Source organism: Myotis yumanensis, unplaced genomic scaffold (assembly GCF_028538775.1).
Source record: "Myotis yumanensis isolate MYYU_CA2020_CCGP unplaced genomic scaffold, mMyoYum1.0.hap1 SCAF_18, whole genome shotgun sequence".
Taxonomy (NCBI): Eukaryota; Metazoa; Chordata; class Mammalia; order Chiroptera; family Vespertilionidae; genus Myotis; species Myotis yumanensis.
The window spans coordinates 12601569-12889926 of record NW_027223769.1 but is presented as its reverse complement, the minus strand read 5'-3'; the positions used below and the strand labels follow the sequence as shown (position 1 = coordinate 12889926).

The following is a 288358-nucleotide window of genomic DNA, read 5'->3' as shown; positions in this document are numbered from 1 at the left end:
TCTCCACACATTTGCTTTCCACAGTCCTTGACAAATACCCCACAGGAGAACAAGGCTGGGCTGTGAAATACCTCTTCTTTTCCTGAGGAAAAACAGCATCTCTTTTTTCTTTCTTGCAAGTGACGCAAAACATTTCACGTGGCCGCAAACAGATTTGGCACCTAAGGGTCAGGGGCTGGGGACTTCGCCAAACACTTACATCATTAAAGCTCCCCTGGAATTAATGTTACCACGGGCTTGTGCCCATGATTAAAGCGTTAAACAAATATTGAGAGTGAGGCAGCTCGTTACCCAGGCTCGTTAAGTGGCTCAGGAAGACTGTGGCTACATTTGAAGCCAATTAAGGGGCCTCACACTGGGTGTTGGAACCACATGGGGGACTGGCATGTCCCCTAGCACATAGTAGGCACCTCATAAAACACGTAGAAGAAGCCAAAAGACTCCCCAAGATTAGCCAACTCCCCCAACGTGCTCCATCTTGGACACCACTCTTCAAGTCCCCTAGGCCTCATGAGACGAACGTACAATCCTCCGAGCTGAGGACAACTGTGAGCTCACAGTGCAAGTGACCTACACCGGTGATAACTGCCAAGGGTTCCATTATCTGTTTCCACATTTTTAATTGTGGTAAAATACACAAACAGAATGCACCATATTGACCATGTTCAGGGTACAGTTCAGTGACATTGAAAACATGCAGGATGTGCTGCTGTCACCCCATCCATCCCCAAACTTTTTCATCTTCTCCACTGAAGCCCTGTCCCCCTTAACACTAATTCCACATTCCTCACCCTCCCAGTCCCTGGTAACCACCATGCTACTTTCCGTCTCTATATTAATAAATCTGACTACCCTAGAAATCTCATAAAAATGGAATCACACAATATTTGTCTTTTTGTGTCCAGCTTATTTCACTTATATAATGTCCTCACGCTTCATCCATGTTGTACCTGAATTTCCTTTCTTTCTAAGGCTGAATACTATTCCGCTGTATGTCTAGACCGCATTTTCTCTATCCATTCATCTGTCAGTGGAAACGGGTTTCTTCAACATTTTAGCTGTTGTAAATAATACTGCTCTGAACATGACTGTACAAATATCTCTTTGAGGCTCTGCTTTCAATTCTTTTGAATAGATATCCAGAAGTGGAATTGCTGGATCATATGGTAGTCCTATTTTTTTAATTTTGTGAGGAACTGATAAGCTGGTTTCCACAGTGGCTGCACCATTTTACATTCCCACCAACGGCACACAAGTGTTCCAAGTTCTCCACGTCCTCGCCAACACCTGTTATTTCCTGTTTTGTGTATATATGTGATCCGAATGGGTGTGATGTGCTATCTCATTGTACACTTGATTTGCATCTCCCTAATCCTTAGTGATGTTGAGCATCTTTTCATGTGCTTATTGGCCGTTTGTTTATCTTCTTTGGAGAAACGCCTGTTCAAGTGCTTTGCCCATTTTTTAATTCGTTGTTCATTTTTATTGTTGTTGAGTTTTAAGAGTTCTCTGTATACATGAATATTAATCTCTTACCAGATATATGATTTGCAAATATTTTCTCCCATCATGTAGGTTGCCTTTTTACTCTGTTGACTGTATCTTTTGATTAACAAATATTTTTCATTTTCATGAAGTCCAATTTACCTATTTTTTTCTTTTGTTGTCTGTCTTTACTGTCTTTATCAAGAAATTATTGCCAAATCAAATGTCATGAAGCTTTTTCCTGATGTTTTCTTATAAGAGCTTTATAGTTTTAGCTATAACATTTAAATTTTTATGCATTTTGAGTTAATTTTGCACTGGCTGGGTAGCACAGATGGTTGTTGTGTTGTCCCGATACGCCAAGGTTGTGGGTTTGATCCCTGGTCAGGACACATACAAGAAACATTTTGAATTAATTTTTGTTGATGGTGTTAGTTAAAGGTACAACTCCATGCTTTTGCACGTGAATATCCAGTTTCCCCAGCATCATTTGTTGAAAAGACTGCCCTTTCCCGTTGAGTGATCTTGAAAAATCGTTTAGTCAGCGAGGCCAGGGTTTTCTCTGGGCTCTCAATTCTAGTCCATTGGTCTATATGTCGGTCTTTATGCCGGTACCACACTGTTTTGATTACGTAGCTTTGTTGTCAGTTTGAAATCAGGAAGTATGTCACCTTCAGCTTTATTCTTTTTCAGGATTATTTTAGCTATTCGGCATCCCTCAAAACTCCCTATGAATTTCAGGATAGCTTTTTCTCTTTTTGCAGAAGACATCATTGGGGTTGTGATAGGGATTGTGTTGCATCTGTAGATTACTTTGGGTAGTAAGATTGCTAACAACTTAACAATATTAAGTCTTTCGATCCATAAGTATGGTGTCTTTCCATTTACTTTTGTCTTTCATTTCTTTCCGCAATGATCTGTAGGCACCTGGGGAGAAGGTCGACGGCTAGTGTCTAACTCCTTAGCGCTTCAGGTGGACAACACCAAGAAGAGCCACTGGCTCCCTCCAGTGGAGGAGGTGTCTGGGAGGCCAACGGCAGTGTCCCCTCCACTCACACCCGGGGCTCTCAAGCCCTAATAAAATAACACCCCTTCGCAGGCCCCAAGAAGTAAACTGCAAATGCAAGGCCTGCATCTTGAGCCCAGGGCAGGCAGAGAGGCAGCTCCCACGGTCAGGAATGCAAGCACCCCAGCAGCTCAGCTCAGAGAGGGTCCTCCTGGCCGCACCCAGGGCACTCAGACTGTGGCTCCCAAAGCTGGGCCCCCTGAGCTGTAGAGAGTGCCTCTGATACGTGATCTCTTATGACAGAAAGATGAACGGGAGACAGGCTGGGAGAGAAGAGGAGGAAGGGGTGGAAATGGGAGAGGAGGAGGGGGAAGAAGTGGGGGAGAATGAAGGGACCACTAGTTATTGGGCACTTTCACCCTCCAGGACCTTGCAAAGTGCTTGATTCACATGATCTCACTGAACCCTCACTGAAACCCAGTGCCCATTCCTCAGATGTGGAGAGCAAGGCTCGGGGAGGTGACATAACTAACCCAAGGGCACACCGCCAGCAGGACATGGAAGTAAATGTCACCAGGCCTGTGAGACAGCAGGCCTATTTGTATTGTTATGGCACATACTCAACCGAGGACCAAAGAGTGTCGTGTAGTAGCAGTCACGGCCCAGCAGCCCCTGCAGCCCCAGCAGCCCCAGCAGCCCCAGCAGCCCCAGCAGCCCCTGCAGCCCCAGCAGCCCCAGCAGCCCTAGCAGCCCCTGCAGCCCCTGCAGCCCCAGCAGCCCCTGCAGCCCCTGCAGCCCCTGCAGCCCCTGCAGCCCCAGAAGCCCTTGCAGCCCCTGCAGCCCCAGCAGCCCCAGCAGCCCCTGCAGCCCCAGCATCGCGGGTCTCTGTGCAGAGCACGTGCTCTCCCTGTCACCAAGAACCACTGGTGGAGCGAACATCCCATCTGCTGGTGCCTGGATGCCTGGCGCACACAGGCAGCAGGACCCGCACCACTCCCCCCCCCCCCCCCCCCCCCCCCGCCAAGTGTCTGTCTTCGGGCCCACACACACCCTTCCCAGGTGGTTGCATCCAGCCCCTGGCTCCAAAAGAAGCCACTGGTGCCTGGGATCTACACCTCCAGCACTGCCCTCTCCTTCCACTAGGACTCAGAGCACTAACAGCCAGTGGCTCCTCAGCACTGCCCACCACAGGACCTGCTCCTCCCCGCCTTCCCCAGCCCAGTAGATGGAACTTCAGGTTCCCAGGTAGCTCCCACCCCTGGCCAATCCATCAGCAAACCCTGCCCTCTCCATCTGCAAACACACCTGGATGGAGGGCTCCTGCCCACCCTCCCAGGCGGCCAGGCAGCCTCTCCAAGGCCCTCCCCAGACAATTCTCGGCACGGCCACCAGAGGGCGCATGTTAGAACGCAAACCTGGCCAGCCACCAGTCCTGGAGCCCGCGAGGCCTTCCCCAAGTCCTGCCCACGGCAGGGAGGCCTGAGCTGACCCCTCCAGGCCTCCATTCCTGACCACCATCAGCCACTCTCTCCACGCCAGCCAAAATGGGCGCCTGCCTTTCCTCACACTTACATGTGTTTGCCCTCGGGGCCTCTGCACCTGCCACCCCTCTGCCAGGCAGTCCCCCCAGAACCCCACCCCTCCCTGTCAATCTCTGCCCAGAGTCTCCCCTTCAGAAAGGCCCACCCCACCCCATCACCCACCTTTCTTCCTGGGCCAACGCCACCGTGAGAGCACTTGTCTGTACGTTTGCATCGTCTTTCACTGTCCTGTGGAGTGAGACCGGCAGGAGAGAACCAATGTCTATGAGGCATCAGTCTCAGTCCCCAGTCCCGCCGGCAGATGACACTCAGAGGTACGCACGTGGGTTTGGTCACCCCTTTCCCAGCTCACGCACACGAATGCTCACAGTCCCTGGGGCTCACAGTGGGGTGTGTTTTATGCCGTGGTGACTTCCCATCTTCGCACATGCCCTGGTCTAGGGCCTCAGCCCCCATCAGATCACCCCTAAAAGAGAAACACCCTCCTATAGCACCTGGAGTCCACGGGAATTCCTTTAAACAGTGGTCCCTTTTGTTTTGCTTTTCAGTGTGCTGACTGGCCTCTGAGCGTCCTCAGCTGGGACCATGGAAGACGGTGGGAGGGATGGGCAAAGGCTATGGAGAGACCATTTGCAGCAGAGGCAGTGCAAACACCAGCGAGTGTGTGAAAAGCTGCTCGTGTCTGGGTTGAATAAAGCCAATTAGAAGGACGGCAGCAGCGTTTTTACCTCTCGGGCTGGCTCCCATCCCAAAGAGAACACTGTCAGTGCGGGTGTGGGGAATGGCTGCGGCCGTTGGCTCCTGTGCTGTGGCCTCTGAGAAATGTGCCGCACCGGTCTTCGCGGTGTTACATACAGCACGGAGCGGGAACACCGCCTTCGCTGGCAGAGCAGACGTGACCCACAGCAGGTGCGGAAACACCTTGTGTGGGTTCTCTGTTCAGACACGCGCACACAATGCATAGGCCCAAACATATGATACAGTGGAGCCCTCCAAGGGCCGCTCAGGTCATGCTTGTTCCATGGACCCCCACTAACAGCAAGCTGAGGTAGAGGCTGGGAAGTGTCAGCTTTAAATAGGAAAAATCCCGCCTGGCCAGTGTGGCTCCTCTGCTTGGAGCATCATCCTGCACACTGAGAGCTGGCGGGTTCAATTCCGGTTCAGGGCACATACCCAGGTTGCGGGTTTGATCCCCAGTCAGCATGTGTGGGAGTCAACCAACCCATGTTTCCTCTCCCATCGATGTTTCTCTCTCCCCCTCTCTCTTCCTCTCTCTCTCAAACCAATTTTTTTTAAAGCATGTCCTTGGGTGAGGATTTTTTTTAAAAGAAAAAGTACTGGGACCGATCCTGGTTCTGTGTGGTCCCATGTGACCCTGTGTGACCCCTTTGCAAAAGACCACTTCTGAGCATCACTTTCCTTGTCTGCAAAAGTAGGAAACCAACAATCTCAGCTCCCAAGGTGCTGTAAGACTCAAATGAGGCCCCAGGATGAAAGTACATAATGTCATGCGGCGTGATCCACATATCGCAGTCCCCCTTGAAACAATGAATTAATCCCTGATTGTCAGGGATGCTAAAGCCACTAGGTGACGCTTCGCTGGGGCCAGGCTGATGCCCCTGGACGGACTGGCCAGTCATCGTATTTGAGGATCAGGAACCTCCCGCCACAATGCCATAGGGAGCACATCGCCCGCACAGGAAACAGTCCTGCAGAATCTGAATCGTACGGGCATCTTCCAAGTGCCTGCACGGTGTGTGGGGAGGTGAGCTAGACACGCATATTCAGAAATAACTACCGGTAAATGATTTCTGAACGGATGGTCAGGAAAGTCTGCCGCCTGCCTGGCTCCTCAGAGAATCAGGGAATAAACGTGTGCTACCCGATACATACCACGCTGAGGGAGAACATGCTGTTTTCTCCATAGTATTCTAATCCAGGAGTGGAGCAAGCCTCAAGCAAAAACTACATACTCTCAAATAATAGATTCCTTGATCAGACAGACCTAACTTTTCTAAAGTATCACCATGAGGTGGAGTCAAAGTTGAGAGAAGAGGTTGGAGTCGTGATAAGCGTTGGAAGGAAAAACGTCAAGGAGGGAAGGATTGGAAAATCTGAGCTCAGACTTAAAGAATGTGTCATCTGGGGGGTAGGGGCTGGGAGGAGGGGGGCAAAGCGGAAAGTGGGAGATATCTGTGATACTATCAACAATAAAGAATATTTTTTTAAAAAAAAAAGACTGTGTCATCTGGCCAAATGAAGCACACCCCACTGAAACGCAAAGCTGTAGGGACAACAGTCACATGAACCGGACACATTTAGGAATAAGGACTAAATGGAGTTTAGCAGCATTTCAGGAAACAACAAAAAAATGTATGTTTCCAGGCAATACGGGGCTAATACTGTGACTCTTACAGCACGAGGAATTTAAGTTCCCTCCGAACTGACAGGGACTCACTGTGGGCTGACCCTGTGAGACAAGTTACACCAACTGGACTCAGATGGCACTTTCTGCAAATCCAAGTGGAACGAAGGGTGCTGTCCTGTGTCATGGTAGGGGTGGGGGGAGCACTGGACCAGAGGACAGGCGGGCAGTGCCGCGAAGACAAAGGAAAACCCGAGACCCGAGACGGGAGGAGCCCTTTAAAGAAAAACCGTGCCGGTAGAAGCAGAGCCTTTAGACATGTTTGTGGAGGGGCCGGGGGATGAATGGGCCCCAATTCCTCCCTGTGCATCACACTTACTTGCTGTGACAGGACGTTACTGACGGCACTGGGAACAGAACAGTGAATCGGAGAGACAGAGAGAATCGGCGCTTGGGAAAAGAGGGAGACCCTGTCCTGCTGTCACCAAACTCAGCCGGACCCAGGAGTAACAGCGCAAGTGCACACCTCAGCCCAGGTGAGCGGAGCTGCTGGCTGAGGCATGGACAGGGGCTTGGAATGTGACTTCCAAGAAAGAGAAGTGGTGCCCTGGCCGGTGTGGCTTAGCATCATCCCATGCACAGAGAGGTCACTGGTTCAATCCCTGGCCCGGCACATGCCCAGGTTGTGGGCTTGATCCCCAGTGGGGGACCTGCAGGAGGCACCCAATTCATGTTTCTCTCTTTTTCCCCCCCTCCCTTCCTCTCTCTAAAATCAATAAAAACATCTATTTTTTTTTTAAGGAAAGTGAAAAGTGAAACTGGGGACAAAAACATGTCTGAGGCATTACACAGCACAGGAAAAAGGGAAGTAATAAGAACATAACTGATAAGCCCTAGCCGGTGTTGCCCAGTGGTTAGAGTGTTGTCCTGCAGACTGAAGGGTCCCAAGTTCGATTCCGGTCGACACCATGTACCTCTGTTGCAGGCTCAATCCCCGGTCCCAGTCAGGGTGTGTGTGGGAGGCAACAAAGCAATGTGTTTTGTCAATATTTCTCTGTGTCTCTCCTCCTTCCTTCCACTCTCTTTAAAAAATCAATGGGAAAAATAGCCTCACCCTGGCTGGCATGGCTCAGTAGTTGAGCATCGACCTTGAACCAGGAGGTCACGGTTTGATTCCCGTTCAGGGCATATGCCCGGGTTGCAGGCTCGATCCCTAGTGGAGAGCGTGCAGGAGGGCTCAATTAATGATTCTCTCTCATCATTGATGTTTCTACCTCTCGCTCCCTCTCCCTTCCTCTCTGAAATCAATAAAATACATATGCCAAAACCGGTTTGGCTCAGTGGATAGAGCGTCGGCCTGTGGACTGAAAGGTCCCGGGTTCGATTCCGGTCAAGGGCATGTACCTGGGTTGCGGGCACATCCCCCGTGGGAGATGTGCAGGAGGCAGCTGATCGATGTTTCTCTCCCATCGATGTTTCTAACTATCTATCTCTCTCCCTTCCTCTTTGTAAAAAATCAATAAAATATATTTTTAAAAAAATAAAATAAAATAAAATAAAATACATATTTGTTAAATACCCTATGGTGAGAATTAACAAAACAAAAAGAACATAACTTGTGAATGCCTAAGAACAATAGAGCCTATGACAATGGGTTAGTGGATTAGCCATAAGAGCGAGTGAGACCCAAGATTTGAGAGGAAGGAGGAAGTGACTGCATTCTGGCTCTGGGAGGAAAGCATGGGAAAGCTCTACAAACATACGTTTTGTGGGGAAGGAAGCCGTCTTTGGGAGTGCAAGTCAGGGAACTAAAGCATACAAGTAACTATCCCTAGTCACTTCCAAAGGTTTGGGATCATTAAAATTCCTGGGAAATGCCCTAGCCGGTTTGGCTCAGTGGATAGAGTGTCAGCTGGTGGACCATGGGGTCCTGGGTTCGATTCTGGTCAAGGGCATGTACCTTGGTTGCAGGCTCCTCCTGGCCAGGCCTTGGTCGGGGCTCATGCAGGAGGCAACCAATCGATGTGTTTCACATCGATGTTTCTCCCTCTCTCTTTCACTATCTCTAAAATCAATGGAAAAATATCCTTGAGTGAGGATTAAAAAAAAAAAAATCCTGGGAAAAACACTGCCAAGTTACCAATAATCTCCTTACTAAATTCACTATCACACCTGGGCAAGTCTGAAGTAGGAATATTCCTTCTACTCTCCATTGCTCTTCTCCTTGCTCCAACCTGATGATACCTTCTGGTTTGATCATGTGACACCCTGTTAATAGAAGTGAAAGAGAACTTGAGGCTTCTGGATCTCTGCCGTCTGAGGAAAGTGCCGGATGAGCCACACAACCAAAGTGCCCATCCGAGCCCTGCTGGTGCCCAAAGCACAGTGCTCACATTTGTCCCATCACATTCAAAGTTAGTCAGTAAATTTGAGGGAAATCCCATAAATCCTAGCAGCCCAGAGAGCAAGCTCTCCTCGCCCAGGAGACGCGATGGCTGTAGTTCTCAACGTCACATCCCTGCAGGCTATCTTCCCACCGGGACCCGCTGCTGCCTCTCCTCCTGGGTGAAGTCCACGGCCACAGCCTTGAAGGACACTGGCCCCTGTGACAGCACCGTGGTCGGAACTGGGTGACGCAGAGAAGGCGTCTGGGCAAGAGCTTACCAAGCTCACTGGTAACCAAGTCAACCATGAACATTGTATACCTTTTTATTGTACCTTTTACAGATTGTGGACGGAAAGCAAAGCATCAGACAGACACTGGAAGAGTCTGTTCAGGATCCACACAAAAAGAAAGCGCTGTCTTGCTCTGAGAGCAGGAACAATCCTGTCTGCTGGGGACACAAGCCCGGCAGACACGGCCCTGCCCCAAGGAGCGCTGGCCTGAGGGCCTTTGTGGAAACACAGTGCACCCTGCGCCTTCATTTTGCTTCCAGAACATGACCAGTGCTGGTTCTGCGCTTGCTCCCCGGCTGGTCCAGCTCATCTCCATGGCCGTCTCCTCTCTCCTCCGCGTCGTCCTGAGTTAGGGGCCCCGGGCTCAGGTCCCGTCCTGTCCTCTTCGCTGTCTGCACTCATTGCTTGATGGTGGTCCCATGTGGCCTCCTGGCTTCAGTTACCAGCTAAACATCGCCATTTCCCAAATGTACATCAGCAGCCCAGACTCCCCCCGGATCCCAGACACAGGGGTCCCAGACCTCACACTGGACAGGCCTGAAATTCAACTGCTGCTCCTGCCAACCTGCTCCTCCTGCAGCGACAGAGGGCGGTTCGCAGTGTCCGCCACAATCACCAAGGCAACAAGCAAGCCAGGCAACGTCCGCCCTCAATTTTGGTTTTTGAGGGTGTTTTTGGTAGTTTTTTAATTAATTTTAGAGATGGAGGAAGGTGGGGCGGCGGGAGAGAGAGAGAGAGAGAAAGAGAGAGAGAGAGAGAGAGAGAGAGATTTACGTGAGAGAGATACATCAGTCGGTTGCCTCCCAAACACCCCCTACTGGGGACCAAGCCTGCAACCCAGGCATGCGCCCTGACCAGGAATCAGACCTACAACCTTCCAGAGCCTGGGATGATGCTCCAACTAACTGAGCCACGCCGGCCGGCTGGGCCACCCTCGATCTGTCTTTTACTACAGCATAAGCTTATAGCAGGTCTGACCTGGGCCCACCACAAGAACTGTCCGTAACAATTTGTATTTACTAATAATGTACTGTTGCTTGAAAATGGCATTACCACGACTATCCCAGACTGGTTTTTTCATTGATGGCAGGTTTCAGGAGCTTGCCCAAGTTCCTTTTCATGCATAAGAAGGGGAAACCACATTGTCCTTCCTCTGGCTTAAAACGAAAGCTTTACGAGCACTTCTAACCTCAAGAAAGCAGGTTTTAGAAAACCTGGATGACAAATTAAGAAGCCAATCAGCCCGGCTGGCGTAGCTCAGCAGTTGAACGCCGACCTATGAAGCAAAAGATCCTGGTTTGACTCCTGATCAGGGCATGTGCCCTGGTTGCAGGCTCTATCTCCAGTGTGGGGCTGATCAATGATTCTATCTCATCATTGATGTTTCTCTCTCTCTCTCCCTCTCCCTTCCTCTCTGAAATCAATGAAGATTTTAAAAAAGAAAAAAAATGAATCAGAACGGCAGATACTTAGGGATTTTAGGTTCATTACAAAAGACAAGGGAACAAGCCATAGGGTGAGTCTTAAAAGACTCTTCAGTGCAGCAACTGTCCAAACAGCTTTGTGATCACAGAACCAGAACTGCTTACACGCTTCACGCGCCGGCATCAGGCCGAGGGTGACAATGCTCTGGGACCATCGCAGCCCCCACTCTCTCAGAGCGAGGTTTCCTGCAGACAGCGCGGCTCCTGCCCCTACTGTCCGGGAGGGAGCACAGGGCTCCGGCCTTTCTGAGAGGCCCTCCCTGACTGGCGAGGACAGTAGTTCTCAACCTTCTGGCCCTTTAAATACAGTTCCTCATGTTGTGACCCAACCATAAAATTATTTTCGTTGCTACTTCATAACTGTAATGTTGCTACTTTTGTGAATTGTAATGTAAATATCTGATATGCAGGATGGTCTTAGGCGACCCTTGTGAAAGGGCCGTTCGACCACCAAAGGGGTCGCAACCCACAGGTTGAGAACTGCTGGGCTAGGAAAAGAAGCACTGGAGTTCCATCCGTGGAAACGGAGAGAAGAGTATCCGCAGAGGATGTAAATGGCAAAGGCCTGAACATACCTGAACACACGAGCTCCGCATGTCCGAGATCTCACAGGCATCTCTGGGAACCAGACCACAAAGACAGCGGGAACCTGCTGGGGCCCAGCCACGTCCGAGGATGCCCGGCCCAGCAAGAGTCCTGCCCATCAAGGGGGGAGAAAGACACCCTCAGACATGCAAAGCCTCAGAGTCAACAGTAGGCACACCATCCACATGGCTTGTCCAAGCCAGGAAGGGGAGACTAAGAACCCACAGAAATAAAAGGGACTCCCCACCTCCCCACCTCCCCACCTCCCCACCTCCCCTCCTCCCCACCTCCCCACCTCCCCACCATGAGAGACGCGATAGCCCAGGACTCCCTGAAGAGGATGCGCTTGAACTAGGAATCCCACCCACAAAAGCTTGCTCATTTTGAGAAATTTAAAGTACTCAATTTCTCAAAACGCAAATGCTACAGAATGACGTGATAATCCTGGAAAACAAACTAACGCGACAAATAAACGTGGAAGAAAATGTTTACTAACATGGCCCAAGCCGGAAAAATGTATAAACATTTAAGACTAAGTTATAAGTCAGCAGGAAAAACAAAAGAAAGCAAGCCAATGTCAGATAGCGAGTCCGGCAGTGAAGACAGAAACAGCCCATCCGAACGCTGCACAGAGCAGGGCTCCTCTGTGGGACGTGCTGGGAAGGGCGCAACACAGTCAGCGCAGACGGTAACACCAGCAGCAGGCCGCAGGGGCTGCGGAGAGGGAGGGGAGAGCGGGGGCACCCAGGGCACTCCGGGCTCTTGACATCCATCGCAAAAAAAGAAATGACAAGTACCATCCATCACTTGACTTACACTGACCAGGCAAAATATAGTTCCTCTGTATTCTTGCAAATGTAATTTTTTTTTTTTTGGTCCATATTATTCAATTGTGAGAATTCGGGTACAGTTTTTTACCTTGCCTGGGTGACATGTGGGTCTGTTATTTTAGATCATTAAACAGCACAGGGCTATGCATCTCTTGAGAAAATATAATAAAGATGAACTATCACCTCTGTGATGTGTGTGGTCGTGTCCGTTTGATTCCCCTGTTCACTGTCAAATGATAATGTAGCTAAATGGGATTGTGATTATTCAAACAACTTTCTTAACTTGAAAAAGAATCCTGAATTGTTTTCCACGTATTAGAAAGAAAAAAAAAAAACAGTGGAAGTTGAGGCAGATCCTAAGTTAGAGTCTGAGAGGGGGAAGTAGGGGCCGATATTGAGGTAGAAGAATGGGGAAGAGCAGAGAGAAGGAAGAAAGCACCCCGGGTACCCAGGCAATAACCTGAAATCCAAAGTCAAGGACAGGTGATTCCACTAGACAAGCTTTCCCGGAAATGGGCTGTGACAAGGGGACCCCTGGGCACAAGAGAACACACAGTGTTCACTCTTTTACCCCTCATGGGAGTCCTTTTCACAACCTCCAATAACAGTTTTAGCTGGTAGAAGGAACACCTAGAGCCTGTGGTGAAGCAGGAACCATGGGAAAGAAATGAGGGTACTGGGGAAATTTCTGGGACGAGTTCAGGCTGTTAAGGGAGATGGGCCTGGAGGAGGAGGAGCTACTGCCGTGAACAGTGGATTGTGGAGGAAAGCTTCCTGGGAGAGGGGATGGTCAGAGAATGCTGGGACGGTCCCGCACCCCAAGCTTCCGTGTCCTCAGCCTGTGGCCTCCCTCACAGCGCACAGATGTGCCTCACCATCAGAGAAGCTCAGCTGAGCTTCCGGGACCTGGTTTTTCTTGGGGTTTCAGTATGTAGCACCATCTCGTTTCTAGTCAATCAATCACTGGCCAGGAGGTTGAACTCAGTCCCCAGCGCCCTCTCCTCCCCAGAGACTGGGCTCTAATCCCTGACCTGCACTCCCAGGGCTGGTCTTTCTGGCCTGACGGGCCCACACCCTGAGACTCCTCCTCCGCATAAGCCCATGTGTGCTCCAAGGGGCCCCGCGTGGTGCGCACACACCCCGACCACCCAGGACATTCCTCCAAGGAACCAGGGACAAGGACCAGCCAAAGTGTTCATGATACGACACTGGGCATGGCCAGTGGGCAGGGCAGGGAAACAGGTGTGGCTGCAGGAACAGTTTAGGCCAGAGCTGTGGCAGCAGAGACGGGGGACGCTGAAGCAGTGAGGAGTGGAACAAGGGGGTGCTCACAGCCTCTGGAGGAGCTCAGGAGATGCACCAACTCAGGACACGGGGCAGCTAATGACGTGTGAGCAACTGAGTGAAGAGAAGACAAGGAGGAAGCATGTCTGTGCATTGGGGGTGGGTTCCTCTTTCCCAACAAGGGGGGAGGGAGGTATCCCGGGCGAACAGTCCGTCATGTTATGGCAGAACTCTATACTAACATTCTGGTTAAATGTTTCACATATAAGTGAGCATGATACGCCTCATTCTTTCCCTTATTTGTCAATTTCCTGTGGTCACTGATTCTAAGCCTTAAGCTCTCAAGGCAAGGAAAGGATCAGGGCGAGGGCACACCCCGGGCAGCGGCGACGGTACAGACGTTCCTTTAAATGAAGGGGAAACTGGAGTCCCGTGTCTGGTGGCGAGTCTTCTCCACACAGTCTGGGCAAAAGGAGTATGGGAGTTCTGTGTACAATGCTTGTAACTGTTCTGTAAGTTGAAAGTTTTTTTTCAAAATAAAATGTTGAATAAAAAAGAATGCTATCAGCACTGGCTGGTTTGGCTCAGTGGGCCTGCAGACTGAAAGGTCCTGGGTTCGATTCTAGTCAAGGGCACATACCCAGGTTGTGGGTTCGATCCCCAGTAGGGGCAAGCAGCAGGTAGCCTGTCAATGATTCTCTCATCATTGATGTTTCTATCTCTCTCTCCCTCTCCCTCGCTCTCTGGAATCAATAAAAATATTTTTTTAAAAAAGAATGCTATCAAATAATAGGGAATGATTCAAAGGGACTCAGAAGAGGCAATTGACTGACAAACCCACTTACACATCAAAAGGAGTAACAACTTCAGTCTACCAAAGTACTTAAACAGCGTTTAAATCCATCAGCTCATAACAGTAACAAAAGGAAACAAACTTAAAATCCTGTTCAGTATTTTGGAAATTGTCTTTCTTGTATGATCCACAGAACCAAGTAGAGAGGAGATGTTTTCTTCAGAAAAGTAGTCCAAGGGTACCCCTGGCTGGTTTGGCTCAGTGGATAGTGTCAGCCTGTGGACTGAAGGCTGGGTTGTGGCCTTGATCCCCAGTAGGGGGCGTGCGGGAGGCAGCTGATCAATGATTCTCTCTCATCGTTGATGTTTCTATCTCTCTCTCCCTCTCACTTCCTCTCTGAAATCAATAAAAATATATTTTTAAAAGAAGAAGAAGGAGAAGAAAGGGTAGAGAAGCACATTGCCACTTCATCTCCCCTAAAGAATCGTTTGGTCATGGTAACGGGTATCACTCAACAGAAGCTAACCTCACAAGACAGCGACAGGAGGATAAAACGGGCTTCCAGAAGAAAGAGGGCCCATGTCATGGACAGAGCCTGAGCCGGGTCTGAGTCATTTCCCACCTTACTACTAATCTTACACGGCGTGCAAGGAATTTTTAAAAAAGTAAAGTTTAAACAGATGGCAATGCAATCTACACAATCCAGACTGTGGGAAACTGGGGATAAACAACCCAATTTCTTCAAAACACAGATTGCAAGGAAATAACACAAAGAGACATAAAGGAGAGTTACTATTAGATTTAAAACACTGATCTGCCACCTGAATCCTATGACTCTATTCGTGTCCTGACTGAAAAGAACAAACCAAACGTTTAGAAAACAGGAACTTTGAACACCAACAGTACACAGGGTTCCGATTTCCCCAACACTGTTATTTAACCACGGTGACATTGCTCCGGTTGCTTTATGTCGAGTGTAGTTTTCTGAGAGTTTAGGGAAAACACCATGTCGAGCATGGATTGAGCTGACTATATGCCCTGGTTTGCCTGAGATCGTCTTGAATCACACCTGCATTCCTGGTATTCCATCTGGCTTACGGTTTTTCCCAGACAGAAGTTTTCCACTGGACAGTGAATATGCCATCACCCTAATTACGGGGTCTGGAGGGTGCTGCACGCTGCTGTGTCCTGGCCACCAGAATGTTACCAGCGCCAGCGTCCGTCTGGCTGCTCCGTGTGCTGAAAACAGGAAACGGCCCAGGCCGCTCAGGTCATCCTGCGGTTGATGCTGGTCAGCCCATCGCTGTGCCACCAAGGAGCCTCCTGGTGGGCCTGGGGACTCTTTTTCCTTTCTTACTTTTATTTATTTTTTCTTTTTCTTCTCAACACTTTTTAAAAAATAAGAACCTATAAATAAATAAAGCTTTAAATGCTCCTGGGTTCAAACAAAACACTTCCGGTTCCCAGGAAGTTCAGACGCGAACAATTCTACCATCCCCGTCTCCTCCCCCAGGAGAGGGCATTGCAGGCCCGTGTGGGGAGGGGGTGGTTCACTCACTGCCTGTTTGCTTCTGTCCTCTCAGGCCTGGGGAGTCCCTGGGTGGGGCCCCCCAGCCATCTGTGGAGCCCAGGCCTTGGCATCGGAGGAGAGGGGATGCTGTAGGCACAAGGAACCTTCCCCCAGAAGCAGGTGGCCTTCGTGGGAAGTGCCAGACTGGAGACCAAAGGGGCTGAGGGGAACTGTGAGCTGGCACCTCTCCTGGCACCTCAGCCTGGGCGCTGGCCTAAGACAGGCCTGCCTTCCAGATGCAGCAAATAAACTGAGGAGAGACCCAAGTTTCCGTGTGAAGTGGAACAACAAGCCATACGTTAAACATTCCAGTACATGCAGCACAGGTCCTACGCTCAGGCGCGCACACCAGGAAACCGCTGCAAGGCCGCCGCCGTCCTGGGCCCGGCCTCCGGCAGAGCGGGCCTGAGCTCTCACTCACACCGGAGCGGCCCCCTCCCCAGCTCTCGGGAGCACAGCCATCCCCTGGCCTAGAGCACAGTGGCCTCAAGTGCTGAGCATCAGAGCAGGCACCTCCCCCTCCTGCCACCCTGCCCTTCATGTCCCTTTAAAGGAGCCGTTAAATCACCTGGGTGCTCGCCTCCTCAGCATGACCGCCCACTCCTGGGCATGGTCCTGGGTTGGGGCTGGCACAATGCCCACCCAGCCTGCTGGCTGCTCTGCCTTTGGACACAGGATGAAGTGGCCAGTGCAGAAAGCTGAAAGGACTAAAGCCAGACAAGCAAAGGCTAAAGCCGCTTCCTCCTGGGCAGCCACCTCATTGGACACCAACTCAGCTGTTCCTGTGCTGTGGAAGGCTCCTGGCTCCCCACTCCTCACTCCCTGTGAACTGCCTGTGAGGGCTGCCCTTGCTGGGCCCTGGCCGGGTGACTATGGCCGCACTGCCCTCCTGGAGGCAGGCCTGCGGCCTCTAGGCACGTGTGCTTCCTTCCTGGAGAGAGGGGCCCCTGTCTACCTCAGTGTGGGCTCACACTCAGTTCCCCAGAACCCAGGTTTGGGCCCTCATTCGCGGACAGCACACTCAGATAAGACACTGGCCCGGCCTTGGAACATGGCTTTTCCAATCTGCAGGGTTGCTGGAAACAGGGCCTGCCAGCTTTTGGGGGTCGGGGTGCAGGGAACTGCAGGGAGAGCCAGGGTGGGGAGGGCTGTGAATGTGGGTAACAGGGAGTCTACTAAAGCCATTTCTCTGAACCTAGCTGAGAACCTGAAAGCCCGGTCTCCTTTCCAGGCCATCCTGAACCACCATGGCCCCGACGACGCATGGCCGTGGGCAGCAGCTGTGGTCTGCCATGTTCCCGCCAACAGAGGCTTAACAGCTTTTATACATGGGGTGGTGGTAGCAGTAGGGTAGGGGCTCTGAATAAATGTGCAAGTGATGGGCTTAGGGCCAGGGCAGTCCACTAACAAGTACCAGGTGTCAGAAAGGAGAACAGGGTAGGGGCCCTCAACTACGATCCCCCCTACTATCTGAGCTGGGCTGACTGGGTGGTCACCCCAAGGCCAGTTTGGGTGCAGCTTCCCACTCCTGGGTGCATTCCCCACAGCCTCCTCCATCTAATGACTTCAGAAAGGGGGTGGGGAGCCAGGAGGTGTGCCCTGATCTCCTGACCCAAAGCAGGAAGCCAGAGAGGGGAGGGGCTTCCCAGGGGCTGGACTAGAGTCTTCCTGGTTCAGATGGGTGGCCCTGACAGTGAAGATGGGCAAGTGTGGCGCTCCACTCCTCACAACACCTCAAAGGGCTGCACATGGTCTCAGGGAGGAGGGCCTCATTCAGGCCTGAGCCAATGGGGCCACTGGAGGCCCAGGGGCTGCTGGGGTCGCTTGAGCCTGAAGAAGCCCTACTGGCCTGTGCAAGCAGAGTGGGTATGTGCATAGTGGGTGTGGAGCACACTCCTGGTCTGGCAGGGCCACTCTCCACTCCCAGCTCCACTGTCTCTTTCTTGTCTTCAAACTTTCAGCTGTTGTGAAGTGAGGTGGGACCCTGGAGAGCAGAGATGCCACCTGCCCCGGTCTGTGCAGACCTGACTGGGGCATCCTTCAAGCTCACTTTCCACTGAGCCAGTGAGTGACACAGACTGGTTCCTCAGACCTCAGGCCTGGGGACACCGCGAGAACCAGCCCCACTGGGCCAGCACGGCCACCTTGGTCTTTGTTCAGGATGCACCTACCCTCTGTGAGCGGATGTGGGACTCTCTTCCCATCCGAGCCCTGGGCAGCGCCTTGTGAACAGTCTATCTGATCTCACCTGCCTCGCCCCACGGCCCCTGAGGGGCCGCCACTACCACGTCTCCATGATGTGGCTCATGTCCTCAGGGGGCACACGGCCTGGCTCCTCGGTGCCCTCCCAAGGCAGCGCCTCTCTGACTCCGTGCAGCGGGCATTCCCCCTGGCTTCTGGGATGCTGCTCCCTGCGCTCCGGGAGCTGGTAGCGCTGCTGGAGCAGGCCCTTGGCAGAGTCATAGAGCTGCATGTCCAGGTCATTGAGCTCCTCCAGGCGCTGGACAGTGTCCTCATCCGCCTCCAGGCCGCCCGCCCTGGTGCTGTTGTCCTGCATGAAGGGCCTGGTCACCTTGAGATTGAACGTCCCTCAAACAGGTGCTGCGTCTTGCGCTGGAACGCTGTCAGGCCAAACAAGGCCGAGCCCGCGGCTTCTCCTTGGTCCTCTCCAGCAGCAGCGGCCGCGCCCTCGGGAATGAAGAACAGGCTGTAGCCGCCCACCTGACTCAGTGGCCAGCATGCGCACCTGGTGGCTGTTGGCCAGGTGGGAGGGGCGGTCCATGAACTCCTGCTGAGTGCAGCCTGACCAGGCCGTGCCCTCCTAACAGGGCAGTAGCTCCTCGGGTGGGGGTGTGCGCCCGCCACACAGATGGCCCCACGCTGCACGGGCCGCCACTCACTCAGGCAGCGGGGCACAGGGCCCCGCAGCAGAGCGGTCGTAGAACGTCCTGTGCGTGTGCAGTGCGGCGGGGTCAGGGTGGCCCAGCAGGCGGGGCACGCAGTTGGGGAGCTGGATTCAGTCCAGTGCAGCCCCAACTCCAGCGGTAGAAAAGCGGGAGAAGAGCCAGGTCTCCGGGCGGTTGGGGGGATGGGCCCAGCGGGCAGGCACAGGGCACCTGGAGATGCATTCTGCAGGAGGCGTCAGCTGAAGGTGGGGCCGCCCATCTGCTGGACGTGCAGAAAGACGATCGCTTCGTCGCCCTTCATGTGGAAGTACAGCGAGCACACCAGCTCACACCAGGACAGTAGTACTCGCAGTGCGGGTGGGGCATGGGGAAGAGGTCGGCCCAGGACCACAGGATGAGCAAAAGCACGTGGAGCCGGCCACCGCCAGCACCAACTTGCTAATGTGCTCAGCCACAATCCTGCCACCGCTGCTGCACAGGTCACTACTGCCCACAAGGGCGCAGGAGAGGCAGGGGAGAGGCCATGGACCAAGTTTTCTACTTCCTTCCAGTTTTAGCTCAAGTATCTCATTCTTGCAGCAGTAAATACTGGTTGCTTGCGTGAATGCGGAGGTGTTATTAGAGTGATACATACAAGGTGGAGGGGGTTTAACAAGAGTTGCCAGATTAGGCTTCCTGAGCACTGAGCTTGTATTCTACAGGATGAAGGCGGAGGAAGAGATGAGGTGTGAAAAATGCCAATGGCACAAAGGAAGCCCCGTCAATGTTAGGAGGTTGGCATGGGGCAGAGAGACCAGGAGGGCACTTCTTTGAGCTGTGAGAATAGGAGTCAGAGGCTCAAAGATCTGACAGCGGAGGGGACCGCCCCGCAGCCAGTGTGGGAGGAGCAGACCAGGGAGAGTCTGAGCACCAGCAGGAAGAGGCAGGGAAGAGGAGGAGCCACCAGCAAAGGTGACTGAAGAAAATGACAAGAGATAAAATGGGCATGTTCGTTTACACGTATCTCCTTGTCGGGACATCAGCTTTCTGAGAGCAGAAATGATATTTTACTCCTCTTATAGGCCCGAAAATCAGACATTTCCGTTGCAAAATCGGAACTCAGGTGTGTGGGTTTTTTTGTTTGTTTTTTTTGTGTGGTTTTTTTTTGGGGGGGGGGGGGGCGGCGAGGGTTTTTTGTTTTTGACCTGAGAAGGAACACAAAGGCCATGCATTTCCAATATGGTTTGTTTCCTTCCACAATCTGTAACATAAAAATATGTACAGTGTTCAGGGCTGACTTTACCAGTGAGCTTGGTAAGCTCTTGCCCAGACGCCTTCTCTGCGTCACCCAGTTCCGACCACAGTGCTGTCACAGGGGCTAGTGTCCTTCAAGGCCGTTGCCGTGGACTTCACCCAGGAGGAGAGGCAGCAGCGGGTCCCAGCGGGAAGGCAGCCTGCAGGGATGTGACGCTGAGAACTACAGCCATCGCGTCTCCTGGGCGAGGAGAGCTTGCTCTCTGGGCTGCTATGTGGGGGCTTCTAGTCAGTGATTTTGTCCTTGAGTTTGAAGAAATAAGTGATAAGACATTCAATTCCTTTTGGGCACCGGGTAAAATATTTGTATATCAGCTTCTCCGTCAAAGGGTTCTAATTTTGATAAGATGCAAAACAGGTCACCTTATGAAACAGCCTCTGAGGCCACACCTTCTACCCAGAGATATGGAAACCGAGCAGCTGGCCCAAGCCCAGCTCTATTTCTCACGCACAGTGCACGACAGCACTAAACCCAATGTGATCATCAGTTTGGAGCAGGCAGAAGAGCCGTGGGCAGCAGAAGGTGACTTCCCATGTCACAGTTGCCCAGGTAAGTTAGTAAAACATTACATTTATAGGAATGTCCTACCAGACCTTTGGGAGTGGCCAACAGTACCCCTATGCCTCAGATGCCCAAATCATTCCATCCAGGACCCAGGCAGCACTCTCCCGCCAGCACCTGTACACAAGCTCCGTTGTGGTTCTACAGGTGATTTCCATGTGTGGGATGTTCTGTGCTTACCAGTCACGCCTGTGGCCCTTGCATTCTCGGTAACTTACCTGCTTCCCATGCCCACAGAATCCCTTCGTTTTCAGGCATTCAAAAGTATGGCAAGTTACACAACTTCTCTGAGGCTCAGTTTCCTCATCTTTGAAATGGGAAGATGAAATGGCTGTGTTGTTGGGCTGTTCCCAAGATTAAACTTGGCAGAGACTGCTAATCGTCTTCCCAGCATCCACTCTTCCATTGTCCTTAGTGTGGAGCCCAGTGTAAAGCCGGGGCATGAAGACCCAACATAACATCTGCACTTCCAGGCTCCCCACAGGGCACCACAGCACCAAACCCCATGTGATCATCAAGTTGGAGTAGGCAGAGGAGCCGTGGGTAGCAGAAGGTGACAGGGCTCTGGCTTAGAGCATAAGAGCCTTTCGGAAGATTTGTACCAGTGAATGTGCTAGTCAAGACTTCAAGGGAGCTGTGGTCAGCAAGATGACCCCGAAAGATGTCCAAGTCCTCATCTCTGACCCCTGAGGGGGGAAAAGGGCTGTTGAACAAGTAATGAATAACCAAGTAGATAAATCTTGGAGTTCTGTGGTGGGGAAAACTGTCAACCAGAAACACCTGTCACTACAGGAACCCGATGGCCGGCCATAGCCCTTCATAGTTTGGATGCTCGTTCTCCAATCTGCGTGTTTCCCAAGTCTGGGCACTGTCTGCCTCCTTGGCCCATGTGGATGGAGCAGAAGCACGGGAGCCTGTTTGAGCCTGGAATCTCGGTAGATTCGGTGGCTATTGAGAGCTCCGAGACAGTTTTCCATTCAGACTGTGGCATTTCAAGCTGTGGGGAGCTGGTTGCTGTCAAATAACCTCTGTGATCTCCAGCTCATGGCATGGGCAGAGGGCTCGCTCGTAGCTGCTCCGTGCAGCAGTTGACGGGCCAAGCTGACAGTGTGGCCGGGTTCTCAGGACTGAGGATGAGCCAAGCACTCACTTGATAGGAAAGCCAGTCACCCTGCTCCCGAAACAGTGGGGTCTGCTTCATCCCAGAGCTGAGAGGTTCGTCAAATACAAGAATCACTCTGGCAGGAAGAGGCCGGCCGTTGTTCTGGAATCCAAGGGAAACGAGTTTGCAGCAAAGGGACCAGCTCTCAATTGGCTGCGAAGGACTTTTTCTGGAAGGTGAATTTAGGGAATCTCCCTGACGAGAGGTTGAAAGAGATTCTCTGGCTCTCGCAGGACCCTTTCCTGTCCTGGGAAGACAATTATGATCAGTAGTTTGGGGCCCTTCATCTGCACTTTTAAAAGCCTAACTTTTGTTGTTGTTAATTTTCACCCAAGGATATTTTTCCATTGACTTTTTAAAGAGTGGAAGGGAGAGGGGGGGGGGCAGATTGAGAGAGAAATGGAGAGAGATTAGTTACCTCCCACAGATGCCCCAACTGGGGCTGAAGATCGAACCTGCAACCCTTCAGTGTGTGGGTCGACACTCTAACCACTGAACCACACCAGTCAGAGCAAAAGCCTGACATTTTAAACCACCATTAGCCCCAAAAGGATCCTGTCCTTCCCTCTACCCAGAACATTCTCCCTGCCCGCTGCAGGCTTTTGTTGTTTCAACTACCAGGCAGCCTCCCAAGACCTGCCCCTACGAGGTGTCCCTGCAGCACTGGAGAGTCTGTCGTCCTGTCCCTGGTCACCCCCCACCACGCTGGGGCAGAGGTCTGGGCCAGGCCCCTGACTGGGACAAGGAGGGGATGGCCAGCTGGGTGGAGAGATGTACCCCTCGATGAATGTTGAGGTGCTTCTCAGTTATCTGGGTTTGATGAGGCTGCTTTTGCTGTGGCAGTGGTTTGGCCACATTCTCCAGCATCATCTTTTCAAAGGATGGTTTCTCCAATGGTGCACTGTCCTTGTCCCTGAGCAGGCAGCAGGCAGGCTTCTCAGAAAAAAAGAGACAGTTTCTCTGAGGAAAGGCCAGGCCGGATGGAGCGGCCTCCAGTCCCTGACGTCCCTGGGAGCAGGCTGGCTCTGTGGGGAGGGAGGGCAGCAGGTTGCCACCCTCTTGGGGCCTGGGTCTCCACACTGTTCTGGAATGAGTGGCCGCCCCACCTGGTGAGCTGTCATGAGTCTTCAGCATACCTGGGAACCAGAGAGCTCAAGGCGAAGACGAGGCAGCCAGAGAACCCACTGCCCTCACTCTCACACTAAAAAGGTTTGAATGGCAAGAAGCTGATCAACATTTCTAAAGAAAATGCTGTAACCAGGGTCAGGGAACATTCTGGAAGCCTGGAAGGATCCCATGGTGCTGTCACATCAGCCAGCAGGGAGGACGGTGGAGGGCAGCAGCCACAGGGCTACAGCCTGTGCTGTCCAATGTGCTAGTCACCAAGCATACATGGCTGTTCCAAGTTGAACTAAAGTGAACAAATATTAAAATTCAGAACCTCAGCCCCAGTTGGTTGGAGAGTCATCCCGTACATCAAGAGGGTTGCAGGTTCAATTCCCAGGCAGGGCACATACCTGGGTTGGGGGTTCAATCCCTAGTCGGGACATGTGCAACTGTCAATGTTTCTCCCTCACATCAATGTTTCTCTCTCTCCCTCTCTCTCAAATCAATAAACATATCCTTGGATGAGGATTAAAAAAAAAAAACACCTCAGGCCTGGCTGGTGGCTCAGTGGTTGAGCATTAATCTATGAACCAAGAGGCCACCAGTTCGATTCCTGGTCAGAGCACATGTCTGGGTTGTGGGCTCATTCCCCAGTAGGGGTCCTGCAGGACACAGCAGATCGATGTTTCTCTCTCATCGATGTTTCTATCTCTCTATCCCTCTCCCTTCCCCCCTCTCTAAAATCAATAAAAACATATTTTTAAAAAATTCAGAACCTCAGTTGCAGTGGCCACACTTCAAGTGCTCAGTAGCCACATGTGGCTTGTGGCTCCTGTCCGGAAAGGTGCAGATCTAGAACATGCCATCACGGAGTGTTCTCCTGATGAGCTGTACTGCATGGCAACTGCTCAGTAAATTTTATGGGACAGAGAGATGGAAAAGGGAGGGAGGGGTGAGGAGGTGTTTCTCTGTGTTCCCTGACTTGAGCCTGAGGTGCCCCAGATACAGGAACATCTTTCCCCAAACCCCTCAGACTACTTGGGACACATTCTGCCCAGAGGTCACACACTCCAGGGCCTCTCCCGGAGACAGCAATCAGCAGCCCTAGAAGGCGATGGAGCAGCTTCCAGTCCTGACCTCTGGCTTCTCTGGGAGGATGCCAGGCCAAGACTTTCAGGCAATGCTCTCTCGTGGCTCCTCAAGGCGTCTTCAAGAAAACTCACGCAGGCAGGGAGTGCCTGGGCTCAGGTCTGGTGACCACACAGACATGCTGTGTGGTCACAGCATGTCCAGCGTGGGCCACTGAAGCCAAGTTGTCACTGCATTAAGGACAGGTGGCTGTCACTCCACTGGAGCACCTCTGGACAGATTTCAGAATGACGGGGCCAAATACTCCTCCATACCTGGGAGAAAACCATGGCTGCCGCCACTGAGGTCCGGGCACTGTCCTCCCTCACATCACGTGCCCTGCCAGGTTTTCTGCCCTAGCCTCCAAGGGGTCTCCGCATCCATTCTCACCCTCCATTCCATTCAGCTTGGTTCAGCCATAGTGCCTTTTACCAAGTGCAAGTCTGATGCACTTGTGATCCTAAAAGCCCCCACTGTCTGGCCCCTGCTCCATCTTCTATCGCTGTCCCCTCCCAAGCATGAGCTTCCTATGTGGGTTGCACACCCCAGACTACCCCTGGAGGCCTTCACACTGTGTGCCTCTGCCCAGACATTCTGTCCTCATCCTTTGTTGCTGGGATAACCAGACTCATCTTCAAGTCTCAGCTCAGATGGCCCGCCCCCAGGAACCGTTCCTGACCCTCAAGACCGAGTCAGCATGCCTTGCCTTATCTGAGGTTCCAAACAGAGCACAGAGCCTGAGGCAAGGATTGAGTGTTTTATTGAGAGGTAATCCAGGAAGCCTTGTGAGGAAGTGCGGAAGGAAGGCAGGGAAGGAAAGGAGCCAGGACAAAGGACATTTCCAGGAAGGTGACCCGTGTCAGTTGGGGCTCAGCCTGCTGGGACCCTCAGGAGACAGTGCAGAACACAGCTCAGAGGGGGAAGAGACTGTTTATCCACATCTCCCACCATCACTGGTTGAGGGCTGCTCCCTGGGGTGTCACTCCCCAACACATCCAACCTGTTCCTGCACAGACTCCTGCAGCCAGAGGTCACTCCAGTCAGAGACTGATGGTCCTTGGGGCAACACGGGCATGTGAGCAGGATGTGACATGGACAATGTCCCCTGCCCTCCCACTCCCATGCTCACATGTACTTCACTCTTAACACCACCATCTGCCTGAGAGCAACTTGGGGTTCAGGCACATCTTCTTACACTCTCTCCCCAATGCCTGGCACATAATCAGCAACATGGTTTGCTGACTGAATGCCTGATGCTTATGTAGCCCTTGCGACTCTGAAGATGCACCCAGGAGAAGGCAGCTGTGCCTCCCGCAGGGAGCCTGGAGGCCCACCGCCACAGCCAGCTCAGAGGGAAGGATGTGCCCACACACCCCGCAGGGCCAGCCACTGGGCCGTGACTGAGCTGTCTTTGTCCTGCATGTCTGTGGCAACCAGTCCTCTCGACTAGACTTCTTCAGTCTCTAAAATGGACACCCCGTTCACACATCCCAGAGTCTGTTCCTGTGGGAATCTGTCCATTCCTTCCTCCTGGTCAGTGACAGAGGTTAGCTCAGGGTGGGGGATTTGAGTACTTTCCTGTATTCTCAAAATCGCCCAAAGCAAACTGTACTGCTTTGGTTCCACTACTTTGAGATCATTGTAGATTCACATGTACTTATAAGAAAAAATAGAGAGCCCGTTACCTTCATCCAGTTTGCCCAGTTGGTAACATCTTGCAAAACTATGGTGCAATATCACAACCAGAACACTGATAAAAGTCAAGATACAAAATATTTCCATCACAAGGATGCCTCATGTTGCCCTTGTATATGCACACCCATTTCCCTCCTACCTCACCAGCTCCTGAACCCCTGGCAACCACTACTCTGTTCTCCATAGCTATAATTTTATCATTTGATGAATGTTATGTATGACAACTGGATATCCACATGCAAAATAATGAGCCCAGAACCCTACCTCACACCATATAAAAACATTACAAAAATTAACTCAAAATAGATTTAAAAAAATGTAAGAGATCAATTATGAATCTGTTAAGAGACAACATAGATTCACATGTACTTTGTAAAATCGGATTGTGCAATGGTTTCTTAGAAATGACCATATGACTTAGAAAACAAGCAACCTTAGAGAATTGAGATGACTGAAATTGAAAAATTTTTGTCAAAGGACATTAGGAAGTGAAAAGGCCCCTGGCCAGTGTGGCTCAGTTAGTTAGAGCATTGTCCTGTGCACCAGAAGGTGGTGAGTTCCATTCCCAGGTAAGAAATAATAAAGTGAGCCCTGGACAGTTGCTCAATGGTTAGAAGGACTGAAGGGTCACAGGTTTGATTCCCAGTCAAGGGCACATACCCAGGTTACAGGTTCGATTCCCTGAGCCCCAACTGGGGCTCATGCAAGAGGCAACCAATCCATGTGTCTCTCTTAATGTCAATGTTTCCCTCTATCTCTCCCTCTCTTTCTATTTCTCTCTCTCCCTCCCTCCTTTCCACTCTCTCTGAAAATCAGTAGAAAAATATCCTCGGGTGAGGATTTTTTTTAAAAAGTGAAAAGGATTTTTAAAAAATGAAAGTGAAAAAGATTTTTTTAAAAAAGTGAAAAGGCAACCCACAGAATAGGAGAAAATATTTTCAATTATTTTCTGATAAATATATAGTATCCAGAATACATAACACAAATTTAACAATAAAAAAAAGACAGTCCAATTAAAATATACACAGTGGGTTGAATAGACATTTCTCCAAAGAAGATATACAAATAGCCAATAAGCATATGAAAAGATGCTCAATATCTTTAGTCATTAGGGAAATGCAAATCAAAACCACAGTGAGATACTACTTCACAACCAAAAGGATGGCTAGTAGCAAAATGACAGATACTAAGTATTGGAGAGGATACGGAGAGATCCAAACCCTCATGTCTTGCTAACAGGAATATAAAAAATAAAATGGTGCAGTTTTCCACTGTGGTGAGAAAGTTGCCATACGACCCAGCATTCCTAAGTACATACCCAAGAGGAATGAAAATAAAAACATTAAGCTAATGTCCAGCTGGTGTGTCTCGGTGGTTGAGCATCATCAATCCATGAACCAAGAGGTCACAGTTCGATTGCCGGTCAGGGTACATGCCCTCATTTCAGGCTCGATCCCCAGGAGGGTGCGTGCAGAAGGACCCAATCAATGATTCTCTCATCATTGATGTTTCTCTCTCTCTCTTCCTCTCTGAAATCAATAAAAAAAATTTAAAAAAACAACAAAAAATCACTCAGCTAAGTGAAAGAAGCCAGACACAGAAGACCCACATACATGAAATGTGCAGAATAGGAAAAGTCAGAAAGTAGGTTAGTGGTTTCCAGGGGATGGGAAGACGGGGAGGAGGGGTGACTGCTTGGTAGATACAGGGTTTCTTTTGGGGGTGACTAAAAAGGTCTAGAATTAGGTAGTGGTAAATATACTGAAAACCACTGAATAATATACTTTAAAAAGGTATGTTTTAGCCCTGGCTAGTGTGGCTCAGTTGGTTGGAGCATCGTCTCATGCACCGAAAGGTCACGGGTTTGACTCCCGATCAGGGCACATACCCAGGTTGTGGATTCAATCGCTGGTCAGGACTTGTATGGGAGGCAACCCACCAATGTTTCTTACATTGATGTTTCTCTCTCCCTCTTCCTTCTGCTCTCTCTAAAATCAATAAAATAAATTAATTAATTAATTAAAGTATATTTTATGGTATGTGAATGGCATCTCAGTTTTAAAAATTCAATTCACATACAACTTTATGCTATTTAAAGTGAGGCCCACCTGAAACAGATGCTGAAACCATTTCTGGTCCCTCATCCAGAGGTTCTGCTGTCCTTGGCAGAGGGAAGAGAAACTTGGAAATGGCTCCCACCCCACAGGGACTCAGAGGTAGAAAATAAGTCACTCCTTCATGAGGGGGAATCATTATCAATAATATAGTGGCCACTTTAGAGTTTCACAAATAACATTTATTGATTACATTTATAACAGAATCTCACCCGCATTCACAGCAACTCTGTACAACCAAGAATCCCCCCATGAGAAATAACTTGGATTGAATCTTGGGTGTGAATTATGTGATCTGTGAAAAGAGTGGCTATCACAGACTCCTCCTGATTTAACAACTTTCATTAAAGACCTTGATTATGATTGACATTTTTGTTGATGTTCTTGATACTAGCTGAAGATTCCAGCTTCAAACGCCCCAAAAATGGCTGAAAAGCAAAGAGAAAGACAGTTACTAGGAACATCCTCCAGCCGAGCCCACACTGCCCTTGCAGGGCCTGTCAGGAAGCCTCCATGAGGAGGAGAGTGCAGGGTACCCCACAATGGAGGGAGATGCCATCCAGGTGCCCAGTGCACTTAGTCCTGAGGAGCCCAGGCAGGAGAGGGGTGCAGTGAGGCGACGCCAGAGTGAAATCTTAGCTGGCTCACTTTTAGCTATGGGACCTCAGGCAAGTCACACAACCCCTCAGAGCCCGCTCTCTCCTCCTGGAACAAGGATAGAGTCCCAGCCTTGCAGAACCAGAAAAGGAATGGAATGGAATGAAAGCTACAGCAGGTCTGATCAAGAAGACAAGCACCTGACTTAGTCACTCTTCCTTGGGGCTCCCTGTTAGGAAGGTTCTGAGCGCGCACGCCCTCCCGAGGCCTCTCCAATTCTAGCAAGTCTCCGCCAGGCCAACTGATGGGCGGCCAGTGGCTTCTCTTCAGATAAGCTAGTTGTGTGGTTTGGGGTATCTCCCAGGGCATCCCACATACACCCCATCCAGGTAGGATATCTCTCCTAAACAGCTGCTTGGTGCCTGCACCTCTGCCCGAAGAGCCTGCCTCAAACGCAAACACCTGTAAAGGCATCAGCAATTTTCCTTTGGGCCTACCCTGACCATCTACTTTACAGTCAAGCTTCTTTGCTCTTCCCAGAGTGGGTACAGAGGAGTCCAACTAAATTTGACATTGAGTTGGCAAGCATAAAAAGAAAGATGAATCTTCATGAAAAGCAAAGGAAAATCTCACAGCGCTGACCTACTCATGTTAACAGGTCATTCCAAGTTGACGAACCCCTGCCCGGGCCCCTTCCTGGGAGCACATGCCCTGAGAGGCTGAGCTACAGGTCACTTGTAAGTGAATGTGCATCACAGGGTTGTTTATCATCCCAGGGAGTCCAACACTAGGATAGACAAGTGGGACACAGGGGAAAGGGACTCCCATTTCTGGCCATGGGAGAATGACACAGACAAAGCTGACCTGACACAAACTACTAGAAAAATGGGGAAATGACACCTACAACTGTTTTCGGGTGCTGGACATTTTCTAGAATATTCCTCTTACATTACATGGACGAGACAGAAAATTACAAAGCAAACAAGTCAATACATGTAAATTAGAATTATATACATTTACATATTAATATGTATTTGCATGTCTATATACATAGAAGTGTGATAAAAAGGAATTGGACTGGATGGGATAATGGTTAGGAAACAATGGGTGAACTGGGGCAGAGGCTGGGGGGGGATTTGGAGGAAGAAGGCTTTTTCAGAGGAGACTAAAGGAAGAAGCTGGGTAAGGGGGGGCATCCCTTGAACCCTAAAGTCACCCTGGAGGCTTCCTGGAGGAGGGACTAAGCAGGATTCCAGGTGACAAATGTGGGGCCTGGTGGAGGCTGGTGGGGTCCAGATTGGTTAAGAGCTTTCCAATATGCAGCCTCGATGACTGAGGCAGGGCTCAGGGAGAGGCAGCAGGTCCCACCCCAAAAGTGTGCTCAAATCCCAGAGGGCTAGCTGGGCGAGCTCTAAGATCCACTTTCAACCCTGACATGATGAAAATGTATGGGAACTAGAACTGGAGGTTTTTGGGGGGCAGGAGGATTTTAGAACTTGGGACAGAAAAGAGGTGAAGAAAGGTGGGAGGCCCAAAGTGTCCCGGTCCCCACCATCAGCTCCATCATATCTGACTGCTTTTCCACTAAGCAATGGAATGAGAGAGAAGACACCTGCTTTGGGTATGACGAAGACTCTGGACTTGATAACGCATAACACTAACCATGGCCACACCCATTTCTCACTTTTTTGCTGAACTACAACCAAGTTCTCCCACATCTTTGCCTCCCATACAGCCCAGGGAGTGAGGTGGGCCTGGGGCACCTCTGTCCCCACGAGCCTGCTTACCGAATGAACGAGATGGCCCTCAAGACAGCCTGGAGGAAGGCCAGGAAGCTGAGGCAGAGAGGCAGGAAGGAGGGCTGGGGGATCACTCTCCTCTCCGGGGCCAGCTGCCCTTCCTGGTGAAGGGCCTGGAGCTGCAGCCACTTGAGGAGGAGGTGTCTGCTGCAGCAGATCCGCCAGCGGTGGTGCCAGGAGTGTGAGTCCAGGGGGGATTCTAGGCAGAGAAAGCGAGTCAGGCCCAGCCCGGGTGTGGGGACAGGCCCATCCTAAGTTTGTACACTGCACACCAGACAACCTCCAGAACCCAGGGCAGGAAGCCAAGTGCCCCAGCAAGATGGGTCACAGCCCCAGGGTGTGGACACTGAGCCAACATTCATCAAGATGAAGAGGGCTGTTTACTTATTTCCATGGTGATCATGGGGCCTCCTGGCTGTTTTTTGAGTTTTTATCTTTTAGAGCTGGGTACGGAAACATTTATGGATGAAAGGATATGGAATTTAGTTGAGATCTGTTTCTTGTTATTCATTTATTCATTCATTCATTCATTCATTCATTCATTTATTGAAGAACAGAGTGGGTGAAGCTCAGATGAAACCAGGTTGGTGAGGAGCTGATGGTTGGAGCTGAGTGATGAAACATGGGACTTATCTGGGTACTTGAAATTCCCCATAATACAAAGTTAATAGCAATCACAACCACCAGTGGGATTCCTGTGCTCCCATCTCCTTGACCCTCTCAGGTTTCTAGACATCTACTTTGTAAATACATGCCCTCCTGATAGTACAACTCATGTATTTACTATACTACTAATGCATTACTACTATAAAACGTACATTCTAATTATACTGATATGAAGGTGCACTACTAATATAAAATATAACAAATATATTTTCCTTTAAAAAAAAATTCTAAGCAAAAGCAAAGAGAAGAAACTACAAGATGAGAAATACAGATTTTCTCTTTAAATAGAAATCAGTCCTGGCCAGTGTTTCCAAGTTGTTAGAGCATCGGCCCACACACCAAAGGGTCTTGGATTCGATTCCTGGTCAAGCGCACATACCTGGGTTGCAGGGGGCAGTGTGGGAGGCAACCAATTGATGTGTCTCTCTCACATCCATCTCTCTCTCCCCCGCCCATTCCCTCCCTCCCTTCCATTCTCTAAAAAAATCAAGTTCCTCTGTATGAAGCTCTCAAAGGGATACATGCTAATTCTGCTTGTACAGTGAGACTGCCCTCTCCAGTGAACACCTCTGGCTTGAATGGGCTTGAGGGCTTGAAAAATTATTAATATTAACTGCCTGAACTATAAAACAATGGTTGGAGTAAAAATTAATACTGTTTTTGCTGTTGTTTTTAATCCTCACCCAAGGATATTTTTCCCATCGATTTCTAGAGAGTGGGAAGGAGGAGGAAGGGGGGAAACAGAAACATTGATGTAAGACAGATACATCGATTGGTTGCCTCCCTACCTGGGCTGGGGAACCTGCAACCAAGGTACATTGATCAGGAATCAAACCCATGACCCTTTGGGCTGCGGGCTGACATTCTAACTACTGAGAAAAACTGGCCAGGGCTAATACTGTTTTTTATCAATGTATCAGTTGACATATATGATTCAACAATAAACTAACTGCGTGTTTAGATTTACTTAAAGATGCAGAGTATTATCCAAAGCCAAAAACAACCAGTAAAAATAAACCCATAAATGTGTGTGATTATACAATTAGAATAGGAGTGTGGCCCTAGCTGGTTTGGCTCAGTGGATAGAGCGTCGGCCCACAAACTGAAGGGTCTGGGTTCGATTCTGGGCAAAGGCACATACCTCAGGTTGCAGGCTCAATCCCTGGCCCTAGTTGGGATGCATGTGGGAGGCAACCAATTAATATGTTCTCTCACACTGATGTTTCTCCCCCTTCCTTCCACTCTCTCTAAAAAATCAGTGGGGAAAAAAAATCCTCAGGTGAGGATTAACAAAAAAGCAAAAGCCCTGTTAGGATACAGATAAGGGCTGGGCAATGTATGTCTGAGTTGACAGTCACTGGTAACCCATGAGGGCAGGGAGGAGGGTAGGTAAGGGCCCTGCAAAGAGAAATTGGGGTGGGGGTGCACAATTAACAAAACAGAAAGCAAAAGATTGGCTCTAGTTTCAGATACAAAAGCTAAAAATCATTTTATTTAAAAAACTCGGTACCAGTAGGAGAATAGTAGGACAAACTGCTACTCTTTTTTTGTTGTTGTTGTCAATCCTCACCCGAGGATATTTTTCCATTGATTTTTAGAGTGGAAGGGGTGGGGAGGAATATCAATGTGAGACAGCGACTGGTTGCCTACTGCACGTGCAACCCAGGTAGGTGCCCTTGAATGGGAATCGAACCTGCGACCTTTAGGTGCGCAGGTCAACACTCTCACCACTGAGCAATGCTGGCCAGGGCCAGGGCTTTTGCTTTTAAATGTGTATGGGCTTGCTTTTGTTTTCCTATGTCACAATGTTTTTTCTCTGGGGGGAGGGGGTCCATTTCATTGTCCCCAACAGCTGCATTCTCTAGGTGGCAAGTGCCACGTTTCAAATACACCCCCACTGATGTTCATTCTCCCAAAATATTGCTTCCAATATTTTTCCCTGGAAATCACTGCTGCAGACGGGTGCATGTGGGAGCGTCTACAGACATGATCGGATGTGGTCTTGCTGGATTAAGGGTTATGCATATTATGAAATTTGACAGACACCTCCAAATTGCCCCCCTGGCAAAGGCTGTGCTAATTTACACTTCTCCGAATTGTGTTACTTTTATAATCAGGAAAAAATATGAATCTTTTGCAACATGAAGAGATGGGCATGCCAAGTAGTGGCCCTTCCCTTCCCAAGCATGCTCCCACCCAGCTTCTCTTGGGCTCTGAGAGGGCTGCTCAAACTACTCGCCCGTCACAGGAACCCTGGCATCGGGCATCCAACCTCCTATCGTGCTATCCACCATTTCCTCCTGTGTTTACAGATTCCATCAAGGTGTACTCACTTCTCAGAGCCTGGCTACAGCATGCCAAGGGGAGGACATGGTACAAGCTCACAAAACATGTCCACTCCTTTGCTCACATGCAATGTGGAGAAAACAGACGTACTGGACATCAGCACCAGAAAGGGTCTTTAAGAGCAAATCCAACCCACTCATTTTAGAGGCAATGGATATAGCGGTCAGGGTGCAGATGCCACACTTGTATAGTATGACATGAGTGCATAACTAAATATAGATAAGGGGTCACAAATGGATATATATTTTGTCATGAATATGTACTCCTTCATGAACATATGACTATGTATATACTATGTCATGAATATATGAATGTGTATATTCTAGGTCACAAACATGAATGTATGAAGATACTGTGTATTAAGTATATGCATAAATATGGTCTCACGAACAGAGAATGTTATGAATATACAATGTAGAAATGTGTACTATTTTATGAATATATATATAAACTATCATAAATATATGTATATACAACACACACAGTATGTCATAAATTATAGACAATTAGAGATTTTAAAAAAACACTTTAAATACCTTCTAACTCCAGACTGCAAACTGGTCTCATCTTAAAAACCAATGCTGGCCTAGCCGGCATGGCTCAGTGATTGAGCATTGACTTATGAGCCAGGAGGTCACAGTTCAATTTCTGGTCAGGTCACATGCCCGGATTGTGGGCTCAATTCCCAGTGTAGGGCATGCAGGAGTCAGCGGATCATTGATACTCTCTCATCATTGATGTTTCTATCGCTCTCTCCCTCTCCCTCCCCCTCTGAATTCAATAAAAATAAATTTTTAAAAAATGCTGATAGATGGGTCAAGTCTGAGGCTTCCCTGGGTTCATTGGGAAAAGATGGTGGGTGATTAATGATGCCTGGGAATAGCGCAGGGGTAGAAGTGCTATGTGTGCCAGTCTGTGGATGCCTGTGTGTTACAGGCACCTGGGATAAGAGAAGTCTCCCCATCCCCATCACGATGGTCAGGAGACCCCCCGACTTCCCGGGGGAGATTTACCTTTAATGCTTTTAAAACTCTGCTGCCTTTTCACCACCTAAAAGAAAAGCATGTCAGCAAATGTGTCCACCCTGGTGATCCAAGGGCGGGAAGGGGAATTTGGTCTGGAAACCACCAAAGAGGCCAGGGCCAGCGAAAAACATCAGTGCCCTGGTCTCCTTTTAAAAGGATTCTGGGTCTTAATTCTGGGGACAGTTTACTGCTTGATGGTGGAAACCCAGCAACTGGAATGTGGGTGAAGGCAGAAGGAAGCTCTAATACCGCCCAGGACACCATGGGATAAGGGTGCCAGGGGCTAAGGAGGGCTGGACCTGGCCAACCTGCAGTCACTGCCTTGCAACCCAGAGCCAAACAAAGCAAAGAGCCAAGACAGAAACTCAGAGCAATGGTCCTTCCCCGATACCCTCCCTCCTGCCACCACCCTCCATGTGTGCCAGGGGTGGGGTTAGAAGAACAGGATGCTCAGACAGGCTGAGAGAGCTGGAAGGGGGGGAGGGAGGGAAGAGGTGGTGGAGAGGAGGAGACAAGGTGATGAGGAAGCAAGCAAGGTGGTGTAAGGGGGGAAGGAGAAGAGGAAGAGGAGAAGGTGGCAGTAGAAATGGTGGTAAGGAGGGCAGCAGAGACAGGCACCCTCCTCGGAGAGCAGTGTACCCCCCTTCCCAACCACACCCCACCTCTGTGCTGCTCTGCCATGGCCTTCAGAGGACGCTCCCACAGGACGTCAATGGAGGCCTCTGTGGGGAAAGAACCCAGCACCCTCCCCCCTCATTTCTGGGTCCCCCCAAAGGCCCGCCCTCACTCTCAGGCTCCTTGCTGTGAGAGCCTCCCTCTTACCTTCTTGCAAGACCTCAGGACCCGGGGCACCCAGTAGGGCATCACAGCCTGATCCCTAGGCATCGGGAGATAGCCCCCAGAGTGGTGATCTGGGCAGGGGCACGCCTTGGTGGCTTTGGGGATATCAGTCTGGACCATATTTTGGATCTAACAGAGAGGAAGGGAAGAGGTGGATGGAGCTGTGCCCCAGATAAACTTAGCCTCAGGGACAGAGTCTAGTGAGCTCATCTCCACATCCCTCCCACAAGCACATGCCAACACCCCAGCTGAGGGAGTAGGGGTGGGAGGCACAAGCGCCTCCATGGTTCCCCTGCCCTCACTACCCACCTGGATGACTGATCCCTAATCCTAACCCTGGATCCTAATGTTTGACCATAATACCTAGTCTAAACTTAGCTAGTGCTAAGATGGTAGGAGAATTGGTGGTAAGGAGGGCAGCAGAAACAGGCACCCTCCTCAGAGAACAGTGTACCCCCCTTCCCAACCTCCACCAGGACATGAGACCTGGCCCCAACCACACCCCACCTCTGTGCTGCTCTGCCATGGCTTTCAGAGGACGCTCCCACAGGACGTCAATGGAGGCCTCTGTGAGGAAAGAACCCAACACCTTCCGCCCTCATCTCTGGGTCCCCCCAAAGGCCCGCCCTCACTCTCAGGCTCCTTGCTGTGAGAGCCTCCCTCTTACCTTCTTGCAAGACCTCAGGACCCGGGGCACCCAGTAGGGCATCACAGCCTGATCCCTAGGCATCGGGAGATAGCCCCCAGAGTGGTGATCTGGGCAGGGGCACGCCTTGGTGGCTTTGGGGATATCAGTCTGGACCATCTTTTGGATCTAACAGAGAGGAAGGGAAGATCCGAAGGTGGGTGGAGCTGTGCCCCAGACAAACTTAGCCTCAGGGACAGAGCCTGGTGAGCTCCTCTCCACATCCCTCCCACAAGCACACGCCAACACCCCAGCTGAGGGAGCAGGTCTCCCCTTCATGACATTCTGGGGCAGGAGGCACCAGCATCTCCATTGTCCCCCTGCCCTCACTACCCACCACTTGTACCTCTGAATGCAGTGGGACTCTGAATGGCGAGTGGTGCAGGGGCAGGACACACAGGTTGGACCCAAGAGACCTCTGTCCTGAGCCTGGTGGCTTCTAGGAACAGCCCTTGGGCACAACATTCAGTCAGCATTCTCAGCCATAAAGAGGGCTTTGCCAGCATTTTGATAACATTGATCAGAATCTAATATCACAGTCTTCGATCCAGCAATGGATTCCTGAGACTGCATCCCAGGACTTGTGTACATCTGCAAAATGTGTGCACAGAACACTCATTGCAGCATTGGCTGTTGTGACCGAAGAGCCTGAATGCCCATCAATAAAGAACAATAAGTTGATGAGAGGAAGGGACAGAGGAAATAGGATGGCCTTTGGTAACAAGGTAATGCAGTCTGTCAGACATGATGTGAAGTGGGAAACATAGCACTGTAAGCACATCACTGTACTATTTGCGGTTTTAAAAAGATGTATGTGTAATATTGCTTGTACATGAGTTATGGTGGGCCACATCCAATTCTTCACCCTTTCCCTGCAGCCTCCCCCTTTGCCATGTGACTCTGCAGTTCCTTCCAGCAGGGACAGGGTAGACCTCAACTTTGGTTAGACCAGGGAGAGCCAGATCTGGACCTGGGCTAAAGGGTCCTCAGAGGTTTCCAGCTGCTCTTACTCATTTGTCATTGCCACGGGGAGACCATGCCTGAGCAAGCCCACCAGCCTCAAGACCAGACACACATGGGGCTGGGCTGCCCCCCAGACACACAAATAACAACAGTGACTGCTCTTTCAAGCCAGGAGTTGGGTGACTTATTACACATCACTAGTGAAAGAATATGCCAGCTTAGGTAGCAAGATGTTAGTAAAGGAAGGGGGCGAGGGAATCAGGCGTTATTATGCATAATCAACTAGAGAGCGTAGGCTTGCTTCCCTGGGAAGTTACAACTTCATTCACTCCCCAGGGAACAGGCTAGAACAGTAAAGGGGAGGTAAACACGTGTGCAGTAGGAGCCAAGATGTGAGCATAGCCTGTCAGTCTCGCCTGGGAAAATAATACACTGGTTAAGAGTTGGACCCATTGAGCCCAGTAATGCGCACTAGCCCGTTCGTTTGCGCATTCTCTCTCCATAGTAACCATGTGGCCCTAGAAGCCCCGGGGACTCCAAATGCAGGCTCCCAAGCGGGAGCCTGGGTCCAGCAGCACAGCAACGGCAGTAGCTGGGAATGGCGCTAAGCTACCTGGATGGGACTGAGGTTGCTGACACCAGACTAACGGCACAGAATCTTTGGACACCTGCCTTCGTTTGGGCCTTGAAGAAGAAGAGGCTGGACTTTTTCCATGGCAGGAGGGTCGGAAATGGGACACTGGGGACCCAGGGGCACTCTTGGTTTTGCATCTGGTGCCACAAATTACCACGTCACACCCTCCCATAGGTGGGTCTCTTGAATGTCTTCCTAGAGACCCCATCAAACAGCACTGTTTCCACCGATAGCAGATACACACAGAAAATCTCCAGGACACACAAGCCTTGGGGTAGGGTCTGAGCAACAGGAAAGGGGGCGGAGGCAGGCTCCTTTGTACTGCTGGAATTCCCAACCATGCGCACATGTCACACATTACAGAAAGTAATAAAAACTACTTTTGAGTGACCCTGTTGACTTCCCAAAGCTGCCAAGAGCACCAGACAACCTGTATGAGATGTGCTGCAAAGCACAGATGACTCTACAGAGGAAGGGCTGAGGGGATCTGAGGACTTAGGCAAAGGAGAAGACCTAACAAGGCCTGGGGCACTCAGGACCCTCCCCAATCTCTGCACCTCTTGCCACCATGGCATGGACACCCCCCCCCCCCTTGCCTGTGACCCCTTTGCCTGGCAGGATGAGGACACTCTGGCCAGTTCTACCCAGTCTACTAACCACTTGCTGAACGCATGCTCCCTGGCAGTGCTGCACTAGAAGCACATGGAACTCCATCCTGTCCACTGGGGGTCACTCCACCACACCATCCATGGGAAATAATAAATGCCGGGAGGACAGGGAACAGGAGCTAGGAAAGCATTCCAAGCCAGAGGAGGCTTTCCAAGAGAGTCACTGAACCAGGTCCCAGGGGCTGGCCAGTGGAGAAAGCAGCAGAAGAGCACGAGCCTATCTGACAGCCCTCAAGGACGTGAGTAACGGAACTGACTTCACGGGCACACCGTACAGTCTGTCCATGCAGCAATCACTTCCTCCCTCTTATTAAAAGAACCCAATGCCCTAGCCCCGTGGTCGGCAAACTGCGGCTCTCGAGCCACATGCGGCTCTTTGGCCCCTTGAGTGTGGCTCTTCCTAAGCCTTAGGAGTACCCTAATTAAGTTAATAACAATGTACCTACCTATATAGTTTAAGTTTAAAAAATGTGGCTCTCAAAAGAAATTTCAATCGTTGTACTGTTGATATTTGGCTCTGTTGACTAATGAGTTTGCCAACCACTGGCCTAGCTGGTTTGGCTCAGTGGATAGAACATCAGCCTGCAGAATAGAGTCCCAGGTTCAATTCTGGTCAAGGGCACGTACCTTGGTTGCAAGCTTGATCCCCACCCCGATCAGGGTGCATGCAGAAGGCAACCAATCAATGTGTCTCTCTTAAATCAATGTTTCTCTCTCTCTCCCCCCACTCTAAAAATCAATGGGAAAATATCCTCAGGTGAGGATTAACCAAAAAAACAAACACACACCCATTCATATAATTCTGAGGAGTGACTGGTCCCCTTAAGTTTACCCTGGACCCAGATGAAGAACCCCTGGTTCAAGTCACCTACCTGCTTTTGGGGTCTCAGGGACAGAGGGACCCAGTAAGGTAGTGCTGCCTCAGCCCTGGGCACCGGTAGGCGGCCCCCAAATCTGGACTGGTACTCACAGCAGAGGGGCTCTCGGTGAACAGCACTGGGGACAGGACACATCTGAGCAAGAGCCAGAAAAGACAATTGAATGTGATGCTGCATTTGTAACGAAGGCCAAGGAACTCTCTGGAAGAGTAAGTCAATGCTCAGAGAGAGCCAGGGTTGAGGCAAGATGTCCAAGGGCAGGGACAGGCCTCATCTCCTATTGCAGCTCAGAAAGAGGCAGGCTACCATGGCTCGCCCTCCAAAGTCATGTATGTGGTGGGGACAGCCAGAGCCTGCAGAACAGGTGTGCTGGGACTGGTGGCCGCTTCCTGCCCCACTGCCATGAGAAATACAACCAACCCTAGAGGAGAGATGATGGCTCTCTCTCTGATTATGTGTCAATCTGCATCCAGTGTTTTCCACTTGCAAAGGCTCCCACATCCATCCCCTGTGATCCTTCCCCCCGCCCCCCACCCCCGCCCCCCCATGAGCAGGAAGGAGAGAGAGTCATCCTCTTCAGGGCAGATGAAGGAGCGGATGCCCAGAGCAGGTATGTTAGGGGGCAGTACGGTTGTCCCAGGCCTCCCAAATCCCTGTCTCAAAGTGTCATGAGGAACTGGGGGCTGGGGATAGGCAGTGGGTGACACTACATAGAGCTTTGGGGGGCTTGGTGATGACCCTACACCATGAACTCCCGTGTACAACATATCCTCTCATGAATGCTACTTCTGACCCACCTCTCCGCTCTCCCCACCCCACAGGGGTGTGCTGGGTTGGGGTAAAGTAGCTGAGGGTTTGCTTTCCTTACCAAAGGATCTGTGAGGCACACTTCTTTCCCAAGGGTTTGAAATGTGCTCTTCCTAGAAAAAAAGAGCATGAGGTTGAGAAAGCTCTGGGCTTTGTGTAAACTGGATACAGGAGTGCTAGGGTGAGGGCCTGGGCCACCTTCCTGGAACTGGCTCCTATCATTAAACCCCAGGGGTGTAAGGGGTCATCCTTCTAAGCCTAAGAGGGGGTCTGGGTGGTAACAAAAGGTGTGCGTGGGCGCCTGTGCTGTCTGGGCTCCTGGAGGTTAGGTTATTGCGGAACCCTCACTGCTGAACCTATGGCTCAGGCACACTCCAGCCAGGCCCTTCGGGGAAGACAGGACATTCCAACGGTGAGAACTTCCCAAGGCATGGAGCTGCCGAGCACACCTATGATGCTTTCTCAGTCCCTCCCTAGCTTACTTAGAATACGGAAGGAAAACAGTGTCAAAACCACATTTAATTAAGTTCCTTCCAGCACAAAAACCTGGTACTTGGTCTCTGGGATGACTGTTACTCTTCCTCATTCCCGCCCACCAAATGGTAGAATGCTGGCCATTGGAACCTCCGGCGGCATGAATGGGATGTGTCAGGTGTCTGGTAATATGGAAACTGTAAATGATACAAATGCTTTCTGAGTGTCAATATTATCCTCATCATTGCTACTTTATCAGAGCGATAACCTGAAAACCAGAAGAGTGATACAAGTGTTTTTGTGTCTATTACCATAACTATTATTGCTATTTGATTACAACAGCTTCCGGTCATTGTGATCAGGTCACCCGGCTAGTATCTGAAGACCGAGGGAGTGGGCAGAGCCCTGCATAGCGGCCAAGCACCCCGCTTCCTTGGGGGCCACAACCGGCTCCGTTCACGTGGCTCATCGGGGCTGGAGCCCGGCCCCCCAGGCGGGAAGTTTGGCCCCGCTGCTGGGAGAAGGGCCAGCACCCAGAAAAGCCAAGTGGGAGACAAGGCAAACACCCTGGACCGCAGCGCCTGCCTGAGCACCGGGATACGCCCACGCCTGACCCGTCACCGACTCCTCAGTGAGACAGCAAACTGCCCCGCGCCTACACCCTGTGCTCAGGTGGTCCCCGCCCTGCCTGCGCGACACACGCTACTGCGGGGAAGGGACGTCGGGGCGCCCAGGACAGGCCGCCCTAACAGACCCAACGGACGCCGAGGGCTCCGGCGGGGCCGGCCGGCTGAGAGCCGCGCTGAGACGGCCGCGGAGGAGGGCGATGCTCACTGAGACGTGGGCGTGCAGGCGGAGACGAACACGCGAGGCGCTTCGCAGGCGGCCGAGCTCTCCCTCACACCAAGCCCTCCACGCACCGCGGACCAAGCCCCTTCCGCCAGCCGTTGTTCTGGGCCCGCCCCTCTGCGCGCCCCGCTGATTGGCGCATCTCCAGCCAATTAAGCGCTACCTTCACGTGCAGTTAGCTGGCGGCTGATTGGTTCCTAGTGGAACTGACCTCGGGGTTGGCGGGTTAACGGATGGGACCGGGTGGTCCTGGATGGGAAGCCCAGCAACCGTCATCGGGGATGCCCAGTCACCGTTTCCAAGGACGGCCCGCGGGGCGCCCCAGCGGTGAGGGGGGGTGGGGGCAGCGGGGCGCGGGGGGGTGGGGGGGAGAGGGGCCTGTCCGCCGGAAGGAGAGAAGTCAGTGCGACCCTTGCAGGGCCGCGCGGATGCGGGCCCAGGGCAGGTTTCAGGGAGCCACGACGCATCTCGGCATGAGTTTATCACACGCAGGACTTGGCATATAACAGTACTTACTACTTGTATTTGAAGTTGTTCATTGTTTTTCTGGAATTTAGACTTAACCGTGCACCGCATTTCATTGCTGAATCTGACAACCCTACCGATGGGCTCAAATTGTGGCTTTTAGAGAAATGTGTGTTTCTTGAGCGACCTGAGGTTTAAAAGGCCGTGGAATTCAAAGCGGCTGCCGCCCCGAGGGTCCAGCTGCCCCTTAGTCTCCCCTTCCTCCACCTTCACTCCGTGCACGGGTGCCTGCGCTGGGCAGTTGCTAAAATGAAAGCAGGATTATGTCTTCACATTTTCGTAAAACCAAATACTTTCTGCCTCTATATGTTCCTTTATCACAAACTTCATTTTGCATTTTTTGGAAACGAGTTTTTACCCACTTTTCAGTATTTTCATGCTCACTTTAATACTCTCAATATCAATATTTGTCCACACCATCATAAAAGGAACTGTAGCCCTGATGGGCCCTGCCCCCCATGTATTGCACTCTAACTGTGGAGCAAACAGGGGTGCTCCCAGGCACTACTCAGCTTTCTTGGCTCTGCTATTAAACCATCAAGGGCGTGACTGTGAGCAGGACTGAGCAGTACACACATGAATGCTCTCCTGGCCAGCACCCATGCTGACTGGGCAGTGCCCCTATCGTATTAGCTGCTAAATAGCTCAAACATTACCCCCTGTATCTGTGGTTATAAGTGTCATCACTGGCCTCTTAATGGCTAATGAGAAAATTATCCAGGACTCTCCTCATTAGCCTAGCATTTTATGTACAGCTAGCTGTCATGTTTCTGTCCACCTGGGAGTGCTCTTGGCTTCCCTGCCATTTCCCTTCTAAGCCCACTGGAGCATGGCTGGAGCATGGAGGACAGGCTCATGACCCTCGCAAGCTCTGGTCCTTACCACTGACACACTGTCTTGTCCTTTCATGTTAAGAACAGCTCATCACTGTTTTAGCCATCCCCACCAAGAATGGCTAAAATTAAAAGGACTGAAGATACCAAGTGTTTGAGGATGTGGCAGGTGGAACCCACATACATTGCTCATGAAATAGATACAACTGTGTTGGAAAACTGTTTGGCAGTATTATAAAACCTAAACATGAATATTCGATAACCAGCAGTTCCTTGCCCAGTTAGACACCCAAGAGAAATGAGAGCATATGTCCACCAGAAGACATGGGCAAAAAACATCCACAGCAATCTTCTGTTAACAGCTCCAAACTGGAAATGACCCCAATGTCTATAGGAGAAAAGTTTTAAAAAATACTTATGGCATATTCACATGGAACACAATCGCAGCCCCCAACAAAGTAGATGAAGCACACAGAAGCCAGACCCCAAAATGTACATGTGATTCCACCTGTACGATGTTCAAAGCCAGGAAAGCAAATCTACCATGCCAGCTGGTGATCCAAGGGACACCCCACCCACCCGGCTCCAAGTGTTCAGAATAACAAGGGCCTGATCCCAGTCCTCACCCTGCCTCTTGGGTCTAGGTCAGTGATGGCGAACCTTTTGAGCTCGGCGTGTCAGCATTTTGAAAAACCCTAACTTAACTCTGGTGCCGTGTTACATATAGAAATTTTTTGATATTTGCAACCATACTAAAACACTTATATTTTTGATATTTATTTTATATATTTAAATGCCATTTAAGAAAGAAAAAACCAAAAAAATGAGTTTGCATGTCACCTCTGACACGCGTGTCATAGGTTCGCCATCACTGGTCTAGGTCCTCGCCTGCCTCCTGGCCTGGTCCACAGGGTGCTCAGGAGACATGCTGTGAATGACTGTCTGAGCAAGAGCAACCTGTGAATGCCTGTGTATATCAGGCAAGTCTCCTAACTTTTCCAAGCCTCAGTTTCAAAGGTAAACTATTAACAACCATAGAACCGATCCCACAGGAAGTTTGAGAAGATCAGGTAAGACAGAGCATGAAAGGTGCTGGAGAGCCAGGCACATGAACCATCAGTACCTGAGTGTATTTGCCCCCATATTTCCCTCTCCTTTCCCACTTCAAGCAAGGGTTGGCTCAATGCTACTGTCACAGGAGGGAAGCGGGACTAGAGAAGCCTGTGGTTGCCAAACGTTTCTGTGCCAGGCTTTTGTTTCCAAAGTTCCCAGGAAAAGGAAGGGGGAGCAGAGTGAGGACTCTGAGTCCCTGAATCATGGTGCAGTTACTGTGCAGTGTGTTCACCAGCCAGGGGTCCCTGCATGAGAGCACGAGGGGGGACTGCATTTAGCCTGCGCTTAGCCTAATTGACCCACCACAGGCATGGAAGAGGAGTTCTACAAATCTAAATCCTGGGTTAAGTTAAAACATGATTTTTAAATAAAATCTAAAAACTGTAAGTTTTAAGATTTCATGTTCCTTATCGGGGGACTTCTGAGTCTCTTGGAAGTTAAAGTATCCCTTTCCAGTCAGGCCATGTAGTGGGTCTGGGTTAAGATGCCAGGCGCCACTGATTTGCATCGGTGTGATCTGTGATAATGGCTCCTGTATACAGGATGCTCACTTTCTCACCCACACTGGGGCCTGGGTTATGTGCCCGGTGCCCACTGGTGGACGTCATGTGCAATTCTGCTGCCAAACTCTTACCCTTTCCTCCTGGGATCACGGGTTTCATGGTCACCCTTATTCTCCTCGCCTCTCAGTCTGTGGCGTTCTAGCGTTCTCTCTTCAGTGAGCTGTGTAACTTCAGCATCTCGGTCTCCCTTCTCTCCTTCACTGTATCCTCCTGCTGTGGGACACAGAGCCCACTCTCACCCTCCTCCTGCCTGTCATCACAGCGCTGTGAAAGGGGCACAGCCCAAGCCAGACAGCCAGGCTCGGAGAGTTTGTTCATTTTCAAATGCCTCTATCACCATTACACCCCCTCCCCCACACACACACCCCTCCACACCAAGCACCCACATCCTAGTGCTTTCCCTGAGATCACCAAAGCATCCTCGGGAGAAGAGGGGTTCTGAGAAGTGTCTCACTTGCCTGTGGTGCCCAATGGAAGCTTGCCAATCCAACCATGGAACACTGAGAACAGAGAGAAGCGCCTTGGTGACGAGGGGCATTCACCAGGCTCAGCCAGCCCCTAGCTCCATCCTGCATCCTGGAGGGGCCTGAGAAGAGGACAGGAATTGGGTCTAGGTCCTCGCCTGCCTCCTGGACTGGTTCACAAGGTGCTCAGCAGACACGCTCTGAAAGTCTCTCTGAACAAGGGTGACCTATGAATTCCTCCTGTTGCCTGGGCTCCCATGTTGGTATGGCAGCTGCCCTGAGCTGTGTCCAGGCACCTGCGGTCCAATGAGTGGTCACAGTGGCTCTGTGAGGTGGGCTCCAGCACTGAGCCGCTAGCAGGCGGGTCCCCTGAGATAGTGTTGGGGCAAGTGGCATCAGCTCTTCTCTCTCAGCCCTCCAACCCAGTCCAGCAGTCCACAACTCCTTAGCCAGAGTCCTGTCATTTTCCAGGGTTCAGGCCATGTCAACCCTTACCAGAATCCCCACAGCAGCCTCCTGGGGACATCTCCCACCACCTTTTTCACCTGCAGTCCCTTCTCAACTTGGCAGCCAGAGCCATCTTCTGAGCCTGATCAGAGGTCTTCAGGGGCTCCCAGGTAGAGCCCTGTTCCTCTCAGTGTGGGAAGGCCCAACGGATGCCGTGTGATCTGTGCCTGTGTGAATACAAACACGCATGTGCACATCCCATTTCCAATGACAGTTCCAAGCAAACTGATGGCATTGTGGTGTTACCCAACTCAAGGGGTTCACTGCCTGGGGTGTCCTACTCAAGACGTGGTTGTCATTAGGTAGTTTTATTTACTTGCAGCAAGTAAAGGAGATTGACACCCAAAGCTCTGTCTCCCCGGAGGGAGGCTTAGCCATGACTTGTATACACTATTTGGTTAATTACACATTCATTTCTTCTTGGCAGTTGCCTAAACTTATCAGGTTGGGTTCTGCTCAAGCTCATCCTTTAAAGTTGCCTCTGCAAAGTACTGTACTACATTTTAACATTTAGCAGCAATTGCATTTAGTAATATTAAGAACTGCCCAGACTTTGGGACCTTCGCCTTATCTAACAGTGGCTTTCTTTGACTCTCTAAATACTTCTGAGAGCGTTTAGTCAGATTATATTCCAGATCTTCTCCCAAAAATAAAGACAGAGAAGTTAGCCTACGTTAACACTGGGAAGGCACATAAATTGGGGTATTTTTTCAAGTTCAGGAAAAAATGACGACATCCCATAGCACTCTTAACAGCTGGAACACAAAGGTAGTGAACAGAATAAAAGGCTCCAAAATCACACATCTGCTTTCTCCAAACTCAGAATCAAACATCTGGCTGCTTGGAGCCTATACACCAGACTCTGTGGTCAGAGGAACTTAGGAAATTTCGATTCCTGTGACCAAGTTCACTAAGTGACAAAGGGACTAAGCAGGTTTCTGTTCCTTTGACACTAAAAAGTGACTCACTGGCAGTGCGAGGAAACCTGGGCAACCATAAACTGAACAACAGCCCTGAAGTGTCGTCAGGGTGGAGAGAATCAGTCTTGGCTGCAGCATCCAACTCCAAGTTCTCAGTGAAAGAAAGCCTGTTGCTCTGACCGTTTGGCTCAGTGGAGTGTTGGCTGGCACTCTGAATGATTGGGGTTCAATTCCTGGTCAAGGGGACGTGCCTTGGTTGTAGCTTTGATCCCCGCCCTGGTCTCGGTGTTTGCGGGAGGCAATTGATGTGTCTCTCTCATGTCCATGGTTCTCTCTTTCCCTCTCTTCCTTCTCTTCCTCTTTCTCTAAAAATTAGTGGGAGGACTGGGGCGGGGTGAAGAAAAAGCCTGTCATGTCAACTTGGCCCCTGGGCTAGATCGGCATGAAGCAGGAAAGGAGGCCCACCTGCACCTAGCTCATCAGATCACTGTGTGAACTCTCTGCTCTCCACGCTGGCCAGGAGGACTTGCCTGGGCCTGAGCTGGGGTCAGGACACAGGGCATGGGAGGAAAGGAGCAGAACAGCAAGCACCAGCCACAGTGAGCCAGAAGCCCAGACTTGGGCATGTGGTCAGAAAGGGAGGTCCCAGTCTGCACTGCGGAGTCGGGAATTCTCCCACGGCTAGGTGGCCTCCAAACCTGTTTGCACGCAGCAGTGGACATTGGAGGTCTGAACTGGATGAACAGATATAACTGGATATACGCCAGGCCTGTGTCTCATAGCTGAAAAAAAAAGGTTCATTTGCAATAAACATCCAGCCCTAACACAGAAGAATCTCCAATGACTTGTGCCTGAAATCTCCAATCACATCCTCTTCAGTTGAGTAGCAGAGAACAGAGCATGTCCAAGCATACAGATGCAGGTGTTTCTTGCAGTCCACACGACAGACTTGCCTCACCCAACCTCCCAGCAGCAAGGTGGCAAGCAAAGGTGCTGCCAACAATGGAAAAATGTCTAAGGATCCTCCTCCCGTGGTCAGCAAACTGCGGCTCTCGAGCCACATGCGGCTCTTTGGCCCCTTGAGTGTGGCTCTTCCTAAGCTTTAGGAGTACCCTAATTAAGGTAATAACAATGTACCTACCTATATAGTTTAAGTTTAAAAAATTTGGCTCTCAAAAGAAATTTCAATCGTTGTACTGTTGATATTTTGCTCTGTTGACTAATGAGTTTGCCGACCACTGTACCTAGGCCCACCTGCCACTCTTCCCAAATCAAGCACCACATGGGCATTGCTGGTCCCTAAAATGGGTCATTCAGGTCTAGTTAATTCTTTCGAAGTTAATTCATGCAGGAAGTTCTGATGAGCTGCCTGACCATTCCCGTGACCGAGAAAGCCAGCTGGTGCCGGGTCCCTGCGTACTCTCTGCTGAACTGGAAACCAAGCGCTAGCTGGCTGAGGACACATCAGAGGGGGGAACAACACATGTTCTGGACTACCGGCAACTGGCCTTGCCTGGCGTCACTGCGGGCACTGCCAGGACAAGACCCCACAGGCCCTGGGCCCTCACCTCACTCCAGAGACAGGCCCGACGTGAATGCCGTCAGCAGCCCACAGCCCAGGGTTATTTTAGTCATTATTTGTAGAAGCCGTGTATAGACCCTAACACTGGAGGCAGGTGACATCATTCGGAGTTTAGATTGGTTTTGAATCAGAAATACTCATCTTCGATCCGTGTGAGCTTTACAATGCTTAGGGGAGGCCTCAGATGGAGATGGAGTTCCTTAGAGCAGCGGTCGCCAACCTTTCGGACCTCATGGACCACCAGTGGTCCGAGGACCACCAGTTGGCAACCACTGCCTTAGAGCGAGCCTCAGGCTCTAGGTAAAATAGGCATTTTCTTGACTTTACTTAAGCAATGGTGAAACAGAGAACAAGGGCTTGCACGCCCAGTTGTCCATTTTCATTTTCCTCAAAGCTTCATGGCCATAATTAACACGAGGGTTCAGGGCCGGCCACACTTGGCACGAGAGTAAAAGTCATTCTGCAAGACAGGAGCAGTGACAGCACTTTCAGTCTCAGTCCTGTCGAAGATGTGGAAACTGGGACTATGCCTCAACTTGACTGCAGGACTACTAGAAGGATCTGGAAGGTGAGCAATGGGCATGCATCTCTAATGAGATTCAGCTGACAGCGCCAGGCAGATGAACCCTGCAGCTGCCCAGGAGGGACCTCACCTTCTCCACTTGCCTCTCTCGGGTCTCCACAGAACCTCTTAGGAGGACCAGTTTGCCATTTAGGGGTTGTGTCCCAGAGCTTGTCAATTCTATGATACTGGGAAGCAAAAGGTCAAAGTTGCCAAACGAACTGAAGCTAGGGCAATGGGGATGTTTTTATTTAAAAAAAAAAAAAAAGCCAGAGAGAAATTAATCAGGAAAACAGAGGACATATTTCACAAGACAGCTCAGGTTGGTCTCTATATGAAGGTACCACAAAGCTGCTCCCTTCCCTGGGGTCCCTCGTCCCTAGTGTGGGGGCTCAGTGCAATCCATTGAACAAGGAAAAGTAACAGAGAGGGGAACTCTGCCCTGCCCTCCGTGAAGCGCACACCTGGGCAGATGGGGTGGAGATGGCTCTGTGCAGGCTGGAGGGAGAGCTGAAATGTCCTTGGAGACCAGCATGCATGTAGGGCTCTGTTCTTCAATAGATACTGAGACCAGCAAGGACCTCAGAGGGGGTTCCCCAAATGCAGGTGTCAACCCAACACGGGCACACCACCAGTAGAAGAGTCAGTGCTCAGGGTCTCCATGCAAGAGGGTCCCAGAGAGGTCCTGGTCTCCAAAGGGCACCTGATTGGTACAGTGTGACTTCTCTAGAAAGCTGCCCCCTTGCCCACAAAGGGGCTGCAGTCCTCATGTGCTGTAACACTTCCCAGAATAGCGTCTGTGTACATCATGCAGATGGAATAAACACAGGGTCATAAAAAGACATAACCCTGTCCCAGTCCTGGGACATGTGGCTGCAGTTTGAGATTCTAACATCAGAGCACATGTGTGTGTATATGGGGGGCGGGGGAGGGGGGGGGGGGCAGGACACAATGAGCACTGACAGGAACTGGCTGCTGGGAAAGTTCTAACGCTAGAGAGAGGCCAGGGCAGGCACATGGGTGCTGCCCAGGGGAGAGGACCAGGGGTGGTATTCACAAGGCCTCCAAGTTGCTCCAAGGCCTGTAGAGACGTTCTCTAGTGACCCGTATCGCCCCATTTCCCTGATTCAGAAACTGAGATGGGGGTGAAGTGCTTTTGTCCAAAATCTGAGTCAGTATAGAAAAGGAAATTCACAAAAAAAAAAAAAAAAAATACAAACAAGAAAAATGGAAATTTAGTCCTGGGTCCTGAGACTGACATCCCAACTCCCTGGGGCTCTCTTTCCACAAACACTGCCCTCCCTACCTGTCCAGGCTGCCCTCACAGGTCCATGGCCACTTTCATTTGCTTCCTGCAGAGTGGACGGTGGAGCTGGCACCCCACACACTGGCCCCCTAAATCAAGAGACTCAGTTGTGTCATGAGCTTTCCTGAAGGAGGATTTTGTTTTCCCTAGAAAACTGTCAGTGAGCCAAAGACAAACTCAGTTTCTCCAATTCTTTTTTTTTATAAGACATGCTCAGCTCAGCCTTCCCATCAGCTACTGATAAATATGCAGACATATGTTGCACACTCTATAGAAAGCATCTCGGGCTGAGACGCCTACAGGAAGGTGGGTGCTCTGGTCAGAAGGTCAAATCTCCAAAGTGCATGCTGCTGCTCTTCCCAGGTCACCGGGTCCGGAGCCGCGCCCCCAACAGGGAAGGGGCCATCAGGAGGTCAAGGACTGAATGTTGTTGAGCATCTCCTCAAAGGCCTGTGGGGACGGTGCGTCCGCATTCCGGAAGGTGGCCTGGACTCTGCTGTACAGGCTGAAGGATTTCAGCTCCAGCCAGATGAACCCGAAGCGGTCTTCGTCAAACAGGATGAAGACCCCGGGCGTGCGCTCAGGGCTAGTGAAGCCGTGGCCAGCGATGAGGCCTGTGCCGTAGAAACTGAACAAAGAAAGAGGGAAAGCACAAGGGAGAGAAGAGTGAGAGGGGCTTCGAGGCCCTGCACTGGCCCCAGTCAAGCTCTGTGTCATCCCGGGGTGTTCTAAAACACCCTTCATTCCATTCAGACCACTTCTTGCTATTCACCAGCAAGCATCTCAAGAAGGCTTGTCTTCATAGGGCCCCTGCACAACTCTAAACGTGTAGGCACCAAGCCATCGTAGCAGAGGTGCAGGGCTCTGGGCACGTGGGGAGACACACGTGAGCAGGCGCACTGTGCTCACCCCAGATGATTGGGATCACCCGACCAAACACTGATTTCTCCCACTTCACCCAACTAAAGGAGGAGGATCTCAAGCAGCCCCACCTCACAACTCTGTCCCAAAGCATATATCTTCACAACACAGGCCCAGGTAACAAAAATCTTAATTCCTGCGGTAGTTATGTCAACATTTGAACAATTTAAATATAATCAATAAAGACTTATTGTCATGCAACTGACATTAACTCAGAAGGTCAAACTTTCAAATATATGGCCAAGTTTTGAGATCTCTATATACTAGTATGAGGCTGAAATACATTTATCTTTCTCGCTTCTGATGGATGACAAGAAGTCAGGGGCTGGCCTGAATCTCCCAGCATGTGGAATGGTGCCCGAGACCCCCAAATCTCCCGGCCACGCTAAGACACTGCTGGGCTGACGAAGGGAGAGCAGCCTGTGGTTCAGAGGGTTTCCTGGGTGGGGAAAAAGGTCCAGAGCCTACAGGGAGGCAAAGGCTTAGAGAACACACAGCAAATGTTTCCTGCTTGGGCGCTGTGGCAACGCTTCGCCAACCAGACAGGGAAGGATCGCAGCAGGCCCCCCAAGCCATGGAGCCCCTGATATTCAGGATTGACGTGGAGGACCATCCTACAGCTCAGCCAGGGGTCTGAACCGGAGCTTCCAGATTGGCTGGACCCAGCATCCTGGTGAGCTACTAATGGGCTCTTAGCTGGCCATGAGCTACTAGGACCTGTCAAGTTTTACAGGAATAACAGAGCCTTTTTCTTTTATGGCCTTTCAAATGGGAATGTAATGTACAGCACAGGAAAAATAGTCAACAATAGTTATCCTAATAACTTTGTAATGGTGACAGATGGTTACTAGACTTATTGTGATGATCACATCATAAGGTATATAGATGTGATCTATACACCTGAAACTAATATAATATTGCATGTCAACTATAATAAAAAATTTTAAAACTTTACAAAAATATTTACATCAGGTGAAATTATATTGGAATGCTATTTGTATGTCTTCCTCTGGAAAAACCAAATTCAGTCACTTTTATCATAACTGTATAATAAGAAAATGTAATAATTTTTTTCTGCCAAGCCCATGTAGATACCTAAATCTTTTTCAGGGAGCTCAGCCAGCTGCCCACACTGTTAGTCTATAAGTAAGTGGCCATTTAGACCACTGCAGACACACAACACAGCAGCTGGCCCAGAAGTAAAGGGAAACAAACCTTTATAAATAACCTGAAGAAGGCGGAGAGGGTCAGCTGTAATGCCAGGAGACTGACAGATTATTCCCTCAAAATGCCCACTAAGGCAACCGTACAGGAGTACTTTCTGTAATGATGAAATATTCTAGATCTGCATGTCTAATGGGGTAGCCAGAAGTCATGTGTGGCTACTGAGCACTTGAAATGTGGCCAGTGCAACTGAGGACCTGAATTTTTAATTTTATTCATTTTAGCAAAACTTAAATAGCCCTGGAGTGTAGGGAACTGGGGGCAAGGTTCTCATAACTCATCTACCAGGGAATGGCCTGAATGGCAGGGGTGGGCCCGAGTGGCTGAAAGCAGAGGCCTGAGACAAAACCCTACGAACAGCAAGTCAGGTGAAGAGCTGGCAGCCTGGGGGAGGCCTTGTCCCAAGATCAGGGATCTGGACCTCTGCAGGGAAGGAAGCAGCAATGCCAGCCCCTTTCCAAGTGCTGTCTGGGATGGGGTTCACTTTGGCGGCCATTGCGGCGCTGGCCCAAAGTAGCAGAGAAGGGCAGAAAAATAACAGAAAGGAGGAAAGAGAGAGGGAGGGGGGGGAGAGAGGGAGGGAAGGAGGGAGGAAGGGAAATCACAGGAAGAAATAATGGATTGACTTCAGAACTACCTTCATTAGGAGATGGATGGAGAACTCATGACAGGCCTTACCTGCAAGGACATCCGGGCGAACTCCAAGCAGGCTTTCTACATGGAGAGGTGTGGGCAGGGGGAGAGTCCTCTTCCTCACTGTCTGCTTCAATGCTGCCTGACATCCTGCCTCGTCTCCCTTTTACCTTAGTAACTATGTGATGCAAGGCATTCTGGGAGGAGTCTTCACACCTGGCAGTTCTAATACCCCCAGTCTGAGGCTCCCCAAGGGATGTGATAGCTGACTGTACAGCCCAGGAAACAGCGCCATCTGTTCAGGTATGAGCTGGAGCTTGGACCAAGCCATCAGAGGCTCCCATTCTGGTGCAGCAAACCCCGCCGCTGGCCTGTCAGAGCCGGGTCCTACCCCAAAACTGGTCTTCGCCCACCTCCTGTCCTTACCACATCCTGCAGGTTCGGGGGTAGTTCTCGTTCCTTGAGCTCACACCCACAGGCAGAACAAACTGGACAGGCTCCTCCTTCGAAGGTGCGGCCCCTTCATTCCCGGGCTCTCTGACCTCAGTGGGTGGCCCGGAACCCTCGCCGTCCTCAGTCCTGTCTTCTTGCCGCTGCTGCTCCTGGCGCACCTGCTCCTGAGCCTCCAGGACGATGCGGGAGAGCTCGTTGAAGTTGCAGAGGTTCTCGACGTTGGGCAGCTGGATGCGGTGCATGAGGTCGATCTCTACTGTCTGCTGCCCGGCGGGGATGTTGGGGTCACCCTGTGGATCGAGTGGATGGTGGTCAGCAGGGCTCAGAGAGCAGCAGAAACACGCTCCAGCCTAGATCCCACCTGTGGCCAGGTGAGCTCACTCAGCGTTCCTACTGACTTAGCAGCAACCCCTTGAGAAGTAGGACCATTTTAGAAGCCCTTAAAAAACTAATGCCTACCCAAACCGGTTTGGCTCAGTGGATAGAGCGTCGGCCTGCGGACTGAAAGGTCCCAGGTTTGATTCTGGTCAAGGGCATGTACCTTGGTTGCAGGCACATCCCCAGTGGGAGGTGTGCAGGAGGCAACTGGTCGATGTTTCTCTCTCATCGATGTTTCTAACTCTCTATCCCTCTCCCTTCCTCTCTGTAAAAAATCAATAAAAAATATTTTTAAAAAAACAAAACAAACAAAAAAACTAATGCCTAGAGGAGCCAGCTCCATCAGTGAAGGGATCTTTGAGGACAGAAAATGACAACACCGACTAGTGATCTGCTGAGGGTCTGCAGGCACCCAGCACAGTGGCTCATCTGCATTCAAAGACCACAGGTGGAAACTAGCCTGTGTGACAGCTGAAGCAACCAGGGCTTAGAGAACTTCATCCTCTCCCAGGGTCAGGCAGAGGGCAGCAGGCCTGAGAGGCCACCAGATAGATCTGCCTGGAACGCAGAAGCTCCTAAGCCTGAACCCAAGGAGATCCCCCAGGCCCTTCAGCTTTCCATGAGCCCCAGGAGCATGCCAAAATCCCTGCTGGAGAGCCCCCTGTGCCAGGGACGCAGCCCTGGTTCCAGGCTCTTGTTCACATGAGCTTTCCCTAAGCAGAGGCATCCCGGCAGACAGAGGTTCAGGAGCAATGCTTTGTGAGGACTAGGAAGTGGTGCTGCTTCTTCAGGATGCTTTAGTGTATCTGCCAGAAACTCACCCCACCAACTACGCAAATGACAGGTGAACCCAGAATGACTAGTGGCCCCTGGAGTGGGCAACACATGGCCTACGTGGCTCAACAACCTTCCATCTGCTTTCACAAGCTGCTGAGGACAGGACAGGCAGTGGGGCCTATGTGCTACTGCAGGGCGTCTCCAATGTGCTGGCCCTTGGGGTCAGCTGGGCAGGCTATGAAGCCTTTACCCAGCCCCCTCCCCATGAAATTAGAATTTATAGGGTGGGGCAAGGGCATTAGTGTTTTCTCAACTTCCCATTCTCAAGGTATCTGTGTGCAGCCAGGAAAAGAGCCCTGTGGGGAAGCGGAAGTGCTCAAAATCCCCTAAGATTCTGGTTGGGTGGGTCCGGGCAGGGCCCGGGGATCTGCACTCCCAATCAGCTCCCTGGTGAAGCGGTGCCACAGGTCCCAGCCATATCAAGTAGCCAAGGCGCAGCCCGAGCGCCCTGCCATGGCCAACCTGACAAGTGCACACAGGGCTGGACCCGCCAGGTAGCCCCAGGACTTACCGTGATCTTCGTGACCCTGGCATGCTTCCCATGGAAGCTGAGCATGACAATCTCTAGGCCGTGGCTGCCGTAGGTGCCTTTAAAGAGGCCTGGCCTGATGAGATCGTCCGGGTGGCTGGGCGGGAGGTAGATGCGGCGGTAGGTCAGGCAGTTGCTGTGGGGGGAGTGGGGAGTGTGACAACATGGCAGAGTCCCACGGAGCTGCAGCAGTGCAGAGCCCATACCTCCTTGTCCCACCCCAGGGGGTGGGCAAGACAAGCAGACTAGAATGGCCAGGTAAGTGGGGAGCAGGGGTACCCCATATTCCTGAGCCATGCTCACTCCACCCACAGGTGCATGGCACCCTCACACCTCCTCTGATTCCAACAAGGCTTAACAGGCTCATATGTCTCTGCCGGGCCCCCCAAGGCAGCTGGAGTGGAGCCCTCAGAGGAGGGAAGGGAATGACACTCCTGTTCTGTCACCCTGGGACAGGAACCCAAGACTGCGCAAGGGACATGGCAAAGGGACTAAACGGGCTGCAGGGACAGGGCCCAGGGACAGAGAGGCTGAGAAAGCAGGCCTCCCAGGGTGGATGAGGGAAAACAACCCTGAGGATTAGGCACATACAGCAGGCCCATAAGATGGAAAACATATGGGGTGCAGGCGGGGAGGTGGGGATGGGGGCTGTGCTCAGGAGTACCAAGAGCGGGAGATACTGAGTTAATTCTCCCACAGAGGCTGCACTCACAGGACCCAAAGAGAGGGACTGTGCTCAGTACCCACGAGGGCAGCTGCACTTACTCATACTGACTGGTGTAGATGAACTTCATCAGGATGAGCTCTTGCATGTGCTCGTGGAAAATGTCCTCCAGCGTCCGCCCCCATTCTTCCCTCAGCCATGTTCGGAATTCCTTCCAAGAGAACACAGGTCGTGAAAACCATCATGACACAGGGGCATGGAGCCTGCTGGGATCCTGATTGGACAAAGCAGCATTTTTATAGCTGTGGGCACACCTATGACAAAGGAACCCACCTGGGTGGACAGATGGAGACAGGGCTGGGCCAGAGAATGGGGAACTGCCCTGCGTTTGGTCTCCCAGCACCTGGCCTCCCTTCCTGCTAGGCGTGCCACCAGTGAAAAATGGCCTCTGGTCCCTGCTTTCCCAGAGCACAACGAGCCCAGACTTCTGGGGAAGGAGCAGGGGTCCCCTCAGGTGAGTCTGGAACCATAGTCCGGGCCCAGAGCTCCCAGGGACAGCACATGAGCCTCACTTTGTGCCCATGAACCAGGAGGTGTCTATGCTGAGCCTAGTTCTCAGGGTTCTGCGAGAGCAGCAGCACAGCAGGGCTCGGCCGCCAAGTCCCATGATGGGGAGTTGGCCAGAGGTGCTTTCTGCAGCTGCTGCTGAGAACATGGTACAGCCTGGGTCGAGGGACTGTGGGTGGATTTTCCTTTGTCAAATGTGCCTTCATAGTAATGTTGTATGTTTGGTAAGTGCATGCGCAAACAGTCCCCAAAGCTCAATAATTCATTACAGAATCAAACACTGGGAAGGATATTTAGTGCTTAATTGCTTCATTCTGCACATTTAACTTAATCCACAGAACTGAGTTCCTAATTCAATATAGTGTTTCTAATGATTATCTAGAATGAGCTCTATAAACGGAAGCGAAAGCAATTTACCAAAACAAAAGAGCTACAATCTGTCAATTGCTTTAGTATGCTACTGCCCAAAATCCGGCAAAGAACAAAAATTACTAGTGAGTAAACAAAACAACTATTAGAACTACAAAGTCAATATATAAAAATCAGCTGAATTTTTATATACTAGCAGCACAAAATTGTAAAATAGAAATTTTTAATTCTATTTACAATAGCCTAAAACAAAACAAAACCACAGGACTTAGGAATAAATATTACAAAATATGTGCAGACCTCCACTGAAAATGCCAACACTGCTGAAAGAAAGTAAAGAGGCCATAATCATAGTCAGAAGTCACTACAGACTGGAGACTCCTCATTAAATCAGCAATTCACAAACTGACCTACAGATTCAATGTCAATCATAATCCTACCAGGCTAGCCTTTCTGTAGAAACCAGCAAGCTGATTCTGAAATTCATATGGAAATTTAAAAAAACTAAACATCCAAAGCAATTTTGCAAAAGAACAAAGCTGAAGGACCCACACTAGCCCATGTTATGACTTACTTTAAAGCTACAGTAATCAAGATGGTGGTATGAGCATAAGGAGTGACAAATATATTAATAGAACTAAACAGAGAGCCTGGAATCAGACCCACATTTATCTGGTCAGCTGATTTGTTTGTTTTGTTTTGTTTTGTTAATCCTCACCTGAGGATATTTTTTCCATTGATTTTTGGAGTAGAAGGGAGGGAGAGGGAGAGGGGGAGAGAGAGAGAGACTGTCACTTGAGGATAGATAAAGTTTTTTTTAGGACACAGAAAAAAAATAACCATAAAAAAATAATTTGACATATTATACTTCACCAAAGTCAAAACCTTCCACTTAAAAATGGCTCAACTCATGGAGTAAAGACCCTTAAAAAATCAAATACATAAATAACAAATAAAAAGAGAAGCAAGTGAATGTAATGAACAAGGATTTCAATGTTGCCATGGTGAATAATCAGACTTGAGCTAAGCGCCATAGAGAAGATGGCTTGTGAATAGTTCTAATCTTATTTTCTTTGCATGAAAAGGCCAAAGTCATTAGGAATACCAACCAGACCCAATTATTTAGAGCAAAGAACTTTGAAATACATGTTTACTATAAAATAATCTTCTAGCGTGTATATATACATAAGGAAAAACTCAGGGGCCTAAAACATATAAGAACCAGTTTAATATTTACCCAGGGCTGGCTTACCATATGTTAGCACTGTATAATCATTGCTTAATCTGCACAACGGCCTAGGCCAGTGGTTCTCAACCTTGGCTGCACATTAGAATCACCTGGGAATCTTTTTAAAATCCTGATTTCTGGGCCTCATCCTCCGGAAATTCTGTTTCTTTGTTACTAATGTTGTGGCCCCACCCCATCTCCTAACCACTGGCCTAGGAGATGGGTGTTAACATTTTCCTTGTCCTTCAGAGGTTTGGGACTTACACAAGTAGAGAAACCTTTTCAAAGTCGCCCAGCTAGTAAGTGACGGAATCAGAGCAAGCCCGAAGTCCACGTGCTAACTGGTCTTGCCTTCACCAAGGCCAATACCAGAGCCAACAGGAGCATGGGGGGCATGGCTCACCTGCCCTGGCAGGCTGTACACAAGGCCCAACCAACTGACAACTTGTAACAGGAATTTGGAGCATGTTCAGGGCCTTCCACACAGCAATTCCATTTCTGCATGATCCATAAGGTTTCCATGGAGTTCAGACAGTGGGGTGAGGGTAGTAACACCAGGCATCCTCTGGATGGCTCCAGCCAGGCCTGGTGCTACGTCATTCACATGTGGTGTCCTATTCAACACTCCAAGATCACTTAGGGCCCGCAGATAATGATATGGCCCCATCTTATACATAAGACCTGAGGCTCCCAGAGGGTAAGTCACTCAAGCACGTGATCAAGAGGGTAATAGGAGAAACATGAATAGTTGAGCACAAACCCCATGTCTACCTGCAGAAGAATGGTTATATCCGATTACATCAGAGCAAGATGATGGAATGCTATGCTGAACTAAAATTAAAACTTGTGAAGGGGTCTAATGAGACTAGAAAATCTCTCTGGAGTAATAATTAAGCCTAAAAAAATATATCCAACTGCGAGAGTGAGATTGTCACTACATCGGAAATGCCAAAAAACATAAAGGGAGGCTGGAGAGTGGGTTTGGAGACGGCTCCTAGGTGGGGCTATATCAGCACCTATTCCTGACAGATTCTGCTGATTTCCTATTTGATGATGATAAGACATCATTTTAGTACCTGGGTACTTCCTTGCCTGTCTCTGCTCTGCTCTGCAGCCCCCAAGTTTTCAGAACCCTTGGGTAGGGGGGGCCTTGACAGGCAGGGTCAGGGAAGTCAAGTGGTGGCTGGGCCTTGGCCATCATCCATAAAGACAAGCCAGGCGGCATCTGCACTGGGGAGGCAGAGTTTGGGATGGCCCGAAGGCTACACTACTGCTCACAGGGATCCAGTCGCTGTGCCTACAGTTTGCAGAGCACATAAGAGGGTCACACAGAAGACCCTGCCTGAGCATCAAGACAACCTGGACTTGGCCTTCAAAGGTGCGCAAAGCTGGGGAAATCCTGGAACTGGAGTTTGCATGCAAGCAAGTGGGAGAATTGGCAATCCCTGTGGATGCAGTTTATGATCCCACAGGGCTGGCTTGGACAACTCACTGATTCCTTCATAAGCAGAATGATAAAGGGATCACAAGCTAGCACAAGCCATCAGAGACTCAAAAACTGGCTGAGACCAAGTTCCCATCAGTAGATGAGTGGATAAAAAAGCTGTGGTACATTTATACCATGGAATACTATGCAGCAATAAAAAAGACTCTCTTACCCTTTGAGACAGCAGGGAGGGACATGCTAAGTGAAATGTCAGTCAGAGAAAGACAAGTATCACATGATCTCACTCATGTGGAATCTAAGTAACAAAATAAACTGATGAATGGAGTGGATTCAGAGACATGGAAGCATGGAACAGAGTGCAGAATCTCAGAGGGAAGGTGGGGAAGGGAGTGTGGGTGGGAGGTAATCAACCAAAGACCTTGTATGCATATATGCATAACCCTCGTACACAGACGATAGGGTGGTTAAGGCCTAGGGTGGGAGTGAGTGGGAGGGGGTCAATGGAGGAAAAAAGGGGACATATGTCATACTTTCAACAATAAAGAATTATTTTTTTTAAAAAACTGGTTGAGAAATGCACACCCAACAAATATGTAGATGCTGTAATGAGTGTTCTATATTTTAAAAGTCCAAGTTTTTCTTAAGAAACGGCAATATTATGCTTGCTTCGAAAGCACATATACTAAAATTGGAACGACATAGAGAAGATTAGCATGGCCCCTGCACAAAAATGGCATGCAAATTTGTGAAGTGTTCTATATTTGTAAAAATTAAAAAAGAAATGACAATATTTGGAAATGGTATTATGACTTAGATCCTCAGAAAACTACAACCCAAAGACAAGTTAAAATTACTTGTGCAAACAAAAGGAAGCACAAAGAAACTCTTGGTGTAGCTGACTTGCAGGTTTACCCACTGCTCTGCCTGGCCTGAAAATCGCCATCCCCAGGTCCACCCGTGGGGAGAACAGTGAGGCTCTGAGAACAGCCCGCTCATCTGCCTGTAACTCACCTCCAAGAAGAAATCTGTGCAGCACACGGAAGCTCTCGGGATGGAGAATTGCCTACTGAAAACGATTTCCTTTTGGTCATTCATTCTGAGGGTTGGTGGGTGTGTGGTCTGTGAGGACATGGGCCCCTACCCAAGCTCCAATTCCTCCTCCCACCCTGCGGGAATATGATGAAGGCCATCTGTAAGGGTGCTATGGGACCTTGGGAGCCTGGCCACCTTCTCGGTCACAGAAGCTGCCAAAAAGAAACTGTTTACGGATGTGAACCTGGATCGAATAGCTGGTGCTTTTATCTTACACAGCTTGTGTGTGTGTGTGTGTGTGTGTGTGTGTGTGTGTGTGTGAGAGCACGCCCACCCAGCATGCCCCGTTTGCTTTGTTTTCTGTACTCTACATAATCCTGTACTGTGAAAGCCTGTGTTGCAGTAATTTCACTGGCCTGCACGTAAGTCCTAATAAACTCATGTCTTTCACAGCCAGCCCTCCAGGTTATTTGTGGGGAATTGGCAAGCAATACACTGAGATTTCCTTGGACCTCGGCTCTTTGCATAGCAGCGGGGAAACAAAAACATATGTTTGTGTACACAAACCCATATGAGGCCGTTTCTGACAAAAGGGTTAGACACACTTTCTGCACCAACAATGTGAGGATGAACCATGGGAGAGAGCCCTCGGGTTGGCAGCATGCTGATGACGTCTGCTCCTGGTGCACAGGAGCGCAGGCTCACCTCCTGTCTCCCGCCAGACATCCGGTGGTACTCCGTCTGGTTGCACTTGGTGGAGAACTCGTCCTTCTTCACAATCTTGAGCATTCATGACAAAGGAGAGCGGGGAACAATACATCAGCTGTGGCATCTCCATCAGACAATGAACCCCTCCTCAATGCTGCACCCCACTCATCTACAGAAGCCCAATATGCCTACAAATCATGACCAGTCCAGGAAAGGGAGCTCAGGATTACCCTGAGCACGCACTTCCTTCTCAGAGGAGCAGTACACCAGAGAGAGAGGTGTTTGTGCTTTTCCAAGGAGATTCTTACAGCAGGAAAAAGGGGCTATCATTTCTTAGTGTTAGAGGTTTTGAAAATAGAACAGTGAGGAACTGTGGTTGGAAAGAACAAATGGTTTTAACTGAATGCAGAACCAGTAGAGGGTTCCAACTAGTGATTCTTTGGGGAGTTACATCACAGCACCACAGCATAAATACACAGAAGGGAAGGAGGTAGAGCCGTTTCCTCCCATTTCCCCTGATCTGTATGGACACGGGCTTATAGCTAGAAACACCACTGCAAACTCAGCTGGCACCAGAACTTGGAAGAGCAGGGGAGACCTCACCCCTCGACTGCGCATGGCTGCCATGTCTAAGGGAGCCCAAACATATGCTCACCTGAATGTGGCCGTTGTGGGGCCCTCTGTGGCCGTACATGCACTCCACCGTGGCTGACTTCCTCTCCATCAGGTGAATTCTAAACAAGGGCTTGAATCGCATTGGGTCATCCACATGAGGGTCATGGGGAGGCAAGTACATCCAGCCAATAATAAACAAGCCATCCACCTGTGGTGAGGAGAAAGGGCGCATGTCCACGTGAGGGTTACGGTGAGGCACTGAGGCAGAGGTTTCTCCCCCCACAGCTGTCCAGGATGACCATCTCACGTCTCCACACCCCAGTCCCATGGAGAACCTCAGGACCAAGAGACATCAGATGCACCTGATCTATGGCAATGGGACAAGCACAGCCCCGCAACCAAGCGCTTGTTAATTAGAAAGTAATTCTCTAATGTAAAACAATGTGCTATAGTTGATAACACTGTATTGTATCACTAGAATTTGCAAGAGTAGAACTTAAACGTTAGGTAATGGATGTGTTAATTAACTAGATGGTGGGAAACCTTTTACAATGTATACGTATATCAAATCACCATAACATATGCTTTATAAATCTTGTAATTTGTCAATTATACCTCGATAAGGCTGGAAAAAATTAATTTTTAAATAGAAAAAAAGCAGTTGGATCTGAATCCAAAAGCCTTTTAGAGAGAACTTCCAGATCTAAAATCAGGGGTAGAAAGCGGGGGGGGGGAGCTAAATGACATGAGAAAAAAGCAAGCGGAATAATCTAGAAAGTGTCACCCACTAGGGCCATGGTCGGCAAACTGCAGCTCGCGAGCCACATGCGGCTCTTTGGCCCCTTGAGTGTGGCTCTTCCTAAGCCTTAGGAGTACCCAAATTAAGTTAATAACAATGTACCTACCTATATAGTTTAAGTTTAAAAAATTTGGCTCTCAAAAGAAATTTCAATCGTTGTACTGTTGATATTTGGCTCTGTTGACTAATGAGTTTGCCGACCACTGCACTAGAGCAACTGACCTGAGGGAAAAAAGGGAGTTCTGCTTTCAACAGGAGAGACTCATGAGGCAAAACACTAATAGAATGCGAGGGCTTCGTTTAGGTCCCGATTTCAATGAACCAGCTGTCAAAGGCAGCTTTGAGATAATCGGGGAACCTTCCATATTGGCTGTGTCTCAAGTAATAGATATCAAGGGATTATTGCTACTTTTGTACGATGTGATGAGAATGTGGTAGATACGTAAGAAAATACCCAGATTTAGAGATCCACACTGAAGTACGAACAAATGAAGCGGCACGGGCCTGGGATTTGCTTGAAAATGCCTGAAAACAAACCACCAAGGGGCAGAGACAGAGGCCACAAACGTGGCACCCGATAGGTAAGTGCTGAATCCACGTGTGGGCATTGGTAATTCATGCTGCCATCCCCCCTATTCTTGTGTGTTTGAGACAGTGAGTGACAGAAAGTGACAGAGCTCAGATCAAAGGACGGCACAGTCCCCACACCAGTGCTCAGCACAAAGGCACCCACGTTCTCAGTGAGGGGACAGGGACCGCCCGGTTTGGGATGGCCCAGCAGTCACTCCTGCTTCCCCAGAACAGCCTGGATCCACGGCTTCTAGTTCTATCAACAGAGGGGAGAAATTGATCACTTTCATGCTAATTGGTCTGAGACAAGGGCCAGTGCTGTTGTTCAGTCACGGGTTCCATTTTCCTGTAATTATCCCCTGCTTTCAGAAGCCCTTCTTTTTTTTTACTCTATTACTCACTGCCAGTATGAAAAACAATTATCACCGGCCTGACTAAAAGGAAAAAAAATATGCCCACGCTGGGAGCTGTCTGGCTTGTCTCTGAGAGAATGTTTTAAAAGCAACACTTTTCCCCAGGGATATTAAACATAACACATGTAAATGTGTTTCTTAATGAATGTTTCCACCAAATATGAAGAATATAAAGCAGTATTTATCCCTGTCCAAAACCCCACCTGGTGAGCAAAAGATACAGAGTGACAGAGTAACTAGCATCACCAGGCAGCCCACCTGGACTGGGCTCTGAAGAGCTACACCGAGACTACCCAGGGCCCAGAGGCCATTGCGAGGCAGACCACTACCATTATATGATGTGCAGCCAGGCTCCTGGACTGGGCTTCTGGCACGTGCCAACAAGAGGGAACGCAGGAGCAAAACACCAGCACTCCCCAGGGGGCACCTGACTCTGTTTGACTTCAACATCAGCTACAGCAACACCTGGGCCCAGGGCTGTTCAAAAGGCACCGTTCAGAGCACATGCAACCTTCACTGTGGGGAGACTGCTGTTCTGCATGAAACCAGCCAGGGCCACAAAATACAACCTGATAAGAAGCTCCTGTGATTACTCGAATGTCCATAGAGAACAGCTGACTTGCCCCTCTGGTAGAAAAGGCACTACGTTCCGTCCATGTGGGACAGCAGTCCTGACTTCTCAAGAACCCACACTCGAGGCTCTCGGACTTACCACCACATTCAGCAGTCCTCCATAGGGCCCGATATCTGGCTGCCACAATCCCAAGATGTGTCTGTATCGGTGGAGCACTGCAGGAAGAGAGAAAGAGCAGGTATTCACTTCAGAGGCAGCCAGTCTTCACTTTATAGAAAATCAGAGGAAAGGGCAGGAGGAGGAAGAGAGAATTATGAAGGCTTGTAACAGCGCCTTGTAAACATGTGAAGTGAAGCAAATCTTACCTACAAAAGTTTCTAAAGAATTCTAAGAATAAAACTGTCTTTAAAAAGCATAATAAAACAACCCGGCCAGTGTGGTTCAGTGGTTGAGCATTGACTTATGAACCAGGAGGTCATGGTTTCTGGTCAGGGCACATGTCCAGGATGCAGGCTCCATCCCTAGTAGGAGGCATGCAGGAGGCAGCTGATAGGTGATTCTTTCTCATCATTGATGTTTCTCTCTCTCTATTCCTCTTCCTTCCTCTCTCTGAAATCAATAAAACACACACACACACACATATTTAACAGAGTGAGCTTTTAAAAAAACAAGCATAATAAAACGGACAATTGGGTCATTTTGAAATCAGCCCCTTTGTGAGCAGCTAAAGGGACAGAGAACTGCTGTCTTGTAAGACACAGACTGGGCGCCTTTCTGAAGTGATGAGCATCCCATCAGTTTACACAACCGAGGAAGCGCAGGATTCTTTAAAAGGTGGGGACAGAGTTCAACATGTCATGGGCCTGTGTATTAAGGATTAAGTTGGGTCATCTCACTTTTTTAAAAAAACGACACCTCCCCACCTTATTTAAAAAGCAATGCATAGATACTGACTGAAGACAATTGGAAAGAAGAAATCCCGTGCCAACCTGAAATCCCACTTCACAGAGATGACCAGCTGCAGTAAACATTTTGGAAAATGTCCTTCACTTCAATTTCCTTTGCACATGTACTTGTGGAGTGAATGAATGAATGAATGAATGGGCAACCAACTTATACAAGTCCCTGACTGCCAGGTGAAGGGTCTGGGGTCTCTGTGCAGGCACTGTGTGGTGATTAATTTCATGTGTCAACCTGACTGGGCCACGTTATTCTGGATGTGTCTGTGAGGTTGTTTCTGGGTGAGATTAACATTTAAATCAGTGGATGGAATAAAGCTGACTGCTCTCCCCAATGTGGTGGGCCTCATCCAATCAGGAGAAGGCCTTAATACAGAAAGCTGCCTCTCCCACCAGTAAAAGGAAACCCCTCCTGCCTTACTGCAAGAGCAGAGGCATGCTTTTTCTAATTTCGAACTCCAAAATGGGCTCTTCCTGACTAGAATAAGAGGTTAACCCTCCTGTGAATAAAGAGAATTTCCTCCTGCCTGACCGCCTTGAGCTGGATATTGGTTAAAAGTGACCTGTCCACCTCCTCACCATGTGGTGAGTGATATTCCCTCTGTCTGCTAGAGCAATCTGGAGACTGCCAGAATTCTAGGTCAGAACCTCAAAACTCAGAACCCTATGGTTACAGTTATTTTTAAGTTCAAAAATGCTCTTCGACAAGTCACCATCAATTTGCACACAAGAACATGTTAAATATGTCATAAGGACAACACATCCCCCCATGATGCTTCCAACTTCTACAGACAGGAATTATCAAGAATATCAGGCAACGACATATGGCCCGATATTGAGAAAAATAAAAGTGACACAGCAAAAGCAGCTAATCTGAGGCCACAAAGCTCTAACAGAATTTGCAGCCTCAGGTGATGACTTGCTTCTCTCCAGGACAGCATCATGTACTCAAGACTGTGGAACCTCTCTGGTCCAATGGAACCAAGGCCCAGACAGTTTTAAGAGACTAGGAGAACTCAATAGGCCCAGGAACAGAGCAGGGTCCCAAGGACCTCACAAGCCAATCATCACAGCAGACTTCTCTGGAAAGCCTGGCTCACGGGAGAAAGAAATTCTGAGCTGCACTCCATTAGAACATGTAGAACATGCTAGGAGCAAGGAACACCAAACACCTGGGCACAGTACAGTTTGAAATTGGGGTTGAAATGACCTTTCTTCTTTCACACGTTGTCATGGAGGTAACAGACCACGCACAGTTCAAATATGTCCACAGAGAAATGGAACTAATGCTTACAACTGGTTATTCTCATCATATTTCCTGGCTCTTTCAGGTTTTCTTTAATGACTGCTGTATTTTTATAACTCAAACCTTAGAGAAGACAGCAGTCTCCAGTTAGACCAGCCTCCTCTAAGCTGTCAGCCACCAGCAGCTGGCAGGCATCGCTTTAGTGGCTACAGTCCAGAGGCTCTGGAAGTCCTCGCCCAGAAGGGTGGTGGCACCCTTACAAGCTACAGGAACCTTCTGACCACCCCTTGGGAACAAAAAGAACACCCCCACACAACTCCAGGCACGTCCTAGGTCTCGGCCACCAAGCCTCCCTCCCAGAGGTGGGTCAGAATTCCATTTTTGGTCTCAGATATAAGCTCCAGATAGATTGTTGTTCTAGGAGAATCCTGTGGCAAATGTATGACATAATGAGCCTCTAAGTGCTTGTCCATTTGTATTTAAAAGCCCAGGCCAGGCCATTCCCGTCAGCACAGCTGCGGCAACTGATGGATTGTTCTCATCAATAAGTGCTATGTGACATTCTCTCCCCAGGCCTACAGAAGGCACCCTGGCTCACCCACTGATAAGCAGTGAGGGCAGGTCAGTCTAGGACAAAATGTTCTAGAGAGGCTACTTCTAAGAGGTTTGGAAAAGAACAGAATTCATGCCTTCAGACTTGGCCCGCCCCACCCCTTTGCTATCCAGCCCCAGCCAAGCCCCCAGCTCCTCCTGACTATTCACACACTCCTGACTGCTCGACTGCTCACACACACTCCTGACTGCTCACACATATCCCTGTCTGCTCACACACACCCTGACTGCTCACACACACTCCTGACTGCTCACACACACCCTGGCTGCTCACACACACCCTGGCTGCTCACACACACTCGACTGCTCACACACACACTCCTGACTGCTCACACACACTTCTGACTGCTCACACACACTCCTGACTGCTCACAAACACACCCCTGACTGCTCACACACACCCTGACTGCTCACACACACCCCTGACTGCTCACACACACCCCTGACTGCTCACACACACTCCTGACTGCTCACACACACACTCCTGACTGCTCACACACACTCCTGACTGCTCACACACACCCCTGACTGCTCACACACACTCCTGACTGCTCACACACCCCCCTGACTGCTCACACACACACTCCTGACTGCTCACACACACTCCTGACTGCTCACACACACTTCTGACTGCTCACACACACTCCTGACTGCTCACACACACACTCCTGACTGCTCACACACACCCCTGACTGCTCACACACACTCCTGACTGCTCACACACACCCTGGCTGCTCACACACACCCTGGCTGCTCACACACACTCGACTGCTCACACATACTCCTGACTGCTCACACACCCCTGACTGCTACACACTCCTGTCTGCTCACACACACACTCCTGACTGCTCACACACACTCCTGACTGCTCACACACACACTCCTGACTGCTCACACACACTTCTGACTGCTCACACACACTCCTGACTGCTCACAAACACACCCCTGACTGCTCACACACACCCTGACTGCTCACACACACCCCTGACTGCTCACACACACCCCTGACTGCTCACACACACTCCTGACTGCTCACACACACACTCCTGACTGCTCACACACACTCCTGACTGCTCACAAACACACCCCTGACTGCTCACACACACTCCTGACTGCTCACACACACCCCTGACTGCTCACACACACACTCCTGACTGCTCACACACACTCCTGACTGCTCACACACACTTCTGACTGCTCACACACACTCCTGACTGCTCACACACACACTCCTGACTGCTCACACACACCCCTGACTGCTCACACACACTCCTGACTGCTCACACACACTCCTGACTGCTCACAAACACACCCCTGACTGCTCACACACACCCCTGACTGCTCACACACACCCCTGACTGCTCACACACACACCCCTGACTGCTCACACACACTTCTGACTGCTCACACACACTCCTGACTGCTCACACACACCCCTGACTGCTCACACACACTCGACTGCTCACACACACCCCTGACTGCTCACACACACTCCTGACAGCTCACACACACCCCTGACTGCTCACACACTCCTGTCTGCTCACACACACTCCTGACTGCTCACACACACCCCTGACTGCTCACACACTCTTGTCTGCTCACACACACTCCTGACTGCTCACACACACTCCTGACTGCTCACACACACCCCTGACTGCTCACACACACTCCTGACTGCTCACACACACCCTGACTGCTCACACACACCCTGACTGCTCACACACACTCCTGACTGCTCACACACACTCCTGACTGCTCACACACACTACATGCCCCCCTTGCCATAGTCTTTACTCAAGCAGTTCAGCTCTGGGCCTGATTACACCAACACTGTGGGTGGTGCCCACAGTAGTGCACAGTGCTCAGACACCACCCCAAAGCTGGCTGATCAGTCCTGCATCTCCACCTCCCCTGGAGTAAGTAAAATGGGACCAGCGAGCACTTTAGCTAAATGTCCAGAGCCTGGCAGTGGTTAGGAGAAATTCCATAGATGATTCTATTCCTTGTGGTCTGAGTAGGTTTTGTTAGAAATTGTACACTTAAAAGACTTAGAAGTGGGTCTAGTCCACGCAGGCGATGCTGTCACAGGGCACACTTGGCAGGGCTGAGGGAGTAAGCAGCAGGGGTGTCTCTGTACTTCTACAAACGTAAAAACTGCTTTCAGCGCATGCAGATAGTTTTAGTATCTTTCTTGACAACCAAAGTTCATGATCTCCATCTCAACTCAACTTAATAAAAAGTGGAGATAGCCTTAGTCACTATGGACTATGGCTTAGGAAAATTTCCAGAGCCCAAGTAATGCCAATCAAGAGCAATCAGGTTCTGCCCTAGCTGGTTTGGCTCAGTGAATAGAGCGTCGACCTGTGGACTGAAGGGGCCCAGGTTCGATTCCAGTCAAGGGCATGTACCTTGGTTATGGGCTCGATCCCCAGTCCAGGCACATGCGGGAGGCAACCAATCAATGTGTCTCTCTCTCATCGATGTTTCTCTCTCTCTGTGTGTGTCTCTCCCCCTCCCTTCCACTCTCTGTAAAAATCAATGGGAAAATATCCCCAGGGGAGAATTAGCGACAACAACAACAAAAGAGGAATCAGATTCTAAATAATGAACTGTTTCTACTACTTTTGTCCATTTTCGGTCTCAGATATAAGTTCCAGACAGATATATACAGGTGCATGTTTATGTAATTTTTTCAAATTCACATATGCTATCCAAATGTGATCAACTTAAGAAGCCTAGAAGTAAACTACTTACATTTCATTTCTACTCTGTCTGTCCTCTCAGTCTCAATAAATGTTAAAATGTGCATCAACAGAGTGATCATGCTGATACTCCCTCAAAAACAAAAGATGCTGCAGAAACCTGGCCCATATGTACAGTAGCCCCTGGCCACCACTCAGATGTAGGCCTGGTCATGGCTGAGCCACAGAGAACACTGCAGAAAGGTGAAAAGACAGCAAAAGCCAAGGCGGTCAGCTCGCCGTTAGGACCAAAGCATCTGCGTGCTGAGTTAGAGGTCCATCTCCAAGCACCTTCTGGCCCTGCTCCCCCGCCACAGCCAAAGTAGCAGGAGGTACATACGGCAGGTGTACACATCTCTGTACTCCATGTGCTCGTAATCGGGAAGAATTTTCATGAAACGGCCCGACTTCACGCGAGGGTTTATACCTGAACGACACAGCAGGGAAAGGGCTAAGGATGGTTCCACTTTCACAATGGTATAAACAGTTTTCATATGACTCAACACCTGCTCCCTCACCACCATCCTACTCAACCCCCGGCACCATAGGAGGCAAGCACTTGACAAAAATGAGAGGCCTGGCTAGAAAGAAAACGTTGTGATATATGTTCACATCAGAAACACATGATGGCGACAAGCTTGGGACACTCTTCATGCTCACTCTCCTCGCTCTACTGTCCTGGTCAATGGAGCTCACTGAGGTGGGAAAGCAGAGGATGCAGCTTGTGGACAGGGAACCCTTTCCCTGTTTAGGGAACCCTTGTGCCCCAACTAAGATATTCAGCTTGTATAGTGTATGCCCAGCGCTTTCCTTTGCTCGTGTTTGTTTGGTTTGGGACAGTGGATGACATCTGCCAGCTCCTAACTCAGAGCCTTCGCTTCTGAGTCAAGGCTGGCTCACTCTTCCACCTATGCCAGAGGCTAAGGTTGACTTTCTTCCACCACCTGCTCCAGAAGCTAAGTAACTTTCTCCTGGATAAGGCCTTCAAAGCAAACTCACAAAACATGCGCCTTCACTGTGAAACCTGCTTTGGCTGGTGGCAAATTAAACACTTTGGGACACTAAATGAAGATTATATGAGTCATTCTCTGGATTTCCTGACCGTTTTCAAAGAATCAAGAATCAGCAGTCAAGGGGGCGGGAGCAGGGTGCAGGGGGGCTAGTGTGGGAAAAGGGGATATCTCTGACACTTGTAACAATGAAAAATTTTTTAAAAGAATCAGCCCTAGCCAGTTTGGCTCAGTGGATACAGCGTCGGCCTGTGGACCAAAGGGTCCCAGGTTGGATTCCAGTTAAGGGCAGGTACCTTGGTTGCAGGCTCCTCCCCAGCCCAGGCTTTGGTCAGGGCGCATGCAGGAGGCAACCAATCAATGTGCTTCTCTCACATCGATATTTCTCTCTGTCTTTCCCTCTCTCTTCCACTCTAAAAATAAATGGAAAAATATCCTCCAGTGAGGATTAAAAAAAAAAAATAAAAGAATCAGCAGTCAAAAGAAATCTCCAGATGTCCCTCTCTGTCCACCCATGCCCCACATGCATGTGTGCTTTTTGACCTCGCCATGGCTCTTGTCCCCTCTCTGTTGCCCACTCCTGAGTTACCTCTGGCCACACCATCTCCTGCTCCCTAGCAGTCACTACCCACCTATAGAGAAAAGACTGTTCCTTGACATGACCATTGTCTGTCTTGCAAGCTGAACCTGAGCCAGAACGGAAGTTGCTTTCTGCAAAGCCCCCTTAGAGACTGTTTGATCATAAATGATGTTCATTCAGTCCAGCCGGTGTGACTCAGTGGTTGAGCAGCAACCCAGGAACCAGGAGGTCATAGTTTGATTCCTGGTCTGGGCATATCCCAAATACCAGACTCGATCCCCAGTAGGGGACGTGCAGGAGGCAGCCAATCAATGATTCTCTCTTATCATTGATGTTTCTAAGTTGTTTTCCCTCTCCCTTCCTCTCGGAAATCAATAAAAACATATTTTAAAAAAAATAATGATGTTCACTCAGATATAAATAAGCACCCTCCCTTGCCTCTTGCTATGTGCTGGCTCTGGAACAGGTTGTGGCCCTGACCTGGAAGAGCATGGAAAGTGTTTCCCGTACCTGGTAGCATTCACGTACTGGAATGTGACGATCTCCCCTCTACCCCATATATTTCTTTGGTGCCTGTCAAGCGGTGCAGAGATGCGTGTCATCCTGCAGCTGCCCATGACATGCCTTGTCTGTAAGTTTCCCCTAATAAACTCCATTGATTACCAGACTAGAGTGGCCAGACTCGTTCTTCCTTCTTTTCCCTGCTCTCGCTTACGGAGGTAGATTTTTCCAACTCGGGGCTTTTCCCTGGGTCTTCGTGTACAAACACCGCCACCCTGCCCCCCTGTTCCCAGGTACCCCCTCTATATAGGACAGCCACCAGCAGGGCCCAGCCAACCCCTCCCCCACCGCTGAGACGAGCTCCATGGGGGCCTTATTCACCAGGTGTGCTGTCCTCTGGGTGTCACAGCCCCTAATGCCTGGCAGACGTGAGCACCTGGCCCGCTCCAGGACACTACTTTGAGACTCACAACTCTCCAAGAGAGAACAGTCTTCATGCTGCTTTAAGACACTATCATAAAATGGCCAAGGAAACTCAAAAACCAGTTCCCAAAGATAAGAACTTGTCCTATTAGATACTCATAAAAGCCAGTGGACATCCACAGAGCCAGGAAAGCTTTCTTGTGTGTATGTACAGACTGTTGCAGGGAGTGCCTGGTTCTGACTCTAACACCAATGCCAACAGCAAGAGTGAATTCCTCAAACTCTACGGTCTGGCTAGATTTAAGACACTGAGCTCTGGATAAAACAGTGAGAAATCGAGGATGGAGCCAGACCCATGTGGGCTCCCATAGAATAAAGGGTGGGAGGGGAACAAGGGAGCAACCAGCTTCCTGCCTCTGAAACTCTGGGCTTTGGAGGAATCACAGACATTGTTCTTGCTGATGAGATGACAGGAAGGATTATACTTCCATGAGACTCACTTCCTCTGGAGAGACGCACATCTTCTGGGGTTGGTGGGGTGTGAAGCAGAGGCCAGAGAGGAAACCAAAGTCTGAAAGTGCACGGGGATGGAGGAGCAGGGAGAGAGGTCTTGAGCAGATCAGCCTTGCAGTGGGACCCAGGGCTGGGACAGTAACTCAGGAGGCAGTAGCAGGCGTGAAAATGGTGGCTGGGGGCAAGGGTGAAGCCCGAGGTCCACAGGAGGGAAGAGTAGGGGGTGCTAGGAGTTGGCAGAACCGGAGCTGATGTGTGGCAGGCAGAGAGGCCGCGACAACAGCCTTTCCAAGTTTCCAAGTCTCTCTGAGGCAGGTGAGAGGGGACAAGAACTTGGAGGTCACGGCTGAGCCACCAAGAATTGTGCATGGAAGAGGAAGCCCCATGAAGAACTTGGAGCCTTTTGATAGGAAATCGCCTGAAGTGTGAGCAAATTCTAACACAGAAAGACTAACCAATCCAACACTCCCAAATGGCCAGGGGATCACAGTGTGGAGAGTCTGATGGGATGAGGAAGCGATGAGATGATGAAATCAGCCCAGATATAGCAACTGAACACTGCCTGGGTCTTCCCACGGTCAGCCGCTCTGCACAAGTGCCAGCTCCAGCTGTCCTGGGAGTGCAGCCACGTGAAGGAGGGGTGTCTCGGAAGGGGACTCTGAGAGGAACAAATCCACGGAAAAGATGGGATTCAGAGAGTGGCCCCAATTAGTCCCCAGACCTTGCAAGAAAGCCTGGAGCACCCAGATGTTTCCTTGGAGAAGCGTGGCCCTCAGTTCCTGGGTGAGGTGCTTGGTAAGCAGACATCACCTGGTCTGCTTTCAATGGAGAACTGGGTAGAAAGTTCAGGAGAACGTGAAAATCAAAATTTTCTAAGATGGTTTTAAGATGAACACTTAAGGCCCTCTTCAGAATGGTCAACAGGTCAACTTTAGGCCAAAGAGAACTGGGTCACCATTATCTTTCTTACTCTGTTCTTTAATCCCCACCTCTGGGTGCTAAAATAATCCATGCCACACCCCAACTGGGTGGTGAGTGAGCATGCTGCTTCCTGTGCCTCCGCTGCTCCTGGGCCACATCAGCGTTAACAGGAGCCTTCACAGCCTCCTATAAAGGGGCCCAGGGGAAAGGCCAGCTGGGAAGATACTTGGGGCTGTGGAAGCTCGGAGCACTCAGGGAGTGTTGCTGACGACTCTGGAAAGTAAAGGAAACTGAAGGGAAGACTGAACTGAAGGGCTGGAGCCCAGTGCCAGGCTAGAGGGAAGAGCTGCTCCACAGGCAGCCCTGTTAGCTGAGGGAGTCAGCGGGAGGCTCACGGCTCCATTTCCCAGTTACTATCAGCCATCGCACATCTAATCAGGCCATGGACCCAGAATCCAGAGAGAAGGACCCCTCTGGAAGCACCCGAGTTTGTTCCCAGTGTAGATATGTTTCTCCGATCTACAGGTCCTTGACACCTAATATCCTGTTATGGGTTGAAAAATAAGCGTACTGACATGCCCAGAAAGGGAGAAGAGAGGCCCCATCCATTTTAGTGCTATTACTACCAGTGCTGTCTCTAAAATGTCAATTATACCCTGGCCAATGTGGCTCAGTTGGTTGGGCATTGTCCTGTGCACTGAAAGGTTGCAATTCCCAGTCAGGGCACATGCATGGATTGTGGGCTTAATTCCCGGTAGAGGGCATGCAGGAGGCAACTGATCAATGTTTCCCTCTCACACAGATGTTTCTCTTTCTCCCTCTCCCTTCCTCCCTCTTTCTCTCCTTTCTTCTCTCTCTAAAAATCAATTTTTAAAAATCTTTTAAAAATTACATAAAAATGTCAATTATGACATTAAAATTAAGGTCTAAGAATGGAACTAGGTTTTCGGTCAAAATAATTTATTATCCATCATTGATGCTCAAGGTGCCTGCTCTTGGAACAAAATTAATGATGGATGAGATGATATTAGATTAACTTACGCTTCGCATAGACATCTCGACAAGACACACCCGTGATCTCCAGCTTCCGTAAGTTTTCACAAACACCATACTCTGTAACAAGAAACATTTACTAGATGTTACAGTCAAGAAATCACAAAGTAATAGAAATAGACGGACAGGGGGGAGAGGAGAAAAGGGAGGGGGAGAGGAAGGGAAGCAGGGTGATGCCTAAGCCTTAGCTATGTCTCGCTAGTCTGATCACACGATTCCAAAACCACACAATCCCCCGCTTAAGAATATGGTGTGGCAGGAATTCAGTGTTCGGGAAACAATGCATGTTCCCATGAAAATGAGATTGTCATTGGTGTCAGGGTTCCACGAAGGCCCTTTTAACCCCGTTTGGCCCACCCCACTACTAATTCTATTAAACAAAAACATGGTCCTACAATTGAAGACCTAGGCAAGACACGGGAAGGCGGAGCTGGACACTCCTGCCCTTCTGCACTGGGCTACCTTAGAACAACAGCCGGTCAGGGGATCCTTGACACGCTCTCCACCGCCTGTCCTCACCTCTCGCCTGGCCCCTAGTGCATCCTCCCTGTCCCTACTCTCATCCCACTACGGCCCCACTATTCAAAATCACACCCTCCCCTCAGCACTTCCCAACCAAAACCTTGGGTTCTTCCGTTCAGATCTCAGTGAGGTCTCAAAAGGAAAGCATTGTCATCAACACAAATACAGAACTGCCTGTTGGCTAAGAGCTAATAGTGACAACACCAGCCTCATTCCAACCTTTGTGCAGGCTGGGCACCATGCCAAGCTCCTGCCGGGCACCACAACACTCTACCCTGCCAGCAGCCCCTGAGAGAGGTGCTACTGTCATCTCCATTTTAATGATGAAAAGACAGGGGCAGAGAGGTGACTGATTTGCACAAAGGGGCATGGGCTTATGATGGGGACCCAGAATCAAAGCCTGGATGAGAAAGCCTCATAGTTGTGAGCACAGCCCTAGCACAGGTGTGTGCTCTGTAAGCATTTGATGAGGAGTATAAGGGGCCCCTAGGGCCTCACAGTAATAGCCACCAGGACTCTCACTCACTGTGCTCCTATCAGGTGCAGGCATCCAACTGGGGCTTCATAGAACAGCCTGGTAATAAAATGCTGACAATCACCTCTAAGCCCAGTACTATGCCCCCATCGCAGGGAGGGAAACTGAGGCTTGGTGAGGTTGGTGACTCAGCTGTCATCTGAAATATGGATTGATACAGTCTGGACAGTAGCCGCAGAGCACTGTCTCTCATCTCATCGCTTTCGATCAGGCCTGAACCTGCCTGAGGTCTGGTCTTTTCAATGGAATGGATGCTATTAACTCAAATGCTTCCATAACAGTTCGGATTTGACAGTACACAAAGTAGAGCTCAAAATGCACATAGGATGGAAAAGCTATCTCAGGTGAGGCAGTTACTACCCTGCAAACCCTTTTGGTCAGGCCTGCTTTTCCCTACCGCCACTGTCAAACAGACATGAAGTTCAAGACCTAAAACCATGGCCTTGCTCATTATCAGACAAAATACACCTGTCTATCCTCTTGCCAAGAGGAATGTGGACTCCATTCTAGAACAGAGATCGCCAACCTTTCGGACCTCATGGACCACTGGTTGGAGACCGCTGTTCTAGAAGATTATACAGATTATAAGCACTTCTGAGGAAACACAAATTACGAAATATGCTGAGAATCTGGGGCAGGGGTAAAATAATATGGGCATGTGACATGAGTTTTCAGCAATCTGAGAGACTAGTTTGTGAAAATCCTTGCAGACCACTCCTGGTTGGTGAAACAAACAAGAACAACTTGTCTACCCCACTCTCACCGAGAAGAGTTCTGCTCTATATTAAATTATCGTAACACTTTCCTGTGGCTCTGTGATGCCAAGTGGCTCCTGCTGAACACCACCAGTCATTGTCACTACTTTGTCCAGTTCTCCAAAAATACACTTTATCCTTCTCTTGTAAAAACGATGCACTTCAAAATTGTTACTGCAGCCCAGCCGGTATGGCTCAGCAGTTGAGTATCGACCTATGAACCAGGTCATGGTTCAATTCCTGGTCAGTCCCCAGTGCGGGGTGTGTAGGAGGCAACCGATCAATGATTCTCTTTGATCATTGATGTTTCTACCTCTCCCTTCCTCTCTGAAATCAATAAAAATGTATATTTTTAAAAATTGTTACTGCATAGTAATATTGTTGCTTTGGTTTGCTTTCTGTGTGGCTTTCGAAGGCCAGCTCCTTTTCTCAGTTCCAGCGTGCTACGTGCACGAAGCAGCCAAGGACCAGCCTCTTTCTGCCAACCAACAAAGCGCTTTGATTGTGGGGCAGGGGATGTGGCAAGGTGTCCTCCTTTGAAATGCATACTTTTGTAATATGTGTTAGTACTGAAGGCCAATGGTTATATACAGGGAGAGCCCTGAAATGCATCCATCTGTGCTCTTGTTGCTGATGGCCTTTTGTGAGGCACTGAGACTGTCCCTTGGGCATTCCTCTGTGCTCAGACTGTGGAAGGCTAGTGACTTGGTTCATGGTGTCTATGAATCCAGTTACTCTAACCTGATAGAAACTACCATTGCCCCTCATTAATCACTTGGACTTCTGAGTGATTCTAAGGTTTTTATCAAGGATGATCAGATCATCATAAATCTCCGTGTACTTTGTCAACAAATGGTATTGCTAATAGCACATAGTGAGAGTGGCTATATTTGCAACTTTGAGATATATAGGGGTGAAGGCACAACCAGATAAAGCATCTACAAAAACACCATTAATAATCAGAAGAAAAGCAAGTGCTAACGAATACAGCAATCCTTAGGGGGACTTTTCTTAATGTTCCCAAAAGATTACAACAAATCCAACAAAGTGGAATCATGTCCTTCTGACCCAAATGTTCCTATAAATGTTCGGTATTTTCCACATGATGAATTTTTTTTTTTAAACAGTGGCCAAGAACAATTCCACATCTTCTAATTGTTCTATAAACCTTCCCATAAGTCATTAAGGGAAAATGCCCTGAACATAGCTTTAAGGCCAGTGTACTTGTCAGTACTACATATCCTTCATTCCAGAAAGCCTAACAAGTATTAACTCTATCCTTTGGCAGAGATCCCATCTGAAATGATTAAAAGCACACCAAACCATGTTGCCTACTGCTGCTCTTAACACCTGGTCACAAGTATACTCATGTTTCTGTGCCCAAACGTTGCTGACTGGTCACAAGTTAACTCGTGTCTTTTTCTCAACTCATCAGTCAGTATTTTCTGAGACGTGACAAGCAATACATCTAATTCTTCCCATCCATCTTTTATTCTGGCAAAAGTTTTAAAAAAGACATGTCGTGGCAGAGAAGAACATTTGAGCGAATTATGTGCAGACACTTTGTCTGATTGGCTGGGTGACTTTGATAGTCAGCTGGAAGACAGGACTTTGTTGGAAGATAGTAATGAGTCTGACATTAGACCATCATGAAGGCAAAAGAGAAATGTGATAGTATCTCTGACAGTGAAAGTGATTCTGAAGAATGGGCAGAAAAAGACATTTTACCAGCCTTGAAGGATTATACAAATATTTCAGACACAACTGTTCAATTTGAAGACCCCTAAAGTATAAGTGAAGCAACCAATTTATTTTTTGATAAGGATTTTTTTCTATCTCATTATGTCTCAAACCAATTTATACCATCACCAAATACAAAAATAGTGCAAAACCTCTGCTCAAACTTCAACATGGATGGATGTTACTTATATAGATACTAGAGGCCCGTGCACGAGATTCGTGCGGGCGGGGGGGGGGGGGGGGAGAATGTCCCTAAGCCTGGCCAGTGCCCTTTTGCAGCCCAGAAGCCCTCAGGGATGTCCAACTGACGTCTTAGCACTGCCACAGAGGCGGGAGAGGCTCCTGCCACCGCCGCAGCACTCGCCAGCCATGAACGGCACTCCCTCTGTGTTCAGTGTGCGTCATTGCAACGGCTGGTTCTGCCGTTTGGTCAATTTGCATATTAGCCTTTTATTATATAGGATAAATAAGTTTCTTGGTTTAATTATATTGATGGGACTAATGAAGAAGCCAGAATGGAAAGATTACTTGTCAACCAATCCTTTGAGTCATCCATAGTTCCAAAAACTATGACCTAAGAGGTTAGAGCAAACACTTACATTCTTTCATCTGAATGATAATTCACAAACAACATGTAACAAAGACTGTCTTTACAGAGTCAGACCTCTTTTGGATCACTTTATCTCGAAACTTAAATCTTTACATATAGCAAAGCAGCAGTTGTCACTCAATGGAGAGGACGCATAAGATTTAAGACATACAATCCGGCAAAAATAACAAATATGGAATTTTAGTAACGATGCTTTGTGAAAGTGAGAATGGCTATATTTGCAACTTCGAGATATATAGGGGTGAAGGCAAAAAGTTACAACAGACAATATTATCCATCTTACGGCCTTTTCTTGGTTCTTGGTATCATATTTACCAAAATAATGACTACAACAGCGTGTCTACAGCTGAACTCTTATTGAAGAACAAAACACTGGTCTGTGGAACAGTAAGGGAGAATCATGGGTTGCCCAAACTACTGAAAGTAGCCAGCCACATGGGTGAGTTCTGGCTTGAACTAGCTGGTCAGCAAGGTGTTAAGTATGAGATTTGGTGTTGCAGGCTGTCAATTCAAAAGTTTCCTTACTAACCTAGCACATAAGGTAATTTATGAAATTATTTTTTGAAAGCATCTACCCCAAAGATGGCAACAAAGTATTAAAAAGTTGGGAAGGGGCAGTCACAGTTCAGTTCCCGGTCAGGGCACATGTCTGGGTTGCAGGCTCAATTCCAGGTGAAGGGTGTGCAGGAAGCAGCCAATCAATGATTCTCTCTTATCATTGATGTGTGTGTGTGTGTGTGTGTGTGTGTGTGTGTGTGTCCCTCTCTCTTCCTCTCAGAAATCAATAAAAATATATCTTTTTAAAAGTTGGGATGGGGGAGAAAAATGGGTGAGCTGGACTTTGAGAAAATTTATAAAATGGTCATACTCTGGTAAACAGTCTGGTGCATTTTCTCAAACAATAAAACATAGAATTGCCACATGATCCATTTGTTATTCTACTTCTGGGTATACAAACAAAATAAATTGAGAGCAGGGACTCAAATATCCATGTTCACAGCAGCATTACTCACAATAGCCAAAAGGTGGAAGTAACCCAAGTGTCCATATACAGATGAATGGATAAACAAAATGTGATCCATCCATAAATTGGAATACTATGCAGTCTTTAAAAGAAAAGAAATCCTGACACATGCTACAATGTCCTCAAGGATGAGCCTTGAGGACATTATGCTGAGTGAGATAAGCTAATCACAAAAGGGCAAATACTATATGATTTCATTTACTTAAGGTCCCTAGAGGAGTTGAATTCATAGAGACAGAAAGGAGAATGGTGGTGGCCAGGGAGTGGGGAATGGAAAATGGGGAGTTCTTTTTTTGTTTATCTCACTTGTTGAAAGTATGACAGATGACCCCTACTCCTGCCCCCCCGCCCCCCACTGACCCTCTTGCACCCTGCTCCTGCCCCCTCCCCAGGCCTTCACCACACTATTGTCTATGTCCATGGGTTATGCATACATGCGTGTAAGTTCTTTAGTTAATGTCTTCCTGCCCCCCCCCCCACTTACCTCTAAAATATGTCAGTCTGTTGCATGCTTTAATGTTGGGGAGTTAGTTTTTAACGGCAACAGTTTCAGTTTGGGAAGCTGGAAAGAGCTATGGAGACCAGATGGAGGGTAATGGTTGCACAACAATGTGAACTTACTTGATGCCACTCAACTGCACACTTAAAAAATTGGTTGCCGTAACCGGTTTGGCTCAGTGGATAGAGCGTCGGCCTGGGGACTGAGAGGTCCCAGGTTCGATTCCGGTCAAGGGCATGCACCTTGGTTGCAGGCACATCCCAGTAGGGGGTGTGCAGGAGGCAGCTGATCGATGTTTCTCTCTCATCGATGTTTCTAACTCTCTATCCCTCTCCCTTCCTCTCTGTAGAAAATCAATAAAATATTTTTAAAAATTGGTTAAGATAGAAAATTTTACTTTAGGTATATGTTACCACAATAAAAAATTAAATTGCCACTTCAAATATTCCAACCAGAAATTTTTCAAAAAGCTATTTGAAAGATGTTTTGCCAAGAGTTAAAAAACAGCCTGTAGTTTGGCCTAAGTCAAGTTAACACTGAAGCTGCACCTAACTGCCAGGGGCTGCCCACCTCCCGTCTTGCTTTCCCTGTCCAACGAAGCCAGTGCCATATGATGGGGCTAACCAAAAACTGTCCCAGCCCAGCCAGTGTGGCTCAGCAGTTGAGCATCAACCTATGAACCAGGAGGTCACAGTTTGATTCTTGGTCAGGACACATGCCTGGGTTGCGGACTCAATTCCCAGTAGGGGGCGTGCAGGAGGCAGCCAATCAATGATTCTTATCTCACTGATGTTTCTCTCTCCCTCTCCCTTCCTTTCTGAAATCAATAAAAATATTTTTTAAAAAACAAAACAAAACAAACTCTGTCCCATAGCACATTTCTTCTTCTTTTTTTTAAATCCTCGCCCGAGGATATATTTTTTTTTTTTAGAGAGAAGGGGATGGGGGAGGGGGGAGAATGGGAGGTTGGAAGCGGGGAGAGAAAGACACCGATCAGTTACCTCCTATATGTGCCCCGACCGGGGATAAAACCCACAACCTAGGTATGTGCCGACTAGGAATCGAACCTGCAATCTTTTGGTGTACAGGACGATGCTGCAACCATCTCATCTACCTAGCCAGGCAGCACATTTCTGAGTATGCACTGAATCTAGTCAGTCTCTATGGGTGGGAATGGCATACAAGAGTTTTCTCTCTCTCTTTTCTACTCTCTAGCCCCCACAGGAGAGCCCAATGGACACACATCTGCTTCTTTAGGCTCCTTTCCTAAAAGAGAAGATGGTACCCATGCCAGTGTGACTGAGATCTATGCACACTTTGCACTGGAAAAGAAGGGGACAAAGAAAGTTGACGTCATTACTCTGTGCACTGCCTCGGTATTGGGAGACTATAATTAGAGAGGACTTAGCCTCCTTGTCCCAAAAAACACCACTTATAAGGGAACTCTGCCACCTTGGAAAGGCACAGCGCTAAGACACCATCTGAAGCAAGCTTGTGGGCACACGAGATAAGTCTGGAAAGGGAGGTTCTCTCTTGGTCCTGGCTCAAATGTCAGAGACGAGGTCCACAGGCAACACAGAAGCACTGAAGTCTTAGGGAGAAAAGCAGCATGGGCAGGGCCTGCATAGTGGACTATGAACCTGTGGGTGGAGCCAGCAGAGATGCATCTGGAAACGCGAGCTGGGGGGTGTCCAGTGAGGAGGCCACTGTACCACCAGGTAAGGGAGACAGGAAGAAAGGAAGGTGCAACCCAGATTTGGCACCTGGCAAGCAGGAGGGAGCCGAGGAGAAGGGGCGGAGTGACTGGAAGAATGCTGCTGGCTTGTTCCCTACCTGCTGTAAACTCATAGTCTTCTAAATAAAACTAAAAGGCGGTATGGATCGGAAAGACTGCATTTTTGTTTGTACTAAATTAGGAGATAATTGTAACCCTTAATGAAATATGGTTAAAACTTTTACTTCCGAGGCTAAAAAATAAGGTAAAGGCAGGAGGGCGGGAGTGAGTGGGAAGGAGGAGTGGGGTACGGAGGCTCCTAGGTTTCCTGACACAGCTCCTCTTGAGGGAATATTCAAGAACAATCCTCAACAACAGAGCCCTAATTTCAAGCCCCCTGTGTATTCTCTAGGAGCTGCTGTACTCAGCTATTATTGTAGATGCATGTAATGCCCTTTAAAAATATAATAATGTAGCCAACCTAGAAAACACTCTGCACCCAGCTCATCTTAGGGTGGGAAAGAATGTAAAAAACAAAACCTGGACATGGCCCATAGGAGTCTCCTACTAAACTAGAACATTCGGGATGCTAAACAAATAGTTCCTGAGGACAGCTGAGACCACCTACATAAATCAGTGTGACTATTCCCAACAAAGTCCACCCTTGCAAAGATAAACAGTCTGGATGGCAATAGGGACCTTGAGAAACTGTGCTCTTCCAGTTAGATGACTTTGACCCCCAACCGGCTCCCATGACAGGTACCCCCACCCCAGGGCCTCAGGAGACCCACTCAGGCTAAGGCCCATCTGTTATCCCACACACCGTTCCTCCTGAGTGCACACACACCTGCTCTGTCTCAGTACCCATTTTGAGACCAGGAGATAAGCCCATGGTCTGACTGCCATCATCTCACACTGGCTCTTTTTTTTTTTTTAAATATATCTTTATTGACTTCAGAGAGGAAGGGAGAGGGAAAGAGAATTAGAAACATCAATGATGTGAAAGAATCATTGGCTGCCTCCTGGATGTCCCCTGCTGGGGATCAAGTCCACAACCCAAGCATGTGCCCTTGACCGGAATCGAACCTGGGACCTTTCCATCCGCTGACTCTCTATCCACTGAGCCAAACCAGCTAGGGCATTATATTCCAGACACATTCCTATTCCTCCACCAATACTAGACAAGCAGGCCTGGCAATTCCAGGTTTGCTCTCCATCGCCACTGAGTGGACAGCGATGGCATCACTGGCAAAGGATGCTGACTCATATGTTTGGACCCAGGCCATCTCCTGAAAGGGCCTGATTTGGGGGAGAACACTTGTTCCTCCCCAAAGGCCCAAAGTCGCCCTTGTATTTATTTGCATGCTCTTTACAGCCAGAAAGACAAACTCAGATCTTCAAATGCATTACATAATCATTTTTTTTCTTTTTTTAAAAATATATTTTATTGATTTTTTACAGAGAGGAAGGGAGAGGAATAGAGAGTTAGAAACATCGATGAGAGAGAAACATCGATCAACTGCCTCCTGCACACTCCCCAGTGGGTATGTGCCCACAACCAAGGTACATGCCCTTGACCGGAATCGAACCTCGGACCCTTGAGTCTACAGGCCGACGCTCTATCCACTGAGCCAAACCAGTTAGGGCACATTACATAATCATTTAATAAACACAGTAAAAATGGCAGTGCCTGGATCTCTAACAACCAACCAATTGTTTTTGGCAAGTCACCAGTGTCTGTCCAATTAAATAGGGCCAAGAGGAAATCTTTACTCAATGCTTTCTGGGTACCAGACTCACTTTCCAGCTCACTTTCATAAGGTTAAAGAACAGGAAGTTTTAGGAGGCACCATTTTTCTTTATCCTTTTTTACTTTGCTAACTGAAAGGGCTAGGTTTCTCTATGAAGCAGCACATGAGATTCAACTTGTAAAAATACAGAGACCTATAGTCCTTTCAACTAGCAAAGCTGAAGAAAAGGATAAAGGTTTTCCCTGCGGTTTTGCGATCCTACTGTAAGTCCAGTAGGTAGATTGGCTTTCTCTTCTCATGATTGAGAGACATGTGTTTCTATGACCTGGACAGTTTGTTTATCCAACTGCCAACCCACCTTCCTGGTGGGCTCAAGAAGTATCTGGTTAACAGGAATCGAAAAATATTTATTTTTTAAAGATTCTTATTTTAAAAAATTTTTTATTGATTTCAGAGAGGAAGGAAGAGGGAGAGAGATAGAAACATCAAAGATGAGAGAGAATCATTGATTCAGCTGCCTCCTGCACGCCCTACACTGGGGATCGAGCTGCAACCTGGACACATGCCCTCACCAGGAATCGAACTGTCACCTCCTGATTCATAGGTTGACCCTCACTGAGCCATGCTGGCCAGGCAACAAATATTTCTTAAGCCAATCTTAAGACCAACAATTTGTCCATTTCACCTCTTCCAGCGATGGCCCTTCCAATTTCAGCCACATTGAATAAAAGCCACATTTCTCATATTTTGCATCAGTATATCAAACAGAAAATAGCATTTTCTTTTAGATGCAAAAACAAAATTAAGTATTGGTTTTTAATTTCCCATTTCTGTCATAAAGATCACACATTATGGGAAAATGATATTTCTAATTCTGATGGAATGTAAACCCATATTACACCTATAACTGATCAAACTATTATACAAATATTCTTCCCTGTGTCATTAAAACCACTTACTATCAAGGAAATAAATGGGGAAATTATATATTATTAATTCAAAACCTGATAGTGGCAGCAGGCACTGAACTGAAAAATGTGAAATTATTATGACTCAATATTTAGAGTTCAATGTTGAATGGAAAAATACATATATGAGCATTTCTCTTCTTTTATTTATCTTCTGTTATTACTTGAATACTCTGATTTAGAACTATGGTCTGAATTTTGTATACTCGTTAACATTAGGTAGACTTCATGAAATATTGCATAAATTAACAGTGTTAAAATTGGCGAGCATTTAAAAATCCACCAACTAGATGGTGAAGTATTAACCAAAAAAAGCACCGCCAGGGTCAAAGGCAAAATAATGTGCTTGGCTTGCACCCCTGGTACTCTGCGAACTGACTTATTTATAGTCCCACATGCAGGAGGCCCGTAGCCAAAGGAATGATGCATCAAAACGTGTTTACCCTCCATCTACCCGCCCCTGCCTGGACGACTGTGTTTGGTTTGGTTTCCTGTAAGAGGGGAAAATATCACCTGTTTTGTCACATACTTGCCCCAAATCAGGAGCACCGATTTGGCTTCTCAATAGCAATCTTTTTATCTGCCCAGAGAAATGCCACTAGAAAATATTTGCTCCAACATGCAGGGGGCTACAATGGCCCAAGTTCTACAAAAATAACTGATTTATTATTGCGAATATATTACTACCAGGACACTGGAAATTGTGAACTTCTTACCAAACAATATAAAAAGCTACTTCATTTTAAGTTTCTAGTGTAGCTCCCTCCTGCCCCCAAATCATCCTATCATTTTAGAAAGAGCTATTAAACAGACATGCCTTGTTGGCACCCTTAAAGTTAATCATGGCCCAAAAGTCTTTGAAACAATAACACAGGTGTATGGCATCCTGTTTTTCATGTGGCTTGTTTTCTGTTCTGGAAAATCCAATTATCAAAACACAGAAAGCAAACACATAAACATTGAGTAGTAAACATTCAAATTCATTAGTTAGTCTCACTCACTCTCCCAAGACACTAAAAACTGGATCCATTATTATCCCATCAGGAAACCTGATGGGCTAGGTCTAGGACCATCCACCTCCTCAACCAGTCTGAGATCCTGACTTCTATTTACCAAGGCTGGGAGAGCTTTGGTTTTTACCCACATAGACTTGACTTTGGCCTTATTAACACCCACTATAACCTAATGTTTAGTTCAGGAAAGATAAAATTGTGGGGATCAGAGAGTTAAGACCACACTTGTCTTGTACACAACTATTCTTATATATAAATCCAATCACAATTATACTAAATCTTGGAGACAACTATGGGATTGTCCATTTATTGACCTAGATAAGCTGGAAATTAAAGCTATGAGAATGAAATAGTGAAATCAAAGACCTAACTGTCAACCATCTTCATAGAAAATATTTTGCAATATATTAAACAGAAATCTACCCAGATTAAATTAATAAAACCCACAAGTCAATAAGAAAAATAACAACAGAAAAAGAGGGCAAAGATTAAGGATAAGCAAGTAAAAAAAATCCAAATTTCCAATAACTTTATTTCTGAAATGTGCATCCTTACTAGTTATCAGGCATATGCAAATTAAGCTGAGATGCTGCTTCTCACCCAGCGTGGCGCACACTGTAAAAGATGGATCATTCACATTAGAGACAATCTAGCAGATATTGGGTTAAGTGAGATAACCTGGTCCACAAAAGGCAGCTAGTTTGTGATAATGCGTTCTGGGCATTTGTATTTTATATTTTGTGACTTTTCTGGTGTGTAAACAGGTAAAACCATTCCAGGAAATAACTGGATAGTATCTAGTAAAACTTCGAATCTAAAAAAACAAAACCTGCAAATCTCAAAGCCCACTGCCCGGCAACATTGCTTCTGGATATACTAGTATTTCTTAGAAAAATTTTCAAACTTATCTGTGTCCAAAGAAACTGTTGATTGTTCACTGTCATACTGGGTATAAGGGGGGAAAAATAAGTGAAGGAACAAAAGTCTGGCCTCTTCAAAGAATGAACCAGCACATAGCGCCGGTGTGGCTCAGTTGGTTGGAGCGTAGTCCTGTACACCAAAATGTTTCAGGTTCAATTCCCGGTCTGGACACATATCCAGGTTGCAGGTATGATCCCAATCGGGGTGCATACAGGAAACCACTGATTCTTGTTTCTCTCTCTCTCTCTCTCTCAAAATCAATAAAAAATTAAGAAAAAATAGCCATGAAGCATAATTAAACACCCACCATTTAGAGGGTGAGGGCTTCACATGTATCATCTTATTTAACCCCAAAATGACCCTCCGGGACAGTACTTCCCACTAATACTTGGGCAGGTAAAGCAGCATGTCCAGGATCTCCCCGCAGATACACAGAGCCTGCCCTGATCACTACAAATCCGGAGTCAGGCATTGAGGTTTACTGGAGAGAGAGGATGACGGGCTGATCCCCTTGTCGGGAAGGATGTGAGAAAGGAGGCCTTCTCATGTAGTCTTCCTGGGGGTGCAAATTCCAACAGCCGGGCAATGGGTAGCTAAGGTGTCATCAATGTGCTATCCTACCCATACTCCCTCTTTGGGAAGTACACACTGAGAAGATAATCTCAGAAGTTCTAAAAGGTGCTTGTATGTCTCATAAATTCCTATGAAATGCACACAGGCGATCTTGGAAGCACTGTTTATGACAAGGGAACATTGCAAATTTAAGCCTATCAGTAGGGAACTAGTCTGTGGCACATGTATGCAGGGGAATAGTATGAAGCTTTGTTATGCTAAACTGTCTCTAAGGTAATCTGCATAGTATCTCATTTAAGTAAAAACATGTACACGACTCTACATGTGTACATGGAGGGATGTTTTCCAAAATTTTAGGGATTTATTTTTTATTGTAGGGACTCTGATGATTCTTACCTTAAAAAAAAAAGTTTATTTGAGCCAAGCTGATGACACATGCCAGGCAGCAAGATCTCAAATGCTCCCTGATGATTCTTACTTTCATTCTTTTGCTGTTCTGCGTTGTTCAGATTTTTTCTTACCTATCTTGTTTACCAATGTATGAGAGCTTACTGAACATCAAAGATTTGTCAAGGTTTTAACGCAGAGGGCCTTGCACTCTGGACTAAGTAAACCCTCCTGGGATTTGTTACAAAACTACTCGCTACCCTCACTAATGCCACCAGCATCCCTGAGGGAGACATCAACCACTCCAGCACTACCCAGCTCCACCCACCTGTCCACAGACCAGTCCTTCTCTCAGAAGAACCTCCAAACACCCTCTCTGCTCCGTACCTACTCAAGCCCACCTCGATCGCTCTCCTCTGCTTCTCACTCCCACCCCGCGCCCAAAGGGCTGGGGACCAGGAGGGCGCCTGCAGATGTCAGGTTACTGCCTGGCCTAAACCTCCAGGGTCTCACACCTACAGAGACCCCCCTCCCCCCCCCCACAGCTCGCGTCACTTCCCTTGGCTCCGTGGCGTCCAGTTCCCGCAGCTGGGAGATCCCTCATCCCTCTCCCGAGCACCCCAATGCCCATGGAGAACGCTACCTCGCCCGCCCCCGCGCCCCGGATCTGTGGCGGGACCCCCCCGCCCCAACACACACACACACACACACACACCCGGGACCGCCCCTGGTGCTTCCCGATCTGTGGCAGGTCTCCATCTAGGGCCCATGGGGAGCCGAGACCCCCGAGTCCACCCTGCTCATGAGGCCCCCGACTACGGCAGGTCTCTGTCCAGGGCCCTTGGGGACCTCAGACCCCTTCCAGGCCCGTACACCTGCCACCGGACCTCCGAGCACCCTCCCAATCCCCGAACCTTCCCCCACGCCCGGGCCTCCGCCACGAGCCCCCTCCAGGCCCGGACCCCCGCTACCCTGCACTCACCCTCCCGGCAGCGCCGTCTCCAGATGGTGTCGTTGTGCAGGATGCGACAGAACTTGGTGCAGACCTGGGCCAGGCTGGGCAGGTCAGTGCCGGGCAGCGAGGCGAAGATCTCCACCAGCAGCTCGGGAGGCAGCTCCAGCAGCGAGCAGCGCGGGGGTGGCGAGGGGCTCGAGCTCCGGCCGCTCCACTCACTGCACAGCTCCGCCGCGCCCGCCTCGATGCGCTCCTCTTCCAGGTCCGTGTCCGGCTCGCTGTCGGCCGCCGCCGTCTCGGCCGGGTCCCGGCGCTGCTGGCGACGCCGACACCCCCGCGAAGGGCCCACCCCACAGAGACGAGCGCACACCGCCATGCCCGTCCGCGTAACCGCCGCGCCTGCACCTGCGCCGCTATCAGCCGGCCCCGCCCCGCGGGAGAGCCCAGCCGGGCCCGCAGGCCTAGTCCCGCCGATCAGCGCCCAGCCCCGCCCAGTCGGAAACCTAGCCACGCCCCCACTAGTCTCGGGCCCGCCCCCAGGGAGGACCTGCAGAGGCCCCGCCCCGGGGAGCCCCGCCAGCGGGGTGAGTGATCCGCCGCGAGGGCCGGCGACCCCTGGGGGCTCTGGCCTCGGCTCGCCTGGGGTCTGCGGGCCTCCTGTCCCACTCGCGGAGCTTGCACGGGAAAAGAATGTCACCCACAAACGCGCCACGGCCGCCCCTTCCCGACTAAAGACGTGAGTGTGGGCAGCAAAAGGGCGAGCTGCCGCGTGTGAGGACCGAACCCACCCCCTGCAGACCATAGGGCTGACGCGCAACCCACTGCGCTGACCTGGCTCGGCTCGCGGAGGCCGCTCTTCACCCAGGAGCGCCTTCAGGTTTGTCTGCCGCCCCCAGGATGGCCCTAAGGATCCCCAGGAGGACATTCCACCCCCCCCCCCCATGACCCAAGGATCCCCTCCCCAGGATGGTCCAGAGAACTCCCAAATAACCTCCGTCCATGAATCCCTCCAGGACCCTCTCTGAGGGCCCCACGGACCCCCACCAGAACCGCTAGGACCTCCCCTGAGGGGAGCCCCAAGGACTGCCCCCCAGGATTCCCCAAGGACACCTTCCTCCCCAGAACCCCCTCCCCCCGCAAAGAAAGCTCCAAATGGCCCCCAAGACTGCTGCTCACAGAAGGCGAGATTAAGTGGCAGGTGGAAGCATTGCCAACTGTTAAAGCTCTACGAACTAGGTAAGCCAAATAGAACCCTAAATCGTGTCTGTCAGCTCTTTTATCGAAAAACTAACATTCACTCATTTCTGCCCTTATTACAGTGAAGGGGGAAATCATGCTAGGTGATAAATCCTATGTCATCTGTCAGTGATCTTGTTACCTTGTTTACTATGCTCCAGGGCATGTGTGTTCTAGAGACTCTGTACAGCTACCTCTTGAGAGTGGCTTCACCTTAAATAACTCATAACAAGAAACTGTTATTAATTGTCATCAGAGAGGAGAGCCAGAGGTACGGATGCTATAGTAGCAGCTCTACAACTCCTTTCTGATCAAGACTTACTTACTTCAATGCCCTGAAGTGCTGGAGGAGTTGCCCAGAATCTAAATGGAAGCTAAGAATCCACTGGCAAACCCAGTGTTTCTGGTTTGGTGTGGGGTCTTGCTTATCCAATAGAAAAGACTAATCCTGCCAGTTTCCCTGGGCCCAACCTCCACAAAGTCCTGGCTCTCCACCACCACCTCCATAAGGAAATCTCTAAGCAGAAAAGAGGGCAGTCTACCCTAGTCCACAGAATCCCATAAATGGGGAAGTGCATCTTTTGACAAAAAAAAATAGCAGTGCCTTAGTTCAAATGTTTACTATCTTAGGTCTACACAATTGAAAAGCAACACCTTGGTCAGAAATAGCACAGATAAGCCGCAATGTCCTTCCATCAGCAGCACAGGAGGTCCCATTCCCCACAACGGTGGCCTTAGTTTTGATGCCACGAGTTGTGATAGAGGAAAGAGCTTTGCACAGAGACCTGTGTCCTCTCCCCTCACCCCACAGGCCAGACCCAATGGTTTTGGGGTGGGCTTGGGGCTCCACTCCTGAGCCCTGTCTTAAGAATGCCACTGATGCCTGGCCGGCCAGTGTGGCTCAGTGGTTGAGTGTCAACCTATGAACCAGGAGGTCATGATTCAGTTCCCAGTCAGAGCATATGCCCGGGTTTCGGGCTCAATCCCCAGTAGGGGACATGTAGGAGGCAGGCGATTGATGACTCTCTCTCATCATTGATGTTTCTTTCTCTTTCCCTCTCCCTTCTAAATCAATAAAAAAATATATATATTGTCATATGTATATATATGACAATGTATATATATATATATGAAAAATAACATCAAATTGACCTACCTGCATATAGAAGGTTTTCCCATCCATCCTCTGTAGTTGCCAGAACTGGCTTCCTTCAAACAGTAACATAAGTAAAAGCAGACTCATCTTATCACTCACCTATTTAAAAGTACTTAGTGGGCCTATTGACTCCTTATTATATCACACAAAATAGCTCACTATCTGGTCCTATCCTCCCAGCCTGGCCTCCTCATTCCCCACACACATCTTTCAATCAGTGCCACCAGATTCCTTAGCCAAAACTCACCATGTCTTGTCACATCTCTGTCACTTTGCTCAAGCTGTCTCCTTTGCCAGGAAGTCCCATCTCCCCAGTCTGTGCCTTTAAATCCAACCCCCTTCCTTCTTGTCCTCTAATGGTACCCCCTTCTAGGAAGGATGGTCCCTTTATTACAAGCACCATCATATTGTTTTATTGTAAACACTTGCTTTCTTTGGCTTTACTAGATGTAACCCTCGCAACATGACAGATGTACTAACCCTTCATGCAGTCAATGAATGTTTACTGAATAAATGTTTGTTGAATGAAAAAAACAAACAAATAAACTGGCTAAAAGATTAAACAGGGAGGAATGTGAACCAAACAGACATAGAAAAGACTGTTGGGCTATCATCACCATCACCATCCAAGCTAGGAAATATCTCAGCAATGTACCAAATAATATAATAAAAATGTACAGAATGCCTGACTAGCCTATGTGCTATGTTCTATGTGGATCCATAGGTTCTATTCTAAAGCATGATCCTTGCCACTGTTATATCTCAGTCAGTTTTAAAGAAATATATCTATTCCCTACTAGGCCCTATTAATAAAATATATTTTTCTTCTAGAGGAGCTTAGAGTATATTAAAATGTACATATTGATTTGTTCAAATTTTCATCTTTAATAGAATGGCTAAACTATTCTGTGTTCATAATTTGAATTATGCAACTAAAAGATACACCTATATATCCTTTACAGCAGGAAGGCTGTGTACAATAACTCACAAAGATGTTGAAGGATTGAACTGGTGCAGACCATCAGAACAGAAAGAAAAAGACAGCTGTGAGAGCTTGGGTAATCCATGTTGGTGTAGAGGAGCCAGAAGAGAAAGACTTTGAATATAGCAGAGAACTTTCACATGTTGAATGCTGAAAGCATTATGTGTCTTTGAACAATTTTCTAATCCCTCATACAGAACTTGTATCCTTTACAAAGAACACTAAGGAGGATCATACTAAAATGAGGAAAAACTAGATAAATGAAATCATTTGTTTTAATACTACAACAATGAACTCTTTGTTAGTGAGAACTGGTAACATCTAAGGAAATAAGTAGAATACAGGACAGGGCATTTTTTAATTGGTTGCCTGGAAAGTCACTGAAAGTAGTAAGCCATGTTAACTTGATACATGCTGTTAGATGTGAAAAATGTCATCTTATCCATTGCCCAGCAGAAACAGTCAGGGTGAAGGGAAAACATTAATAGGCTAAACAAGAAGTTCATGGTTTAAAACGAGAGTCTGAACAGCTGCATCCCTTAACAGCCACATATACTGTCTGGGCAAACGCAGGAAAAACAATCCATTGAAATGTATTTAGAATTAAACAAGCAAACAACAACAACAACAGCAAACCCCTTGGAATGTTACCCAGTTCCATCAGTTGTTATTCACTCATTTAAGAAATAATGTTGGGTTATCTGAATGATTTGCCATGGCTTTCCTGTATGCACTTGTTTGTTGATTTCTAAAGTTGAACCCCAGAGGCAGAGCTTCACAGGGAGGAAGCGTTCTAGTACAGGGCCTCTTTCGCAAAACCTCCCAGGACCCGTGAGGACACTCCCACAGATTGCATCTATTGGGTGTCAACTGCAAAATCTGCCTGACTGAATTCTTTCTGAGAATAGCTCATGCGCTCCTCTTGAGCAATACTTGTTTGTTTACTTGTTCTAAAGAGCAAGGAGATGACACTGGACAGATTGGACAACTGGCCAATAGTGTCCCAGAGGACTTCCAGGGTGGAATATGTCTTCCAATCAGAAAGAGGAGAGGCGGGACAGGCCTGAGGAGGTGAACTACTTCTCAGTGTGACTTGCCCTCCATATTGAGTGTGGCAAAAATAACCCTAATGTGTTCTAGAGCAGGTTAATGTTTCGCGCCCCATTTGACAGATTCTTAGAAATAGCTAGCATGATTTACAGCTGCGTTACTCAATAATGCTGTGATGTCATATTCAATTCTTATTGGTTAAATTATTTCCCCCATGATTATGGTCATTTAATGTTATGGAAAAAGGAATAGGGTAAGAGTTATTTAAAACTGACACTGCTTGGCTTTCTACAATGATTATTTGATAGTTTAAAAGCACCAGGAGATTCCTGGAGAAAACACTAAATAAAATGTGCTTTTGCTTTTCCCTTTTTTATGGGTTGTTTCAAGGAACTGTAATATTTGTTATTCAACTAAAAATAAATCATACTATGTTTATATTAGCTACCTTAAAATAATTCATGAACAATATCAATTTACCACTCTGAATATTTTTCACTACATCAAACTTCTATTAAACTGCAATCGGAGGCACATGAAATTTCTCACATACACTCAAGCACACTTGTTTTCAAAAGATACATGAAGTTACTTTTTAAAAAAATTTTAGAGAGGGAAAGAAACATTTATTTGTTGGTCCACAAATTTCTGCGTTCATTTGTTGCATCTTTTTTAATTTAATTGAAATTTTCTATCACCATTTATCCCCTCCATGCCCTCCACCATACCCCCAACCCCAAAGTGATTGCTTCTTGTATGTGCTCTGATGGGAGATTGAACCTGCAACCTTGGCATATCGGGATGATGCTCTAACCAACTGAGTTAACCTGGCCAGGGCCTAAATTAATACTTCTTAAAAAAAAAATTATATATATATATTTGGTTTCAGAGGGGAAGGGAGAAGGAGAGATAGAAACATCAATAATGAGAGAATCATTGATCAGCTGCCTCCTGCATATCCCTACTGGGGATCAAGCCTGCAACCTGGCATGTGCTCTTGATCAGAACCAAGCCCGAGACACTTCAGTCTTCAGGTTGATGCTCTGTCCACTGAGCCAAACCAGCTAGGGCCTAAAGTAATACATTTTAAGTCTCATTAATTATTTATTCAAACATGCTAGTCTAAAATGGAAATTATGCTTATGAGAAACCTTTACACACCAACTGAATTGGATGATTTCCTGAGAAATATGTAGGGATATGTGGTTTTATTTTATTTTAATTATTATTTTTAATTTTGGGGTTTTTTTTCTATTTTATTTTTTAATATATGTTTGTTAATTTCAGATAGGAAAGGAGAGGGAAAGAAACATCATTGATGGGAGAATCATCTTTTGGCTGCATCCTGAACGCTCCCTCCTGGGGATTGAGCCCATAACCCCGGGCATGTGTCCTGACTGGAATCCAACCACGACCTCCTAGTTCATAAATCGATAGTCAACCACTGAGCCACACCGGCCAGGCAGAATATATGATTTTAGATTCAAGTGGGAGCTCAAGCTTAGGGGTAGGACTATAACAACCACTGTAAATGTGGACTTCAGTACTTGAAAATCTCAAAGAGTAATCCAGTCCCAACACTAGCATAGCCCTTGAGGCTAATCCCTTGAGGCTATTACAATGAACCAAGGCCTCCCGGTAATTTGGTAATGCTTTATGGATGCCTAAGGGACTAGGAAAATATGAAACTCTCCTTCCCTTCCCCCCACTCCCATATGCCAGATAATTTATTTCTCCCTCTTGCATTTGGAACAGTTATCCAGCAAGAGAATGAGAGGTCCATTTCTTACAAAGTAGCACTAAGCCAAGAAAGCACTCACCAGTCAATACTAAGTATCATAAAAATCCCTTTGTACTTCAAAACTGATCATTTTGTGTTTGGCAGAAGGTAGGTACATAATAAGCACTTACTGGATTTTTTTTTCAATCTTCACGGAATAAAAACAATCAAGATAATACACTGGAAGCTTAAATCTTTGGAATTTTGGAAACCAGATAAAATGTCTAAGTGTTCTTTATTAACTGTATATTATCAGATTTTTAAAGGTAAAGAACTGTGACAGAAAGAGGAAAAAAGAAAACGTGAGACAGCCAGGGACACATGCACAAATCCACTGTTCTTTTGTAGACAGAATAAAGAGCTACAACTAACATCATTGTTTTGGTGGTGGGGAATAATTGCATGGGAACTCTAACATACTTGCTTCTCTATAAAGAAAAAAATTCCAACTGTATTAAAACCACTTTAAGAAATATATCTTATACATTTGTATAGTAATGCATATTAGCACACTCCAATTACTTTATCAAACAGGCATATAAAAAAGGCTTTTACAAACATAAAGAGCCAAAATCCTGGAAATATGATAATCCTTCAAAGTATTAGATATTAAAGAGCAAAAACAGCCAAAGAATCGATTGCTGTTCATATATATGTGTTGTAGGCAGCAGGAATGGCACCAGGTATCTGACCCATGGGGTTAGACCAAAACTAGTTCAGCATCCTCAGTGCTTGGGTTCTGGCTAGGAAAGACTTCAGAGCAAGATGCAAAACTGTAAGAGAACATTTATTGAGGAAATTACAGAGTTAGAAACGGTAATTCCTAGAAGAAATTGGCTTAGGAAACAAGTTAAAGAGGCAAAGGAAGGGCTCTTGAAGCTTGGGAGTGAGGAAGCTAATGATAATGTGCCTGGGTGGAGAGAGAGAGGGGAAAGGCATAGGAGGGAGAGGGCACTGGTTCCTCCATCCTAAGGATTTTATTTATTTTAAAAAATCTTTATTGTTGAAAGTATTGCAGATGTCTCCCTTTTATCCCCCACTGCCCGCCTCCACCCAGTTCCAGCCCCACCCCAGGCCTTCACCATCCTATTGTCTGTGTCCATAGGCAATGCATGTAAGATCTTTGGTTAATCTCTTTCTGCCCCCTCCAACCCTCTTCCCTCTGAGATTCGTCATTGTTCCATGTTTCTATGCCTCTGGTTCTATTTTATTAATCAGTTTATTTTGTTCATTAGATTCCTTATTCATTTATTTTTGTTTTTAGATTCAATTATTGATAGATATGTATTTGTTGTCATTTTATATTCATATTTTTTCTTCTCCTCCTCTTCCTTCTTTCTCGTCTTAAAGAATGCCCTTCAACATTTCATGTAATACTGGTTTGGTGGTGATGAACTCCTTTAGCTTTTTCTTGTCTGTGAAGCTCTTTATCTGACCTTCAATTCTAAATGATACCTTTGCTGGGTAGAGTAATCTTGGTTGTAGGACCTTGCTATTCATCAATATTTCTTGAATATTTCTTGCCACTCCCTTCTGGTCTGCAGTGTTTGTTGAGAAATCAGTTGATAGTTGTATGGTCACTCCCTTGTAGGTAACTAACTGCTTTTCTCTTGCTGCTTTTAAGATTCTCTCTTTGTCTTTAGCCCTTGGTATTTTTAAAAATATATATATTTTATTGACTTTTTACAGAGAGGAAAGGAGAGGGATAGATAGTTAGAAATATTGATGAGAGAGAAACATTGATCACCTGCTTCCTGCACACCCCCCACTGGGGATGTGCCTGCAACCCAGGTACATGCCCTTGACCGGAATCGAACCTGGGACCCTTCAGTCCGCAGGCCGACGCTCTATCCACTGAGCCAAACCCATTAGGGCTAGCTAGCCCTTGGTATTTTTAATTATGATGTGTCTTGGTGTGGGCCTCTTTTGGTTCCTCTTGTTTAGAACTCTCTGCATTTCCTGGACCTGTAAGTCTATTTCTTTCACTAGGTAGGGGAAGTTCCTGTCATTATTTTTTTCAAATTAGTTTTCAATATCTTGCTTTCTCTCTTCTCTTTCTGGCACCCCCATAATGCAAATATTGGTACACTTGAAGTTTTCCCAGAGGCTCCTTACACTATCTTCATATTTTTTGGATTCTTTTTTCTTTTTGTTCTTCTGATGGGGTGTTTTTTGCTTCCTCATATTCCAAATCATTGATTTGATTCTCAGAATACTCTACTGTTGAGAATTTAGGGGAGGTCCCAGGGAAAGATCTTAATAGAATACTCAGCTGTTTTCCAAGTGTGTCCTTTCAGGGTTGTAGTCTCCAATGATTGATTGGCTGGCACCAGGGCAGGGCATCATTACTCAATGCAGCTGGTCCTGACATCAGCTGTGGCTGGTTTTATTGCTTATCTGGACTTCGAGCTGAAATACAATTGAGGCCTAGATGTTATCTCTAGGGAGGAAAGGTCAGGGGGTCCAAACGGCATGACCAATGATATGCTAGCAGGGGTGGGCAAACTTTTTGACTCGAGGGCCACAATAGGTTCTTAAACTGGACTGGAGGGCCGGAACAAAAGCATGGATGGAGTGTTTGTGTGAACTGATATAAATTCAAAGTAAACATCATTACATAAAAGGGTACGGTCTTTTTTTTTTTTTTAGTTTTATTCATTTCAAATGGGCCATAGTTTGCCCACGGCTGTGCTAGGGGATGAAAAGTCACCCTATAATTGATTGTCCAATGCTACGCACTGGGGGCTTTCCATTCTGGTGACCTTCTGTACCTGGCCCATTGTCCTTGCTCTACTCAGGTCTGTCTAACTGCCTACTACGACATTACCCCCTCCTCCTCCCCAAGGATCTTGTTTCAGAAATCTCTCAGAGAAAAGGGGTGCAGGGTCTCTTCTGTAGCTGCTGAAAGGGGGTGACATTTTTCTTCAGAGCCAAGAGAACCTTGCTCTCTGTCAGAGAGACAATGAGGCCTGGGCATGGAAGGAGGTGGCAATGGTGTCTAGAGGTAGTATTCCCTGAATATGAGTAGGGTTTGTAACTTGGTGGGGACAAACTGAGTTTTAAATCTTAGTATTATTGGGGCAAAGCTAGAACAACAAGAATTATGACAAATGGTCCAGTGGAAGGAAAAACATTTTAGTACTCACTGATTCCAAGTCAAAGGATGGGATAAAATGAAGCATTAGTTTGGAAAGTTGTAGGTAAATATTTTAGAAAACAAAATAAATTTAAGATTCAGTTCAATTCATAGGTGAAAAATAAAATTTTGAAGACAATTAACTGAATTAGTCTAATATTGACTGTGTATTAGAGTCTACTGGAACACAAATTTTTCCCCCTAAAACCACTCTCACTATCATTAAAGTGCCATATTAAGACCAATTAATTTACTGCATTAAGTTTAGTTTCAATTTGGCCCAGCCAGTGTGGCTCAGTGGTTGAGCCTTGATCCATGAACCAGGAGGTCACAGTTTGATTCCCAGTCAGGGCACATGCCTGGGTTTCAGGCTCGATCCCTAGTGTGGGGCATGTAAGAGGCAGCTGATCAATGATTCTCTCTTATTGTTGATTTTTGTGCCTCTAAGTCTCCCTTCCTCTCTGAAATCAATAAGAAATATTTTTTTAAAAGTTTAGTTTCAATTTGGCATGATTGTTTACATCAGGGGTCCTCAAACTTTTTAAACAGGGGGCCAGTTCACTGTCCTTCAGACCATTGGAGGGCCGGACTATAGTTTAAAAAAAAACTATGAACAAATTCCTATGCACACTGCACATATCTTATTTTGAAGTAAAAAAACAAAACGGGAACAAATACAATATTTGTAATTGCATGTGGCCGGCGGGCCGTAGTTTGAGGACCCCTGGTTTACATAAACACAATAAGAATAGCAACTGAGTGTATAGGCTCTTTTAAAATCTGCTTTGCTGGAATCTCATGATTTAGCTTTAATGAGCCCCTCAGGCCAAAGAAGTTGAGCCACCTAGTTGCCACCAGATTTTCCTGCATTACCTGTATACTTGGGTAAATTCCTCAAGTTCTTGAGGTCCCCAATGATGTCTTGAGGTACCTTTCTTACCATCTCTCAGGAAAGCAATCTTCATTCCTTACCTGAAAAGACTGCCTTGAACTATGTGACCAAGCGAGGTACCAGGCTTTTCTCCAAGGGGCTCTTACTGGCTTCAAAAACATTTTCCTTCCTTAAGGCTTTCTGCTAACATTGAGCCCACGCATGTCTCTCTCAGACATGGCATTCCAGTCAAAGTCTTGGTTGATAAGATTATAATTGGAAACTGGTCTTATTGAATTCATACTAAGAAATGTATTGCCATGATTCACTCATTAAGAATTGCCAAATTCTAGAGGGATGAGGTAGGGAGAAAAAGATATAATTTACTAAATTTTTTAAAATTTTATTATATACTAGAGGCCTGGTGCACGAAATTTGTGCACTTGGGGGGGGGTGTCCCTCAGCCCAGCCTGCACCCTCTCCAATCTGGGACCCCTCAGGGGATGCCCAACTGCTGGTTTACTAAACTGGCAGTCGAACATCCCTCTCACAATCTGGGACTGCTGGCTCCCAACTGCTCACCTGCCTGCCAGCCTGATCACCTCCTAACCACTCCCCTGCCAGCCTGGTCACCCCCAACTGCCCTCCGCTGCTGGCCATCTTGTGGTGGCCATCTTATGACTACATGGGGGCAGCCATCTTGTGATGACATGGGTGTGGCCATCTTGTGTGAGAGTGTGATGGTCAATTTGCATATTACCTCTTTATTATATAGGATTATTATATAGGATTTTTATTGATTTCAGAGCGGAAGGGAGAGGGAGAGATAGAAACATCAATGATGAGAGAGAATCACTGATTGGCTGCTTTCTACATGCCCCCTTCTGGGGATTGAGTCCAAAATCTGGGCATATGCCCTTGACAGGGATGGAACCCTGGACCTTTCAGTCTACAGGCCAACGCTCTATCCACTGAGCCAAACCAGCAAGGTCCCAAATTGTTTTTAAAATGTCTCCTTATATTCGGAAGACGAGTACAATCCTTGTATTTATAACAAAGTGGAAAAGAACCAAATTCTAACTCAGTATTAGCTTACTTTTGACCTTTAAATTTATTTACTTAATTAAATTTATTATTCAGGAGAGCACATGCTGGGCCTTCATTTTGTGGAGTTTTAGAGACTGAGAATTAGAGGAGTATCTTAGTAGAATTCATCAGCTTTATGCTGATATTCCAAAATGAGATTTACTCTCTTCATTTGTCCTTGGGTGTGGTCGGCAAATGGCACTAATTGGATTTCTGCTGTCTCCGTGAGTAGGGTGATCTAAGCTATGTACCCTCTAGTGCAGTGGTTCTCAACCTCCTGGCCCTTTAAATACAGTTCCTCATGTTGTGACCCAACCATAAAATTATTTTCGTTACTACTTCATAACTGTAATGTTGCTACTGTTATGAATCGTAATGTAAATATCTGATATGCAGGATGGTCTTAGGTGACCCCTGTGAAAGGGTCGTTCGACCGCCAAAGGGGTCGTGATCCACAGGTTGAGAACCGCTGCTCTAGTGCAAACCATTTACTCTTCCTAGGATTTACTAGATGGCTGCAGGCTGCTTGGCATCTAGAGTGTCTAGAGCAGCGGTTCTCAACCTGTGGGTCGCGACCCCTTTGGGGGCTGAACGACCCTTTCACAGGGGTCGCCTAAGACCATCGGAAAACGCATATATAATTACATATTGTTTTTGTGATTAATCAGTATGCTTTAATTATGTTCAATCTGTAACAATGAAAATACATCCTGCATATCAGATATTTACATGACGATTCATAACAGTAGCAAAATTACAGTTATGAAGTAGCAACGAAAATAATTTTATGGTTGGGGGTCACCACAACATGAGGAACTGTATTAAAGGGTCGCGGCATTAGGAAGGTTGAGAACCACTGTTCTAGATGGTTGCAAACTGCTGTTTCCCTATTCCACTTGTCCAGGCTTACTGGCCTCTGTCATCTATATAACTTCTTTTAACATTTCTCTTTATAAACCTGTAACTTTCACAAACCTTTCTACAGCTCTCAGAAACCTTTTAACCTATTCAGAAACAACCAACTTTAGAAAATTCATTTTCTTTTTCCTTCAAAATATATTTCCATAGCTATACCTTCTATTATCAAACCATACAATTTATTTCCAATTTAATTTGAACTTTATACTCTTATAAACCCCAATTTCCAATAATAACAAAAACAGCAAACAACCAGCATTCCTTAGATGGACTTTTATGAACACATTTTAAACACTCTCACTTTTTTTTTTTATTGTGTAGAAAGGGGTTTGATTTTCCCTTACTTTTCTACAGCCCTTTCACTGCCACAGCACTCTCACTTTCAAGAAACACACCTTCAACAAAGCACGAGACATTACACCAACAGCTCCACATCTATTTTCTAGCTTTTTTTTGGTATTAAAAGGTGGTAAACTTAAGACTTGTCCAGCAATCAGTGGGTTAACAGCTGAAATTAATCTGCTAACATAGCTAAGGGCTTTTCGTTTCAATAAGGGTTACCCTCCAATAACCTGCATTTTAAAAGCTGGCCTAGATAAGAGTTAGATTCCCAAGTTAGCTTCTAGTAAACAAATACTGAAATAACCCGGTTGCAATTCTTTCCCTAGTTCGGACAACATGTGACAGAAGTCACTAGTGGAGATTCTTACAATGAAAACACCCCCCCACTCCCACCCCAATGTGCTTTATCTGATAAGCCAAAGAACATAAACAAAAACCAGCAGTTCCTAGAACAGTGATACCGTGAGACAGAAGCACAAAAATACTATATGATCAGGTAGAGTCCTTAAGAGCCACCAGCACGGAGCGCTGGAAACGCTAGTGCGCGAACTCAAAGCAGCTAGCCACGCGGGACAGGGGCCCCGACAGGCGTCTCTGGGGGGAAGGGGGCGCGCGGCTCACTTCCGCCCCACACAGGGAGGCATGCGCACTGGGTGCCGTCAACTAGGGCACTTGTCCTTCCCGCGCGCATGCGCAGGGCGCACCCCACGCCCCGCCCCCGGCTCTGCGCGCGGCCCTGCTTCCGCCACGCACGCTATGGCGGCGGCGGAGTCCACCCTTGGCCCCGCCTCCTGGGGCGGCGCGCCGGTCACTTGACGCGGCTGCGGGCTGAAGAGACACAAGGGAAGTCGCGGTCGACGCCGTCGGGACCTCCGCCACCTAAAGCTGCGGGACCCTCTTCCTCGCCTGCTCCCAGCCTCGCGCGCCATGCCGTCGGAGAAGACCTTCAAGCAGCGCCGCACCTTCGGTGGGTACCCCGGCAGGGCCGGGGCTGGCGAGGGCGGCCCGGCCCGGGAAAACTGAGGGTCCGAGGCGGCGGGCCGGGCTGGGGGCCCGGAGGTTGACGGAGGCTGGAGAGGGCTGAGGGTCGGAGGCGGCGGGCCGGGCTGGGGGCCCGGAGGTTGACGTCGGCCGGAGAGGGCTGAGAGGCCGAGGCGGTGGGCCGGGCCGGGGGGCTGGGCGCTGACGGAGGGCCTGGTACCGTAGGGCTGAGGGCCGAGGCGGCGGGGACCGGACGCCAGGCCGGTGGACGGCTCAGGGGCCGCGCGGGGCTAAGGTGTGGGTGGCCGGGGGCCGAGGAGCCGAGGGGCCGGGCCGGGAGGGCTGAGGTGCGGGGCCTGAGAGGCCGCGGGGTTGAGGACGGCTGCGGGTGCCCGACGGGCCGAAGGCTTCCGGGAAGGGCCCGCGAGGAGGGCTGAGAGGGCTGCGGGGTGCGGGGGTGCGGGGGTGCGGGGGTGGGTGCGAGCCGGGCCGGGCACTCACACCCGGCCCCGCGAGGGCGCGCGTTTGCGGAGGTGCTGAATCACCTTTGGCCCCCGGTCAGCCCTCTGGTCTGGGGGTGCGGGGTGACTGTCCCTCCCAGAAGCGAAAACCCGTGTGCGGAGTGTCGGGCTCGGGGGGAGCCCCCGGACGCCGGGCTGCGACAGGCCCTTTGAAGTGGTGGCTCTGGGATGCAGGTGAATCATCTGCAGGTGAGTGTCCTGATGCCGTGCGGGCACCGGCACCGCCGGCGCTCTAACCGAGAGAAGGGGGAGCCCTGGGGAGCCCCTGAGTCTGCAGGTTCTGCGCCCCGCTCCGCCCGGGTGGGCCGGGCCTGCGGGCGGGACCTGCTGGTGTGCTGGGGGCAGTGGAGCTGGGTGGGTGGCCTTTCCTCCTGGTGCCAGTGCACCCTCACCTCTATGCCGGCAGGAACCATGTCCGTTCTCTCCCACCTTAGCCTGGAAACCCGGCTTAGGTTTTCTGGCATTTGGTTGAAACGGAAAGTAACATCCCAGTAATTACTGCTCCACAAAAAGGATGGGAAGGAAGTGATGAGTGCTCTTAAGCACGGAAATTCTGCAACAGCAGCGTGGCCTCCGTGGATGCCCACTTGCAGGACTTGCTCGTGGCCGCTCGGGGCGGGCAGGTGGAGGAGGGAAGCACCAGGTCCTCCACGCGCACAGAGAGGGTCCTGGGCGATCTTCACGGTCTGCAGCGGGGACCCCTCTGGCCAGGTTTCGGGGGTCTAGAAAGAGGTGAGCGTTCATTTGAGCTTGGATCTGGTTCTCTAGATCTCATTATTGATAAGTATTTGATTTCTTGTGCCCGAGAAGTTTCAGTAAATGAAATGCATGTTGGCCTGCTGAGCATATCTTTCCAAACAACTCCTTAAGTAGTTTGTTGGTCAAGAAGACTTAGACGTGCCTTTTTAATTAGAACGTTTCCCTTTAGAGACCTTAGTGAACTCTTACTGTTATTTAGCTTTTTTGCAACCCTGAGAGCGGCATTTAAAGCAGATTTGCAGTATCTGGCTTCCATCCTCACTGACTCTGGCATTTGAAAGTTAACTGGGGACATTTGTGTGGGAAAGATGCCCATTTTCTCATGACTGAAACTATACTTTCCTCTGCTTAAAGGATTTTTAAGTTATTCTAGAGAAATAGGTTCTAATTAATTGGAAGGATTTCACCTGGAACCTGTGACTCTGGAAGTAAACAAGCAGGAACGCCCCTTCCCTCACTCCCTTCCCAGTAGTGTATCTTAAATACAAGGTGGGCAAAAATAGGTTTACTGTGCCATTACGACATTATTTTGTATTAATAAAGCTGTTGTAATAATCATAATCTGCATGCCGTTTTTCATACAACTGTAAGCCTACTTTTGCCCCCTCCGTATATTGTATCTGCTTTCCCCTTATCTAACCTTTCCTCCCCACCCCCTTTTCTAAGATCTCTTTAATAGTCATTTTGCAGAAAAGTATCAAATATCTCTTAATGACTACTACCTTTCTTTGCTCCTGATTTTCATAACAGCACTGATAATTGAGTTTTCAGAGATTTGTAGCACAGTAAATGAGGGGAATTAATTAATTGGTGAGAACCTCTGTACTGTAGAATCTAAGACCAGCCTCAGTTAGCTTGAGCAGTTCTCTCTCTCTTTCCAAGTGAGTGAGTTTAAGTTAGTTTAAAGTTGAATACAGCTCTGTTGATGTCTTTTTCTATGATTGAGAGGGTAGGGCCCACCCCAAACAACCCCTTTTGTAGCTGAAGAAACTGGGTGGGGCCTAGAGAGGTGAAGAACATGGTCCACCTAGTGGCAGAGTCTGGACTTGTCCTTTTAAACTTGAGAGATGATTTTCTTCCATCTCTGGTAGGGAGCCATCATTTCCAATACATGATCAACACTCTGAGTCGAGATGCATAGTGAATCCTTGCAGATGTTTTGAAAAATATAATACATTTGAAAAGTTGTATTTGACCAAACAGTGTTGGATTCAGTCTTCTCAAATGTTGTAATAATTTCACTCCATTTTCTTCTGGAGTTGGCCAGTTTATTTAATATCAGAACTGTTTCCCAGACACTGTTCTGCTGAGATTCAATGGTAAACTTAGGTCTTAAGCTTCTCCATTAATAATCAAAGGGTTAGGCCCTGGCTGGTGTGTCTCAGTTGGGGGTTGTCTTGGCACTGAAAGGTTGCCACTTGGATTCCAGGTCAGGGCGCATGCCTAGATTTTGGGGTGTGCAAGAGGCAGCCGATTGATGTTTTGCTTTGACATCCATGTTTCTCTCCCTCCCTCCCCCTTCTTCTCTCTCTAAAAGTGAACAAAAACTCTTTTAAATAAATAAATATTAAAAAATAATGAAACTGTTTGCATGTCTCAGGGGAAGTTTGTATTGGTCTAAAATAGCTTCAACTACTCTAATAGGTAGACTGGAGAGAGACTTATGCCAAAACCTGGGTAGCATGCCACGATGGGTTGGATATTACGTTTATGATTTATAAACAGATTGAGGAAATACTTATCATGCACGAAGAGGTCATTGGTTTGAATCCCAGTCAGGCCATATGCCCAGGTTGTGGGCTCCATTCCCAGTAGAGGGTGTACAGGAAGGCACCGATGGCTGTTTCTCTCTCACATTGATGTTTCTCTCTCCCTTCGTCTCTCTCTAAAATCAATAAGAGAGGTATCAGCATATACCATATTTACTCAGTTGCTTCAGGCACCTGGGCAAGACACTAAAGACATTCCTATGCTACTCTTTTCACCTTAAAGAAGTCACTTGTCTTTAATAAAAATAATCATTTTTTGTCTTCCTTTTATGGCCATATTTTGGGGATAAATCAAGATAATGAAAACTTTTGACACTATAGTTTCTTGACTTTGAAGCCTCTCATTTAGAACCTATTTTGATTTTCTTTCTTCATTTACCAAAATAAATCAGTTTCCTATATAAAAAAATCTTTCCCTTATGCCTAAATGTTTTTTGTTTGCTTGTTTACATATTTTTTTTTAAATTGATTTCAGAGAGGAAGGGAGAAGGAGAGATAGAAACATCAATGATGAGAATCATTGACTGGCTGCCTTCTGCATGCCCTCCACTGGGGATCGAACCCACGACCTGGGCATGTGCCCTGACCGGGAATCGAACCATGACTTCTGATTCATAGGTCAGTGCTCAAGCACGCCAGCTGGGCTATGCCTAAATGTTTTCACTTACTTTGTAGATTCATTAGGACAAGCTTTTAAATAAGGAACACATTCCCATGTATATTAGTTATCATCCACTTGCTAGAGTGAATTCTGATTTCCCCTAGCCTCTGAAATAATTTACCCTGACAATATGGAGATTTTTGTTGTGAAGAGGGCTGATGCTAAATCTGGATGGTAGAGGACCTTTTCTTGGATGGGAGAGTCATAGGGACAGGTCTTAGAGCAATGAGGTTTCCAAGGATAATGTAAAGAAAAAACTCCTCCTTGCCCTGGCCCGTTTGGCTCAGTGGATGGAGCGTCGGCCTGCGGACTGAGGGGTTCCAGGTTCGATTCCGGTCAAGGGCATGTGCCTTGGTTGCGGGCATGTCCCCAGTTGGGGGTGTGCGAAGGGCAGCTGGTCGATGTTTCTCTCTCGTCGATGTTTCTGGCTCTCTGTCCCCCTCCCTTCCTCTCTGTGGAAAATCAATAAAATATATTTTTTAAAAAAGAAAAAGAAAAAACTCCTCCTTCTGTATGTCTCCTCTATTCTCAGTATCCTACTAAATACTTCACTTCTGACACCAGACATGTGGGTTTCCCACACATGAAGCAGTTCAGCTGGGTGTCCTACAGTTTACCTCAATTCTAACACTATCTCCCTGGTGATAGCCTCAGATCCAGCAAGTTAAGGACTCAGTCCCGCAAGACTGCCCCTCCCTCACTAACACTTCAACCACTAATTGCAAGTGCAGGTTGTTACCTGTGCTTCGGACAGCTGACCTCTCTTTTCCCAGGTGGTCAGGGAGAGAGGCTGAATGTTTAAGCCCTCTAATCCAGTGGTTCTCAACCTTGGCTGCACATTAGAATCACCTGGGAATCTTTTGAAAATCCTGATTTCTGGGCCTCATCCTCCGGAAATTCTGTTTCTTTGTTATGGGGTGGGACCACAACATTAGTAATAAAGAAACAGAATTTCCGGAGGATGAGGCCCAGAAATCAGGATTTTAAAAAGATTCCCAGGTGATTCTAATGTGCAGCCAAGGTTGAGAACCACTGCTCTAATCTTTGTTGGTCCCCTGGCAACCAGCCCCCACCCTTAAAAGGCTTTCTCAAAATCACCTCATTAACATAAACTCAGGTGTGGTTGAAAGGGGCTTATTATGAATAAGGAAAAATCTTTATCACTCATATAGGAAAATCCAAGGGTTTTGGGAGCTCTGTGCCAGGACCAAATATGTATTTCTTGTTATAAGTCACAATGTCACAGGTGAAAACCAATAGGTTAAATTCACTGTTAATAATAGCTAAATTTATGTTTATCCTCATGTATTGAATAAGAATATGCACTGGGGCCGAAACCGGTTTGGCTCAGTGGATAGAGCGTCGGCCTGCGGACTGAAGGGTTCCGGGTTCGATTCCGGTCAAGGGCATGTACCTGGGTTGCGGGCACATCCCCAGTGGGAGATGTGCAGGAGGCAGCTGATCGATGTTTCTCTCTCATCGATGTTTCTAACTCTCTATCTCTCTCCCTTCCTCTCTGTAAAAAATCAATAAAATATATTTAAAAAAAAAAAAAAAAAGAATATGCACTGGGAAGAATCAATGAGTTTGCAGTTGTCTCTGTCTATAGCAAATATGTTTTTATTTTTAATATGTTTTTATTGATTTCATACAGGGAGAGGGATAGAGAAATAGGAACGTCAGTGATGAGGGAGAATCATTGATTGGCTGCCTCCTGCACTCCCCACACTGGGGATCAAGCCTGCAACTCTGACTGTGAATTGAACCGTGACCTTCTGGTTCATAGGTCGATGCTCAACCACTGAGCCACATGGACCGGGGGCAAATATGTTTTTATTTAGTAGTTTATCTTTAGAGCTGATTTAGAAATGTTGGATGGGAAAATAGAAATAGAACTTATGTTCATATTTGAATATGGGAATTCAATAGTTTTTATGGAGAATACTAATTTTTTAAAAAAATCCAAACCAAAATGGCAGTGATGTTAAAATAAATTCATATTTATATAGGTCATAGCATCTTTTTTTCTGGAGCTACTAGTATGAGCACTTTCTCAGGAAGTTCATTACATTGATCATTTATTTGCAAATATATACCATGAGAATGAATCCTACCATAGTAAATCAAGGTGATTTTATTAATTTTTGTTAGGTTTTAATTAATGCCATCTTGATCATATGTTCATGTATTGCTGTATATATGACATGTCCCTCCAATTATATTGTCACCTTATTGAGAACTGGACTTGGCTTATTTTTTCCCCCGTATAATCCCCAGACAGCCTAGTACAATAGTTGAAAATATAAGTAAGTGATTATATTAAGGGGGAGAATACAGAGATATTCTCAAAAAAGTATTCAATAGTAGACTTTGTGTTTATTTGGGGTACTGTACAAAACTATTTAAACTCAAACAGGGCATTCTTTTTTCTCTCTGGTCTTATAACTCCTGATAAAACCATGTAATTAATTGCATGTTGGTTTCCATATAATTAATTGCCCTTGGCCTCACATACCAACCTTTGCCAGATAGGAAGTGTTAGTGCTTGGTTTCTTTCAATTCTAGAAGATGCGTCTACTGTTTTGCTCTGCCACAGATAAAGATAGCTGAATTCAGATATAGAACTCAACCAGCAAAAATGCAGGAAACAAGCTGCATTAGGGCCCTTAATAATCCCTATATCTTTTTTCATTGCAGAACAAAGAGTAGAAGATGTCCGGCTTATCCGAGAGCAGCATCCGACCAAAATCCCGGTAGGTAGTTTTAGATACCTATGTATGTTTCAGTGGTTAATAATGTATGCAGCCCTGGCCATGTTGCTAAGTGGTTAAGAGTGTCAGCCCACACACTGAAGGGTCACGGGTTCGATTCCCAGTTAAGGGCATGTACCTGGGTTGCAAGTTCAATCCCCGGTCCTGGTCGGGCGTGTGCAGAAGGCAACCAATCCATGTCTGTCTATCCCCCTCTCTGTTTTCTCCTCCCCCTCTCCCTCCCTCTTCTCTTCAATGGGAAAAAATGTATGTCCTCAGGTGAGGATTTAAAAAGAAAAAAAAAGAAACTCCACTGCTAAATTCTATAGAAGCTTTCATGTTTGGCTTTCTGACTGGTCATCTGATACCAAAGTAGGAAAAAGAAGATGAAAGATCTATGGGGGGGCTGTAAAGTGTACAGAAAAGATAATAAGATGGGTCTGCTCAGCAGTTTCACACCTGTAGGATTCTATAGTAAAAGACATGTTCTGGTTGGACTGGCTGGAGCTTTCACAATAATATGTCCTTGTACTTGGGGTTAACATATGGCTTAGAGGTGAGCCTTCTGGGGAATTACCTTAATTTTAAGTGTTTTTATTGTTGTTTTGTTTTGGTTTTTTACTTTTGGGTACCTGCTATATTTATTTACTAACAGGTGCTACCCCTTGGAAACAAATAGCTAGCCCAATGTCTGCCAGAATTAGTTCTACAGAATCCTTTTGAAATGTGAATATCTGTGTACATTAAAAGTCATCTTTTCTGTTAGTAGTTTCAGGTTTTTTGCAGAAGTCACATATTTGTACTCCCTTGTATGTGTTTGTGACTCACTGCGCAAGTTTGAGAAGCAGGCTCACAGCCACTCACATGTTGAGAATCCAATGGGTGGATGGACGGACAAGGCACAGGCAGTTCCCTGGTCCTCCACTCTTCATTCCCCAGTGGTGACTTTTTTTTTTCTGTGCTCCTGTCCATAGCCCTTACCATTAAATAAAAATTTGAGAAGGTACTTTCAGATTTAGTAAAATGCCTTATTATGAGTTATGCATCTGGTCTCCCCAATTGGAAGAGTCAAAGGAAAAATTTGAAGAAATAAGAACTGAAAAGTAAACCAATCATTTTAGGTAATTGAATTTTCATGGATATCACCACCAAATAGTGAATAGAAGCAGCTAGAACAGCTTCTCCCCAAGCAGACCAGACTCAGCAGCTGAAAGCAGAAGGTACCCAAAGTCATCTTATCTAGCATTTTCCAGACTGCTGTGTGTTCCTTTAACAAAGGATTCTAAGATCTTGAATTTTTTCTTCTCATTCCTTACTTCGGCTTCTTTCTGGGCCAAGAACCTATGATTTCTGTATTGGCTCTGATTTCTGCTACCACTTAAATCTAGGCAGGTATACTCTATCCACTGATTCTTCCTTGTGGATATCATGTTCTGAACACACAGCCATAGATAAACTCATCATTTAAACAAGGAAGGTGATGACAGCTTCACTTTTTTTTTCTTCTTCTCTACAGAAAGGAAGTACGGCAAGGAGCTAATGGATTTATTTCACTTCATAATGTGAAACCATTTTTGTTTCCTGCATATTTCAAGATTCTTGACTTTAATACTTATTAAAGAAATAGCAAGAATATTTTATCAAAATGAAAGAAATCTTCAAGTAACAAATTGAAGATTTGACCTCTACTTATCAAATATTTACTTAGGATTATTTTCATGTCAAATAGAGAAACATGTCTCTAATATAAAAAAAAAAACTGAGTCTAGCCCAGCTGGTGTGGCTCTGTGGTTGAGCATTGACCTATGAACCAGGAGGTCACAGTTTGATTCCTGGTCAGGACACATGCCCGGATTGCAGGCTTGATCCCCAGTGTGGTGTGTGCAGGAGGGAGCCAATCAGTGATTCTTTCATCATTGATATTTCTATCTCTCTCTCCCTCTCTCTTCCTCTCTGAAATCAATAAAAATAAATTAAAAAAAAAAAACACCTTAACACTTTTATTAAGGTTTGGTGGAAATGGTGGTATTAGAATTGATACAGACAGATTCATATCTTTACACTTAAGCTGCTACCAGCCTCTGTTCTGAAACTTAGGGTCTTTTTCTGACTAGGTAGTATATTTTCATGGTTCCAAATAACAAAATACTTAGCAGTTTCTTCCTCCACCCTGCTCACCCCCTTGGAGTGAGCTACTTTGTCTCTTGTGTACCATTTTATAAGAGATATAGAGCTATGAGGAAACTAACAAATGTGACAGTTACAAACATAGGAAGTATTTTATTTTTCTCTCTTAGTGACTATTTTAAAATCACATTTCTGGCTTCATTACTAGGTGATAATAGAACGATACAAGGGTGAGAAGCAGCTTCCTGTCCTGGATAAAACCAAGTTTCTTGTACCTGATCATGTCAACATGAGTGAACTCATCAAGATAATTAGGTAATCACCTTTTTGTTTTTTTATTTCTTTAGGTAACTCATTTTTATTTTATTTTATTTTTTATCTTAGGAGGGGAGGTGGGGGAAAGGAAGGAGAGAGAGAAACAGAAACATTGATGCGAGAGAAACATTGATCGGTTGCCTCCCACGTGTGCCCCACTGGGACCGAACCCAAAATCTGGGTATGTGCCCTGATCGGGAATCGAACCCACCACCTTTTTTGTTGTTGTTAATCCTCACCTGAGGATATTTTCCCATTGATTTTTAGGGAGAGTGGAAGAGAGAGGGAAAGACAGAGAGAAGCATCGATGTGAGAGAAACACATTGATTGGTTGCCTCCTGCACAAGCCTTGACCATGGCCTAGGCCACGGAGGAGCCTGCAACCAAGGTACGTGCCCTTGACTGGAATCAAACCCGGGACCCTTTGGTTGGCAGGCTGATGCTCTATCCACTGAGTCAAACCAGCTAGGGTGAACCCACCACCTGTTGGTGTAGGGGACGTCCTGATACTCCAACCAAGCCACACCAGCCGGGGCTTTACTACTTCTTTTTAAAAAAAATATGTTTTTATTGATTTCAAAGAGGAAGGGAGAGGGAAAGAGAGAAACATCAATGATGAGAGAGGATCATTGACTGGCTGCCTCTTGCATGCCCCCTACTGGGGACCAAGCCCACAACCCGGGTGTGTCCTGATGGGAATAGAACTCTGACCTCCTGGCTCATGAGTTGATGCTCAACCACTGAGACACACCAGCTGGGCTAAGTTCTTATTCTTTATCACACTTACAGATAAATCTTTAGTTCTGATTAAAATTATTCAAGCTTAATAAAACCATAAGATGTTTCATTTCTTAGTTTTTTATATTTTTTATCTGATCGTTTCATAACATCTAGTTTAGATGTCCTTTAATCAGAAAAGTTACAAGTTTTGTGTAGCAAAATTAAGAATTCAGATTTGGTATAGTGGTAATATATTGTACCAGCTTAGGTCTTAGTTTGTAAATATTTTGAACTATTTTCCTCACATTTTGGACACTAATGACACTCTTCAGACAGCATAATAGTTTAAAACTCAAGAAGGTAGTAAGAATAACTTAAGGATTATCACTAATATTGATCATGAATATAATCATAGAAAATGTCTTGTGCTTTATGAGAAGAACTATTAGTCATCATTGGTAAGGTATACACTTAATTTTGCCAGAAGCAGCATTTACAAAATCTTTATACTTTTAAAATCAATTAGTGGGTGGTATTTTTACATATGTTCCCTACTTATTGATGTATCAATATTTTTTCACATTTTCTTTCAATAGAAGGCGCTTACAGCTCAACGCTAATCAAGCCTTCTTCCTGTTAGTGAATGGGCACAGCATGGTGAGTGTGTCCACACCGATATCGGAAGTGTATGAAAGTGAGAAGGATGAAGATGGATTCCTGTATATGGTATACGCCTCTCAGGAGACATTTGGAATGAAATTGTCACTGTAAGACTAGAAAAATGCATCTGTTCTAGAATTTTTTAAACCCTTACCAACGGGGAAAAAAGGGATGTTACCAACTGAGATTGGATCTGTTCATCTAAATCACAGATCATCAAAACAGTAGTGTCTGGCCTAGGAGTTTTAGAAAGTTGTTTTTGTACTTTAAGCAGAAAAACTGAGCTCCAAGCGAGCACATTCAGCTTTGGAAAACTATATTATTTAACCTAGGCTGTCTTGTTTCAAAGTTTAAAAATAAAATACTTTGCATTCTAACTTACCAATAAGATAGATCTTCAAGTTATTTTAATGTTCTTTCCCCAATAGGAACTTGCATTTTGAGCATTCAGAGACAGTAAGTCAGAACCTGCCAACTTCTTATTGAAGGGTTTCTATCCAACTAGAGAAATCTCAAGCATAGCCCCCCAAACACATTTGCCATAATACAGGCTAAATGGAGGTGTATGAGAAAACGGTGAACTGCTGTTAAAGGTTCCTGATTCCTATCAAGTGTACCCAAGGCAACGCTCTTGCACTGTTAGAAGTTCTTGTTTGTTCTCCAGACAGTAACATACATGATGATACCACTGCTCAGGGGGAACCTTGAATAATTTATTTTGGTCAAGTTTCTCAAAAGGCCCAGAGGAAAAAAGTGACATTTCTTCTGTTTTGGATATTCTCTGATCACAGAGCTCAAAATAGTGCCTGCTTTGGTAAATAAACAAGCACTTGTATCAGTTTCATTCTTTAGGACAGTGGTAGAAACTACAGAATCTTGCAGATGATCCATGTTTTATGTTAAGTGTGTGACTAAAATATGTTGTTAAAAAGTTACCACATTTTTTAGAGTATTTCAGTCATCACTGTTAGGTCAAACCACCATTGAAATTCCCCCACTCTAAGCGCATGTCAATTGTGAAGAAAGCAGTAAAAGGAGATATATTCTCTTCACAGATATTAATATCAAAAAGTTAAACATTTCCCAAGTCCAACCAGAATAACCAATACTTCCTACTACCTGCATGACTCTTTACTATTTTCATGGAAATATCACAAAAAGATCACAGACCACTTTAGACTACATGTAGCAGGTCATGATTTGCCTTTGTGTGTTTAGATGTGTATGGAATACTTGTATCAGTTAGTGGAAATTATTTACTATAATGTTGGGATTAGGCAATATTACTGCGTATGGGCTCTCACCCCCCAACCTCCTATCACCCACCCCTACTGCTGCATGCGTCTGTCTACATGGCTAACTTTTAATATGTATATTTTTACATTATGTACATTCTTAATCGGCCTGTCTTGTTTAGATTGTATGTCACTATATCTGACATTCTTGTAACTACTGTGTGATCGATAAGATTCCTATAAGAAATTCTGCTTTTTAAAAAACAATACCATGCTGAGAGGGGTGACATATCCCACGTTAGTGGGTAGTCACTCTATATTTATAGGATCTTTAAAACAAGTACATTTTTAAATGAACTAAGGTGAATAAAGGCACAACTAAAAACTGTCATTAAAGCTCAATTTAATGGATCAGTGTTTGAGACCTGCAGTCCTGCATACTGTCTGTACTAGCCAAAGCCAAACAATACCCTTCCTAACAAGCAGCATCCAGGCTGGTTTTGCTGTGCTGGGGGAGCAGGTGGGAGTGACACCTCTGAAGGCCTCCTGTCAGGGGCATCTTCTTCACTGTGGTCAAGGCTCTGCCACCTGGTCTTGTCCTTACAAAACTGTCCTGAGAACTTCTATGCCACAGAGGAGGATGGATGGATGTGGGACGTAAGTGTTTTGTGGGAATACACACTTGAAAACATATTGCTCTGAATGAAGAAAGTAAAATAAACACAAAGGTATAGAGTGTGTACTGGTATATGCAGTCAGGAAGGCAAGACTCATGGTACCTTAGTTTACTGGGGAGCCGCATCAGGTAAAGATATAATGCAAACAACCAGGCAAGTAGTGGCCAGTGTTACTAATTTGGAAAACTCTGGACCTAGACCCAGCTCAAATTCAAGTAGGCACTGCAATGTTTGTAGAAGAAAGAGTACAGGGAGTGGGTTGAGGAAATACTCTGCTTCCCCGAGTTTCTTGTTCAGCAGGTGTGTACATGTCCCACATCTCCAGAGGAAGAGCAAGTGCTCCATATTGGGCTGCCAGCTGTGTCTCATGTTACTTACCTAACAGTAGCCTGAAAAAACCAAGAGGCCTTATGGACCTTTATGAAAAAGAGGGAAAAAGCTCCCTCTAGTGCTTGGCACTGCTCATGACAAAAATGTAGTTCTAGGCATACTCCCACTGCCAACCTCCCAAATCCAGGGGGACAGAGCTTAAGATGGTAGGGCACATTCACCATGCATTTGCGAGTGTTTACAGAAGCTTAGATCTATTAACACCTACTTTGATAGTTATGAAACCATCTTTATACCCCAATCAAGAATTCACATTTCTGTCCATACCAAGAGTATTTGTTAAAAACCTGGGAACCTTGACAGAAAACACGTTTAAGACTAAGTATTTCTTTTGTAAAGCTGGGGAGGCAGAAAGGATTGACTCCCTAGTTTGGAGATCAAGAATTGTGAATTATTTGAAAAGATGTGTGCTTCATATTCGAGGCAAAGACCTAATAAAATGAAAGTTTTTATTTTCATTTTTTTATTTTCAGTACATTAAATTTACTCATAAAAACATTCTAAAAATGTACAATTTTTCCTTTTTAACAAAGTATAATAAAACATAAAAACCCCAAAAACAATACTTGACATTTACAATTCAAAATCAAATTAGCAGAATATTAAATATTTACAAAACTATATTTTTAAAAAATATTTATAAAGTTACATGCAATTTTGTAGAACTGACATAAAAGAATGGCTCAAAAATGGGAGACTTTTCCTTCATTCCTAAAAAGAAAATTATGTTCAATAGAAGCTGTGAAGATTAAGTATACGAGGTCTTCAGTTTCAGTACCAAAGCCTTTGTCCTTGTGCATGTAAAAACTTACCCATGTGAGGGGCTTATTACAATACCCGACTGGCACTCCCCTCCCTCCATTAACAGTGTAGTAACATTGACCTTGGGCCTCAACCAGCACAGTATTTCGTTTTGTGAATGTTGATTAAAGATACTTTCTTTCATAACCTTGGGACTTGTCAATAATTGAGCCTCTTCAGAACCCATGGCTTTAAATGTCACCTGACTCATTCTTTGGGAGTCATCTGTCCTTTGGAAAGGATGGCCAATGGGATCAGGTTCCACAGGCGCTATCCTCTGAGATGGGTGGTCAAGCTGAGCAGGGACATGGTTTCCCTTATAACCTTTAAGACTCTTCAACAGGTAACGCCATCAGTAAAACTAGCAAGGCATCAAAGAAACCACCATGAAAGCAGGAAGAGTGACAAAATGACAGGGAGTGAAGAGGGGAGGGTGCAACCCAATTCCCGCTTGGCAAGTGCTCACTAGAGACACTGGAGTGAGTGAATGAGTGCGAGCCTCAGTCAGCCTGTGCTCAAACAGGGAACACATTACAGCTGTGTGACGTCAGGCAAAGTTACTGCCACTGCTACTGCGCCTCCATACATGATGTGTAGTGTAAACTAACTACGTTGACTTCTTGTGATAAAGGACTTATAGAATTCTAAATATAGTGAATTAAAATACTCAACCTACAAACTACTATATTAACAAGCCTGACTCCTGTAATCTTTTGGAGATTATATAGATGATGCTGGTTTTTTTAAATACCCAATCACATATCGGCTTTCAAAAATAAATGTTTTATTAGAAGTGCTAGCTCCCATTTCCTCAGTGCTCTTTAACAATTAGGAGTTTTAATGTTTAAACATTTTCCTATTTTCAGTATGACCATGAAATAAAAATTAGAAAATAAGGTAGAAAATTGACAGTTTTGCTTTAAAAAAAAAAAAGATGAAATAGTTGTTTCATCCCAACATTGTATTCTACTTTGATCTGTACATTCTACTTTCCCCATTCTTGAAGATAAAAATGGGGTTAGAAACTTTAATATATGACAGACTACATAAAGCAAAGTGGCTGGTGCCACACCTACCTGGTTGCCACAGCACTTGGAAACAGCCACGATTTCAGGAAAACGACTAAGTAGTTGAAAGGATCAGTCTGATCTGTGTTTCTAACGTGAGGACATCTTCTGAGGAAATGCAAAATGCTCTTTTAGGCCTACTGACTTTGGTTGCTTTCGGAGAGAAATTCATAATGCTGCTAGCAAATATTCCCAAGTCCAAGTATGCGATTCACTTGGGAAGAGATCTGATGGATCAGCAGCTTTGTGTCCTGTGTATCTCATATTTACATTTTACAATTCTCAACTTGGAATGACCTCATTGGAAATGTCACACCACACACATACTTTCAAAGAAACTGGGAATTTTTCTAAGACCTTTGATGACTGGAACACAGCCACACAATGTCTGAACTTATTTACCTCAATTTGAAGGTCATACTTCAAAGTTTGTTTTAATTTTTTGTTGTATTTAATGCTAATCTCTAATATTTATCAAAATAGTTATAAGGGTGACAAAAGACACTTTCATTTCCAATACTGACCATTAAAACAAAAAAACCTAAATATGACTTTTTTCTTTTGTTATGAGACAGTTTTCCACAATTTCACTGTGTTGAAATAGGATTTATTTAAAATATTTCTTTGTTTAAAAAACCAAAAAATTTAAAAGTTTGGCTTTCAGCACATATCCAGGCCACTGTAACGGCCTTCATAAATATTAAAATCGTAAACATCAATGAACACTCTAAGTCTTCCTTTAACATAACATGACAAGTTCCAGTCTAATATTCTTTAAGGCAAAGTTGTGTCAGTTCTCATTATTTTGACATTTTTGTAGTGTTTATAATTTAAGAGATCAATGTAACATTCCCCCAAAAAACTGTTGTAAGCATCAGCTTTGCTTAAAAACTGTAATAATACTGTGTACCAGGAAGAGATATAAGAATACAGAGGTCAATTCTGCATTGCATAGAAATAAAACTCTACTAAAATAAAACTCTAAAAAACTCTACTAAAACCCTTCCATAAAAAAAATGTAACAACTTTCTGCTTTAGTTTCCAGAAAGCCAGGAAACTGATCTCAAAATTTGAAACCTCACATCACAATGCCTCAAATTCTAGGGTATTCTTTTTATTTACATCAACTTTGAGGCTGATTGTCCCATTTTAAGAATGTTCTGAATATTATGTTTTCTCTTTTTAAATAAATATTCAACTGCAAAAATCCCTGGGTAAGGCCTTCCCGATTAATATTTTAATACTGAAGGCGATAGCATTTAAAATAACATTATTTGAGCAGAAAATTCCCTTTAGACTTGAAGATTTAAGTTCCTAAATTTCAGATCAGAAAGCTCTCATTGCAATGGGGTGAAATTGAGAACTGTGTGGTGAGGACTTTATTTCCCACCTCAATAAAACTAGACTTCTACAGATCCTGTAGCTCTGTCCTGTTGGTGTGGTCTCTTTTAGAGTCTTATTTTTTATTGTAGCCTTCCAGGTTTTCAACAGAACTAATACAAAGTAAGTCAACAGGAGAAAATTTCAAATCTTTTGCTCATAAATTACAGGACTGTATTATTGTTGAAATGTGTATCTCAAGTGTGAATCTTAACAGTAAGTCTTGGGGGTCCTTGGGAAGGCTATGTGAGATTTTAAAAAACTTGAAAACTTTGCTAAGGATAGATGGTGTCTGTTAGAGCCAGCTCACAAAGTCCGTGCTGTTACCGTGTGTCTGCAAGAGTTCCTTTGTGGTGGAAGATGACAGGCCTCAAAGATATGGAAGGACTGATAAAGAAGATATTCTCAAAGCTTTGACAACTAGGGATTTTCTGGGACTTGGACCCTTAGAAATTAAGTTGTTGCAAGTAACTATTTCTACTTAATAATGTAGTTTAAATTTATTTGCAGAAAAAATTAAAAACCTGAAACTGCTACAAAGTGTTTTAAGGAGGGAAGTAAATACTAAGATCTCTGTTGTGTACAAAGTGACTAGCCTGCTGGTGCCAACTCTTTAAAGACAGATTCTCTGAATATCTTGCACTGACTGCTCTCAGGGAGTTTGTCTCCAGAACTGCAGAGATTGACATCAGTTTACATTCTTCTGTAGTGCAATCCCTAAAAAGCCCAGAAATTAGTGCCTAACCACTTTAGGAACAAAACAAAGCAAAACAAAGGTGACATTTTCCCTCACCCAGGGGTGTCAAGAGTCCGACTGGTGGAACTCCACTTGGAGAACTCCAACCTTCAGTTCTCGATTCCGATCTCGCGTAGCTGCCCTGGAATTACGTGTGAGCCTAGAAGGACCAATTACGGCAATGCTCTTCCAGAGACGGGAGGCCTCTGCATTGCCATCAGGGGTGGAGGTGGCCAATTTCACCTGCTGTGGAGATACCCACTAGGCAAGTCCTGACATCAAGCTCCAATCTAGAATTTTGGCAATAAAACTGAGTTTGATGCACTCCTATGCTAGGTTTTCTATCCAGTCTAATAAAGTAAAGCACCTTTGGATTAAAAATATTAAGCTCAACAGCAACTAGACTTCTCAGTTTTGTATTTAATTTTCCTTATGTCTCCATGGCTTAATAGTGTTCTGTTGCCAGAGAAAAATATCAATCTGTGGAGTCCAGACTTTCTGCTGGAGGGGCATATTTCAACCTAAAAGTACCTAGAGAGAGGGAAAAAAAAAGATCAAATTTGAATCACTGTAGAATTACTACAAACAGCTGATCTGTCCAAAGTTATTTCCAGAGTCACTGGTCAAAATTCAGGTGCTGGAAATCTAGACCAACTGTTCTAACCACTGCCAACCCCCCTCTCCCACCCCACAATTGATGCAAATTTACTAGTTTTCTAAAAATCAGACAAGGGGTGAAATGACTGAAGAGTTACCAATCCATTCCTTTATTCTTTTTAGGAGTGCTTTTTCTGGGACTCCAACAGCACCTAGCTGGTTGGCCATCCAGCATGCATCCACTCGGGACATGCGTCCTATGGGGACAGGGCTCCGTGCTCTGGGCTAGCTGCATCAGGACATGCAGCACAATCTCTATCAACAAGGGCTGCCATAGCCCAGTTGCCCCACCTGCCACCAGACCTACTGAGTCTGAGCTGTTTGTCTTATAGTTCTCTAGGTCAGCACTCACCCACCGGTCCAAAAGGTTGGTGACCGCTGGTTTAAGGAAACCTTTGGAGCAGCGGTCGCCAACCGGTGGTCCGCGGACCACTGAGGGTCCATGAGGTCCGAAAGGTTGGTAACTGCTACTCTAGATGACTAAGATACACAGGCAGGTCTGAAAAGCACAGGTTTAGAGCAACCCTCACACCTACAGAGATCAAGTGACTTTTTAAGACTGCACAGTGAATAGTCACAGAGCTGAGACCAATTTTCCCAATGCCCGGTTTAAGCATCTTTCCAAAACCAACAGCAAGAACAAATCCATTGTAATACATCAATCATACATTTGAATTTGACTAAAGGAGACAAAAGAGAGTGAGTGGGAGAAAGGGGGGAAGGCAGAAGATGGCAGAGCAGTGAGGATGATATCACGCACTCACGTACACACACCAACAGCCATGGCACCCTGGAGGGGAGAGCAGAAGTGGGGCTACTGACTTCCACCCACAGCATTTGAACTCGTGCTGCATGCCCTAGGCTTTCAGCTAAAGGTTAGGGGTGGCATTAAATCACCCAAACTTGCTTCCCAGTCACATGGCAAGAAATAAGAAACCAAGGCGCCATCGGGCCAGACCCTCTCCACTGCCAGCTTAACATGCTCTAGTGTAAGAAGTATGATGAAATCATGAGGACAGTCTTAGAACCAAAACAACCCACCTTTTGGGGGCTTTAGAACCCACCAAGAATTTCATGGTTTTGCAAAGAGCATTTAAAAAATTACTTTTTGCTTTAAGAAGAAGCAAGTTTACTATTATTTTCATAAACAGTAAACCTTCGCCTGCACCTCTCTGGGCAGCGCTGCACTGCTAGCCAGTGTAGCCGGTCTGCCTCCGGAGCTTCACCGGCCGTGGCCCGCCTTTACCTTGCCGATTGAAGTCCATGGATGGCTGCTTGCAGTCCTGAGCGCGGTGACCGGTGGCCCCACAGTTGTAACATGAGAGATTGCCGCTCTTTTTGTGACTGGAACCATTGCTACTGCCCACCAAGCCCTGGGCCTGGTACACACCAGCTGCCCCTGCCATGAAGCTCTGCATGGGAGGGACGGTGAATGTGGACTGGCCGCCCAGCACGGGCTCGGCAGGCACACTGCTGCCATATGGTGAGTGCACAACCGGGAAGGCGCTGTTGCCGTACTGCTGGGTGCCCACATAGCCGCTGCCACACACAGGGCTGAAGGGCAGGAAGGGGAAGGGGAAGACAGATGGCCCCGAGAACGGGTGCTGGAAATAGTTGGCGTAGCTAACGGTCAGGCCACCAGAGCCGCAGCTCCCGCTGCATCCACAGGACGTGCACACGACGCAGCCCGGTGGCGGGCCAGGTGAGGGTTGCGGGGGCGCCGAAGGCTGCTGATGGTGGTGGTGGTGGTGGTGGTTCTGAGCAGAGGCAGGAATGTTCCCAGGGGAGCCGCTGCCACTGCTGCTGCTGCTGCTGCTGTAGAAACTGCTTTCAGGGACTGAGGAGAGCGCAGGGCTGGAGCTGGGGGCCGGGCAGCTGGGCACAGTGGCCATGTTTGGGAAGGATGGGGAAGGGTGGCTACTGGAGGAGGCAGTGTTGCTGTTCGCACAGAAGCTGCCCTGCAGGGGGCCCACAGGCACACTGCTCATTGCAGAGAAGGCAGCTTTGGTGTTGGCTGTGTACAGCGCAGTCCGGGGGTTTATTATTGCAGGGGGCACACTGATCTGCACGTTATTAGAACAGGAAGTTTGTCCAGAAATGACAGAATCCGCAGGGACAGATGAAGACACCAGAAGTTTGATTGGTGGCCGAGCCACGTGGAAGACTGTGCTGGATGTTCCCACGGCAGCAGTGCTAGTCTCCACCACCAGGGCCGGCTGCTGGGCCGGCTTCATCACCCTGTCCAGTGCAGACGCATGGACAACTTTGGTGCGGGGACCAAAGGAGATAGTGGGTGACACAGAGCTGCTCTCAGCAAGTCCAGAGAGGACCTGCATGGGCTGATGGGGGGCAGACGTGGGCAACACATCCATCATGGCATTGCCAAAACTCTTGTCCACTTTGATTCCACTTCTTGGTCCAGAGACTTTATTCCTTTCTTCTAGAGACAGCAGTGAGTGCATAGAAGACGAGAGGAGCTTCATGTCCGTGCCTCCCCTTTCTGATTTGTGCACGGAATTCAGCATTCGGATGGGTGCAATGTGCGAGGCTGCAGTCATCATCTGTTGGGGCAGGGGGTGGTGGCCTGAAGGGTTGGAGCCTGCCTCATTCTGCACAGGGAGAACCTGGGCCGTGGGTCTGGCAGAACTTGAAGTGAAATGATTCAGTAGCATGACAGGCTTCTCCTTATCAGAACCCTCCATGTGCATCTCCACACCTAGATGGAAACAGAGAGGTCAGCACAGCCCCACAGCCGAGGGCAGAGGCAGCACCGCGCCAGCCATGCTGGGCATCCTTACGCCTGTCATTCTCCTCAGCGCTGTCTGAGCTCTCTTCCCGGGCCTGCACCCCCATCGGGCTGGGGGAAGAGCTGGAGCACTCTGAGGAGCTGCCTTCCCGGGCCGTCTGGTGAGGGGGCTGCTCCACTTCCACCCGCAGCGCTGTGGAGAAGGGACAGGTGATAGTCCAAAGGTGGCACCCAAATCCATGCGTTACAGAACTCCAACAGGGGCCCGCCCTCGCCCACCTCCGTGCAAATCTATCGCACACTGATTTCTTTACATCAATCCCAAGAAGGTAGGTACGAGTACTTCCATATTCAACAGGGCTCTGACATTCTTAGAGAACAAATTGCCCAAGGTCACGGCGAGTTATGTGGCAGATGCAAACACAGCGATGCTCTCAGCCAGATGCTCTAATGCCTCCCTCTACTCACACTAGAGAATGAGAAAAAAGGGTTCCCAAACCAGCACGGTGCTGCAAAAGGAGTCATCCACCAACACCCCGTTTCATGAGGTTGAGGGACATAGACCTTTTTAGTTAAATAACCACTTAGAAGATACACTGCATTTTTTCCTTCCTCATTTACTATTACTCTTGATATTTCTGCTGGTATGGCTTGGTTGGCTGGTTGGAGCGTTGTTCCATACACTGAAAGGTTGCGGGTTCGATTCCTAGTCAGGGCACATTCCCAGGTTTTGGGTTTAATTCCCAGTCGAGGCACGTGTGGGATAAATACCACAACCAATTGATATTTCTCTCTCTCCCTCTCCCTCTCTGAAAATTGATGAAAGCATGTCCTCGGGTGAGGATTAAAAGAAAGAAAACAACAGAGCAACTTATACAGGGGTCCTCAACCTTTCTCTGAGGAGAGGGAGAGGCAGGAGGAGGAGGGGAATAGTGGCTGAAAAATCAGATCACTGAAGCTTCAAGTCCCCAGAGCAGAAAGGAGGTGGTTAAGCATGGAGAATTCCAAAGGAAACCTATTAGGCAATGACTTAAACACGACCTCTGTGCTCCACCTAGGGGAAGAGAGAGGCTTTCATTTATTTTGTATAATCCTACTTTTTCTTTCTCACCATAGTAGTTTCTGGATCTAATTCTTTAGCCCAAACAACTTTAGGCAATTCACCAGTATCCAGCTTCTAAGCAAAATGACCCTTCTAATTTCCTATGGCAGAGACTACAAAAGCTAAAATAATGAATAGTAATTGTAAATACTAAAAAATACATATGGCAGAAGGGCATATTATGAGGTCTAATGATTATCAAAAGGAACAGACTACACTCCACGTGTCCAGGCTGACCCGGCTCTCACCCACCTGTAGCGTGGGGGCTGCGGACATTCTGCACGGGCCCCACGTGGCTTGTGGGGGGCACACGGGCCACTCCACTGCTGGTGACCGGGGGTGGGGCTGAGGGGTTCAGGCACCGTTTCTCTGACTTCTCCCTGTTATAAGAAAGCATGCAAACAAGCACATTTTAAATTCTGCTGAAAAACCCTCTCATGTTTCACAAACTCTGCATAAGTGCATATATTCTACACAAAGGTGACTTTCATTAAAATAATCTCCCGGGTGGAAAATATCCCATTCTAACTAGTCAGATTCACTAGAAGGACCTTTCCTAGCAAACCTTTCCTAGGGCCACATTCATAGAATTTTAAAAGCATTAAGATGTGATAAGCAATCAAAAGTGACCCAATCACTAATATGTAACAAAACTCTAAGTCCTAGCACCTGTTCAGCAGGTCAGAAGCTAAAATAACAGACATTTCACAACTTCACACTTACTTCTCCAGCTCCAGTTGAGTCTTGAGTTTTTTCTTTGCTCCCATGGTAAGGGATTCAAATTTATTTAGATCTTCTTCGGTAAGGCTCAGAAACTTCCATAGAAGAAATAAATTACAAAATTATTGAGAATTAGGATTTTGAAAACAAAGAACTTTGATTCCATTTCTAGGACATGCAAACAGACCAAAAAGTAGATAATAAAAGACTTGGGAAAACGAAAACATTTACTTGCTAAATGTTTGGTATCCATACTTCAAAATACAAGACACTCATTTTTCGTCTATAAGGGCACAATGGCTTGGTGAAGACCCATGCTGTGCAGAAAGGTGATGACAGAGATGCAACCTGTGGAAGTGGCCCCTTCCTCTCTGGGACACCCCCTCAAATGCAAGCATTACCCTCCTGCAGAAAAACAGCTCTTTTTTCTTGATATCTGGGACAAGAGCAACTTTGTTGGGCAGCAAGTGATCCAGAAGAGCAGAGGCCATCAGAACTAACCCGGCCTTACACCAAGCAGACAAATGACATTCTGGTTCTCAAGACAGTCCATGGCATGGTTTGTGAGTGTAGCCATTTTAATTGATACATTACAACTTCTAAAGCTGATCATGACTGTGTCAGTAAAATCTGTTGTTTCTAAGATCTATGAATCCTAAACTGAAACTATTACAAATATACTTAAAATTTGTTTTTTATTATGCAGTAAAAGCTGAATTTCTAAGTTCAATTGCAGTTTTTTGGACAAATGAAATTTTACCTAGATAAAAGCCACCAAGTCATTTTATCCAACAGGGGGAGCTCAGAGTTCAGATGCCATGTACAGGACTAATTTAGTTTTATCAGTGATCCAAGACTTAAGAAATTTCAGAATTTAAGAGTGAAATAATGCGGAGAAACCAAGATGGCGGCATAGGTTAACGCAGGAGTTTGCTGCCTCGAACAACCACTTCAAAAATACAACTAAAAGACAGAACGGACATCATCCAGAACCACAGGAAGGCTGGCTGAATGGAAGTTCTACAACTAGGAGGAACCGAGAATCAGAGGAGGCGCAGTGCTGAAGTAAAATACTAAGGTGCGGAGTGCGCACAGCGCGGGCTGGTGGCTGAGGGCGTGGTTGTCTGTTTCAATCCGGAGGGAGCCTCAGACTCTGAGCTCCAGATCCCGGCGAGTCTCTAGGGACCCAGACTCAAACAGGAGAAGCAGGACTATCTGGCTACAGTCCCTCCGAGGTTTTCAGCTGTTGCTGGGACAGAGAGGCAGAGCCCCTGGGGACGGACTGAGAGCAGCCATAACTGCTCCCTCCTCTGCCCTGTTGATCCCGTGGGACCTGCCCTGCCCAAGCCCTGCACAAAGGCATTTGCCGGATAGCCTCAGGCAAAGGCTAGATTAGCACCTCCCTAGAGGACACAAGTTCTTCCACTGCAAACACAGCTGATTATCACAGCCAGTCGGCCTGGAGGTCAAATCCCTCTAGTATTAACTATAACAATCAAGGCTTAACTACATCAAGACCGCACACAAAGACCACTAGGGGGTATACCAAGAAAGCGTAAAAAATGCGGAGACAAAGAAACAGGACAAAACTATCAAGGGAGGATGTTGAGTTCAGAACCACACTTTTGAGGTCTCTCAAGAGGCTTCTAGAGTCTGTCGATAAACTTGATGAGATGTACAGGAAATCTAATGAGACCCTCGATGGTGTGATAAAGGACCATCTAGAAAGTAAGCATACACTGACTGAAATAAAGAATATTATACAGACTCCCAACAGCAGACCAGAGGAGCACAAGAATCAAGTCAAAGATTTGAAATGCGAAGAAGCGAGAAACACCCAACCGGAAAAGCAAAATGTAAAAAGAACCCAAAAATACGAAGATAGTGTAAGGTGCCTCTGGGACAGCTTCAAACGTACCAACATCAGAATTATAGGGGTGCCAGAAGATGAGAGAGAGCAAGATGTTGAAAACCTATTTGAAGAAATAATGACAGAAAACTTCCCCCACCTGGTTAAAGAAATAGACTTACAGGACCAGGAAGCGCAGAGAATCCCAAACAAAAGGAATCCAAAGAGGACCACACCAAGACACATCATAATTAAAATGCCAAGAGTAAAAGACAAAGAGAGAATCTTAAAAGCAGCAAGAGAAAGAAACTCAGTTACCTACAAGGGAATACCCATAAGACTGTCAGCTGATTTCTCAACAGAAACTTTGCAGGCCAGAAGGGAGTGGCAAGAAATATTCAAAGTGATGAATACCAAGAACCTACAACCAAGATTACTTTATCCAGCAAAGCTATCATTCAGAATTGAAGGTCAGATGAAGAGCTTCACAGATAAGGAAAAGCTAAAGGAGTTCATCACCACCAAACCAGTATTATATGAAATGCTGAAAGGTATCCTTTAAGAAGAAGAGGAAGAAGAAGAAAAAGGTAAAGATACAAATTATGAACAACAAATATGCATCTATCAACAAATGAATCTAAGAATCAAGTGAATAAATAACCTGATGTACAGAATGAAGTGGTGATTATAATAGAATCAGGGACATAGAAAGGGAATGGACTGACTATTCTTGGGGGGAAAGGGGTGTGGGAGATGCGGGAAGAGACTGGACAAAAATTGTGCACCTATGGATGAGGACAGTGGGTGGGGAGTGAGGGCGGAGGGTGGGGTGGGAGCTGGAAGGAGGGGAGTTATGGGGGGAAAAAAAGAGGAACAAATGTAATAATCTGAACAATAAAGATTTAATTAAAAAAAAAAGAGTGAAATAATGCTCCTCATCTGAACTTTCTATTGTAAAAAATAGTTTCTATGTAGCACTGCTTGAAAGCCCTAAAATACATCTATTCCTTTAGCTATTTGACCCTAAATCAAGCCAGATCATCAGAGAGCCACTTACTGGGACCAAAGTGTTTGGGTCCCTTGTAAAACTGGCCTCCCTGAGCTGAGCATCAGCACATGCACAGGCCTTGGAAGGATATCCAAGACGGCGGTTGGGGGATGTGGGCACCAAAATTCACCATTTCTACCAATTGCAGGATTGATGGAGACACAATGTCCTTCTCATCACAGAGTACCAAATTTGTAAAGACCCCAAACTATCTTAAAAAGCTGTTTGTTTGCAACCAATCCTGTTCCAGCTTTTGCTTCAGCGGCAGGCAACCTTCAAGTTCTAATCCACTGCCACCCTCCTGGGAGCATGCAGGACTTAGGGCATGCATCTGTAGGTGTTAAATTCCAGGCACTGTGATTTCCACAACACATACAGTTTAGAAACCCAACTGACTTCCTCTAGGAATGAGGTCAGAAGAAAGATTACCTGAGAAAATAAGCAAATTCTACATTGCCTGCTTAGTAGCCAACATACCTTCTCCATTGTAAGTTGTTTAAAGACGGGATAGTATTTGTGCAAACGCAGTTTCCTCAGCCAATCTAAAATCCCATTTTGCTCCTGGGTCTGAGGGGTCTGCAGACTGGAAGGCATTAAGATGGCAGGCGAGGTGTCCATCTGGGTCCGGTAGGCCAGCGCCGAGCCCCCGCCCCCTGTGTGGGAGCAGTGGGGCAAGGTGGCCGCGCCAGCTGAGTGCTGCATGTGGTGCTGGGCGCCACTCTGAGAGGATGGGATGCCGGCTACTCCACACACAGGCCTGTGGGGACAGAGGACATGTGGTTCCAGAAGACCGCAGCCTCCCCGTTAGAGGCATGCACAAGCCAGCTTCTCCATCCTAGATGATCTGCAGTCCCATCCACTGCTCACCTCAGAGCCCTTTCTGCCACTTCTCCACCCCATCACTCCACCCCACTGAAGTCTGAAGTCTGAAGTCTATGTGTACATGCATGTATATGCATCGATTTGTATGATGTTTAAGAACATGTGTACATATATGTTTGTATGCACGTTTAAGAGTATGTATCTATGTGTGTACATATATGTGTATGTCACAACTTGACTAGTTTCTTTCTGTTACTTTTATCACAGGATAATACTGACAATCATAAATTAAAACTGACTCCTAAATCTTGAACACTCAAATTAAGCTTAAAAAAAAACAACAAATCCTAGAAGCTGGAAGGAACAAAAAGCATTCTACTTTCTGTCCTTGCCCCTTCCACCCTCAACTGTAAACCCACATGGATTAACTATGTGCTCACTACATACCAGGTTGAGTGCTACGCAGTAAAGAAGAAAGTCAGCGCTTTCCAAAACCTCATTAACTGCCTAGTTCTTCACACAACTGTGTGTGCACACACAGGCTCTGTGAGGTCAGCCCATTAAAAATGTCAGCTGTCAGACAGGCAGGTGGCCTTTCTGTCACCTGAGCACTCCTACCATCGCTGTCTGGACCACGAGAACAGAGGACCCCTACAGCAGCACTCTGGCATCAGGCCTACTCACCTCCTGGGAGCTTGTATAAATGAAGATTCTCAGAAATTCTGGCTTCCTAGAATGAACAGGGCCTAGAAACTGGCACTTGTAGTAGGATTCCTTGGGAATTCCAATTCCAGTTGCTTAGAGAACACTTCTTCTTTTTTTATTTTTAGAAATCTTCAATTGGATTATCTCTATACAATTCTTTTCTCAACGTTATTTAAAACTAAGATTGAGAATGACTTATTCTAGAAATAATTATTTACACACAACCAAAAGTAACAATGCTGATTTAGAAGGTGTTGGTTAGCCCACCCAGTGTGGCTCAGCATTTGAGCGTTGACCCAGGAACCAAGAGGTCACCTGTTTGATTCTCAGTCAGGGAACATGACCAGGTTCTGGGCTTGATCCCCAGTAGGGGGCATGCAGGAGGCAGCCGATCAATGATGTTTCTCTCTCATCGATGCTTCTATCTCTATCCCTTTCTCTTCCCTCTCTCTAAAAAAAAAAAAAAAAAGTGTTGGTTACATGGTAGAAGTCTCACCTTCCAGACACGCCCATCATGGTACCAACTTTAGAAAGGGAAAGGTTGCCAGGACCTGTGAGTTAAAATAAATATCATAAAATTTACAGACAATAAAAATATTCTTATTTTTATTTAATCACATTTTACAAACTCACTTGGACTTTGAAGCTGCTGGGTGGGAGATGAAGTGCTGAAAAATTTCTTAACATGGTCATTTTTCAGTACGTGAGAAGGTAATGAAGCCAAATACCTAAAAATTAAACCAAGGAGCTTATCAGTATTAAAATGGTATTACCACAGACTGGGAGAGAAATTTCAATTCCCAATTAATATATATATTAGAGAAAATAATATATATTAGAGAAAAAAATAAGAAGTGCCTTAATCTATATTCATCAGATATAATTCAATTTAATCCTTATTATGATTCATACTGTTTCCCCATTCCCCTTTTCTTACTTGTACATTACACTGTATGAATCAAGCCTTTCAGGGCCTAATGAGCTATCACGTGACTGCAGTCAGTGCCATCACAATCACCGGGAACTTGCAGCCACTGTGCTGCAACTAGGTCTCAGGCGCTAAGATGTCAGGTCCCATTCTGGAGACCAGGCCGCAGGCCTGCCCCTCCCTGCACATTTACAAAACCAGAATGCTAGGTTAGGATCCAGGGTCCAGAGACATCTGGCCCAGGAGACTTTTTGTTAGCCCCTGGAATAGTCTGAACTTTCCACTATAGAGCAGAAATAGTAATCAGATATAATTTTATCAGACTGTCAAAATTACATTAAATGGGAGCATATACGTTGATTTTTTATCGATTGGTTGATTTTAGAGAGAGAGAGGAGAGAGGGAGAGTATAGGAGGGAGGGAGAGAAACATCAATTTGTTTCACTTATTTATGCATTCATTGGTTGCTTCTTGTATGTGCCCTGACTGGGGGATCGAACCTGCAACCTTGACATATCAAGACAATGCTCTAGGCAACTGAGCCACCCAGCCAGGGCAAGTAGCATATACCTGAAATTCCTTTGCTCATATTCTCAAAATCACAACTAGGTTATTAAGAGTCTTCGAACTGCCCATAACTGATGAATATCCCTAGAAACAAAGTAGAGATTCAAACCATCCAGAGTAATGTATAACCTCAAGAGCTCTTCAGATGAACAGGCAGCTCATGTCTGGAACCGCCCAGCCTGCCCACACTGCGGAGGGTCAGCAGTCAACACTGTGCCACCAGCAGGGCTGCGCCCTATGGCCCCGGGGGTGGGGAAAGAGCATTACCTCAGGTCCGCTTCCAGATCCATGTGGTTTCGCTCTACATAAAACGAATCTGGGCCAGCTAAGCAAGGAATGAATTTCTCCAAATTTTCTTCAGGGTATAGCTGAGATAACTGAAAGAAATAAAAAAGCTTAGGAAGTATGTCAAAATTCATTTTAAAACCAGAATTCTTCCATATAAGAAAAAACTTGGGTAGGCATTAGATGGGGATATCTGCTGGTATGATACAAAGTACTCTTCTATTAGCTACTTGGGATGTAGGAAACCACAAAAGAACATCACACTCCCACCAAACACCAAGAAAAAGCTTGGTTTTCTACACATCGTACCTTCCCTTGAGCCCATCAGAGAGCTGAATTGCAAGGTCACTACCTGAACTGATTTTCAAGAGGACCCATTCCTCCGAGGAGGGAGAGGACACGTGAACTGTCAGCTGTGGCAGTGCACAAGGAGGAGGTGGCTGCATATAAGCAGGTAGAAGAGATTGGTCAAGATGGACACATTCCCACAGGCTGAGTGTGACAACCATCAGCCAGGAGCCCAGACACAGGGGAGTGTGCCCTCACTCCCAAGCTCTCTTCCACAGGCCAGAGACTGGAGGGAGCCTCCATAGGTGACAAAGATGTGGGTTGGCTTCCCCTGGAGAACAGGGAGGAAACCCTGTGCCTTTCCCTGGAGCCTTCAACCCAAGACAAAAGCCCTTAAGCTGCTAGGGGAGGAACAAGACTGCTCCTGATCCCAGAGCCCAAGCAAACACCCCAAGTTTCTGGGGATGATGATGAAGAGATGAAGAATTCAACAAATTTAACAGGTTCATGAGAAGCAATACTTTCCTGCCTCTGGGCGCAGGGTAGGAAGTCCTCCTGGCACAGGCCACTGGCAAAGATACCCTGCCTTGGAGGAAGGTAAAAGCAAAACACCTCTGGCCTGGAGGAAGGGGCCTACCTGGGTCAAGGGTCCTGCAACATCACAAAGTGGAAGTCAAGCTGTTGCTGGGGAATGAAGGGCAGGGATGCTGAGGAAGCCCCTGCCAAAGGCCTTGTGCCTGGGCCTAAGACTGGACCAGGAGGAGGGAGAACCCTTCTCCCAGCTCCCCCAAGTCCATCACCAGGCAACAAGTAACAGCTGTCTCACGACGTGGAGGGTGGGGTTGAGGGGTCAACAGAGTAGGGAGATCCCTCTGTGCCACAGCCACATGAGACTCCTGAAAGCTGAGTGTGAAGCAAGACTACAGAGAAGGACCTTCCACACTCCAGGCCCCACTTGGGGCTCCCGACCAGCAGCCATTTACTGGAGAAACCTGAAGCTTGTGGTGCACTGAAGATAATCTAGTAACAACAAAACTCAAACCCACACCTGACTGGATCAACTCGAGGACTCCACTGAGGGCCTGACAGAGCAAGCACTCCCATTTCCAGGCATAACACTATTTCCCTCAGTCTCTAGATTTTCTAAACATGATTTCTAATACTCAATCAAAAACTGTAAGGCATACCACCCCAGAAAGGAAGAATAAAAAACTTATCAAGGTAATTATCAGAACCAGACTCAAAACCAACTCAAATGCTGGAACTATCAGACAGGGACTTTAAAATAACTATATTAACATAATAAAATATTTAGTTTAAAAAAAAAGTGCATGCAAAGCCTAGCTAGCATGGCTCAGTGGTTGAGCGTCGACCTATGAATCAGGAGGTCACGGTTCAATTCACAATCAAGGGCACATGACCGGGTTGCAGGCTCGATCCCCGTTGTGGGGCATGCAGGAGGCAGCCAATCAATGGTTCTCTCTCATCATTGATGTTTCTGCCTCTCTCCCTCTCTTTCCTTTCCAAAATCAATAAAAATATTAAAAAAAAAAAAAAAACATGAATAACTGGGAAATTTCAGCAGAGAGATGGAAAGTTGATTAAAAGACATGTCAAATGGAAAGGCTAGGGGAAAAAAAGCAAAAAACAAAATAGAAATAAATAAAACAAAAACAAGTAAACTATGGTATCAGAAATGAAGATTCAACAGGTTCGTTAGCAGCCTGGGCAGAGCTGAGGAGTAATGTCAATAAACTGGAAGACAGAGGGCAATAGAAATTACCCAAACTGAAACAGTGCAGAGACTAAGAAAAACAAGAGCAACATCAAAGGTCCAAGTACATGTAACGAAGTCCAGGAGAAGTGCAAGTGAGCGGGCAGAAGAAATATCTGAAGAGATAATGGACAAGAATTTTCCAAAATTAATGAAAGACAGCAAACCATATATCCAAGAATATGAGCCACTGTAAACACCCAGACAAAAGACCAATGCAAGCAGTCACAGTTCCCACCAGCATCGGGGAATCCTGAGAAACTGTTTTGTTTTGCTTTTCTTTTTTTTAAACAAATGAGAGCTAGGCACAAAGAAGAGGCCATGCAGTATTCTGAATGTTATAGAAGGAAAGTGAACTCCAGGGAGAATCAGTAATGCTAGAGAGCATGGCACTGTGGTGTTTCTCTGTGCCTAATTGGCCAAAAGGACAGGCAAGAATCAAACAGCCTCCTGTCCAAGCTTTTAAAGTAGGATCCACCAACGGGATTTCCTCCTATAGGATTATATCCTTGATTTTATAATGAAAATATCAGACTTTGGAGACACTTCAAATACAAGTAGGGTATGTAGGTAGGTAGGTATGCATGTACACATGTAAAGAGGTGTTTATTTAGTAGTGGAACCTTTTGTTCAAGTGATATTTGTTACAACAATTTTAAAATAAACAGGAAAACCCAATGTGTAAAACAGGTAAAGGTGGGACTAGACGAAGCCTCTGACCACTGAGCAACCTGTGCATGCCTCTCCCTCAGCCTCCACGAAGAGCAACCAAACCAACACTCTTGGTCATCTGTGTAGTTGCACTGTTTGCCTCAACTCATTCTCAACAACGGGAAGGAGTATAGATTGTGGCACCGAGGACCATGTGTTTATTGCCGTGCACCCTGTCAGACACAGCCCTGGGACTGCCTCTGGACAGGCACGACTTCCAGGCACTGCGCTCACTATGCTAGCTGAAGGAAACCGTCCACCGAAATCACTCTGCAGTACAACCAACCACCGGGGAACGGGAGCCTTCTCATTGTTAGATGAGCCCTTAATCACCTTACCTTTGAAATAAATTCAGTCACTTCAGAGGAAGATTTGGTTACTGATGTTACTGAAGAGTCAGACCACAAGACCTTAAAAACAAACAAACGAACAAACCTTAAAAACAGACACCACATACGCAATTCACAGCAGGTTTGTCCAGGCATCCTTGCTGGCGCAGGTGCTGGGAACACAACAGACCCTAGTGTATTGTGCACCTTGTGAACTGGAGCATTTACACATCCCTTGACTTGTTGGAGAAAGAGCATTCACCCAGGCCCAAAGATTAACTTTGTGTTTTGTGCAATTGCTCAAATATCACCAAATTACTCAAGCATGGAGTCTAAGGTTTGCTCCTTAAAGTTCTAGGAAGTCACTGATAATTACGACTTGATGCCAGTAAACATCAGCTTCAAGTGGACCTCCTCTTCTCAGGTCAGTGTACATGACTCTGGATGCAAGTCAAAGAAGTTACCAGAAATCAACCCATGCGTCCACACAGTAAGTGCTTGTATGCACCCCTGCCCTCAGGAATCTCACAGAACTAGGGGCCCCGGAGGAGTAAATCCATGACAGCAGGCCAGGGCATCAGTACTGAACCGCAGAGAAAAATCTTCCATGGTGGGAGAGTGTAGGAAGAATTCAGGGAGGAAACCTCAGAAAGGCTTTCTGGAAAAAGTTCTACAATGCCTGGTATGCCAAAGACCTGACTATACATATGTGTGTTTTTCCTTGCCTGCAGGTATGACAATGGGCAATTTTATTTCATTACTTCATGAGTGTCAGTCTCACCAAATGGACTGTAAGCTCCTGGAGGAGAGGGCTGGGTCTCTTTCGTTTGTTTGTTTTCTCTCAGCATGTCTCACAATGTTTCCACCTACAGCGCTAGGTAAACATGAGGGGAGGCAAAATGGCACCTATAGATATCATGAGAGGGCTCTTCTGCATGAGAAAAGCATGAGCTGAACTGGAATGGGAAAGTAAGAAGTCTGCTAAAGGAATGGGACAGACAAAGGGACAGAATGAGATGAGAGGGAGGAAGGGGCCAGAACAAGAAGGGTTAAACCATGAAATAGAAACTTTTCCCTAAAATCCAGAAGCTGCTGGAGGATTTCAAGTCAGGAAATAAAATAATCAAATATATATTTTTTATTGCTTAAAAAATATTTTTATTGATTTTTAGAGAGAGAGGAAGGGAGAGGGAGAGAGACACATTGATGGAAGAGCAAAACATCAATGCGTTGCCTCCTGCACACCCCCTGCCGGGAATATCAAGCCCACAACCTGGTCATGTGCCTGACTGAGAATTGAACTGGCTATCTTTCAGTGCACGGGATGACACCCAATCAACTGAGCCACACCAGGCAGGGCCCCAAATATATCTTATTACCCAAAATAAAGTATTATATTTATACTAATTTAGAGCAAACAGAGCTCAGAAATATGAAAAATTCCTTCTGCTCCCCCCACCAGCTCTCATCATGTATGCTGAGGGGCTCCTTTGGCCTGGAAGGACTGTCATCTCCCTTCTTGCCTGCTGAAATTCACATAAGTCCCTTTTTATTTCAGCAGTGTCACACCACACAAAAATTACCAAGGCATGCATCTGTTTCATCAAGTTTCCATTAAATACAAGCTGAGGAAAAGGACCATCTTCTTTATCTTTGAACTAGAGGCCTGGTACACGAAATTCATGCATGGGAGTGGGTCCTCTCAGCCCAGCCTGCACCCTCTCCAATCTGGGACCCCTCAGGGGACATCCCTCTCACAATCCAGGACCGCTGGCTCCTAACTGCTCACCTGCCTGCCTGCCTGCCTGCCTGCTCGCCCCTAACTGGCCCCTCTGCCAGCCTGATCACCCTAACTATCCCTCCTGCCAACCTGGTCATCTCCAACTGCCCCCCCGCTCCCCCGCTGGTCTGGTCGCTCCCAACGACCCCTCTCCTGCCGACCTGGTCACCCCCAACATCCCACCCTGCCAGCCTGGTTGCCCCCAACATCCCCCCCTGCCGGCCTGGTCGCCCCAATGTCCCCCATGCTGGCCTGGTCGCCTCTCACTGCCCCCCCTGCCAGCCTGGTTGCCCCACACAGCCTGCTGTTCAGTCATTTGGTCATCCCTCACTAACCCCCCTGCTGGCCTGGTCACCCCATGCAGCCTGTTCGGTCGTCCGTTCGGTTGTTTCGGATGTGATGGCCCCTGGCTCTTTATATATATACTAGAGGCCCGGTGCACAAAAATTTGTGCACTCGGGGGGGAAGGGCGTCCCTCAGCCCAGCCTGTGCCCTCTCCCAGTCTGGGACCCCTCGGGAGATAATGACCTGCTGGCTTAGGCCTGCTCCCGGGTGGCAGAGGGCAGGCCCAATCCCTGGGTGCAGCCCCTGGTCGGGCTCAGAGCAGGGCTGATTGGGGAGTTGGGGCGCCGCCCCCTGTCACACACAGAGCAGGGCCCAACAGGGGGTTGAGGAGCTCCCCCCTCTCACTCACAGAGTAGGGCCAATAGGGGAGTTGGGGCACCGCCACCTGTCACACACAGAGCAGGGCAGATCAGAGGGTTGGGGCGCTGCCCCCTGTCATGCACAGAGCAGGGCCCATCAGGGGGGTTGGGGCTCCGTACCCTATCACCCACAGAGCAGGGCCCATCAGGGGGTTGGGGAGCTCCCCCCTGTCACACACAGAGCAGGGACCATCAGGGGGTTGAGGAGCTCCCCTCTGTCACTCACAGAGTAGGGCCGATAGGGGAGTTGGGGCACCGCCCCCTGTCACACACAGAGCAGGGCCGATCAGGGGGTTGGGGCGCCGCCACTGTCACACTCAGGGCAGGGCCGATGGGGAGGTTATGGTTCTACCCTGTCACACACAGAGCAGGGCCCGTGGGGCAGGGGGGGGCGGGAGGGGGGGGGGCGGGGGTTGGGGTGCCGAACCCTGTCACACACGGAGCAGGGACCGTGGGGGGGTGGGAGTTGGGGCGCCGCACCCTGTCACACACAGAGCAGGGCCGATCAGGGGGTTGGGGCGCAGCCACTGTCACACTCAGGGCAGGGCCGATGGGGAGGTTATGGCTCTACCCTGTCACACGCAGAACAGGGCCTGTGGGGGGGGGGGGGGTTGGGGCGCCACACCCTGTCACACACAGAGCAGGGCCGATCAGGGGGTTTGGGCGCTGCCCCCTGTCACGCTGATCCGGTGCCAGAAGGCCTCGCGGCTCCGCTGATCCCGGTGCTGGGAGGCATATTACCCTTTTACTATATAGGATAGAGGCCTGGAGGCCGGCTGGTTTGCCCTGAAGGGTGTCCTGGATCAGGGTGGAGATCCCCCCTGGGGTGCCTGGCCAGCCTGGATGAGGGGATGATGGCTGTTTGCAGCTGGTCACACACCCTTCAGGGTGGGGGTCCCCACTGGGGTGCCTGGCCAGTCTGGGTGAGGGGCTGAGGGCTGCTTTCAGGCTGGCGGTTGTTGATTGAAGCTCCCAACGGCTCCTTTTTTTTTATTTTATTCTGGGCCAGCTTTAGCTCTGGCTCTAGTTCTGAGAGCAGGTATCTGGTTTGTTTCGGTTCTATAATCGAAACAATGTATAACTTCAGCTCTGAGATCCCGGCCTACATTTGTTAGAATGTTTCAAACTGCCAGCTCAGAGGCCGGCAAGGCAGGCAGGGAACATTGGAGTCTGCAGTCACTGGAGCAAGCCTCATTTCGCTTCCAGCTGCCTGGCTGCCGGCCGCCATCTTGGCTGACAGTTAATTTGCATAAGGATATGCTGATTAGCCAATGGGAAGGGTAGCGGTCGTACGCCAATTACCATGTTTCTCTTTTATTAGTGTAGATATGGACTAGTGGCCTGGTGCACAAAATTCGTGCACGGAGGAGGGGGTGTTCCTCAGCCCAGCCTGCACCCTCTCCAATCTGGGACCCCTTGAAGGATGTCCTACTGCCGGTTTACAGGGATTGGGCCTAAACCGGCAGTCAGACATCCCTCTCTCAATCTGGGACTGCTGGCTTCTAACCGCTCACCTGCCTGCCTGCCTGATTGCCCCTAACCACTCTGCCTGCCAGCCTGCTGGCCCCCAAGTGCCCCCTGCTGCCAGCCTGCTTGCCCCCAAATGCCCCCCTGCCAGCCTGATCACCCCCAACTGTCCCCCCTGCTGGCCTGCTCGCCCTCACCTTCCCTCCCTCCCCACTGGGCCTGCTCGCCCCCAAATGCCCCCCTGCTGGCCTGCTCACTCCAAACTGCCCTCCCCCGCTGTCCTGATCACCTCCAACTGACCCCCACTGATGGCCTGCTTGCCCCCAACTGGCCCCCCTGCTGGTCTGCTTACCCCCAATGGCCCCACCCCCCACCAGCCTGATCACCCACAACTGCCCTCCCCTCTTGGCCTCTAACCGCCTCTACCTCGGCCCCACCACCATGGCTTTGTCCAAAAGAATGTCTGGAAGGTCTCCTGGAAGGTCTCCCAGTCTAATTAGCATATTACCCTTTTATTAGTATAGACTAGAGGCCCGGTGCACAAAAATTTGTGCACTTAGGGTTCCCTCAGCCCAGCCTGTGCCCTCTCGCAGTCTGGGACCCCTCGGGGGATGTGCACCTGCTGGCTTAGGCCTGCTCCCCGGGGGATTGTGCCTAAGCTGGCAGTGATACATCCCTTGGGGGATGTCCACTTGTCAGCAGGCCGAAGCTGCAGTTGAACATCCATAGCGCTGCTGAGGAGGCAGGAGAGGCTCCAACCATCGCCGCTGTGATGCCGTCAGCCTGGCTTGTGGCTGAGCAGAGCTCCCCCTGTGGGAGTGCACTGACTACTGGGGGCAGCTTCTGCACTGAGCATCTGCCCCCTGGTGGTCAGTGTGTGTCATAGTGACCAGTCATTCCCAGGGTCAATTTGCACATTACTGCCCTAACAGGTTTGGCTCAGTGATAGAGCGTTGGCCTGCGGACTAAAGGGTCCCAGGTTCGATTCCCGTCAAGGGCATGTACTCTGGTTGCGTACACATCCCCAGTAGGGGGTGTGCAGGAGGCAGCTGATCGAAGTTTCTCTCTCATCGATGTTTCTAACTCTCTATCCCTCTCCCTTCCTCTCTGTAAAAAATCAATAAAATATATTTGAAAAAAAAATTGCATGTGCACATTACCCTTTTATTATATAGGATAGAAGCCTGGTGCATGGGTGGGAGCCAGCTGGCTTGCCCTGAAGGGTGTCCCGGATCAGGGTGGGCAGGAGACCCCCAGCTCCCTACGATCGCCCATGCCGCCCCTGCTCACGATCGCTGGTTCTGTCCATGCTCAGGCCTAACACCTCTGGCCAAGGCATTAGGCCTGGGCAAGAGATCCCCAGCTCCCCACCATCGTCAACTCCGCCCCTGCTCCCTGCGATTGCCGGCTTCGCCCTAATGCCTCTCACCCAGGCATTAGGCCTGGGCAGGGGACCCACAGTTCTCCAAGGGATCTCCTGCTCCACCCCTTCCCAGGCCTAATGCCTGTGGCCAAGGCATTAGGCCTGGGAAGGGGACCCCAAGCTCCCATCATCGGCGACCCTGCCCCTGCTCCCCATGATCGCTGGCACCGCCCCTGCCCAGCTGCAGCCGCCCCGTGATTGCTGGCATAGCCCCTGCCCAGGCCTAACCCTCTGGCCAAGGCATTAGGCCTGGGCAGGGGACCCCCCCAGCTGCACCGCCCCACGATCTTGGGCTCCGCCCCTGCCCCGCAGCTGCAGCCACCCCATGATCAGGGGCTCTGCCCCTGCCTGGGCCTAACACCTCTGGCCGAGGCATTAGGCCTGGGCAGGAGACGCCCCCAGCTGCAGCCGCCCCTCGATCTTGGGCTCTGCCCCTGCCCAGGCCTAACGCCTCTGTACAAGGCGTTAGGCCTGGGCAGAGGACCCCCCCCCCCCAACCAGCTGCAGCCACCCTGATAGGTCTGGGTAGAGGATCCCCCCAGCTGCAGCCGCCCCGTGATCGCTGGCAACGCCCCTGCCCAGGCCTAATGCCTCGGCCAGAGGTGTTAGGCTCGGGCAGCGGCAACCCTCAGCTGCACCACCCCGCAATCGTGGGCTCCGCCCCTGCCCGGGCCTAACGCCTCTGGCTGAGGCGTTAGGCCCGGGCAGCAGCGACCCGCAGCTGCAGCCGCCCCTGCCCAGCTCCCATCGCTGGCTCCACCCCTACTTCCCGCTATCACTGGCCAGTTCGGCAAAGGTGCCCGATTCTCCGATCATGGCTGGGGGGCAGGGAAAAGGCGGCCCCCATGGCCGCCTTTGCCCTGCCCCCCGGCTCTTAGCTCCCCCCTGGGTTTCCGATCACTGTCAGTGGCAGGGGGCTTCTTCCGTGCTTTCCCTTTCGCCTCCCTGCATTGTGCCTACATATGCAAATTAACCGCCATCTTTGTTGGCGGTTAACCACCATCTTAGTTGGCAGTTAATTTGCATATCACCCTGATTAGCCAATGAAAAGGGTAGCGGTCATACGCTAATTACCATGTTTCTCTTTTATTAGTGTAGATAGAGGCCTGGTGCACGGATGGGGGCGGCTGGTTTGCCCTGAAGGGTATCCCGGATCAGGGTGGGGGTTCCCTTGGGGTGTGGGGGTGGCCTGGGTGAGGGGCCTGTGGTGGTTTGCAGGCCAGCCACGCCCCCATGGGGTGAGGGTCCCCGCTGGGGGGGGCGTGGCCAGCCTGGATGAGGGGCTGAGGGCTGTTTTCAAGTTGGCCACACCCCCTTCAGGGTGGGGGTCCCCGCTGGGGTACCTGGCCAGCCTGGGTGATGGGCTGGGGGCCATGTTCACGCTGGCCACAACCCCTTCAGTATGGGGGGGTCCCAATGGGGTGCCTGGCCAGCCTGGGTGAGGGGCTGAGGGCTGTTTGCAGGCTAGTCAAGCCCCCCAGCAGGGACCCTCACCCCTTGAGGGTGTGGTCAGCCTGGGTGAGGGGCTGATGGCTATTTGCAGGCTGGCCACAGCCCCTTCAGAGGAGGGGTTCCCCCTGGGTTGTCTGGCCAGCCTGGGGGAGGGGCTGATGGCTGTTTGCAGGCTGGCCACAGCCCCTTCAGGGTTGGGGTCCCCACTGGGTGAGGGGCTGATGGCTGTTTGCAGGCTGGCCACAACCCCTTAAGGGTAGGGGTCCCCACTGGGGTGTCTGGCCAGCCTGAGTGAGGGGCTGATGGCTGTTTGCAGGCTAGCCACAGCCGCCAGCCTCCCAAGCTCCCAGTGGAGGCTGGCTGGAAGCAGGTATCTGGGATTTATTTAGCTTCTATAATTGAAACTTTGTTGCCTTTTGCAGAGGCCACAGCCAGCAAGGGCAGGCGGGAAGCTTGGCTTCCTCCATCACCAGGGCAACCAAGCCTCCTGCTTGCTCCAGCTCCGTGGCTACCGTCAGCCATCTTGTTGGGTTAATTTGCATATAGTCGCTCTGATTGGCTGGTGGGCGTGGCTTGGGCATAGCGAAGGTATGGTCAATTAGCATCTTTGTCTTTTATTAGTGTAGATTCCCAACACCTACAGAAATTCACCAGCAAGGCGAGCACTATATTCTTTGAACAAAACTGCCCTTCCATCTAAAACTTGCCTACACTAAAATGAAAATATCCTTTGTGTCTAAAATAATCAAATATGCCTGGCCAGTGTTGCTCAATGGTTGAGTGTTGACCAATGAACCAAGAGCTCACCGGTTCAATTCCCTGTCAGGGCACATGCCTGGGTTTCAGGCTCAATCCCCAGTAAGGGGTGTGTGGGAGGCAACCAATCGATGTCTCTCTCTCATCGATGTTTCTATTTCTCTCTCCCTTCCTCTCCCTCTAAAATCAATAAAAATATATATATATTTTAAAATAAAGAAACAAATCTTATGACAACATTAAAATGAAATTTGGTATTGGTGTTGGAGGAAGCTGTTACCCACATAAAACACAAGTAACATCTATGATTAAAGGTGAAAACTGTCTAGTCATTAGATGTTTTACTCAAAGCACTGTTAACATGTTGTTTTTTTCAAAGTAAAAGATGTGGAAAATTTTTTCCTTATAACTCTTACACTATGATAACAACCTGTTTCTAGTTTAAATCTTTTCTTAAGCATACACAAAAAGCAAAATATGCACAAAATAGATACATACTTAGGATTTCTTCACGCTCAAGAGTCTAATGGTGAGTCATTTTTCACCTCAGTTCGCAAAAGTAGTGTTTTTCCACATGGCATCACACTCCGGAGCATGTGGAGTGACATTTTCTTTGCCCTACACAGGAATTCACCAAGCCAGAGGCCCCTGCCCACTACTCATGTCACATCCATAAGGTAGGCGGGAGGCCCAGTGCCACCACACCTATCGCCAACCCTCTGAGAAGTCCCAAAGCAACCACAAAGATGAGCAAACAGTCACATGGAAAGAGGCAGCCTGGAGAAAGCACAGACCATGCATGGAGAAGAAAACTTATAAAAAGTTAAACCTATCATTAATATTCTCAGTGAACTAAGAGGAGAAAGCATAGCCAAGGACAAAATGCTATGAAAAAAAGTCACAGAAAAAGTGTTCTTTGAAATTAAAAATAGAATAGCAAAAGTGAAAAATTCAATTGAAAACATGGAAGGTAAGATAATCTTCCATAAAGTAGGTAAAACAAACAAATAAATAAATGTGAAAGAAAATAGAGGGAGGTGGAACCAAAGGACCAGTCTTGAGGCCCAACATGCAGGTAACAGTAACTCCAAACAAGAACACAGAGAAAAATGGAACAAAAGGAAATCAAAAGGAATGATTCAAGAACAGGTCCCCAAATGGATGGATGTTTTTAGACTGAAGGGAACACTAACCTCAATATATGATGACCACACACCTACACCCAAACAAGTCTCTGAGAAAAATGTACAAATACTTGGACTAAGAAAATCCTGAAAACTGCTGGAGACTGTAAAACAGGTCATCATGCAGGATCAAGGAACCAAAACAGAGTCCTGATTCCCAACAGCAACACTGCAAGATAGTCAATAAGCAGTGCTTTCAAAGTCCTGAGGAAAAATATTCAACTTAAAATGGTATTCTCAATGTCAGAGTGAACAGACAGAGGCACTTCCAAAGAGACATGAAAAGTCTCATAAACTGTACCTCCCAAGTACCCTTTCTAAGAAGCAAGAAGAGTAACTACTAAATGAATACTAACTTAAGACAAAAGATGACCTAAGACCCAAGAGCAGGGGACCAGAGCTGGGGGGAGGAAGGAGCCCCTAGGTAATGATGAAGGGGGATTATGATGAGAGCTGTGCACAGGGCCGAAGACCTGGAGTCCAGACAGAGCATAACCACAGCTCCAAAGATGAAACTGGGATACTGGACACTTCTCAACGAAGGGAATTTCAGACACCCAGGGAAAACCTTAGGGGTGAAGTCCCTGAGCAAAATAACAAGCAAAAAGAGACACTTAACTCCAGGGAAAACACAATGTAGGAATGGAAAAGTACTACCACATGGCTCCAGTCAACAACCTTCATAGTCACACTAATTACCATTCAACCACTGAGACATAAGAAACAGTTCCCTGCAACTCCTGGCAATATATGAGGGATTACTGGACTCTAAACTCTGCACATATATGTGCATGTGTACTAGTATCGACATTAATAAAAGAGAAACATGGTAATTGGCGTACGACCGCTACCCTTCCCATTGGCTAATCAGCGTATCCTTATGCAAATTAACTGTCAGCCAAGATGGCGGCCGGCAGCCATGCACTGAAGCGAGCAGGGAGGCTTGCTTCCTCCAGGAACTGCAGACTCTAACGTTCCCCGCCTCACTTGACGGACTCTCAACTGCAACTATTACTATGTTGCAAATAAGAAGCTAAACAAAACCAGCTTTCAGTCAGCCCCGGACCGCAACATTGTATCCATGTTTTCAGCAGCAAGGCCTCAGAGCTAAAGCTGGCCCAGAATAAAAAAAAAAAAAGAAAACAAGGAGCAGTTGGGAGCTTTTAGTCAACTGCCAGCGGGAAAACAGCCCTCAGCCCCTCAGCTAGCCTGGCCAGGCACCCCAGTGGGGACCCCCACCCTGATCCAGGACACCCTTCAGGGCAAACCAGCCGGCCCCCACCCATGCACCAGGCCTCTATCCTATATAGTAAAAGGGTAATATGCCTCCCGGCACCGGGATCAGCGGAGCAGCGAGGCTGCCGGCACCGGGATCAGCATGACAGGGGGCAGCGCCCAAACCCCGATCGCCCTGCTCTGTGCCTGATGGGGGGGGGTGCTCCCCAATCCCCCGATTGCCCTGCAGCTCTGTGTGTGACAGGGGGCAGCGCCCAAACCCCCTGATCGCCCTGCGGCTCTGTGTGTGACAGGGTGAGGCGCCCCAACCCCCCGCCCCCACGGACCCTGCTCTGTGTGTGACAGGGTAGAACCATAACCTCTCCATCAGCCCTGCCCTGAGTGTGACAGTGGTGGTGCCCCAACCCCCTGATCGGCCCTGCTCTGTGGGTGATAGAAGGTGGCGCCCCAACCCCCTGATCGGCCCTGTTCTGTGGGTGATAGAGGGTGGCGCCCCAATCCCCCTCCACGGGCCTTGCTCTGTGTGTGACGGGGTAGAGCCATAACCTCCCCATTGGCCCTGCCCTGAGTGTGACAGAGTGCAGCGCCCCAACCCCCTGATCCGCCCTGCTCTGTGAGTGACAGGGGGCGGTGTCCCAGCTCCCCTATCGGCCCTACTCTGTGAGTGACAGGGGGGAGCTCCTCAACCCCCTGATGGGCCCTGCTCTGTGAGTGACAGGGGGCAGTGCCCCAACCCCCCTGATGGACCCTGCTCTGTTAGTGACAGGGGGCAGCGCCCCAACCCCCTGATTGGCCCTCCTCTGTGCGTGACAGGGGGTGGCGCCACAACCTCCCCATTGACCCTGCCTTGAGTGTAACAGGGGGCGGTGCCCTAACCCCCCAATCAGTCTATCCTGAGCATGACTGAGGGTGGCATTGCAACCTCCCGATCCGTCCTGCTCTGTGCATGACAGGGGGCGGCGCCCCAACTCCCTAATCGGCCCTGCTCTGAGCCTGACCAGGGGCTGCACCTAGGGATTGGGCGTGCCCTCTGCCACCCGGGAGCAGGCCTAAGCCAGCAGGTCGTTATCTCCCGAGGGGTCCCAGACTGTGAGAGGGCACAGGCTGGGCTGGGGGACCCCCCCCCCCCCCGAGTGCACAAATTTTTGTGCACCGGGCCTCTAGTCTTACTAATAAAAGGGTAATATGCTAATTAGACCAGATGTCTTCTGGATGTCCATCTGGACAAAGCCACAGCGGCTGCGAGGGCCGAGGGCCAGCAGCACGGAAGAGGCACCGCCGCTGCAGCGGGAGCAGGAATGGAGGCGGTGGTGCCATTGCCACCACCACTTTTGCAGAGGCAGCGGGGGAGAGGCCGCAGCGCAGGCCGGTCCAATGACGGGGCCTCTTCCGCAGAGGCAGCAGGAGAGGAGGCTGTGTGGTCTGGGTCCCAGTGCTGTCCCTTCCGCAGAGGCAGCTGCAGAGGCAGCGGTGGGCCCAGTACTGGTGCCATGCCTTTGCAGAGGCTGGATGGGGTGCGACCTGCTGTGCCTCAACCTCCCACAGCCCCTCCTCCAGTCAGCCTGGCCCCAGATCGTCCCCCACTCACCAGTGGGTGTGGGGTAGGGACAGCACTAAGAAGCGAGGGCCAGCCACTGCAGCGGCCGGCAGTGGCGGCAGCAGCGGGGTGATGGGGGCAGCGCCCTTCCATCCGGTCACCTCCCACAGAGGGAGGCCAGACTAAGCCATCAGTAGGACATCCCCTGAGGGCTCCTGGACTGTGAGAGGGGGCAAGCCGGGCTGAGAAATGCGCCCCCCCACCAGTGCACAAATTTTCATGCACTGGGCCTCCAGTATATGATGAAAACAAAAACTAAATAAAAAAAAACAGTTGACAAGATTCATCCTTTGCTAACAGTGATAAAATATTCAGAGCAGTTAAGACTGTTTTGAGATGACAAATTAAATTTTCGCCCTGACTGGTGTGTTCAGTGGTTAGAGAGCATGGGCTCATACACCGGAGGGTTGTGGGTTCGATTCCTTATTGCAGGTTGGATCCCTGGCCCCAGTTGGGGTTCAGGAGGCAACCAATCGATATGTCTCTCTCACATGGATGTTTCTTCCCCCTCCCTTCCACTCCCTCTAAAAATCAATGGAAAAAATATTCTTGGGTTATTTTTAAATAATTAAATTTTAAAGAAAAGATACAGCAATAAAATAATGTCTAGGCTCTTAAGGAAGAATGGCATAAAAATGTTTTCTTTTCATTCAAAGTATTCTATAGTTTTTTAAAAAAGAATAGTGTATTGATTTTAGAGAGGAAGGGAGAGGGAGAGAGAGAATAATCTATGTGAGGGTGCAACATCAATCTGTTGCCTCCTGCATGCCCTTACTGGGGAACTGAACCAGAATCCTGGGCATGTGCCCTTGACCAGAATCAAACTGGCGACCTCCTGGTGCACAGGATGACACCCAACCAACTGAGCCACACGGGCCAGGACTCTATAGTTCTTTTTAAGTCAATAAAGCTCTACAATCTAATAGGTGTTTCAAGGGTTTGTGTAGTCTTTTGATGTTTTTTCCTCCCTTTCCTTCATGTGTAATAACTAAAAAAACTTTTTTTAGTTTTAGTTATTCCAATTCCTCAAAATGAATTTGAAAAAGCTGGTAAAATTTGGGCATTTCACATGTACAAAGTTAAATACTAATTTTATTCTCACTTGCTTCCTGTATACTGACTTGGTTTCCTCGTAACCAGCAATTACAATTTCAGCAAAAACAAAACCATCCATCTACATGGAAAAGAAGAGGAAACTCAAACTCCTGTTTGTAGTAGATTTGTGTATCTTGAAACCATCTTGATCCGGGATTATGTCTTCCTATAAAAAAGTAATCTTTAATTTGTATCCTGGAAAACAATGATACATAAAAATCAAAACTAGAGATAAACAAGGCTGAGAAAATTGGTGGGGCAGAGAATTATTGATTTCTCCCTGAATAAGTGAAGGCTTTCAGGAAAAAAATACTTCATTGAGTCTTTCTATACTGTTAGCAACAGACTGTTGAATCTCATTGAGGTATGGCAGACACTCTGAATAAGGTTTTTTTAAATTGTTCTGATCACAGTATAATAGCTATTATTTCCATATATAAAGGATAACCTATGTAAAGGACTATTTAATCTTCATTAGTTAGTGTTCTGTGGACAAAGAAAAGGTTTAATCTTAGGCATCTATTTTTTTAAGTTTTATTAACTTATAACTGACAATGAACTGCACTTATTTTATTTTTTAATAATCATATTTTATTTTTATTTTTGTTAATCCTCACCTGAGGATATTTTTTCCATTGATTTTTCAGAAAGAGTTGACAGGAGGGGAAGAGACAGAGAGAGAAACATGGATGTGAAAGAGAGACATTGATTGGTTGCCTCTTGCACATGCCCCAACAGGGGCTGGGATAGAGCCTGCAAATGAGGTACATGACTTTGACTGGAATCAAACTCAAAACCCTTCAGTTCTCGGGCTGATGCTCTAACCAATGAGCAAACTGACTAGAGCAGAACTTCATATATTTAAAGGGCACAATCTGATGCTTTGACATATGTATATACCCATAATGAAACCATCACTCCAATCAATATAATGTACATATCCTTCACCCCCAAAAGTTTCCTACTGCCCCTTCATAGGAAGCCAGTGACCTGCTTTCTGTCACTGTAGCTTGCATTTTCTAGAATGCTATGTAAATGGACTCTTTTTTTGGTTGCGGGGGAGGTCTGCTTTCTTTCACACAGCATAACTCAGTTTCATACCAATTGCTGAGTGCATCAAGAGTTTACTCTTTTTGAGTAGTGCTCCACTGTCTGAATATGATATAATAGTTTGTTTACCCATTCTCTTGTGGAGAGATATGTGGGGTGTTATAACTAAGGCTGCTATGAATATTCATATACAAATCTCTGTATGAACATATGCTTTCATTTCCTTTGGATAGGTATTTAGGAATGGAACTGATGGGTCATATTTTAGGAATATGTTTAACTTTTTAAAAAACTGCCAAATTATTTTCCAAAGTACTCACACCATTTTACATTTCCATCTGCAGCGTAGCAGACTGCCAGTTCTTCCACAAACCTGCCAGCACTTGGTATGGTCAGTCTTTTTACTTTTAGACATTCTAATACTCATCTAGTATCTTGCTGCATTGGTTTTTTTTTAAATATTTTTTATTGATTTTTAGAGAGAGAAGAAAGGAGAGGGATAGAGAGATAGAAACATCGATGAGAGAGAAACATCACTGATCAGCTGCTTCCTGCATGCCCCCTATTGGGAATCAGCCCACAACGAGGGCAAGTGCCCTGATTGGAAATCAAACCGATGATCTCTTGGTTCCTGGGTCCACGCTCAATCATTCAACTGCTGAGCCACATTGCCCGGGCTACCTTGCTGTGGTTTTAATTGGTATTTTCCTAACTACTAATGATGCTGAACATCTGCTCATGTATGCTCTTTGCCATCCATACCTCTTCCTTGGTGAAGTGTATGTTCAAATCTTTGGCTCATGTTTTACTGGACTGTTTTATTATTGAGCTTGAGAGTTCTTTACATATTTTGAATACAAATTATTTATCAGATATGTAATTTGCAACTATTTTCTCCTAGTCTGTGCCTTCCTTGTCTTTTCATTTTCTTAGCAGTGCCTTTTGAAGAGCAAGTTTTAAATTTTGATGAAGTCTAATATATTTATTTTGTCTTTTATGGATATTTTTGACATTGTATCCAAAAAAACCTTTGCCTCATTTAAGTCACAAAGCTTTCTCCTATGCTTTTTTCTCAGATTTTTGTAGTTTTAGGTTCTACATTTAGGTAATAAAATTTAAGTTAATTTCTGTATAAGAGGTGAGATTTGAGCAAGGTTCATTTTTTTGTGTATGGAATACCTGTTCCAGAACCATTTGTTGAAAAAAATCCTTTCTTCATTGAACTGCCTTTGAATCTTTGTCAAAAATCAATGGACCACTTCCATCTAAGGCTAATTCTGAACTCTGTTCTGTTCCGATCAATGCCTCTACCCTTGTAGCAACGCCAGTGTCAGGATTCCTGTGGTGTAACAGTAACTCTTAAAACAAGGTACTGTGAGTCTCCCAACTTTTTTCTTTTCCAAATCATTTTGAGTATTCTACAGTTCTTCCCATATAAATTTTAGAATCAACTTGATTTGTAAAACAGAAAAAACTCTATTGGGACTTAATTTTTTTTTGGGGGGGGGGGGTCATTAAAATGGGAAAAAGTTTGAAGATACGTTGTTGTCTTCTCGCCCTGCAGCCCACCAGTTCTCCCTCTCTATAGAGCTATATAGGATCGGACGACAGCTAGAGTGACCGCAGTGAAACAGAACCGTAAGGTGGTTGCACTTTTCTTACACGTGAATAATATGTATCTGTATCCTACAAGCAGTCGCTTATTTAAGAGTAGAGGACAACTTACCAGCACATAAGCACGCAGTTTAAGCTGCACAAATTAATGGTGTGTTTTGTAAATAAGATTAATTTTTTAAAAATGTTGATTATATCTTCCCTTTGTACCTTGAATACCATCCAACAAATGCACTCTGGACTGTAAATTCCTTTGGGCACAAGTTCCCACCTCAAAAGAATAGCTAGTTGGACTACTGGTAGGATTTTCACTTTCCTAAACACAAGAATACTTTTACCAGTTATCACATGAGGAAAACTCAGCTTCTCAGACACTTCAGCTTGACCACTGGGGTAAAACCATCTAACCCTGTGTGACAGTCATCAGGGTCAACTCCAAGCAATAGTTCCTAGTCTAGTGCAGCAAGCTCAGAGCTGTGACTGGCCTGAAGACCAGTACTCCAGGCTCCTTGTGGAGTTGTGCAGCTTGCTTTCAGAGGACTCAGACATGGGTCCCCATCCCCACCAGTCTGCTACTGCCTCCTTCTCCTGCTTATAATCCCTCCTCCTCCGAGAGGTCGTGAGAGGCCTCGTGTCTATTCTGCCAAAGTTCATTTCTTTAGTGAGTAGCAGCAGGCAGTTGTGTTGTATAGGATTTCTGCATCTCACGCTGCACAAGCCCAATTCCCTGCCACAAGTAACAGGACTGAAGACAGGGCCAACTCAAAGCCCAGATGACCAATGGCTTGTGAGTGGGGCCAACAATCCCAGATCCACCCTATGCTCAGTAGGCCCTATGGAGGCAAATAATAATTGCCAACAGCTCCTCAGGAAACACTAACATCAAAAGGCAGCAAGTGGAGGGAGGAGACAGCATGTCCAGGGTCTGGGGACTTGCTGGGCCCCTGATGTCTACTGGCCTGAATGATGCTGGAATTCCGAGGTTTACTGGCTCCTGAGTTTGGGTGCTAGTCGTAAGCTTTAGCAATCTCCAAAACCTAATGTCTTTTCCATACATTTTGAAAAGACATCGGTAGCTTAACAACTGATTCTCACAATGCAGTACCTCCCAAAACAAATGAAATTTTATCCTTTTAGTGGAAAAAGTCAAGTATTTTCAGGCAGCTATACTCTGAAAAACTAGTAAACTGCACATAGTATACATACTAAATACTACACAGAAGCTTTTATTCCTGAGAACATTCTCCAATAATGCAGGAAGCAGATTTTCCTTATCAATCAGTATTCAGGCACATGGTCAAAGGAGAACCTCACACAACATGCTGGGCAAGTAACAGAACCTCAGGGACATGGCCACCCAAATTCATTACCCAGCCTCTTCAATAGCTAAGTGGGACCAAGAAACTAAGTTCGGGTCAACAAAACATAAGAGGTGTCTAGCACTGCCTTGGAGGGTCTCTAATCATAATATACAGTATGTCTCAATTTTCACAATTCTCCACGTTAGCCAACTTAGGTAAGCAACTACCAGCAGCTGAGCATGTCAGTGTAGAAAGCATTCACCATATAGACCAAGAAGCTCTTGTCATCTAGTGGGTAGAGAAGAAGAGCTTTTGTTTGCAGGCTTTTACTATATCCAGATCTTGTGCTGAGTGCTTTGAAGGGGCTGTCTCATTTCATTCTCCCCCAAACTCTTCTTCCTTTACTGACTGGAGGTATTAGGGCACAGAAGTTCAGCATTGGCCTCAGTCACGTGGCTGACAGGGATAGAACTGAACTGTTAACTCCAGGCTGTTCCAGAACTCCGGCCCCTCCCCCTCATGGAGGCCACTGAGGTCAGGGAGTGATGCCCCCTAGGCTGAAGCCCAACAAGCCCAGTCCTGGAGATGGCCCACCCATAGGCCGAGTCCCAGCTTTCTAATTCCCACAGCACTAGCAGTGTTTTGCAAAATGGCCTATTTTTTATTTAGATAAATAAAAGTATCAATTCATGGTAAATGTTCCCTCCTATCCCTTAGAGGAGAAAAGGGGAAAAAAACTTAGCATCTTACCTCAAAGGAACATTCAACATTTCTTTCATTTTTTTTGTGTGATAATCCCTTCAGGTCTATCTTTTCAACACTCACTGTAAAAGTAAAAAAAACACACACACAAAAACAACAAACAACAAACAAAATTATAAAAATGAAATAAAACCCTGAAGTACATATTACTTTAGCATTTAATATTTTAGCAATTTTCAAAATAAGGCTTTCAATGCCCAACGCTGCTCAGTATCTTCTGCGGTGTGTTCACCTGGAATGAGAAACTTAAGAGGAAGCAAAAAGCTGTCACACTCAGGAATGGAAGGTGAATTTAAAAGTAAAGCAAGAAAAACAGGCAAAAAAAAAAAATACAAATCATAGAAAAGGAGAACAGTGTTTGAAAAGAGAACATAAGTTTATTTGAATGCACACAAGTATGAACTAATTTTAACTGAAGATTAGTTATGATCTGTTCCAATTTCTGAAAAACTAATGCTCAACGTTTTCCACTATTACTGTTTTAGACACAGCTGCCCAGAGCCTCTCATTGGATCTTCTTGTCTCATCCTTCTTTGACAGGGCAAGGCTGGAGGTGAAAAGGGCAGCAGTTATAGGAGAAACAGTGAAGATTCCTAATGCTGCCTCTAAAGAATATTGAGGATTGTCAGAGACTGGCTGCACAGACAGACAATGACAAAAAAAGACAAACCACCATTAGAGAGTTCTAAAGGCACCAGCCTCTTCATGCCACCCTTTTCACACACACGGGTGCATTTTTTTATCCTCAAGAATAAAATGATACATTAGAACACCTTCTTCCATTACTTTTACTCTTTCTGGAGGACATATGGCAGTGTTCTATGAGGATTTCTACAGACCTTTCAACCCAACGGTCCAATACTCAACGTAATTGTTACAATTCCTACAGATGCCCATGCTCCTGGTCTGCCACACCAATGTTTCCCAAAGTCTTCCTCAAGGAACACCAGTCCTGTGAGATGTTCAGAGCCACCCCTGAAAACCTTCATGGTAAAAAAATTTGGAGGAAAAATCTGCAAAATTCCTCGTAGACTGTCCATGTACATCAGCATATTAAAGGCTCTGAGAAGTCCCACAACAAATAAATCTTTTTATTAATAATTCCCCAGTTTGTTTTGTCACAGATCTCTTTCTTCCCCTGACATCCTAGAGAAAACGAACTGCTTTGTCCAACATGCTTTGGGGGAGGTTCTAACCCCGAATCACCCAATACGGTAGCCACTAACCACATATGACCTTTTAAATTTGTATTAATCACAATTGAATAAAATCAAAGTCTAATTCCTCAGTTGCACTGACCACATTGTGTCAACAGCCACCTGTGGCTAGGTGGCTACCATAGCGTACAGCACAGAAGAGAACATTCAGTCGTCACAGAGTTCTACTGGACAGCACTGTCCTAAGCCAAGGGCTGAAAAACCGCAGGCTGCCCTCCGCTTGTTTGTGTAAATGGTTTTATTGGCACATAGCCATACTGTTTGCTTACATATCATCAATGGCTGCTTTTCACCCCACAACAGGAGAACTACCGTATGCCTCTGAAAGCCAAAAATATTATCTCTATCTTTGCAGAAAAAAATTTGCCAAGCCCTGCTCTACCAACATGTCTTATGAAGTTCCTGCCGTGGACTAGGTCCTATTCTAGGGGCTCGCAATATACCAGTGAGCAAGATAGATGGGTTCTTGTACTCACAGATTACAAGAACCCACCTATCTTGCTCACTGGTATATTATGACCCTTCACTTGCTAAATTATTCTCTTGTAAACCTCCCTAATTTTGTAAAGCTGCATCAGGGTTGATATGCATCTTGGAAGATAATAGAACCCATTTGGTTTAGAGCAGTGGTCGGCAAACTGCGGCTCGCGAGCCACATGCGGCTCTTTGGCCCCTTGAGTGTGGCTCTTCCACAAAATACTGACTTCTGCGCATGGGCCACGAAGTTGCAATTGCACTGTACGTGCGCGCCCGCACATGGTATTTTGTGGTATGTTGTGGAAGAGCCACACTCAAGGGGCCAAAGAGCCGCATATGACTCGTGAGCCGCAGTTTGCCGACCATGGGTTTAGAGTGTTTTAAATTTAAAATAAGCACCTTATAGGAAGGAATTACTCCAAAAAATAAGAGTATGTGTTCCCATTCTGGCAAAACAAAGAAAACACTACATTCAGAGGTTGTACAGCTCCTTATTTGCACTCAAACTACTCACTGTTCCTGTATGACTTCCTCAGTCGGTCAGCAAATAAACAGCTTTTATGTTTTCAGAACCACTATTTTAAAAAAACTTACCCACAATGACATCATTCTAATCCAGATCTTCAACTTTTTTAAACAATAGGATATGTAAAATCAATGAATACAGAAAAATTTAGTAGCATTTTCCTTGGCCACAGAACACCAATGTGTACCTAAGTGTCCCAGAACTGAATAATATTAGGATTTATGGAAAGAAGCAAAAAACAAAAACACAAAACCTCATCTGGTCTGAAAGCAGGAAGTGACTCATATCTGGACAGGAAAATGTGAAAAGCAGATGAACATTATTCAGCTGTTTTCAAATAAAAAAAGCACTTGAATTCCAGGACTGAAATGTTTGTGAAGACTCTTCAAAACCATCAGACCAACTGACATGGTGCTTTGTTTTAGCTCTGTAAGTCAGCGCCACCAACCCTACATATAGGGATGCTGGAGCAGCTTTTGCCACCGGGAAAGCTCTGGACCAAATAAATGGCTTAAAAGTTCTGCCACTTTACTCACAGTGAAATTCTCTTCATACTGCCCTCTCAGGAAACAACACCTGCCATTACACAAGGCTCTAAAAACGGGAGAAGGGGAGCCTGCAGGAATGGAAGGCAGGAGGGCACCTGTGGGATGACGTTCTGTAGCAGACATCGCTGACAATGGCTATGTGGAAGGCAGCGTTATGGGATGCTTAATTAGGATTCAAAGATGTTGAAGTACACTTTCAGTTTTGGAGCTATATTAAAGACCACATTTACAAAAACAAAGCCATGAAAAAATGCTTATAATACAACTAAAAAATATAAATTATATGTAAAACATGATTATAGTTGTTTAAAGTATAAAAGTAAAACAGACTAAAAATAAATTATCAAAAGTAATAGCAATGATAACAGGAATAATTATACTAATTGGTGGTAAAATTACGAGTAGCCTTTCTTCAACATTTCTGTAATGTGGTTTCATAATTTTAAAGTACATCTATATGCAGATAAATATCTATTTACAATCCACTTAAAGTCTACTGGTAGATGAAGTGACCCCCTCTCCTCTGTCTCTCACCTTCCTGGTCAGTTCTGCAGACTGAGTCATCTAACAGTCACAGAAGTCCCACTACTTTCTGAAGAGTACAAGCAAACGTGTAAATTTTAGGGGCTAGATATCAATCCATCACCTGAAGGGACAGAAAGTGAAAGGTGACTGTGAAGACGGGATTTGCATCAACTGGAAAGACTTGAAGACATACAGGGCGCACTTCTATTTGGTCGGAGATGAGCCAGTCATGGCCAGGAACAGTGCTCTAAAGGCAAACTAGGAAGGATAGGAGCATCCATCTGGGGAAACGCTTGGGGACAGGAGAAAAGGGGCTGGGATCCAGACTGTGTATAGGTATGTCTATGTCGGACAGATGGAAAAGGGACAAAGGGATATGAGGCTAGACCATGTTGAGATGAGAAAGAAAAGGACAATGTGCTTTTTCCTTTTAAAATTTTGTTTGTTCAAACTTTTCTTCTTCTATTCATTCAAGATGCACACTAGAAACTCTCAAATCTTACAAATTAGATCACATAACTACTAATAAAATGTTTTAGTAAAATGCATTAAACTACTTTTAGAATTGAATCAATACCTAATTTTAATTCCTTAAAAAATTTTTAAGTTGATTTGAGAGAGAGAGAGAGAGAGAGAGAGACATCAATTTGTTGTTCCACCTATTTATGCATTCATTGGTTGTTTCTTCTATGTGCCTGATGGAGGACTGAACCTGAAACTTTCTCATATAGGGACAACGACACTAATCAACAACTAAGCTACCCGGCCAGGGCTCAATACCTAATTTTAAAAACCAATACACTAGCCCTGGCCGGTATTGCTCAGCTGGTTGAGCACCATCCCATGCACTGAAAGGTCACTGGCTAGATTCCTGGTCGGGGCAGGTTTTGGATTTGGTACCCGGTCCCGGTATGTAATGGGAGGCAACTGATCAATGTTTCTCTCTGACAATGATGTTTCTCTCTCTCTCCCTTCCTCCCTCTCTAAAATCAATTAAACCCAGCTGGTGTGGCTCAGTGGTTGAGTGTCAACCTATGAACCAGTAGGTCATGGTTCAATTCCGGGTCAGGCCACATGCCTGGGTTGTGGGCTTGATCCCCAGTGTGGGGGGCGTGCAGGAGGCAGCCGATGAATGATTCTCTCTCATCATTGATGTTTCTATCTCTCTCTCCATCTCCTTTCCTCTCTGAAATCAATAAAAATATACTAGTATTTAAAAAAATAAAATAAATTAAAAAATAAAAACCAATACACTAATGTAACTGAAACAAGAGGGAGGGAATTTTGTGTAGAAAATACAAATGTGTGTAATAAAAGCCCAGGCAAGCAGCTGAAAGGCCTGAAGCAGGAGCAGTGACTGGGGCTGGCAGAGTCACAGATGATTTAGGACAATGACTGACAGAGAGGCCACACAGCCAGCAGGTCCTAGGACCAGTAACACATTCTCTTCATTTCAGCTCATGGAGCGCCTGGATAAAACTGCCACAGCCTCAGGACCACATTCCCTTACAAGCATCTTCAAATGATTTGTAAGAGCCAACTGTTACATCAATATTTATGACACCTATAGATAATGGCTTTAATATGTTCCAAGAATAATCCACTCTTTTGAAATGTTTTCCCTTTCTAATGTCTTCTGGAAAAAACTGGGTGGTTGGTAGTTTTCTGCCAAATATGTCTTTTATTTGATTTCCAGGTATCTTTATCAGTTTAATTCTATATGCCTAGTAACAAGAAACCACTTCAAAAATTACCAAAACTACACTAAAATAAATCATAGTAACAAGGATAATATTTATGACTGAGAGAAAAGATGAAAAAATAATAATTTTGTAGCACGAACAACTCCTTCTCCTAAGATCTATGTAAGCGAACTTGTCTTCATACTTGAAATAAAGACACTAAATCAGAGTAACATTTAAGATGCTTCCTGCTTTAAAATTTTATTACTGAAATGTAGTTTTCATTTAAAAATTGAAAAACTGTATTCTTAAAAGTCTAGCTTTTAAGAATGTTCCTAAAATATCAACTTGTTTTCTCACTTTCATTTACTTGCCTGTGTTAATGGGGATACATTTTAAAAGCATTGCTTCTTTCAGCTGTTGTTAAAATGTGAACATTCACTACTACACTGATTAAGCTGATCCTTTTTTTTACATCTTTTTAGGACACAGATCATGCTATATTTAAGGACTCTATCATAAATTGAGATAGAAACAAAAGTAGCACATAATTGAGAAAACATAAAGCTGATAAAAGATATTTCTAAAGTAGCAAAAACAGGAAATGAACACACATTTTCCATTTGAGTGGTTAGTGATAAGACACTTGCATTTTGGAGTCTGTGTAATTTCACTTATTTATATTTCAGGGCAAACACTTTCTTCAGCATTACTATATATTCAGCATAATACCAGCCATAGTGATCGAAAAATTACAGAGTTCAAACTGGTAATACTTGAGCTACACCTCAAAGGGAAGGGCCCATCTGGGCAGAGCAACACAGTGGCCAGGCCCAGGTATGACAATGCGCTGTGTTTTAGCAAGTTTAGTCACCGTGGGAGCCAGGACACAAAGAGAGGGGTGACAGGAGACCAGAGCAGAGAGGGGAGGACAGTCACAAGGAGGCAAGGGCACAGACAGGGCCAGCCCACCAACCCCACAAAGGGCACATAAAGAAACTCAGGCCTCTCTGCAGGTTAAGGTAAACCCACGGGCTCTGCAGTGAGACAGGCTCAGTCTGAAATAGGACACTTTCCAGCTCAGTGACCTTGGGCAGTTCTTTAATCGTGAACAAAAGGAATGACGGTTCCCACTACATGGGTCTGTGGTATCAAGTAGGTGAACACACGCAAGCTGCAGGTTGGTTAGTGTTGTAGGACATTAGCTGCTTCCAACAGTGCTGTTGCCAGGCTTCCCTAAGCAGGGGACCATGATCCAACATGCTGGACAGGTCCCTGCTCAGAAAATGGGCTGGAGAGATGAACCCACAGGCAGCAGAGAGACAGAGGCCTGATCCAGGATGGTGGCCCAGTGATGGTAAGAAGAAACAACAACAGCCTTACAGGGATAGACATGCCAGTACTGCGAGGTCTGAGACCCCTTAAGAGGGACAGAGAACTGTCATGGACTTCTAGGTTTTGTCCCAAGTGCCTGACATTGGTTATCAATCATGAATATTGGAAATCCATTTTAGGGGGTGCAATGGAAGCCACACTGACTGAGGTACTAGTGAACCATCTAGGTGGAAATAGCCACTGACCGGCAAGTTCACAGGGGCTTGGGGTTCCAGGAGAATGGTCACAGCTGAACTCTCAGATCTGAAGTCATCAACAGATGGACAGTGGCTCAGAGAAGGCTGCTCAGTGTTAAGTGGGGGACCAAGAAAGAGCCAGGAGAGCACTAATGTTTAAGGGGCAGAAGAAGGAGGAATTGCAAAGCGAAAAGAAAGGAAGGAAAAACCTGGCCAGCGTGTTGCCAGGAGATCAGTGGAATGTGCTACACCAAGGCTTGTATATGTCTGATGTCCCACAATTTAAAAAATGAAAAGAAAACAAGGGAGGACAAAGTCTGGAGTGGAGTAGTCACAGATGCCAGGTGAAATAAAAGCTGACTTATCACCCAAGGAGTCATGTGTGACCTTCCATGAGAGCAGCTTCAGAGAGAAGGATGCTCAAGTCAGAATGCAGGACTCAGGAGTTACGGAGAACCCACTGTTCATCCAGGAACTAAGCTGTAGGCTGTGGGTGTACAGCACACATGATCAGACATGACAACTAAGGCAGATCAGGAGAACTACCCCAATCATTAACAACTTACTTAGAAATGCATCAAAAAAGTAATGTTTTGATGGATGGAGAGATGGGCAGATAAGGGACAGGCAAGTAAAGTAAAATGTTATAGAACTTCTTTCACTTAGAACATTATTAAAAGTAATTGCCACCTCACCTTGTACATTATAACTGTCTCCCTAAGTTTTAATAATAATAATAAATGCAAGTGACTGGATTTGGGGAGACTTCCTTTCCCAGAGTGTGTACAACAGTCCTGCACAACATTCGTGAGTAACTCAAGGCCCCAAAGGAAAACACAGTCGATTACCTGTTGCTGAAGCCAGATGTGGACAACTACTATACTGTTCTCTCTATGCCAGCACTTGAAAATGTTCACATAAAACAGTATAGAAAAAAGGTTAACACTCATTTTTTAATGTGTCCTTTTTAAGCACTGCCATCTTGATTTTCATTTTCTGTTTCTTCAGTCTAACATTAGTGGTAAGAGCATTAGCCTTGGGAATGTTACTTATCTGTGACTCAGTTCTTCCATCTGTAAAATGGGGCAATAATCTCTTCATGGGATTGATATTAGAATTAAATAGGTATAACTGAGCCCCCACAGAGTTCTTCAGAAAATTAAGTGGGTTAGTCTATGTAATAGGCTTGGAACACGATCTGACCAGAGCAGTCAGGGTTTCACACTGTCCTTACTGCTATTCCCTGACTCTTATACAAAAGAAATGGAAGCGTCTGAATTCTTTATTTTATAAGTGAAACTGTATCTGTACAAACTTCCAAATAAGCAGAGAAAAACCAAAACACATGTGGATTACAGAAAAGACAATGAGAAAAGGTTATTATAATAATACTTAGAGTGACTTTAGACTTCCAAAAGAGCAATAACCTAGGCTGAACAGAATATTATAAAAAGTGTGACGAAAAACCAAGTTAGCTTGCTTAATAATTTCTGGATGGAAGACACTATTACCAACTATGACCACTGAATGGAGAATACTGTAGATAATTGATGTCTGGCACAAGTGATGCTAACGCTGGCTCTCTGGGCACCAACAAACACAGACAAAAAGAGTGACAGAGATAACAGCCACATATTCTGCAATTACGTTTTTAAAAAGGAGTGAGGGGGTTCTTGATAATTATGCCTTGAGGAAAAACCACTGTGGTGAAGAAAAGGCCAGCTCTTCAGATCAGGAGGGTGCAGAGCACAAGTTCTACTATGCTGGACTGTCTGGAGACAAAGGGAGCAACACCCCACCAGGCACTGTTCCCTGGATGACACTCAGAAGGTAAAAGGACCAGAGCAGTTTTAGGAGAGAAAGTGCCTATGACTGAGGGACACCATCCTTGTAGATGAGGCCCTGCTGTGTCCTGAGAATGATGGTCCCTGGAGTGGAGTGCATAAAACAAGCTGACGGTGCCCCACGGCTGCTATAAGGATTTACTGTTTTAATACCATGTCATGGTCACTTATAAATAAACATGGGTGTAGATGTTAGAACACAGACATATCCAGCATATGACCCAAGTCACAGACGGGTGGCTTGCTATGATTTTATAAAAATGGAGCTTTATTTAAAAAACAAAGTGCTTGCCGAAACCGGTTTGGCTCAGTGGATAGAGCGTCAGCCTGCGGACTGAAAGGTCCCAGGTTCGATTCCGGTCAAGGGCATGTACCTGGGTTGCGGGCACATCCCCAGTAGGAGATGTGCAGGAGGCAGCTGATCGATGTTTCTCTCTCATCGATGTTTCTAACTCTCTATCTCTCTCCCTTCCTCTCTGTAAAAAATCAATAAAAAATATTAAAAAAAAAAACAACAAAAAAAAAAAACAAAGTGCTTACTAAGCATCTGTGAGGCGCAAAGCACTGTGCCTGAGACAGGAGAGAGACAGAGAATGGAAAACACAAAACAAGCAGGTATGGCTCCCACCTTAGTGCAGCTCAGTTCTAGAAGAGACACAAACAAAAGGGGGAAGGAACAAAGGCCAGCTGAGTGAGGGAGCGAATGGCTTGGGGCCTCATGACGACCATCCAAGTCAGGGTCATCCTGGCCCATCTGATGACTCTGCAGACTTGGGGTTCACTGTCGAGCCATCTAGTCCTACACATCACCTTCACACGCCTGGAATCCCCCATACCTCCACACAGCTTACCAACTGTACAGCAACTGACTCTGACTGTCCAAGCTGGCTGCAAAAGTCAGCAATACGAGAACCAAGGAACTCACAGCTTCATCTAAAATGTGCCCTCCATCCAGTCCAAAGCTGTACTGCCCAATATGGTAGCCATGGTCCACACTGAGCTATTGCAATTGCAATTGCAACAAAAAATAAATGAAATTTCAGGTCCTTAGATGCATAAGTCATGTTTCAAACGCGCTCAAAGGCACAAGTGGCTGGTGGCAAACAAATTAGTGCAGATGCAGGCCATTCCATGATTGTAGAAAGCTCTTCAGGGTACTGCTGCTCTAGAATTTACTTATTTTGGTGGTAGGAGGATGTAACAACTTTCACTTTTCTCTCCTTAATAAACATCAACATTTGAGATTTTTACAGCCAAGATACATTCACGTATTACTTATAGAATGTAGAAAAAGAATACAACTTACTACAATTAGCGTATACGAGAGATCTAAAAGCATTTACAAATATCAGCGCAAGATCTCCCCTCTCCGCTCTAGTACAACTCCTTCCCTTCAGCCCTGCAGATGGACAGACTCACCTTTGGAGTGTTTTCCCACAGTCCTCTTGGGCAGCGACTCCTCAGTGGAATGTGCTGACGTACGTAGTGCATTCTCCAAACTATTACTGACACTGGTGACAGGGGTTTCGGTTCTTGGAGTGACCTAAAGGGACAAAAACATAATCATCTTATTTTCTTCCATTTGGTTAATATGGAATGATTTTCATTGTTATTTAAAAGTCATTTATGTTTATAGTAGTTTCAAATTTTCCTATAAAACAGATATTACAAGTGTAACAATAAGCGCTTCCTGTGAAAGTCGAAAATTTCACCCATCTACTACTCACCACTGAAATTTAAAAACAGCCCAGAGAACTTTAAGCAAACATGGGAATTTGTGTCTTGCGTCCATGGTTCGCTGGACTGGATAAAACTATGTCAGCCAAGCTGTCATGAATTATAAGCCTATATGTGAGACAGAGCCTTTAAAAATAATTACACAGCAAGACTTACACTGTCCTTCTACAAATCTTGAATAAATCATAAAATGCTCTAAAAACAGCGATAAAGGATGGAATAGAACTGGATCTAGTTGAGGGTACATTTTAAAAAAGCATATTCTGAAATTATATTACAATTCCATTTCTAGGAATTCATCAAACTAAGTACTTACATGTGAAAAAGATGTGTGTGTGAAGGGGGGAGGGGAGTAAGAGGAGAGGGTGGTTCCTGCAGCAGCGTTTGTAATAGTGAAAAACTGAAAACATCTTAAATAGCTACCAAGAGACTTGACTAAATCAAAGACAGTGCATCTACAGATGAACTAGGTATAGTCATAAAACCACCATGAAAGCTTGTCAACAAACAGAAAGATTAAAAAATAAGCCATAGAGTATCATTCCATACCTTCCTTCTTTTCTTCGGTTTAAAGAGAAGGTGTTTGTATGTAAATGAATGGAAAGGGTCCTGGAAGGATATGGCAAACCTTAACTGTAGTGACCTGAGGATAGGCATGAGGGAGGAGGGAGAGGAGACTTTCTTGGGTGTGGTGGGGAGGAAGCAATAACTTTTATTTTTCCCCCTTAATAACAACTTTGTATTTGAAAATTTTATAGCCAAAATATATTTATGACGTGTAGGATTTAGAAGAAAATAATGACCAATGCTTTAACTTCTTCAGAGTCACAATTGAATATATATCAAAATTTCAAACAATAGGTTGTGCTTAGGGCCCTCATGCCAAGGTTTCCAGAGCCATCTCGTTGCTTCTGAACATCCTGCTCATGGGTACACCAGGGGTTGGAAAAACTAAACTAGGCAAAGAACTTGCATCAAGATCAGGGGACTGAAACATATTAACGTGGGTGATTTGGCTCTCGAAGTCTGATCACTGGATATCATGGAGTCTGGCAAGATGGCTTCTCCCAAGAGCATGCCAAAAGATGCACAGATGATGGCACAAATCCTGAAGGATATGGGGATTACAGAATACGAGCCAAGAGTTATAAGTCAGCTGTTGTAGTCTGCCTTCTGATATGTGACCACAATTCTAGATGTTGCAAACATTTATTCAAGCCATGCTAAGAAAGTTACTGTTGATGCAGATGATGTGCAATTGGCAATCCAGTGTTGTGCTGACCAGTCTTTCACCTCTCCTTCCCCAGGAGATTTTTTTATTCTATACTAGAGGCCTGATGCACAAAATTCACGCAAGGGCCTCGGCCCTCGCAGCCCAGGCTTCGCCTGGTCGTCCAGCTGTCCGATCTAATTAGCATATTACACTTTTATTATTATAGATTGGAAGGCAAAGAAATCAAACACAATACACAATGCCATTAATCAAGTCATATCCAGGTCCTAGATTACCACCTGACAGATATTACTTGACTGCTCCAAACTATAGACTTAAATCTTTCCAAAAACAGCATCTACTTCTGCAGGAAGAATAACAGTTCCACGGTTAAGTGTTGGTTCAGTTACTAGCAGACCAAGTACTCCCACACTTAGCAAACCAACCCCACAAACCATGTCAGTTTCAACTAAAGTAGGGACTCCAATGTCCCTCACAGGGCAAAGGTTTACAGTACAGATACCCACTTCATAGTCCCCAGCTGTAAAAGCATCAATTCCTGTAACATTAGCAGTTCAGAATGTTCTAATTAATCCATCATTAATTGGGTCAAAAACATTCTTATTATCCCTAACATGGTGTCATCACAAAATACTGCTAATGAATCAACAAATGCATTGAAAAGAAAACATGATGATGATGACGACGATGACTATAATTTGTAATTAATAGCCTTGATGTGTGGGATCTCAATACCAGATATCAAGCTGTATTACAAAGCCACTGTTCTCAAAACTGCCTGGTACTGGCATAAGAACAGACATATAGATCAATGGAATAGAATAGAGAGCCCAGAAATCGACCCGAACCAATATGCTCAATTAATATTTGACAAAGGAGGCAAGAACATACAATGGAGTCAAGATAGTCTCTTCAATAAATGGTGTTGGGAAAATTGGACAGATACATGCAAGAAAATGAAACTAGACCACCAACTTACACCATTCACAAAAATAAACTCAAAATGGATAAAGGACTTAAATATACGACGGGAAACCATAAAAATACTAGAAGAATCCAAAGGCAACAAAATCTCAGACATATGCCGAAGCAATTTCTTCACCGATACAGCTCCTAGGGCATTGGAAACTAGAGAGAAAATAAACAAATGGGACTACATCAAAATAAAAAGCTTCTGCACAGCAAAAGAAACCATCAACAAAACAACAAGAAAGCCCACTGCATGGGAGAACATATTTGCCAATGTTATCACCGATAAGGGTTTAATCTCCAACATTTATAGGGAACTCATACAACTCAACAAAAGGAAGACAAACAATCCAATCAAAAAATGGGCAAAGGACCTAAATAGACACCTTTCAAAAGAGGACATTCAGAAAGCCAAGAGACATATGAAAACATGCTCAAAGTCACTAATCATCCCAGAGATGCAAATCAAAACAACAATGAGGAACCATCTCACACCTGTCAGAATGGCTATCATCAACAAATCAACACACGACAAGTGCTGGAGAGGATGTGGAGAAAAAGGAACACTCGTGCACTGCTGGTGGGAATGCAGACTGGTGCAGCCACTGTGGAAGACAGTATGGAGTTTCCTCAGAAAACTAAAAATGGAACTCCCATTTGACCCTGTGATCCCACTTCTAGGAATATATCCCAAGAAACCAGAAACACCAATCAGAAAGGATATATGCACCCCTATGTTCATAGCAGCACAATTCACCATAGCTAAGATCTGGAAACAGCCTAAATGCCCATCAGTAAATGAATGGATTAGAAAACTGTGGTACATCTACACGATGGAATACTATGCTGCTGTACAAAAGAAGGAACTCTTACCATTTGCAACAGCATGGATGGAACTGGAGAGCATTATGCTAAGTGAAATAAGCCAGTCAATGAAAAAAAAATACCACATGATCTCACTCATTTATGGATAATAAAGACCATTATAAACTTATGAACAAAAATAGATACAGAGGCAGAGCTGCCTCGAACAGACTGTCAAACTATAGCGGGAAGACCGGGAAGGGTTGGGGGGCAGGAGGGAGGGGTAAGAGATAACCGAAGGACTTGTATGCATGCATTAACCAATGGACATAAGACACTGGGGGGTAGGGGAGGCCGGGGGAAGGTCAAGGGGAAAAAGAAAGGAGACAAATGTACTCCTCTTTGTAATACTTTAAGCAATAAAAAAAATCAATAAAAACATGTTTAAAAAAAATAGCCTTGATGCATGTAACATGTATATTTGATCTTGAATCCACTGTACTCAGATTAAACATGCATGCCAGATGTTTTCAAGTTGTGTTTTAGAAAACTTAGTATCTAATGAGTAAATATAGTTACCATAGTTCTTAATTGAGATGTTGTACTTTCTTTAATAGAAATCATAATGGTTTTTCATTTGAAAAAATATGTCAAACAACAGAGGAAAGTTAAGATTTTAAAGTTTATCAAAGAAGGCATGACTTCTCACAGTAGTATAGTGAAGAAACACTATACTACATACATAATAAAGGGAAAAGGAGCATGTCTTTTGATCGTGCTTCTGCTACAGGTTTGACTTGAGACATGTACCCCATCTCACCCCACCCCTGAGCTCCCTGGCCTTGGTTCTCATTAGTTAACTTAATTACTTAATTGGTGGGAACTGATCAAAAGCACCTGTAAGTGCAGTGCAAGCATAAACTTCATCACCTCAATAAAGCTCTGGAGGGGGGGCACTGAGGCAGAGACAGAGAATTAGGAGGAGAGGACAGAGATGGCCACAACTCCTGCAGGGCTGAGCCAGCATTCACCACATGAAATACAGAGCAACAGCCAATCATTCACAGAACTGCAATAAGACCATATGCCATATACACAACAAGCTCTCTCTATTCCCACCTTTGTCAAAGCCACTGGAGCAGGAAGGTCTCCCTGCTTTGTGCAGACAAGTCTCACTGTGCACGCACAGCACAGGACTGACAGGTCCTGGACCTCACAGGAGATACAGCACAAGGAAAGGAACTCATCATAAGTCTGGTAACCTGGAAGTTAATATAACTCAAGGAAATGACACCACCAATCCAATACGTCCCACCAAAAGTCAATTTTTTAAATAATATTACCAGGATATTAGTTATCAAGACAGTTAAAATTTTAAATCACTTAGATAATTTAACTAAACTGAACTGTTTCCTTAGGTTTGGCAAAGTTGTGTGCTTTTTTCATCATCCAATCGTCAGAATACTCCAGAAATGAATTTCTTTCCTACTAATAGAACTATTAGGTACAAGTAATTACTCAAAAAGCAAGATTTTTAGTTCCAATAGTAAATATTACAATGGGAAACAACTCAGGAGGCTGACATTCATATCTACTAGTATATAATAAACATAACCACAGCAGATTCCTTCCTATTTGGCCTGACTCATATGAACCCCATTGTTCTCTTAGCTACCCTGGTAAGTAATTCTAACTCCTGGCCCTAAGAAGAGGCCGAGTTGTCTGGATTAGTGACAAACCTCTCCTGCCTTGAGCTCGCACACCACATTCTATATACACACCACTTGCCCAACCTGAAACATCCCCAACAGCCACAAAGAGAAAACCAGCCTCCCAACTCTCAGCCTACAGGGAGGAGGGGTGAGGGAGGCAACGGGTGAGTGCGGGAGAATGCTCTACATTCAATGTTGTGGCCAGAACACAGCTCGTGAAATAAGGAGAGCTGGACTAAAAGGATGGTTTTCAACTTTGGCTGCCTGAGGAACCCCTGAGGCATTATAAGAACATACACCAACACCAAGTTCCACACACCCCAATTAAATCAGAATTTCTGAAGTGGGGCCGGGACACTGGTTGTGGTTTTCTTTTGTTGTATGCATTAATCTCCCCACATGATTCTAATTGCAGCCAGGGTGTGAATCACTGATAGCCCCATGTCCAAGTTTTTACTGTACCCATCATCTGGACAATTCTCAGCACCATCAAGGGGAAACCCAGAGAGAACAGGAAGCTCCTTCTGTGGATTAATAGGAAAAGCTAAAGGGTGTAGGTCCAACTGCCATGCTACAAAGAGAAAGGGAAAGTTAAGATTTTAAAATGTATGCATTGCATCTGATATAAATAAATGAAAAAAACTCTTTAAAATTATAACTACTAGAAAGGAAATTTGTATTCCTCGGTATTCCCCGCCCCTGCCCTCCCCCCACCCCCAAGAATTTCTTCTTAGTTTTCCAAATGTTCACTTTTTCACACAGCCTTTATCTTTACTTTGCTCCTTTGTTTATATTGAAAGCTGTCTTCCCTTGCATTTCCCAGAAATGCTGTTTTGGGGGTTATTTTTGGTTAAGTTAATTTGCCCATGTGACCTACGCTCAACTCAGATGCTCTCTGACTCACCCTCACAGCAGAGCTCCAGTCATCAGCTTGATGTGCATAAGAATGAAGATCAGTTCCAAATGTTGCCTTCTGCTACTGCAAGGAAGGTAATGAGAAAATGCTCTCCAAAGACAGAGCCCCAACTCAACCTTGATAAATGTTTTCCAGTAAGTTCAAAGTTCTTTTTTATGTAAGCCCCTTGCTTTATATCTCAATGAACACTCAGTATGCATGCCTGCACTAGCTAATCATTCTTTGCATCTTTACAGTCAGCCTCTCCTACGAGCTACGAGGGCCTGGCTCCTGTCGTCTCTCTGACATCTCCCACGTCTCTTCTCCCCTCAATCCACTGTAGCCACCAAGGGGAAACTCGGCAGCCAGGTTCTGCCTAGAGGCCTTCGCCTTGGCTGTGCCCTCTGCCTGGGATGGCTCCTCATTGCCATCACATCTACACTTGAATGTCACCTTAGCCAGGACTTCTTGAAGCTCAGTAAGGCAGAGACTTTTTGTCTTGTTTTGTTCACTGCTGCATCCTCTGTACTTCAAACAGTCCCTGGCACAAAATAGGCACTTAATACACACCTGTAAAATATATGACTGTACCTACTAAATTTTAATGAAATTCAGGGTTAATCTAATAAAAAAAAACACCTCTATTTCAAAGCAATACACAATCATAGAGTATCTCATCAGGTCTAATAAAGCAGCGGTTTGCGGACCGCTGGTGGTCTGTGAGGTCCGAAAGGTAGGCGGCTGCTGTAATAAAGGACTGACAAAGCGTAGGCCATGAATGAAGTCTGACTCTGAAGTGTGCTAGCAGTCACAAGGCACACACTCTACTCTGTGGTTCTGCCAGGGAGGTGATTTTGGTCTGACATTCCCCACATACCTAGGTAGACAGTAATGACCTATACAGTCCCTCCACCTGGACTTACAGCTCATACCCGGTTCTGAGACAGCTAACCATCTAATTGTTACAGCTTTTTAAATGGAGACTAGGCCTTGGTTCCAAACTTTAATGTGCAAATTGCCTCCAGATCTTATTAAAATGCAGGTTCTGATTCAGAAGGCCTGGGGTGGTGCATGAGATTCTATATTTCTAACCAGCTCCCAAGGGTGTCAATGTTGCAAGAGTTATTTCAAGATAAAGGAGCTTGCCATAATCAGAATACCCTTTTTTTTTTAATTGACTTGAGAGGGAGGCAGGGAGATAGATGCATGCATACATACATACATACATACATACACTGATTTGTTGTTCTACTTACATATGCATTCATTGGTTGATTCTTATATGTACCCTGACCACAGATTGAACCTGAAACCTTGGCATATTGGGACGATGCTCTAACTAACCAACTGGGCTACCTGGCCAGGGCTTCACAACCACTTTTTTAGTCAAAATGTAAAATGGAATCCAATGATGTATAGAGAATTAGATCAGATGAACTCAAAGATTCCTTCCAAGGGGAAGGTATGAAGATGACAAACTGTATAAACCATTAGCTTAGAGAAGTGACACATGTTGAATAGCATTTGACTCTTGCTACTTCTCTCCCTCAGATATTTATACTTTTGTTTACTCTCTCTCCCTTTCCCTTCCTCTCTGAAATCAATAAAAATACTAAAAAATATATTTATGGAACAGAACCACAATTTTTAGAAGAGTTTTAATTATTAAAAATCTATTTTATTAATGATCAAAGTCATCCAAATGGGGCATGCTAACATGTAGTGGAACTGAAGAACCCCAAAATACAGATAAGCTAACTGGAGCCATGGGTCTCCGAAAGTCTTACTTCACACTACTAACAGGCATTTGAAATGGCTCCAAAAATGGCAGTAAGCACCAGAGCAAGAGTTTTTAACTTTCCTTGTGAAAAACAAAACAAAAAACCAATAGCTGTTTGATGAAGCCTACTAACCCCTCCCAGAAATATGTATTAAGTGCATAAAATACACAGGATTGCAAATAAATTGCAATTATACTAAAAACAGTTAAGATCTTAAAAGACAATTTTTTTTTTTTAATTCAGAGAGGAAGGGAGAGGGAGAGAGAGATAGAAACATCAATGAGGACAGAGTATCATTGATCATCTGCCTCCTGCACGCCCCCTATTGGAGATCGAGCCTGCAACCGGGTGTGTGCCCTGACTGGGAATTGAACTGTGACTTCCTGGTTCCTAGGTTGATACTCAACCAACAAGCCACATTGGCCGGGCAAAATGACAAACTTCTTTAATACACTTGGCAAGCAGGTGTCATGTAATCTGAAGTATGATGAGCATAGAGGATATCTTAAGATGCCTCATCCACTGCAATAGGAAAACATCTGCTTTCTCCTGGTAACAAGTCACAAGCACTGTTAACACCACTGTGGGTTTCTTCCCGTTTTCATAACGGCAACATATGCTACATTTCCAGTTAGTCTAGTGGAAGTAAAGCTGTGATCTTCCCCATGGCCTCTGAGGGAGTGAGGGCAATGGCAAAGTTGGCCAGCAAGCTGTCGATGGGGTTGGGCACTGGGCTAGCAGACAAGCTGATCAGCCAGGGTGCCCTCAGATCAGGGCACTGATGGATAACAGGTGTTCCCTTCTGGACCAAAGTGCCAAGAGACCACCATATTAAAAAGCAATCCAACCATCAGTGCCCTCTCCTTATTTTTTTTTTTCTCACCTGAATAGTATTAACATAAGCACTGTCTTATAAATACAAGCCCTGGCCAGTATGGCTCAGTGGATAGAGTGTCAGCCTGCGCACCAAAGGGTCTTGGGTTTGATTCCCAGTCAAGGGCACATACCTGGGTTGCAGGTCCGATCCTTGGGCCTGGTGGGGGGACCTGTGGGAGGCAACCAATTGATGTGTCTCTTACATCAATGTTTCTCTCTCTCTCCCGCTCCCGCCCTTTCCATTCTCTCTAAAAAAATCAATTAAAAAAAATATCCTCGGGTGAGGATTTAAAAAAAGAGCCCACACCGAAACCGGTTTGGCTCAGTGGATGGAGCGTCGGCCTGCGGACTGAAAGGTCCCGGGTTTGATTCCGGTCAAGGGCATGTACCTGGGTTGCGGGCACATCCCCAGTGGGAGATGTGCAGGAGGCAGCTGATCGATGTTTCTCTCTCATCGATGTTTCTAACTCTCTGTCTCTCTCCCTTCCTCTCTGTGAAAAATCAATAAAATATATTTAAAAAAAAAAAAGAGCCCTGATAAGAAAATCCTCACAGTCACTTTAGAGTTCAGGGGTGGGGGGTGGGAGGGGGAGAAATTGTGTCTTTTTGATGCCTAAAAGTAGTTCTCTACCATCTACTGCAAGTTTGAACTCCTTTATCTAATTTTTAGAACTCCTCTGGATTTCTATTCTTATTTTATTATAGTCTTATTTTCCACTAATCCTAATACTCCTAGAGGCCACAGTAAAGATCACTGTTGTAATTTTGCTAGCTTCTAACTGGAAATGCAGCATTTGCTGCCATTATGAAATAGGAAGAAATTAACAATGCTTGTGACTTCACAGTTTTAATGGTGGATATGGCCATGTCTGGAGACATTTTTGGTTGTTGTAACTAGGGGCAGGACTCTACTGGCATCTAGTGGGTGAAGGTCATGGATGCTGCTAAACATCCTACAGTACACTGGGCAGGCCCCCAAACAATTATTTGACCAAAACCTCGACAGTGCTGAAGTTGAAAAACTCTACCCTCACCCAATTCCTTTTCTCTATTATAAACCTTAGGACTTTTAAGGCAAAAGCAACCTCCTTTCTAACCAGAACTCCCCTAAAGTCAGCCCAAATTGGAGGTCTAAAGGAGGCCGCCTTCTCATCCCCCCAATACAATCCCTCTAAGACAAATGCAATGTGTAACTCGAAATGGAAGTATATGCACATTTGTTTTCCTTACCCACTAGGTTCTTGAAGATGGACTGCAAAATTTACCCTTTACATATGTGCCCTCACAATGCCCAGCAGAGGGCAAGGCATGCAGTATGCACTCAAATGTTCAACATATAAATGTAGAAGAGGTTTTAAGGAAAACCTGGTAAAGCAATGCTTAATCACTTGAGAACCCAAAGTTTCAATGTCTTAGCTGCACTGAAATTATATGGGTGATCAGTAATAATAAAAGAAACTGAAGGGGATGCAACAGGCAGGCAGCAGGACAGCTCATCTGTTGACAAGATAATAGTTCTTGGGAATGCCTACAAAAAAGCAATGGTGTGCCTTCCCCTCACACATGAAGTTAAAAGTTCCAAAATCTACCCTCAGATACACCCAAACATAGTCAAAAGACATCTATACAAGGTTTCCACTATAGAGATGTATGTACTAACAAAATTCTGGAAACAATTAAGTGCCATTAATATGGGACTGGTTAAAGAAAATTACACATCTCAGCTTGGAATACTAGGCAGCTGTACACAAAAGGGACAGTGACATGAAAAGGCTAAGATATGAGTTAAATTTAAAAAGCAGGGTGCACACTGAATGCCTAAGATGTGAACACTTTACTTTATAAGAGACATGGAGAATAAAATAATGACAAATACTAGGATTATAACCACACTTTGTATCATTTTTATATCATTTATCCAATATGCTTATACATACATGCATCTATGTGGTGGTTACAGTAATCATTACCTCCACTTTAACAATAAGGACTGACGCTCATCCATAATTTCTCCAAGGTTATCTGGTAAGGAGCAGCCATATAGCTACAGAGGTTTATGAGTTGGTGCAGATTCAATCCAAGGAGAGCTACAAACATCTGTTTGGATGTCTGCTTCCCTGTAATCTGGGTTGGGGGAAGAGGGTATCTTTTCTTCTAAACTGACACTACACTTAAAAATGGACTCTTACCATGCCCTGGCTGGTGTGGCTCAGTTAATTAGGTGTTGTCTTGTGCATGGAAAGGTTGCCAGTTTGATTTCCAATCAGGGCACATGCCTGCGTTGTGGGCTCCATCACTGGTATGGGGTGTGCAGGAGGCAACAGATGGATGTTTTGCTCCCACCTCGGTATTTCTCTCTCTCCTCCCCTCTCCCTTCTGCTCTAATAAAAAACACACACCTAGAGACAAAACACTACCATGACAAGTAATCACCTATTCTAAAACTAGCATGCAACAGCTTAAAGATTTTATTATTTGAACTACAGTTAGACAAAATGTCTTAAAAGTCAGCGCTCATAAAATGTTAAGAGGGGAGCAATGTCATTCTCAACTAGCAAGTGCAACTGTCTTGACAGCAATTAGGCACATGTAACAAACTCTCATTACATCTGTACCTTCGGATCCACTAATTCTGCTGGGAGGCATCTATGCTAAGAATATAATCAGTGACAAAGGTTTGTGTGCAAGGAGAATCTTCTTAGCTTTAGAAGAGCAAAAACAAACATGAGCATAAAAACCCAACAAGATTAATACTTAAATAAATTTACATCCACGTGATGAAATATTATGCAGCCTTTTAAATAATTTCAGAAAACCTAAAACATGGGGAATGCTCACACTTAGATAAGTGAAACAAGGTAGAATTTTTTTCTGGGTCATTTATTTTTATTTACTTTTTAAAAATTAAGCACAGTTGGTATACAATATTATATTAATTTCAGGTGTACAATATAGTGGTTTGACATTTTTATACTTTACAATATGATCACTTCACTAATTCTAGTAATCATCTGTCAAAGATGCAAATCGTATCACTTATCACAATATTATTGACTATATTCCCTTTCACTTTTTTCATCCATCTGCCCACCCTGTTCCCTCTGGTAATCATCCCTTTGGTCTCTGTTTCTATGAGTCTGTTTTGAAACAAGGTAGAATTTATAATATGTCAATTGTGTATATACACAAACAGGCACTGGGGAAAAAAAGAAAATGCACCATAATATTAATAGTATTTATTATGGCTGGAGATTTAAAAATCTTTGTTTTCCAATTTTTCTGTGAGGAACATCACTATGAGAATTTAGAAAAACTGCTCACCATGTCAACAATTGTCCACCATCTCCCTACCAAGCTGGGTGCTATTAAGAGGCTGTTGGGAGGTGCTGAGCAGCATCTACAAGATGTGAAAGATGCTGGCCTCATGGGAGAACAAATAATTTCAAAGAAAATAAGGGGTGGGGGGAACCATGATTTCTGGTGGTCCACAAACAATAATAGAGTTGAAGTCTAACTGGAAAAGGAGCCAGCCAAACCAAGTGACCTGCAGGAAAGGCCTTTCAGGCACAGGAACAGAAAGGGCAAGAAGAGCTGAGTGGAAAGACCTTCCTGGCTAAAGCTTATGAGTGCCAAGGGGGCAACAGGGCCAGGTACCCTTAAAAATATGAACTCCAAAGTGTCTACAGACAGTCATTTATTTTCAATTTGTTTTCCAAGTAACCCATCTCTACACAAGAAAGAATAACATCTGTTAAATACTTTTAACTCAATGGGGAAAAAATACATAAAATAAAAAGAATAGTGATTTGTAAGCATTTTATTAAAATAGTAATTATGTGTCTCTCAAAACCAGAACAAGAAAATAGATAGTTTAATAGTGAAAGCTATTCGCTGACTTAGGCCAAGTGAAAGCCAATGCTAACCAAAATCCGTTTTCCATGTGAAAACATTCCATTTAAAATTTCTTACCCTAGAACTCTCCATGCAAAAAAAGAAAACAGAAACAGTACTGCTCAAAGATCTCAGCAAAAGGTAAGAAGGACTTAACTAGCTGAGCTCCAGCAATGTGACTATAAAGCAAAGTTCTTCCACAAGCAGCCTGCAGAATAGTGCAGCTTCTACTAGAAATGCCCAACCCTAATTATGCACATCTGAAGCTTTTAGAAATTCAGATTCCAGGACAACCCAAAGCAGGCCAATTAAACCAAAACCTGGGGAGGGGCGTTGTGTCCTGGTACAAACAGCTCTGGAAGGGTCCAGAATTACTGCTCAGGAGACTGCAGTACAGAGCAACATAGATTTGAGGCAAAAGTCCTGGGTAGACTAAAGACAATTCTTCCTAAGCTATGCAAACCTATAAAATGGCGTTAAAACAGAATCTTAGTCAACTTCCTACATTTGTTACAGGATTAAAGTGTCTAGTCCCTGGAAAGTTTACAGAGCCTGTCACATAGCAGGTGCTCAATAAACAGTCACAGTTATCCGGGTTGATGACACAACTGAGGAGCAGGATATAGCAAGAAAGGCTTTTGTCTGAATAGCCACACTACCCAGCCCCTCATTCAGAGCTTTATTTAAACAATTCCAACAGGCTTAGGTGTAGTCTCCTAGAGCAGAGCAAATAGTAGGCAGTAAATTTAAGGTGTGGGGAGAGGGACCTAAAGAAATTAAAGGTTGCTGGGAAAAGGTACAATGTTAGCAATAAGAAGCCACAAGTGACAGCAAGCAAACATACAGAAGGATTTTTAAAAGAAGTTTAAAAGGCACGATTTTTAAAAGAAGTTTAAAAGGCACAGCCATATGGGAACAAACAGTCCAACCTAAATAAACTCTGAAGGCAACGCTGTGTTTGAATATAAAACACATTCAGGAAGATAATCCCTCCCCATTCAAGAAAACCTTAAATTATGTGACCATGTAATATCAAAAATGATTTACAGTGTCTGGTCACGTGCTCAATGGTTGAACATTGATCTATGAACCATGAGGTCACGGTTCAATTCCTGGTCAGGGCACAAGCCCAGGTTGCAAGCTTGATGCCCAGAGTGGGGCATGCAGGAGGCAGCCGATCAATGATTCTCTCTCATCATTTTTGTTTCCACTTCTCTCTCTCTCTCTCTCGTTCTCTCTCTCCCCCTTTCTCTCTGAAATCAATAAAAATATATTTTAAAGAATTTTAAATGGTTAACAGTGAAAACAAGTTCAGACGCAGAGGCTGCAGTTGCTTCTCCACCACACAAGCTCAGGTAGAATTTCATCCTGTGAAGGTCACATCCAGAAGGAAGGCAGAAGAGGCATTTGTATAGGTTACTTTTCCTGCCAGAAATATGTTTAAATATTGGCATTTTCTTTGAGAAACTGGCTCAATGTCTAATCATAATAAGTAAACTATGCTATAATGACCATTTCAGTTCCCAATATAATATTCAATTGCCTGAGATGAACCATTCAAAGCAGTTAGCACTTTAAAATGGTTGCTTCCTGATCCCTGTGGGGTACTAGTCATGATATAAATTCAGTTGCAGAACATTTAGGGAACCACCAGGGGAAGATCAGGCACTGAAATAAACTAGAAATGTGTGGGAGGCATCAAAGGTCCAGAAAGTATCAGTGAAATAGGCCCTTGTGTTTTATTTCTATAGGAGCCACAAATTCCATTCAATGAGTCTTGACTGGATGCCTATTATAAGCAAGGCAAAGCTGCTCAGAGTCAGAAACCAAATCTCTTTTATGGCCAGCTATGTAGGGAAAAATCAGGCCAGAAAAGGTTCAACTGGAATGAACAGAAAGCAAAGACTTTGAGGTCAAGAAATGTAAGATTTACCTCCTCTAGCACATATAACCAGTCTGCATTCAACGGGTAAGTGGTATTTGCTCAAATGAATTCCACAATTACAAGTAAAAGAGAGCCCAAATCTGTCCTTTCACACTTCTGCAAGTTCATCCACACACCTGATTCTCTGTTCAGTTATTTAGCACCTACAAAGTTCCAGAACATTAAAATCATTCTCACATTCTCCAAACGACCCTCTAATTTCAAGACACTAGGCCAGGTCATTTCTTCTCCTCTAAACAGGACCTTAATCTTTATAATGACAAATGTAACAGTCTATGTAAAAGCCTCCTTCACAGCTACATTTCATGAGAGAATTAATCCTTCCTGGAACACACGTTCAATATTTATATAACACGTGGATGATATTAAATGCAGATGATCCTACTTTCAATAATGGTTGAATAGTCAGACCAACCTTCATGCAGATAACTATAAATCTGGACAAAGTATAAAAAATAATAAAGTGAACACAACCAAAAGCAGGCAGAAATAAGAGGGAGGTCCACACTTGGAAAAAGAGATTTGCACTGGGTGAGTTTCATATTCTGCAGGCCCAGTCCCATGAGAAAAAGGAACAGCTGAAGCTCAGACAGAACCTCAATCTTACTGACTTGAAAAACCAGAGATCAGAATTCTGGTAGATTACTGTGGCTGGAAAATGAGGGGGAAACCCAAGAAAGGAGAGCACCTGGGAAGGGGAACACCAAATTCTGCATACAAATTCTGCCCACATCTCTGAGAGCCCTGAAACAGGCTTGCCTGGGGCAGGCTCCAAGAAGCCAAGCTAAGACCAAACAACTGAACAGAGATTGCAGCTGCTGATCAACATAGGGAAGAGAGTCCCAGAGTTGCAGTCCAGCCATATTTACTGCCAGCTAAACAAACAAATCATCATCAATACTCTTCAGGAGGACATAACAAAATCCAGAGTTTCTGCAATGTCTCATTCACAAAATCCAAGAAGTAATCTGTAATTACTAGACATGTACCAGTAAACAAATTAAAACATGATCCATACAAAGAAAAAAGGGAGACCAAGCACAAAATGAGTCACATGCTGGAATCATAGGAAGTATTAAGTGGCTAGTATAAGGAAGCTCAAATATTAAGTGGCTGTCATAAGGAAGCTCAAGAAAGGAAAATATGCTCACAATGTACAAACCAGAAGGACACAAATGATTTTAAAAAGGAAATTCAGGAAGGAACCAAGATGTTCTTCAATAGGTGAATGGATAATGAACTGTGCACGTCCAGAGTGCACACATTATCCAGTGATATGTAATATTATCAGTGATAAAAAGAAATGAGGTGTCAAGCCATGAAAAGACATGGAGGAACCTTAAATGCATACTACCAGGTGAAAGAAGCTGATGTGAAAGGCTACACACACTATATGACTCTATGTCACATTCTGGAAAAGACAACACTATGGAGACACTAGAAAGATCAGTGACTGCATGGGGTTGGGGAAGGGGCAGGGTAAATAAGCAGAGCAGAGGGTTTTAAGGACAGTGAAAATACACTGGAGGATACTATAATGGTGGATACATGTCCTTACACATTTGTCCAGACCCACAGAATGTTCAACACTGAAAGTAAACTCTAATGTAAATTGTGGACTTTGGGTGATTTTAATGTTTAATCTTTGTGTAAACCTAAAACTGCTTTTTAAAAAGTCTTAAAATAATAATTTTAAAAAATTTTAAATGGAAATTCTAAAATGAAAAATTATATTTCTGAACTAAAAAAAAAAAAATCCCCTGAACAGTGTGCAATTAAGAAAAAACAATGGATTTCAATACAGATCAACAGAAAGTATCCAATCTGAAAAACAAAGAAAGATTTGAGGGGGGAAATGAACAAAGCTTCCAGGACCTGTGGAATAATATCAAAAGGTTTAATATACCTGCAGCTGGAATCTGGAGAAATTATGGATGAGATTTCCCCAAATTTGGAAAGAGACAAATTTAACAAATCCATTAAGTTCAGAGAACACTGAACAAGATAAATTAAAAACAACACTTGGTAAAGGGGGTATAAATGATGATGGAAGGAGATTCCACTTGGTATGGTGAGCATACAGTGTAATATAAGGGTGGTATGTTGTGGAACTGTGTACCTGAGACCTATATGACTTGCTGACCAACAAATTCAAAGGCAATTAAACACACACACACACACACACACACACACACACACACACACACAAACACTTGAACACATCATAGTCAAGCTGCTCCAATTCCAAGACACAGAGACAATCTTGAAACCAGCCAGAGAAAAACAGCATTTTGGATACAGCAGAACAGCAAAACAAATGATGGCCAGAAGACAGTGTCACAACTTCTTTAACTAATTTAAGAAGTAATTTCTCCATAGTTTTTCCTGTCCCAATATCTCTTTCCTTCTGGGACTCCAGCTGAAAAAAAAACTGAAAACAGAATCCTAAAAACTCTTTAACAAGGCAAAAGCAAAATATTTATCTACAATAATAAAAGCGTAATATGCTAATTAGACCAGACGTCCTTCTGGATGACCTTCTGGACGAAGCCAGGGCTGTGGGGGAAGCCTGGGTCCCGGAGGGAAGCCGGTGCCAGCAGCTAGGGAAAGGAAGGCCTACACTTGCACAATTTCATGCATCAGGCCTCTAGTCTATCCTATATAATAAAGAGCTTGGAGAAACCAAGATGGCGGCATAGGTTAATGTCGGAGTTTGCTGCCTCGAACAACCACTTCAAAAATACAACTAAAAGACGGAACGGACATCACCCAGAACCACAGGAAGGCTTGCTGAGTGGAAGTTCTACAACTAGGAGGAACCGAGAATCAGAGGAGGCACAGTGCTGAAGTAAAATACTAAGGTGCGGAGTGCGCGCAGCGCGGGCTGGTGGCTGAGGGCGTGGTTGTCTGTTTCAATCCGGAGCGAGCCTCAGACTCTGAGCTCCAGATCCGGGCGAGTCTCTAGGGACCCAGACTCAAACAGGAGAAGCAGGACTGTCTGGCTTCGGTCCCTCCGAGGTTTTCAGCTGTTGCTGGGACAGAGAGGCAGAGCCCCTGGGGACGGACTGAGAGCAGCCATAACTGCTCCCTCCTCCGCCCTGTTGATCCCGTGAGACCCGCCCCGCCCCGCCCAAGCCCTGCACAGAGGCATTTGCCAGACAGCCTCAGGCAAAGGCTAGATTAGCACCTCCCTAAAGGATACAAGTTCTTCCACTGCAGACACAGCTGATTATCACAGCCAGTCGGCCTGGAGGTCAAATCCCTCTAGTATTAACTACAACAATCAAGGCTTAACTACAACAAGACTGCGCACAAAGACCACTAGGGGGTATACCAAGAAAGCGTAAAAAATGCAGAGACAAAGAAACAGGACAAAACTATCAAGGGAGGATATTGAGTTCAGAACCACACTTTTGAGGTCTCTCAAGAGGCTTCTAGAGTCTGTCGATAAACTTGATGAGATGTACAGGAAATCTAATGAGACCCTCAATGGTATGATAAAGGACCATCTAGAAAGTAAGCATACACTGACTGAAATAAAGAATATTATACAGACTCCCAACAGCAGACCAGAGGAGCGCAAGAATCAAGTCAAAGATTTGAAATGCGAAGAAGCGAGAAACACCCAACCGGAAAAGCAAAATGAAAAAAGAACCCAAAAATACGAAGATAGTGTAAGGTGCCTCTGGGACAGCTTCAAACGTACCAACATCAGAATTATAGGGGTGCCAGAAGAAGAGAGAGAGCAAGAAATTGAAAACCTATTTGAAGAAATAATGACAGAAAACTTCCCCCACCTGGTGAAAGAAATAGACTTTCAGGACCAGGAAGCGCAGAGAACCCCAAACAAAAGGAATCCAAAGAGGACCACACCAAGACACATCATAATTAAAATGCCAAGAGCAAAAGACAAAGAGAGAATCTTAAAAGCAGCAAGAGAAAGAAACTCAGTTACCTACAAGGGAATACCCATAAGACTGTCAGCTGATTTCTCAACAGAAACTTTGCAGGCCAGAAGGGAGTGGCAAGAAATATTCAAAGTGATGAATACCAAGAACCTACAACCAAGATTACTTTATCCAGCAAAGCTATCATTCAGAATTGAAGGTCAGATGAAGAGCTTCACAGATAAGGAAAAGCTAAAGGAGTTCATCACCACCAAACCAGTATTATATGAAATGCTGAAAGGTATCCTTTAAGAAGAGGAAGAAGAAAAAGGTAAAGATACAAATTATGAACAACAAATATGCATCTATCAACAAGTGAATCTAAGAATCAAGTGAATAAATAACCTGATGTACAGAATGAACTGGTGATTATAATAGAATCAGGGACATAGAAAGGGAATGGACTGACTATTCTTGGGGGGAAAAGGGGTGTGGGAGATGGGAAGAAACTGGGCAAAAATCGTGCACCTATGGATGAGGACAGTGGGTGGGGAGTGAGGGCGGAGGGTGGGGTGGGAGCTGGAAGGAGGGGAGTTATGGCGGGGGAAAAGAGGAACAAATGTAATCATCTGAACAATAAAGATTTAGTAAAAAAAAATAAAATAAAATAAAGAGCTAATATGCAAATGGTCATCACACCCTCATGCCATCACAGCTCAGACACTCCTGGGGAGAGAGGAATGGGGACCAGCCAGGCACAAATGAGCTATGGCTCAGACACTCAACACTAGGGAGAGAGGAATGGGGACCAGCCAGGCACAAATGAGCTTGTAGGGAGAGAGGAATGGGGACCAGCCAGGCACAAATGAGCTTGTGAGAGAGGAATGGGGACCAGCCAGGCTATGGCCCGAGAGAGGGACAAGCCACACACCCCGTGGTCCCCGGCGCCAGTGGCTGCGCCTGTGCCTGTGACCCAGAAGGACAAGCGCCTGCAGCTTGGGATAGGGACAAGCTGCATGCCCCCACGGTCCCAGGCGCCTGTGGCTGCAGCCAGCCTGGGCAAAGCTGGCCTGGGGCTTGGGTGCCTGTGGCCGACCAGAGAGAGGGAAGCCCAGGTCCCGGGTGCCTGCGACCGGCTGGAGGAGGGAATCCTGGGTCCCGGGTGCGAAGCAAGGCAGAGGCGGTTAGGGGTGATCAGGCCAGCAGGGGAGCAGTTACGGGCGATCAGGCAGGCAGGCAGAGGGGTTAGGGACGATCAGGCAGGCAGGCGGGCAGGCAGGCAAACGGTTAGGAGCCAGCGGTCCCGGATTGCGAGAGGCAGTCGGACATTTCCTGAGGGGTCTTGGATTAGAGAGGGTGCAGGCCAGGCTGAGGGACCCTGCCCCCATGCACGAATTTCATGCACCGGGCCTCTAGTCCTATATAATAAAACCCTAATACGCAAATAGACTGAATGATGGAACGACCGGTCTCTATGATGTGCACTGACCACCAGGGGGCAGACGCTCAATGGAGCTGTCCCTGGTGGTCAGTGAGCTCCCACAGGGGGAGTGCTGCTCAGCCAGAAGCTGGGCTCACAGCTGGTGAATGCAGCAGCAGTGGCAGGAGCCTCTCCTGCCTCCGAGGCAGCACTAAGGAGCAACCAAAAGCCAGCTCACACCTGGCGAGTGCAGCAGCAGTGGCGGGAGCCTCTCCCGCCTCCATGGCAGCGCTAAAGACCCCTCAGGGGATGTCTGCCTGCCAGCTTAGGCCCACTCCCCGACATTTGTGCACTGGGGGTCCCTAAGCCAGCAGGCAGACATCCTCTGAGGGGTCCCAGACTGCAAGAAGGCACAGGCCGGGCTGAGGAATCCCCTAGTGCAGGGGTTCTCAAACTACGGCCCGCGGGCCACATGCAAATACAAATATTGTATTTGTTCCCGTTTTGTTTTTTTACTTCAAAATAAGATATGTGCAGTGTGCATAGGAATTTGTTCATAGTTTTTTTTTTAAACTATAGTCTGGCCCTCCAACAGTCTGAGGGACAGTGAACTGGCCCCCTGTTTAAAAAGTTTGAGGATCCCTGCCCTAGTGCATGAATGTCATGTACCGGGCCTCTAGTCTACACTAATAAAAGAGAAACATGGTAATTGGCGTACGACCGCTACCCTTCCCATTGGCTAATCAGCGTATCCTTATGCAAATTAACTGTCAGCCAAGATGGCGGCCAGCAGCCAGGCAGCTGGAAGCTAACAGGAGGCTTGCTTGCTGTGGACTCCAATGTTCCCCACCGGCCTCTGAGCTTCAGTTGGAAACATTGTAACATTTATAGAAGATAAACAAAACTCCAGAAAGCTCCTGTCAGTCAGCCGGGATCTCAGAGCTGGAGTCTCAACATTGTTTTGAATACAGAAAACAAAGGCCAGAAACCTGCTTTCAGCCGAGCCTCAGAGAGAAAGCCGGCTCTCAGCTCCAGTGACAGCCATAGAAGGTAAATAAATGCCAGAATAAAAAAAAAAGAAAAAAAGGAGAGGTTTGGATCTTCAGTCGCCCGCCAGCCTGAAAACAGTCCTCAGCCCCTCACCCAGACTGGCCAGGCACCCCAGTGGGGACCCCCACCCTGAAGCAACAAGATGGTGGCTAATTTGCATACTGAAGGCAGGCGGCAGCAGGCAAGGCTGTCTGCGGTCTGGGACCCGGATCTGTGACCCTGCCAGGCGGGATCGGCGGAGCCTCGAGGCCTCCCAGCACCAGGATCAGCGTGACAAGGGGCAACGCCCAAACGCCCTGATTGCCCTGCGGCTCTGTGTGTGACGGGGCCAGCGCCCCAACCCCCTGATCAGCCCTGCGGCTCTGTGGGTGATAGAGGGCGGTGCCCCAACCCCGATTGCCCTGCGGCTCTGTGTGTGACAGTGGCAGCACCCCAACCCCCCCACGGGCCCTGCTCTATGTGAGACGGGGTAGAGCCATACCTCCCCATCGGCCCTGCCCGGAGTGTGACAGGGTGTGGCGCCTCAACTACCCCCCCCCCCCCACGGGCCCTGCTCTGTATGTGACAGGGGGCGGTGCCCCAGCTCCCCTATTGGCCCTACTCTGTGCGTGACAGGGGGGAGCTCCTCAACCCCCTGATTGGCCCTGCTCTGTGTGTGACAGGGGGCAGCTCCCCAACCCCCTGATCAGCCCTGCTCTGTGTGTGACAGGGGGCAGCTCCCCAACCCCCTGATCAGCCCTGCTCTGTGTGTGACAGGGGGGAGCTCCCAAAACCCCTGATTGACCCTGCTCTGTGCATGACAAGGGGGAGCTCCCCAAACCCCTGATGGGCCCTGCTCTGTGTGTGACAGAGTACGGAGCCCCAACCCCCGATGGTCTGTGCTCTGTGTGTGACAGGGGGCAGTGCCCCAACCCCCTGATCGGCCCTGCTCTGTGCGTGGCAGGGGGTGGCATCACAACCTCCCCATCTGCCCTTCTCTGTGCATGACAGGGGGCGGCGCCCCAACTCCCCAATCGGCCCTGCTCTGAGCCCAACCAGGGGCTGCACCTAGGGATTGGGCCTGCCCTCTGCCACCCAGGAGCAGGCCTAAGCCAGCAGGTCATTATCTCCTGAGGGGTCCCAGACTGCGAGAGGGCACAGGATGGGCTGAGGGACCCCCTCTCCCCCCCGAGTGCACAAATTTTTGTGCACCGGGCCTCTAGTCTATACTAATAAAAGGGTAATATGCTAATTAGACATCTTCCAGACATCCTTCTGGACAAAGCCACAGTGACGGGGGCTGAGGGAGAGACAGTTAGGGGTGATCAGGCCGGCAGCGGAGGGCAGTTAGGGGGCGATCAGGCTGGCAGGGGGAAGCAGTTAAGGGGCAATCAGGCCGGCAGGCAGAGGTGGTTAGGGGTGATCAGGCTGGCAGGCAGAGGCGGTTAGGGGCACCAGGCTGGCAGGCAGAGGTGGTTAGGGGTGATCAGGCAGGCAAGTGGTTAGGAGCCAGTGGTCCCAGATTGCGAGAGGGATGTCCGAACCGGCAGTTAGACATCCCCCAAGGGGTCCCGGATTGGAGAGGGTGCAGGGCTGGGCTGAGGGACTCCCCCCTCCCCCCGTGCATGAATTTCGTGCACTGGGCCTCTAGTTTTTTGATGAAAAGAAAATTAAGAGAATTTCTTGCCAACAGACCTGCACTCCAAAAAGTGCTGAAAAAGTTTTCCAGACTGAAGGAATATGGTAACAAACTGGGTCTTAAGGGAGGAATGAAAAGCACTGGGAATGGTAAATATGAGGGCAAAAATAAAAAATTACTTTTCTCCTTAATTTAAAAAATATTGCATTCATATTAAAGCAAGAAATAATATACTATGGGGTTTATAGCATATGTAGAATACATATGATAAACATAGCATGAAGGACAGAGAAGGTAAATGGTTACAATACAATTGTTAAGATTCTTACATTTTAGGTGAAGTGGTACATCAAGAGAGAAGGCAAGCCAGTAGCTAGAACAAAACTCTGATTCCACTTCAATGAAGTGCTAGAATAGGCAAAACTAATCAATGGTGGGGGGAAACTAGAACAGAAGAAAAAAAATAGAAAAAAGGTAGAGGGTTGGGAAGAGGGGAGTTAGTGGTGGTGAAAGTGGGAACTGACCAGAAAATGGTATGAGGCAATTTTCTGGGGTAACAATAATGTTCTCTATCTTGATAGTGGTTTGGTTACGCAGGTTTATGCATTTACCAAAACTCAAATGGTACATTTAAAATATATGTATTTCACAAAATTTGTTTTAACTTCAAATTTAAAAAAATAGAGAGAGCTTAGTACTGAGGATTATCAACTAAAGGTCACTGAACGAATAAAAATGAACAATTGGTGGTGGGGGGTAGGGAGATTAATTTATGTTATAAAGAGTAGATTTGAAACAAGAAATCAGCAGCAGGCCCAGTGGTAGCTGGGCACTGGCAGTGCAAATAAAAGCTGTGAATGACGTCACACTTCCTACTTCTACAAGTGACACACAATTTCGGCCTCCCTTTTTCTTCTCATTTCATATTCTTAAGGTTTCTCCTCTCACTTTTGATGACGTAGAAAAAAATATTTTTAAATGTAATTTTGGCTTCACATAATAAAAATAGCCATTTATAAATGTCACCTTTGGCAAATTACTTACTTAACCTCTCTGTGTCTGTTCTGTTACTGCTAAAAGACAGGGACAAAAATAGAACCTCACTCACTGAGTTGTTATGAGGATTGAATAAATACATTCTAAGCACTTAGAGCAGTGCCTTGCACATAGTAAATATTTGAAATGTTATCTATCATTGGCATCATTCCCTCTTTTTGACTACCTGTTTTGTACTTTATTATTTATTCTAAGAAAAAATCATTTTGATTGCTAAATTAGCCTCCCCAATACAAATATTAATAGTACACTGGTTCATGAGCTTCAAACCCAGTCTTTAAAATAAAGAAAAAAAATCCCACACAAGTAATAGTTCTCAGAAACACCACATCTTGCAACAGTCCCCATAAAAGAAAATAATCAGGAAGCTGGAGTCACAAGAATCCATTCTTCCACAGGTAATACGTAAGTTGGGAGTAGTATTCTGATACTTAATTGTGTCCAGGTAGAGTACACACATCACACAGTCCTTCTCACACAACTTCAATACTGGGTACATGCAAAGTAACTCATCAATTTTATTAACTTTATTATAGCTAGGTAGTTAGCATTATTCCCAAACTTTTACATATTATTAAAATGTCCAATAGAGAGAAGGGGATTGTTTCTCTTCCCCACAGGTTTTCTTCCTTTTTCAAAGTTATTTTTTCTAGTCAAGACTTTAATATTTCCAGAAGCAGTTCCTACATATACATGTTTTAATTAGATTGACTGTGAATCAGTAAGAAACCCAAGAATATAACAATTTCTTCCTAATAAATATATTGAAGCTTTTATGTATAAGTCCCAAATAATTAGGAGATAACTCTATAATACTCCCTTCTTAGAGTTAATCTGATGTCACAGTTTATAAAAGTGTAAAAGAAATATAAACTAAACTTCAATTGGGTTAACAGTTGTTCAGTGTATTGCCATTCTATAGCAAACTAAAATATCTAGGCTTACCAAAATTTATAATTTTTTACACATTAAAGGAATAAATTAAAAAGTCTTACTTTTATTCTTTATTTTATTTTATTTTTAAATATATTTTATTGATCTCCTACAGAGAGGAAGGGAGAGAGATAGAGAGTTAGAAACATCAATGAGAGAGAAACATCGATCACCTGCCTCCTGCACACTCCCTACTGGGGATGTGCCCACAACCAAGGTACATGCCCTTGACTGGAATCGAACCTGGGACCCTTGAGTCCGCAGGATGACGCTCTATCCACTGAGCCAAACTGGTTAGGGCAACAGTCTTACTTTTAGAACTACAACCACTACTCCTAACCCACATTGATAGTAAGGGAGACAGTCTACTATAGCATCAGAAGACCATATGCCCTTCCCCAGCTCTCTGTGTACTTGTCCATAAAACTTGGTTTTGTCATGGGACAACATAAAACCAGCTATCATGTTCAGAGAATTTCTCCCAACGAAAGCTTTTGCATGCCAGCTTTTGAAAAATAAGAAAGTAAAATACCATGTTTTCACATTGCCCTAGCTGGTTTGGCTCAGTGGATAGAGCCTCAGCCCTTGGACCGAAGGGTTCCTGGTTTGATTCTGGTCAAGGGCATGTTCCTCGGTTGCAGGCCAGCCATGGTTAAGGTGTGCGCGGGAGGCAACCAGTCAAAGTGTCTCTCTCACATCGATGATTCTCTCTCTGTCTCTTCCTCTCCCTTCCACTCTCTCTAAAAGTCAATGGAAAAATATCCTCAGGTTTAACAACAAAAAATTCACTAGAATCTACTATGAAATGCATCAGAGAAATGGTCATTGAATAAAGGAAAAGCCCGAGTTGGTAATAAGTATCACTACTAGGGCCTAGAAAAAAGCACTGAGGCCCAGCCAGTTAGCTCAGTGGTTGGAGCATCAGTCCATGGACTGAAGGGTCCCATGTTTGATTACGGTCAGGGGCATGTACCTCTGTTGTAGGCTTGATCCCCATGCAGGAGGCAACCAATCTATGTGTCTCTTTCACATCAAAGTTTCTCTCTCTGCCTCGCCCTCTCCCTTCCACTCTGTCTAAAAATCAATGGAAAAAATATCCTCTGGTGAGGATTAACAAAACAAAAAAAGAAAAAGCACTAGGGGAAAAATTGTTTTCACTCGGATGGCCTCTCATAAACAACCAATACCTCCCACCCACTAGGTGTTCACAGATGCTCGGAACACAGCCCTATTGGGTAGCAGGGACCACTAGCCCTGGGATTGAAAGAGAAAGACAAGCTCTGCCCTCCGGTAAGTCAAAGTTTGGTGATGAAAATTTAAATAAAACTATTACAATACAGTATGCTAAGTTCTAGGACAGAAGGCAGCAACAGAAGGCTTGGTATATATGAGCCAAGAAGTCAGGGCTGGGGTGCCTCAGGTAGCTAGCTATCTGGTGTCCCATCTAAGAGAACAGCTTCTGTAAAGGCTCAGGAGAAAGGTAAAACATGTACATATGAGGAACTACAAGTATAGAAAGCGGTGAGTATAGACAGGCAATGGATATATCACAAAGGCTACAAAATACCATGCTAAGAATTGCACACCAGAAAATAAGAAACCTACAGGCACCTTACCAAGGCCATTCCAGTAACAATGTGGGAACTGTTGTTAGAGGCTAAGAGTGGGCCCAGGGAGACTAGTTGTTATAGTAGACTAGATCTATCTAGGTCAGGGAGACTACGAGGTGCTACAGTAGGTCAGAAGTTAAGTTATGTCGCAGTTCTTTCTTTCATTTTAATCCTCACCTGAGGATATTTTTTCCATTGATTTCTAGAGACAGAGGAAGGGAGGGAGGGAGGAGGAGGAGCGAGAGTGAAAAGAGAAACAGCGAAGTGAGAGAGACAAGGTACATGCCCTTGACTGGGAATGGAACTCACCACCCTTTGGTCCGTGGGCCGGCATTCTAACCACCCAGTAAAACCAGCCAGGACTGCGCAGTTATTTTTTAAAAATTGCTGAAGTACCAATGTTTCTGAGTAGTTTAATTAAAAATGAAATAGAGCTGCTACAAAGTTTTCTCTTGTCGACTTTAAACAATGACATCAGCTTAATTCTAAAAGGAGATCATCACTCACTTGCATTCCAGCATGCGTTCTTGACTCAGGGGGAGTGGAGTTACATGAGGCTAGGGTTGTGCTTGTTCCCTGAAGACTAATTTTATCTATTCCCTGGCTTCCTGGCAAATAGCCCAACATCTAAGTCCACCTACACAGAAGTGTGCCATATGTGCAACCATCATGCTAAGTGTGGTGGGGACAGGTTGAAAGAGAAGAAGAGAGAAAGACAGGCAGATAGACAGGGAAAACAGTGACCTGGGCTGTGGCTGTGTTGATGGAAAACAAATCTAGAAGGATGTTTAGGACTTGGAAACAAGCTGATTGGAGGGATAAGAAGGCAGGCAAACTATCTATGAAAGGCATAGGCTTCTTGCTGGGGGGAAGGTTGGGAACAAGGGTAGAGTGGTCCAGTATGGGGACAGAGGAACTCACCTTTGGACAGACTGAGTTACCTGGAAACTCCAAGCTGGAATACAGGTTTTGGATTCATCAGTGACATTATAAAGTAAAAAGAGAAGGGAAAGAAGGAGAGGAGTCTGAGGAATACCATCATCAAAAAGGTACAAAAGCAGAAGAAAAACTGAAAGCAAATACTCAGAAGCAGGAGAAAATCAGTGGTGCCAGAGGACTAATGATGGCTCTCAGTGGGCTGCCCAGGCCATGTCCAGACTCCGTTAAGCCAGACTCTGGGGGAGGCACCTCTGCAGCCATATATGTTTTTTAAAAAAATACACGGTCTCCTAGGAATTTCACCTAGGTGTGGAGAATCCACAGAACAAATGAGAGATAAAACAGATAACTGAAAAGTACCCAATGAAACTGACAAATTAGTCATCCAGATAAAAACATCAATGAGCCGAAACCGGTTTGGCTCAGTGGATAGAGCGTTGGCCTGCGGACTGAAGGGTCCCAGGTTCAATTCCGGTCAAGGGCATGTACCTGGGTTGCGGGCACATCCCCGGTAGGAGATGTGCAGGAGGCAGCTGGTCGATGTTTCTCTCTCATCGATGTTTCTGACTCTCTGTCTCTCTCCCTTCCTCTCTGTAAAAAATCAATAAAATATATTTAAAAAAAAAAACATCAATGAAACCAAATATAGTCTAGAAGCAAACCCAAATATATATATGGGAAATGCAGCAAATGATAAGTTATTTCAAATCTGGAGGGAAAAGATGGGTTATTCAACAAATGACACTAGGGCAAATGGGTTGTCATCTGGAAATATAAATCTAGCTTTGTACCTTACACCATAATAAATTCCAGACGGATCTGTTAAATGTAAAATGAGAAACCGCACAAGTTCTATACCAGAAGAAATCACAGGGAATGTCTGTATAATGTATAATGCATATGTATAATAATATGTGCAATGCATAATGTATAAAGCATTTCTCATGACACAAAACCCAGAAGTCATACAGGCTGATAAATATATATGTATATATTTTTAAAACTGCATGGTAAAGTCCAAATGAAAAGGAAAAAAACCTGGAAAACAAATATTTGCAACTTCTAAAGACAAAAGCACAATTTCCTTGAAACTTAAAGAACTCCTAAAAAACAATAAAAGATCAACAATCCAACAGAGATGGGCAGAGGTTATGAAGAGCTTGCCAAAAATAAAATAAAATTACACTACACTGAGATGTGCTTCTCACCCAACCAAATGGTAAAAATCTGGGGAAGGGATCAGGGGGTGCTGACTCTCCATACTAGTTGAAGGTATAGGAACAGGCACTCACATTGCTGTAGGAATTCCAAAAGATAGATGATCTCAGCAATATCTAAAGTAATTACAGTACAGACCACTTCACCCAGCAACAATCCTGCTTCCAGGTTTCTGTTCTATAGATACACTTACTGACTGAAATGTGAAAGCCATGCATGTTGTTTGTTGTATGTAGATGACACATACATAATATGTCAAAGACACCAAGTTGTCTGTAATGGTAAAGAGGGAACAAAATGTCCATCAATAGGGACTGATTAAATAGCACGTTCATACAGGGCAGCCATAAGCTACTAGCACAACGAAGAAGCGCTATGACAGTGTTTCTCAACCTTCTGGCCCTTTAAATACAGTTCCTCATGTTGTGACCCAACCATAAAATTATTTTCGTTGCTACTTCATAACTGTAATGTTGCTACTGTTATGAATCGTAATGTAAATACCTGATATGCAGAATGGTCTTAGGCGACCCCTGTGAAAGGATCGTTCGACCGCCAAAGGGTCGCGACCCACAGGTTGAGAACCGCTGCGCTATGAACTGACAAGGAATGCTTACCAGGAAAGACTACCAAGAAAAAGGGACATAGACGACGTGGGGAGTAAGACAACAGTGATCTATTTGTTAATACACAGAGTCTTTCTAGAAGGTTCTACAAGCAACAAAGAGAGGAATGAAACTAGATGGCTGGGAAATGGTAAGAAACCCAAAGGAAGACTACTACCCACCACACTCCTGCACTAAGCACTTTAAAATCATTGTTTCAATTCTTCCTTTAAAAAAATCAATCTCAGTATAAGTAGTTCCAGTATGATCTCTACAACAAGGATTCTGAAACACAAAGGTGGGGGGGCACAATTTTCTAAATGTACTGAAAAACCAATGAACTGTACACTCTAAAGGGGTCAATTTTATGTTATATGAGTTAAATCTCAATAAAGCCGTTATTTTTTAAAAGTAAGTATATACCACAGCACATTATCATTTACATAGAGAAAAGACCGCAAAGGCTAGCTTTTTCCAAAACTATGGCTTTATATTTACATAAAATGGAAAGACAGAGGTAGTGTTAAGTCCAAACCAACCATTATCACCATTTTCCATCGTGTCTTAAGGAACAGCACACCTACAGCACTTGTCAGCTACGGAGTACAGTAAAGCTACTGCAATCAATCACCAGCTCTACCGCTGTGAACTCTTTTCTTTCTGAAAGTAAAAATGTCTATTTTACATTCCTTACACTTTTAAATTTCTACAAATCCTCTGAGCAGTAAGAATTTTGAAATAACATAGTAAGGGCTTGAAGAAGCAAATGTAAATAATGCCTATACATATCAAAAAATATAGTTAAAAGAAGTATTACCTTAGGATAAAGAATGAAGCAGTTAAAATCTTTATCTCTAAAAGAGAAACACAAAGTCTCTAGGCTCAGAGTTTAAAACAAAATACAACAGCTTACAAAAGAAATACAAACAGAGCTTTAATGGGGCTGCTTTTCTAGGATTACACTAAATGTTAGATTTAGAGAAACAAAGGCAGCAAAATGCTTAAAGGCTAGATTTCAAGAGTTGCCTACTCCAAGCAACAGAAGCGTTTATCAATGTCAGGCATTAAATTTAAAGCAGCAAAGGAACAGAAAGTTCAATGAATGTGACTGAAATTACTTTAGGAGTGGCATAGGGGATATAGAGAAAACTAGATACCATTTGTTTGGAAATATGGAAGCAATGGCACCAAGGTTACTCATTATTATTTTTAAATTTCTATTTATTGATTTTTTGAGAGAGAGAGAAACATCAATTTGTTGTTCCACTCATTTATGCACTCGTTGATTAATTCTTATCTATGCCCTGACTGGGATTGAACCCGAAACCTTGGCTTATTGGGACAACACTCTAGCCAACTGAGCTACCAGGCCAGGGCTTATAACCTCATTAATAAGGGACAGGCAGAATTCTCCAATTTCCCAAGGGTGAACAAAAAACCTGTCAGATCCAAGTAACTATCCAAAAATCAGTTTTGAAAACACTGAGAGACAAACATTTTACTCTATAACAATGTTGCTCAAGTTAGCATGACTCTATAAAAAGCCAGAGAAGACAGAAGGAAGCCCTCACTGCACATCTGCTGGGCACTTCACATGTGACGTCATGTGACCCCCTAAACAAGTCCATGAGGCAGGTAACTTACCTTGCAATAGGGAAACACCGGAGGAGGGAGGACTCTGGCCAAGGTCACATAGTTGGTCAATTCAGTGCCCATTTGGATAGGAAGGGTGGGGGGTAGATTAGCCCCTTCATCACATCTGGCTTGACAGATTTCTGGCTTGACCAGAAAGGCTCTATTATAAATGACATTTTTGTTCTAGCTTTTAGCTTACTCCCCACCAAAATAATGACCACTATCTTCTGCTTTTAATAAAGTGATGATGCATCTGCACACACAAAAGACACCCTTTAAGAGCTGAACAAGACTGGGCTCACGGCCATAGACATTCTCAGTGTGTTGCATTTAACCTGAAGACTAACAGCACATGAAGCTGGCCTTAGAGGACTGAAATCTCATGAACAGGCGATAGCCCCCTGGCACCCCAAAGCTTACCGAACTCCCTACAGACCATCACATTCCCTGGGACCGAGCCTTTGTCGTAGTGGAATAACATTTTTCTGCCCAGTGCACAATATGGGTGGGATCTGAACACACATTTAAAAAGAAAACCACAGTCTTGGATATCAATGTCACCAAGAAAAGATAGGACACAGATTAAAACCAATGCAGGGACCACAACCACTTCTTACAGGAAGACATTAAAGAAGAAAAGCCACAATTCAGGTTTGAAAGAGAACTTAAAACCACCAGCAGCAAACCAGAGAGTATCAAACATTTAACTTAAAAGAGCTTAGGCACTGTCAAAGAAAGATATTCAGCACTACGTACTGGTCTTTGACTGCAATCTCTTGCTTTCCAAAGTCAGTGTGTAATCTAAATACAACACACTTGGTCAAAGAAAATGCTTTTTTCCCCCTCGGAGCACAATTTTGGCATTGGGTCACAAGGGGCCATAAAAAACAAGTTTGAGCCCCAAACACTTTGGTTACATAGTTTTGAAACATTTAGACAAAAGTTCACATTTCTAAGTGGATGACCATGATACCCTTCCTGTTTAATTTGGAGACTGGATATCTTTAACTTAACCTAGCATTCCTTAAGGAGACTGATACTCTCAACACGCTCAGGCTCCAAGCGTGGGATTTGTTTCACATTGAGAAATAACTGTTTCACATGCAACTGTCTGTTAAACACAAGCATAAACACAGATATGGATGTGCAGTCATAAGTTCATACACACATATCGACACATATGCATAAGCATACACATTCATCAGTGCTATACATGCACTCACAAGCACACTAATACATGTATACATGCGCTCACACACGCGTGCCCACTCCGCGGTCCCACCTGCCCATCTGACTGCTCCAGCGGCGACACCTGCCCACTTAGGGGAAACCCACAACCAGGCCTGGGGCGCCACATGACACCCGCGAATGTCTGCGAAGGCCTAGAGCAGCGGTTCTCAACCTGTGGGTCGCGACCCCTTGGGGGCCAAACGACCCTTTCACAGGGGTCGCCTAAGACCATCGGAAAACACATACATAATTACATATTGTTTTTGTGATTAATCACTATGCTTTAATTATGTTCAATTTGTAACAATGAAAACACATCCTGCATATCAGATATTTACATTATGATTCATAACAGTAGCAAAATTACAGTTATGAAGTAGCAACGAAAATACTTTCATGGTTGGGGGTCACCACAACATGAGGAACTGTATTAAAGGGTCGCAGCATTAGGAAGGTTGAGAACCACTGGCCTAGAGCCTTCTCTATCTCATACGGCTTCCTTTTCTAGTAATAAACATCAGATTTGGAGAAACCATGTAACTGAGGCCGCAACCTCTGACTGGGGTTATCTGTCCCTCTAAGGGAGCCGTGAGTGCGTCCTCCCATACTTCCCCGACTAACCCGGGCGAGATGGACGGGTGCAAAAGCCTCAAGGGCGGGAGGTACCCGGCCGGTCTTGGGGTGCAGGATTTGCGGGTGGAAGTGGCGGCAGGGGCTTGGAATGAGGGCATAGGGTACAGGGTGGAGGCTTGGGATACAAACGCGGAGTGAAAGCTTGGTTGGCGGCTGCGGAACCAGGATGGAAGCTTGGGGGTGCAGGTATGAGTTTAGGGTTCAGGTGAGGGTTTGGGATCTCAAGTGAAACCTTCGGGAGCAAGTGTTTTCCGTTGGGGTGGAGGCTTGGTGGTGGGCGTTTTGGGGAGCGGGTTGGAGGCTTGCGGTGCGGGTGGGGGCGCCGGGCCCGCCTCCCGCGTGGGCACGCACCTTGTGGCAGGACGGACAGGTGGGCAGCGCGCTCTTGCCCCCGTGGCCCCCGCCGCTGCCGCCGCCGCTCAGGCTGCTCTGAATCTGCGTGAGCTCCTGGCGCAGCACCTGCTTCTGGTGAAAGCTGAAGGCCGGGTGGTTGGAGGCCATGGTGAAGAGCAGCAGGAACTCATCGCCCGTACGGCCCTCGTTGAGCTGCAGCCCGTAGTTGTGGATGATGGAGTCGATGTGCGTGAGCGTGCGGTAGAGCACGCCAGCCGCCTCGCGCTGCTCGGAGCCCAGGAGCGCCAGCGACACCAGCAGCTTGCTGCGCACCACCTCGTCGGTCAGGTTGGTGAGGCTGCCCAGGTCGGCGGGGTTGTTGGCCTTGATCTCGGAGTCGCGCAGCGAGTGGTAGTCCTTGCGCGCCAGGTCCTCGAGGCAGGAGCCGAGGAAGCGCAACTCGAGCGGGATGCACAGGTCCAGCAGGCCGCACAGGAACTCCACGCGCTGCGGCGACGGCAGCTCCGAGAACCAACGGTACACGCCGTCCCTCTGCAGCGGGCAGCGCTTCTCCACCATGCTGCCGCCCGTGCCGCGCCGCCGCCCGGGGCCGGAGGCCGAAGCCCGGGGCCGGGGGCGCGGGGCGCGGCGGGAGCGAGCGGGAGGCGCGGCGGGGCCGGGCGAAGGAGGGTGGACGCCGCGGGCCGGACCGGGGGCGCGCGGCGCGGGTGAGACCCCCGCCAGGGGCCGGCGGGCGGGCGCGCGCTGGGCGCTTGGGGGGCCCGGGGCGGCCGGGGCGGCCGGGGGCGGCGAGCGGCCTCGGGCCCCCCGCTCACGGGCGGGCTCTTGGCCCGCGCCGGTCCCCAGCGGCGGCCGGTGCGCGGCGGCGGCGGCGGCTGCTCCTCGTCGTCGTCGTCGTCGCCCGGGAGGCGGCCGCCCCCATCTCCCCCCGCGCCGCAGGGTCTGTCACTGCGGGCCGCCCCCCGACGGAGCCGCCCAGGCCATTCCGCCTCCGCCGCCGCGCTGGTGCTGGCCGGCCGTTACTAGGACGGAGGCCGCGGGAGGGCGGGCGGGCGCCTCGGCAGCGGTGGTGGACGGACACGCGGGGCGCGGCGCGCGGGCGGACGGCGGAGGGATCTGCGCCGGCACTCGAGCGGCCTCGCGCCCAGGCTCCCAGCGCCGCGGACGGATCCAGACGAGCGCGGCCGTGTTCGCAGCTGACGGACCCCGGGACGAAGCTCAAGTGGGAGGGGTAGTCGCCTCTCGCGACAGCCAGGCCGGCAGGGCCCGCCTCCCCCCCGCTGATTGGCTCAAACTGCCCCTTCTAAGCCTGTGATTGTTTCGGGTCCCCAATCCAGATTCACACCCCCTTCGACCACGCCCCCAGGTGCTGTCGATCACGTTGGGCCCGCCCCGTTCCTCCCCTCCTTGGCCGGCGGAGTCGATTGGCCCGTCGGGCCGGAGCGATGGAAAATCCGGGGCAGATTTCTGGTTGCTTTTGTTCCCACAGATTTGCGTGGAGCATTGTAAAAGCTAGGCGTCCGGCCTGTTTTATTGCTGAGCGTCACAATAGGGAGATAGCGGTGTCTTCGAAAAGCCGCTGGAGCGGGCCTCCGGAGACCCGAGTCCCCATCCCTGTTCTGCCTGCTGAGCTGTGTGACCTTGGGCAAGTGGCTTGGTCTCTGAGCCTTGGGCGCCTTCTCAGAAGATGAGGGTAATAATAACCGCCCCGGCGGCTTGTGAGCAGGTTGTGAGCTCATAGAGGGCAGGCGCCCTCATTTCTGAGGCTGTAGGCCTGCCTTGGCGATGTGATGGGAACAAGCTTTCTCCACTAAGTAAGCCTCCTTTCAGGGGGTTACCCCCTCGGCTCCGGAACCTGGAGGATGCAGATACACCCACCAGGGGTCAAGGAACAGGTGAACCGCCCCCTCATCTGGCATTTGCATTGGCACCGGATTACAGGCTGGGGAAAGGTGGAGCACCCAACCACCTTTAAATTCTGCAACTGCAAGCAGCTACAAATAAGGAAACTGAGACCCAGGAACAAGAAATTCATTCCTCCCGTACGCTACCTCTTAGTCTAAAGCCCTTATTTAGATGTCTTGTGATCAAGGATGCGTCGTTCCCTACGAAACTTTATGGAGGCCTGGTATATGCCAGGTTCTAAGCCCTGAGCAGGGCAGCCACGAGCAAAGTGGTGCCCTCCCTGCCCTAGGGAGCTTAAAACAGACATTACAGAGCCATAGTTGGGGGAAAAAGAAAATTTGTTTTCCACACCCTCTCCACATCTTGAACAAATTTTCCCAGAGGCACCCTGGTGTTCTTGGTCAGTGTAGGAAGGAGCAGGAATTCAGGATAGCTTCCCAAGGGTATTAAATCCATGTAGGTAGCAGGGGCAAGCTGGGTCTCCCCGCCTTATTTCCCCAGTCCAAACTAATTTCTACAAATAATTGAATTAATCCTTGTTCTCTTTTACCTCACCTTTTCGAGTAATTCCATGGAAGTAGTCACATTCAAAAATCTACAAGATGAGGGAGTGAAGGAACATGAAGATCAAGACCATTAACACCTTTGCCTTCTATTGATAAACGAAGTTCCTCAGAATGGGATCTTATCAGCATTGGGGGTTCCTCAAATCCAGTCCAATTTGGCTGTGAAATCCTCAAGCTCTGGTGCCAAGCCAACCTGGATTTCAGTGCCAGCCCTAGCCTGCTCTGGGACTTTGGCTGTTCACTCAACCCCTCTGAGCCTCAGTTTCTTCATATGTAAAAGGGAGTCAGGTACCGCATGGGCACCCCCCCACACCCCCCAGCTGACAGTGGAGCTCATAGATGCTAATGGAAGCCATCTCTAGCTGGGACAACTAAGCCACAGAAGTCACTAGATCAAGGTCTCTCAGCCCCTGACAGCCTTTTTTTACCACTTCTTGCTGTGGTATTTGCTACTTAATGTCTGCACTGGGTTGAATAGTGCTTCCCAAAAGATCACATCCACCCAGAACCTCAGAATATGACCTTATTTGGAAATATGGCCTTTTCAGATATAATTCAGGTAAGAATCAAGATGAGATCATGGTTAGAGTAGGCCCTAAACCCAATGAGAGTGTCCTTCTAAGAGGCAGGAAAGGTCAAGCAGAGACAGAAAAGGCCATGTGAAGACGGGAGCAGAGATTAGAACCCGGGATGCCTGGAGCCACCAGAAGCTAAAAGAGGCAGGAAGGACCCTTCCCTAGAGCCTTCAGAAGCAACAGGGCTCTGTCCACACCTTGACTTTGGACTTTTGGACTCCAGAACTGAGAGAGGATAAATTTCTGTTGCATTAAGCCACCAAGTTTGTGCTTACTTGTTATGGCAGTTTTAGGACATATTATATCATGTCTCCCTCAACTTCAGCTCAATTTAATGCAACTCAATGGATAATAAATTGTTACCCTACAGGATCAGACCCCACTAAGGGTTTGGGAGCCCCTAAGGAGAATGAGATCCAGTCCCCGCATCTTTAAGGAACTGGCAGCCTGAACTCCCTACCCCAAAGTAGACATGCTGTGCGCCCTGTCTGTAGGAGCTGACCCTTCTGCACACTGTTCCCTCCCCCGGGAAGCAGCCAGGGGTCTCCCAGGGGAGTGGGGTGGACACCCACCTGGCAGTCCTTCGAAACATAATCTCTCAGGCCCGGCCCTGATGCTGTACCTGCTCTCCCCCCCAGTCAGGGTTCCTACTCTAAAACAGATTTCTTCTCTGTCCTATTTAGAGCTTCTCATTTTCCCATTCTCTGCAAAAGGTAACCCCTGGATTCAATATTTCTCCACCTCTGCATTGACGTAGTGGAGGGGCTGTGGGGCTGTGGGAGGAAGTTGCGGGGAGGGGCACAGGACAGGTCAGAGAGTGGGGCATTCCTCCCCATAAGCAAAACTGAAGCTACAGTAAAAGCTGGGCTGTGTGTTCAGATAAGGAAAGAGTCCTCACACAATGCAGAGTGGACAGCAGGTTCACCCCCTTCAGGCCATACTTGCCTTGAGCTTAACTCGGGGCCAGGAGTTGATAGAGCAGTGGGCGCTGCTGTTAGGGAGCTCATAGTCAAGGTTGGGACAGTACGTCTTTTTGCATTTCCAATAGGGCTGGAATGGAGCATAAATTAATATTATTTATGAGAAAGAGAGAGACTTGGAGCTCACCACAAATTCCCCAAACAAATGATTTTGCAGTGGAGATATGACGTGCCTAAGTTGGAGTTAGTGATACTGACTAAATTACCACAGTAGGTGATGACAGGGCTGAGGCCAGATTGGCCATCTGGGATTCCAAGCACAGCCCCTCCTCCCCCTCACCCCCCTCCACACACACACCATATAGCCTTACTTTTCCCTTTTCCTTTCTCGTTTATAATGGGGAGAGGAGCCTGGAGGCCAGGCTGGGATCAGGAACATGAAAACACGACTGAGACACAGATTAAAGAGTTGGGGCTGGAGGTGCACACCCAGACGCCCTGCCTGGATCCACTGCTTATTTTTTCATGGGAGTAGCTCATCAGGATGTGTGTGGTCTCAAGTAGGATGGACTTACTGAGTTTCATTTTTTCTTTGTCCTAGACCCTGCTTTCCTGTGACTAAGAGAGCAAAGGGACTCCAAACCTCTAATGTGAAAGCCTTAAGAAGTGGGTCCTGCCCTGGCCGGGTGGCTCAGTTGATTGGAACTCGTCCTGTACACCAAAAGGTTGTGGGTTCAATTCCCAGTCATGGCACATACCTAGGTTGCAGGTTTGATCCCTGATAGGGGTGCGAACAGAAGGTAACTGATCTCTCTCTCTCTCTCTCTCTCTCTCCCTCCCTCCTTCCTCTTTTTCTAGAAATCAATAAACATGTCTTCGAGTGAGGATTTTTTTAAAAAGCAGCATACTGACATGATCCTTGCCCAGTGCCTCAATTATGATGGCCTCCTGTGACTGCCATAACCCCATGTGACTGGTCCTGAAACTGCTGTCGTTGTTCCTATTTCACAGATGCTCAATAGTCAGTCGTGGACCCAGGGCCATACAGTTCATATTGCCAAGTCCATTGCCCGGACTCTGGCCCTCCAGGAGGAAAACACAAAGTTGATTTGTCATTTATTCACTAGTTCTGCAAACCAAAGACTCCAAAGGTGTCTGTCATATGCCAGTTTTCCTGGCTGTGACTGCTAACAAAGTCCACCCGGAATCACAACCGGGCAGTTGTCTCAAACTGCACCCAGCCCTGTTTCTGCACAGCCACACACTTTCCTCCAAGCAGACCTGCTTCCCAGGGTGTCTTTGGCCTTGGGCTAGATGTGGTGTTTCCCCCGTGGGAATTAGCTGGGCCCTTATTTAAGATGTTGATTCCTAAGCCTGACCCCAGATACTGACTGAGTCAGACACTGGGGAGCAGGGCCTTGGGCTCTGCATTTGCCAGCACCCTGGTGATCCCCTGGTTTGAAAACTGTTATTGGAGTGGAGGTCATGCTTTCAGACTTCTAGTCAACCAATAGCAACCACAATTATAATCAGTCAAGTTTGTGTTACATGCCTTCCAGCCAGCCAGGATACTCCCTATTTTATTGATACATTGGGAAGCTGAAGCTTGAAGAGCTCAAAGAAAAAACAACAACAAAATCATGGACACAGACAACAGTGTGTGATTGTGGGGGGAAGAGGGGTGAGTGGAGGTGGAAGAGGATATGGGGGGATAAATGGTGATGGGGAAAAATAAAATAAAGGGTGTAAAAGATATCACACTGTGGATGCTCATCATTAAGTTCTGTAGCCTATTTCTGTTGGATATTTGTTTTCCACATTTCTATGTTGCCTATATCACAGTAATGAAACGCTCTGAAAGCCAACAATTAACTCACCGCTGCTCTCAGTTTTGTGTGTTTTATTTGTTTGTTTACCTTTTTTTACTCTGGAAGTTTTTAAAAAGACCCAAAGTCAAGGAATAGTGTAGTAATTCCCCATATAGCCTATTGCCCAGCTTCAATAGAAATGACATTTTGCCATTCCTATTTTATCTACTTCTCCCACTCCACGCTAGCATAACATTTTCTTTCTGTAGTATTTTAAAGCAACTAAATTGGAGCATATATATGTATTAATGTGTTGTTGTTTCTGATTATGAGATAATACATGCTCCTTGTAAAGAGATTATATCTCACTAAAAAACAATGTAACAGTTAAAAATAACCTCACTCCTCAGTCATAACCAATGTTAACATTTTGAAATACATCTTAGACACTCTTGTATTCATATATATTTTTGCACGCCTAGTTTTACAAAAATAGTATACTCCATAAAAATAGTGTTGTACTCTACATTTCGTGGTCTGCTTTTTCCACTTTACCTACCCCAGATGTCTGTCCATGTTGTGGACTTGTATAAATCACGGTTTTCAAGGACAGCCCAGAATCTTGTTGTTTGGATGTATGATGATTTATTCAACTAATTCCCTGTTGTTGGGCACTCAGGTTGTTTCTCTGCTCTGTTGATTGAGCTTCAAAAGGCAGTTCTTCTTACCTGGCCTTGGCACCAGGCTGCACCAGATGTACCTTGTGTAGAATCCTGCCTGACTTTCTGAGAACCATCAAGCAGAGATAAAGATGGAGGGACTGGACTCTTCCCAGTGCCTAATCAAATTGTCACTGCTTGGTTTGAAGTCTCAAGACAAAAGACACACCCAGATTCAAGTGTGCGTGAAAATCACACCCTAAAGGCAGGTAACGTATTGTTTGGGTGACAAGGTTTAACTCAAAATATGGAAGGTTTCTTTTTTTAAATTTTTTTTTAAATTGTTGACAATATTACAGATGTCCCCCATTTCTCCTCACCCTTGGCCCCCTCCAGCCAGCCCCTACTCCACCCCAGGTTTTCATCACACTATTGTCTGTGTCCATGGGCTAGGCATATATGCATATATGTTCTCTTCCCATCCCTCCTACCCTTCTCCCCTCTGAGATCTGTAATTCTGTTCCATGCATCCATGCCTCTGGACCTATTTTGTTTGTCAGTTCATTTTGTTCATTAGATTCCATATATAAGTGAGATCATGTGAAATTTTATTTCTCTGACTGGCTTATTTCGTTTAGCATACTAATCTTCAGGTCCATCATGCTGTTACAACGGGTAAGAGATCCTTCTTTTTTATAATTGCCCTAGTGGCCCGGTGCACAAATTCGTGCACATTGAAAGGAAATTAATTAGAAGAAATATTTTAATATAGCTGTTTGCCCTTTTTCTATAATAGAAGTGTCAACCAAATCCATGATTGACAATGACGGATGAAAACACGTGTGCGATTGGCTCCAGCGAGAGCTTTATATGTATCGTGCATGCGTGAGTCAACTTAGCCTTTTATAGACATAGAATAAACTTGCTTAATTAGACCTGCTTTCTGATTTAGCTAAACTTTTTCCAGCCCAGTGAAGCACCCCAACTTCTCTTTTAGGTAATTGTCAGCAACACAGCAGTAAATATCAACACGAAGCAGATTATTATTGTAGATCACATAAGGAGAACAAAAGGTAAAATATTTAACTGTAATAGTGCGCCCCCCGCCCTGGCCCAGGCTGGGGGACCTCAGGTAGTGCCTCCTGCCCTGGTGCTGGGCCAGGGAACCTCAGGCTGCGCCCCCTGCCCGGTCCAGGCCAGGGGACCTGAGTCTGCGCCCCCCACCTGGCATGGCTTGACAAGGGTGGGGCCAGCCAGGTCTGGATCTCGCCCAATGGGGGTGGGGCCAGCTGGGTCTGCGTCTTGTGCAATTTTGAGGTGCCATGGGTGGGTAGGGACTTGACTCTGGGTCCCACGGAACACCCCAGACTCTGACAGGAGGAAGATTTTCATATACATTTTATTAATTTTCTTTCATCTCTGACACTTTTATTATAGAGAAAGGGCAAATAGCAATATTAAAATATTCCCTCTAATTAATCCCCTTTTAATGTGCATGAATTTTGTGCACTGGGTCACTAGTATATATATATATATAGATATAGATATAGATATAGATATTGATATAGGTAGATAGAGATATAGATAGATATAGATATAGATTAGATATAGATATATAGATATATAGATAGATACAGATATAGATTAGATATAGATATATAGATATATAGATAGATAGATATAGATATAGATTAGATATAGATATATAGATATATAGGTATATAGATATATAATATAGATAGATAGATAGATAGATAGATAGATAGATAGATGATAGATAGATACACTGAGTGGCCAGATTATTATGACCACCTGACGTTTGTAGGCAAATTAGCTATAATTTCACGCTGAAGTTGCTAGAGGGCCAGACCATTATAAATAGGGAGGCAGGTTGTTTACCATGACAGTAGCAGTGATTTTCTTCCTGAAGATATGGGTAAATAACGCGATTTAACAGCCCTTGAACATGGGATATATTTGAATGTGAGTGGCCAGATTATTATGACCACCTGACATTAGTAGGCAAATTAGCTGTACACTGCATCCTATGGGATATGGAAGCCGAAGGCCTGTTCGAACACCTTTGCTGTCTGCAGTTACCAAGATAAAACGTCTCCAATTCGCACAGGAACACAAGGATTGGACAGTCGAGCATTGGAAAAAAGTCATGTGGTCCGATGAATCACGTTTCCAGTTGCATCATGCAGATGGCAGAGTGAGAATTTGGCAGAAACAGCATGAAAGAATGCACCCCACATGCATGAGTACAACCCTTCAAGCTGGTGGGGGGAGTGTTATGGTTTGGGGCATGTTTTCCTGGCATGATTTGGGCCCTTTAATTCTTGTGGAACAATGTCTGAATAGCACAACATACCTAAGTATCGTGGCTGATCAACTTCATCCTATCATGTTGATGGCATACATATCCCAATGGAGATGGCTTCTTCCAACAAGGCAATGTGCCATGCCACGGTGCTTGTATTGTGCAGGAGTGGTTTCAATAACATGAGGGAGACTTTACCTTGCTTAGGTGGCCCCCACAATCACCAGATCTCAATCCAATTGAACATTTGTGGGATGAAGTTAAAAGAGCCATCAGGCAGCTGGTTCCACAACCATCAAATCTCACAGAACTGGACAGTGCTATTCATCAGGCATGGTGTCAGATTCCTCGCATCACCTTTCACCATCTCATGGAATCAATGCCAAGAAGAATTGCCGCAGTATTGAAGGCAAAAGGTGGCCCAACGAAGTACTGATGGCGTGGTCATAATAATCTGGCCACTCACGTTCAAATATATCTCACGTTCAAAGGCTGTTAAATCGCGTTGTTTACCCATATCTTCAGGAAAAAATCACTTCTACTGTCATGGTAAACAACCTGCTTCCCTATTTATAATGGTCTGGCCCTCTAGCAACTTCAGCGTGAAATTATAGCTAATTTGCCTACAAACATCATGTGGTCATAATAATCTGGCAACTCAGTGTACATGTATATATATTTTAGAAATTAACCCCTTATTAGATATATCATTGGCAAATATGTTCTCCCATACAGTGTGTTCCCTTCCCATTTTGATGATGGTTTCTTTTGCTGTGCAGGAGTTTTTTAGCTTATTAAAATACTAATGGCATATTTCACAGATCTAGAATAAATAAATATTCCAAAAGTTTATATGGAACCAAAAAAGTGCCCATACAGCCTCAGCAATCTTGAGAAAGAAGAACAAAGTTAGAGGGATCACAATACCAGATATCAAACTATACTACAAAGCCTTTGTAATCAAAACAGCCTAGTACTGGCACAAGAACAGATATATAGACCAATAGAACAGAAGAGAGAACCCAGAAATCAACCCAAGCCATTACACTCAATTAATATTTGACAAAGGAGGCAAGAGCAAACAATGGAGTAAAGACAGTCTCTTCAAAAAATGGTATTGGGAAATTGGACAGATACATGCAAAAAATGAAACTAGACCATGAACTTACACCTTACACAAGAATAAACTCAAAAAGGATAAAAGACTTAAATGTAAGTCACAAAACCATAAATATCCTAGAAAACATAGGCAGTAAAATTTCAAACATCTCATGTAGGAGAATTTTCACTTATACATCTTCTAGGGCAAAGAGAAACAAGAAAAATAAACAAATAGGACTATATCAAAATATGGAAGGTTTCTTTTTAAACAAACATACCAGAGCTCACCTAACATAGTAACTCTCCTTCAAAGAAGTCACCCCACAAGGCAGCACTCTCATTGCAATTAAACTGTGATTGCTTGAAAATACATCAGTGAACTCCTCTTTTTAAAACTGTCTCCAGAGACTGGTGTAAATCATTTTTTAATGTACTGTGTGCTGGAGAGCCTCCATGCTTCAAGGTGGGATATCTGGAGACAGCCTGTGCTGGTAAATTACAAGCAGGATAATGTACTCAGCCTGGTTTGAGCAGAAACATGTATTAAATTATAACAGGGAATTCAGAGTCTCTAGCAGGGTCTGAGAGCCAGGAGTGGATATCATTCTTGTATCTTTTAAAAAATGTCCATGTTCCTTGCCTGTTTTCCTATCAGGTTTTATATCTTTGTTTCTATAAATTTTTTAATTGTTGACAATATTATAGATGTCCCCCATATTCCCTCTTTTTGCCCCCCTCTCCCCACTGAAATCTATTATTCTGTTCCATGCATCCATGCCCCTGGACCTATTTTGTTTGTCATTTTATTTTGTTCATTAGATTCCACACATAGATGAGATCATGTGATATTTCGCTTTCTTTGACTGGCTTATTTTACTTAGCATAATAGCCTCCAGGTTCATCCATGCTGTCGCAAGGGTAAGAGCTCCTTTTTTTGTTTCTTTGTTTGTTTGTTTCTGTCAATTTTTTAGAGTTCTTTAGATATTAGGGATATTAGCCCTTTATCTGTGTTTTATTTTTAAATTTTCTCTCCCAGTTTGTCATTGCCTTTGACTTCATTCTTAGCGTTTGTTTTTTTTTAACCTTGAAGAAGTTGTTTTTATTTTTATGTAAAGTTAAATGTATTGATGTCCTTTTTTATTGCATCTGGATTTTGGGTTGTGGTTAGAAACCTTTCCTTACACCCAGATTATAAATACATTAACTCATCTTTTCTTCTATTATGCATATGGGTTCATTTTTTCATATTTAGACCCCTGATTCATTTGAAGTTTACTCTTATGTAGAGTATGAGGTATTTGCTTTTGAAACCGTTTTTATTAAATGTATTAATTAAACCGGGTGGTGCAAATTAAAATGCTTTAAGGAGCCAGGCAAAGAGTAAATGAGTGAAACTAGATGGCAGAATAAAATAGGGAGTATTGAGGTCTGTGGCCAACCATAGATTAAATTTGGTAGGTGTATTAGTTTCCTAGGGCTGCTGTAACAAAGTTCTGCGAACTTGGTGGCTTAAAACAACAGAAATTTATTTTTTTCAGTTCTGGAGGCTAGACGTTTGAAATCAAGGTGTCTCAGAGCTCTGATGGAGAATCTGCCCCAAGCCTCTCTCCCAGCTCGTGGTGATGGCTTCACAGCTCCATCACTCCCACCTGTGCCTTCATCGTCACGTGGCCTTCTTTGTGTGTGTCTGCACCCAAAACTTCCTCTTCGCATAAGGACATCAGCCATTAGATTTAGAGCCCACCCTAATTCGGTTTGCCTTCATTTAACTTTGCAGATTACATCTGCGAAGATCCCGTTTCTAAATAAGGTCACGTTCATAAGTTCCAGGGGGACACTATTGACCCAGAAGAGTGAAGGGAAAGCAGAATTGTCTGGAGCCCCTGTGGCCTGCACTCTGAGAGTTTGGGGACCCTTTGTAGATATCTTACGTTGCTGTCAGAATCATCTCTGTTTAGTGATGAAGAATCTACTGTGTTGGGAAACTGAAACTTCATTCTGAGAATCGGTTTTGAAAAGCATTGACAGCTTGTCCACACAAAAAGGAAGAGGAAATCCAATGGTCAACTCTTCTAAGTCTGAACTAACAGATGGCCTGTCCCACAGCCGTGCAGAAGACAGGCTTGTTCAGTATGAATATTTGGGTTTCCCATGGGAAGCCAGGCCCTGTTATGTATTTTCTGTGTCTGTAAAGTGTGAGTTCCTTCAAATTCCTCTGTGCCAAAAGAGGGCCCATTTCCTACCGGGAAGGAGGAAGATGGTGCCTTCCCTGGCCAGTGGCAGAAAGGAACTCTGAGATGCTGGAAGGGTCAGAAGGACATGACATGCCGTTGCTGCTTTGAAGACAGACGGGGCCATGTGAGAAGGAATGTGGGAGCAGAGAGTGGCCCCGGCCTACAGCCAGTATGAACCTTAGACCTACAACCTCAAAAAAATAGATTCTGCCACAACCTGAATGAGCCTGGAGGCAGATTCTCCAAGAGTCCAGCTGGGTGACACTGTTGTTTTCACCTGTGAGACCTGAGCAGAGAACCCAGTGAAGCCTGTTCAGATTTCTGGCCTGTAGATTGTCAGATGATACATGGGGGTTGTTTTAAGCCACTAGGTTTGTGCTAACTTATTACGCAGCAGTAGAAATTAACACACCTCTGCTCTTGGTGAATTTCTAGGAGTGGAGACACTAGATGGGGGAGAAATGGAGATTTGGCATTAGGCAATTTCTTTCTTCTGTTGCACCTCCATCCATATATTCATCCATTCCGTTTATAAGAACTTCTGTTCCCTGTGCAAGACATAAGATATTAAAATCAACCAGTGTGGGGTGTTCTGAGGTTGATAGGAATCAGACACACGTGCCCTCTTCTGGATAACTAGTAATGAAGACCAGGGAGCCAGGTATATCTAACCACATTTTATCCTGGCATCTTATAAGTTCCCAGGGCTAGAAGTAATCTTGGTAAAGTCTTTTAACACAATTCCCCCTTTGGGGTAACATCCCAGAAAATTGCATTCCCTCACCCCCCAAAAAGAACCACACAACAAAGGCTTTTATACATCACAGACCTGGGTGCACCTAGTAAGTTACTGTCCACCTCCCAGTAGCTCTACCTCATAATGTCGAAGATGAGAGGTGTGAAAACTGGCTTGTGGCAGGTACTCAATAAATGTTAGAAGTTGGGCTGATGATCCTCAGGTGTAACACTTATTGCACACCCCTCCCTGATATCATGTTGTTAAGCAGCGTGACCCAGAGCAGGGATCCTGAGCAGTGTCCTCACACCCTCACAAAGCTGAGGACTAGAGAAGGGACTTGCAGCTTTGGCTGCATATAAGCATCATCAGGGGATGGCTAACCACGGCCGTGCTGGCACCGTGAGGAGCTGGCCCACTGCCTAGAAAGACAACCCATGGAACCCTGAGCATCGAGGGAGCACGTGGACGGCGCAGGCCAGGTTTCAGGTGGGAGGAGGGTTTGGTGCTGAGCAGGTCAGTGTAGGGTTTGAAAATCATTTTGTCTCTTGCATGATTTGGGACTCTTATGTCGAAGAGGGGGTGTGAGGAAGGAGGGGAATGGGAAAGCCCCCACTCAGGCAAGGGTGACCCACAGCCACAAGAATGGGTGGGAGTCGGGGGGGCGGGTGTTTGATCATGGAGGAAGATCATGGGCAGACATGGCCCTTTACCTTCCCTGTCTCTGTTGTGGGTTGAGTTGTGTCCCCCCAAAAATATGTGTTGAAGTCCTAACTCCTGCTCCCTGTGAATGTGGCCTCATTTGGAAACAGGGTCTCTGCAGATAAAATCAGGTTGAGATAATGTCATTAGGGTGGGCCTCATCCAATAGGACTTGTGTCCTAAAAAGAGACACAGGAAGGAGGCCTTGTGAGGGCAGAGGCAGAAACTGGAGGGATGCAGCCACAAGCCAAGGGACACCTGGGGCCCCCAGAAGCTGGAAAGGCAGAAAGGGTCCTCCCCTAGAGCCTTCAGAGAGGCAGCCTACCAGCACCTTGACATCAGACTTCTGGCCACCAGAGCTGTGAGAGATCTTTGTTGTTGTACCCCCTTCTCCCCCGCCTCCTACCCCCTGTTTGTGGTGCTTTGATAGGGCAGACCCAGGACACCGATCCAGTCTTTGAGGCAAGGGCCTGGAATGTGCAACACTGCTGATGAACTACCCGAAAGCCATTCCCAACTGTTCTCTCACTGTCTCAGACGACAAAGGTTGGAAAACAAAAATTTTACATGCCCACTTCCCTTGCATTCAGGAGTGGCCGTGCAATCCAGTTCTGGTCAATAAGACCCAAGTAAGTCTGCCCAGGGGTAGCTGAAAATGTCTGCTTCTCTGACAAAGGGAAATGTGTCAGGCACACCTGCTCCCTCCACGTCAGAGCCCCTTTGATCACGGCATGGCCCCAGCATTAGGGGTCCGTGGCTGCTGTCTTATTATCTCGCCGTGGCAAACACGGAGACTCGCCCAGACTCTGTGCCTGGCATCATTCAGCTGCTCAGCCACACTATGGCATGAGAAAAATAAACTCATGTTTGGGTTCTCTTCTACCTGCGGCTGAACACTTTTCTAGCTGATATCATGCTCCGCCCATAGGAGCCTTTTCAGACCCCTCTTCCCTCTGGTGGACCAGAGAGGGTGAAGGTGGAAGCTCTGGGGGGAGGAGTAAACAGATTCTAATTCTGACTCTCACCCCTTTCGTCAGTGCCCCCAAACTATCTACTTTACAAGATGGCAGGAGAGTAGGTCGGGGTCCTACAAAAAGCTCAGTACTAGAAACAGTCAGGGTCAGGGTCAGAACTGTCTCATCTTGCCTAGACTTTGGACAAGGTCTTGAAACCAAATGGGTACCCCTTTCTTTAGTGTGTGTGTGTGTGTGTGTGTGTGTGTGTGTGTGTGTCACAGACACCATCCTCCTCCCCAGCTCAGCTCAAGCCATTCCTGAATCAGAGAACATTAATGGCAATAGGTCATCACGGTTGCTGCCATTTATCGAGTGGGTTCTGTGCGTGGGGCACAGAGCAGTAAATCCCTTGCCAAAGAACAGACAGCTAGTAAGTGACAGAGCTAGGCCTTGAGGCTGGCAGCTCACCATGCCTCCTGCCAAGTCTGAGCTAAGGGTTTTGGCACTGACAGCAGGAAGGGCAGAAATGCCAAGGGACAAAGCACTTTCATGTCTCATTTAACCCTTGTGGCATGCTTTGAAATCAATGGATCATTATCTTCACCTGGCAAAAAAAAGTGGTCAGGCCTGGGGGGAGGAGAGTAGACACTGCAGAGCTTGGACTAGAACAAAGGTTTCCTGATCCAAAATCCTGCTCCCTCTAGAATGGCTGAAGATTGAGGCTGGGTTAGGATTGCAACTCATGGGTGAGAAGGGACACTGTAGAGCAGTGGTTCTCAACCTTGGCTGCACATTAGAATCACCTGGGAATCTTTTTAAAATCCTGATTTCTGGGCCTCATCCTCTGGAAATTCTGTTTCTTTGTTACGAGGTGGGGCCACAACATTAGTAACAAAGAAACAGAATTTCCGGAGGATGAGGCCCAGAAATCAGGATTTTAAAAAGATTCCCAGGTGATTCTAATGTGCAGCCAAGGTTGAGAACCACTGCTGTAGAGCGAGTTTCTTCAACACAGTGCAGGTGACCCTGATGTCAAGCGCTAACAACACCTGTGGAGACCTACTTAGCAGCGGCATCTCACTCGGTTCTCCTTTTACAGATGATGAGACTGAGGCTCAGAGAGGCCCCTTGTCCTGTGTAGAAAGCCAGTGAGGACAGACCCGTGTCTTCTCCACTATGCGACCCTGTCACATTGGGGGTCTCCTGACCACACAGAGGCCTTTGCCCTCACATGTTAACCACAGCAGCTTTAATATATACATACCAGTATGTATGTTTGTATGCTTTTATATGTATTTGGCTTCTGATTTTGTTTGAAGTGTGGTTTCTGTGGCTGACAATTTTTTAAATCACTGATTAATGTGTCACGTGTGATTCTTTCATATATCTGATTCTTGGCACTGAGACTTACTTTCTTTTACGCAGGAATAGCATTCCACGAGGACATCTGTATAGAATGATCAGAACCATCCCTGGCTGTACAACACTCTAAGGCCGTACTGCATGTCCCAGTGGAAGGTCAGTCCTGTTGATACACATATACTAGTACCAATGACTTAAATTATTTTTATTTTTAATTCTCACCCAAGGACATGTTTATTGATTTTAGAGAGAGAAGAAGGGAGAGGGAGAGAGAGAGAGAAACATCTATTGATTGCCTCCTGTATGCACCCCAACGGGGTTTGAACCTACAACCTAGGTATGTGCCCTGACCCAGAGTTGGACCCACCACCCTTTGGTGCACAGGACAGCGCTCCAATCAACTGAGCCATATCAGCCAGGGCTCAGATCCTCCTCAGCTCCTTGAAAGAAGGGACCAGGTTTAGTACTTTTTTTTTGTCACTTTGGATTTTTAGCTCTATATGGGTGCCTTATACACAGTAGGCACTTATCAAATGTTTGCTGATGGTTGTTCCTTCAGCAAAGTTTTTTGCAATGCATCTCCCAAACAAACATTTTCTGTAAAGATTATGGTACTGTGTCAGTTTCTCCAGTTAGTGGGAAATCTTTCCTATCAGTTATTATTTGTCATGTATAATTATGGTCCTACCCAAATGCTTGGAAAGTAGGATTTTTTTCAAAATCTTGTTAATATTTCCTTGCAACATAGCATTAATCCCAGAACAGGAAAGACTTGAGCCAGAAGAGAATTTAGCAGTCAGATGAGTAATTTCTTAATCAGCAGATGAAGGAACTGAAGTTCACAGAGGTAAAGGGCTATCAGGGGCCACCCAGTCAATCCACTTGTCAGTCTGCTTTGGGAGATGATTTCTGGTGCAGAAAATTGATGATTCACACATTTTCAGGTTTTTTTTATCATCTCTATGTTTGACCTAATTTTTCTGTATTACAAATATGATAACATTTTGCAATATCACATTCTATTCACTGTCAGTCCATGCATGCTTCTATCATTAGACATGGCTATCCATGTGGCCTGTTAACTAAATAGCTCTCAGAACGCAGGGACCATGTTTGCTCATGGTGACTAGGATGTGTAAGGTGATCAATATAGATTTGTTGAATGAATGAAAGTTGGACTGAAACACAGCGTATGACTTTCTCATTACTCCATATATACTAGTGATAAAATGAATTCGTGTATCGGGACTTACTAACTGGAGGCTGTCCACCTCTGTGGCATGGCCACGTCACAAATCTAAACCTTAGTCAGCCTGCACTTATGGACACAGATGTCAATCACAGTCCCCCAACTCAGCTTTAGCCAGCTTAACTTAGAAAGTAGGACCTGCTGGCCTTCTCAACAAATCCCTGACTTCCTGGCCAATCGTGCCCTGTTTCCACATTGCCTTGTCTAACATTCTATAAAACTCGCTCTTTCTCAAAAGCCCGTGGGAAGAGGGGCCCACTGCTGGTGAGGCACTGTTTGTCCCCAACTCATGGATTGTTTTTCCGTGAATCAATGACATCAAACTTACTACTAAATTGTTTTAGCTTTGTCATTTGACACTAGATTATTTGGTTTAGTTGCGATGGGATTTTAGTGAGAAATATCTTTGGCTGCACTAAACAATGGCATTAAACATATAGGGGTTACTTTTCTCACATGACAAGAAATCCAAAGATGAGCAGTGCCCGTGCTGCTCCATTAGTGAAGCTCCGTGATAGCAGGGACAGCGTCCTTGGTTCTTTTGGACCTTCCTTATGGTAGCAGTATGGCTGCTGTAGGCATTACATCCTGTAGTCAATACAAGAAAAAAGGAGGAAGGGAGAAAGCCTATAGATGTTTCTTATATGACCTTTAGATATTTCTTATAAGACAAAAAGCAAACGGCCTCCCATAGATTTCTACTTAAATCTCATTTGCCAACATTGTGTCTGTGGCCACCCATGCCGCAAGGAGATGAGGAAAGAAAGTGGCCAGGATCTGACCAAAGGCTTGGTGACTGGGCTTCCTCACTTGCACCTTTGCCATCACCCTTCGAGAAGCAGGCCCAGACTAGCCCGCTGGTCCTGAGAAGAGAATGAGAGACAAGTGAAGAGGAGCCATCCCAGTGGAGCCCAGCCTGGATCAGCCAGCCTCCATCAGACCCCCAGATGGGTGAGTCCAGAGCTGCCCTATTGATCAGCTGACCCTCAACCTCCTGCAAATGTTTGAGAACTAATGTTTGTACAAAAACTCATATAATTTAACACCAAGGCAAACCAATTAAAAAATGGTTAGAGGACCTAAACAGACATTTCTTCAAAGAGGACATATATATATATGGCCAATAGACGTATGAAAAGATGCTCACTGTCACTAATCATCAGATAAATGCACACTAAAACCACAATGAGCCTTGGACAGGGCGGGGGGAGGTTAGGTTGGTTGGAGTGTTGTCCTGTACACCAAAAGGCTGCAGGTTTGATTCCCAGTCAGGACACATACCTAGGTTGTAGGTTTGATCTCCAGTCAGAGTGCGTACAGGAGGCAACTGACCGATGTTTCTCTCTCACATAGATGTTCCTATCTCTCTATTTCTCCCTTCCTCTCTCTCTAAAAAAATCAATAAAAACATATCCTCTGGTGAGGATTTAAAAAAACAACAAAACAACCACAAGGAGATACCACTTCACACCTGTCAGAATGGCTATCATCAATAAATTAACAAACAACAAGTGCTGGCAAGGATGTGGAGAAAAGGGAACCCTGGTGCATTGTGCTGGCAATGCAGATTGATGCAGCCACTATGGAAAACAGTATGGAGTGTCTTTGAAAAATTAAAAATGGAACTAACTTATGACCAAGCAAATCCACTTCTGGGTATTTATCCAAAGAAACCCAAAACTCTAATTCAAAAAGATGTATGCACCCCTATGTTCAGTGCAGTATTATTTACAATAGCCAAGATATGGAAGTAACCTAAGTGCTCATCAATAGATGCTTGGAAAAAGACATAGGTATAAAATAGAATATATTAGCCATAAAAAGAGTGAAATCTAACCATTTGAGACAACATGGATGGACCCCAAGGCTATTATGCTAAGTGAAATAAGTCACACAGAGAAAGAAAAATACCACATGATTTCACTAATCTGTGGAGTCTAAAGAACAAAATAAATGAACAAACAAAACAGACAGACTCATAGATACAGGAAAAAACTGAGGGTTGCTAGATGGGAGGAGGGTTGGGGGGCAGGTGAAAAAGGTGAGGGGATTAAGAAGTATGAACTGGTGGTCAAAATAGTCACAAAGTTGTAAATACAGCATGGGAAACACAGTCAACAATCTATAATAATAAAAGCATAAAACGCTAATTAGATTAGATGTCCTTCCAGACGAAGGTTGGGCTGTGAGGGAAGCCCAGGTCCTGGGTGCCAGAGGGAAGCCAATGCTGGCAGCTGGGGAAGGAAGGCCTACTCTTACACGAATTTCGTGCATTGGGCCTCTAATATTGTAATAATTATGGATGGTGCCAGGTGGGTACTGGACTTACCAGGGTGGTCACAGTTTAAGTTACATAAATGTCTAATCACTGTATTGTATACCTGAAACTAATATAATATTGTATGTTGACTAATTGAAAACTAAAAAAGAGGAGAAAAAAACCTCTTGAATCTGCATATTGAAAGATGACAACTTGTCTCAGAAAAATTAACAATAATACAAAAACAAAACTGCACTAATACAAAAAAGAAAATTATTGTAATTTTTAAAATACACATTTTTACAACAGCTTTATTGAGATATAATTCACATATCCTATAGTTTACCCATTTAAAGTATGCAATTCAATAGTTTTTGGTGAATTTAGAACATTTTCATCATCCAAAAAAGAAGCCCTATAGCCATCACCATCACTCCCCATTTCTCCCCAACAACCCCAGCCCTAGGCAACCGTTTACCTATTCTCATCTCTATGGATTTGTCTATTCTGGATTTCATATAGATTGAGTCATACATTGTGTGGTCTTTTGTCACTGACTTCTTTAACTTAGTATAATGTTTTCAAGGTTCATCCATGTTGTAGCATATGTCAGCATTTCATTTATTTATTTTTGTCCTCCCTGCCAGTTTATTGACGTATAATTGACAAAAGTACATACTAGTATACTTAAGGCATATAACCTGAGGATTTGATATATGGATACATTGTGAAGTGATTATCACAGTCAAGCTAATTAACACTCTCATTACCTCATACAGTTACCCTTTTTTATATCCCTTTTAGCACATGTCAGGTCTACAATACAGTATTGCTAACTCTAGTCACCATACTGGGGATTAGATCCCCAAAGTTTGTCCATCTTATAGTTGAAAGTTTGTACCCTTTGACCAACATTAATGATTGCTGCTTTGCGATGTTTTCTCACCTGTTGCTATGGCCATGATTACCTGATATAATTGGCAAAACTCATTGTTTACCCCTGGGTGAGTAGCAGAGCATTTATTAAGCAGGCACTGGGCTATGGCAAAGAGGTCCAAGACGTTGTCTCCCTCAGGGAGTTTATATCTCTAGCTGAGGAGAAGAAAGCCCTTAGGATCATGATGATTTGCTATTTTGGTTTCTCATATTATCACCTTGAACAGCAAAGAAAGCCACTGTGTGCCAAGCATTACAATAGGTGCTTTGTGTATTTAATCCTTAACACAGCCTGGCATCAGGAAGGATGCTTTTGGCTGTGTGTACCAGAAAATCTAACCCAAAGGGGATTAAACAAAAAGGAAGTTCATTGTCAAGAAGTCCTCAGGTATTAAGGCCCCAGAGATAGTTAATGCATTGGCTTAAGGACACTGTTGAGGACCCAAGCTTTCTGTCTGTACCTTCTTTCCTCCTTTGTGTGTCAACCTTGACCTCAGTCTGGCTCTTCTCATGTTCACAAGTGGCTGCACTGTTCCAGGCATCACATCTAGCATCCAAAAAAAAAAAAAAAAAAAGAAGAAAGAAGAAATATTATCTCTCTTTGTGTATCGATTTTAAGGGCAAAACCAAAAACCAAAACAAAACAAAATCTTTCCCTGAAGCCCCTCAGCTCATTGACCAGATTGTGTCACATGCTCATACTTAAACTAACCACAGACGAGGAAGAGAGTCATCATAATGGCCCTTGGATATGCCTTCTGGGGCTGGAGCCAGCCTCTTCTGAAGCCCATGGCTGTGCAGAGTGTGGAAACCATAATAAATTTAGGGTTCTGTTTCCAAATGAGGACACTGAGGCTCTGAGAGGTTATGTAACTTGCAGGAAGTCACATCTGGCATGCTGTTGTGCCAGGCTTCCAACCCAGATTTGTCTGACCCCAAATGTCTCTCCACTAGACCACCCTGCTGCTTTACATGAGGTGGCAAGATGGGATGAGGAAGGGCTTAAATTACATCATTATAGGTTGTTGTTACCCTTTAAGTATCATGAGCATTGTGGCCAGCATACTCCACTAGAGTCAACTTTTGATCATCATGTAGGTGCTCTGTAATCATTAATTTTACAGCGAGGCAGGTATAATGTAGCCTCGGATAACCACACACGCTCATTCCAACATTGTCTGAAGGCCAAGTTGGCCAGGTTAGTCACCTCCACATGTGGGAGCAGACTCGCAGCCTCCTGGTACACGTTTTTCCTTCTTGTCTGCCCTGTGGCTAGTTCTCTGAGAGTGAGCCGCCACACTAGGACGAGGGAAGGAACATCCCTGGACCCAGTACTAACCCATTGGCCATGGATAACTGTGGATTAGGCCAACCAGCAGCAACCTCATTCTCATCATTCACTTGGAACTCACACAGCACTGCACGTCACTAGCACGAACACAGGCCGTGTCATACCCGACTCTCCAGTTGATTGTGTGGCACCCTCTTCATTCTGTCTGGGTCATTCATGGTCAGTGACATTGGAAGCAAGAGGGAGCTGGGAAAACCCAGAGCTTTGGAAACCTGGGTTCTATTATTTCCCGGCTGTGTGGCCTTGAGTGTGCCACTTATTCTCCCTGAGCCTTGGTTTTCTTATCTGTGTAACAGGTGGTGTCTTACAGGGCTGCTGACCATGAACACTGATGTCTGATGTGTGGCTGGGCCCCCAAGAGCAGTGGCCATGAACGTCATTATGGTTGGGCTTGGGCCAATAACATTGGGATGAGCAGTCAAGGCTCCCGAGTGAAACTGCTGAGTTTATAAACTCTGGTGCCAACTTCTTACAGCACTTGGAATAGGGCCAAGGCGGATTCACATGGAGTGAATTGATCTCCTAATAGCCACAGGACATCTTGGCATACTCTGAAACAAGAGCTTCAGTTTTCCTGTGCATGCAGGCTTCAAAGTCTTGTGAGCTTCCTTGCTTTGTCCAGGGAAACTAGAAAAGAAACATTGAATGGATTTATGTTTCTGTATGGGTGGGTATATTAGCTTCCTCTGGCTGCTGTAACAAATTACCCCAAATTTAGTAGCTTCAGACAATACAAACTTAATATCTTATAGTTCTGGGAGTTGGAAGTCCGAAAGGAATCTTTCAAGTTAAGAAATCAAGGTGTCCGCAGGGCTGCATTCATTCGAGAGGCTCCAGAGGCGAATCCAGTTCCCTGCCTGTTAAAGTTTTTAGAAGCCACTGGCATTCCTTGGCCGGTGGCCCCTTACTTCATCTTTAGAGCGCATCTCTCTAACCTCTGCTCCATCATCCTGTCCCCTTCTTCTCCGCTGACCTTTTTACCTCCATCTTATCAAGAACGCTGTGATGACATTGGGCCCTCCAGATAATCTCTCATCTCAAAAGCCTTAACTTAATCATAGCTGCGAAGCCCCTTTGCCATATAAGGTGACATATTCACGGGTCCTGGGATTAGGACGTGTGCAGCTTTGGGGCTATTATACAGCCTGCTGCAGTGCGTATAAAGCAAACCTGTGGTGGAGGGGATGAAGTGTACATCAAGTGTCCCATGTGCTTGACGCTCCGGTCAGCAATCATACTCCTGGGGAGTGAGACAATCTGCAGAGGACCAGGAAGGGATTCTAGATTATTTCTGAAGAGTAAGAGAGAGATTTGGCTTTATTAATACTGGCTCTGGATTGACACTGGCTCTCTGTGTCCTTGAGAGCCCACACAGGTGGACAGACCCCACTGGCTAGTTTGGCAGACAGTAGTTAATGCAGTAATCACCCTTTTCTGAGGTTTTGCTTTTCGCAGTTTCAGTGGCCCATAGTCAACTACAGGCCAAAAATATTAAATGGAAAATTCCAGAAATAATTAAATTGTGCGCCATTTTGAGTAGCGTGATGAAAACTTGTGCCGTCCAGCCCAGGACATAACTCATTACTTTGTCCGGCGCTGCTATGCTGTAGACACTCCCTGCCTTATAGTCACTTTGCAGCCGTCTCGATGATCAGAATGACTGCTGTGGGGTTGCAGTGCTTGTGTTAGGGTAACCTTTATTTTCCTTAATAATGGCCCCAAAGTGCAGGAGAAGTGATGGTAGTCATTCAGATATGCCAGAGAGAAGCCATAGAGTGCTTCCTTTTAGTGAAAAGGTATATAATGTGCAGGAAAAAACATAGTACATATAGGGTTCAGAGTATCTGCAATTTCAGGCATCCGTTGGGTATCTTGGAACATATCCCCTATGGATAAGGGAGGACTACCCTACAGGGCGTTGGTTGACCATATGTAGTAGGACTGAAAGGCAAAAAGGAACCTGAGGTAACACTGAGGGGGAGTAGGTGTGGCCCCTCGGGCTTGGTCATGCTGCATGTGGTCACTCCTCACCTATCTCCCAACATACCTCCTGTGGGAAGAGGGAGGCTTTCATAACAAAGTCCCATTGACCAGTTTGTTAGCTCTTAGGATATTGTACATAGGGTTGTGAAGTATTGGCTTAGGAAAATGGATCTGCAGGTTGTATACCTATCTCATTGAGTCCTAATTAAATTAGACATGTGCCTTAACAGGATTCCTGCAAAGAAACTGTAGACTGAAGGAAATACTCTCCTAATAAATCAAGCACAAGTAAAGACCAAGAAAATTACAGAGACAACTGTCTTATTTGTGGAACAGATTCTTTATCAGATCTATTCCAAAGTGAAAACAAAAAACAGTCATCCAATCAGACATCAAAGGAACACAGCCCCAAATTCCAATGATCAAGAAGTCTATTGGAAACATGTATTCAAAAACCTATGAACATTTACAAAAATCCTCACCCCAAAGGCTTCTTTCTGCCTTGTATCAGTAATGATGGAAGCTGTCACAATTAGTAAGAGATTAAAAAAACAATGTTTAATCTTTTATTCAGCACTCTAAAAGTTTTATTTTGATTACTAGAGGCCTGGTGCATGAAATTCGTGCACTGGGGGGGGGGGGCCCTCAGTCCAGCCTGCACCCTCTCCAATCTGGGACCCCTTGGGGGATGTCCAACTGCCACATCCCTCTCTCTATCTGGAACTGCTGGCTCCCAACCGCTTGCCTGCCTGCCTGCCAGCCTGATCACCCCCTAAGCACTCCCCTGCCAGGCTGATCAATGCCTAACTGCTCCTCTGCCAGCCCGATCGCCCCCAATTGCCCTCCCCTGCTGGCCTGGTCCCCCCAACTGCCCTCCCCTGATGGCCATCTTGTGACGACATGGGGGGGCGGCCATCTTGTGCGAGGGCATGATGGTCAATTTGCATATTACCTCTTTATTATATAGGATGGGCTTTTATTGTGCATAAAATATGAGAAGAGTAATGCATGTGTACAGTTTATAAATTTTAAAATGCACATATAGCCCTGGCTGGATGGCTCAATTGGTTGGAGTGTCCCATCACCAAAAATGTTGCGGGTTCAATCCCTGGTCGGGTGCATACAGGAAGCAACTGATCCATGTTTCTCTCTAACATCAATGTTTCTCGCTCTCTCTCTCTAAAATCAATAAACATATCCTTGGGTAAGGATAAAAATTTAAAAAATAAAATACACATACATTGTGGGTACATGCTGTAAAGTTTTTGTTTGGTGGAATTCATGATTTAAAAAAAATACAAAAAACCTTGGGAGATTGCTGCCCTAAATAATTAATGTCTACTAGCTGTCAACACAAAAACACCAAATTAAATGATTATATAAAACATTTTAGCTTTGTTTTATGTCATTAAGAACTACCTAGGGAGATGACTATAAGCAAATCATAAAGTTGTACACATTTTTTGTTGGTGCAGAGAAGCTATTCTACAGCAAAGGTGTTTGGTAGAGTTTTAATTTTTTACAACTGGACAGAGGAGTCCCTTCCCCTCTCCATGTCATCCTTACTTCTCAACAGAGTGAGGATTGGGTGGAAGGGAAAGAGGTTCTAACAGCCAGAATGTTCTGGGGACAGTTCTCGCTCCCCAGCCACACATAGATTTCTGGTCATAAGTGTACAATTCATCTACTGAGAAGAAACAGTTCTGGGTCATTCTCTCCTTCAAGGCTAGCATAGGAAGTGGAGACTCCTTCCCCTTCACCTGGAAACTGTACCTGGCTGCAGAGATGGAGGGTGGAGGTGAATGTGTTTGGACAGTTGATGGGGATTCTTATCAAAGGCTTCAAAGAGAGCTTCACTGAGTTTATGCACAACATTTGCATGTAAATGCCTATGCCCATTTCTTTTTTAAAAAACAGGGTTTGTACATTTCACCATATATTTTTTTCTTTTTTTAATGCTCACTGGGGGATATTTTCCCCCAATTGTTTTTTAGAGAGAGTGGAAGGCAGGGAAGAAAGGAGGCGGGGGGAGAGAGAGAGAGAGACAGAGAGAGAGAGAGAGAGGGGAAGAGAGAGAGAGAAAAAGAAACATTGATGTGAAAAAGAGATATTGACTGGTTGCCTCCTACACTTGCCCCAACCTGGCTGGGGATGAAACCTGCAACCCAGGTACATGCCCTTGACTGGAATCAAACCTGGGAGCCTTCCGTGCATGGCCCATACTCTTACTACTGAGCAACACCACCCAGCGCCCTTTCCCCATATTCTTAAAGGAGTCTTTCTATATTGAAAAGAATTGGGAAAGCATCATTCTGAGCTCAGGCTATGTTCTGGCTGTGAGACTGTCACTTCATCTCTCTGAGCCTCAGGGTTCCTAGACCATGGGACAGTCCTGCTCGACCTTGGGTTGTTGTCGTGAACACACAGAGTCCATGTCAGCATTTGCTGATTCCATCCTCCTCCCGGGGACTGCACAGGCCTCTCTGGGTTCCTGGTGACCAGTTTCCCCAACAGCCTTTTTGTTTGTTTGGAATGGTTTCTTGGGGTCTCCTAGAGGAAAGATTTTCAGCTGAGTTCCAGAAAATCACATTCTCCCCCTCCTGTTTGGAGGGCTCCCAACTGTTCCCTTGGTCGCCCCGCTGAGAAGAAATGATGTTAGGAATGTTTATCTCTTGAGCAAGTGGCACAGCTCCTTTCAGCAGAACAAGAAGAAACCACAAAAGTGGGTGCAAGGTCTTGCCAAAGCATGGCGCTGCGGGAATATCCTTTTTTTTTTGTCCTGCCTCAAGCCCACAATGCCTTCGAGAAAGGCTGAGTCAACCGGCCTGGCAGTATCAGCTTTCTCAGCCCAATCGTGGTTATTTATGTCACAAAACACAGTGGTAGCTCAGGACCCAAGAGACTGGGGTCCTCAACTCCAGATCTCAGCCTTTAGGTAGCAATGTCTCTGTGATCAGCATCTCCCCTCCTTCCTGGCCAGCAAAGAGGTGGCATGGTCCTCAGATGCCTTCACGCGTAAAGCAGCGAGGTGAGTGTGAGTGTGGGTCTGTAACATGATGTGAAGGGCCTCTGTTCTGGAATCAGATTGACCCGGGTTTGAATCTCGGCTCCCCCACTTAATAGTTGTGTGACCTTGGGAAAATTACTCAGTCTTTCTGAGCCTCAGTTTTTTAATCTGCAAAATGGCAATAATAAGCATTTGTACCACAAACTGCAAGGGTAGTTGTGAGAGCCAAATGGGATCATCGTTATAAAGCGTTCAGCACCGGTCAGTGCTGACCCGTGGAAAGAGCGTAAGTGGAAGCTATTGTCATTTCAGTCATCTGATTATGAAATCAGAGAATTAGAAACTACAGAAAAATTCACAGGAAACCAGAAGCACTCATAACCCCATGCCCTGGAGATACATACGGCTAGACTCTGGTTAGGTTTCCGTCCAGCTGTGTTTCTACGCGTGTGTATTTCATACTCGGCTCGTGGTTGAATGAGTACAGCTCACATATGTATACACAATGGTTCTTCTTAATACCAGGCAGGATGTTTCTTAACCTAGTTTTTTAAAACTTAAAAACATATCGAGAACATTTTCTCCAAATCCTTACATTTTACCATATTGCATATTTCCCCACACTTGGATGTTTCTGAAATTAGCATGCGTTTCAGGATCAGTGTCAAAAGAAACGTGCCAGCCGTTTCTTCTCTCTCTCCCCGCTGAGAAAGGGAGTTATGAAATGCGTGAGACACGTAATGAATGATGATGTCTCCGATCGAAAGAAGCGTGGCACCTCATTCTGAAAGATGCTTCTTAAAAGGAACGTGTAGTATTCTTAGGTGCCTTCTCTATAAGTCCCTTAATTGACGTCTATTTTTGCACATTTTAGCTCCTACCAGTTTTTCACTGTTATTAACAGTGCTTTAAAAGAAAACATACTGCAGGAAGAACAATCAGGTGAGTCACTGACAAAGCAGGATGGAGGCTGGGGGGAGAGGTCAAGGTCACAGCTAGCCTGTGCTGACCTTGTTGGGAGGAAGGTAGGAGATAAGTACTTTGGCCAGTCTCTCCTTCCTCCCTACAATCTCATGCCAGGGCTCCCGTTGGCAAGGAAGGGGGATGTCGTGCAGAGCAGCCCTGGATGGGCAGAGGCAATGCCCAGCGCACCTGCCATTTTGAATGGTGAATCCAGCTTTAGGCTGGTTGCTTACTATGAGGGCTTCCACCCCCCAGGCAAGACAGAAGGTACTGGAGAACGGCCCTCGTCAGCGCCCGCACAGACCACTCGGGAGCCCACGTGCTCCGAGGCAGGAGAGCTTTCTCCTTTTCTGGAGTCGCGTCTCATGCCTACATTTTGGGTTGGATGCTATTTTTAAGTGCCTGGCATTGTGGATTTGTATACTTGAAGGGAGAAGAGGAGACTCAACACAGAGCCAAGCTGGGTGGGCAGGGGGTGGGGGAGCTGCGTTTGTGCTGCTGTAACAATGAGACCTCGGGCTGGTGGGCTGTCACACCCACAGCTGACATTAATCACATCCTGCCTCGCCTTCTCCAGCAGCTCTGACATTTGAGGCCGCGCCCCGCTTCTGGAAAGCTCCCACCCAGACTGTAAAGTTGCTTCTCTGCCGTACTTCCCATGTTGAGTTCCTCCCCAGCCTTGGATCTCTCCTGCCTGGCTCTGGAGGCTGGGTGGCAGGACACAGGTGCCCTTCGGAAGGTTGGCAGCTCTGTAGGGTGGGCCAGAAGGGGCAGGGTGTGGTGCCCAGCCCAGTCGCTTTCAGCTGGGGTTTGGGGGTTGAAAACAATGGAAATTGGCTTTTGCTGCCGTCTTGGAGCCGGAGGAGAGGGGCTACTGGAAAGAGATGAGTTGGTTTGCAGAATAAAAAAATAAAAAAAGATGGGTAACAGATTACAGGACAGACGGGAGCATCACAGCCTTCTAGGATCTGGGAGGGAGGATTAACAAGCGGTGGAGGGTGGGGGCAGGGGTGTGGGGTTATGGAGTGGGTGCAAGGAAGGGTGGATGTGGCTAGGACTAATCTGCTCCATTTTACACATTGAGCAACTGAAAGCCAGAGGGGGAGGGCATTTGCCCAGGGTCATGTGCTCATTGGAGCCACAGCCAGCCCGGATCTCAGACCTCTGACGTGGTGCAGTGGGCTGGGCCCAGGTCCTCAAAGAAATCCAAAGCCTCCAGGGTCCTCCGCAAGGGGAGGAGGCCCTTACAGGAGGATCATCTCAAGTGCTGCCCTTTCCCCTCCCAGATCCTGAACCCTCTGGCCACGTGTTGCTTACATAGGATTACCTCAGCCTATGCCCCAGGCAGAAGAAGGGGGCTCAGGCAGGACCGGGGTGTGACTCATTTCTGTCTACCCAGCCAAGAGCCAAAGAGGCTGGCAAGCAGAGCCGTTGCACAGCCACTAACCAGCAGCCGAAACTGTGCTCAGAGCAGCAGGGCCTCCACTTACACCAACGGCACGGAAGAAGGTGGGATGCCAGGCTCTGCCTTTCTGACCACCAGCAAGCCCACCTCTCCAGAGCCTGCTCCCGTGACAAGTCCCTCCCCTCCTCGCTCTGGCCACACCAGGCAACTCTCCTGTCCCTCCCTCTTCACGCACTGCACTGGGAACACCCTTCCCTGTGTCCCTCCCAGCCCCACCAGCTTGGCAAGAAAGAATATGGGCTCTGCAGTCGGAAAGCCACGTGTCTGGCTTCACAACTTCCTGGTTGTGGACTTGAGCACGTTGCATAGCTGCTCTCTGTCTCTGTTTCCTCCTTTGTGACCTGGAGAGAAGACCTCCCTTGAAGGGGTAAGGCGTGCGAACACCGACGTTTGGCACACGATAGAGACCAGCTATGATAGCTGGTATTCTCCCTCCAGGCCCGGCATCTCCCTCCAGTACCCAGCCTGAGGAATGTTCCAGGCCCCAGGGTTGCTCTCTCTTGAGCTGCCTATCACCTTGATTGGCATAATTTTTATAGCGCTTCCAGATGCTACCCTGTATTGCACTCAGGGCACAAGTGAACATTTTGGCTGCTTAAAAGCAAGCTAAACAAAGCACCGACTGTCATCAGTTCTTGCCTCTAGAGAGGGTGACAAATTCACATTGAGGATTTTGGCCGAGGGATTCTGGTTAGCCAGGAGCAGAGGAAAACGTGTCATTTCAAAGCAACACCTAGTGCTTTGTGCTGCTAACCGCTGGAGTCCTGGCTCAGCCAAGCATCTCGGAGAGCTTGTGGTCTGTTGTTCAGGACTCTTTTTGCTGCAAATGACAGAAATTTAACTTGAATCTCCCAATTTAAAATAATATTTATTGGTTCACTAACTAAAAAGGAAAATCTGTAGGTAAGTCTAGCTTCAGGTACAACTGGACACAGGGGCTCAAATGATGTCTCTCCTTCTCTTTGCTCTGTTCTCCTCATTGTATTGGCTTATTTTTTAAAATATTTTTATTGATTTTAGTGGGGAAAAAAGAGGGAGAGAGAGTTAGAAACATCAATGATGAGGAAGCATCATTGATTAGCAGCCTTCTGCATGCCCCACACTAGGGCTCAAGCCTGCAACCTGGTATGTGCCCTGACTGGGAATCGAACCATGACCTCCTGGTTCATAGGCCAATGCTCACCCACTGAGCCACCCAACTGGGCTGTTGGCTTATTTGTATATCCTCGATCATCTGAATAAGAATGATGGTGGCTCTAGGCTTCTTTTGATCTTGAATGTTCTTTGTAACGGTCTCAACCAATAGAAATGGTGGAAGTGACATTATTTAACCTTCAAGTGTCTTGAAAGACACACAGCTTCTGCCTGGCTTGTTCTCTTTTGGGACACAAGTCCTTGGAAATAGTATATTGATTCTTAGGAAAGATGCCGATTGATTCAGCTTAGGCGATGTCTCATTTCTAAACCAATCTTTTTGGCCAGAAGGATGGAGAACTCTGGCTGGTTAGGCTGAGTCATGCTCTGGCCTGGTGAAGGTGGGAGCAAAGATAGTCAATCTGTCCAGGAACTAGAGCATTTGCCAGAGCAGGTCCAGCGTTGGCTCAGTAAGGAAAAGGGGGATGTGTCTATTACACGAAGGAGGAACCATTCTAGGATAAAAAGGCAAGTCCACAGTTTATTTGTGAATTGCTCTGCTTGTCAAGAAAGTGTTTTCTTTGTTAAAGGTATAGGTTATGGGCAGTTGGGAAAAGGAACCCAGAAAAATGAGATTCATGATGTTTTTCCTATCATACCTGGTAGGATTTGGAGAAAGAAAAATGTCAAGATATGCAAGCAGAGAGAGGAGGCTGGGCCCTTGGGAGAGAGGTCAGCCTTGGGGAGAGAGATGGCCAGGCCCCCGGGAGAGAGGACACCTGAGGGGTGGCTAAGCTGAGCTGAGAAAGAGGAAAAGAGGAAGATAAGACCAAGTTGAGAGGGAGAGGGAGGGCCCAGGTGGGGATGTCCTCAGGGAACCCCATATCTGGGAGCACACAGAGGCCAGGGCAGAGGTCTCTAGGCCCCACTTGGGTGCTGGTGGATGACGCCAGGTTAGGGTGCTAAGAGTCAGGGATGGCTTCTAGAAGTGACAGTCTCCAAAGGCCACTGGAAGGGCTTTTCCTGTTTTACCTACACGTGGAGTTGTTTTCATTCTTGCAGCCTGTTGGTCAGCACTAGAATTATCTCCATTTTCTGCCCAGGAAATAAGGCCCACAGGGAAGTGACTTGCCCAGGCTTTGTGTGGGCTTTGGAGTTAGGCTACAGGAGAAACTGGAGCCCCTCTGGCAGTTCCCTAACCTTTCCAGGGTCCGAGTGACTTCACTTATGGTGTGGGGATCCTGGGCTCCGCTGCACAGATTGGCGTCACGGTGGGAAGTGCTAACTAGTGTGTTGAAAGTGCCTGGCCCCATGCTGTGCAGGAGGTGCTCCAGGCCTGGGTGGGGTGGTATCCATGAGTGTGGTACATCCCTTGCTGTCCTGGAGCAGAAGTGGGGTGACCTCGGATTAATGTCCATGCTGCAGAGGGACGTGTGCGTGGAGTCCGTCCGGATTTAGGGAAACTCTGCCGGCCTCCTCTCCCTAGACCAGTGATGGCGAACCTATGACACGCGTGCCAGAGGTGACACGCGAACTCATTTTTTTGGTTGATTTTTCTTTGTTAAATGGCATTTAAATATATAAAATAAATATCAAAAATATAAGTCTTTGTTTTACTATGGTTGCAAATATCAAAAAATTTCTATATGTGACACGGCACCAGAGTTAAGTTAGGGTTTTTCAAAATGCTGACACGCCGAGCTCAAAAGGTTCGCCATCACTGCCCTAGACCTTTAACTTGGGGGTGGCAGTTGCAGTGGGAACCACACTCTCTTAGTCTCTCTCTTTCTCTGTGCCCCAGGTGCTCCCCTGGCAGGCTCGGGGTTTCCCTGAGAGCAGTGTGAGGAGGCCCCCCTGGCTCTGCCACCTTGCCCACTTCAGGGACACTGAGGAAAGCCCCAGCTTGGGGCTGAGCTTCTGTAGGGATGGAAGCTGCCTGAAAGAGCCTGTGCTGAGGCCAGCTCTGTGCTTCTCCTTGTGATGGATGTGTGGGGCTCAGAGCCGGGACGGGTAGCCCTCCTGATACCTGGGCTGGGTTCTTCCATGTTGGCTAGACACTCCTTCCCTAGCTCTCCATTGGCCCATCCTGGCCTCATGCCTCACCTGTTGGGATGTATCTGGACTCCGCTGTCCCCAGAAGGTTGCCTGGCTGGTGGGCACCTAGGTAAGGGGTTCTTGTATCTGTGGGCTCAACATTGGGGTCTGTATTCTAGGGATTTCTGAATCTCTGGTGTCTACCAGCAGCCCTGTGTGCAGTTTTGGAACCTGAGTCTCAGGTGGCCCTTCAGTGACTCAGCATATCATGTCTACTCCAGTGCCCCACCCCTGCGCCTTTCTACTCGTTAACAAAGCAGGACATCGGAGTGGAGTTCCAGACTCTTCCCTCGCCTCCTGGCTCTCTCAAAGCTTCCTCCTGCATAACCCTGATCGTGGCACTTCCTGTCCATTCCTTCCTCCAAGTAGCAGGGCTGCAGCGGCCCTGGCGACCTTGGCTGTGTCTCAGCCCCTTGCCTTCATCCTTTGCACCTTAGCATGAGTGACCTGATTCTTACTTGCCCTGAAATCCTGCCTCCTCTGCCCCTGGCCCCACCTCGTCCCCTTTCCACCGCACTGAACCCCTGCATGGAGGTGGAAGGGAGAGAGCAAACCTCCCCCACCCCTTCCGGCTGGGTGACCTGGGGCAGGACCTCACCGTCACAGCAGGCAGAGAAAGGGGGCAGAGGGGTGCAGGAAAGTCTGTTTCCGCAGATCCCCAGGGGAGGGTCCCATGGAGGAGGTGTGTGTGCTTGGTGGGTTTTGACAGGTGTGTCCATCCTGGTAAACACCACCACAGTCCAGGGGTAGAGCCTTCTGTCACCCCTGGAGTTCCCTGTGGCCAGCCCTCCACCTGGCCTTGGCAACCACTGCCCTGCTTTCTCCTGTAGATTCCGTGCCTCCTTTGTAGAGTTTCACATAAATGAAATCATGCCACGAGCCCTGGTGTCTGACTCCTTTCCCCTGCCATAATGTTGGGTAGTTCATTCTCTGTCGTGCTGAGTGGTGCTATTCCATCGTGTAGGTGTACAGCCATTTCCGTACACACACCTGCTGTTGTGAACAAAGCTGCTCTGAGCATTCATGCACACAAGCCTTTGTGTGGACATGGGCTTTATTTCTCTTGGTCTAAAATGATAGGAAGGATGGATTTCAGTGTGTAGTTAACTTTATAAGAAAGTGCCGAACTATTTCCAAAATGGCTTCACGTTCGTTCATTTTACGTTCCCATTTGTTCCATATTCTCTTTAAGTCGGTGCTGTCATCCTTTTAAAGTTCAGCCATTTCCATGGGTGTTAAGGGGTGACTCATTGTGGTTTTAATTTGCATTTCCCAATGATGAATAGTGTTGAGCATCTTTTCAAGTGCTTTATTGGGCATTTGTATATCTTCTTTTGTGAAGTGTCTGTTCAAATCTTTTGCCCTTAAAAATGGGCTGTTTGCCCTGGCCAGTGTGGCTCCGTTGTTTTAGCATCATCCTGTGCACAGACAGGTCACTGGTTCGATTCCCGGTCAGAACATATACTTAGGTTGTAAGCTTGATCCCCATAGGGAGTGTGTGGGAGATGGGGATCCATGTTCCTCTCTTGGATTGATGTTTCTCTCTCTCTCTCTCTCTCTCCTTTTCTCTCCCCCACCCTTCTCTCAAATCAATAAACACATATTTCATAAAAAAAGATATGCAGTTATGCTAAGTGAAATAAGCCAGTCAATGAAGGAAAAATACCACATGATCTCACTCATTTATGGATAATAAAGACCATTATATACTTATGAACAAAAATAGATACAGAGGCAGAGCAGCCTCGAACAGACTGTCAAACTACAGCGGGAAGGCCGGGGAGGGTTGGGGGGCAGGAGGGGAGGGTAAGAGATCAACCGAAGTACTTGTATGCATGCATATAAGCAGGGGTCTTCAAACTACGGCCCGCGGGCCACATGCAAATACAAATATTTTATTTGTTCCCGTTTTGTTTTTTTACTTCAAAATAAGATATGTGCAGTGTGCATAGGAATTTGTTCATAGTTTTTTTTTAAACTATAGTCCGGCCCTCCAACGGTCTGAGGGACAGTGAACTGGCCCCCTGTTTAAAAAGTTTGAGGACCCCTGCATATAAGCATAACCAATGGACATAAGACACTGGGGGGTAGGGGAGGCCAGGGGATTGTCAAGGGCGGGGGAAAAAAAGGAGACATATGTAATACTCTTTGTAATACTTTAAGCAATAAAAAAAAAAGATATGCAGGCAACTAATGCCTGAGTTACCCGAATTTGTGTGAGGAGCTAACATTTACCTAGGGCCGGCACTGTGCTTAGCATTGCATTGGGTATTTCATATGCATTCTCATTTAATGAGCTTGCAGCTCTTGGAGGGAGAGACTGAGCCCTCAGGGCACATAATGTTGTGTATTAATTAAGATTATATCTTGACTGCAATAACAAAGACCAAAACAACAGTGGCTTACACAAGAGAGAATTTTATTGTTTTCTTTCCCAATTGCTCAATATTAAGCAATGCAGGCCAACACGGCAACTCTAGGTGCTCTTATATTTCTCTTGTTGTTCTGCCAATTCCAATATGTGGTCTCCACCTTAAGATGGCTGTTCCAGTTTCTGCCAGAATGTCTACATTCCAGCCCGGACAAATAGGGAATAGGAAATGTTGGACATCCTCTCTACAAGGCCCACAATTTTCACTTATCTCTTCTGCTTACATTGCATTGGCCAGAACTTAGTCACATGACCGCATCTAGCTGCAAGGGAGGCTGAGAAACACAGGGTTGTAATGTTAAAGAAAGAAGGAATGGCAGTATCCCCTAATGAGAGTCAGTGCATACACTGATTAAGAAGAGCTCAGGCCCAATATAGAAGTATGGAACAGACTGACAAATTTCAGAGGGAAGGCAGGGATGGGAGGGGTGGAGAGATTAACTGGGGAATTTGGAGCATATATGCGTATCCCATGGACACAGACAATAATGTGGTGAAGGCCTGGGAGGGGTGAGTGGGAGGTGGAGGGGGTCAGTGGGGAAAAAAAAAAAAACCAAAGGGGACATCTGTAATAATTTCAACAATAAAAATATTTTTTTTAAAAAAGGGTTCAAGTCCCTGAATCAAACTTCCATGGGGTTTAATCTTGACCCTACCATTTAATAGCTGTGTGACCTTAGCCTCAATTTTCTTATCTATAGCACAGGGGTGATGATAATACCATATTTCATTGATTCTAAGATTCACATGTTAACATCTCTAAAATTGAGCTGTGTTTACAAGTCCTGACAAGTTGAATTGACAGGTTTTTTTTTTTTCATTCTTAATAGTACATAACAATGGTGTATCTTATATCTTACAATGGTATCCAATATTCAATGGAATATAATTGTTTTGAAGATAAAATATGGAATATACATATTCTATGAGTGGAATTATCAATAGAATATAGAAAGATTACATTCTATTCACCTGAATAGTTCTAGGATATCGGTAAGAACTCAATAAATACCAGTCATTATTGCTACCACCAAGTGCCTTGAGAAGGAAGTAGTTCATTCAGCTGCGGCTAAGATAATACCTGAGGCTCAGTGACTTTATAAACCCCCTGCCTGTCAGCAGCAAGAGGCAGACAGGTGCTTCCTCCTTCCCCCACACCCCTCAGGTTTGTAAAATCAATTTGGCAATTGATGGCTGGCTGGAGGGGATGGGGATTAGGTGGGAAGGGAAGGGACCAGCTCACTTACTGTCTTAGTTGGCTTGGACTACTTTAACAAAATACCATGGTGGGGGGTGGGGGGGCAGGCGGTGGCTTATAAACAGCAGGAATTTAGTTCTGGCAGCTGGAAGCCCAAAATCAGGGTGCAGCATGGTCAGATTCTGGTGGGAACCCACTTCTGGGTTGTGGGCTCACCTGGTGGAGAGCAAAGTGAGGCAGAAAGCGCACCCCTGACACTCAGAAGGGCACTGACCTCATTAATGGGGGCTCCACCTTATGCCCTCACCTAATTCTAATCACCTCCCAAGGCTCCACCTCCTGGTATCAGCAGGACAAGGTAGGGTTTCAAGATGTGAATTTGTGGGGCGGGGTGGGGGAGGGGGAGGGAGGTGGGGGAGGGAGGAAGCACAAGCATTTAGCTCCCAACATTTACCTTCTCAGTTTTCCATCCTAAGCCCAGTGTGAGTGCCCTGTGGCTGCCGTAACAAATGTCCACAAACTATGGAGCTTAAAACAATAGAAATCTATTCTCTCCCAGTCCCAGAGGCCAGGAGTCTGAAATCAAGGTGTTGGCTAGGTCAGGCTCCCTCTAAGCAGGGGTGGGGGAACATCTGGCCCGAGGGCCGAGGGCCGAGGGCCGTATAAGGCCCAAGAAATCACTTGGTCTGGCCCTGCCAAGGCATTAGGGGTGAGTTAATTAAATGTTTGACCAAATATAGCAGGCTAATTTTTTTGTATGGCCCGCAAATGATGTTATAAATATCCAAATGTCCCTTGGCAGAAAAAATGTTCCCCACCCCTGCTCTAACGGCTCTAGGGAAGGGTTCCTTTTGCCTCTTCCAGCTCCTGGTGGCTCTTGGCAGTCTTTGGTGGTCTTAGGTTTATCACTCTGCCTCTGTTGTCACCTGGCCTTCCCCTCTGTGTCTCCCATGTCTTGTCCTCTGTTCATAAGCAGAGGGCCCACCCTAATCCCGTGTGACCTCTTCATAGCCTCACTATACACCTGCAAAGACCCTGCTTCCTAGTAAGGTCACATTGAGGTTTTGAGTGAATGTGAATATTCATGGAGTTGGGGGGGGGGGGGGCACCATTCAACTCAATGCATCCTTTACTGCAGTCTATTTCCTGTCTGGCCTTGGTTGATTCTGCTTCTCACCTCCTCATTCTTGTTTGTTTTCATTCCGTGGCACATCTGCCAGTTCTGCACAGCATCCCTGACACCAACCTCTGTGCGTGTTCTATTCCACGCAGATGGGAAAGGTGGCACCCAAATGTTCTGCGGCTGCGTTAAAGTATGACAAAACAGAGAGGAGATGAGGGGACGATAAGCTGGGAAGAATAATTAATAGAAAGGAACGTCACATGGATGGACTCACTCAAGCACATCAAAATTTGTTACCAAAGACCCCTGGGATTCTACTTATTCGTGTTTCAGTTTTTTGCTTTAATAAAACATTCTAGTTAAGCACCGAACTTGTCAAGGCACAAAGATGGCATAAAAAAGATTTTGAGTTTGAGGTATTGGCTGTTGTCCTTTTTGAGGTGAAAAGAAAGTAAACAAGTCAAGTGTGTTGTGAGTGAGTGTTACAAACGAGGTAGTTTTTCTTTTTTAACAGGCAAAATTTTTAATCTTTTTATTAGAAAATGGACAAAAGACATGGAGAGATTTTTTTCAAAAACAATATAGAGATTTCATCTACAGTGCTACCTCACGAGGTAGTTTTCCCACCAGGGGACAGAAGGAAGCTTCTTAAGAGTCCATAGGGTTACTTACTTGAAATCAGCACAGGGGCCACCGCGGTGCAGCATTGCTTTGGGAATTATGTAAAAGGCGTTGTGCACTTGATCTTATTAGAATTATGGAAAAAGTTTTCTGAGGTCAGTTTTAATTATTTAAAAGCTGTCAGGGATCTGAAGAAATCATGTAGCTTAGTGGTTCCATGGCCGTTAGCCCTAACAACTTTTTTTTCTATTGAGAAATATTTTGTAATGCTTTTTTTTTCATATTCTGAAATGAAACTTAGACCAAACACATCCTACCTACACACCAATGGCAAAAAGCAAGCGTAATGCCCTAACTATAACATAAAAAATAAAAATCACTTATAGTAAAACAATATGGATTTCAAAAAGTAAATGTTTGAGTCTGACCATACAAGATGCCGTGGTCAGACGCTTGTACCCAGAGGGAGCATCACGGTGACACATGTGTGGCACATGGAGGCTTGAATACCATGAAGGCACCACTGCTGGTGATGAGATTTTCCAAAATGGTGAACAATTCTTAATAAAGTTCCAAACAGAAGAAGTGATGCTCTCTCCTTGATCATGTGGGAGTTGTACTCCTAGAATATCTGATGTATATTACATCTGTGCAAAGACAGAAGGTGGAGCTAGAGTCTAGACCAGTGATGGCGAACCTATGACATGCGTGTCAGAGGTGACACACGAACTCATTTTTTTGGTTGATTTCTCTTTGTTAAATGGCATTTAAATATATAAAAATATATAAAATAAATATCAAAAATATAAGTCTTTGTTTTACTATGGTTGCAAATATCAAAAAATTTCTATATGTGACACGGCACCAGAGTTAAGTTAGGGTTTTTCAAAATGCTCAAAAGGTTCGCCATCACTCCTATAATTTATGGGAGGATTTCCATTTACATGAAGGTCTGGTGGGACATTGGAAAGTGGAAGGCTTCAGGGAATTCCTCATTTGGGAGACTGCTGCAGTCACTGAACCCCTGCAAACTTCCAGAATACCCTCTAAGAGGCAGCAGCACCACCCCTGCAGAAGACTATTGATTTTTTAAGCAAAATGAGGCTGAGAGATGGGAAGTGCTTGCATCCCTACCCTGTGTCACACACCCACCATTGGGGTAGGGGTGGGGGATGTAAGCACACTCGGGGACCCTGTTACCTTAGTATAGGGCTTCTTTTTGGCAATAGAGACCTGCCGGCACTCAGTCTTTCTTGCTGAGGGATAGTGGGGGTTGGAAAACAGAAGCTTCTAAGCTAAGTACCTTGTGAGCTGCTGAGTCACCTGAACTCTGGAGTCCTGGGAGGAGGAAAGAGGACTCTGCCAATGATCTGGACCTCACTTTGCCACAGCCTGGGGGAGGGTGGGGCAAAGAAAACCCCTTTTCAATTAATCCTCCACATTTTTTATTTGTTTTACAATTCGTGGTTTTTAGGGTATTCACACAGTTGGGCAACCAACATTGCTATCGAATTCCAGAAAGTTTTCATCACCCCAGAAAGAAGCCCCATATCCATTAGTGGTCACTCCTTATTCCCTCCTCCCTTGAGCTCCTGGCAACCACTTTCTGTTCCTGTTCATTTGCCCATTCTGGGCATTCCATGTAAATGGAAACACACAATGCCCTGTCTTTGTGACTACTTTCACTCAGCGTAGTTTTCTTAGTTTCATCCACATCGTAGCATGTGTCAGGACTTCATCCCCTTTTATGGCTGAATAATATTTTATTGTTTGAGATACAACATTTGTCTATCCAGTCATCGGCTGATGGATATTTGTTGTTCTCACATTTTGCTGTTATGAATAATACTCCACTTTCAGGGCACTAGCCCCGGGCCCGCTGTGGGTGTTGATTGAGAACTAGCTGACTCTGTTCTGAATTTGCTCCTTTGTTTGAGTGAAAGGACATGAATAAGATGGGCCTGGGTTTGAATCTGATTCCATATCAGTCACTGTGTGCCTTAACCTCTCTGAATCTCAGTTTCCTCATCAGGGAAATGGATGATTATGAGGAATCAAGACTGTGCTCATACGTGATTATCATACAGTATGTATTCAACATTTGTCTCAAGCCAACCTCTTTAATGCCTTATTTATTACCCTCTGGCCAGAGTAGGGCATGCCCCTCTGCTCTGCTCAAATTTACAGAATCTAGCTGGGCTGCAGTGAGGGGCACCCTGGAGCTGGTTGTGCACTTGAGGACCAGCTGTGCGCAGCTCTTCCCAACTCTGCATTCAGTGTGTCACATTGGCAGCTTGAAATCAACACAGTAGGAGCATTTGCACCCTGAAAATCAGCAAACCTTCCAATGAGGGCTTCCCCCACCCTGAGAGCCAGTTGTTAAACACTAACCAGCACACCACAGGTTCTAGTACTTTCTGTTAAGCTGGCATGAGTAGCAACAGGACACAGACATCAGGAGAGGGTCTGATGAGACAAGGCCAGGGTTAAGCCCAAAAGTGCTAGAGCAGAAGTGGTTTTCTGCCCACCAGCCTCTCCTACTCCTGGCTGCAGGGCCTGACACCCACTCTAGAGTCTAGAAGTTCCACGTCCTCACTGTTCCAGTCTCCTTCAATGCCCCACTGTTGGCAACAGGACCTGGAGGAAGTCTGCTGGAAATACAACAGCTATCATATAACCAAGTGGAGATAGACCTAAGAATCAGAGGAACACGCTGAGGATGGGGCATAGAAAGAGTTTGGGTCCTCAGTGGTATCATTATGCCCTGAACCAGCCCTGGAACTGCCTGCCTCTGGACTTCCCACTTGCATTAGTAAAACCACTTTGTTGTTTGAGCCATTTTTAATTAACTGTTCTACTACTTGCAGCCCAAATCATTCTGATACAGATGCCAACACAAAAAGAGGGGAGGACACTGGGGTTCCAAAGAGATTAGAAGGTAAATTCTGAGAGATCAGCTTAACATTTAGAAGGCAAGAATACACCCTAGGGGTGGCCAGGGGAGGATTCTTCCAATTCAGAGAGTGGCAGGAAAATGGAAAGATTCTTAGAAAAAACATAATTGACAAAACTGACTCAAAAAGGAATAGAAAGTCTGAATAGTCCTATAACCAATTAAGAAATTAAACGTAGTTTAAAATCTTCCTACAACGAGCATACCAGACCCAGATGATTTCTACCAAACATGTAGAGTCTATCATTCTAGTCTTATATGAACTCTTCCAAGGAATACAAAAAGAAGAAATATTTCCAAACTTGTTTTATAAGGCCAGTATTATCATGATATCAAACCTGAAGAGAATAGTATAAGAATGGAAAATTATAGGTCAAAGTCATCCATGAAAATAGACACAAAAATTTTACACACAATAGTAGCAAGCTCAATTTTTGATATATAAAAAAGAATAATGCTAAAATCAACTTTCTTTCATAATAAAATTTCTTGGCAACTTGAGAACAAAATTAAACTTTCTTAATATGATAAAGCATATCTGTCAAAATGCTACAGTTAACGTCATTCTTAATGATGCACATTCAAAACAGTCTTTAAAAGTAGGAACAAGACAAGGTTAACTCTATCTTTGCTTCTGTTCATCATTGTACTGAGGGAACTACCAGACTAGGGAAATAAGAAAAGTAATAAAAGTTGTCAGGTTTGGAAAGGAAGAAACAAAACTATCATTATTCTCAGATGATGTGACTACATTAAAACTTGCATCTACAGAAAAAAATTAGACATGGCAAAAAAATTTTTAACAAGGTCGTGTCCATAATTAACAACTCAAATCTAAGAGCCAGGGGAATAAACAAAGCAGCAAGGATCATGACTTAGACAAGAGGCACAGAGTACTGTCAGCAAGAACAGAACCCAGCAGTTTTCAACCAATGTTCCCCAATTTTTAAAACATGCAATACCTGTCTATCTAGTCAAGGGGACTGACCTCTTTTCCCTTAGATTGTCAAATTAAAAAAAAAATGACAACAGCCAACACAATGATAGCCATCCAGTGTGAATGAATCAAAATTATACCTATTTTTTTCTCAGATTAGCAAAAAATAGGATGTATTTTTTAGTGTGCCACAAAATTTTAGTAATTAGTTTATGTGTGCCATGAGATGAAAAAGGTTGAAAATTGCTGATAGAACTCATCACAGAGCCACTTGACCCTGGGGTTCTGGGCCAGAATTGGTACAGGAATGTGGGTGGGTCTCAGGCCAGGCATAACTGCAGTTCCACCTGGTTGGAGAGGAGGCATGGAGGGTGGGGAGCAAGGCTATTCCAGCAAATGCCTTATAAATTTATCGCTTCACTCTCTTTCCATCCTGGCAGTACTGTCTCTGGGTCTCTTTTAATCCAGCTACTATGCAACCAAATGATTGGTTAGATGCTTTCATCTTTGACCTTGCTCTGATGCTGCCAAGTCAGGAACCTTTCTTTTTCCAGGTTTCTCTTGCCTGACTCCCTCTCACCTCCCCAGAAGAAAGGATATTATGGAATAGTTAGTGCCTGTCTTATCTCCTGCACTCATCACCTCTTATTCTCATTATTCGCTGCTGCCTAACAAACTACCCCAAACCTAGTGGCTACAAGAAGAAAAAAAAGTATCATGGCGACAAATCTGATTTGAGCAGGGGTTGGCAGGCCGCTCATCTCTGCTCTATGTAGATTCAGCTGAGGCAGCTCAAAGCCTGAGGGTGACTCGTGCTGGGAGCCGGGCTCAGCTGAAGTTTCTCTCACTCTCAGGTCTGGCAGACCTCAGTTCAGACACCCACATGTGACTTCTCCATGGTGGCTGGCTGCCAGGAGTGAACATCCTAACAGAACCAGGTAGAAGATACATCACCTTTTATGACTTGGCCTCAGTTGTCACATAGAGTCACTTTGACCATTGTCACAAGCCCACTCCCACTCAAGGGAAGGGAGTCTAGATCTCACTTCTTTTGGGAGCAGTGGTAAAGTCCCTCTGTAAGAGGAGCATGTGGCGGGGGGGGGGGGGGGGGGGGGGGCGGGATATTGTTGCAGCCACTTTGGGTAATCTGGTCCACTCTTTCTATCCCCGCTCCTAGCCTCCCCATTTGCTTGATAGCAAACCAATCCCCTTCTCATAGGGGAAGCCCATGACCTGGGTTGGCCAACTGTAACCACAATCTGTCTAGACACAGGGCTTGGGCCAAGGGTGAGCATTGGATCCAAACCAGCTCAACTGCAGCCAAGCCCTTCTCGCCCTGTGGTCAGAAACCCCACAGCAGGGGGAAGCCGCACACGAAGGACACACAGCAGAGCTGCACAATGCCATGCAGTCACTGAACAACCCTGGACTCTTCAGACTTCTTATGTGAAATTAAACCCTTAGCTGGATAAGCTGTGGGGGTAGGTTTTCTGTTACAGCTGAACACAATCCTAATTTATACCTGGAACAAATGGCCACTCTCACATTCACCCCAAATTCATCACTGACACAATCATAAAGCCCAGGAACCATCATGGTGGTGATTCTTTATTTGAATAGCTATTCACAAAGGGACTCACTTTCGTTCATCTTTCCAAGCTGGTCCCTTCCAAGCATTGGGAGTAAAAACCCCAGTAAACTTATTTTGCATGAATGAGTGAAGGGACCAGGTTAGCAAAAGCCACGATGAGAATGGCTCCAGTGTTGGATAAATCTGAGTTCGAGTCCACTCCCTCCCCTCACCTACTGAGTGATCTTGGCTCATTAATTTCTCGGCCTCGGTTTCCTCATCTGCAAAATGGGGATTATATGACTACCTCAAAGGATTGTCATGAGGATTAACAGATTGAATGGGAGTTTACTGCTACTGTTGTTATTGAAACTGGTAGGAGGTGAGGACAGTAATGAGGGGAGAAGAGGTGGAGGATAACCTGTGAGGTGTCACCCCTCCCTCACTCCTGATAGGGTGGGACCTGGTTCTACCATCCTCGAGCTACTTCAGGAAGGGCAGTTTGGGCGGGTCAGCTGGCAGTACTTCCACTGTCACACCTAGGACCACTCACATCATCTTGTGGTTCATTGGGCATCTTGTGGTTAAAGATGGCCCTCCCACATACCTGGTGGGCAGTGCTGGCTATTGGCACAACGTCCATGGCTATCCTCTGCTCCAAGTGGCTTCATTCTCCATAGACACATCGGGCATCTTCACAGTGTTCTGAGAAGGTGAGAGTGGGACCGCAATGTCTCTTGAGACTGAGGTCACAAGTCACACATCATCACTTCCCCCGTGTTCTATTGGCCAAAGTGCTCTGCAGATTTGCCAAGTCACATTGCAGAGGTGCAGGTACACCGGCAGCTTATTTCAGCACTAAATTGGGAATCACTTTCTCCCCAACCATATCATCCCCTTGATGATCCCCCCAAATCTTCAGTCCGCCCCCTCTGGATAGTTTCCTACTGTTTTAACATATTACCACACACTTAGTTCCTTAAAACAACATAAATGTATTATCTTAAAGCTCTGGAGGCCAGCAGTCCAAAATAGCCTGCAGGACTGTGTTTCTTCTGGAGGTTCTAGAGGTGAATTCATTCTCTTGCTTTTCCAGTTTCTAGAGACGCTACATTCCTTGGTTTGTGGCCCCTTCACCCACCTGTAAAGCCAGCAGGGTAGCATCTCTCCTCTCTGGCTGCCTGCCTCCCTCTTATCAGGACATTTAGGATTGCATCAGGGCGTGGCTGGGTGACCCAGGGCAATCTCAATCCCAGTGCCCTTAACTGATCACGTCTGCAAAGTGTCTTTTGCCAAAGGCAGCAAATTACTTGGTAAGGTAAGTAGTTACAGGTCCCAGGGACCAGGCCCTGGACATCCCGGGGGTGTTATTCGGTCTACCACAGACTCATACTTTCTTTCTAATCTGGTAGTTTCCAAACTTTTTTTGAACATATTCCAATATGAGCTTGTTTTGTGTGTGTGTGTGTGTGTGTGTGTGTGTGTGTGTGTTTAAACTGCCCCAGTATATGTAATTAAAGCCTGGGCTCCAGACCAAATTACCAGCCCCCACCTCCTGGCTGCACTGCCATGGCCAGACTTCTTAGCTTCTCCACACCTTCGTTTCCTCACCTGCAGGATGTGGGTGTTCGTTTCCTGTGGCTGCCATAACAAACGGGCACAGCCTGGGTGGTTTAAACAACAGGCATTGATTGTCTCAGTTCTGGAGGCTGTAAATCCAAGATCAAGTTCCTGGCTGATGGGTGTCTGGGGAAAGCCCTCTTTCTGGCTTGTAGTTTATTTCCTTCCCGCCATGTCTTTACGTGGAGGGCAGAGAGAACAAGCTGTCTTATGTTTCCTCTGAAGGACAATAATCCTCTAGGACCTCATTTCTTTATTATTTCATTACTGCCAATTCAGCCATATTGGGGGTTAGGGCTTCAACCTATGCATTTGGTGGGCGAACACAATTCAGTCCATCACAGGGATAATAACATCTCATAGAGCTGTGAGGAGCAAATGAATGAATAGCTGTAAGAGGCTTGGAGCAGGGCTGTGCCGTGTAGGCAGTATAAGGACTAGCCATTGTTACTAATCTCACTTACAAAGCATATATCTATAGTCTGTTACTACCATTTTCTGCACATAGTCAAACATAAAAGAGAAACTTTAAGAGGAGGATATTAATTGAAGTTGAAATTATAATAGTTTCTCCTACAGTTCCAATGGATCATCTTGTATATGTCTCAGGGTGCACGTGCCTCGCTGTCCTAGCCTGGGGGTCGGTCACTCATGGCAGCTTCCTGAACCCATCCCAGCGTTACTGAGTCAGCCTCCCTGGTGGAGGAGCCTAATATCTGCATTTTCAAAACATGCTGGTGTGTCTTGCTGGAGTCAAGAGTGAGAAAACACCCTGAGACCCACTTATATCCCCCGGACCTCACAGCCTCCACGCCAAGGTCATTCCCACCCATCTAAGTGAAACCATAGCTGATGAACAGCGAGGTCTTATATTCGTGAGGTTGCAGTCACCACGCCAGCATCCACACCAACCAGGCACCCCCACAACAGTCCCGTCTTCTTTCCTTGAGATGTGAAACCATTTTGAAAGTTTGAGATCAAGTCACAGACGGGCCAATACTTTTGTTTAAAGAGGGATGTTTCTGCGTTCTCGGTCTCCAGCGAAGCCTTTTGACCTTCAGCACTGGTGCCAGGGCTCCCCTCTTCACTATTAGCACCGCCGCGGTCAGCACGTACACTGGTTCCTGAGGCCCAGTTGCACGAGAGATCTGTATTCATTTCAGAAATGGGGAAAACACACTTTCCAAGTCCTTTTCATTCATTTTCCCTTCCCTTTTCTCAACTGGCCAGTGGGGTGGACTGCATTTGGGCTGAGGGCAAATGCGGCTGCCCCCAGGGAGTTGCTTTTGGTTCATCCAGCTTCTCGGAGAATCCAAAGCCCCAGCGTCCTCTCAGTCGGGGGAACAGATTCACAGGTTGCCCTTTGCCTCTCAGGAAACATTGCCCAGCAGCCCTGGAGCTGATGCAGGATCAGAGAAAACCACTCCCATACCTGGTTTGCATTTGCTGGGTCTCTGATGGAAAATACACCAGGGCCAGTGACCTCTGACCTTCCAGCCACATAGCCAGAAAGTAAGCTCTAGAGGTGTGAGAATTAGAAGAAATTAATTTTTTGCTTCCCTGCCCAGCTTCCTTCCTTCCTCCTGCCTCCTTTCTGCTTTCTCCCTTCCTTTTCTCCATGCTTCCATTAATCTATTTTTAACTGAAAAAATAATTTATGCAAATAATGAAACCCAAATGCTACAGAAAAGTATGCAATGAAAAGTAAGTCTCCTTCCACCCCAAATCTTTTTTTTTTGAAAAGACTGTCTTTTTCAAAGCTAAGCAAAGTCATCAGTTTCCTATGTGTATTTTCAGAAATCCTCCCCTATCCACATATGTATGTGTGTATGTGCATATATCCCCATACATATATGCATATATATGTGTGTTCGTCATTCATTACACATTTCTTCTTACATAAGTGAGAGCATTCATGCACCTTGCCCTTTTTCCTTAATTTATCTCAGAGAGAGCCCTGCATCATCTCTCACAGATTCTCCTCTTCTGTTTGTCTGACTATGTGCTGGTTGGTGGTCTCTGAGTGCCAGGCTGCGTTTATCCGCTCCTTCCTCCCACAGACATCAGGCTGTTCTTGGTCTTAGCTATAGCAAACAGAGCTGCATGGAGCATCGCTCCTTGCACGCCTGTGAAAAGTGCATTGGCACACACATGCCCAGGTACTGGTCAGAAGGGACCCTAAGAGGTGGAACCGCTGCACAGAGGGACTTGCATCTCAGTGCTGTCATTTCATGGCCCTCCAAAGGGGCTGCCCCACTCAGTCCTGCCCACCATGCATCAGAGCAACCCCTGCTCCTAACGCCATGTGCGCGACATGGGCCAGGAGCCCTTCCGGAGTCCCAGGGAATTCACTCATTAGAGAGCAAAGGTGTTCAATTGGTTTGATTTTAAAATGAAAAAATCTGCCTCTTCAACTCTTGGTTTGGGAATGTGAGCCTTTTGCTAGAAACACTATTAACACAAACAAACAAGTAAATAAGAGGACCAGTTAGAAAGGGCATCTTTAGAGCATCGTCAGAACTGCTGTCTGCTCCGAGGGAGCCAGCGAGACTAGATCCAGACCCTCCTGTGCTGCCAGAGCTCACCCGGCCCGACTGAGACATGAAATAGACACCACCCTTGCCAGCACAGCAACAGCTTCAAGTCTGCTCCTCTGAGCTCTTCAGTGCCCGGGTCACCAGAAGGGGGTTATACTCATTCCCCCTGGGTCTCTGAGATGCACAGAGAGAAGGAGCAGTGCCAGATGTGTTCTCTGGAGCAGAAGCTGAGGGGGAATGGGGCAAGGCCCCCTGCCCAGCTGGACGGAGCAGCCTTAGGCAGCCTCACAGACTGGCCTTGCTTCCTCGAGCACAGCTATTTCCTGTGGACAATGGCCTGGCCCACGGGCCACCACAAACCGCCCTGCCGAGCCCACCCCGTTCACACCGGAAAGACTGATCTACAAGTTATTTATAGACTCGAATTCCACAGAAACCATTGTGTCTGCTGTTGCTGTGGCAACAGGGATGTGGAGTGAGCATTGGGCTTGCAAGGGCCAGGGAGGCCTGGAAGGCAGTGGATTTCCACCCTGGAAGCCCCGGCTCACACGCAGTCAGGAGTCACCCAGCTTTCAGAGGTGCTTCCAGGGCGGGGGCTGGCTCCTGTCCCAGAAAACAGCAGCACCCGGGTGTTTAACTGCTGGCTGGTTACTGGGTATTGTTCAAACCTCTGATGAAATCATCCAGAACAATGTCCCCAAGCCTGGCAGAAGCACCCGGGAGTGGAGGAGCCTGCGCTGCTTCAGGCTCCTCGGCGAGTGAAGCCCAGGAACCTGTGTTTTACTTTCTGGAATGGTGAGAAAGCCACAGGACTCAATAGTCTAAACATACAGAGAGGGTTTGAACTCTCACTCATGCTCTTGCACCCTAAGTGTCCACTTTCATCAGCTTCTTAATTTCCTTTTTTTTGTTAATCCTCACCCAAGGATATTTTTCCATTGATTTTTAGAGAAGGGAGGCGGAGAGACAGATAGAGAGAAACATCAATGTGAGAGAGACACATTGATTGATTTTCTTCCACGCATGCCCTGACCAGGGCTGGGGATTGAGTCTGCAACTGACGTACATGCCCTTGATGGGAATTGAACCTAGGACTCTTCAATCCACAGGCCAATGCTCTATCCACTGAGCCAAACTGGCGAGGGCTTCCTTTTTTTCTTAATGGAGATGAAAACACATACGGTGTATTTCTTGTCCTTCCTTTTCAAAAATAGGAATACTACATCCACTCTCAGGCACCTGCCTTTTTCATTTAACAGTATATTCTAAAGGTGTCCTCAAATCTGTAGCTTACTGCTTCTCCTCCTCCTCCTTCTCCATCTCCATCACCTCCTCCTCCATCTCTATCTCCTCCTCCTTCCTCTTCTACTCTTATTTCCTCCATTTCCATTTCCTCCTCCTCTTTCATCTCCACTTCCTCCTCCTCCTCCTCTACTTTTATCTCCTCCTCTTTCTCCATCGCCTCCTCCTTTATGTCCATCTCCTCTTTCTCCATCTTCATCTCCTCTATCTTCATCATGATCTTTTCCATCTCCCTCTCTTCCCCTCCATCTCCTTCTCCATCATTATCTTCTCCTCCTTAATCTTCATCTCCTCCTGCTTCTCCTCTTTCTCCTTCTTGCCCTCCTTTAAAAAAAAAAAAAAAAAAAGGCTGCATATATACTGTTTCCTTTGTTAGATGCACTAAGGAATTGGCATGCTTACCCAAATCTCATTTCTTAGGACAAGTTTCCCAGAAGCAGAACCTAACTTGGAGATTTGGTTTTGAGGGATTATTAGGGGTATGTTCCTTGGGAAAACAGGGAATGGGAGTGAGGGATGCAGGACAGGAGGCCACACAGGGAGCAAGTTTTCACTCTCCCACCCCAAGCCCACCATCTTGGTGAAGGGCTGCCTAGAGTGATATAAATTCCCAGGCATTTCACTTGTGAGAGCCCAAGGCAGTCCTCCAAATAATAGCTGCAGGTGTTGGGGGCCCAAATATACCAAAACTTGGGGGCACAAACATGGTAAAGAGGGATCTGGGAGATCTGAGGGGAGCCCTGACACCATCTACTGCACTATTGAAACTGCGTCTGTTAAATTTGGTTCAGACTGGCAGCTTCTCAGCAGCAGGGAATCCAGGTTTCAAAGGCACTTCCCTATAGCTTAGGGACCATCTGTGGACAAATTATCCATTTATGGAGCATCTCCACAGACAAGAGAGTATGAGAAGTCCAAGAGGCACAGAATCAAGCTTCTTTCCTCCAGAGGCCTGGTGCCCTGTGGGAGTGCTCAAACAGGTCCACACAGCGCCAGCCACAGCTCCAATGCTCATGGGCCTGCAGCAGACTCTTCAAGATAAGGCTCCTCTCTGCACCTCCCAGCCTTGGTGGACACTGAGCACTGCTGTAGAAATCCAGGCATCACCATGTTTTATTGATCTGTTTATATGTTATGAAAAATATGCTTATTGGTAATAACTGTGTAATCGATTCCCAACATTTGATTCTAAAGTTTAAGGTCTTTGCAGATAAGCAGAATCTGGCAGAGACTGTATTATCTGAGGTCTCCTAACGGCCTCTGCAATCACTTCCCACCACTTCCCACAGAGACCTGCTGTGTGTCCATCAATCATCCTACAGGTGAAGGCTTGAGTCAGGCTGGGGCCATGTGGACTTTCTGGAAGATGTTTCTCCTGAGGATTCGCTACTCTTTGCTGGCCACCTGTTTACACTGGGACCGGCCTTGTCTGCATGGCCGTCCATGCTCATCTCGCCATAGGGGCCTTGCGTCTTCTCCTACATGAATCTTGGAGCCCACAAGGCAGGTGGGGCCTGAGCCTGTCCATGGAATGTGTTTGTGCAAATTAGAAAAAAGGCACCTCTACCTGGAAGGACTAAGTTTAAAAAGGCACGGCCTTCCGGGTGGATGAATTTTAAAAGGCACTCATAATGACAGGGACTAAATCCACCGGGGCTCCCTGTGCATCCACATGGCCGGGTATGTTCATTAGTATATTGATTTGGGTGCTGTAACAAAGATAACCAGCATAGCAGACATGGGATTTTCTTTCTTGCTCTCTCATATCAAGGTGAAGCTGGCACAGCTCAGGAGCTCTCTCACTTGATGCTCCCCTTGTCCTATAGTGCTGCAGGTTGGGGCCCAGGTGGAGATCAGCATGCAGGAGGGGCCCTGGGGTGCTCTTCGGCAGGAGAGAACCTAACGCTGTGATGCAGCTCCACAGGCCTCTGCGGCCCCCTGAGGAGCTCCAAGGCTGGCCCAGCCCTTCAGTGGTGTCCTAAGCAAGGGTGAGGGACTGGACCTTTATATCCCCACATGGACCAGAGAGGTGTGGCTTCAGGGAAGGCAGCTCTTCAGCTGAGGGTTTTTCTAGAAAAGGTGTCTCCCAGCATCAGGGGGGATGAGTCCTTCAGTCCTTCAGGCTGGTCTGGGTGGTGAGCGCGGCATTTACTATGGCACCTAGTGCATAAGCAAGTTTGCTCGCTACGGGCTGCACTCCAGCTGGCAAGAAGGAGAGGGGCGAAGGAGGGCACTCCCTGGTCTTTAAGAACACAGTTCAGAAGTTGCACACATCACCTCTGCTCTGAACCCTGGTCATATCTTCTTAGTCACGTGACTACATCTCCCATCAAGGAGGCTGGGAGGTGCTGTGCTTACTGTGGGCAACCATGTGCCTGTTAGAACGCAAAGATCTGTGTGACCAAGGGGAAGAGCATAATACCTGGCACTGACATGGGCCAGGCCAGAGCCCAGGTGCTCAGCCAATCAAAGAATGAGCTAAGGAGTATCAAGAGGCTGGCCATCTACTGTATGTAGGAAAGGTGGGATGTTTCCTCATGGTTTAGGAAGACTCGGAAGGATCATGTGTGTGTTAGTTTCCTATGAGGCACAATAAATTATCACAAACTTAGCCACTTAAAACAACTCAGTGATTGTCTCAGTTTCTGTAGGTCAAGAGCCCAGGCTCACAGGCTGCAGTCCAGGTGTCAGCCGGGCTGTGCTGTCATCTGGAGGCTCAACTGGGGAACTCCTGTTTCTAAGCTCACCCGGGTTGTTGGCATGATTGATTTCCTTGTGGTTGGAGGACTGAAGGCCTCACTTTGTCACTGGATGTCAGCTGGAGGCCACTCTTGGGTCCTGGAGGCACCCACAGTTCCCTGCCTCATGGCCGGCACCACAGGCATCTCACAGCATGGCTGTTAATTCTTTAAGGCCACTGGGGGAATATCTTTCACTCCAGAATGCTAAGTCAGTCTTATATAATGAGATGTAACCATGAGAGTGATGTCCCATAGTTTTTGGTTAGAAGCAGATCACAGGTCCTGCCCACACTTGAGGCAAGGGAATCACAGAGTATGATTCACTATGGACCACCCTAGGTTATGTCTGCCATAGCATAAGATTGTGGAAACAGATTTAGGAGGCCTATGTTCCATACCAGTTTCTGCTACTGCTGTGTGACCTTGGGCAAACCACTCACCTTCTCTGGGTCTCAATGTCCTCATCTGTACAAGAAAGCAGTGAAGGTCAATAGTCATTAGTTTCAACATTGAAATAGATGCCCTTTTTCCTTATGCTCAAAGAATATGTTTACCAATTCTGTTTTTCATCCTAATCATAAGAATGAACCATAAAAGCTAGCAATGACTAAGCACTTGCCATAGGTCAAATGTTTCACATACACTTCTGTAATCCTCTCAACAATTCTGCAAGATGCAATTGCTGCCCTTGCTTTATGGACCAAGAAACCTGGCCATGAGAGGCTGAGGGACCTGCCCAAGCCACCGAACTAGAAAAGGGCAAGGCTGGGCACCCGGCCCAGACAGGTCCAGCTTCAAAGCACATGCCCTTCCTGCTGCGACTCTATCTCTTATTGGCAGCTGTCACCGCTCACTAATGGAATTTAACTTTCCAGCAGGCAGGGGCGGGGGGTAGGAGGAGGTTACTGCCTTTGACCTTGACAAAGTGCTTGGGAAAACCTGGGCCTGTCATTGGGCCCTCCTGCTCACCCCCTCCTGTTGTTCCACCTTTCTGCTTTCATCAGAGTCAGTGCCGAACAAAGTGAGGCTAAGGGGCAGTTTGACTTTCTGGTGGCAAGTTTGGCCCATCCTCATAAACCTTTAGGACATCCCAGCTCAAGGAGAACAATGATCCAACCAGGACGCATGGTCATCACCAGTGAAATTGATTGTCGTGGGAACCTTTCAGACTTTTACAGGGGGGTTCTGTCTTAGTTCATAGACATAAGGGTTCCTGAAGAAGGAAGGGTGGGCCTTGGCCTGTCAGCCAGGGAATGCATGGCACTCTCACGTTAGGATAACAGGGGAAGGGTATTTACAGGGTGTGGGCGGGCAGGGGGCCACGAGGACTAATGCAGGGACCCTGGGGGCACGGCTGCAGAGCAGCTCCCACTGCTGGGCCTGGACTATGAAGGCAGGTGGTGCTGGAACCTGGAGGGGGAAGTGCATGGAGTCCAAGGCTTGAGAGGGTGTGACCTTCAGTTGTGGGACACACCTGCCCGAGGCAGCCCTGCAGAAAGAAAGCCCGAAGAGTAAACATTGGGCCTTGCTTGGCACCTTCATGTTAATTTTACACCAGGCTGCCCCGAAGTCAGAGGGCAAGGGTGCCCATTCTTTTTTTTTTTTTTTTTAATACAGTGGGGCCTTGACTTACGAGTTTAATTCTTTCAGAGACCGAGCTCGTTAATTCAAATTACTCTATCAACTCAATGCAAAAAATCACCGAGAGACAGCTGGTATCTCAAAAAACTCGTTAGTCGGGATACTTGTAAGTCAAGGCCCCGCTGTATATATTTTATTGATTTCTTACAGAGAAGAAGGGAGAGGGATAGAGAGTTAGAAACATCGATGAGAGAGATCGATCAGTTGCCTCCTGCATACCTCCCAGTGGAGATGTGCCCGCAACCAAGATACATACCCTTAACCGGAATCAAACCCGGGACCCTTCAGTCCGCAGGCCGACGCTCTATCCACTGAGCCAAACTAGTTCGGCTCCATTCTTGATTTCACCTTTCTCCAGGAGTCCTCTGCCTTTCCCGGCTGCAAACCGTCTCCCAGCTGAATCTCCTTTGCCAATTTGGGCTGGGTGTTACTTGTTTCAGCTGCTCACCCTATCTGCTCCGGGACAAGGCACGAGACGGGTCTGTCTCTACCGCTGCCATTTTGTCTCCCAAGGGTGTCCATTCTGCAAGAAGTACAGTCAGCTTCTCGGGCAGAGAACAGTGTGGAGAGGCCAGACTGTGGATGTGCAGAGCGTTTGGTTACACTCTACGTGGCAGCAGGTTGAACAGACGTTTCTGGGGCGGGGTTTATAGTGGGCATTTGTGTCCAGCTTTATGACAGGTGTTGTGGCAAGCTGAGAAATCACACATAAGGGACCCTGGGGGGACGGCCGCAGAGCTGCTCCCACTGCTGGGCCTGGACTATGAAGGCAGGTGATGCTGGCACCTGGAGGGGCAAGTGCGTGGAGTCCACAGCTGATGTGTTGTTAGGGCTCTCCCATAACAGGCTAGAGCTGGCTGTAGAAAGAGAGGCTGGGGAGGGCGGAATTGTTCTGTATGATGGATGGAGGAGAATTTGGAGTGTGTGTAGTGGGGTGGGGGTGGGAGAGAAGAAAATTGCCAGAAAGAGGGGCAAGAAGGCTGGGCTGGGTACCCAGTGGGGAGAAGCAATCCCTGACAGTTATTTGATGGCAGATTGGCTTTTAATAGAAAAGAGGTCTGTGACTGCAAAGAACAAAATGTGGCTCCAGCTGGTGTAGCTCAGTGGTTGAGCGTCGACCCAGGAAACAAGAGATCACGGTTGGATTCCCGGTCTGGGCTCATGCCGGGGTTGCAGGCTTGGTCCCCAGTGGCGGGCATGCAGGGGACAGTCGATTGGTGATGTTTCTCTCTCACCGATGTCTCTGTTTCTCTGTCCCTCTCCCTTCCTCTCTCTCTAAAAATCAATAAAAACATTTAAAAAAATATGTAAAAAATCAAAATGTGTGAAACTCTGGGGCGGGGGGGGGGGCGGGGGGAAGGCCATATCTTTATGACTTTAGGGTAGGCAAAGATTTTTTTTAGCAAGATCCCCAAACTGTAGAAGAAAATATTGATGACATTGACATTAAAATTTAAAAACTTCTGTGTGGGAAGTTTTTAAATAAAGTGAAAACACACGTCACAGATTAGAACTTATTGGCAATATAAGTAACCGATGCAGCATTAGTATCAGACTATCTAAACAATTTCTGAAAAATCTGTAAGTAAAAGTCAACCAAATGGAAAGGTGGACAAAGGACCCATGAACAGGGAAGTGAAGAAGAGAGAACAGGCAAGGCGAACAAATGTATGCAAAATGAGGGACTGTGCAAGTCAGCAGGAACACACAAAGCAAAATCACAAGGTGATATCTTTCCTCACCCGGTAGATTAGCGAAACTTAAACACCTGACCACACCAGGTGACGGCAACGGTGGGAAGCAACAGGTGTCTGATCCTTTGCGGCAGGAAAGTCCCTGCATGTGGCATCCGGGAGAGCAGGAGTCACGCATGTCCCGTGACCCAGTGGTACTCTTTTCAGTATGGGCCACAGAAAAATGCTCCCAAGTGTACAAAGACATGTGCACAAAGCTTCACGGTGGTGTTGTTTATAATAGCAGGCAACCTGGAAGCATCCACCGACTGGAGAATGAATCCATAAATTACAGTAAGTTCCTAAAATGGGCTACTGGAGCCATTACAATCCAGGAACTAAAGCCACTTTGGTAAGTCGCCAAAACATGATGTTGAATCAGGAAAGCCTAACACTACTTCCTTCGCGTTGGACAAGATGCCAAGAAAACGTGGGCTAGGGTTTACCCGAAGTTGTTTGCAGTGCTGAGCGGTGTACCCTCGTCTCCCCACTCCTCAGTGAGAAATTACCACTGCACAGGCGAGGGCAGGAGACTGTGTGCCTGTCGGTGTGTGAGAACATGTGTGAGAGTGTGAGAGAGTACAAGTGAAAGGCAGCTTATGTGAGTATTTGGGTGTGTGTGATGGTTAGTGTAGTGTGAGACAATGTGAGCATGTGAGGGGTTGTATCTGTGTGCATGTGTGTGAGCATAAGTGCAGGCATATGCATAAGTGCATGAGTTTGGGAAAGGGTATGTTTATATGAGTATGTGGATGTGTGTCAGTGTGTGACAATGTGTGGGAGAGTATGAGGGTGAATGAGGGTATGTGAGTATGAATATGTGTGAGAGAAAGTATGTGAATGTAAATGTGAATATGTGTGTGTATGAGTGTGAGCAGTGTGTGAGTGCTGTGTGACACTGGATGTGAGTATGTATGAGTGACAGTGGATTGAGTTTGTGTGACAATAGATGTGAATATTGAGTGTGAGCAGTGTGTGAAAATGGTGTAAGGGTGAGCAGAGTGCATGACAATGGGTGTGAGTATTGTACATGGTTGTGAGGTTGCACATGACAATGGGTGTGAGTATTGTACATGGCATGGGTGTGAGTGTTATAGTATATGACAGTGGGTGTGACTATATGTGAGCAGTGTGTGGCACTGGGTATGAATGTGTATGGGGGTGAGTAGTATGTGACAATGGATTGAGTGTGTGTGACAATAGGTGTGAATGTTGAGTATGAGCAGTGTGTAAAATGGATGTGAGGGTGAGTGTGTAAACTCATGAGTGTAAGTGTGTGTGTTGAGAACAAGGCTGAGGCACGGGGTCTGTGGGGAGGAACCCTGACTGGCTCCCCAATGTTGGTGACCTGGGGGCCACCACCAATATCCTGGCTCCCCTTCCAGCCCTCCCGTCACTGGCACAGGGCCATGTCTGCCAGCCAGGGCCAGGCGCGGTGAGACACATGAGGAATGAGGTCCCTGGTCTCTTTCCGAGTCGCCTTTGAGGGACGAACACAGAGATGGGAGCTCAGGGGTGAGGACCTTGTGCCCACAGGCCTTTTTATGAATGTTTCTACCCCAGCCTTCCAGCAGGTGGCAGCTTGCAGCAGGAAGTCGGGGCAGCCCAACACCCTGGGGTAAGGGCTGATGTTACAGTTCTCCTCCCCCCGCCCCCAACAGATATTCCTACCTCCCCACCTCCAGCTTTTCATTCCAAACCAGGGGATTCATCCCTGTAGGTGCCACATGTTCCCAGGGCCTTGCTCTGTGCTGGGGACTGTGCACAACAGTGAGCGGAGCAGATCAGGGTACCCTCTAGAGCCGTTGCCCATGGGAGGGAAGAGATGCGTGCCTGAGGGGAGTGCCTGACCCTGAAACATTACCTCACCCCACACCCGAACACTGCATATCAGACCTGCAAACTCTCTGGCCCGACCCCCTCTGGGAGTTACTGCCCTGCACCTTCGTCTCTCCTGTTAGCCTCCAAATGCCCCGGGAGGGTCCAGCCTCCTCCATCTCTGTGTTTCAGAGACAGGCAGCCCGTCCTAGTGGACTTGAGTGGGCATGGGATGCCTTGCGAAGGCACGGGGCCCCTCCAGCAGGCACCTCACCTGGTTTATTGGAGGGTGCAGTGGGTTGAATTGTGTCCCTCCAAAAAGGTGTGGTTAAGTCCTAATCCCTGTTCCCTGTGGATGTGGCCTGTTGGAAATAAGGTCTTCACAAATGTCAGGTTAAGATGAAGTCATGTTGGACTGGTTGTGCCCTAAATCCAAGGTCCACTGTCCTTATAAGAAGAGACACAGTGACAGACACACAGAGGAGAAGACGTGACGCCCGCGGCAGAGACTGGAGGGATGCGGCCACAAGCCCGAGAACACAAGAGAGGGGCCAGCACCAGAGGCGGGAAGAGGAGGCTGGAGGGATCCTCCCTTAGAACCTTCAGAGCGAGCCAGGCCCTGCCCACACCTTGATCTCAGGCTTCTGGCCTGCAGAAAGTGAGAGAACAGATTTCCGGGGGGGGGGGGGGGGGGGGGGGGGGGCAGTCTTTAATTAATTAATTTTAAGGTTTTTTAAAATTGAATTTATTGAGGTGACATTGTTTAATAAAGTTGTAAGATTTCTGTTGTTTCAAGCCCTGAGATTTGTGGTCCTTTGTTAGGCAGGCCCAGGGAGGCAATAGTTGGAGGGAGGCAGGCCTGGCCCTGGCTCCTGGCTCTCTTTTTCTCTAAGACCTGGCTTGGCAGTGGGGGAGCATGTCATTCCTACCCAGCCTCTGACCTCTCCTTATGCACGTGTCCCCGTGTGTCCCTCCCTGGCTCTTAGGTGCTCTGAGGACATCCCTGAGGTCATGCTTCAGACAGAGGAGTGGTGAACAATGCTGCCTCTGCCACTCACAGCATGAGAGTGGATGTTCCCTCTGCACCTCAGTTTTCCCATCTGTAAAAGGGACTAGTAAGGATGACACCAGCCATGGCCTGTGCAGCGCACATTTAGAAGGTGCTCAATAATTGCACAGTAACTTCTCAAACAATGGGTATGTGCAAATAGACTACCACCTCCTTGATTTCCTCTTGGAAGCAACTGAGCCGCAGAGCAGGGAAGCCAGGGTGGATCCTGTGTGCAGGGCCCGAGCCTGGGTGGCGCTTGGCTCCGGGCCGGGCACTCGCTCACATGGGGAGGGTTTTACAGAAGCGCTGAGGGGGAGAGTCCACCTACGTGTACGTCCTGTGCAAGAGCTCTTAGAGCTCCTGTGCAGTTTGCAGGTTCAAACCGGGTATTTGAGCGTTGGGAACAGATGAACAGATGCTGTGAGGTTCCAAGAGGAACATGAGCACTTCCAAGGCATCGAATCCAACTTCCTGAAGTTGCTGCTCCCATGAAGTCGGTGCAATGCAGGCCTCCTTGGTTTTCTGGCAACACATGTCAGAGCCTCAGTTTCAGAGACTTCAGAGACTGACCTCTTCGATGCCCCCTGCGGTGACATTCATTCACGCTGCCCAGCATAAGGACTGATAATGGACCCTTGGCCAACAGTAAGTGCAGGCAGGAGTGAGCAGAGGGCCTGGGGCTCTCACAAGGGGGGGGGGGGCACCAACAGGAGACCCTAGGGCCCAGATCTTTTGGGGGCACCCTGGGCCAGCCCCCTGGACCACTTGTCTATGCCTGGAAGAATTTGCTTCCATTTGTAGGAGGACTGGGCAGTGGAAACCACAGTCTAACAGAAGGTTGAGGTCAGATTTTTAAACATAATTTTTATTGATTTTAGAGAGAAAGGAAAGGAGAGGGGGAGAGAAACACTGATGAGAGGGAAACATCAACATTGATCAGCTGCTTCCTGCACACCCCCTGCTGGGGATCAAGCCTGCAGCCCAGGCATGTGCCCTGACCAGGAATCAAATCGGTGACCTCTTGGTTCATGGGTCGATGCTCCACCACTGAGCCACACCTGCTGAGCTTGAAGTCAGATTTTTGTTGTTATTTTTTTAGGTCAGATATTTCCGTGGGACTCAAATGGGGATGCTACAGCCTGATGGCAGTGGCCACACAGACTTTAGAAATAAGGCACTTATTCTTTTTAGACTCTGCACTCACATAGGTTTGAACTTTGGGGGTTGACTGTTTTAAATGAACCATAAAACACGTGCCTGCGTGTCCCTGTGCCCTTTTCTGTAGCAATCAATAAAGCTAGGCAGCCAGAGAACATCCTTAGACACAGAAGGCGCTTTGGAAATAAAGATGTTGCTTTTAGTATTATTTACCATCAAAAATGTTGGAAATAACTGACATGTCCAAGACTAGGGGATAAGGTAAGCAATGCTGCTTTCTCCAGACAGAACATGGGGATCATCAGAAAGTGAGTAGAAACGTGGACTTGTGTCTGACCTATGGTCCAGCAGCTCACATCCGGGACTCATTTCAAAGACACACACAAGGGAGAGTACACTGGTGTGTTACAATCACCGTGGAAAAGCTCGGAAACCACCTCACGTCACCCAGCAGGGACTTGGGCTGCTGACCTTAGACAGAATGGAATTAGTTTTTGCATCAGAAACAGATGGCAAGTTCAAGGAATTTAGTGAAGGGACAATTTATAAAGATGGGGGTGGAGTTACAGGAGATTAACAAAGGAAGGGGAAGAAGCTCAGGCCTGGTAAGGGGAGCCCTTAGCACCCCTAGGCCTGTGGGTGGGAATGCAGCCCCAGCCCATCCATGGGAGCAGCGCGGGGGGGGGGGGGGGGGGGGGGGGCGGGGGGCAGGGATGCTGATGTGGAGGGGCCTGTAAGATAGGGTCATGTCAGGAGGTGGCCATAGCATTTAGAACCGTGCCCATGTATATCCCAAATCCCAAGTGCAATATATTTTAGTGCCATTGCTCTTCTAATCTCACTGGAGGTATAAGACTATAAAATGGCTCGGCCAGCATGGCTCAGTGGTTGATCCAGGAGGTCACGGTTTGATTCCCCGTAAGGGTTGTGGGCGGTGGGCTGGCCGGTCCTGCCCCTGAATGAGGTAGGGGAGCCGATCAGGGGTCAGTGGCTGTGGGAGGGGCTGTGGGAGGGGCTGTGGGAGGTTGGCTGGCCGGCCTTGCCCCCAAATGGTCTGGGGGGGGGGGGCGGGTTGGGGGCCAGGGGCTTGGGGAAGGGGCTGCAGGCCGATGGGGGTGTTAGGGGCCCATGGGGGGAGGGGCGGCCGGGGGGAGGGGCTGCAGGAGGTTGGCTGGCTGGCCCTGACCCCTACTGAGGGTGTAATGGGGGGTGGGGAGGGGGGGAGGGGCTGTGGGCTGATCAGGGTGGGGCAGGTGATTGGGGTGGGAGAGGCCGATCAGGGGTGGGGCTGGCTGGGGGGAGGGGCCACAGGAGGTTGGCTGGCCAGCCCTATTCCCCATCAGGCTGGTTTGCTGGCCACAGTGGGCATCATAGCGACTGGTCGTTCTGGTCATTACGGCATTCCAGTCACTGGCTTTTTATATATAGGTATGTGAATATATATATAATGAAAAAATATGTATAACAGCAAGCACATATGGAGGTATAATCTTAAGTTTGAAAATAAGTAAGCAAATAAATGTACATAGAGATTTTTGAAAAAAATCACACTCTGGCTGCGAGAGCACAGGGGTCAGCAGCGACAGCTCCTGGGGGTTGGGGTTAAGGGAGATAGTCTTTTCCTGTCTCCTCATTAGACTTTTATTTTCTGAATATTTTGCAATGAGTATGTGTTGCTCTTAAATGAGAAAAGTATCTATTTTGCAATACATACATAAATAATTGTGGCAAGGAAAAGCAGTGTTGCCAGGATTATGAAATAGTGTGGACAGACACTTCCTGACACGCGTGAGGGCGCACGAGAAGCCAGGCTGCCCACATGTGCGCTCTGTGGTCGGACACGTGCAGACAGAAGCGGCCCTGCCTTGGAAGGTGATGGTGATGGGCCCCTGACGTTAGGGCAGCGTGGGAAGGCGGCTCCTGCCCTTTCTCTGGGCAGAATCTTTTTCTTTAAGATCTGTCCACAAAAGTGAAGCAAATGAGCTTTTAGAAGAGGGCCCAGACTCAGCATCAAGAAGGGGAGTTGGCCTCTATTTCCACAAGAGGAGGGGCCAGGTCAGGTCCAGGGGGTCCTATGAGGCGGGACAGAGTCCAGTCTCCCAGTTTGCAGAGGGGACACGAGCCCCAGGGTGGGGCTGACACGCCTTCCGCACTCAGTGCACTCAGCTGTCACATTTGCACCCTGCAAGAGCTCTTAAGACTAAATACTCTTATAACCCACATCCTATCGAAACAGAGAGGTCATGCAGTTCACCAAAGGCCACACAGCCGGGAGCAGGCTTTGAGCTCGAGCCTGACTCCCGAGGCCACATGCTGGGCTGTTTGCTGTCTCCTGATAGGGCTTCTCCTCCCTGGTCACTTAACCTCCTCCCGGCCCAGGGTACAGTCCTTGTAGCTGAGTGCCACTGCCCTGCCTTGTCCAGGCTGTTCCCTAGCTTGGAGCACCTCACTTTCTGCTCTGGGCGGCCGGGGGCGGGGGGGGGGGGGGCAGTAGGGGCGGACGGAAGTGGCTGGGCTCCGGAGTGGGCGGCATCCCTTCCCACGCATGGAGACATGCCACCAGCTTTAGGCCATGCCTCCTTGCCCCCTCCAGCTCCGGGCCACAGCAGGGTAACATCTCCGCTTCCTGGCTGGTCAGCATTTTCTCATTCTGCCAAGACTTTCAGGAACACAGCTGGGATGGCCGGTGACCAGAAGGGCCTGGCCCTGAGTGGCCTTCCTGGCTGCTGGACCCCAGGGAGACGGAGAGCACAGAAAAGCTTTTCTTGTCTCCAGCTGCTGAGAGAGAGCCCAGCTGTTGGTTCAAGGTCTGAGTGACCCTGACAGGCCTGTCCCTGGCTCAGGGCTGGCCTCGTTTCCCTTCCAGGAGGAGCAGAAAGCAGAACCTCAATCTGTGGGCACAGGCCGAGCCTGTGGGTGGGGTGGGGTGCAGAGGCCATTGCCGGGACACTCACACCACCAATTGGGCTCAAGAGGTTAAAAAATTCCCACTGCTTGGGGAGGACAGGATGGACACGATCCCTGCCAGCCCCTCAGCCAAGTTTGATTCCTGTGGGAGCACGGTGAGTCCTCGTGGGTTTATGGAGGGACTTCAGGGGTCAGTGAACTTAGATGGGAAAAAAATTACAGCCTTGTTTTTACCAACTTTTTAAAAAAAATCCTCACCCAAGGATATGCCTATTTATTTTATTTTTCTCTCTTTTTTTAAAAAAATATATTCTTATTAATTTCAGAGAGGAAGGGAGAGAGAGAAAGATAGAAACATCAATGATGAAAGAGAATCACTGATTGGCTGCCTCCTGCACAACCCCCACTGGGGATCGAGCCTGCAATCCAGGCATGTGCCCTGACCAGGAATCAAACCGTGACCTCCTAGTTCATAGGCTGACGCTCAACCACTGAGCCACACCGGCTGGGCATGCCTATTGGTTTTAGAGAGAGGGGAAGGAAGAGAGAGAGAGAGAAAGAGAAAGAGAGAGAGAGAGAGAAACACTGATGTGAGACAGAACATCGATTAATTGCTTTCTGTAGCTGCCCTGACCGTGGATTGAACCTGCAACCTTTTGATGCATGGGATGACACTCCAACCAACTGAGCCACACCAACCAGAGCTTCACCAACTTTTAACTGATGCATTCAGCCCCAGATGCAGTGGGATTAACTTTGCCAGCCATAGAAACCTTGGATGAGCCGTGCCAGATTCAGAGTAAGTAACACTATGTGAACCTCCTCCTTCCAGGCAGGCGCTGTGATCATCCCCACTTCACTGATGAGAAAACCAAGGGTGGGCAGGGCAACATCATTACTCAGGCTACCACAGCTCATGAAGAGCAGGTCTGGGATTTGAACCCAGGTCCACCTGACCCCAGCGCACACGCACCGAACCGTGCACTGGAACGCATCATCCCACCAGTGCCCACGGCCTCCTGCCGGTCACCCCCAACGGGAGACACCGCAGTATTCGAGCTGGTTATTTAAGGTGCTAGTAAAGCAACATCACTAGATCTTTATCTATGATGGTATTTTTAAAAATTCATGTGACTTCTTTGTTATACCCTGTCCATTTTATTGATGCATTTAAAACGTTATTCTGAGAAGGGATCCATAAGCTTCATGAGAAGGCCAAAGGGGTCCACAGCATAAAAAGGCCTGGGAACCCGTGCTTTAGCCCATGCCCAGAAAATAATAATAATGAGGATGAGGAAACTAAAATGTGGCTCCATGGGCCAGAGATCGCCTCTCTAGTTCACTGCTCTATTCTAGTATCTAAATGAGCTCCCAATCAGGGGCAGAGCCAACAGGTGCCTTAGGGAAGGGCACCTATTCACCAGCCCCTACTCTGTAGGTCTAATCAAGGCAGCCTTCAGACAAACCCCCCTGGGGTCCCTCCTCCTGCTGAGACGGATTCCAGGGCGCCTCTCCTATAGAGACCCTGGGGCAGCCAGGGGCCTCGATGATGACCCACGGAAGGGATGAGTCCTACAGGGTGTGCAGAACATGACTCTGGATCAGACTCACCCAAGTTCAAATCCTGGCCCTCACAATTTACTAGCTGGGTGAACTTCAGCATTTCCACAACTTTTTGAAAGGTTTCCTCACCTGTAAAATGGGTTTAATCACGGGATTTTAATAAAAATGTTCTTTATGGACTTGCTTAATCACATATTTGTGCATCCATCCAGCCACCCATCTATACATCTCCATCCATTCATCTATCCACCCGTTCATCAGCCATCCATCTGTCCATCCACCCATCCACCCATCCACTCACCTATCTGTTCATCCCTCTTATTCTTTGATATATTTCAGAGTACGTGCATCTTCGCCTAAATACTTCAACATGCATACTGTTAACAAGATTTTAATATTTCAGAAATTTATTTTTACTTCTGGAAATGCAGAAACCGAGTCCTGCTCCCTCCTCGCCTCTCCCCACGTCCACCCTGCAGCCACAGACTGAGAGGTCCCTGGCCAAGAACCAACAAGACCCTCTGAACTCCCTGCAGACCCCTGGTTCCTGGAGGACCCGCCTCTGTGGAGAACCTGAGGACAGAAGCTGGGGTCTTCGCTCACAGGCGGCTCATTTCTCTCAAAGCCCTGACTATGCGCTGAGTATTGCTTGTTGCTTTGGAGGCATATGCGGAACTTCTTCCCCTGGATGCTCTGCCCATTCCGGCACTGGTGCTGAGCTGGGACCAGCTGCCCTCAGAGGGGTGAGCTCCTGTCACGGATGCAGTGAAGCAGAGACTGAAGAAGCTCTGAAGGGGGCGGGAGGATGTCATAAAGAGGGTTCAAACCCAGAGCAGGGTTTGAGCTACATCAGGGTCTCTCAGCCGCAGCACTATTGATGCTCTGCTGGGGGCCGCGCCGTGCACTCTGCACTGCTGGATGCCCTGCAGTATCCCTGGTCTCTGTCCACTAGATGCCGATAGCACCCACACTCAACCAAAATGGCAACCAAAAATGACCATCATTGCAGAAGTTCCCCACCCCCACCCCTGGGAACAAGGATGGGTGGGGCGGGGAGCAGGGGGAGGACTCGCCCCTAGTAGAGAACTCCTGAATTAAAGGAAGTGAAAGATCCGCTTTTTAAAGAAATATATTTTATTAATTTTTTTCTTTACAGAGAGGAAGGGAGAGGGATCGAGAGTTAGAAACATCAATGAGAGAGAAACATCAATCAGCTGCCTCCTGCACACTCCCTACTAGGGATGTGCCCGCAACCAAGGTACATGCCCTTGACCGGAATCGAACCTGGGACCCTTTAGTCCGCAGGCCGATGCTCTATCCACTGAGCCAAACCAGTTAGGGCAGATCCGCTTTTTTTAAAATCCTCACCCAAGAATTAAGGATATTTTTCCCATTGATTTTTAGAAAGAGTGGAAGGGACAGGGGAAGAGGAGAAAGAGAGAAAGGGGAGAGGAGAGAGAAACATTGATGTGACAGAGACACATCGATTCGTGTTTCCCACACTCACCCGATGAGGGGTGGGGGAATGTGTGGGGATCGAACCCGAGACCCTCCGGTGCACAGGCCCGATGCTCTAACCACTGAAAAACACCAACCAGGGCGTCCCTTCTATCTTGAAATTCCATGAGTTACCCTGCTCCGAGGACTTCCCCCACCCCCATTCTCTTTGCTCACAGTGCTGCATCCTTTCTGTTGCTATGGAAACTGGGAATTTTCTTGTCTCTTCTGTCTCTTTGCTCGCCTCATTTATGCCTCTTTTAAACCAGCAGAGCTCATGTGGCAAGCCCAGGGGACACCACTACAGACAGCCTCAGTTTCCTCTTCTGTCAGAGGAGAGCAACAGCAGCCTGACCTCGGAGACGGATGAGGATGAAGCGAGAGGGTGCAGGGAAAAGCGCCAGCACAGTGGCAGGCAAGATGCACAGCTGCCCTTAGAACTGGGCTTTAAGTCTGCGGGAAGGGGGGCAACAAAGGAGAGTGGCCAGGCCTGGCTGGCACGGCAGGTGGGCTGGGGGGCGGGCTGACACCCATCTGAAATGGAAGGACTGGCGCTCCCTGGGCAGGTGGGGGAGCCTTGGTCTGGGAGTGTCCCCGGCAACAAGCTCCCTGCAGAGTTTTAAGCCGGGGTGAGGGATCTGTTGGGCGTGAGAACGGGGCTGGAGAGAGGACCGGTGGACCAGAGGGAGGCAGTTACAGCAGTCCGAGAAGAGATGGTGGGGTCTGGACCCAGTGGTGAGGGCCAGAGCAGGGGCTGGGCAGGAGGAAGGCAAACAGAGGGAGAGCAAGTTCTAATGGAGCAGGAAAGAGCCAGGAATGGGGTCGGGGGAAGAGCCAGACTTCCCTGAGGGAGGAGCTAGGCCTCCTCCCGGCAGGGCCAGGCTTGGAGAGGGTTAAGTAAGGGGCAGGCCAGGCCATTGACTCAGGGAAGGAAAGCAGAAAAGCCGACCTTCTTACTGTCTCACAGTCTGGTTTTCATGGGGCTACCTCTGTGCTTCCATCATAGTCGGAACCATCTGGCCATGCAGCACCATTAGACATCAGTGCCAAAGCATGTGCCTGGAAAGATTGCAACAGCCTAGTGTCCCTTGGTGTGGGACCCGTCACATGCCTTCAGGTAAACACACAATGAAGGATGCACAGCCCTGTGACCACGTGTTCTGTAGAGTTAAGCTCTGTTGCAGAGTGAATACGTGCAGAACTGTATGTTCTGTGCTATCATTTGGATGGAAAAGAAAAACAACCTGTGCTCACATGTGCTTATATGTGCATCCAGTGTTTCTGAAAGACCCCCTGAAACCGGTCACGTTGCCTGCCTCTGGGGACGCTGGGAGCTGGAACGGGGCCGAGAGAAGATCCTCACTCTGTTCCAGAGCCAGTCGGAAACTGCGATGGCTGCAGGGACAGAGCCCGCCTGGCACAGTGGAATGAGGAGCGGTTCCTTGTGGCGCCTGGGGCGTCCAGGGCCAGGCAGTCCGGTCTGGGCAGCAGCTCCACTCTGGCAACAGTGACCGCACCCAGCTGCTGTCCTCAGGGCCACATGACGGTAGCTCCTCCACCAACATCTGTGTCCTCCAGGTGGGGAGGAGGTCTGTAAAACACGGATACCAGCGTTTCAAGAGCCCCGTCCCCAATGTGCACACGCCACTGGCTGCAGGGAAAGCTGGGGCGTGTGGGTTTTCAGCTGGGACCTTGGCCCCCTGGTAAGAAAGAAGAAGAGACGTGGAGACAGGTCTGGTACCCTGTGTGCTTCTGAATGTCATGCTAGGTAACTCAGGTACCTCTCAGGAACAAGCAGTCCTCTCCAACGCTGGTCCCATCCCCCACTCCCCGGCTCGAGTCTGTTACACAGCCTGTCTGAGCTCTGAGCCCCTGTGGAGCAGGATGCAGGAGGGAGAAAGCTCAGGGCAGCAAGCACTCCTCCCTTCCTACTGGTGGGAGGATGGGGACATGCCAGGTGACAGGTGAGATGACAGATGGTGTCTGGGGGGAGGGGGGTGGCAGTCTAAGGTAATGAGGTAGCTCATTATCAGAAAATTTTTTTGTGGCGGCCAAGAGTCCAGCCCCAGCCCAACTCCCTCAGCCCGGGGACGTGAGTTCGGGGCATGCTGCTGCCTGTCTAGAGAAGGCACAGCCCTGTCTTCATGCAAAGGGTTCTTTGACGCCCCTCTGTGAGGAGCCAGGGTTTGCAAATCTGCCACCTGGAGATGGATGTGATTCAAATGCAGATCCCAGGCTCCTCTGCCCAGAGAGGAAGATTCAGTGGGTCAGAGGGGCCCAGCAACCTGGCTCCCAGGTGATCCTGACACAGTCAAGTTCCTGGCAAGACTACAGAGCCACAGTCAGGTGTGATTTGTTGAGCACCTACTATGGGCTGGGCACAATTTTCTTTCTAGACATTAGGTTTTGTTTAGCCCATTTCAAAGTCAAAGAAATGGAAGCTGAGCATGTGAGGTCCCTTGGTCAAGATCACACAGCTGTCTGGGAGGAGCGTCTATCCTGGCAGCAAAGTCTTGCACCCGCATTGTCCTGTGTAGTCACACAATGCATTGCCACTTTAACCGCTGGGGTAGATTGAGGCCTTAGGGGCTGTGTCATCACTCTGAGCTCCAGCTCTACCAGGCAGTAGGTACCTGTATTTGTCAGAGAAACAGAACCAATGGGATATATATTTATAAATGTATAGATGTCTATCTACCTGTCTGTCTGTCTGTCTATCTATCTATCGAACCAGAGAGGAAAAGAGCAAGATTAATTCTAAGGGATTGGCTCACAAAATGATGGAAGCTGGTGGGCCAGCACAGGCTGGAGACGCAGGAAAGAGCTGATGCTGCAGTTCCAATCCGAAGGCCATATGCTAGCAGAACTCCCTCTTGCTAGGAGGAGGTCAGTCTCTTATTTTACTTAGGCCTTCAACTGATTGATGAGGCCCACCCAGATTATGGAGGGAAATCTGCTTTATTCAAAGTCTATGGTTTACATGTTATTTTCACCCCAAAACATCCTCACAGCAACATCCAGAATAATGTTTAATTAGATATCTAGGTATTAGGGCTCAGCCAAGTTGACATCAACCATCAACCATCACAGTGCCCAATCATCGTTTGTTGAATGAATAAATGAACGCTCTTGAGGCTAGCCATTTCCACCTTGGTAATGGGCATCAGCCTGGACATAGGAAATTCTACTGTGGCTCAGGCTGCATGCCCTGATGACCGTTTCTGTCTATGGACTCGGCCCTGGCCCCATATGTTCCTTTGCCAGAGGGAGGTGAATCTAGACTGGGGCCTGCTCGTCACCTGTCTGCTGCTTCCCCCAATTAGATGTGTTCAGCCCTGCAGGACGAGCTGGCTAGGAAAATGGTGGCATCCCCAAGTGGCTGCCAGCTTTGTTCATAATTGGAAGCGTTCTTGCATCTAAGCACTAACCACCTTCCTGGAGGTTATAGAGCAGCGGTTCTCAATCTGTGGGTCGAGACCCCTTTGGGGGTCGAACGACCCTTTCACAGGGGTCGCCTAAGACCATCGGAAAACACATATATAATTACATATTGTTTTTGTGATTAATCACTATGCTTTAATTATGTTAATTTGTAACAATGAAAATACATCCTGCATATCAGATATTTACATGACGATTCATAACAGTAGCAAAATTACAGTTATGAAGTAGCAACGAAAATAATTTTATGGTTGGGGGTTACCACAACATGAGGAACTGTATTAAAGGGTCGCGGCAATAGGAAGGTTGAGAACCACTGTTATAGAGCTTTGTGTTTCCAGACCTTGACCTTGAGGTGCCCCCTGTCTTCCTTCTCTGGTTATGTAACCTGCCACCTGGGAGAGGCTTCCATATGTTTGTGGTGCTCAATGGACTTTGCCATTTCAGGAGGATGTTCAGAACCTAGGCTGCCTGTTAGCAGGTGGTGTTAAGAAGGTGGCTCTCGAGTCCAGCTTTCTGGGTTCACATCCCCACTCTGCTGTTGGGACCATGATGACTTACCTCCCTGAACCTCAGTCTCCTTGGCTTTCAAATGGAGAAAACAGTAGGACCTACTTCTTGGGTTGTTGTGAGAATCAAGTGGGATGATGCGTGAAGTGTCTGGTAAGGCCTGGCATGTAGAAGGATGTCCCTGAACCGAAGTACTATCATTGTCTTCATCACGGTGGCATCATCTATAGACACCCAGCTCATCTGAGGGCAGCATGCTGTGGCGGGAGGCCCCAGACTCCCTCTTCATTCTTGCCATGGGATTCACTAAAAAGGCTCAGGGAGGGGAGGTGGTGGTCTGCCCCAGTCACACATTGACCATCTTCTCACACCCTTGCTCTCCACCATAAACATCTTACCTGCCAGTCACATCAGGCCAGCTGAGTGTGAGAACTCATAGACCTCAGGAGGCAGCTGTCCACCTGCTTGTGAGTGTGGCCTGTGACAGCACTCCTCAAGCCCCATTCTGTCCTCTCCGACTAGCCAGGAAGCTGAGCCTCCTGGGGCATCCGATTCCTCATCTGTAAAATGGGGGTTCTGGTAGTAATTATTCCCCAGGATAGTTTTGAAAAAGAAATGAGATATTGTAAGAAAAGGGCTCATCCTAGACATAGTAAATCCTCAAAAAATACACTTAGGTGTAATTTACAGGGAACATTTTTATTAGAGATCTCAGCTCTTAGTATATTGAGCCAGAACCTTGATACTTTTAACTTATTAACTTTTTTAAAATGTAAGATTCACCATTTAACTGTTTTAAAGTGTACAGTTCAGTGGCATTCACTACATTGGAGAGTTGTTACAACCATCATCACTATCTAATTGCAGAACTTTTAATCACCCCAAAAAGAAGCACCATACCCATTACCAGTCACCACCACTTCAGTCATCACCTCCCCTCAGCCCTCGGTAGTCATGAAACTGCTTTCCATCCCTGTGGATTTGCCTATTCTGAATATCTATATATATAAAAGCCTAAGTGACCAAACAACCGGTCGATCGGTTGACAGGTGACCCGTCGTTATGACATGCACTGACCACCAGTGGGCAGATGCTCAATGCAGGAGTTGCCCCCTGGTGGTCAGTGCGCTCCCACAGTGGAAGTGCTGCTCAGCTGACCAACCCATCCCAGCAGCCCACCAGCCTGGTGGCAGCCACTCACTCCCTTAGTAGTCCTGCAGGTCCAATCTCCAGAAAATGGGCCAGGCACCAATGGACCAGTGCCGCCGATCCCAACAACACCTCCGGCCTCCTGTAAGTCGGCCTTAGGCACTGTGGACACTTCCCCTCCCTAGACACTCCCCAAGGAAGAAAGGATGTAAAAGAGGCCACCAGGTGGCTTCTGACAACCGGTGCAAACATCAGCGTAACAGATTTGAATTCTGGGCCAGCAAGGGCATTCCACTGCCCGCCCAGAGGGCTGATCACGTCCCAGCTCAGCCCCCTCAGGACCCCACCTGTGCACAAATTCATGCACTAGGCCTCTAGTTTCACATAAACATAATCAGATAATATGTGGCCTTCTGTATCTGGCTTCTTTCACTGAATATAATGTTTGCAAGATTCATCTACATTGCAGCATGAATCAGTACTTGACTCCTTTTTATGGCCAAGTAATATTCCATTGTGTGGACATACCGAATTTGTTTATCTAGTCATCTATTTGTGAGCAGTTGGGTTGTTTTCTTTCATCCCCCTTTTAAACATATTTTTATTAGTAGACTTTTATTGAAATATGAATACAAGCAAAAAGCATGCAAATCCTAAGTTTACTGTTGGTTGAATTCTCAGTGAACCCACTCACATAACAGGACTCTGTAGGGAGCAGCTATAGAATTAAGCCTCGGATTGACGTGTTGGCAAAGCCACAAACAAGTCCCAGTTTAGAGGGCACAGCCCTCTTAGCATAATTAGGCTTGACCTTATGACGCTCCCTAGATCTTTTCAAGGTAGCTAATGAGCTGCGGGAGGTGCAGCAAGTGCTGCCAAAACAAGTGAAACTCACAAGAACACTATCACTATGGTGACCACTACCTTGTTTACCTCTAGCTATCAAATAAAGGCTCAGCTTGCTGTCTGGATCTCTCTCTGTGGCCTCAGCCAGGCACAGGAAGATCCACCTAGACCAGTGATGGCGAACCTTTTGAGCTCAGCGTGTCAGCATTTTGAAAAACCCTAACTTAACTCTGGTGCCGTGTCACATATAGAAATTTTTTGATATTTGCAACCATAGCAAAACAAAGACTTATATTTTTGATATTTATTTTATATATTTAAATGCCATTTAACAAAGAAAAATCAACCAAAAAAAATGAGTTCGCGTGTCACCTCTGACACTCGTGTCATAGGTTCGCCATCACTGACCTAGACCCTGCTTATTCTCTTTGTCTGTCTTTTCTTCATCCTTCACCGCCCTCCCTCAGGCTTACGAACCCTTGGCTGAACTGACTCGGCACAGGACCCAGGTCAAGAAACAGAACATCAGCAGCCCCCAGAAGTCCCCTTTCTTGTCCCCCCAGGTGCCCCCCAAGCGTAACCATGGATATGACCTTCAACATGGAAGATTGGTTTCTGAGATTTGTACAGATGAAATTAGATAGCATGTGCTTCCTTAGCTCATTGCTGTGTTTATGTGATTCATCCATGTTGTAGTTTTAGCTCCTTCATGTTCATTGCTGCATGGTATCCCACTGTGTGAAGAGAACACATTTATTTACTCTACTATTGCTGGCCACATGTGTTGCTCCCAGGGTGGGGCTATCGCCATTTGTGCTGCTATGAACATTCTGGTTTGTGTCTTTTGGTGAACAAATGCCCTCATTCTGCTGAGCATATGCCTGAGAATGAAACTGGCATCATTGGGTATATGTGTTCAGCTTTAGTAAATATTGCCAGTTCTACAAAGTTCTATAATTAAAGATTCTGAAAGTGTCTGAAAATTCCAGTTGTACCACATCCTTGCCTCCTATTAATGTTTGTTTCCTTTAAAGTTTTATTGAGATACTAGAGGCCGTTGCACAAAATTCGAGCACGGGGGGTGGGGGGTCCCTCAGCCCGGCCTGCATCCTCTCCAATCCTGGACCCCTCAGGGGGTGTCCGACTGCTGGTTTAGGCCCAATCCCTGTGGATCGGGCCTAAACCAGCAGTTGGACATCCCTCTTGCAATCCAGGACCGCTGGCTCCTAACAGCTCACCTGCCTGCCTGCCTGATCGCCCCTAACCACTCTGCCTGCCTGCCTGATCGCCCCTAACCACTCTGCCTGCCTGCCTGATGTCCCTAACTACTCCCCTGCTGGCCTGATCACCCCTAACTGCCTCTGCCTCGGCCCCTGCTACCGTGGCTTTGTCCAGAAGGACATCCGGAAGGTTGTCTGGAACATGTCTGGTCTAATTAGCATATTATCCTTTTATTAGTATAGATAATTCACAGACCATACAATGTAGCCACTGAACATGTATAGTTCAATGGTGCTTACCATATCCACAGAGTTGTGCAACCATCACCACAGTCAATTTTAGAACATTTCCATCACCTTAAAAAGAAACCTTGCACTCCCTAGATGTCACCCCAACCCCCACCCTCACATTCCCATCAGCCCTACTTTCTGTCTCCATGGATTTGGACATTTCATATCAATGGGATCATATACTATTTGGTCTTTTGTAACTGGCTTTTTCACTCAGCATAATATTTTCAGGGTTCTCCCAAGTTGTAGCATGTATCAGTCCTTCACTCCTCTTATGGCTGATGAATATTCCATTGTATGGATGGGCCACACTTTGCTTATCCATTCATCAGTGGATGATCACGTGGGTTGTTTCCACCTTTTGGCGATTAGGAGTAAGCTATTATGTACATTCTTGTACAAATGTTTGTATGTTTTCATTTTCCTTGGGATAAACCTGGGAGTGGACTGCTAGGTCATATGGTGATTCTATGTTTAGCTGTTTGGGAAACTGCCTTGTTTCTCACCATTTTACATCCCCACCAGCAGTCATCTCTGTGACCAAAAAACATGCCACGCACTAAACGGTGCTGGCCAGGGGCAAGCCTCATAGAACTCAGCGTCTTCTCGCAGGGGAGGACGCTGGAGGGGGAAGGTGCCGGCTCTAACGCTGTGACCAGCCCCGGGAAAGCCAGTGCCTGGGCAGTGTCTAGGCCCCTTGGTCTACCATGCACACAGTGGCCACTGCAGGGTCTGAAGGGGCGTCTGGCCCAGAGGCACTAGTGGGACTTGCTGCCCGTGGCCTTGGCCCTTCACCCGGAGCTGCCATGCTTCTCCGGTGGCAGGAGTCTCCTGGGAGGGACAATCGGTGCAACAATGAGGGGCCGGAGCTTGGTTAAATTTCATCATTTCTAGGGAATTTCACAGAGGCCTGGCCAGAAATCTTGTCCAGCTCCCGTGTTCTGCTTAAGCCCAGCGTCTGCCTGACAGGAGGTTCTCAGGCACTCATGGTGCCCTTCGAAGTGGAGAAATTCCCCAGAACAGAGGGAGGCTCCTGGGGCTGGTGCCACTTGAACAAATGCAGAGAGGGATTCAGGCAGGCACTGGCCAGCGGGGTCACCAGAGCTTCTGTGCAACACATTGGACGTTCAGGGCAGCCCTCATGGACATGTCGATAGGCACCATCCCGCGCCCAGAGAGGAGAGTCACTGTGCAGGCTGCCTGCCTGCCTCTGCCCGCGCCGTATTTCTTGCTGTAATGAGGCCTGGAGTCCATCAGAACCCGTGCTTGGCTGAGTATCAGGGGCTTGGACTCCGCCCCTGACTCCCAAGTGACTTTGGGCAAGTCCCCACCTGTCCCAGGTCTCAGTTTACCTATCAACAGGAGCATGGGGTCAACTGGACAGCTCAGGGAAGCTGCACGGTGACCTTTGGACAACAATCCTCCGAGTCTGCGAGCGGGGCTGTGGCTCCCCCAGAGGAGGCCACGTGGAATGTGTTTATAGTCCTGAGCTGAGGAATGACTGGTTCTGGGAGACCCACAGCCCTGGCCTGGGTGCCTGTCCGCCAGGGACTGCCCGGCATCCACGGAGCCGGTGGGCCCCCCAGTGGCAGGGAGGGAGAAAGGACAGCTTCCCCAGACAGTTCCATTTCCATCAGCACAGGGATCTGCTCCGAGGGAGGCGATTCTCTTTCTTTCTTCATTCGCTCAACTTTTAGCTCAGCGACCTACACTCGGTGGACAGCTAATAAATATTAGTTGAATGAATAAACATATTCAGTCAATGAAGAATATTGAAGCCTCGTGGTTGGTAGCCTGGGCGAGTGGGGCTAGGGCGGAGGGCCTCGTGGTCTTGCTTGGCCTCCAGTACCTGGAGAGGTGAGCATTGCATCTGTCTGTGAGGAGGAGGGAATGCCAGGGTAGAGGGGCAGGGGCCTGGACCCAGGACTGGCTGCCCTCAAGACCCCTCTGTGCTCCACACTGCCCTGTCCCGAATCCTTACCTGCACAAGTCAGAGTGGGGGTTTGGCAACACCCATGTGTTGTGGGAAACCTGTTCCACCCCAAGGAATGTGGGGAAAGGCGCCACCGAGCAGGCCACCTCTAGGCAGGGCTCCACAGATGGCCATGGGGCTCCAGGAGCGGGAGAGGGAACTGTGGGATAGCCCCTCTGCACATGGCTGTGAAGGTCTCCATCTCGTAGGCCAGTGATGGCGAACCTTTTGAGCTCGGCATGTCAGCATTTTGAAAAACCCTAACTTAACTCTGGTACCGTGTCACATATAGAAATTTTTTGATATTTGCAACCATAGTAAAACAAAGACTTATATTTTTGATATTTATTTTATATATTTAAATGCCATTTAACAAAGAAAAATCAACCAAAAAAATGAGTTCACGTGTCACCTCTGACACGTGTGTCATAGGTTCGCCATCACTGTCGTAGGACCATGTGAGGATGTGGGGCACATAGCAAGAGCTCAATTTTAAACAAGAGCCAGATGGAATGGGGATGAGGGGTCAGGTCTGTGATAATATGATGGTGAGGACGGTGATGCCACCCACCACTGGAGCCCACACATCCTAGCAGTGCAGGGTGCCAATCTGTGTAGCCTTGCAGGGCCATTACTCAGCCCACCACAGTGACACAATGAGCCCCGGGGGAAACACGTCTCTACACTACTCCCTGCCGCCTACAAAGACTGCAGGTGGCCAGAGAAGGATCTGGAAACACAGATCACGGCCTTTTCTTCCTGCCGTGCAGGGTGGGACCCCGCTCAGGGGACCTGTCCCTGTGATGCTCAGTGAGCCCGACATGACCCTACGTGAGGCCCCGGGAGTGGGACAGTGGCATCTGAGACCCCACCAGCAGGAGCCTTCCCTGGCACCCCGTTCACTACCCTTCTTCCTCTAACTCATTTGACCCCTAATGAGCCTCCTGCACAGAGGGAGCCACCTGATAGCGGGACAATATTCGCTTCTCAGCACCAACCCGGATCGCTCAGAGTGATTTCACAGCCATGGATGGTCCACCCAGCGCTAGCCCCTCAGACTGTGTGTGCGTCCTCACGTCGAGTGGTGGCACCCATCGTGCGGTGAGGCCTTCACGTGAGGACACCCACGTGACAGGTGCGCACCCAGTGGCGGCCGTGCCCCTGGCTGCGTGGAGCCTGGGTGGTAGGTCAGGCTTCCTGGCCTCTGACAAAGGCAGTGCGGCTTCATCTGTCTTCTGAGTGACAGTCTCAGCCTGGATGAGGCCATTGTTCCCTGGAGCGATAGGTATTATTTTGTGTTTACAAAAGGACCACAGGCTACTCGGTGAGAGTCCTGTTCAGCCAAGGGGACAGGATTGCTGACCCAGCAGTGGTGGTGGGCAGAGCGGCCTCCACAGAAGGAAGATGGATGAGGCCAGGTGAGGCCGGGCGGAGAAGCCTGGATCCAGGCCACTTCTCAGGCTGAGACCCACCCTGAGGGCTGTGATGGGCCAGAAACAACGCATGCCTTCTTACCGCCACATTAATTGCTCAATTCAACATTCACACGATTTAAACTCTGAAATCTCTCTCTGGAGTTTTGCTTCCTGACCCGTGGAACTCTGGGAATCCTCACAGTGGCCTCCAAGGCCTCTGACCTCTGTCCTCCCTGCCTCCCATTGCTAATAGTGACCACCACACTGAGCCCTGGGGACGGCTGCTCAGGTCCACTGCAGTCTGGCTCCAGAGTTCCTCCTTGTTTCTGGTTAGAGTCAGCCCTAGGGTGTGACCTGGCCCCCCTCCTGGTTCCCACCTGCCCTCTCCACCCCCCATCCCCGCCCAGGAAGAAGTCCCAGAAAAGCCAGGCCCACCTGGGTTCTCTGCAGCTCCTGGGCACCTGTAGCTGGAAGGTCCCAGCCTGGGTCACTGCTGTTGTCTCCATCCACTCCCGCTTCCAGGCTGCCGCCATCACTGGGAAAAGGCAAAAAAAAAAAGAGCCGCTTGGTTGATGCCCTGGCCAGCACACCTAAACCCTGGTGGTTTGCCCAGTGCTGTGGGCACTTCCTTCCCTCGGGACGAAGTTGAAAGTTCCTGGAAGGAGGTAGTGTGTCACCGTGATCTGGGGTGCTGCTCACTCGTGGGGGGTGCCAGGCACAGATTCTGGTCATGACACCCAACCAGCATCCTACACGCACGTGTTTTAGGACATCCTGTGATACAATCGTGCAGGCAGAAACCCTTTTATAACTGTGTGTGTCTAGGACCAAACCCCATTTTACAGACAGACAGGAAGTATGGTTTTGTATGTATTTACTCTGCACCATTGCCAGGCACGCAAATATTTTTTTAAAATAAATATTTATTCAAATGTCTTAGGGTTTGCAAACTGGAAACACAACTGGGCAATACCCAGAGTGTTCTGAAGAAGAAAACAAAGCTGAGGGTTCTTACAGCTCAAAGTATATCCTTGAGAAGAATCAGTCCTGCATTCTTAGCCTCTGGATTGGTCCAAGATGGTAATCCTCTAGTTGCAGGTGGTCTGGATAGTAGATGCAGGTGGTCTGGATAAGAGATGCAGGTGGTCTGGATACATGAAAATTCTTCCCTTAGTCCTTTGGGGGTAATCAGAGGTTTACCTGAAGTTTGATGTGTGTGTATGCCATTCAGGCACCGAGGCAGGAATTCATGTAAATCAAGATTTTCTGCCAATGGGCCTTTCAGTCCCCAGGTAGGGTGCGAGCCTATTGGCTAAGACTCCTAACTGCTCTGTAGTATGAGCAAAATCCAGAGACTACCTACAAAGACCAGGCATGCAACTATTTTGCTAATGGTGGGGACACTGCGTTTGTTCAGAACTTTGTCAAGAGGTTTCCACCATTTGAAAAGCCACGTGACCGGAAGGTGGGTCCCACTCTCCACACCTGGGTCAGGTGCCATCTCTACTGTCATGCTCGTGTGAATCTGTGCATGCACACAAGCAGCTGATAGGTCCCTTCTCTCTTCCCAGGGGAGGGGGGACACAGATGAACATCGCCACATTGAAAAACGTGTTATTTTATGTTTCTACTAGAGGCTTGGTGCACGGATTTGTGCACAGGTGGGGTCCCTCAGCTTGGCCTGTGCCCTCTCGCAATCTGGGACCCCCAGGGAGATGTCACACTGCCGGGTTTTGGCCCTGATGTCACACCCTGAGGGATGTAGCAGTGCTGAAGCGGCAGGTGGCCAGGGAGAAGCCCCAGCCAGGGCTGGGCGCAGCTCCGCTGCTGCTCATCCCAGCCCCACTGAGCCTGCTGCTGCTGCCACGGCCTGGTAGCACTGCCACGGAGGCAGGAGAGGCTCCTGCCGCCACAGCTGCGTTCGCCAGCTGTGAGCCCAGCTTCTGGCTGAGTGGCGCTCCTGCTATGGGAGCTCACTGACCACCAGGGGGCAGCTCCTGCATTGAGTGTCTGCCCCCTGGTGGTCAGTGTGAGTCATAGTGACTGTCAACTGGTCTTTCGGTCATTCCAGTTGTTCAGTCATAACAGTCGCTTAGGCTTTTATATATGTAGATTAATTTCTTTCCTTTTAGATCTGCGGCAAATTTGCAGCTGGCCATTAAGTGCAGTTGAGGAAATTGTTGGGTTTCTATGCATTTCATTTCAGGATGGCAATGGGGGTGTGAAATTATTTGCTAGGAAGGGGACACTAGTCTGTTGGATTAGGCACTATTGGTGAGTGGACACACTCAGTGGCAGTTTCTGGGAACCCGAATTAGAGCACGCCGGATGATCAAGGCCAATTTTCCATATGCATGTGTGCAGGCAAGGACACAGCAGAATTAGCAGGCGAAAGGCCCCTTTTGCTCTATGCAAGTTCGAGGACAATGACTCAGTAGGAGCAATGTATGTACAGCACAAGCGCACCCTTATGTAACCTGTTTATGTTAATGTAGCACAAAGTCACGAATTGGCACGAGGCCTCTTCTGTTTGAGCAGATATATAAATTGCCACTGACCAGCCAGTTGTGGGCTGCTCTGTGCAGCTGCTTGAGAGACTGCTTTTGTGGGCTACTTCGAAGACTACTTTGTCTGGTGGCTCTTGATCTACAATAAAATCTCTCCTGTATGTGCCTATGACTTCTCATGTCTTCATCATTAATGCCTGGCATCCGAGGAGCTGTGCACCCAACACAGTTCCAGTGATCTTTTTTCCTTTAGCTCTGTCCCTTGCTCTTTTTAAAAAGAAAAAGAAAACTTTATTGAGGTATAATTGACATACGAAAACCTGCACATATTTAATGTACATAATTTGAGTTTGGACATATGCACACACCCGTGAAACCATCACCCCCATCTATATATATAAAACCCTAATATGCAAATAGACCGAATGGGGAACAACAAAACAACCAAACAACCGGTTGCTATGATGTGCGCTGACCACTAGGAGGCACACACAGAACATGGCAGGCATCTGCAGCAGGCGGCAGAGCATGGAACGTGGTGGGCATCAGCCACAGCGGGATGGTGGAGCAGGTGAGCGGGGGTACCAGACCAAGGCAGGGTGCTGGTTGCTGTCATCAGGGCGAGCCTTTGGTAGTTACTGAAAATTCTTTGCTCCCACGCACTGTGGTCCTGCCCAGCACTCGAATCTGCTGTGGTGCCAGCCCTGCTCGCACCTGCCGCCAGCACCTGGCTCCGGCCCCAATCTCTCAGTGCCATCAGTGGGTGCGAGCGGGGCCAGCGCCATCCCATCAGCACATGGGAGCAGCAGCGGTGGGAGTGGGGCTACCAGCAGGGGACTGGGTACCGTGGCGGGAGGGGCCGGGCAGGGGCGCGGAAGATGGGCCAAGACCTGCCCCTGTGCCCACTGCAGCCTTAACCACAGTTCCTTTCCAGGTACACAAATTCATGTACTGGGCCCCTAGTTAAGTAATAAAAAGTTGCCATCACCTCCAAACATTTCTTCATGCCCTTTTTTTAAAAAAATATATTTTATTGATTTTTTACAGAGAGGAAGGGAGAGGGGAAGAGCGTTAGAAACATCGATCAGCCGCCTCCTGCACACCTCCTACCGGGGATGTGCCCGCACCAAGGTACATGCCCTTGACCGGAATCGAACCTGGGACCCTTGTGTCCGCAGGCTGATGCTCTATCCACTGAGCCAAACCAGTTAGGGTTTCATGCCCTTTTCTTGTTGCTTTTTGGGTTCTTTGTTTTTGGTGGTAGAAACACTTAACATGAGACCTACCCTCTTAACAAAATTTAAAGTGCACAATACAGTACCGTTAACTATAGGCACTATGCCATATAGCCGATTTCTAAACTTATGATTCAATGCTTTTTAAGAAAAATTATTGTTAACCTTTTATTACAGACTATTTCAAACATACACAAGCGTAGAGAAAAGAGCATAATTAACCCTATGTAGCTGTCACCAGCTTCAACTCAACATTTTGCCATTTTGCCAATCTTGTTTCAACTGCTTTCCATTCTTCTTTTTACCCCCAAATTTTAAAAGCAAATTCCAGACATCGTGTCATTTGCATGTACGTATTCTCGTGTGCTCTCCGACTGACAAAGACCAAAAGAAAGTGCCCATCATGCCAGTGAGATACCTAACACAAATATTCCCTTAATAGCATCACTACCCGAGCCATGTTCAAGTTTATCCAGTGATGTCTTTATGTAATTTCTTAGAACCAGGACCCGAATATGGTTCACACAGTGCATTTGTTGTTTTGCAGTTCTGTCCGATGCTTTCCCTTCCCTGCAACCTCCCTCCACCCCATCCCAGATGAGGTGTCATTTTTTCTTGGTTTCCCAGGAGGAAGTCTTTCTTTTCTCTTCTTTCTTTCTTTTTTTGGGTAATTTTTAATGGGGTGATATTGGCTAATAAAATTATATAGGTTTCAAGTGTACAATAAGCCTTTTCTTTTTCTCCTTATCTCCCACCTATCCCTTCATGGGCACCTGCCGCATGTGTGCTTAGACCTGGGGACACGGTCGTAAAAAATTCCCTTTGTCCCTGCCAGCATGGACAGCATAACCGAGAGGGAGAGACAAGCCTTAGAAAAAAGAGCCACTGGAAGTTACCAGCAAGGACGGAGCTTTCCTGCTTTCCTGTCTGCCTCCTCCTACCTGCTCTCAATTCAACTCCCTCCTGCCCCAGCGGGCCCTGATTTATTAATTACCTCTGCCTCCCTCGCACGCCTTCTTCTCCAAGCTCAGAAGGATGCCCATCTCCCAGCTAAAGAAGAAGCCATCCTTCTTCCTGGCGGGGCTGCCTGCTTTGATAACTGTAGGCCCTCAACCATTCCTATGGCAGCCACTGGGCTGAGCCCCTCACACATATCAGCCCAGTTATTTTCACAGTGACCCCCAACACAGGGACTACTAAGTCCCTTTCACTAACAAGGACTGGCTCAGAGAAGTTTGTCCTAAACTCTCTGGCTCAGTCAAGTAACTTGTCCTAAAGTCACCTAGAGTCACAGCTGTTGACCTCCAGGGCAGAAGGCGTACCCCAGCACTGACTTGGGCTCAAGCTCTTGGCCAAGGGGTCTTTTTATACATACGGCTGAGGTAGCTGATCAAGGTGGACACTTCTCTCTCTCTGAGTTTAGATGAATTGCACCAGCAGTTGGCGAATTACAGCCTGCAGACCAAATCCAGCCACTGCCCGTTTTTGTAATTAAAGTTTTATTGGAACAGAGCCATGCCCATCATTTACATATTGCTCCGGCTGCTTTGGTCTATAATCACAGAGTCCAATACTTTTAACAGAGACCACATATCTGCAAAACCAAAAATATTTACTACCTGGCCCTTTACAGAAAAAGTTGGCCAAACTCTGAGACGTATATTTGACAGGAAGAAAGAAGGAAATAAGGAAGGAAGGAAGGAAAGAAGGGAGGGAGGAAGGGAGGGAGGGAGGGAGGGAGGGAGAGAGGGAGGAGGAAGGGGAGCTTTTCCCTCCTAAACTTAACTTATTTGATGGGGTCTTCCTGACGGAACCCTTTTCTGGAAGGTAGGTGGTGTTAGATTGTCAAGGTGAAAATAAAAATCATAAACCCTGTGTCTGAATTCTAAGAATACGCTTCCCAGGTGAATTCCCTACATGAACTATTGAATTTAAATTTTTAACAAGAGAAAGAAAATAGCTTTGGTTCTTTAACATGAAATCTCACATCATTCCTCAATTTACTCAAACACCAGCACCAGTTTGGATGGGCTCGAGGCAGAAATCCCTTCTCTCAGACTGGACCGCCCTGTTACCAGAACGGGCCTGGTTTATTTGTGTTCGGGGACAGATGGCTCTGCCCACAGCGGGCATCTGACTGGCTGGGTATCCGAGGTCTGAGCTGAGTGCAAGACCTCGGATTGCATGCAGCCTGGCTCTGAGGCGTTTCTTCCTCAGGCAAGCCTCTCAGACCACCTGCCTTTACGTGGCAGGAGTCGGGCCTGGCCAGCTGAGTGTGCTTGTTTCCTGACAGGGTGGTTTAAACAGCAGAAATGGAATGTCCCACAGTCCCGGTGGCTGGAAGTCTGAGAGCAGGTGTCAGCAGGGATGGTTTCTCCTGAGGGCTGTGAGGGAGGAGTCTGTCCCAGGCTTGACTTGCAGATGGCTATCCTCTCCCGGTGTCCTCCCACTATGCACTCCCCTGTGTCCTAATCGCCTCTTCTTATAAGGATCCAGTCCTTTTGCATTGGGGCCCACCCATGTGACCTCATTTTAACTTGATGACCTCTGTAGAAACCCTGTGTCCAAATACGGTCACATTCTGAAGTCCTGGGAGGTTAGGACTCTAACATATGACTTTTGGGGGACACAGTCTGCCTGTAACAGTGAGGTGGAGCCGGGCACAGAAAGCGTTGGTGAGGGTGACCCCAGACTGTGGGTATAAATGAAGATGTTGGGACACTGGGACAATCTTGGCCCTCACTCTCATGACCACAGGACCCTGACTCTCCCAAGCCGAGGCCTCCCACAGGCATTTCTGGGGGCAGAAGGTGCATAAGAACCAACTCATCCGCAGTCTTTGTCTGGGCTGTTGTGGCTGACCCAGTGACGTGGCGGTACTGTTGGCATTTAGCAGGCAGGAGGTGGGGAAGTTAAACATCCTGCAATTTCTGGGCATCACATAGAGCTATCCTGCCGTGGGATGCCAACAGCGCCCCCTGGAGTAATGGCTGAAGATGTGGCTGAATTCTTGAGGGGAAGCCATTGGGCTTGAGTGCCCCTCACCAGCTCCTCCATTTGAGGGGATGTCATGGCACAGATTAAAATGGAGCATTTCTGTCATCCCGCTTGCCCCCTCCCAGCTTTTAAAATATTAGAAAAGAGATTATTGATACAAATAATATTAATCAGAATTTATTGTGTTCAACACTTCACAGACATTTTTTCAAAATATATTTTTGTTGATTTCAGAGAGGAAGGAAGAGGGAGAGAGAGATAGAAACATCAATGATGGAACTTCATCAAACTAAAAATCTTCTGCACAGAGAAGGAAACCATAAACAAAACAAAAAGGCAACATACTGACTGGGAGAATATTTTCTCAAATGATGTATCTGATTAGGGATTGGTATTCAAAATATATAAGAAACTCATACAACTCGATAATAAGAAAATAAACAATCTGATTTTAAAAAATAAGCAGAAAAGACATTTTCCCCAAGGAGGTAGACAGGTGGGGAACAGACATATTTAAAGACATCACTCATCATCACTAATCACAGGGCAAATCAAAACCACAATGAGATATCAACTCACATCAGTCAGAATGGCTGTTATAAAAAAGTCAACAAATAACAAGTGTTGTATACCAACTATATGCAAATAAATAAATAAATAAAACAGTGGGGGGAAATGGATTCCTTTCAACAGAGAGCATGTGGTATACATGGGAGAGGCAACACAGCATGGGGCCATATATCCATCACTGTGGAGACTGGGTGCTGTATGTACCAATGTCCATCACACATTCCATCCCACTTTTGTATGTTTGAAAATCTCCAGAATAAGAGTAAATAATAACAAAAATAGAAGAGCTCAGTTTAAAAATAAACTCATCTAATCATTGTGTCTGTATAAGTCAGTCATTCAATTATTTTATTTTGAACAACTAAATTCATTTGGGGAAGACACCTTGTTTGGAATGACCTCAAACAAGGCTAGATACAGATCCTTATGGGGGTAACTGGAGGGAAGCAATAAAAAAGGACCCTCACAATTAGCTTAGATCTAGCCAGTCTTCCTCCAGGAGGACCTGGCAAGTGTAGACGTCGCCGTGAATAAGCTGTTTAAAGACCCCCTTTGAAAAGAATACTGTAAGTGCTCAGGATGTGAAGGCCAAGGATCTCAGCCTACAAGTCGAATGGAGGAAAACGGCCCAATATTCTGTAATAGGGATGTGTATCTTGGTAAAACCATTGCCAACAATGTCCTGAATGAATGACAATCTCATAGGACTCAAGGGAAAGCAAGAGGTTGTGCTTTGGAAAACTGGGTTTGAAGACTCAAGAAGTGGTTCTTGAAGATAAAGACACGATGTTGACAATGCATGCGATGGATCTGAATAAAATTGACTAAGAAAATATCAAGTGGAAAAAGCATTGATTTAAATTAATGTCTTGATCTAGGAGGCGTCAACCAGCGCACCAAACAACTAAGACAATCATGTGAAGTAACGCCATGGGGTCATTCTTTCTCACCTAAATTCGATTGGGTGTTTGGGGGTCTTTAGGGATCCCCCATCCCATGGGGCTCAGCATCCTGGGCTGGATCCAGCGTCCAGCCAGCAGATGGGGTGAGAGCTTGGAAAGGCTGGACTCGGGAGGTTTCTGAGACCAGGCCAGAAGTGAAGTGACATATCACTGCCACAGTCCACTGGACAGTCTCCGTCTGGGGTCTGTACTGCCTGCCAGGGTGGCTGGGAAAGGGAGGCAGTCTGCACCTCCAGGAGGAAGAGGGAAATGGTTTGATGGACAACTCGCCAGTCTCTACCACACATTCTATTTGATCTCACTTATGATTCTAAAAAAAATGCATTTCTAATGAATTAAATGTATACATATTCCTGTGACTATTTCATTGACATCCAAAACATTTCTATATTCAAGTTGGGCCAAAAACATTGTGGAGGATTTGATGGGGCAATTCCCTGTATTGGGGGCTCCCTTATATTCAGGCACAAGAGTGATTTCTTGATTTGGAAAGATGTTTGCATTAGAGGAAGTAAAAGGAGCAAATGGAGAATAAGAGTTCACAGTTAGTGAGTGCTCACTACTGCCCTCACGCCAACCACCGGGGAGGGGGGCCGCTGGGTTTGAGGTTCAGGGAGGGACCTTGCCTCCTCCGCCCCCCACAGTCTGACTGCTGCATTCACTGCCTCCCCGTGAAAACACAGGAGGTAGAGCAAAACTGTATCTTTCCATGAAAAAATATGCATATATGTATGGGGAAATGGCCTACAAGAAAACCCCCCAAAATGTTAATATTGGTGATCCGTTGGGAATAGAAAGGGGCCAGTTTTTACTTAGTAAAGCTTTTCTTGAACATACACATGGAAACGGGCACAGATCATAGATGCGCAGCCTGGTGTGTTTTCACAAGTGCAGACGCTGGGGAAAGTCCAGGCAGTAGAATGTCCCCTCTCCCAGGGTGGCCACCACCCGGCTGCTCATACCGCAGGGTAGTTGGGCCTGTTTGAACTCAGTAGTAATGACACGCCTGGGAGGGTCTGGCTTCTTGCCGGTGAGGGTCATCTCTGTTATGTGTGGATCGAGTTGGTTTATTTCCTCATAGTGGAATTGGGAGGTTTTAAACTCTTCTTTATGCTTATTTATAGTTTCTCGTTTTCTACAATTAGTATGTATTACATAATGAAACGCAGTCTTAAAAATGAAAGGGGGAAAAAAGTGCAAGCTGATTTCAAGAATTCAAACAACAACCACAAAACTGGCGCTGTCCTGGGGCTTCTGGTTCAGGAAAAGCTTCAAAACATATAATTTCGTGCCAAGGCCAGCCTGTCTGTCGGCCAAAGGGGAGGAGCGCGGGCAGCTGTCGCCGCAGGCTGTGTCCTCCTCCGCTCCATGATCCCACCCCGCAGGCAGGCGGGTGAGGCCTGAGGCTCGGAAGAAGCAGCTTCGCTCCTCTCCTCGGGCTAAATATATGCACTGGGGACACTGCCCCCTGCCTTTTGGTCTCCTCCGGCCTTTTTCTTTTCTTTCCCTTCCCACTAAAGCTTGCAGTGAGGAGAAAAAAAGAACCCGCCCTCTGGGAGGATGAATGGTCAGGCGGGAGGTGCCTGGGGAGTGGCCGCCCTGTGCGCTGTGGGCAGAGGCTGCTTCAGAGCAACGGAGTTGGTCCTAGTGGCCGCCCGAGGAAGGACACAGCTGTGCGGCTGGGTTGCAAACAGCCAGCTCTTCAGTCGGAGGGCATGTAGGGTCCCACCTCCGCCTCTGGCTCCCCCAGGCTCCAGGCAGGTCTGGAGGCATGACTGCCGGGGCCATGTGAGCTTGGGGGAGTCGCTCTCTCCTTGGAGTCCTCCCCCTTGACTGTAAAGTGAGCCTATGCACAGATACACACCGGGATTCCTTGTTCTCCTAAACTGCACAGGGGCTGAAACAAAAGGAAAGATGGTGGGTGAGACCGTCACTCTGCTGCGTGGCTCAGAAGGAGAAATAGGTTTGTCTACATCTTCAGATACATGACTCAGAGGTTCAGAGTGTGAGCTCTTAAGTTGTGTTGTCTGGCTCTGCACCCTGGTCCCAGGTCTACCAGCCATGTGACTTTAGGAAAACCATTCTGCCTCTCTGAGCCCCAGTTCCCTCATCTGCAAAATGGGGGTAGTGGTAGAACTACATCACAGGAGTAAATGGGTTAGTAAATGTAAAGTTCATAGAATGATGTGGGCCCATTAAGTGCTCAAATAGCTACTGCTAGGTGTGCAACATGCACATACACACATATAAACGCACAACACATTCATGCACACATACATATACACACATGTACATTTATACATGTAACACCTACCAACATACACATACCCATCCACATATACATGCTTGCTTATATATACATATGCACATACATACACAATGCACACATGGACACACATATACACTTACAAATATGCAAATACACATGCATACACACATGCACTTACATATACATGTATATACACAAATACATACACACATATACAAGCATTCACACACAGAGAGAAGCATTCATGAACATACACACATTCACACTCACACACACGTGTACACACATGGGTACACATGAGCCTGATCTAAAGTTGAAACCAGGGCCACAAGGACAGGGGGCGCTCCCTCTCGGGTACAAGCCTGCACTGCAGGACCCTGAGTATGCAAGCCTCACTTGCCCTACCCCCTCACCCCCACAACCAGTGAGGGGAGGAGGATTGGAAATCTAGGCCCATCAGACTCCAAAACTTTATAACATGGAGGAAAATTCCAAAACTCTTCATGTGCCAGATTCTGTGTCAATAATTTATATTCAGGAAGAAAGTTCAACTGGGAACTAGCTCCCTGCAGACTGGAGCTGGGTCTGAGTTTACTTCATAGTATTACAGTCTCTGGAGGGCAGCCAGTCGGGGTTTGGAGGGAACTGTCAGGGTTGCAGGAGGTCTGGAAGGGGGCGTGTTTACCATTGGTGCTTACACAGACATGCCACCCAGGCGCTCAGCTCGTGTGAGGGGGACACAGCTCAGCAAGCTGTGATGGGGTCCATGCTGGTGGCTTCTGGTTCATCACATGCCCTCTGAGGCCAGGACACTATGAGGAAGAGATACTTTGAGGCTGTTGGTGGGGAAGCCAGCTGGATGCCCAAGTCCACCTGCATTCTACCTCCTGGCCTCTGGTCGATGCTAAACGAGTGTATTAGTTACCTGCTGCTGTATGACAAATATCCCCAAACTCAGAAGCTTAAAACAACAAACATGCATTATCCATGGTTTTGCAGGTCAGGAATCTGGGAGCTGCCTGAGTGGTTCGGGCTCATGTGGTTGCAGTCAGGGCTGTCATGCGAGACTTCAACTGAGCTGTGGTTGTTGGCAGGTCTCAGGTCCCCACTGGCTGTGGGTGGGAGGCCTCCATTCCTTGCTATGTCTCTCCATAGGGCAGTTTCCCAGCATGGAACCTGGCTTCTCACAGAGTGAGTGATGAGAAAGAGAGAGGCTAAGACAGAAGCCAGGCTTCCTATAACCTAATCTCAGAAGTGACATGGCACCACTCCTGCCATGTCCTAGTTGTTAGAGGGGAGTGACTGAGTCCAGCCCATGCTCAAGGGCAGGAAAATCAAGCTCCACTTCTCAAGAATGCGTGGACACATTTTTAAGACCACCAACACAGGTGACCTCAACACAGGTATGTGTGGTTTTGCCAAGGCTCCAAGCGGCGTGTGATGCTCTGCTGATGAAGTAGAGGGACTGGAGATTTGGAGTCTGATCTGTGCTCATCTCCTGGCCTGTCACTTCCTGAGTGGTCTTACCCTCTTCATCTAAAAAACAATGATTATAAGCATAAATTAGAAACAACCAAAAGCTTATCAGGATACAAACTAGTTAAGAAGGTGGGGTTTAGTTACACAGTGGAATAATGTACTAATAATTATGTCAATCATCACTAATAAAAGAGGAAGATGCAAATTGACCGTACCTTTGTGATGCCCACCAGCCAATCAGGCGTGAGTATGCAAATTAACCCAACAAAGATGACAGGTTAATTTGCATATGCAGGCGCCAAGCGGCTGGGGGCAGCCATGGCGACAATGCAGGCCTTCTGCACCGCCCCAGCTACTCCAGGCCTCTGGGCAGCATGGGAAGGTGGAAAGGCGGCTCCGGCCAGAGCGAAGGTGGTACCAGCAGCCAGGGGAAGGGAGGCCCATTCTTGCATGAATCTTCGTGCATTGGGCCTCTAGTTTAAAAAGATCTGAGAACTGCATGGATCAACATGAATAAACCTAAAATGTTTTATTGAGTGAAGAAAGATGAGGCCAGTCTCTTTTCTCTGCTAAAGGGTTTGAACAGTGTGCTCATCTTTATGCAAACTCTGTGACACAGAGTCTAAGGCATGGGGTTTCTGGGCGTTGGCACAGTTGGGAAACAGGCACAGGGCTCCTACGCAGTAACTTCAGTAGAAGGTTGCCTCTGGGCCGGGTGGGAGGGAAAGGATGGGGTGGAGCTTCAACTCTCTAACTTTGATCCCATTAAAAAGCACTCCTAACCCTGACTGGTTTGGCTCAGTGAATAGAGCGTCGGCCTGTGGACTCGGGGGTCCCAGGTTCGATTCCGGTCGGGGGCATGTGCCTTGGTTGCGGGCACGTGCCCAGTGGGGAATGTGCAGGAGGCAGCTGATCGGTGTTTCTCTCTCATCGATGTTTCTAACTCTCTATCCCTCTCCCTTCCTCTCTGTAAAAAATCAATAAAATATATTTTTTAAAAAAAGCACTCCTAAGCAGATGTGCAAACGATGAACATTTGTGCAACCTGGGTAGTGGCTGGTACATGTGGAACTGTTCATACTTTAGGACCGGATGTGTATTTTGACACTGGGACTGCTGTGAGGTTGCTCTGGGAACAGGTGGGCTGAATGTACCCCACATGCTAATATGCTGGAGACTCACAGGGGTCATCATGCTCCCTGCATGGTGTATGTGTACGTGTGTGCACATATGTAGCATGTGATGCATGTCATGAGAGTCATGCCAGACATAGGAAGGCCAGTGTTTTCATCTGAAACCAGGAAGCGGGCCTGTGGATGGGAAGCAGACTGACTCCATTTCAGATGCTGGGTGCTGGGAGCCTTTAGGCCTCATCCTGCTTTCTCTTTGCCCCACATCCAGGCACGCTGACAGGAAGTCCCAAGTGCTCCCCACCTCATTGCAGGGGATTCAAACCACACAGCTCCATTCAACTCCTTGCTTGACCCCACTCCAACCACAATAAGACCTCAGGCCAGTCTCCTTTCTCTGCTCCCTCAAGTTGGTTTGGTAAACTTGAGAGGCTGCCCTGTTCTCCCAGAAGCCTCATCACAGGAATAACACAAGGGTCCTGCCCTCCTGGTGCTTATGCAGCTCATCACCTTTGGGAGGGGGTCCACCCTGTTCCTCCAGCGTGGCCACAGCACCATGATACCTCCTTACTCTGGAAGGTCAGGGCCAGGGGAGTCCGTAAGCTATCTACTTATTGGCATCTTTGTCTGTTTCCGGGATCAGACAGAGCTCGGCCCCCTCCCCCACACCCACCCCAGCTTCTCAGTTTGGCGCCTGCCACTCCACCCCACTGCTCTCCCAGGGATGGACCTGCCAGCGAGGTTTTGGTGGAGAGAGAGAAGGAGGCCAGCTCCCACTGACACAAGACAGATGCCGGGCTGTGTGGGGCTCTTTGTCCTGCGTTGGCTCATCGGTCCTCACAGGCATGTGGCGGTTGGAAGCTTGCCATGGAGCACAGCAGCTCTGAAATGCTGGAAAGAGAAAATGGGGCCTTGAGTCTTAAAGGTCCCCAGAGGAATTGCCCAGCTGGCAGTGGGACTGAGGGGCCCAGAGCACCTCACGCTTGGTGGCACCTTAAATTCCATGACATACAGTAAATGTTGGGAGCAATAAGTGACGGTGTACAAATGTGCTGGCATTGCGTGTCCTGAGAATGGGCTACTTATAAAAACGACCCTGAAGCTCTGCGCTGAGGGTGAATATTGAACCATATGAAATTGCCCTTTCAGAAGGCAAAACTGGTCTCAGCTCAGCAATTTTATCTGGTTCATGTGAAAAGCAAAACACTAAGTATTTTGTGCTCTCGCCCAGCTTTCTCCTGGATTAAAGTTGTTGGGTGTTTGTGCAAACGCGCCCACTTCCTCCCCCACCCCCCGCCTCCTCCACTTCCTCCCCCACCCCCACCCCCGCTTCCGCCCAAGGGACGCACGCAGAGGTATCGGTATCGCAGCCTCTCAGGTGGAGCAGAAACCCAGCAAACACCGTCTCCCCAGGCGGCGGAGGGAGCTGCTGGCGCTGCACAGACGCTCCCGTCCAGACGGGGTCTCCCTCGGCCCGCCGTGCTCTCGCCGCTCCATCGCCGCAGGGCCGCACCGAAGGCTGGGAGGCTGCAGGGAAGGCCCGCCCCCCGCAAGGCTGGACCCCCGCTGCCTGGCCTCAGTGCAGAGAACCAGCCTCACCAATCCTCTCTGGGCGGAATAGATTCGCAGTAATTGGCGCATAAACAGCCCATCTGGGCTGGCGGCTAATGGCAGAGATTCAGGCTCCTCGGGGAGGGCAGGAGCTGTGCGGACGCGGGCAGGGTGCCAGGACTGGCTTCTCCAGCCCCCGCGGCTCCATACCAGCCAGCCATGAACACACTCTCTGGGTCCCTGGTCTGTCCCGCCCCACTGAGCACCAGGCTTCTTGCGAGAAGGGGATGGCAAGAACTGTGAGCGCCTGGGGCACCCCTCATCTTGCCCCCTTCCCTACTCAGAGTGTGGACCTAGACCAGCGGCATCAGCACCGCCTTAGAAACTGAGTCTCAGGCCGCCCAGTCCTGCCCTGCCAGGGTCAGAGCCAGGTGATTCTGACCCGCCTAGCAGCGGTAACAAGGAGGGCCATCCAGGTAGCGCAGCAGGTTTGCAAAATACCCATTTGACCTGGCTGTTCCGCATTTGGAAGTTTATCCAAAGGAATCAATCAGAAATGCCCACGTGGAAATGGTTGAAATGGCAGTGCCGCCCTTACCATGGACGTCCTGCCCCAGGCACAGTGGATGTCCCAGCTCCTGTCCCTGGAGGTGACTCATGACAAAGAACTCACGAAAGCTGTGGAGCCCAAGGTTATCCAGCCACGGCACAGAGAGTTAGGAGTTGAGCTCGGACAGCTGGCTGTGGCCCACTGGCCCCACCAGCAGTGCCCTCTGCCTGCCTGTGTGAGCGCATCCATGATGGTGTTACTTATGCATCAGGGAGCAGAGTGCCGCATCTCTAGCGCTGAGGGCTGGCCAGGTAGAGCGCAGTCCGTCTGTATAACTGGGCGTCCTGATCTCCAGTTGGAAGCATGGATAGCAACCAGCCCCCTAGTAGGAGCCTCATGGACACTTGCACAACACACCTCCGGCCTGGCCTGATGTCTACACTCTTTCCTTCTTCCTGTCCTGTAAGAAGCCCAGGGGAGGGTGTGCCTTCTCTGGGAGCCCAGGTCTGTGTTCCGCTCTTGCTGCCGAGGCTGCCATTGGCCAGGGAAGCCCGGCTGTGGATGCTTTGGCCCGTATTGCCACGGCAGCTTGGGTCAGTCCCCTTTCTAGAGCTTGGTGCTTGAGACCAAGGGGGCTGGGAATTGGGGCAGAAGAGGACCACCCCCCTCCTGTACCTGCAGCTAAGGGAGTTCCAGGTCAAATGGATTCCCAGTGCTCCTTGCAGGTGCACGCAGGTGCACGTGGCCACCCAGGCAGGCATGACCACCTTCTCCACCACAGGCTCCCGATAATGACGTGACAGAGGCCCCGACGGCCCAGTAACAGTTACCCGCTGGGCTCAGAGTCAGCTGGCCTTCCTGCCACCTCTTAGTCTGCCTTCCAGGATCATCCCTGTCCCATTTCTGCCCATAATGAGGGCACTTCAGAGGCAGGGTGGACTCTGGAGCCAGACTGCCTGGGCGTGAGTCCTGGCCCCAACACTTAGCATCTGTGTGACCATTTGCCTTCACTTCTCTGTGCCTCAACTTCCTCCTCTGTCTGGGGTCACAATAGTAGACTTAGTTCATGCGGTTGTTGTGGAGATTAAATGAGTTACTATATGGACAGCATTGAGCACATATGAGCACAATGTAAACATTATAAAGTTCTAAAGCATGATATAAACTATACATATACATAAATGTTTGCTATGATTAACAGCTGTAGATGGATACTAGCAACCATGAAGTTGGGCTGTAGAAGGCAATTTAATGATGGGAAAATGTTCAGGACATATGCTAAGTGTGTGTGGGGGGGAAATACATAGAAAACAGCCTTTTCAGTATGATCCTAATTTTGTAAAATACATACAAGCATCCCTATGATTTTCCGACTCTATGATGGTGTACAAGTGATTCGCATGCAGTAGAAACCCTACTCCGAATTTTGAATTCTGGTTTTCCCCGGGCTAATGATAAGTGGTACATACTTACTCTCTTATGATGCTGGGCAGCGGCCAGTCAGCCACGTGATCATGAGGGTAAACAACCGATACTCTACTATGTAGTGTTGCCAGCATTTTTTGGATATTATGTTTTGGTTTTTGCATCCCATCATGTCTACAAAATACCCACCTGTGTCTCCTGCTTCTGGTGTGAAGAGGAAGGCAATTACTCCTAAAATGAAACAAGACAATTGCAGGCTACTGTATGTGTTCTGAGTACATTTAAGGTAGGCTAGGCTAAGCTATGATGTTGGTATGTTAACTGTATTAAATGAATTTTAGACTTATGATGGGGTTATGGCCCCAATACCCCATCCTAAGTCAAAAATATTGTAAGTCAAAAAGTACTTATATATTTGGGTTGACTGTGCAAAGAAGAAAACAACAGGAGGAAGTAAATCAATTGTTAATTGTAACCACTGGATGATGGGATGATGAAAATTTTAATTTCTTGTATGTGCTTTTCTGTATTTTCCAAAGTGTGTATAGTAAGTGTAATGGTTATAATATGCACCAAGCACAATTTTTAAAAATATTTTTATTGATTTTAGAGAGGAAGGGAGAGGGAGAGAGAGAAACATCAATGTGAGAGCCAAACATTGATTGGCTGCCTCCTGTATGCACCCTGACTGGGGATTGAACCTGAAACCTTGGGCATGTGCCCTGATTGGGAATTAAATTGGCAACCTTGTGGTGCACAGGACGACGCTCAACCAGCTAAGCCACACCAGCCAGGGCCCAAGCACATGTTTAAAAACTGCTCTGTAAAGAAGAAAGCTATCGTTCAAGGGGCATCTGGCCCTTTTCATGAAGAAGAGCTACCTTTCATTTCCCTAAAGCCATGGCCCCATTGCAGGGTAAAGGTATGTGGGGGAGATGGACTGTGGGAGTAACAGGAACCACTATTCTCTTTCTCCAGCTCCCCAGGGAACTACAGAGACCCTGGGCGGGCAGGCTCTGCCCTCCCACCTCCTGGGGCTTCTGTTTCCTTTCCCAGGGGTGCCTTCCATGTGGGCTTGTTGTGCTGATTCAACGGGTAATGCCTAGGCCAGCTCCTGGCACACAGCTTTTCATAAACAGAGGGATTGTCACCACATCCTGCCAGGTCAGCACTGACCATCACTTACATTCGTAGTGTGTGCAGGACCTAATTCTGTGTAGGGAGGAGGGGCGGAGTCTTCTTCCCACCTGACAGGTGATGACTCTGAGGCTCCGAATGGCTGAGTCACTTGCTTAAGACCACACAGCTAGCAAAGGGCAGAGCTAGGACTGAGCACACATCTTCTGAGTCTACTCCAGGCTTCCAGAAATTCTTTTTTTCAAAATATATTTTATTAATTTTTTACAGAGAGGAAGGGAGAGGGATAGAAAGTTAGAAACATCCATGAGAGAGAAACATCGATCAGCTGCCTCCTGCACACCCCCCACTGGGGATATGCTCATAACCAAGGTACATGCCCTTGACCAGAATCGAACCTGGGACCCTTCAGTCCACAGGCAGACGCTCTATCCACTGAGCCAAACCGGTTGGGCCAGAAATTCTTTATCATGCAGTTCTTGCTCCGTTAGAGGAGTCCTTAAGTGACTACCACTCCTTAACTATTTACCAGCCAAGCCTGTTCTCCACCTCATCAATAACTGTAATTTCCATTGTCAGAGTTTTACAGTGTGATAGTTTTCTGGCCACGTGGGCAAAGACCACACCCGTTTTATTCTCTGCCACATCTCTAGCCCTAGCCTCAGGTTTCTTGAATGAACGTTGAGTGAGCTGTTGAATATTCAGGGTGAAGGGTCTATGTTCTGGAGGCAGGAGAGGTGGGTAGGGAGCACAGTACAGAAAGAATCTAATCTGCTCAGCTCTTCCTTGGCAAAGGGAGAGGCTGGCTGCCAGCTCAAGGCCAGGTTTATTCTCTGATAAGGCAGAGCTCACAGAAGCTGTAATGGGCCTGGAGAGTCATCCGATTCAAGCAAGCCCCAGGCTCTTCAGCCCCTTATAGGGGAGTGGAGCTTGACGTATGCTCACGCTCTCTGATTGCCCCCCTCTCTGTGTCTTCCACATCCCCCTAGCCCTTCCTCCAGGAAGTCCTCTTGTGTCCAATCAGCTCTGGCCACAGTGGGGGACAGGAGTAGGTGTCTTGGAACCTGGTCCATCCAGGTGCCTGGAGTGCTTTCCCCAAGAACCCATCGTGGGGCACTGGACAGCACTGACATCATTGGTTCAACCTCCCTCCCCCATCTTCAGGACTCTCATTTGGAAGGCAAGGCCACCACAATATAAAGACATAGAACAGGCCAACATGATGCGGTGAGCAGTCCACTCAAAGAAAGTGGGTGTGTTAGTTAGGGTCCTTTAGCAACAACACTAAAAGGCACCACCAACAAAAGAAAAATTAGGTATATAGGACTTCATCAAAATAAAAGTCTTGTACTGCAAACAATAGATACCACGAAGAAAGTGAAAAGACCACCCTTGGAAGAAAATATTTGCAAAGCAGATGGCTCTGATAAGAGATTTGTATACAGAATATATAAAGAACTATAACTCAATAATAAAAGTATTCTATATAATAAAAGGGTAATATGCTAATTGACCCTTATACCATTGCAAAGATGGCAGGGCCCACAGCCAATAAGGAGGGATATGCTAATTGACTGCCCCACCCTCAAAGATGGCGGCGTCCACAGCCACATGATGGTGGCACCCAGTCCCCTCAGCCCCCCAGCCACCCAGGGCCACCCCGAGGTACAGGCAAGCCTTAGATGGCCAGTCACTATGAGGCGCACTGACCACCTCTTGGTCCCTTTCCCGGCCAGCAGGCTCCAATCGCCCAATGGCAAACAGGGAACTGGGGTGGGAGGCAGGGCCAGGGAGCAGGCGGAATGGCTGACCTCTTGGTCCCTCCCCCCAGCTGGCAGGCTCTGATCACCTGATGGCAAACGGGGAACCGGAGGTGGGTGGCAGCAGAGGGCGTGGCCAGCTGCGGGCAGCTGGAGAAGATGGCCCTGATCACAGGCCAGGCCTAGGGACCATATCTGCTCATGAATTCGTGCACTGGGCCTCTAGTAAATTTAGAAAAGGGCAAAGGACTTGAATACATATTTCTCCAAAAGAGAATATACAAATGGCCAATAAGCACATGAAAAGATGCTCAGCATCATTAATCACTAGGGGAATAGTGCAGCTGGTCTGAAAACAGCCTGGCAGTTCCTCAAAAGGTGAAATGGAACGACAATATGTCCCAGTAATTCCACTCCTAATTTTATGCCCAACAAAAACAAAAATATGTGGCCTCAAAAAACTTGTATATGAATGCTCATAGCAGCACTATTCACAATAGCCAAAAGTGATAATGGGTAAACAAAATGTGGTCCATCCATACAATGGAATATTACTTGGTATTAAGAAGGAATAAAGTCCTGATACATGTTATAACATGGGTGAGCTTTGAAAGCATGCTGAGTGAGAGAAGTCAGTTATAAAAAGCATATAGTATATGGTTCCATTTATAGGAAAGGTCCAAAACAAGCAAATCTATAGAAACAGAAAGTAGAGTAGTACTTTCCAGGGGTCGTGGGGAGGGGAGAATAGGAACAACTGCGAATAGGTACAGATTTCCTTTTGGGATGATAAAAAGGTAAAATTACACTGTGGTGATAGTTTACAACTTTTGTGATTATACTAAAAACGTTGAATTATAAACTTTAAATGTATGTATTATATGATACTAGAGGCCCCGTACACAAGATTTATGCACTCGGGGGGTGGGAGCATCCTTCAGCCCAGCCTGTGCCCTCTCACAGTCCAGAAGCCCTTGGATGTCCGACTGATGGCAGGGAGCGGGCCTAAACCAGCAGTCGGACATCCTTAGTGCTCCCGCCACCACCTCTGTGCTTGCCAGCCATGAGCCTGGCTTCTGGGCTTCTGGCTGAG

General features: G+C 47.0%; 4 protein-coding genes, 1 long non-coding RNA gene, 1 other non-coding gene and 2 pseudogenes across 13 annotated transcripts; 4 read left to right on the top strand and 4 right to left on the bottom strand.

The window, feature by feature from the left end:
• Positions 1–17900: 17900 nt before the first annotated feature.
• LOC138997342 (heparan-sulfate 6-O-sulfotransferase 1 pseudogene) lies at positions 17901–19991 on the bottom strand (annotated as a pseudogene).
• Positions 19992–27762: 7771 nt separating this feature from the next.
• On the bottom strand, positions 27763–40966 carry CUNH16orf95 (chromosome unknown C16orf95 homolog). Its single transcript, XM_070399048.1, has 8 exons — positions 40803–40966; positions 39556–39607; positions 38682–38822; positions 35527–35673; positions 34842–34988; positions 34008–34044; positions 29971–30181; positions 27763–28014 (listed from the first exon to the last, which is right to left on the bottom strand). The coding sequence occupies exons 3-8, from the start codon at positions 38820–38822 to the stop codon at positions 27996–27998; spliced, it is 702 nt and encodes a 233-aa protein (XP_070255149.1). The 5' UTR covers positions 39556–39607; positions 40803–40966; the 3' UTR covers positions 27763–27995.
• An 8416-nt stretch (positions 40967–49382) lies between these two features.
• FBXO31 (F-box protein 31) lies at positions 49383–88099 on the bottom strand. 2 transcript variants are annotated; one of them, XM_070399045.1, is made up of 10 exons: positions 87707–88099; positions 73701–73772; positions 69052–69138; positions 63292–63368; positions 60838–61005; positions 60180–60254; positions 54933–55042; positions 54150–54303; positions 52397–52713; positions 49383–49820 (listed from the first exon to the last, which is right to left on the bottom strand). In XM_070399045.1, the coding sequence occupies exons 1-10, from the start codon at positions 88053–88055 to the stop codon at positions 49598–49600; spliced, it is 1632 nt and encodes a 543-aa protein (XP_070255146.1). In that variant the 5' UTR covers positions 88056–88099; the 3' UTR covers positions 49383–49597. The 2 variants fall into 2 exon arrangements, with proteins under 2 accessions (XP_070255146.1, XP_070255148.1); XM_070399047.1 differs by lacking the exon at positions 69052–69138.
• Positions 59101–59207, top strand: LOC138997496 (U6 spliceosomal RNA). Its single transcript, XR_011468959.1, has one exon. It is a non-coding gene; the product is annotated as a U6 spliceosomal RNA (small nuclear RNA).
• A 479-nt stretch (positions 88100–88578) lies between the features above and the next one.
• Positions 88579–92479, top strand: LOC138996755 (uncharacterized). Its single transcript, XR_011468858.1, has 2 exons — positions 88579–88915; positions 91034–92479. It is a non-coding gene; the product is annotated as an uncharacterized lncRNA (long non-coding RNA).
• An 8565-nt stretch (positions 92480–101044) lies between these two features.
• Positions 101045–113136, top strand: MAP1LC3B (microtubule associated protein 1 light chain 3 beta). Its single transcript, XM_070398397.1, has 4 exons — positions 101045–101203; positions 107625–107680; positions 110013–110119; positions 111436–113136. The coding sequence occupies exons 1-4, from the start codon at positions 101164–101166 to the stop codon at positions 111608–111610; spliced, it is 378 nt and encodes a 125-aa protein (XP_070254498.1). The 5' UTR covers positions 101045–101163; the 3' UTR covers positions 111611–113136.
• A 1138-nt stretch (positions 113137–114274) lies between these two features.
• ZCCHC14 (zinc finger CCHC-type containing 14) lies at positions 114275–192721 on the bottom strand. 7 transcript variants are annotated; one of them, XM_070398393.1, is made up of 14 exons: positions 192157–192721; positions 159547–159670; positions 149726–149799; positions 132326–132397; positions 129197–129306; positions 128068–128162; positions 127931–127985; positions 126385–126664; positions 123014–123105; positions 122543–122670; positions 121241–121381; positions 119689–121158; positions 115679–115777; positions 114275–114963 (listed from the first exon to the last, which is right to left on the bottom strand). In XM_070398393.1, the coding sequence occupies exons 1-13, from the start codon at positions 192715–192717 to the stop codon at positions 115725–115727; spliced, it is 3255 nt and encodes a 1084-aa protein (XP_070254494.1). In that variant the 5' UTR covers positions 192718–192721; the 3' UTR covers positions 114275–114963; positions 115679–115724. The 7 variants fall into 7 exon arrangements, 5 of the variants coding, with proteins under 5 accessions (XP_070254494.1, XP_070254495.1, XP_070254492.1 ...); XR_011468884.1 differs by adding an exon at positions 117843–118316 and having other exon boundaries at positions 114276–115774; XR_011468883.1 differs by adding an exon at positions 117843–118316 and having other exon boundaries at positions 114277–115777.
• Positions 160907–161802, top strand: LOC138996971 (transcription initiation factor TFIID subunit 9-like; annotated as a pseudogene).
• Positions 192722–288358: the final 95637 nt, after the last annotated feature.

Bases quoted from the DNA above. Each gene is read 5' to 3' on its own strand.
- CUNH16orf95 (XM_070399048.1), bottom strand. From the start codon at position 38,822: ATGTGTCCTGTCCCCAGTGCTGTTCACCGAGAGCCCCTCTGCTGTGAG. The intron at 35,674-38,681 runs GTAGGTGACTTG...CCTCTCTGTTAG, and splicing joins CCCTGAGACCCCAAAAGCAG to ATCCAAAAGATGGTCCAGAC. The intron at 34,045-34,841 runs GTAAGAGGGAGG...CTTTTCTTTTAG, and splicing joins TCCTGAGGTCTTGCAAGAAG to GTGGTGAAAAGGCAGCAGAG.
- FBXO31 (XM_070399045.1), bottom strand. From the start codon at position 88,055: ATGGCGGTGTGCGCTCGTCTCTGTGGGGTGGGCCCTTCGCGGGGGTGT. The intron at 54,304-54,932 runs GTAAGTGCAGCT...CTCCCCCCACAG, and splicing joins ATCTACACCAGTCAGTATGA to CAACTGCCTGACCTACCGCC. The intron at 52,714-54,149 runs GTAAGTCCTGGG...CTCGATCCACAG, and splicing joins CCAGGGTCACGAAGATCACG to GGTGACCCCAACATCCCCGC.
- MAP1LC3B (XM_070398397.1), top strand. From the start codon at position 101,164: ATGCCGTCGGAGAAGACCTTCAAGCAGCGCCGCACCTTCG. The intron at 101,204-107,624 runs GTGGGTACCCCG...TTTTCATTGCAG, and splicing joins CAAGCAGCGCCGCACCTTCG to AACAAAGAGTAGAAGATGTC. The intron at 110,120-111,435 runs GTAATCACCTTT...TTCTTTCAATAG, and splicing joins GAACTCATCAAGATAATTAG to AAGGCGCTTACAGCTCAACG.
- ZCCHC14 (XM_070398391.1), bottom strand. From the start codon at position 192,717: ATGGTGGAGAAGCGCTGCCCGCTGCAGAGGGACGGCGTGTACCGTTGG. The intron at 132,398-149,725 runs GTAAGATGCTAA...TTTGTTTTTAAG, and splicing joins ATGTTGAATGTTCCTTTGAG to GTCTTGTGGTCTGACTCTTC. The intron at 129,307-132,325 runs GTAAGGTGATTA...TATTTCTTTCAG, and splicing joins TGACTGAATTTATTTCAAAG to TTATCTCAGCTATACCCTGA.